Genomic DNA, 284,980 nt, shown 5'->3' on the forward strand with positions numbered 1-284,980 from the left:
CCCACCCTCGAGACTTTGAAAGCATTCTGCCAGGATTAAAGGACTGCCACGACTCTTTTACTAGACTGCCTAGAACAGGGTTAAACTCTGCGCTGTGTTGAAAGAAAACCTATAGGTTAACTAACTAAGCCATTTGGCCTACATCAATTGTCCCAACTGCCACAACATTGGCAATGTCCTGCCAAGGAATGACTCAACATTGTCAGGAATTCGGGAGCAGCTAAAAAAAAAAAAAAAAAAAAAGAGGTCTATCTGCCAGCCAAGGGTGATTTGCTCAACCTGCAAAATAGTGTGCTGGCAGTAAAGGTCAGTGGGCTAAAGGCACTGTGTGTTTGGGGCCGTGCTCTTCCCCAGCACTGAACTGCAGTACCTGAGACTTTCTGTAAGCAGCGGCTGGATGAGTCCTGAGACCATCATGAGTCCGTTCCTGCATCCTGGGCTCTTCTCTGGGGATTAGGTAGAAGAGCCATCTTCCTTAGTACCTTGGAATTGAAAACTCTTAGGTTTGGAAATCAGACATATCTGAGGTTAAGTCGTGGCCCTACCACTTACTTGCTCTGCGACTGTGGGCAAGCCTTGTCTCAATATTGTAAAATAAGGAGGATAATACCAACCTTCTAGCTGGCTGTGATGATTTAGCAAATATTTACTGAGTACCCACTCAGCTCCAGACTCCGGGGATATAGCAGGGAACCAGATATGTGGCGCCTGTCATTATAGACCTCTAATTACGTAAGCTATGTAATAGTGTATGCAAAGTAATTCCCCGTTGGAAATGCTGGTTGTTAGTCATGATGGAGACCGAGGAATTCCAAAATCTTACAGCTATTTGGGGGGAGGAAGGTAATGGAGAGAGGGAGCAAGAAAGGGCCCCATGGGAAGTGGGCTGAGCTAACGTTCTCCCTCAGTAAAGAAATGCTTGTTGATAAACCATTAGTGAGTGCTGACTTTTAAATAGGAAAAGTCTTCTTTAAGCTTAGTTGGAGTAATCAGAGCCCTCTCAAGCTTAAAGCAATCCTGACAGTGGTAAATTGTTGTCCTCACTTCACCCACGAGGGAGCTACAACTCAGAGAGGTTAAGTGCCTTGCTCAAAGTCACACAGCTCGTAAGTGATGGAGCTGGGACCAGTACCTGAGTCTGTCCAATGCCAGACCCCGTGTTATTAACCCCTGGCCATTGCACCTATCTCTCCAGCTTCTTGAAAGGGATGTGAAGCTCTTATACTCTAAAGGAGGCAGCCCTTTTCCCAAGGTTCACACAACTGCTGGAGAAACTGAGTCCAAATACTGAGTCCAGATACTCTGAACAATAGTCATTTCTTCTATTCATGCAACAAATATTCACTAAGTGCCAGACACTATTTGGGCTTTGAGGATGCAACACCGAACAAGATGGACAAAAATCCCCGCCCTCGTGAAATTTATATCCTACTAGGGGTGAGAGACAATTTAAAAAAATAAGGGCACTATATGGTAGGTTGGAGAGTGATAAGAGCTAGGGAGAAAAATGAAGTGGAGAAGGAGGCAACGGGGTGTTGGACAGAGAGTTGCAATTCTAGACAGGGTAGCCAGGGAAGGCCTTGTAGAGAAGGCAGAAGTGGAAGGAAGCCCTGTAGATATCTAGGGGAAGACTAGAGGAAGAGGAAGAGTCCATTGAAGGGTAGAATCATCTGTGACTTGGCTTCAGGCATGCCCAACCCAACAGGGCCATGGCAGTCATGAGAATGTTCTTGGAGAAGTGCAGGGACAGGATTGACCAAGGCTCCCAGTGCCAGGCTCTAAAACCCATCACCCAGTTGACAGCAAGGCCCTGCTCCCAGTGGATGAATGAGCACAGCAGAGATGTGCTCATGGCAGGCCCATCCCCGGTGACATCAGACTCCTTAGACAGCTAGCCCGGGCTCAAGGATACCCCCACAGCCTTGCTGAAACTTCCTTAGACTGCAGGGCAGTCAGGCACGCCCAACCTTCCCTCCTGCCCTCAAAGTCAGACTTACATTGCTTCTTCCAGCTTTTTTTTAGCTCCCTCCCCAATTTCTCTCTCACAGGTGTTGCCCCCAATAAAATTGATGCTCCTTCAATCCTGCCTTGGCTTCTGATTCTTGGAAGACCCAGACTAACACAGGCTGGAGGTAAGCAAGAATGAAAGAAGGAAAGAAAAAAGGAGCCAGAAGAGAAAAGGAAAGGAAAGAAGAGAAGAGAAAAATAAAAGAAGGGGAAAGGAGGGGAGGGGAGGGAAAGGGAGGGGAAGGGGAGGGAAGGGAAGACTGGACAAGACAGTCAAAACCTGGGTTTCCAGGAGATTGTGCTCACTGAGCTAATCTTGAATCATCTTGGGTTGAAGGGTCTCTGCTCTGCAAATTCATCCCTTTATAGGCTTTTGTACTTCCTTTGCTGGGTTTGTTTTGGTAATTTTCTAGTGTGGTTCCTTTTAAGTAAACCACCCCCAGGAAAGCTCTGGTGTTGTTGCAGCTAACCTAAGGGGGACAGCGCTCCTCCACATCCAGACACAGGCACAGCAGAAGCCTTGATGACGGTGGCAAGGCGGGGATCGGAGGCTAGATGGGGCGGTGGCAGCAGCCAGCCTGGTGGGAGGCTGAGGAAGACATTAGCGCTGGAGGCCATGGTGGGGGGATAGATAAGAGCAGGGAGGAAGGAGCAGGGCAGCTGGGAGTACCTAGCCCATCCCCAGGGCTCTAGTTTCTGAGAGGTTGGGGAGCAGTGGTTGACGTGTGGGTATTTCTGGGAGGGAGGGGAGAAGGGCTTGGGATGTGAAAATGCTTTGCAGGGTTCAGCAAGGTCTGTTCCAGGCTCACTGACTTCAGTTTCCCTATCGGTTCTGAAGGCAAGTAAGTCATTTCCGGCTGTTCTGCAAACATCAGCTCCAATTGATAGCATCCGAATCGTTTCTTTGCCCCATTTGTTTTCAACAGCCCGCCACCAGCGGTCCCCCACGCTGACTTTCTCCAGTGGCAGCTGTGTTCTCTGTGCTCTTGGGGCTCCCTGTCGGTGTGCGGCAGAGGTCCCCAGCCGAGCAATCATCACAAGTTCAGGCCTTTAATCTCCTGCTCAGAGGGATGAGGCCCCGGTTCACCTCCCTGAGCAGATTATTGGCACTTACTGTGCAAGTGACAGCCTTCCTTTGCCTTGTTCTGTGTTTGCTCCGGAGAAAACCATTTCTGGGTCAGCAGGACCCTCCCTCCCCCACAGACATTCCTGAGGATCTTGTACACCCCAGCACCTGCGGGGAAGGCTGACGACCAGGTTTTGAGGAGGACGAGACTCAGCAGGGAGAAAAGGCTGGTGCTCCGTGTGCCCCACCCCCAAGGGTAGGATCTGCTCTTGGATAAAGCCCCGATCAAAGCTGGTCACTACAGTACCTGGTCCTGCTCTCACCCCGACCCTTCCAAGAAGCTCTGATTATTCACTTACCCATTTACCCATCTGCCCCCATTTCTTCGGCAAATCTGAGCCCTACCCCCAGGTCCAGCTGTGTTGTTAACCATGGTGCACCCAATGCCCGTCCCCCATTACTTCAGGACAACAGAAGGGAGGGCTCTGTGGACAGCCAACTGCCAATGCTCATTTAGCCACACTGAAATGGTCTTCAAGTCCTGGGAGCCAGCATGGTTGGGCGTGTGAGCTGCGAGCGGGGGAGGGGGGGAGGTGTTATTGGCTTTGCCATTTAACCTGTTTTTCTTTACATGTTGATTTATAACCAAGTCTGATTATACCAGGCAATGGATTTCAGCCGTGTTGGGGATCATACTACAATATGGGGGACCACAGACTCACAAAAGTATTTCAGCCAAAGAAGATAAAAATAGAAACTAAATGTCTTAATTGAGCAGTGTGGCTGGAGGTGGGAAATGACCCTACTAGAATGTAAGTTCCACATGGGCAGGGAAGTTAAACTGCTTTGCTCACTGCTATATCCCCAGCTCCCGGCACAGTGCCTGGCACATGGTAGATGCTCAACAAATACTTATTGAATAAATGAGTATTGAATAAATTGACAAAGAGAGAGAAATGGGATTTTAAAATTAAGATCAGGGTCTATAGTGTACTATTCATTACAAACAGAAGGCAATGACAAATGTCCTTCTTTTTACTGCTGAGTGAGAGGAGACACAGGAAGGAAAGTCATCAAGGCAGTGGCCAGAGGAGAACACCAAAGAACGAGTGAAACCAACAAAGTGTCACCAGGTACTGGGGAAGGATCATGTTCCCCCCTCGCTCCTCTGACCTGTCCGCGTGCCTTGCTCACTGCATCCGCCGGGCTACCCAGGCACTCCCCAAAACCTACCCACAAAACAACCCAGATTATGAATATCTCAAGCCTCTGGATCCCTCACGTGACAAGGGTGCCAAGCCTGGAAGATGAGTGTGTGCAGTGGGAAGGACAAGGCCTCACAACAGCCCTGCGAGGTCAACGTTATCACCTTCTGCTTTATGGATGGGGACACTTGACGTTCAGAGGGTTAAGTAAGGTGTCCGATGTCACACAGTTGAGAAGCATCAGAACTGGGAGTTATTCCAGGTCTGACTTGAAAGCTCGTCCTAGTTTTATCTCTGCCACTACCCATGCAACCCTGGCCAAGACATTTCATCTATTTGGGCCTCAGTTTCCCCATCTGTAAAATGAGGAGCTCTTGGGACAGCCACCCAGTACAGTCCCACTTCCAGATCTATATTTTTTTCTTTCTTTTTTTTACAGAAACAGAGAAAGGGTGAGCAGAGGGGTGGGTTGGGGGACGGGCAGAGGGAGAGAGAGAATCGTAAACAGGCTACACGCCCAGCACAAAGCCCAATGCGGGGCTGGATCTCATGACCCTGGGATCATGGCCTGAGCCAAAATCAAGTGTTGGATGCTTAGCAGACTGAGCCACCCAGGTGCCCCCCAGATCTATATTTCCATCAAGGCAGACCCCATCAGTCCTCCTTTGTGCTGCCCAAATACCCCCACATCTCTCTTTAGCTTGGACCCCCCTCCCCCGCCCCCCCCCCCCCCCAGCAAACCGTGAGCCCAACAATCCCAGCCGTCACCTCCCCTACTCTGAGCCAGCCTGACTCCTAGAGCTACTGGTCATTGTCAGCTCCCTCTTCTCCACGCCCCCTCCTTCACTGAATCAACTCCTTCTCTCCATCCCTCAAACCTCAACCAACCAGGACCGCATCTCCCTCTGGAAGCACAGCAGCTCAGGGAGTAAAATGCCTGGGGATAGGGTGGGCCCTCCTCAAATGCTGGAGCCTTCCTTCACGTTGCCATTAGATTCGTTGGCCAAACAGGCGGGTAACTACCCAGTTGAATCCGCTGCCCCAATGGTGGGAAGTGGGCAGGAAGGGACAATCTTAGAACCATGACTTAGGCCACAGTTCCTCTTTCTCCTTCAGTCCTTTTTCCCATACCCCACGTCCCAGGACTTGGTGTTTGGTCTTCTCGGAAGTGCAAGGCAGCACCTAGCTGTGAGGACACTGGTGCAGGGGGCAGGCTGGGATAGAGGGCAAACGAGAGCAGAGATGGTGGAACCACAGCAAGTGGCTGCCAGGGTTGGGAGCTTGCCAGGGCACCTGGGCAAATGCATTGGCAAAACAGGTCAGCGTCTTGGCGCATCTTCTCCTCCTGGGATTTGGGTTGAGTTCTGGGCTGGAAAACAAAATGCCTCCTCCAAATTCCTCTGAGGGAAAACTGGGGGGAGGAGGGATGGAGGCTGAGCCTTAGAGAAGCAGGTGGAGAGGTTTCTAGTCACAGCTCCATCAGAATCACAGGCTGCGTGTTGCCCCAGGCAGCTGGGACACTTAGAGCTGCTCAACCAATCATGATAATGGCAATGCCTTTTATTGGGCAATGCTCAGTGTTTACAAAGCCTTTGCACCAGGGCTCATTTGATCCACACAATAATTGTGGGGAAAAAGTAGGGCATGAACGGTCCCCGCTTTACAAATGAGGACACTGAGGCCAGATACTCCATTCAAACCAGGAATTCGTACATTCTTCCTTGGTCCAGGTACTCCTCCTCCCAGCAAGGACCCAAACATAGATACGTGCGCAAATGAGGCAGAGCCAGAAAGGGTGCTTTCCCCTTAGAGAGGCAATATGGTGCCGTGATTAAGCACGTGGACTACGGGGCCAAGCTCACTGGGTGTGAATCCTGGCACTACCACTCACTATCTGTGCGAACTTGGACAGGTCATTTGCTTCCCTGCCTCATGCTTCAATTTCCCTCTGTCTTAGAAAGAGATTATAATGGCATTTATTTGTTAGATTGCTGGGAGAATTAAATGCACTTAATACTGGCTCCAAAACTTTACTACCACACTACATAACTACTTACATATGGCTATTATTGCCACAGTGACGCGGGGTTTTAAACTCACATCTCAGTAGGCTGGACTGTGCAGGGACTCTCTTTCCTTGTATCAAAGGAGACCATTTATTCCCTTCAATATCCAAATTCAGGTCTAGGAACATGATGCCCTATGGAATACAAGGTCACCCAAAGCAAAGGAAGGGCGAAGAGCGGACTTTCCCAATGTCTAGAGTGATGGTGGTCCAAGTCTCCTCCTCAAGACTCCTTAGGTCTGGGGAGTCACCCCAAGTCTGACAGTCTTGGGGAGAAAAGAGTGGGGAGATAATAGCATCTTCTTACAAGGGTACTGACAGACAGCAACCCAACTTCTCCATCCTCAGCATGGTCCAGAAAGCAGAGTGACCAGGACCAGATATATCACCTGACAACTCTCCTCTGCCTCTTCACCAAGCCTCTGTCCTAGCCAGAGCGCTCAGATTAGCCTGTCCCATCGGCCGCAGAGAGGCAGAAGCTGCTCTACCCCTCAGATCCTCCATCTCTAGTCCCGACTACCCACAGTGTGACTTCAATCTGCGCATCAACTCTATTGGCCACTGTCACAAGCATCTCTGAGCCCTTTCACCACTGACAAAGCGGGGGTCACAATTCTAGATGAGCTCGCAGGGTTGTCTGGAATCACCCTGGGAATGATGAAAGGCTTTTGCTAACGGGGAGGGCTGTTTGATTATAGCTTTCCTACAGCTTCACGACCCCAGGGCAGTGTTTCCTGACCTTTGGGGGACTATGGGCCCCTTTGAAAATGCAATTAAAGCTGTAGGCAGTCTCCCCAGAGAGATTCATAGTGTGTGGGTGCCCACAACATTTTGCACACAACTTTGAAAGCATCGCAGTGTCCCCTCTGAAGACTTCCCCTGGAAGCCTGACGCGGGGCACGTCTCTGGGTTTGGAGCGTGTGCAGAAGAGACTAAGTTACCTAAGCAACCTGTGACTAATGAGAATTTTTAAATTTACTCGGTACTTCACACTTTACAAAATGTTTTCCTTTCCATGTCCTCGCAGTCCTTACAGCCGTCATGTTCATGATGGGAATGAGGCTCAGAGGAGTTAAGTGACTTTTGCCCAAGGTCACGGAGTCAATACTGCTGCCGTTTACTGCAACTACCTGCCAGGCATTTTAGATACGTCAAATCTAATTTCCCAACAGTATCATAAGGTAGATGTTAATCATTATTCCTACTTTGTAGATGGGGAAACGGAAGCTTGGAAACGCTGAGTAACGTACCCGAGATCACCCAGCTACAAATGGCAGAGCTGGGATTTGAACCCAGGGCTGCCTGAGTGCAAAGACCCTCTTGGACATGTAAGGGATCCCTGGAATACGAAGCAAGTCTTTTTGTAATAACAGGCCGTCTGATTAACAAAGGAAAGAATTGTATTTAAAAGGAGCATTTGGATAACGTAGATACATGGGTGTCTCTCCAATATGGAACAGGACAAATTGTGTATTTTGATGCACTTAACTGTCATAACAGTCTGCCCAGATCTGGGTCTTTCAACCAGGCCAAACCACTCGGGGTCCCATGCAGCTGGCCCCAATAGCGGCAAGCTCTAGGCTTCCTACACATATGTGCAGTGCAAGTCCTGGACCCTCTCTGAGCATGCCCACTTCTGCTCCTTGGCTTTTCTGGTACTGGCTTGGCACCTGCCCTCATGCCCTTCTTCCATGCCAAGCCCCGTGCCTGCCCCTCAGACCTGATGACCAATTGAACTTGACTCTTTTAGAGCCCTGGCTCCTCTCTCAGATGCTGCTTGAGTTCATCCTCTGTACTTGCTCTTGCCCTCTCTGGGATCCCCCATTCCCTCTCCCATAACTAATCAAGCCTGTTCAGTCAACATCCTCCAGCCAGGCATGCACTTCACCCCTCTAGGTGGGGTCAGATGGTAGTTCTCAGAGTAAATTAATGTGCTGTACTCTGGTTTAACAATCAGCCTCTTGTAAACCCGGTTTGGTTGATATGAATCAGACATGCCCTGATTAGACTCAGCTCAACTCTATGCCCAGGTACCAGGTACCCCTGGTGTCCTTGCCCCCATGCCCTTACTATGTCAGTCTGAATGCCAGGGAGATGTGAAACAACCATTCAGGCACATGTGCATCCATTCACGCATTTATTGAGCACCTACTGAGTGTAAGGCCCTGGCATTATACGCTGTGGGCACAGAAAGGGTACTGTTTTTTGAGCTCCTACGCTGAGCCAGACTCTGGACTGGGTGCTTTTCCATACATTTTTATTCAGTGATTAAGACACAGTCCCTGACTTAAGGTGTATATTTTTTAAAACATTTGTTGACAAGAGATATAAAATTGGCTTAAGCCAAGAGAAAAAAAAAAAGAAAAAAGAAAAAAGTTCAGAGTCTCGTGGGGGAGATAAAAATGCATGCCATAATTACCATACACGATAGGCTGTTAAAACAATATCAACTTTTGGTGGAATAGGGCAATCTTTGCTGGTGGGCGAGGTTTATGTATTAACCCTTCAACTTTAAATGGGCTTCCCTATATTTCTCACAGCGAATCCCTATATTCTGTCATTTATACATTCATTTTCCTTTTCTACCCTGGAGATGGGTAACTATCTTGCCCATTGCATGGCAGCGGCAATTCTACTTGTTCAGGCAGCAGATCAAGGCAATGATAGAGACCCAATACATCTTGATTTCAGCATGGCGTTTGACAAATGCTTTACCTGGTGCCCTTGAGGATGTGATGGGGAAATGAGAATTGGGTCACAGGACAGGAAGTGGAGTCATAGCTGGACGAGCAACCACAGTCAAAGAATGTTGATTAGTTTTTCTGTGTCAACCCAAAGGAGGTCTCTAGTGGCATGCCATAGAGCTGTGTCCTTGGCGCTGACCTCATTGGCATTGTTACCTGTGACTCAGAAGACAACATACAACTTGTTCTAATTGAGTTTGCAGCAGACACGAAGCTGGGAAGTATAGTTACCACTACAGATGTCAGAATGGAAATAAGAAATGACCTCAACAGGAAGGAACACAGGGCTGAAACCAACATGATGGAATGAGAAGAGAGAAATGCAAAGTCCTGCATTTAGGTTAAAAACTAATTGCACAAGTACCGGATGGGGTAGACCTGGCTTGGCAGCAGTCCAAGAGAAAATGACCTATTTGTTTGTTATTCTGAAAATTGGCCACTAGCTCACCCTGGTCCAACTGTGTTATGTGGTTGATACATGATACATAAAGTGAAAGTAATCTTGGCTACAGTAAGGGAAGTAGAGTGTGTCTGGTCTAGATCATAACATGGCCTCAATTGGTTCAGAACTGGTCAATCCTGTCCAGAGCACAAGGCTCAGAGCTGGGCCTTCCAGAGTAAGAAGGACATTGAGAAACTGGAGCACGTCCCGAGAATGGCAGCCAGATGGTGCAGGAGCTGAAAGTCATGTACATAAAGAAGGCTTGAGGGAGCTGGAAAACTTTGGTCCAGGAAAAGAGGCACATCAAAGGGCACGTGGGCGCTGCTTCAAACACGTGGCAGGTTGTCATGTGGAAGCCAGAGCAGACTTCCTCACTGGATAGCTCTAGACCAGCCATTCCCAACGTTGATCTGCCAGGATCCATGGGACAAATCACATTCGCATGTCCAACACGTTCCCGTGGCAGACCCTCATTTTCAGACACCCCTTCCCATCACCACACTCGCAGGAAAGCAAAGAACTTACAATAACTTGTCTTTGCCACCACAGTCAAAGTCATATCGGTTGTGGTGACTCGCTGGCCTCTGGCAGGAGTCTGGTGGTCAAGAAACCATCACAGCTTCTCTTCCTGCTTCCCCATCTCCCAGGAGGAAGATTCTACAGCCCGTAAGATCTGAGGGTGCTGACTGGGGCCCTCTCGCAGGGGTAGAGCCTGAGCAGGGTGGGGAAGAAATAAATCCACAGTGTGCAAATATGGTCTTCGTCCCTTGTGCTCTCATCTACTCCTTGCTGGCAAGTATGGCTTCTCCTCGAGTTGAAATATTAAAAGCCAAGCATCGGGTAGACATTTTGGCGTGGAAGCTGGCAAAGCAGGCCTTTTGGCTGGCGTTGGTTCTAGGCTGTCTTCATTGAGGTAAAAGAGTTGTCCAAAGGGTTCAATGTGGCTCACTGGCACCCTGCATTGGAGATTGGGGCCAAAATCCCAAGAGTAATAACTTGTTCCTTTGCCTTTCCTTGTTTCCTCTGCTCTGCAATTCTGGGGACCTCTCAGGGAAGGGTCCCGTATTTGGGTCCCTGGGCAAGGAGTATTTGAATCTCCCCAGCTGTTTCCAATAGTCACGGAATGGTTAAAGTCTATCAGGGTAGACAGACCTAGAGACCTGCGCAAGACCTGATTCTAGTTGGCTTGTTGTTGGTTTGTCAGCTGGGTGACCTTAGCAAGTTACCCAAACTCTCTTTTTAGTTTTCTCGTTTGTATAAATGAAGCGAGTCATGGTCCTTACCTCCAGGATGAGTGTGAGGGTCAGACGCCATACTACACAGAAAGTTCTCAGCACATGGCTGGCCACAGAGAAGTGCTCAGTATTAGCATGGTTCCAGGATGAGTGTGAGGGTCAGACGCCATACTACACAGAAAGTTCTCAGCACATGGCTGGTCACAGAGAAGTGCTCAGTATTAGCATGGCTGTTGACCCACACTTTGCTCTCCTCAACTACCGACATCCCCTGGCAGAGGTGAGAGAGGGCGAGGATGTGCGCCATGTTTATCAAGAAAGTGCCCAGGAACATGAGTGGGTAAGAGCGACACTATTACAGGAGTACTCTTGAATCTGCACAATTAAATTTAAGCAGTAAATAATTTGCAAACTTTGCCACTTTATTTTTAGGAAAAATTACTGGCATCATATGTCACAACTGCTCACACTGCTGGGCACTGTGACACCCTGCTGGGAGCCCCTGCCTGCAGGTCTGGTTCTTATAATACTGAGTGCGTGTGTGTGCATGCGTGAGAGAGAGACAGAGAGAGACAGGGAAAGACAGGGAGAGGCAGAGAGGGGAAGGGGGAAGAGAGGGAGGACAGAGAGAAGACGGGGTAGAGAGAGACGGAGAAAGAAAGTGGCGAGCGGGAGAGAGAGATAAGAGAGAGATGTAAATCTCTGGGCCTGACCCCTGGAGATCTGGACCCGATAGGTCTTGGAGGGCACTGAACTCCCTGCCGTATTTTCTGGAATTTTGAGAAGCACAGCTCCAGGAAATAGAAGCCGGGGTGATTTATGGAATTGAAGCACCCTGTAAAGGGAGGTTCAGTAAAAAGAAGTTTTCTAACAAGTAGACGTATCCGACCGTGAGGCAGACAGGGCCGCCGAGCTCCCCATCACCGGAGGCTCCCACACAGGGGTCCGCCGCAGATACAGGACAGTGGTCCGTGCTTACCATGAGGAGGGCGGCCCCAGCGCACCCCTCCCTCAACCACAGCTGGGAGCCCTAAGCAGCTGGCTGGGATGTCGCTGAACTAGAGGGGAGCCCCCACCCCACCCTGGAGCAGACCCGAGGAGCAAAAATCTGTCTCAGACAAGCTTCCTTTTCTTTCCCTTCTCTCTCCAGTTTGGGTGGCAGGGGGTGGACAAAGACCCAAGGTCAAAGACTCCATCTCTGGTGAGCCACTCCTGGACCTCCCCGGAGAAGCCCTTCTCTCGAAATGCCTGCACCCTGATCAAGCGACTCCTCTTGTTGGCCGAACCCTATGAACCTTCGCTTAGGAGCTGGCATGGACATTCCTAGCCTGTCGTAATTTTAATAATTACTTTAATAATTACAAGTCTTCATTGCTGGAGACGATATGGTGACGAGAAGGGGTCCTGGGCCACGCAGTCCATTAGAAATATAATGTGAGCCACTTATGTCATTTAAGATTTTCTAGTAGCCACATTCAAAATAGGGAAAAGAAATAGGTAAAGTTAATTTTAATAACCTTTTTTATTTAAATCAGTGTATATCCAAAAATATAACTACCTTAACACGTAATCAGTATAAAAATTTACTAATGACCCATTTTCCGTTTCCCCTCTTTTTTTTTTTTTTAAAGATTTTATTTATTTATTTGACAGAGATAGAAACAGCCATCGAGAGAGGGAATACAAGCAGGGGAAGTGGGAGAGGAAGAAGCAGGCTCATAGTGGAGGAGCCTGATGTGGGGCTCGATCCCATAACGCCGGGATCACACCCTGAGCCGAAGGCAGACGCTTAACCGCTGTGCCACCCAGGCGCCCCATCCCCTCTCTTTTTATACTGTCTTTTAAATCGGGATTATAATTTACAATTAAAGTATACCTCAGTACAGTCACGTATCAAGAGCTCAGTGACCCCATCTGGCAAATGGCTCCATTATTGGACACCACAGTTGTCGTCCCTCAACTGTCCCAAAGGCTTCCCAGCTTTTCTACTTTATTAGCACATGGCCTCAGGCAAGTTATGTAACTTTTCTTTATCTGACTTGCCTCCTGCATAAGTAGCGATAATACCAAGAGTAGCTTCGTGACAGTTGCTACGGGGAGTGAATGAGTTAACATGTGTAAACATATAGGAGCGAGGCCAGCACAGAGCAGGTGCTCAGTCCCTCCCACCTCTGTCCCATAGGAAGGGCAAGAGCTGTCATCTCTTTTCTATACATAAGACATGCACATGTATTAAGCCCCTCAATATGGCAGGCTCAGAACTAGAGGTCATGATCTTGTTAAATTCCCCAGTAACCCAGAGACCAAGAGACCATTGCCATGTTTTAATAATGAGGCTCAGAGGAGTCATTTAACTTGTCTAAGGCCACACAGCATGTACACAGCAGAGCAGGGATTCAAACCCAGTTCTCCTGTTGACAAACCCCTGTTCTTTTCACCAAACACGTGGCCTAAAGTGAAAAGAGGTGACCCACACTCTTCGGGCAGGTAGTGACAACTCTGAGCCTTGAGCTGCCACCTGATATCTCCAGCGATCTCTCCCTTCACCAGGCTGCCTCCCTGTGGATAGACGTGTGGCACCATAACAGGGTGACGGGGACGGGATTCCTTCAGACTACATCCCTTTAGGTGGATCCCCAAGTTTGCCAACAACACCGGGCCTTGACAGCCAAGCTGAAAGAACAGAGGGGAAGGAAGAAATGGGATTCATCAAAAATGCTTCACAACTTCAGAAGTTCTGCCCAGTGTCTATGTCCTTGAGACCTCGATGCTTTGAAAGAAGGAGGTGGGTGCTCTGGTCAGAATGACACAGCCAAACAAGTGCCCAGTCGCCTCCCCCTGGCTGCCCCTTGCCCCAGGACACCCTAACTCACCAGCCGCAGGTGAGAGGTGATCAGAGGAAAAGGACTAAAAGAAAAACAGGAGACCCAGGAACCAGGATCCGGTTACAGAGAGAAGGGGGGACAAGAGAGAGATGAGAGCGACTGAGAACAGCAATGCAGCAAAAAGAGCTTTTAGTGATAATTAATAATTAACATTTCTAATGATGTCCCGGCGACAGGAAGAGGCCGGCACAGGGCTCTGGGGCACGACTTGACTCGGGGTGACTGCGACCTCCAGGAGGACCGGCAGCTTCATTAACCTTCGTGAGTTCCCCATGCGCCCCTTCATGCAGCCAGTGGGCTGCTGGACGCTGAGATGGCCATTGTCACGACAATTGGAGAAGGGGGAGGCTGGGGTGATTTAAGGGGGATAGGCTGCCAGTATAAGAGGGTTCTAGGGAATTCCTTTTCTGGACTTGTAGATTCAGCCCCTATAAAAACCAAGTTTCCCTCGACCGAGGCAAGCAGCAGAGGGAAAGCATGTGCAAAGACACAGAACACTCTTAGGAAGCAGCAACAAGCTAAGAAGCAAAAGAAAGGGGCGAGGCAGTGGAAAGGAATAAAGACCAGAGAAAGCCTTGTGGGGGGTGGGGAGCTGTTCCAAGAGAGGGCAGATTTGACCAAAGCCTGTGAACAGGAGGGACTGGTTACATAGTTACGGCTATTATGGTGGTAGTCGCGCTGGATGGTAGCTGGTCCCCCCAAAGCGCATACATCCCAGCCCTAACCCCCAGTGTGACTGTATTTGGAGATAAGACCTTCACAGAAGTTATTAAGGTTAAGTGCAGTCATAAGAGTGAGACCCCAGCCTGATGGGATTGGTGTCCTCATAAAAGCAGAAGGAGACACCAGAGCTCCCCTCACCTTCGAACACGCACACGGAACGAAGGCCATGTGAGAACACAGCCAGAAGGTCGCTGTCTGCGAGCCAGAAACCAAGGCGGCCAGAGCTTTGCTCTCGGACTTCCCAGCTTCTAAACTCCAGAACTAAGTTTCTGTTGCTTCAGCCCCCGGTCTGTGGAATTTTCTTTGGGCAGCCTGAGCAGCCCCTACAGTGAGGGCTGAAGAGATCACGGTGGTGTCATAAGCAACGGAGGCTTTATAGTGCGTTTATACAATAATTCCAGACGTACGTACTCGTGAGCCGCCTCGCCCCGCGGGCTGCGGTGCTTTAAACCCTCAAACACACACGGGGCTCTGCGGGTACAAACATCGCCACAGACACATCCGCCCTCCCAGTATGAGCCAGCTCTTGGCCCGCCAGACTCAGGTTTGGCCAATTTTACCCCAAAGGCCGGTGTGGACTCGGCCAGCCAGAGGGGCCCCCTCCTGCCAGAGGCCCCACAGCCCCGAGGAGGCTGGCCCCTCACTAGGTGCCAGGAGGCCTCCTCCTTGGAGCTTTGCGTTCCTTCCAGCCAGGCGGGCCCGGGCTCAAGCAGCCTTAGCGAACCCTCGGGGGGCTTCTGAGGAAGACCCGCGCTCCAAGTGCAGAACAGCGGCTCCGTCTACTGCTACTAGGTTTATTTTGTTATCACTTCTTATTTTGATATAATGTCAAATTTACAGAAAGGTCTCAAGAACTTTGTAATTTTGTCCACTTGCTTAATAATTTCCCCATTCTTAATCTAAAAAATAAAACAGAAAGTGGGGCGCCTGGGTGGCTTAGTCGTTGAGTGTCCGGCTCTTGGTTTCAGCTCAGGTCATGATCTCAGGGTCCTGGGATGGAGCCCTGCATCGGGCTCCACACCCAGCGGGGGCTCTGCTGAAGGATTCTCTCTCCCTCTGCCCCTCCCCTGCTCTCTCTCGCTCTCTCTCAAATAAATAAATAAATCTTAAAAAGTAATAAAAATTTAAAAATAAAACAGAAAGTAAGCTTTCCTGTGTGTATAATACACGTTGACAACAAGACGTGTGGTACGCGAGTAAAAGTACGCATGTATCGGGAGACACACGTATATTTTGGCAGCTCAACACCTGCTTACTGATAGAGATGTGTCCTCATAACCTTTGGCAGCAAAGATCACGGTTATGTGGGGCTGAGGGTAAAGGGAGATTGCCTGGGATGAGGGGTGATGGGAACATTCTATGTCCTGATTTTGGCGGTGGTCACACAAGTATGGAAACATGCCAAAACTCATCCGTCTAAACATATGCTTACAATACATGCATGTTGTTTAGGTAATTTGTACTTTGATGAAGTTGATTTTTTTTTAATGTGGCCCTTTTTTAAAGTGTCATGGCCTCTGTTCGGAAGGACCCCACAGAGAAAACGGATGCCTGACGAAGTATGGATTTTATGCCCTCGCTTATCATACACTTACCTGGCACTTCACTATGCCAGGCTCTGTTCTAAGCACTTTCCCGAACAGAATCACTGGGCCCTCACGGTAAGCCTGTGGTGTAAGGGCTGTCATGGTCCCATTTTACAGATCGGAAAGAAAGGTTAGCTAGTCGCCCAAGATGGCGCAGTAAAAAGAGGAGCAAAACAGGACGGGACCCTGCCCCCAGGTAGGCTAGGACCAGAGCCCCTGCTCTTTGATACTATGCTGAGCTGCATGTTAATGTGACGGTGAGGATCCAGGTAGACTGTCTGCTCCCCAGCGGAGGTGCCCCTGAGCGCCTGGGACCAGCCAGCGGGCAGGGCAAAGCCGACTGGCCCTGGGGCTTCACCGCTGAGCGCCCACGCCACAAGACCTTGCTCCACGGTCCCCCACCCTCCACACTCCCCACGTCTGCCAGGCCCAGCTCTAGTGCTTTCCGATGGCACAGTTTTAGGAGGCATCCGCGGATGCCTTTTAGCCTAGTGCTGGAGACAGAGTTGATCATTTAAGCCACTCTGCCTGTCCCCAAGAGATATTAACAGAAAATAAATATGTGTGTGTGATTCCCTGAAGTTCTTCTATGCTTTCCTCATGACCTGTCTGCTTCCCATAAGTCAGGCTCCTGTGTGGAGAGAGCACTGGACCAGATTTCTGGAGTTCAAGCATGGGCTTTGCTACTGAATTTCTGCGTGTTATGGGGCAAGTAACTTCCCCTCTCTGGGTCTCAGTTTTCTCATCTACAACGGCAGGAGGTTTGATTGGATCGGGGTGCTTGGCTTATGGAACCCTAGGAAGTCCACAGATGGAGTTCAAACGTCCAAAGAATCCCCCAGAATTTGTATGCAGAAGATTTTGTGCCTATGGCTTAAGGGGCCCCTAGACTCTTCCATTTTCAAGGGGACACACTATCATTCTAAAATTTCAGCATCACTTGCCTCCCAAAATCCTGTCTGGTTCTCAAAGTCTAAGATTCTATGTATTAATCTAAGTCTTTGTACTGCACACCAGCCTGGAACCTTCATTTATAGAGAATGACAAAGAACACCCAGGACATTTGTGGCAAAGAGAGGACTAGCACACGAGTCTCCTAATTGTACTCCAGTCTTTCTCATGCATTCATTCATTCATTCATTCATTCACCATATACCCATTCTCGTAATTACGTGTTATTCAAATAGTAAATTTGACACATGCTGTTGAGTCCCTACAATGCCCCCAGGGCCCAACACAGCACCTAGCACATGATAATTATTTGGTAGATGAAACAGTGAACAGAGAAGCTGACTACGTCCTGGGAATGGAAATATGGGGAGAAAAGACTGAACCCCAAATTAGGAGATCCAAGTTTTGGTCTCAGCATGGCTCCACACAGAGCCTCTTCTTGCTGGCCCTTCTTTTTCCATCTGTAAAATGAGGGAATAGACTAGCTGAGCTCCAAGGCCCCTTCTGGATTTAAGATTCCAGGATGTCAAGATGACCTCTGGCTACTTGGTTGGAGACAGGAGAGAGCAGTACCTGAGTTCTCCAGCCCAGGGAGGTCACTAGCTTGGTGTATGAGTTATCTGCTGTCATGCAATAAATTAGCCTAAACTTTAGCTACGTAACACAACAGACATTTATTCTCTCACACACCTTCTGAGGGTCAGGAATCTAAAGAGCTCTGGCTCAGGCTCTCTCATAAGGTCGCAGTCGAGATGTAGGCCAGAGTGGCCGTCCTCAGAAGGCCTGACTGGGCTTGGACTGCTTCCGGGCTCACTCGTGTGGCTCTTGGCTAGAGGCCTCAGTGCCTTGCCCTGTGGACCTCTCCACAGAGCCGCTCACGCCATAGCTGCTGGCTTCCCCTGGAGCAAGGGATCTGAGAGAGAAAAAGACTCACCAAGATGGAAGCCATAATGCCTTTTTAGAACCCAAACAGGAAGTGAGATACTATCAACTATTTAATTGGTTGTACAGAACAATTCTTTTTTTTTTTTTTTAATTTTGTTTATCTGAGAGAGAGAGAGAATGGGTAGGGACAGGGGGTCAGAAGGAGAAGCAGACACCCCGCTGAGCAGGAGCCCTATGTGGGGCTTGATTCCAGGACCCTGAGATCATGACCTGAGCTGCAGGTAGACGCTTAGCTGACTGAGCCACCCAGGCGCCCTGGTTGTACAACTCAATTCTGGTGTATCATAGGAGGGAACCATACAGGGTGATCATTTGAGGGCCATCTGGGAGGCTGGCCGCCATACCCAGGCTGGAGCCGAATCGCACAGGGCCCCCATTTAGACAAGGCCACTGCTCATAACTTTTCAGGGGTCCCAGTGGGAGTTGGGGTAGGAGCCAGCCAGTATCCTCAGTGGAATGTCCCACCTGCTTCTTTCCAAAGCACATGCAGGAATTTCTGCAGGGCTCCTCATAGAAACCCCGCTGCTCAGCACAGCCCTGCAAGGGTGAGGGCAGAGCTGTGGAGGGGGCTCAGCAGGGGCCACCCTGATAACCCAGCAAAACCTCTACTAGCCAGAGAAAAATCAGACAGGACCCTCGCCTCATCACATTTTTTCTGTATGCAACTCCCCCACCCTGATAAATAAATCTTAACACTATGGCTGATGATGAGGAGACAAATGGCAACCAAGTATATTGCCTTTAAAGAATTTAAAAAGCCCTCCAAGGGTCTATACCTATAAGCTTGATGCTGTCTACATCTAAAATACTGTGAGGTACTGACCAATCGAGAATTATCAATGAATGATCCGTTACCTTTATTTTGCTTGCTAAGGCAAAAAAGTGAAATAAAACATTTTAGGAAGTTTTTTAAAAATTAACATTTCTAACAATGCAGCCTTTCTACTGAACTTCCATCTAATTAGGAAATTAAATTAACCAGACCATTTCACTTCCTCAGTAAATGGGATTGGATTTCTTGTGGTGGCGACTCAGACTCCTTTGTCCGTTTCCCTGACATATCCGGCACTTCCCACCCCCATCTTTCATTCCTCCCAGCACCTGGAATTCTTGGTGAGTCTGGAGTTGGAGGGAGAAGAGGTGGGTTCCAGGCTCAGTTCAAGGGCATGACTTTCACATCTAGGGCATGTGGCCTCTCTGAGCTCCTCTTCCCCGGCTTATATAGGAGGAGATTAAAGGACATGATTCTTTAGGCGTCTTCCACCCCTCACGTTCTAGGACTCCTTACACTGACCATTCGCTCCCTCTTCAATTCCTGAAATCCAACTGCTTTCTCAAGATGCAAGTAAGATGCTTATCACCACCTTGGAGCCTCCCTTATCTCTGTGGAGAGAAGTAATTTCTTGCTTCTCTGTGATATTACAATTCGATGTTACACTGTTTCATGCATTATGCATAATATATATGCACATTTTGTCTCTCTGACCAGACTCTAAGCTCTTTGAGGACAGGGGCTTGGTCCTTCTCATTTTTATATCCCTTAGCACTGCACCTGGCACATAGTAGGTGCTCATTCTGTGATTTGAACTGAGTCCAAAGAGCTGTGGTTTTGCAGCACACAAGTGTAGTGGGTGGCCTTAGCCAGCAGGGGGAGCGCGTCTGCTCCTTAAAAGAAGAGGCCAATTCTGTACCTTTATTCTGTGGAGAGCTGATGGAGATTTACCTCTGAGGATGAGAGGCGCATGGGACTGGGATGCATGCAGGGATGAGGGAGAGCCTGTTATTTCTCACTAAGAAGGCACCGTTTATGTTGAATCTTGGTAAACAGAATAACATCTCAAGAACAGAAAGTAACCTTCATGATAAATTCAGAGCACTTCCTATCTCTAAGGCCTACATGGAGTTACAACAGGGATACATTCTTGGTTAAACACTGTGTACCTGGGGCCATTAAATCCATGATAAATTGGGATATAGGGACCTGCAACCTCATTTCTTTTAAGGATATTTAATTACAAAATTCCGTAACAAAATTACAGCCTTATTAAAATGGTTTCTCACCGAAGAGAAGGGTCTAGAAAGATGAGACAACGCCAATTGTAGCTTTTAGATTTTCCAAGAGCTCTCCCTGTGCCATTGCACTATATTCAGAGGTCAGAAAGAGGAGACAAACATCTTTGTTCAGAAAATAGCCCCTTGGGAAGGGTAGTCTCTCTCTCCACCTGCCCCCCATGAGCCTGCCCCCACAGAGCCTGGAGTGCCAGGCAGCTAGGATCCCAGTAGGGAGAGATATCTGGTGGAGAAACTAGCTTCTCTTTAAAAGGACAAACACCTGCCAGCAATGGGTGTCTTATTAGTCACTCACATCTTAGTATGAATTATACCAATCATTTTCTTTTAGCACCCCCCACCCAAAATGGTGGTGGGGTGTTTGCCCCAAGAGTGGCTGATTTGGTTGTATATTAAAAGAAGTCGTAATTTTAGGGTGCCTGGGTAGCTCAGCTGGTTAAGTGTCTTCCTTTGGCTCAGGTCATGATCCCAGGGTCCTGGGATGGAGCCTGCTCAGCGGGGAGTCTGCTTCTTCTTCCCCCTCTGCCCCTCCCACCCTCCCACCCCACCCCCGCTCATGCATGCTCTCTCTCTCTCTCAAAAAAAAATTTTTTTTAATAAATAAATAAATAAAAGAAGTCATAATTCTAGAGCATAGGACTCTTTGGGGGAAAGAAGCCAGAGTGATGAGTCTTCGTGGGAGGGCTTTGGGGAGCTAGAGAGGAGGGTGGCAGACATGGAGCAGAGGACACCCCAAGAGGTAGGGGACTGTGCTGAGAACCATGGTGATGGCAACTGTTCCTAGATTTTTCTAAGAGCCTGCTCCATGACCGCTCAACACATCAGACCGCATGCCCCAGCTTCTCAGAAAATACTTTGCTTTCCGGTGAGTTTCCTCCTCCACCATCTAGAAGCAGAAACAGGCAGTCCTGGCGGTTTGACCTTGGGGTCCTCGTTTCATCTCTCAGAGACTGAGACCCAATCTCCTCAACCAGCAAGTGGGGAGAGTCACCGGACTCCTCTCCTAGGAAGTACGCCGCCACGTCCGTCCGTCCGCCTCGTGCATAGAGAGCGCTCAGCGGCTGCTGGGGCTGCCGGAGCCCGGCGCATCAGAGACCCTCGACAAACACGGGCTGGTGTAATGACAGAATCAGTCTGGGTCCCGTATCCAGGGTCGGCCTGTGACACAAGGTCTGCTGCTCATTACCGACGTCCACGTTAGCTTTTCACCCCTCCGCTGCCTAATTAGGAGCCAGAGAATGGTGTTGGAAAAAACCAAGAAATCTGACAACCCCAGCTGTGCTCTCCCTTCCCCGGTCACCGGTCACCGTGGAGCCGAGCGTGCTCCTTGGGGGTGAGCGCCGCTTCCGCTTCCAGGCACTAACTGGTCCGGAGCTTCAGGTGGAGACGGGGCGTGGGTGCCAGAGGCCTTGCGGCGAAGCCCCGCCACGTTCCAGCTATGTGACTTTAGGCATGTCGCTTAACTTGCTTTTTTTGTTCCTTCTCATCCGCGAACACATACCCTGAGGACCTGATGCCACAGCGCCCATTCAGGGCCCGAATAGAGAAGGAATTCTGTCGGCATTAGCTTCCTCTCCTGCCAACCCTTCTGCTCCCCTCACCCCCTACAGGCCTAAAACGTCAGAGCTGCTGGGAATCTGAAAGAGCAGCCGGAGCTCTGTCTTATCTTCCAGATTAAGGAAGGACAGTGGGCAAGACAGAGGCGGGCCCAGGATGAGAGTTCAGGTTGCCCCCTCTCAGTCCATGCTCACCCCCAATACGACTCTGCCATCATATCATTGTAGTGGGGCTGTTGGCTCAGAGCTCAAGTCTCCTGGTTTCATTTAAACTGGTTTGTGGCTCTCCTCCTTCTCTGAAATTACATCAAGGAAGCTCTAACGACCATTAGCCATGGTGGGTTTTCCTTTCCGAGGCCACTGGCATCTTTGGATGGAAGTTCATCTGTGTAAGCGTCTGTACTCTGCTCCGATTTCCAGCAGACTCTAGGAATCGTGCCTGGGTCTGGGCTTTTCCTTACAAGTGCAGGATTCTAAATTCAAATTCACAAACCAGAGCCTGTTTTCTGGAGCACGTCCAAATGTGGGTGAGCGAGAACAGGCAGTTTATAATCCTGAGATGCTAATCTACGTTTCCAGGTTCTGACTGTGGTGGAGGAAGTAATAACGTCGGCGAACAGAATAGGTGCCGAGCCTGAAGGACCAATTAAGCCTCTTTTTAAATGACCAAGGGCAATATCTATAAGATACAAGCTAATTACAGGAATTAACAACAACTACTACCGAAAAATCCAGACACTTCAACTATATCAAACACTGAGGACCAGAAACGCAAGCCTTCTTATTTTTACTGCATCTAATATTTTTCTGCCTGTCAAATTAAGCCAAGTGCTAGCTCTGGCCTCAGTTCACTTCTGGTCCTGGATATATAGGGGAGGGGGCCAGAGAGGAAGGAGGCAGAGATGACAGGAAACCACAGAAGTGAGAAGGCCTCCAAGTTAAATGCATAATATACTGGTCAAAGGGCCTTTTCCCCCCTGCCACCTCCAGTGATTCATCCAGCAAATATCTGTAGAGCAACTATTTTGCGAGCACTGGCTTAAGCCCTGGGGATGCAGGGTGCCTGCCTCCGCGGAGCTGACGTTGCAGGGGGGGAATATAGACAACAAACAAGCATGCGAACGAATCAACGAGATCATCTCAGAGAGCGCCTCGCCCTTGGAAGGCAATGTGGGAAATCGAGGACGCTGAGGAACTGGGCTTACCTGGAGGCACTTTGGCTGGATGGTGGGGAGAGCATCTTTGAGGAGGTGACCACGTTGAGTTGAGACCTGTATAATCAGTCATAGGTGGTGGGTAAACCGGAGAGACCATTCCACGCAGAGGGCACAGCACGTGCAAAGGCCCAGCACGAGGATGATCTTGAAGCACATAGAGAAGGTCAGAGTGGCTGCAGCTCAGGGAGCTGGGGCTGTGGTAGGAGACAGGAGAAGCAGTCAATGCCTGATGGTATAAGGCAGGGAAGGCAGGATAAGGAATGGCTGGGTGAAGCAGTCCCTGAGGTTGAGGTCAGACAGAGCTGGATTTGAATACCAGCTTTAAGATTTACCAGCAGAAGAACCTTGAGCAGGTTATTAACTTCTGAGCCTCAGCGTCCTCAACTTTGAAACGGGGGTGACTGTCAATAGGACCAACCTCACACGGCTAATGGGAGAAAGAAGTGACGGAAACCATTCCCTGTTTTTAGCAGAGGCCCTGACATACACTGGGTGGTCAATAAGTTCCGACTTCTCCTACTGCAGACTTCTTATCACAGACCCCCAAGGCCACCCCTCAAAGCCCTGGGCCCCTTTCAGCCGCCACCACTCAGGATACCACCAGGTGGCAGTCTTTCAAGTTTCACCAGTGCCTGGTCCTGTTCTCACCATTAGGAAAGGGCAAAGACCCTTAGGAGGCAAAGCCTGGTTGGGCAGAAGGTTCCTGGAAATGTACAGGGAATACTTTCTGATTTCAGCAACAAAATGTAATGGAAAGAATACCAGGCTAAGAGTCAGACCTGGATTCTGGTCTCTACTTCCTCTGCAGACCAGCTGATCTTGGCAGTACATTTGCTCATTCTGGGTCCTAATCTCGCCATCTACCGCTACCATGGGGTCATCGGGAGGTCCAAGTGAGGTACTGTGTGTGGAATGGCTGTCTAAAATGTACCTGAGTGTCTGTCCCAGCTTTGCCCCTTGCTTGCTGCTTACCTTACCTCAGCTTTTTCATCTGTAAAATGGGCATAAGAATTGGCCTCACAGGCGCGTAGGGATGCCTGGAGCAGTAAAAGCACATGAGCAGCGCCAGCACATGCAGGAGCAGCCTCGACGTGTGCTTGTTAGCGTTCGTAAAGCTCCATGGAGGTCGATCAGCTTATGAACACGGGCCACGGTGGCTTTGGTCCTGGTGCCTGCTGGGGAACCTGTGACAGGCAGTGAGCTCCCGGAAGACTGTGAGCGAGCAGAGAGAGGGGAGAGTTCCAGTAGAGATGGGGAGGGAAGGTGCCCAGTAACCAAGCCAGGGAAACCTCTCCTGCCTTACATTTGATGAAGGAGGAGGGGCATCACCTGCTGGCCTCATCTCCCCAGCCCGTTCCTATTCCCCATCTCTTTCCGCATGAGTTCGGCATCAATTCCCCGCTGTATTGTAAGCTCCTTGAAGGCAGAGAAGGACTCATTCATCTTTGTTCTCCCCCTGGCCTAACACAGAGCCCACACCTAACAAGCCCTGAATAAATGCTGGCTGTGACCCATCCATCCCTCACTGTGCAGTGAATTGGTCACATCCCAGAAGCCCCTGGGCTATGCACTGAGCCGGAACTCCTCCGGCCCAGCTTAGGAATTGGATGCTCTGCCTGTGACCTGGGGGTGTTGGTGTCTCTGTGCTAATGTCCTTATCCGTAAATGTGTGCAGAGCATGCCATCGTCACAGGCAGGAGAAAAGGCACAGACACCAGCTGTATTTCCTGGGCTCGCCATTTGCCCTGGACCTGTCCCTCCTGCCTGGAAGGCTCTTCAGAGGGGGCACCTGGCTGTGAGTGCTGTGTGCTCTTGACAGGGAACAGGTGGGGGAGGACGGCGGCGTGATGGGGAAGGGCGGAGGGTACGATGGAAGAGGCTCAGCATACCAGAAAAGAGCACCCACACTCCTAAGCCTCCTTTGCCATATGAGCATCTTGTTGAGGGGGAGGGATCGCTCCCTCTCTCTGGGCCTGTTTCCTCAACTCCACTACAGGGAAAATATAAATACCCACTTCTCTGTCATAAAGGGCATAGTGCCCGGCCCACAGAAAGCGCTTAAATGCATGTTGGATATCCCGATGAGGTAGTGCAGGAGACAATGCTTCGTAAATACTAAAGCAGCCCTGGTAAAACTTGACTGCCAAGGTAGTCTCAAAGCAGAAGAAAGCCTTACTCCCCACCCCCACCCCCGGGGTGGGGGTGGGGGGTGGATCTCACCCAACAGGAAGTCTGGAAGGTCTTTTGTCTAAAGGATGCACGCACAATTTTGCATTCAACTCCGTGATCTATCTAGATTTATCAAAATGAAAAGTGTATTTTCCATTTCTTAGCAGCTAAATTACCTACCATACCTCCTCTTGCCCCCTGCCCCTAGCACATCTTCCAGTAAAAATGGGTCCTCCAGGAAGATGTGGCGCTTTTACCTGGGGTAATCTGTGGTCCTGGAATCCTCCCCCAGACATCCCTGTTTAAGGAGCTGGTGAAAGTACCCTCTTCAGGTTTCATTATTTGCATTTCATACTGTAGGGGGCCAGCCTTGGCACCCTGCTTTACTTTGGTAGAATACTTGGCCTTTGTCTGGCTGCGTCCAATCAACTCCTGAGGGTCCAGAATGAGCTCCCTCCCTCCCCGCTGCCGCGCTCCGCGGCCCCAGCCAGCAGGCAGTAATTGGACAGACAACAGCCCGCCTGCGGGGCTCTCCCCTCAGAACTCCGCGTTGTTACTGCTGTGCCTGTGGCCTGACCCTCTGGCCCCCTGCCTCCCTGGGGCCTGCCCTCCCCCTCCCTGCCCCAGCCCCCCGGCCCTGCCTTTGAGGGTTCGCAGGCCTCCTGAGATGTCCTGAAGCTCCCCGCTGCCTGTGCCCCAGCCTTCCACGCAGCTGGTGTAGCCACCTCGCTGGAGAGCGGATTGCGCTGGGCTCTTAAAGACTTCCAGGGGAGCCGTTTCCACAACCTCTGCAGGAATCTGGTTCTGACATCTCACAACTCTCCCGGAGAAGAAAGCCTTCTTTTCATGAAATCTCAATTCCTTTCTGTTGCAGTGAGCACGGAGTTGCTTTTACTCTCTGCTAGTTTGAGCTACACTTAAACAACCATAATTCCTCACGGTTTTCCCCTCGCTCACCAGCGTGGGGAATGTTGGCTTTGCTTCTGGTCAGCCTTCAGCCACCGTGCGCGTGGCCCTGGGTCGGGGCTGGGCTCTTGCCTCTGAAGTGTGAGCAGAGCGACGTTGAAATGGAGGGGAGCCTTCCAGCACAGGGGTGGGACTGAGCCAAGGGTGACCCCGCGCGCCTCTTTGGGTCCCTGGAAGGAGTGACTCATCTGATGCTGGTTGAGGGCCTCTTGTGGGCCAGGCCGTAAAGAGGTTTATGGGAAACATAAAGCCAGGTTTCTACAAAAAAAGCAATGACTCGCTTGACTCTGTGGACAGTAGACAATGCCCAAGCGACTTAAATGCGCACCCGGCTCTGCCTCTCGTCAGCCGTGCCAGGTCGGGCAGGCCACCCACCCTTTGAGCCGTCACTTGTGTCTACCGCATCCTAAGTGTCCAGGTGGATTTTTTTTTTTAATTCTGTAAAGTTCTGCACACACTGAGAGGATTACTAGCTATTGGGTGGGGAGAGTGTGAAAACAGGGGTACCTCCAGATAGAGTGGGGTGCTAGAGGTCTGGGTGTGAGGAGAAAGAGATGAAAGTGAGGGGCATTTCAAAGGAAGGACAGGCAGGTGGAGGTGGCAGGTTGTGCACAGAGACTGGAGGAAAGAGAAGAATGACAACAGTCACCATTTCTGGGACACTCACTAGGTACCAGGCGCTCGGCTAAGCGCTGTGCACACGTTCTCTCATGTGTTCCTTATAAAAGCCTTATAATCGTTTTTGTTGTCCTCATTTTACCCTCGCATCTGGCAGTTCATAATAATACCTCCAGACCCTGAAACTGAATCTGTGAGAAACCCATTCTATCTTTAATGAAATGGGGTGTCAAGATGAGGATAGAGTTTTCGGACAAATCAGGAAAGAACCAAGAGGTGCAGAGAGAGCGGTGGGGGAGGGGAGTACGCAAAAAAACCCTGGTTAATTCAATCACGACGGAGTCATCAGAAATAATGCCCCCTGCATGTTTCAAACATGAATTCCTTTTCCCAGATGCCTTCCACTCTTGTCCACCTGTTCTTGTCAGCCCTCTATCTAACCCACCTCCTCTCTGAATGGTCTGGCTCCTCCCTCCTTCCCCTCTTTTCCCTATGGCTCCTCCCTTCCTCCTTCCTGATCTCCCTCTCTTCCCACACAATTACCCTTTCCATCTTCTTTTGTGTCAATACTTGACTCTTTGTGGATGACAAGATCTTCACGTTCAGTTTACACATTCAAAACAGACTAGAAACATTCTCCTCCACCCATTGCTTCCTCTCCCAACATCCTCCCTTCCCTTTCTCTCTCCTCCTGATTCTTTCCCTCATTTTATTTACTCCTTCCTGGTCACCTTCCTCTCCTGTTCACTTTCACCCATTTCTCTCTTACTTTGGGATGGAACTGGATAGGCACCTCTAGCCCAGAAGCGCCCTGGCACTTGCTGCTAGAAAAATGCCTGCTTCCACTCCCCACTTGTGAAAGCATTTTTATTCTTCTTCTTTAAACCATGACCATGAGTTCATGTCTGTCAGAGACCTGGCTGGGTTGGCAGCTGGATATGCCAGGCCAGGAGTGGCTGGAACCGGATCAAGACCTGCCCACCAAGGCAGGGCCAGGATCTTGGGAGGTCTTGGCAGCTGGTGGGAGGAGGAAGTGAGGCCAGGTTGGGTCACTGTCAAAGGAAGCTGGCATGAGGCAGAGGCTCAAGAAGGCAGTTAATATCAGGGATATGAGGCAGCAGGTGGTAAAGACTCAGCCACAGGGAGGGAAGTAAAGTATCCAGACCCCAGAATCCTAGTCCCTGAAAACCTGGGTCATGTACTTGGGTACCAGAATGGGAGAATGAGACAGAGACCTACTTACTGGAGCTGGGAGTACCAGACAGAGCTCGGTCAGAAGAAAAAGGTGGTAGCAGATACTAGGACCTGGAGCAAAGACAAAGCAGGACCAAGGTCAGCACAAGGCTAGCCTTAAGATTCAAGATGAAGCTTTCCTGCTGCTGACCTTGGGCTCCAGGGAGCCCCCTGGCCATGAAAGGTATTGCTGGCTGGGCATCTCAAGCAGGGATAGAAAGCTGAGCACTCAGGGGTTCACCAGGGCCTTGCCTTGTCTCTGAGTCATACTCTCAGCCAGCCCCTCAGATTGAAAAGCCATCCCACCACAGTGTGGGAAAACTTCAAAGCACCCGGGCCACGTAGGTAACAGAATACCATGGCTGTCAGGTGTCTGCCTACAGCATCGCTTCCGGGCTCCCTCCAGCCCTAACATTTTAGGCCCTGACCTTTCTAACTAGCTTTTCTAGGATTCCATAATGTTCTCCTTTTTCTAGTCTCCCTTTCCAGGTCTGCCCTCTCTCTACCTGGAGAAGTTTCCTGTGGCATGCACTTCCGTTCTAAGCTGCTCTGAATGAGCTCTCTCTGGCCAGCTGCAAGTCCGCCACGGTTCATGGCTTCTCTACAAGAGCTTCTGCACCTTCACCCCTACTTGTCTCCCCTCCTGGGTCCATTCTGTGCCTCTGTCACTTGTAAGCCACTGTTAACACAAGTGCATCTGAAACCCACCAGCCGTCCGATAACTACGTGTTCCTTAGCAGAAAGGGACTTGAGTGCGGGATAGGTCGGCTTGAGAAGGGGCTACGTCCTCACTCTCCCTCCCACTCCTCACTTCTTGCACGTATTACGGTTTCTCATTGGCTACGACTGCTGCCTTCCCACAGCCTCACAAAAACATTTATTTCTTTAGGGAAGACCAAGACTAATTCCACAATCCCTCATCTGCAATTCCAAGTTCTCAAATCTCTGAAAGTCAAGAGGTGCATTTTTGTTTTATTTTGTTTTGCTTGCGGGTTTGGTGCCAAAACTCATCTGGTGACAAAACCTGACCTGACCGGGTGTGAAGCGACTTTATCCTCACACCTGCTTCATGAGAACATTCATCTTTTTACTGCAGAAATAGTCATGGGTCCTGTTAAGAGATGCTGCCCAAGACCTCACTGGGACGTCTCAGAATGGAGGGTACCTTTCTGAATTCTAAAACCCCTTTGGCCTCCAGGATTTCAGATAAGAGCCTGAGGAACGGTGGCAACCTTTCTGTTCTTTTGCAAAAGATCTGTTGGAACAGAAGCATCTCTACGATCTGAGATTCCCTGGCCTTTCTTTGCATCTGGAGAATGAGAAGACAGCCAGGTGGATCGTGGGGGTGACAAGGAAGGCAAGGATAAGAAATCTTCTGATGTGGAGGAAGAAGGGCTGACTTGGTTTGACTCTAAGTGACTTGTGGAACCTGCCTGAGGCTGAACTATAGGGGGGAACTGGTTTCCAAGAGCCCCTGCTCCAATAGGCTTTCAAGATAACTGACATGACACACATGAAATGTCTTGAGCTTTTACAAAAGGAAGTGCCACAAACCTCTCTGGTATTTTTTAAAGTAAGCGTGTTTAGTTGGAATAAATTAATCAGCAAACATGGTGTGGTCACTCCGTGCCCAGTTTCATGCTGGCTTCCATTGAAATGGTCAAGTGTAAGGTACAAACTCCGGACTTAAAGGGGCTTCCATTCTGGTAGGATGGCCAAGTTTTACGTATAAGAAATAATTAGAAAACGGAACAATGTGCATAATAGAGTGCTAAGATGTTGCTGACTAGCAAGAGAGCCAGAAAGGCAAAGCTCACTGGCCAGAGCAGTTTGGGAAGGTGGAGTGGGAGGTGAGACTCAGTTTGGGTGTCAGAAGATGAGAAAACATCTTAGGCAAGTGTCCCAGATAAGAATGGACAAGGTTTGTGGGAGGATGATATGGAGAGAAACTTCACTAGAGTGGAAAAGGCTGGAGTCAGGGTATTGGGAGGAGACTGAACAGGCTGGATCAGGTAAAGAGTGAGTTGAAAACGCCACACCGGATGGCTTAGACAACAGAAATTCATTTTCTCACACTTGGAGGCTGGAAATCCCAGATCAAGGAGCCGGCAGGTTTGGTCTCCTCAGAGGCCTCTCTCCTTGGCTTACAGATGGCCACTTCTGTCTGTGTCCTCATATGACCTTTCTTCTGTCCATGTGCAGAGAGAGAGGGAAGCCGCCAGTGTTTCTTTATTTTCTTGTAAGGACACCAATCCTAAGGATTAGGGTTCTACCCTGTGACCTCATTTAACCTTGATTACCTCCTTAAAGGCTCTGTCTCCAAATACAGTCACATATGAATTGGGGAGGAGGGGGGCTAGCAAATTCAGTCCATAATATGTGCATGTGTCCCAAGAAAGCAGGGTGTGTCTGGGCAGTTCGTGAGTGCAAGATGCTTACAACGAAACACGCAGGGCAGGGCTGGACTCTCAGTGGACACAGACATGAACTGAGTGAATGGACATGGAGGACATTAAAAGAATTCAAAATTATAGTACCAGGTCCCTGGCCCACTGGCTCAACCCTGACAAGTTCAAGTGCAGAAACCAGATTGCATTCCCTGGAGAACTTCCTGGAAAGAATGTCTCCGTCATTTCCTGCATTTCTCTGTCCTTCCCCAGCACCTCTGGTCTGTTACACCCTTACTTGGCTAGCCGCAGGAAAGTGTGACATCATTATAGAGCTGTTTTGTGCAGTCTATTCACATCTGGATGGCTAATGCTGATAATTACTGCACTGGTTACTAAATCTGTCGGGTTTAGGTGAGGTGAGGCTCCACAGCTGGGGCTGCTGCTCACAGCTTCGCCGGCAGAGAGAGGTGAGAACAAAAACCAAGAAAGATGTGCTCAGGTGCTTGGGATTGAGTGAAACTGGTTAATCACCAGTCACTTGCTATCTCCCTGAGTTGGAGTTCCTGGCTAAAGGATGCTCGTTGATCAGACAGAACATGACAACCTGCAACTTATCTCCACACGAAGAGGATGGTGGGGACCAAGATGCAGAAACAAGTGTGGAGATGGCCTCTCAGGTGCCAGGGCCATCACCATATGACTCAGATGCCCTCTGAACACGGTGAGGGTAATGATGCAGCAGGTTGCAGAGCAGACTGGACTTCTTATGGGAAGAGCGGGGAATCGGGTGTGTCCTTGGGCAGAGTTTATTTGCTGCTAAGTGAAGGTTCTTAATTTGGGATCTTAGATTAAGTTTTAAGGATCCATGAACCCCCTAACTTTGCATGGCAACATGTATACGAGTATATGAAAGAGCATTTTTCTGAGAAACAAACCCATAACATTAACCAGAATCTTGGAAGTTTCAAAAGGGTTCTTTTGATCGCCCAAAGGGAAATGATTATAAGCCACCACCGTAGACCCCTAGAGAAACAGGTTGACATTGGGCAGAGCCCCAGGAAAGACTTGAGATCCCTAATGATCATGAGGTGATATTCGGAGATGTGCTTGCGTGTGTTTGTATATTTTTCTAGAAGAAGGATTCAATAGTTTTTGCAAGATTCTCAAAAGGGTCCACGACCCTCAAATGACTAAGAACCTGAGTTAGTTCCAGGGCCAAAAATATAGAAAGACTGCCTATGCTTAGCTCTTTCTTTCCAGAGGTTGATCACAGAGACCTGAAAACGACCAAAGTAGGCTTGGTAGTTCTGCTTTAAATCTGGGGATAACTGGGGCCAGGGGCTAGTTGGCAGGGCGCCTCCATTAAAAAACAAAACAAAACAAAACAAAACAAAACAAAACAAAACAAAATAAAAAAAACATTGGAATCATTTTAAGAGTTAAGTGCCCAGAAGCCAGAGGGACGGTCACAAAGTCATCAATAGATGGGAAAACAGTCCTAGTTCCCTTGGTCTCCGATGGCGCATCCCCAAGTCTTTCTCTTCCAGCGCCCTGTGCATGCCCCAACTTTCTGAAACCCAAAGACTTTACTCAAGGAAGCTCACAATTCATTTACTAAATCCTCACTGAGCGCCTACTCTGTGCCAGGCTCTATTCTAGGCGCAAAACAAAGGACTTGTCTTCAGAGTGTTATCGATCTGGGCCCGTTTCCTGCCCAGTACACGGGTATTTTGGGCACTGCTGACCTAGCGCGTTCTTCCCAAGCTTGGCCCGCGTGTCCCCTGGTCCGGGGAGGCTGAGACCATCCCGGCCCCTGCAGCGGGATGGGGGATCGAGGAGGGGGTTAGCAGGACCTGTGAACAGAGCCGTGAGGGAGGCTGGAAAGACCAGAGCCGGTGGGCCTACTGGGGGACCCCAGATTAAGCTCAGCCCCGGCGTTGCTGGGGCGGGGGCACGGCGGGGTGGGTGGGGGCACTGCCCGCGGCGGGCTGAGGCCGGAGGAGGAGGGGAAGGAGGGGACGCGGCCCGCCGCCGCCTCTGCCGCCGCGCCTGCTCTCGGAGCTGTGCTCGCCCGCTCCCCGCCCTCTAGAGCCGTTGCGAAGCGAAGCTCTCCATACTGAGCAGTCCCCGGGAGGCGCTCGGACACGTTCCCAGGCCGGATAAAGATCGGCTCGGCGCTCGCTCCTCAGGGCGAAATCTCTCCATCAGCGCGCCTCGCGCGGCCGCTCCGGCCCGGCCCGGCGACGCCAGATCGCTATCTGCGGGGGAAAAGGCAAGGCAGCACCGCCGCCCGCGCCGCCACCCTCGGCACTGCGCGCTGGGGTTGCCACGGGGACCCTGGGCTCGCCTCCCTCCCCTCCCTCTGGCCTTTCTTCTCGGCTCTTCCTCCCGAGGGACCCTCGCTTCCAGCCGGCCCGGGGCCCCCAGCGCCCCGCCAGGCGCCCTCGCCTCGCCCCTCCTCGCCAGGCCCCGCTGCCTCCTGAAGGTTACGCGACGCAGCGGCGGGGTGCGGGGGGCACCCGCCCTCGCCGCCGCCTGCGCCGCCGCCCACCCCAGCGCCCGCCGCGCCGGGCCGGCCCGGCTGCCGGCTGCTGCCACCGCAATCCCCGCTCCTAAATCAGCGCGGGGAGGCGTCCCCTCCCCCACCGGCTGCCCGGGCTCCCCGCGCCGCGATTGGCCGCGCGGGCGCCCCCCGCCCGGGGCCCCCAGCTCCAGCGGCCGCGCCATTGGCTGCGGGTCTCCGCCAGCCTTTACATAAGCCCGGGCGCGCTCGAGTGGAGTTGTATAAAGCGAGCGAGCGGTGGCGGGGCGGGAGGCTCGAGGCCAGCCCGGGACCGGGGCTGGGAGCTGGAAGGCGGCGGCGGCGGCGGCGGCGGCAGCGAGCGCCCGCGCTCCGACGCCCCCAGGCGGTGGGGCAGAAAGAGCCCGAAGATGGCTCCGAGCGCTGACCTCGGCGTGAGTACCCGCTCCCGTGCCCCCACTCCCTCAGGCGGAGAAAGTTTCTCCCGCCCTGCGCGCCCCTCCCGACCCGCCCGCAGGGATGGCGGGGACGCCGCCGGGGAACCGGGAAGACGGACACCGTCGCGGAAGGCGGCGGCGGCGGCTGTGCCGCCAACTTGCCGAGAGGCGCAGGACCCGACTGGCGTGCCGAGCCTCCCCCGCGGGCTGGGGGCTAGGCGTGCGCGGGGCTGGGGATGGAGGAGAGGTGGGAGCGGAGCTGTGCGGACCACAGCCCGCCCAGCTGGCGGGGAAGGTGCTGGGGGCGCGCTGGAGGTCAGCCGTTTGGGGAGGGGGCACTGGGGCTGCGAGGGGGGCGGAGCGGATGAGGAGGGATGTGCCGGGGGTATTTGAGAGTCACCCAGCGGGGCTCAGCCTCGGGCCGGGGAAGCTACTGGCCTCGATCGGGTGACCATGCTGCCAGCATGGGGAAGAGCCCCAGGGAGCTGGCGCTTCTTCCCCGGGGAAGCCGAGCTCCTAGGCACAGCGCTGGGTGGCAGAGAGCTCCGGGAGCTAGCCCCGCGAGCAGCTTAGCTGCCCGCTGCCTTTGCTGGACCGAGGTGTGGTCTCCTCGCTCGCAGCCTGTCTCGGGCAAACCAGCTTCAGGCATTCCGGGGGAGCCGGGGTCTTCCTCCGCCCGTGGGGGCACATGGAGGCTTTGATGGGGCAGCAGGCCAGGCTTGGGGGCATGCCCGACAATGCAGCGCGCCTCTTCGCAGTACAGTAGTTGGGAGCTCTGGTTAGTCCCGTTTCTGCAGAAACCAACTCAAGAATCCAAAGTCATCCCAGCCTGGATGGGAACCTTCCAGAGTGGTCGGGGAATGCTCCTGGGGTTGGGAGGGGGCACTCCCCTTCCTCCGGGATGACTAATGAATATTGCTGGTGGTGGTGGCGGGGTGTGCACCTAGTGTGGCTTCTGCGTGTCCCAGGAGGTGCTTCAGCTCTCCAGGCAGGACACATTCTTGAGTCACACTTGAGATGTCTTCTGGGATGGGTGCAGGACTTCCCAAGTGAAGCCAGATGGAAAAGAAGGGAAAAGGGTTCCAAGAATAGGGGACAGCTCTGTAGTGCTGTCAGGAATCAGGGGAGAACTCACCGGGGAAGAGAATCTCTACTGATGGGAGACTTTTTTACCCTGATGACTTGGGGCTGGAGATACCCAAGACTGAATCAGAGTGAATTCAGAGTCATGCTGTACCTCACTCTCGGCCATGAGGGAGGGGAGATGGAGGATGGAAAAGTGGGAACATGGCGGTTCTTCCAATATAGCGGTTCTTCCAATATAGCTCTTGAGGAAGCATTTTCTCTCCTTCTGACTTAAGAACATCATCCTGGCAGCAGCTCCTAAAGTCAATTTAAGAAGCAATGAAGGGAGTTTAGGGTCTTGATGCTGGCACAGTGGACCACAATTAGAATATTCTGACTTCCAGTTGGCGTAATGGACTCTGGAGAAGGTCAAAGGCATGTTGCTCAGTTGGGGTGTATCCTTCACCTGTACCCCATTTGTGAACACGGTGGGGGTTTTGAACTCCTAGGGTAGCTGCTTCAGCCTGGAGATCTTCTATGGGGGTTATCAATCCATACCCCCAAACCCAGCCCCATCCTCTGCCTGCAGTCAACATTTTTCTGCTGCGTTTCCCTACACCTTCTCTCCACTGGGGATTTGTGCAGCGAGATACCTGCTTGTTTCTCTTTCTTCCCTTCTGTCCATCTGTGCTGCAGCTGGCCTTGTGAACCCTGATGTTTATTACTTGGCACCTTGACGTTTGCTTAAGACGTCCTATCGCTGCACGGGAGTGTCCCTGTGAATGTGTGCACCAAACGCCTGTGTCATACTAGGGAGTCAAACCTAGACCATTGTGGAAAGAGGACCATGGGCCACAAAGGCAGTACTATGAAAGTGCTTATGGCAGTCTCCTGTTCTCAATCTTCTTGCTGCCTGCCTAGGTGATGGAAGGTTAAAGGTGGAGCAGGCTCCTTGGTGTCCAGTAGGGGGCGCAAAAGGCACCCAGCTCAAGACCACGACTTTCCCACTTCTTGCCCTTTACTGACCATGGTAACTAAACACTTTGGGCAAGCCCGGGCCACAGCCCCCAGACCTCACCTTCATGATGGGAGCTCTGCTACCACAGGCTTCCCGGACGTTAGGTGGTCCTGCGATCTCAGGTGCAATGGGGCAGGTGCGCGCAGTGCTCAGTCCCACCTGCTCTCAGAGGTCACTCCTTTGGACTCGGCTCTGGTGGGTCCTTTGAATTCGTTAGGAGCTCATGGAGTCCAAGAACATTAGGGCTAGAAGGGAGGATCCTTGAAGAGCACCTAGTCCAACCTCATCCCATCCCCAACACTCACATGCATACATAATTTACATATTTCGAGAAAGCTGAGGCCCAGTCAGGGCAAGTGTCTGGCCCAAGGTCACATGACTATTTGGTGGAAGACATTGGACTAGGTCTCAGGATTCCCGGTTCTCTACACAGGGCTCTTTCCAATCCTGTGACCTGCTTCTTCTTTACTATGGAGATGGACGTGTGTTCTCAGCACACTAGGTATTCATAATTGCTGACATTGGTAAATTAATAAATTTAGTAAATTTGGGAAAATTTCCTTCAAATCAATTATTCAGAGCGAGGAGCAGGTAAAGGTCTTGTAATGTACATACACAGGTAATAGAAATTCCGAATTGCTTTTTCCCTTCCGTCCACTATCTTATCTCGTTATTCCAAGAAGTCTTTTAGGCAGAAACAAAGCAACTCTGGTTCTCAGTTCATGCATGTAGGAATCGGAAGCGCCCAGTCCCTCGCTGTGGTCTCAGAAGCCAGACCAGAGCTCTTTCTTTCTCTCACTAGGGCATGCTGGCATAGGCTCTCCCTGTCCTGCATCACACTACTGCCTGTGGCACCTCCATTACTCAGATCCTGAGTGAGAGTTCCCAACCATTACTTGCCCACTTCCCCATCTTTGCTGCTCCCCGCTCAAGGACAGAGTGTAGGATGTTCTGTTTTTGCAAAATCCTCATGTTAGGGCTCCTTGGGTGACCTGGAAGATATTACCACTTCCACTGCCCTTTTTCTGTTCTGTGAGTCTGACTGTCGACATCTGAGCTGGGCCTTGGGAAGGAGGCTTGCCGAGTGGCCTGTGGGCCGCCTCTCTGTTTCCTCTCCCCACCCTGTTCCTTGGCACATGGCATAGAGCTCCTCTGGGGTCCCCTCGGAGCCTCAGCAGACTCGGTGGTGACTCTCAGGAGGAACCAGTGCTGCCAAGCCAGAATCCGGAGAGCCAGATCGTCTTCTGTCCCTAAAGCTCACCCAAGGGATGCTTGTTGCCAGGGAAGATGCTCGAGTTTCCTCTTCTCCTTCAGGCTCACAGGCAAGTTGGGTCTTAGTCTTCAGGGGGAGGAGGGAGGTAGTAAGATTATGTGGACCACCAGAGAGCAGCAGTCCCCTCCTTTAGGAAGTGGGGTTGTGAGGGGCTGTGCTTGAGATGGGTGCCAGCTCCTGGTTCTAGCTGAAGAAATGTGCCTGCATTCCCAAGGCTTGATCTAGTCTGGTTAAGGAGAGGAATATTATTATTACACGAAATATGGCTAGAGCACAGGATCTCTGGATTTTTGGTTGAATGGGGAGAGGACGTAGAGTTTGAGATGTGGCATTAGACCCTGAGAAAACAAGAAGTCGCCCTTTTCATGAGCCCCACTAGATGGCTGACCCTTCCTTACCCTACTCTCGTTGGGAAGGCAGCCCAGTGTAATAGAAAGGACACGGGCTTAGAATCTGGCTCCCCCCACTTACTGGCTTAGAGATCTTGGACAAACTGCCTGACCTCTGCATGCCTCAGTTTCCTTCTTTGCAAAACAGTGAAGCTGGCAACCCTGTGATAAGGGTAGGATAGTGAAGATCAAGGAAGATAGTCTTTAACATGCCTCTGCCCTTGGCGAGATGTAAGGAGGTATTCAGCTGGAAGGGGATATTATTGCGGGATCACTGGGAACCACACTGATTCTTCCTTTTCCAAGCGAGCGAGGCTGAGTGTCCAGGTTTGCACATCAGCCTCCGCTCACAGAAGCATCTGGGCTGATGGACAAGGCCTTCCTGGCAGGGCTCCCTCCTCACCTTCTTCCTTCCCCTACCTTGGGGTTTTCATTTGGGGCTTCTGCCATACTTGGGGAAAAGAAATTTTACAGGTCCCAGGATAATTCTGAATGTGATGTAGGGCCCTGAGCTATTGATTCCTAAGGAAGGATCTTTGTGCTGGGAGAAGCCTTCCTCGGAGCCCAGTGATTTAAGAGTGCTGACAAATCCGTGCTCACCGAGCCTCCTGCAGGCTGCAGATACAGGCTTCCAGGCCAGCCGGGGCTCCATGAGGGATTTCTGGGGAGCCTGGCTGGTTGCTTAGGGGACATAAACCTGTGAACTCTGCTTAGGAAAAAGTATGAAATCGATTGGTTCATTATCACACCAAACACACCCTGGACCACTTAGGGCATTTAAGAAATGAGAAGCTGCAAAGAACTTGGAGGCTACATTGGAAAAGTAGAGAGGTGTGGAGGGTTTGGGGACAGGAAGACCTTTTGCCACTGAACCACTCATGATCTTGACCTTATTGAAATCCCTTGGCAGTGACTAGAGGGTCTGCATTGCCCCCCAGTCATCCGGCAGTGTCTGGAGACATCTTTGGTTGTCACCACTGGGCTCGGGAGTGCTGCTAGCTTCTAGTGGGTTGAGGCCAGGGATGAGGCTAGACACCCTACCATATGTAGGACAGCCCCCCCCCAAAGAAAAATTGTCTGGCCTAATATGTCAACAGTGCCAGGGCTGAGAAACCTGGGCTGGAGCATCACCCCACAGAGTCGTAGCATGCTGGAGGTGGGAGGGATTTCAGAAGTGCCCTCATCCAGCTCCCCCATTTCACAGCTCAGGACACTAGGATCTGCAGCGGTGGAAAGACTAGTGAGGGTCCTACTACAAGCAAGTGGCCAAGCTGGTCTGGAACTCAGATCTCCTATTTGCTGAGACCGACTTATCCAAACTGTTTCAAAGATGTTGTGAAGATTAAATGTGAGCTGTGAAAACACTTGGAAAATTATAAAGAGACTATTATTAATATTGCTATTATTAAGAATTTGGGAGTTAGGAAAGTTCTATTTCTGGCTGTGCCACTGACTCATTGTGTAATACTGGGTGCATCATCCCCCCACCCCCATGCCTCTCTGAGTGAGTGTGTGTGTGTGTGTGTGTGTGTGTGTGTGTGTAGCGGTGGGGGGGGTGGTCTTAGCAAATAAGTATATCGTAATCATTATCTTTAGAGAAAAGTCCAAAGATTTGCCCTTCAAAAACCCTAGCCATCATTTAAAAAAAAAAAAAAAAAAAAAAACCCTAGCCACTTAAAAAAAAAAAAAAAAGGACAAAAATTTTCCTTGAAAGAAATCATGTTGACTTCGTAAGAAGCAAAGCGTTTCTTCTTGGAAAAATTCCAGTACCCTGGCCCTGTAAGTTGGTTCCAGCCCAGGAAATCTGATCAACATCCGGAGGAGAAACTGATAGCTCCACAAATGACGAGCGATTGGATTTGTCCCCACTCCCTCCGGGAAGGGGAGGTGGCAACTTCACTCTCCTGCTCAGCCCTCCTGGCACAGGGAAGTCCTGCAAGGAACTTCACGGAGGGATGGGAAGGCGTATCATTAATTAGTAAAACCTTGTTTACTTAACAGACATATTCTTAAAGATCTCTTCCAAGGGACGTTTTGACATATCACTTTAATTAGCAAGCGCAGAGAGTGTATAGAATGACCCTTCCCGTTGTTTCTAGTCACTGTTATCTTTGCACCCAACAAGTGAAGTAACAAGGTCACAGGAATCACTGCCGAGCTCAGGCTGTCCCTTTGACCAGGGGAGGGACCGCGGGGACTTCCTCCCTCACGGCAGCCTCTACCTGCCTGGAGAGCAGCCCCCAAGCGGAGGTTCTCCCGCGGCATCTCTGCCCTACCCTATTTCGATGTCTCTCATGTCAGACAAATCCCGACCCAGCTGTCTGGACGGGGAACAGGCCCCGGAGCCCAATCCCGGCCTGCATGGGCAGAGGAGCTCTTGCACGACTGGTGGGAGCAGCCTCCGTTGGTGTTTCTCACCGAAGGCCCATCTCTGGTCTCGCCTTTCATGTGCTCAGGGCTGGAGGTAGGAAGTCACTTGAGTCTCTCGGAGAGGATCAGGTTACACCCTGGTCTGGCCCTGTAGGAGAGGAGCTAAGCAGACAGGCCCTTTCCATCACCTGCAGACACGTTGTCTAAGTGATGTCACATTCCCTTTCATCCCGGTTTCTAAGAACAGACTCTTCCTTGGAGATCATAGCCATGCAGCTGTATCGGAGAAGCTATGTATGTCCAAGGAGGCTTTGGCAGTGGGGACACAAGAGTCCCTGAGAAGAAGAAACACTGTCTTGTAAGCAGTGTCAGGGGAGGCCCTGTGTCTTTTGTTCTCAGCCATGGACTCCGTGCCTAGTGTGGTGCTTGGCACGTCGAAGAGCTCAGTGGGTACTTGGGGGTGGATAAATAAGCAAATGCAGGGGGCCGTTCTGGGGCAGAGGTGGCTCTTGGTATGAAAGTGGATCTCCAGACTGGCCTGGATCAGTGAGGCCAGTTTTCCTTCTGGGTCCTTCTTCCCAGAGGGCTCTAGAAACCTCAAGGTCCCACTACTCAAGCAGGGGTCGAGGAGCCCAGCCAGGGCCCACCCTATGAGACGGTGGCCAGCTCTGAGCCCTGAGCAAGGCCCGGGTTCTCTTTCTCTTTACCCCCCTCTGGGTGCTCTCTCCCCTTCCTTTCTCCTTCCCCCCAGGCTGCCAGGAAGCTCAGCGCAGGTTTGCCTCGCTTTCAGCTGAGAGAATAGATGATATTTTGGATTTCCACTGAAGATGGACTAGGGAGTGAATCACTGCTTCACAGAAAGATTCCCCAGGGCATGCTTCTAAACAGCAAGGTCCGTTAATGCGTTTTAAGTGATTTAGGGGGGAAAAAACAACAACAAACCCTGACCCGTAGACTCCTAGGCCTGGAAGAGCACTTTGGAGGTCGTCCAGTGTCACACGACTCCACTGCCCCAGGATGCCCACACCCCTTCTGTGGGACTCCCACTCACTCTCCAGAGGCGCTGTCTGTCCTGCACACAGCTGCCCCAAATCTAAGACGCTCTTTCTACAATGCCTGGCTTATCTTGTAGCCCGCTTCAAACTCCCTCCCGAGATGTGAGTCCGGCTCCTTACCTTGGCCGAGCTGGCAGACTCTACAGGCCCAGCTGCCGACCCCGCCTTCTCCTGCACCCTGCCTGCCACAGCCCAGGCACCGCATTCCAGCCACCGCTGCATTCACCGAGGGTACCACACTGTGTCCCAGCCACGCCAGGGTCCGCAGGTCCCCCTGGGATGCAGCTCCCGCGGAATGAATCTCCGTTCTCCGTCTCTCCCTGACCTTCTCACCCGCGTGCCTAGCCAACCCCTCCCTTCCCCGGGCTGCCTCTGCACTTTGCCCCTGTTGCTGCTCGGAGCTTACCCGTCTGCATGTGTCTCACCGCTGGTAGGCGGCAAGCTCCTTAGGAGCCAGGCCTCAGGTGTCTTCCAAACTGGCCCACGGGCGTCTCCTAACTGAGTACGCGTGTGTGTATGTCAGTAAATTGAGGAGTCCTGTGTTTCGAAAGCAGTACTGAAGAAGTCAACGAACTCCGCTGGGCTCCCTGGACAAATTAGTCACAGAAGCAAGCCTATTCCTCAAAGTCTGACAGTCCCAGGCGTTCCATTCAACTTTTGGCCACTGCTCCTGGAAGGGGAGTACCTAGTGGGCCCAGGTTCCTCCATCCCACAGATAGTGGTTAGCCGTGGTCTTAGCGCGATCGCACTCTCTCTCCCCTGCCATGTACGGGCTTCGTGTTGGCCGGGCACTGCGCTCAGCACGGAACAGGCATCATCTCATTTCATTTGCCTCGTGCACTGGGCTGGGAGACGCCACCTGTCTGCTCACTTTCAGTGACCCCGTTTCATTAGCCTGCCGGTGTCTGGGGCACCTCCTTGCCAGGGGCCCCTGAGTTTGCATCTGCCTTTTCCGGAACAGGAGCAGGTCTGCTCTCTGTCTGTGAGTCCAGGAAAGAGGAGGAAGCCTTGTACTTTCTGGGTGCCGGGGAAGATGCAGAGGACGTGGTGGCCGCTGGGGCTGGTGAGGTGCAGAAGGTCTAGCATTTGGCGATGCAGAGGACCAGGACAGACACAAGGTGGAGAGACTCCCCTGACGGAGGCCTCGGAAATTATACTCCATATACTCCATGGGGCAAGGCCTTTATTTGTTCCCAGCTGTTCTCCCGGCGTTGGGCACAGGGCCTGCCACGGTGTGGGTGCATGGGGATGTTAGCGAATAAATGGCCGAGGGAAAGGCCCCTCCAGACCTCCAGCTTTCTCTCCCACCAGGCCCAGTGTTTGCTTCCCAGCTGGCATCCCAGCTTCCAGCCACACCCTCCCATGGCTTCTCCACACCCCACAGCTATAGGGGTCTTTCTAACACACCCCTCTAGCCCGGGGGTTCCCCAAGCCTCTGGCTGCTGTGGCTCACCAGGCTGCCCCTCTTTTCCACCCTCCTTCGCAGAGGTCGTCCTGCCCCATCCTGTGCTCCAGCCACGCAGAGCCTCATTGCACAACACAGGCCTGCTCGTCCACACGCCATGCTGGCCCCGCAGCCCAGGACACTTCCTCCACCTTGTCCCCTTGGTCAGCTCGCCGCCACCCCTCCCTTGGGCCTCCCCCAGCTCCCCCAGGCAGAGGTGTTTGCCCCTCTGTTCCACTGTGTTTCCACCTCACTTGCTGTAAGACAAGTTCAGTATAGTGAGAGGATGTGTCCCGTGGAACGTCCAAGAATGCCAGCCGGAGCCAGTGTGCTTAGACACCAAATCTGGCTCCTCCACACACTAGCTTTGTGACCTTTAGGAGGTTCCTTAACCTCTCTATGCCTTAGTTTCCTCATCTATGAAATGGGGTCCATAGTAAAACCTCCCTCACGAAGTTACCATGAGGACTGAAAGAGACCATCTAAGCAAAGGGCGAGAGTAGTGCCTGGCACCCAGTCGGGGGTAGGTAAGTGTGACTATTACCACCCATTCCTCCTATAGGACTTGTTACATGAAATTGTGGTGAACACCTGTTTGCCTGTGTACGGAGTCCTATGAATTAAGCTGAAGAGAGAGGTGATCCGTTCTGAGATTAGAAACAGAGCTCCCACAGGCATGTGGAAGTGGGTGAGGTGAGAGGAAGGGGGCAGTTAATAAGTGTTGCCACTGTTCAGGGGAGAGAAGGAGAGGCAAGTCTCCAGCAGCGGGGATGGAAAGACTGGGCACTCCTGAGAAATATTCATAGAGCAGAGTGGACGCGGTGATCCCGCGGTGGTGAGGAAGGAGGAAGAACCGATTGTGATACCAGATTTCCAAACTGAGTGACAGTGTTGAGGTTTGAAGGAGCCCAGTGAACAGCATCCCCCTTCCCTACTGAGGTTCAGGACCAACTGAGAGAGAGAAAGGGGGAGGGCGAAGGGAGGAGGGAGGCAGACCTCAGACACCATCGTTACAGATATGGCTGTTTGGAAGGCCCGGTTTCAGAGTGGGGTCTGTGGGGCACCTCCCAGTGCAGCTCTCGCTGCGGGTGGGGGAAGGGCTGAGCCTCAGCATGTGGCAGAGACTGGCCTCTGCAGGGAGGCAGGTCCAGAAAGGGCTGTCCTGCGCAGTTGTTGCACACTGAGCAATCTGTGAGTCCCAGCTGCAGCCCTCAGGAGGAGGACCTGGGGGAAGGAGGGAGGCCAGGAATGTGGCCCTGGGACTGGAAGCTCTCAGTCTCACACTCTTAATGCTTTGGCCTAGAGACTTCCTTGTTTTGCTGGCTGTCCTGTGCATGGTAGGAAGTCTGGCAGCATCCCTGGTCTCCACCCTCTAGATGCCAATAGCATTCCCTTCCCTGGTTGTGACCACGGGAAATGTCTCCAGACATTGACAGGTATCCCAGGGGGCAGGTAGGGGAGCAAAATTGCCCCCAGTTGAGAACCACTGCTCTAGTCAAGTGGAAGGTCCTCTGGATGGAAACCTCAGGAGTGGGAAATAAACGGCTCCTCCCCACTCCTGACCCAGGGAGCGGGGCCTTACATAGGCAATGCTGGAAGGGCAGGTTGGGGTGACAGCCAGGTCCTCCACTGCTCTCTGGATGCTCTTCCTTCCCTCCTGCCTCTCCTGTCCAGCTGCCTTCTTAGCATCCTTGCACTTAACTTGCAGCGACACCCCCCTACCTCTAAGGAAGCATTCCCAGCTCCCAGCCCCGCCCCCCAGCTCCTTTAGCTAGCTCTTTGGCTCCCTCCTCCACAGCACCCCTCACCCTGTACTGCAGATGTTGACGGGCTTTCTCCCTGTGACCCCAGCGCTGAGAGTAGAATCCCAGGCTGGTACAGGGTCCCCGGGGAGTGTCGCGGTGGGTGAATGAACCCAGACAACTTCTGGGAGCTCTTCCGCAAAGATGCCTTTAGTTCCAGGCACTCCTGCGTGGGGCTCAGCCCCTGCGGGGCGGAGCGCTCCTGCCGCTGCCTTTCTCCCCAGAGTCTCTGCCCCTACGGTGTCTGGAAAGGGTCCGTGCTCCCTGCTCGTTTCTAACTTCTGAAGCATTTGGGGCTCTTTTGTAGAGTGAGACTCTGCCCCCCTACAGTGTCTGGAAAGGGTCTGTGCTCCCTGCTTATTCTCAACATCTGAAGCATCTGGGCTCTTGCTTTTGTGAGAGCGCGGGGTGGTGTCCTTGGCTCTTTCGATAATTGCTAAAGAACTGCTTGCCCTGGAAATTGCCCTGGAAGCCTCTCCCCACAGCTGCCTGACCCCACTCCGAGATCTAGGTTGCTTGGTTACCAGCTTTCAGACCCAATTCAGGAAAGTCCCAAGGCCACAGAAAACTGAGTTTGGCTGCATGTGACCCGACCCACAGCCAATGTCTAAAGACTATGAGACCTAACACTACCCGTGTGGAAAGAAAGGAGACAAGCAGTGAGCGCTGCCCGGCCTGGCCCCAACAGGTGTCCACTAGCTCACCTCACCCTTGAAACCCTGGTGTGTCCTCTGCTTCCCACATTACAGATGATGACACAGAAGATCTGAACGATGGAGGAACATGCCCAAGGTCACTATGTAGTTGATTGGGGCGGGGGGAGGGGGGAGTGAGAACCAAACCCAGGTCCCTGACTCCAGGCTTTGGGTTTTTTTCCCCCTCTTTTTATCCTACTGAAGATTGTTCAAGAAGTTTGCTTATAGATTTTTTTTTTAATTATTATTACAAAGCAAGTCTACTCACTGCCTGAACCACAAGTCCTACCATCCCTTGCCCTTGTTAAGCCAGACCCCTCTTTGCCCCCTCCCCACACCTCCCCTGCAGAAGCAGCCCACATTCCCTACGGAGGCACCGGCTGCTCTGGCCCTGCACCCCTCGGCCCAAGCTCTGCCTTCGGCGGTTAACCTCGCCTCCTCCAGGCTGCTCGGCCCTGGATGTCCTCCCCTTGCACCTACATGCTTAACCTCCGACTCTGTACCGCTCAGAGTGCTCGAATACGTAGTAGGCGTTTCATGCCCAAGCATTCGAGAAAACAAAAAATTTCAGTTCAACCTACTTTCTGATTCTATGTTTAACTTCTCCACGCTCTCCCAGAAGATTCAGATGTTCACAGTGGTGTGACAGGAGGTGTCTCAGGTCAGCCATGTACAATGTGAGGTCACTCCAGGTGCCGGCGGCCCTTCCGCTTCACGTAGTGCCAGGCTGCTCGGCTTTCTTCCCCAAACTCCCTATCTCACCTCTTCCTGTGACATTCTCTAGCTAAGTAGGGTTTCTTCAGATACTACGACAAGCTGGTGAGGAATTTTAGGAGTAGAAACATTTTTCCCTTTAAAGCAGACTGTAGCTTACACTCCCAGGTCTCTGAGGACCATGAGGCTGGAGCAGTGGTTCTCAACCTGGGCCTCCCATCAGCGTCATCTGGGGAGCTTCTCAAAATACACAGCACCCAAGCCCCAGCCCAGACCAGTTCAGCCAGAAACTGGGTGAAGGACCTGGGCCCCATCATATTTCTAAAAACTCCCAGGTGAGTCTCTTGGCCAGCTGGGGTTTAGAACCATCGGTCTAGATAGAGCCTTGCTACTAAAAGTGAAGTCTACGGACCAGCGGCAGAGGCGTCACGTGACACTGTGTGAGCGCGCAGAAACTGAGGCCCCACCCCAGACCTACCAAACCGGACGGTGCCTTCTACCAAGATCCTCAGGTGATTTGTAAGCATGGTACAGTTGGAGAACCCTCGCTGGAGGGAAAGAACAGTTCTTAAATAACTGTATGACAAGTTGCAAGCAATTTCTGCTGATTCACATTACCATTTGGACATATTCCTTTGCACACTTAACAAATATTAATTGAGCACCAGCTAGTACCAGGCGCTATGATGGTTCTTAAGAACACATTGGCATGCGTCTCTGTCTTAGCCTGCAAATTCCTGCCCGTACCCCGTTTTCTGTAGCTGTAGCATTTGATGATAGCCATCCCTTTTCTCCTCGACATGACCCCCCTTCCGGTTCCATCCCTTCCCTTCTCACTTTTTTGGAAAGACTGGAATCAGAATCCTTCTTTGTCACTTCACAGTGAGTATGGTAATTTAACTTGGAGCTGAAGACGGCGAGGACTTTGAGCGTATAAGGATAAACTCAGTCTACAGCCCTGAGGATTGCGTAACCTTCGATTGATTTCAGCTCCTTAAACCTAGAGTCAGAGAAGCCGGTTCCTGAGCTAACCTCACACCTTCACTGCAGTATATAGCCAGGTTTCTCGACTGGGAGCTGTGGTACGGAATCTTGTGTTCAGTGTGTAACTTGTAGACCATTGGCATCACCTGGGAACTTGTTAGAAATAGGAAACGCTGGACCCTACTGCAGGTCTAGGGACTCAGAATCTGCACTTGAACGAGACCACCAGATGATTCGCATACACATTAAAGTTTGAGAAGCACTGGTATAGAACAGCATTTCGTAAATTTTGCAACATGTTATAATCACATGGGGGAGCTTTTAGAACTCTGATGCGCCCCTGCTGCACCCTACGGCAGTTAAGTGAGAATATCTCGGTGTGAGACCAGACATCTGGTCTCTACATTTGCCATGTTCGCCATTTTTAAGTGCACGGTTCAGTGACATTGAGCACATCCACACTGGTGTGCAAACATCACCACCATCCATCTCCAGACTTTGTCATCTTCCCACACTGAAGCTCCGTCTCCATTAAACACGAACTCCCCCATCCCCCTCCCCCCATCAGCCCCTGACAAACACGATTTTCTGTGCTTGTGAATGAGACTGCTCTGGGTACTGCACATAAGTGGAATTATAGAGTATATGTCTTTTGTGACTGGCTTATTTCACTCAGCACCATATCTTCATGGTTCATCCATGTCATAGCGTGTGTCAGAACTGTCTTCCTTTTTAAAGGTTATAATATTCCATCCTACGTATAGACCACATCTTGTTTACCATTCAGCTGTCGATGGACTCTTGGGCTGCTTGCACTTTTTGACTATTGTGAATAATGCTGCTATGAACATGGGTGTACGAGTCTCTGTTTGAGCCCCTTCTTACACTTTCCAGTGTAAACCTGGAAGTGGGATTGCCAGATCACGTGGTAATTGTATTTGGAATTTTTTTTTTGAGGAATTGCTGCACAGTGGTTTTCCACAGTTGCTACGCCATTTTACATTACCACTAGCAGTGGACAAGGGTCTTAGTCCTCCACATCTTCACGAATGACTGCCATCTTCCAGGTTTTCTTTTTCTTTTACTATATCCATCCTAATGGCTATGAGTGGTGTCTTATTGTAGTTTTGATTTGCATTTCCCTAATGATTACTGATGTTGAACATCTTTTCACATATTTATTGGCCATTTGTATATACCTTCTTTGGAGAAGTATCTATTCACGTCCCCTGCCCATTTTTAATTGGGTTGTTTTTTATTGTTGAGTTGTAGGAACTCTTTATATATTCTGGATATTAATCCCTTATCAGATATAGGATTTGCAAATATTTTCTCCCATTCTATGGGTTGTCTTTTCACTCTGTCGATAGTGTCCTTTGATGTGCAAAAGTTTCAAATTTTGAGGTAATCCATTTTATCTATATTTTCTTTTGTTCTGTGTGCTTTTGGTGTCATGTCCAAGAAATCATTGTCAGACAACAGTATTTTTAAAAAACTGTCCCAGTGATGCCCGTGTACAGCTCCTGCTGAGCAGTGTTTCTCAAACTTTAACGTGCATTTGCGTCACTGGAAATCTTATTAAAATGCGTATTCTTATTTATAAGGTCTGGGGTGGGGTCCAAGATCCTGCTTGTTAACAAACTCCTAGCTGATGTTGAGGCTGCTGGTCTGAGAACCAGTCTGAGTAGTCAAGGTACAGAAAGGCCCTTTGATGATTTCTTTCACACGAGCCCTGAGAGTAGAAGGTGGATATTTTCCAGAACTTTTCCTGAATTTCTTTACCACAGTTGTTTCCTGATCTGCCATGGAGACAGGCTCACAGCTTCCCCTCTAACTCACCGCTGGTTCGGAGCAGCCCGGGTGGGTGCACTGAGTGCCCTTGACGTAGCAGAAGAATAACATGTAAAGTACATGTTCTCCCTGCCCCCCCCCCCCCCCCCCCGCCTCTGCCCTGCTGGGAAGGCCGTCCACTGGTCTGTCCATGTGGGGTGATTTCAGATTCCACACTAATGATGGCTGATTCCTCTCTGGCCTTGGCCTCTGTGGGGGAACTACTGTAGAACCCTGCCGAAAAGCTGTTTTGTTCAAAATATGTTTAATGTGCTCAGAAAGGAAAATCACACAGGTTGGTCTGAAGTTTATAGAAGGAGCTGGAGAGAAAAACTATTGAAGGTCTGCTTCTAAAAAAAAATCCTTTATTTCATCCTAGAATTTTAGAGCAGAAAGGACCCTCAGAGTCTATCCCAAACTCTCATTTTGGAGAAGAAAGCTGGGACCCAACAAGGCTGTGGACTTGTTCAAGGTCACCAAGCCAAATAGAGGTCAGCCCTTAGGTGTAATACGTATTTTGTAATCTTGCTTTAGGTTATCTGGAAACGGTTACCACAGAGCAGCTACCTCTTTCATATGGCTCCTTTAATTATAAGTTCACTTTTGTGGGGCACCTGGGTGGCTCATTCGGTTAAGCATCTGCCTTCGGCTCAGGACATGATCCTGGGGTCCTGGGTTTGAGCCCTGCGTCGGGCTCCTTGCCCAGCAGGGAGTCTGCTTCTCCCTCTCCCTCTGCCCCTCTTCCCCCAACTCCTGCTCACTCTCTCTCTGTCTCCCTCTTTCAAATAAATAAATAATCTTTTTTTTTTTTTTAAGTTCACCTTTTCACTGAAAAGGTAAAAATCAACAGACTGGATCATGGTTCTTGTCCCTCATGGCCTTCATTAGAAAATTTCTACCAGATGTTTACTTTTATAAGTTATGAATCTCTTCTAAAGAACTTTGAGGCTTCCTGCTTAAGTGTGCAATCTAAGAAAAAATAGTTATTCTACAGTATTTTTCAGTAGTGATGTGCTTCTGAAACCTATTCCAGAATTCTGATGTTACCTAAAGAGAAGGTTGTTTACCTTCTGTGTTATCCCGATTGGACCTGCCTCCCTGGAGCCAGTGACCCAAACTGCAGGTATGGTACCTGGGAGGGACTAACTAGCTTCTAGAAGATATACCCAGTGCCACTTTCCTTTTCTCTGTCCATTGCAAGCCTTGTAATCTGATCACAGTACTCGTTCAATCCACTGCCAATGAATTGGACCTGGCTCTCAAGTTGAAACTCATTTGCTGTCCTTACGATAGAGATCATACCTTGAAAAGACCAGTGGCCTTCAGATCCAACCCACATTTCAGCATGTCTACACTGGTTATTAAATACTCTATAGCTTCTCATTTTACCACCAGCTGCTCATTAATCCAATTATAAGTTTCCTTTATCCAACCAAACTTCCTGCTGAGTTGCTTAACTCTCATAGTGATGCGTTTGCCTTCAGTGATTAGACAGCCCAGTGGAAGATACTGTCTTGTTCAGACATCTCGGTCATTTAGGCTTGACCTCGCTTTGATGGCGCAACACCCGACATGGGCCGTATGCACACGCTGCAGGAGCCTCCTTCCCAGGAAGCCTCACCGAGGTTAGTTCCTGCCTGCCGTGGGAGCCCGGCCCCTGGGTCTCTCCGCAGCCTCACCAGCAAGGCGTTAGGGAGGCTTCTGAATCCTGTCTGACTGTGAAGGCAGTGCCTGGGCCCTTCATTTGGGTTTCTGGGTCCTGAACAGAGGCAAGCTCCTTTGCTGGCAAGAACGTCTGTCTCCATATGGAGAGTCAGTCTTCGCATCCTCTGTTCATTAAGACATCAGCCTCACTCAGCCTTGCTCTTGCTGCCAGACGCACTGGTGTGCCAGCAGGAAGGGTTCCATCAAGAAGGGGTCTGCTGCCTTCTGAAGGCAGGGAGGCACCACTTTGCCCGCAGGACTGGACCTGCTCAGGCTTCATGGGACTCGCTCCAGCAGAGCCTTTAGAACACTCTGTGAGTTCTGATTGCAGGCCTGCAGGCGAGTCTCCGGGTGGTGCCATCTGTAGCTCACGCAAAGGCAGGGTGGAGTCCTTCCACCTCCTTGGCCATTCTCATCAGTCTCCTGGGTGCATGCCACCAGCTCCCGTGGCCCCAGGCTGCTCAGCAACACCCTGAGTTATGTTAGAGATATAATAATGAATTATACAATGGATTATACATAATTAATTTATAATAAAACACGCACACAATGGTTTAATTTCTCCAAGTGAATGATGTGCCGCCGCCAGATCCTGCTGGAACACATTCCCTAACTGACTGCTTCCTGATCTGGAGATGATGGCCAGGTGCCCTAGGGAGGGACCTTGGCCAGAGGAACCTGCCAATTCCCAGATTCCCTCCAGGCTACCTCTGGGGTATGTCCCGTAGAAAGATAATCCTTCGCTGTCTCTCCTGTTGTTCTAGACCGGGATACCCATGGGGGTCTCGCTCCACCCCTGGACTGTTTGAGAGTGGTTATCTTCTTCATTCCCCCAATCTTTCCTTCAGAGTATGGGAGATGCCAATGTATTTATACCTGACCCCTTCCTCCCTTCCTCCCTCCCTTCCTTCCTTCCTTCCACAAGTATGTGTTGAGTGTCTATTATGTGCCAGACCCTATCCTTGGCTTGGTGTGCACGAGGAGGCAAAACACAACGATCCTTGCCCTGGTGGAGCTTACCTTCTAGCAAAGGGAGACAGACAATAAACCGCATAACGAGTAAGTAGATGACGTAGTGATAGGTGCTATAGAGATAGAAAAGGCAGAGCAGGAGAAGGGTGATCGGGTGTGACGCACGCAGGCTGTGGTTTTAGACACTGTGCTCAGGGCAGGTGTTATGAAAAGGTGGCAGCCTCGGGATGGTCATGGCCTCTGTGAACAGCGGGAAAGGCACTCGTGTGCCTCCTTGGGGCTGTTTGGTTAGGAGATCTTTCAGTAACATTTGTAACTTTTGGTTTCAGATGTTCAGGATGTTACTGTCCCTGCTGCTGCTGCAGTTTCTGCCCCCCACTGAGGGGTCCCAGCGGGCTGAACCCATGTTCACTGCAGTCACCAACACGGTCCTGCCCCCTGACTATGACAGCAACCCCACCCAGCTCAACTATGGTGTGGCAGTCACCGATGTGGACCATGACGGAGATTTTGAGATCGTTGTGGCAGGGTAAGTGCCTCCCACCCCGAGTTTGACCAATCTATTCGTCAGCTTTTGCTGTGATAAGGCTGAGTAACAAATGCCAAAAGCCAATGGCTTGCAATAGTACGCATTCCCACTCACAGGTCTGCGCAGGGCTCAGCTGAGCCGCTGGGACGCCATGTCCTTGCCTTTGCTGTGGCAGTGCGAGGATGGAGGCTGGCTAGAATTTCGGGGCAGAGTCTGAATGCTGTGCTCAAGGCAAGCTCTTCAGATTTGTTAAGTCTCCTTCGTTATGCAAGTAACACTTCCTTAGCGGTGGGACTGTAGAATCTTTACGTAGGAAGGGCTTAAAGGTGACAGTTATGATAGAAGGGGCTGCTCAAAGCTGCCTTTGCACAGCATTTTCCGTAAGACTAGGAAGACAGTAATTGTCCCTTTCAAAGAAGGGAGGAAGATGAAAATTCAGGATAGCTAGACTTATTCTAAAGCATGCCGTGGTGCCCGCTGCTCCCTTCTCTCCCGAGAAGCAACACCGTGTAGTAAGAAGCATACGATTTGGAGTCCGAATAGCTTGAGTTCATGCCGCGGGTCTACAGCTTTCTAGTTGCATGACCTGAGTCAGTCCCTTACTCGCTGAGTTTCAGATATATCATCTGTAGAAACGGGAATCATCGTAAAGCTTTCTCGTTCTAAAACCTCAGTAGGGCGTTGCATGCACCAGTGCGTTGTCAGTTCTGCCAGTAACCATTGGTTGGTGTTCTTTCCGGAGCCCTCATATGTGCCAGGCGCTGTGCTGAGGCTTTCCCCGGCACCGTCTGACTTAACCCTCCTGACAACACTGTGAAGTACATATACAAGAAAAGGAAATTAGTTGGGAAGCGACCTGCCCTTGTCAATTAAACGGGACATGGATGGGTCAGGATTTGAACCCCAGGGCTCCCTACTAGATCTACTGAACGATGATTGTGCAAAGTTCCATTATCACTTCAAAAGTCAGTCCATCAATAAAAACACGAGGCCCAGTCCTCCTCATTCTGGGAGGCCTGAGCTTTTATGGCGGCACGGAACAAAGTTACTGTTAGGTACCATTATTTGTAGCAGTTGCATATAATAGTAAAAAGCACTGACTTGGACTTGGAAGACCTGGTGTTAATCCTAACTATACCACCCAAGAGTTGCAAACCTTGTGCAAGTTACTTAGCTATGCGGTGCCTACCTTTCTCATCTGTAAAATGGGCATATTGAAGTCTACTCCCCCCTACCACACAGGACAGGGGTGAGGATGAGCAGTGATGATGCAGATAAAAGATACTTTGTAAAGCACACTTCTTCTTCCATTTACTCATTTCTTCTACCCTGTGAAGAGTAGAAGGTACCCGATTCTAGATCGCCTAAAAGTCTGGATGAGTGCCCCGTCCGGGGGAACCCTCTGCGATGATGTAGGTATTTATGTCTGTGCCACACGTGGCTGTTGAGCACTTGAAATGTGGCTACTGGGACTGAGGAACTGAATTTTCATTTTATTTCATTTAACTTAAATAGCCACATTGAAATTAGCACAGTTCTCGGTCTTAAGAAGGAAAAACTAAAGAGCAGAGTGTGCTAGAAAAAGGAACATCAGAAGTGGTTGTCGTGACCCTTGTAGCCTGAGGTGACCCGAGCAGCTTGTCCACGCTCAGTGCTGCGGCGATCCGGTGTCTCTCTGCATCGGGAGCAGCCCGCCTCGTCAAATCCTGCCTCCCAGAGCCCTGAGCCTTTGCTTACGGGACTCTGACGCATGTCTGAAATGTTCTAGCTGGCCCTGCCTCCTGTGAGGTGGCCCCGGCCTCCCCGGTAGCCCCTGGCAGCTGACCGAGGACAGAGGACGGGCCCTCTACAACTCACTGAGCTGAGCAGGCTGGCCCTTCACCTTGGACACGGGCTGCAGGTGCAGCTCTCCGTCGCACCCCTCCTTGAACCCGCACGGTTGCCAACGCACCTCCTGAACGTGTAGTTTCTTTCTTTCCAAGCGCTGGGCGTTCATTTCATCTTCCTTCCCCATGAAGTCCCTCCTCTGTCTCTTCCAAGAACTCAAGAAATTTGCTTCTGTCTCCTTGGCGGCAGGGAAGCTAGACCATCCTTTGCAGTCACCTTGGAGTAGATGAACCTGGTCTCGCTTGCTGCTGACTGTGGGGCCTGCAGCCCTTCGGAGCTCTCCTCTGGAAACAAAAGCCAGACCATCCTGGGTCCTCATCCTGAATCAGCCAGGGATCCGGGGAAAGACCCTTCTCTCTTCTCCCAGGCAAAGGTTGAACCAGGCAGGCCCTGTCTGGGGAAGTTTGGGCTGCCGAGCATTCTTCTGCAAGATGATATTGCCCGCTCCCAGCAAAGGAGAAGGCTTGCGTGGAGGACAGAATGGCGAAATTGGGCAGCCTCCCAGCTCCAGGTCAGGCCTTCTTTGTGGCTGTTGTGAAGCATTGTGAATTCTCAGAGCGTCAGAAAGACACGTTCTAATTTAAGTACCAAAATACGTTCCAAAGGCAAATATAACTTTCTATTATCTTCAGCTTAGGATGATTTGTCACTGTCTTCTTCTTTGGGCTGGATAACCAAGGGTTGACTATATAGACATATTTAATTCGGGACCTTGGGAGGTCATTTGGTCCACCCCTTGCCTTCCAAGGAGGCCACACCTATAGCTCTTAGAGGCTCCATTTCTTTAAAGCCTTCCAAGAGAATGTGTGCAATCTTTTTGTAATCTAGCTCAATTACTTATGTCAAGAATCTATTTGACAAATCTGAATCTCTCATATTAGGGTTTAATAGGCCATTTCTTTTAACTTTTGCTTTGCTATTGCCTTTGAAAGTATAAACCAAGCGGTCGCCATTCTTTCAAATAATGACAGCTAGGATCACTGCTCTGCATTTCATTCTCTGTGGATTTGGCCACATTTCTGGCTTTGACTCTTATTCTGTGCCGTCTACTCTATACCCATATTTAACTCCGTTTCCTTCTCTGTTTGATTGTAGACTCCGTTTAAGAATCATGCTGCAAGAGTTGAAATTTCTAAAAATTGAATGTGAATACCTTTACCGGGGGCACCTGCAATCCAGCTCCTGACAGGCCCCCTCTGTACTATCGTATAGACCTTTCCATTAGCTGGTCCCTGAAGGCATTTAGCTTTGTGACCCCTGGGATAATGGCCAGCTCTTCAGTGTATAAGGCGCCCTGTACTTGAACTTGTCTTAGATGTGTTGACCTTGTAGTGTGTCTGACTTGAGCCCTGTTGCTTTGAGTATTTACTCTTTGAATAGGTTTGTTTTGTTTTGCATTTTTGGTATGCTCGTTCTGGGTATTGATGGCATTGATTTTGAGCATGTTGCGGGTGAGTTTGTGTTGTGTTTCAGTTTCTTGAGTTAATTGTGATGGAAGGCGTGTGCGTGCATCTGACTCTGGGAGGAGCAGAAAATGACCGCCCTTTGTTCTGCGGGGATGGGGGAGGGAATGGGCTGGCTCTGCTCCTCCACCACAGCTGGGCGAGTGCCTCCGCATATGGAGGGCTTATCTGCTGACCGGCAGGTGCAAGATTGTGGTCCGTGCATACAGTCTCCTCCCTGCGGGTGAGGGGAGGATTTGATCACCCCCAGAGACAACTGCGCACGCACAGACCATTGAGGATCTTCAGGACTGGTTCCCTGGGTAAATAAAAAGCTCAGTAGCTTCCCCTTTTCTCAGTGGAACTAAACACCCAATCTACAGTTTCACATAGTCTGGAAAGGAATTCCTGTTGGTGTCAATCTTGCACGATTCCTTTAGAGCAGCTTTTGTTTCCTGGGATATCCCCAGAGGTCTGAGATAACCCCCCTACCCTTTCAGTTTCCAACAGAAGTTTTGCTCAAATGGAAAGATTGTAGTGGTTGTAAAGTTTAAATCACGATTTAGATCAGTTTTTCTACACAGAGCATTCATTTGATAAAACCTGAACTCATTCTTCACACTTGGAAGGGTTTCATTTAAAGGGATGCTACATATCGTAAAGCAGTGTCTCATTTTGTTCTTAATTTTGCAACTGTGTCAGAAAACTTTTTTAATTTACTAAAGTTAATTGAATTATTTAAAAGGCAAACTGTATTCAAGTACCAGATTAATCATAATCATATAGGAGATATGTTTGCCATTATAAATAATAAGAACGATGAAGAATGAGATATTTATCTATGATTTAACCAAAGCAGAATTTATGCATTTTATTGTAAGTATATATAGACACACACGGCGTCTATAGACTGTATAGCGTGTGTACATAGTAGGTAGGTAGATGTGGTCTCCATGTAAATATGTGTACGTATGTGTAGTCCATATAAGTCTGTACAGACATACACATACGCACTTTTAACAAAATAGGAAAATAGGTTTGAACTTTCTGTGCTAATTGTTGCTTTGTAAAACATTTTAATAGATTTGATCATGAGTTTTGACAACTTTAAAATGTTAGATAATTTCATTCTTTTCAATTTATCTTTCTCTTTTAGTTTAAAATATATCTTACAGTGTGATAACACTCGTATGTGTTTTATTACCAAAAAAATTCACACAATATAGATGAAAGTAAAAATCCATCTTTATCAACCCTCCACCCCTCCTTTAAGCACAACCCAGTCCTCTCCCAGAATAACAATTGTTTTCAGTTTGGTGTTTAGACTTCTAGAAATTTCTATGTTACCTATATGTATTACATATATGTTCCTAAGTTGCAAATATATAATTTTTGGAAGAATCAAACCGGTACATATTATTCCAAAACTCACTTTTTTTCACTGTACAGCCTATTTATTGTTCATATATAGAGATCTAGCTTGTTTTTTAAGTTGTTTAGTGTGGCTGTACCACATTCGTTTTGTCACCCCTCAAGTGACATTTAAGCTGTCCCTAATCTGTGACCACTGCAAACAGTGCTGAACTGCACATCCTTACCCACATACGCAAATATTTTTCTGGGATAGGTACCAAGCAGTGGAGATGCTGGGAATGCTATGTACATTCTGGATCTTAATAAGTATCACCAAATTGTTTCCACTCTCCATCTTTCTCTATTTATTCATAGCCTAGAAATAAAAGGTAAGCTTGGGGATTATTGAATTCAACAGCTGTTCAAGCCCCTACTATGTGTATAGCCGCATAGACTCCAGGGCTTGAACCTGATCAATTTAGATCTAATAGTTCCAAGAAGGACAAAGCCTATTCTGCATGTATAAGAGAAGCTGCTGCCGTTAGAAACCGGATTGAGACTTCAATACTTTCTGATTCCAGCTGCTAAGAGGACTTTCTCTAAAGCTTTGTCTGCAAAAATATATTTCTTAAATGGCTCACCCTTCACCCCGAGATTCATTGTCGCCGGTATCACGGTAGAACGATTGCGGGGTGCCAGCTCTTCTGCTGGGGTTAAGCCTGGACTGCCCCTGATTTTGAATACTAATAAGACATGAGCTGGAGCAGGAACCGGGGCTTGTAAACTCATTCTTAAAACTTTTCTAAAAAGGTTACACAGCGGCGCATGGCAGGTGTTCCAGAGATGTCTCATTGCTGCATCTCAACTTCCTTCTCCCCGGAAGCAGTGGGCAGAAATTCCACCTACCCTGCACGCCGGGTCACAGACTCCATTGACAGCCCAAGGTTCTGAAGCCCCTTCATAGTTACCCTAGCAACAGCACCCCCCATCCCCCCCAGAGCAAAGGGACAGAAGGTGTGGTATGCAGAATAATGGCCTTCCGAAGATGTCTGTCCTAATGCGCACAGGCAATGAATATGCTATCTTACATGGCAAAAGGGACTGTGCAGATGGGATTAAGTGAAGGACCTTGAGATAGTGAGGTGTCCCAGATTATCTGAGTGGGCCCAATGTAATCACAGGGTCCTTAAAACTAGAAAAAGGGAAGCAGAAGAGGAGGTCATAGTGATGTGAGGTGAGAAGGACTTACACTCACCATTCCTGGCTTTGAGGATGGAGGGAGGGGTCACAGGTCAAGGAATGTGGGTGGGCTCTAGAAGCTGGAGAAGGTAAGGAAATAGTTTTACTCCTAGAGCTTCTAGAAGGGAATGCAGTCATGCCAACACCTTGATTTGAGCACAGACCAATGATGGAATTCTAACAGACAGAAGGGTAAGATGATCATTTGCGTTGTCTTATGCCACTAAGTTCGTGCTGAGTTGTTACAGCAGCAATAAGAAACTAGTACGTCAGATGCTTGGTGTGATTTCTCGGAGAGGGGATGGCCATTACCTCCGAGAATTTTAGTAGAATTATTTTAACAATTTCATGGCCTTAAAATAAATATACCACCCACAAACATATTATTTAAAAGAATAAAGGAAGTATACCACCAATGAAAGTATTATTATTATTATTTTTTAAAGATTTTGTTTATTTATTTGACAGAGATAGAGACAGCCAGCGAGAGAGGGAACACAGGCAAGGAGAGTGGGAGAGGAAGAAGCAGGCTCCCGGCGGAGGAGCCTGATGTGGGGCTCGATCCCATAGCGCTGGGATCACGCCCTGAGCCAAAGGCAGATGCTTAACCGCTGTGCCACCCAGGCGCCCCCAAAAGTATTATTTTTAATCAATGACAATCCCTAGTCTTAGGAGCATGTGCAGTTTGGGGAAGAATCCCTAAAAGCACACTTTGTTCCTTAGTGACCAGCCACCTTAATGCACCGGGCAGCTCGCTGTTTGACGCCCCATGCCTTGGATGGTTGGAGGTGGGGAGAGGGATTGAGAGCTTTTAAAGACCTCATTGTCCTGGGTGAGACAACACACTGAAACTGGGTGAGGTCATGAGCAACCCATACCCCTCCCCCCCAGAGAGATGTGAACATTCCAGGAGTCGGACAGGGTGGAGAGCACTTCCAGGTGAGAACCACCAAGGCCTTGGAGGGGGCATTTAGACAGCATGTGGAAGGACAGGTAGCACGCGGGTCTCTTTAACAAGGGAGCAGTGACCTCTCCAGGTTGAAGACAGCTTGAGGCTTACTTGGATTTTGTTGTTTATTTGTTTTAAAATTAATTTTTTTAAAAAGCATTTTAACAAAAAACTGATTTTCACATAGTGAAGAATATTTATAAAAAGCCATTCCAAAATAGTAATATAATTAAGACCCTAAAATTGCCTCTGCTGAAAAAGGCAAAGCTACTTTTAGTAGTCTGAGTTTTTCACCCATTCAGAAAGTGAATGTAGGCCCCATCTCCAGTCACCTTCCTTGAAGTCTGTCTTCTCCCCAGTTCTGTGAGTGGTGGGCTGGGCGGAAGACCTTCCTTGTCCCACCCCAGCCTCCTGAAGTCCCAGGCACAGGGCAGGCTGCAGGTGAAGCCCGCCGTCCCCACCCTTACACCCCTACAGCAGCAGGACTTCCTCTTCCCTCTCCTCCCCACTCCTTGCCCCCTTCCCCTTTCACCCCTCCCCCAAACACATCCCACACTTCTCTTTGCCATTTCCACTCCCAGCATCACTTCTGCTCTGGGGAGGTGGGGTGTCACCTGACCCCTGCCGCCTTCTCGCAGGTCTCCCCACACCTTCTCCCCAGTGCTACTGACCTGGTGAGTCATTTTCCTCCAAGAATGCTATGGTTAGGACTTAATCTTCTCTCTGAGGAAATAGTTCATTTTGAGGTGCAGATACCTAGGAAAACATGCAAGGATGTGAAAAACTAAAACATTCCCCACTTTGGATTTTTGCCGTCCCCCCCCCCCATTTACTGTCAGTCCTGAAGGGGCAGAGTGCGCAGCGTGCCCCTCGTAGTTTGCTTACGTCATCCTGTCTTAAACCGTCACAGTGGTCCGCGTGACGCGTGGTATTTAACTGAGCCTCAGTCACATTTTTTCACATTGTCACATCACTAAAATTGGGATGTGACCTACAACGGGCAGCTGGCGCTAATTGGAAGTCTTTTCTTTCCTAGAGATACTGCAGTAATGGGGAGTCTTAGACGACGCCTTAGCTTTGATGAGAGCACTGTAGTACTGTTGTCTCATTTTGCAGGTAAGGAAACTGAGGCCCAGAGATCCACGGAAAGTCGTAGATATGATGAAAGGTGAACTATTATTCTACATATGCCCGCGAAATTCAGTGTGTTGATTGTGTTGTTCAAATCATAATCTTTATTGATATTTCTCTGCCTGCTGATAACCGAGGCTTGGTTTGGAATACCCTACCGCTGAAGTCCGTTTCTTTCTGTGACTCTGTGCTGCTGTATGTTGAGTCTATTTTATTAGGTGCAGTTTTAGAATTCTTTTTTTTTTTTTATTGAGATGTAATGGACATATAACATTAGCTTCGGGTTTACAACACCATGATTCAATATTTGTCTATATTGTGAAGTGATAACCACAATAAATCTTAGACTTCTTATATTTTCCTGGTGAATGGAGCCATTAGTATGAAGTGACCCCGTCTATCCCTAATTATGGTTTTGGCCTAATGTTATTATTATAACTATTCCATCTCTTTTTTTGTTACTGTTTGCCAAGAATATCCTTTTTCATCCTTTTACTTTGAACTTTCCAAAATCCTTACATTTTGTGTGTGTTTCTTGTATGCGGCATGTATAGTTTATATTTCTTTCTTAACTGACCATGTCCGTCCTTTTACTGATGAGTTTAGTCCATTCCATTTAATGGGAACATTAATATCTTCAAACTTGTTTCTCTTACTTGTTCAATTTTCATGTTTTCAATGCTTCTTTTCCTTTCTTGCCTTTCTTTTTTTTTTTTTAAAGATTTTATTTATTTATTTATTTATTTATGTGACAGAGAGACAGCCAGTGAGAGAGGGAACACAGCAGGGGGAGTGGGAGAGGAAGAAGCAGGCTCACAGCGGAGGAGCCCGATGTGGGACTCGATCCCGATACCGGGATCACGCCCTGAGCCGAAGGCAGACGCTTTTAATGACTGCGCTACCCAGGTGCCCCCTTTCTTGCCTTTTTTTTAAGACTTATTTATTTTGTGGGGGGAGGGGGAGAAGGAGAGAGAGTTTTAAGCAGACTGCGCTAAGTGCAGAGCCTGACCCTGGGCTCCATTTCACGAGCCTGAGATCATGACCTGAGCCAAAACCGAGAGCCAGACACTCAACAAGCTGAGCCACACCGGAGCCCCTCCTTTCTGGCTTTTTAAAAAACTGATTGATTGAGCAGCTTTTTGTGGGGCGGGGGGAAAGGAGGGAAACACTTGTTTTCTAAATCCCGTTTTTTGCCTCTAATTGATTTGGGAATTTTACCCTCTTCTTCTGTTCTTTTAGTGGTTTCTTTCAAAATTTTATGATACCTTTTTAACAAACTCTGAAATTATCTTAACCCTCTTCTATAACATTACAAGGACTTTAGTCCACTTTAACTCTTGGGCAGCCCTTCCTGTCTCATTGCTGCATCTCAACATTGCTGCAACTCATACATATAGGATGTCAACTTTGCCCCTTTGAAAACCCTACCTCTTATAATTATTATTGTTGTTGTTATAATTCTCTAAAGGCAGTGTTTTTAATCAGGAACACTAGCTCTCTCCAAGGGTCCTGGATTAATACAGGATTCTAAAGTTCAGTGTCCTCCCTATGCTGCCAGATCAAGAGTTAGTAATACTCTTCACAGTGCTCTGAGCCCTTTATTCCTATTTGGTTAGGCTCGTCAGTGCCAGATCTAGTTTCGACTCCCTTTTCTGTGGAGTAGCGTGGTTCTTGGAGATTTTCCTGAAGTTTGTGAGCCAAGCAATACAGTAAAGATATATTTCATCTGGAACCTACTTTTTTTGTAGTGGTAGGATCCTTCAGCAGTCTATCCTATGGATGGATACAGAAGTCTGGAGCTGTCCATGATTTAGGATCTCCAAAGCTTGTTTTTCTATCACTAAGAGGACTGGGGAGGGTATGGGCAGCTAAAAGGAATAGTATTTAAGAGGTTCTCCCCCTTACCAGTTCAAAGATGCTTGAACTCACTTCCTGCAAAATAGAAAGAGCTCTACAGCATGGGAGATTTGGGTGTGAGATGGAGAGGGTTAGGGATGTGTGCGTATGGGGAGAGAAGCACATGCAGTAAGCCACAGGCACTCTGGTAGTCAGGCCAGACCCTGAGACAGTGCCTCTCTGGAGGAGCTAAGATCCAAGTCATGTCCAGCTTAAATGACACCATGTAAGGTCACCAGTGTTTGGCTACACCAACCAAGGAAATGCATGACTGTGTATATCAAAAAGAACCTCCTTCCCCCATCAGCAGCCATCTTTCCATGTTGTTTATGGAGTAGAATTACAGCCATATGAAGTCAAGGACAGGTACCCAGTGTGTTTTGACATGCCCTTGTGCTATAGTCACTCTGTATGTTGGCCATGAATGGGCGCTGGGATGATAACCGGGCTAATGAGGATTCTCCCTGGTTGGGGGCTATCCTGGAGAGCAATACGGCATTGGTGGGCTCGTCCCAGAGAATAGGGTAGCAGAATCTTCTCTTTGGACCTCATACCACCTTCATTCCTTCTTTTGGGATGAACATTCCCTCATCTTTGAAGAACTATTCTGATCACAGGATCTTATGGAACTGCTAGTCAATAGTCTGGGGTTCCCTGTGACCTAAGCCTGTTTAATCAGTGTCTTGATCTGAGATTTTCCATCCTGAATTAAAGAAGGAAAGCTCTAACTTGCTCTTGGATCATGAGTTGTAAGGCTATATCACAAAACTACTATGGATATATCCTTGTCCCCCACTCCACGGAGGAATCTGAGAGAATGATGATGACACCCAGAGAGAAAAGGAAGAATCCTGGGGCATAAGGCCATGATTCCTGCCCTGAGGCCCCCAGACATATGGGTCTCCTGTACCTCTACTTCAGTTCTTTTTAGAAATAAATTTTTCTCTGGAGCCTTTTCTCTAGAGTGACTTTTCTTATGCCAAATCTAATGACTTATAAATCTAGACAAAGCAGCCTTTTTGCAGGCGAGAGCAAGCACCCTATCTGATGCTGTGTTGCAGACCAGAGCATAACAGTCCCTGGCCTCAAAAGAGACCCTATGTTTATCTAGTCAAAGAGAAGATTCTTAAGAATATTTAAGAGCAGTTGACAATCCGTGATCAGTGTTAACATGCTTCTGAAGGAGTTTTTGCTAGGTGGATCAGATTGAGAGGGAAATTCAAACCAAAGAAATACCACAATGTTATTTAATTACATACTTACATCAAAAATTCTTTTCAAAATTTCTCCTCTCACATTAGATTGCCAGCTACTAAGGGCAAGACATTTCTCTCTTCCACCTGTGCGCCGATAGCCTAGCATATAGTCAGTGTTCAGTGAATGAATAAGGTGAAATAGACAGTGGTCTTAAGGATGGATGGAGGGTCTTAGGTAAGAGAGTTAATGAAAACAATAAACATTAGCTATACTCAGAAGTGATTTACTCAAGGACTTCAGCCTTGAGAGCAACATCAGTAAGTTTAATAAACAAAATTGTACATGCCTACCTTATATGTGCATAACTGTGTGCTCAGTGCTTTGGCAGGTACAAGAATACAGTCCCTTTCTTCAGGCCATCTCAGTTGTAAGAGAGATAAGGCGCGTATAGAAATAACAGAGCAGAATGTCATATGAGCTGCAGAAAAGAAACTCAGTCCATGGTTGGCACACCTATTAGGTTCATCTTCCCATTGAATATTCCAGTTTTTTCAGTTTCTTATTAACAGCGAATTTCATCTGAGGTTATAGTAATAAGGCTCTTTTTCCCCTGTATGGAATTCCTTGATGATGTCACAGGCTTGATCTTCTCTTACTCATTACAACCAAGGTCCCTGTATTCATTTCCCTTTTATTAAACCACAATAATGATTTGTTGACAGAGTAGTCCCAAGGAACCGACAGCATCATTGGGCCTCCAGTCCTGGTTTTTCCTGGTTCCTGTCTAACACTTCAGAGAAGCAGTGAAATTCTCCAAAAAGCACCACTAACCAGTTCTACAAATGCCAACCTTGGTTTTTTTTGAACATACACTTTTCCATCATTAGTCCATTGTCCATATTCTTCCCTCCAAGCTAAATAGAGCAAAGTGTGGAAGAAGGAGGCAGAGGAAGCTATTATTTCCCCCAATTCCCTCTAAACAAGATGGGCCATAATTCTAGTTTCTCCAATACCTTTTCAGGTCGCTTCCTTATTTTAGGAAGCTGTGGCTGCACCAGGCTATATAGCCAAAGCTGCGCTCTCCCACCTCCCATCAGCCTTTGCTCCATTGGGGCTGGCCTGGAAAGGCCTTGGTTAAGCCATTTCAGCACCAGATCCCTGGACAGCACCAGAGCCCTGGAACAGATCTACAGACTCAATTGAACCCTGTCTTTCCCCCACTTCATCCTTACATGCAAAACCTTTGCTTCCACAAATTAGGAAGACTCTGAAAAGTATGGCAAGTCTCATTATAAAAGTTTCCTTTCCATATAACTCATTAATGTCAAAAAGCAAGAACTAGTGAAATAACTGATATCTCCAAGTTTCCAAGGACATATCTAAAATCTAAGTTTCAAATGTATCTAACATTTCATGGGGAAATAAATCTTTAATTTAAAAAAGAGGAAGCAAAAAGTAGATGAGTTCATTCTTGGTTCAAAAAGCTGGAAAGCTAAAGAAATTTTCAAGGGACACTGGTAACTTCCTGATGCCTATCAGGTAATAATACTTCCTTGGTGTGGTGAAGACAAATGAGATAAGGCATGTAAATTGCTTATCACAGCACCTGGTACATACTAAATGCTCAGTTGTTAGTGTGTTGGGGGTGATTATGTTTATTTAATGCCTAGCGTAACATTAGCAGTTTACCTGGACCAACCCTCATCTTAGAAACCTCTGTGTGTGTCTCTTCCTATGCCTTTTTCCATCAATGGGATAGCATAGCGAAGTGGAATATTTTTTGCTTTTTAATTAGAACTATATATCCTTGTTGTTAATTTTAACACAGTCATTTAAACATTTTTATATCGCATTGCCTGCAGAATGTGAACCTAAAATAGGTTGTCTTGTATTTTACTTAGTTTCCTATAAATCAATGTCCCACCTAGGAAAAAGTTTATTTACCCCTATTACATTAGCCAGCTCTTATTTATTCATTCTACAATTTTTTAAAGTAAGCTCCAATGTGCCAGGCACCTTGCTGAGCCCCAGAGGTTAGCAGTGAATGAGAGCAACTCCTACCTTCACTGAGCTCAGAGGTAATCAATATGCCTGATGAATTAAAGAAATTCTTACTTCAAGAAAGAATTTCAGCTTCCTCTAACCAAATCTTTTATCAGAACTCATAATTTGTAACCAGAATCATTTCTCATTCCCACTGTCCATTCTTACTAAAAGATGCTAATAAGAAATGGAATGATAAAACAAATGGGGCTAGAAAGAGAAGGACATGACTGGGGCAATCCATGAATTAATCAGCCCCTGAATAATCAAGAGATGATATATAAAATGTAAGTTCATGCCTTCTTAAATAATTAAACATATTAAAGGAGAGACAAAAAAGACCACATTTCAGAAGAAATTAGTAGCCTTAAGGCAGTGGGTGAGCAAAAAAGAGCTCTATAGTAGCATTTATAAGCCTTTCTATATTGTAATAAACCAAGCAGGTAGCAGTAAGAGGAATGGTTATATGGATTCTCCCACATATTTTGAAAATAACGGATGGCAACCTAGAAGTCACAGAGTTATTACAAGGCATCTGAGACTCCGTCTGTGCATGGACATTTTATCAATAGACACCAAAGTGCAGCTACTATAATATGGAGGGTTTTTTAAACATTGAAAAGGTATCTTCATACTTGAAAAGAGTTGAAAACCATGGCCTTAAATATGTATTCATGGACTGTCGAAACAAAGGGGTTAAAGGAGCCGAGGAGGGTCACTGAAAGGAAGAGAGTGAGAAACTTCAGGCAAGAGATGGAGAACGGGTATGAGAAGAGAGAAGTGGGAGATGGAGAAAGAGGAGACAGGAAATGTGCACAAGGCATAGAAGGGAAATTGTGGAGTCATGCAAACTTGCATTAAAACTCCAGCACCAGAGCACCAGGGTGGCTCAGTCAGTTAAGCGTTTGCCTTTGGCTCAGGTCATGATCCCAGGGTCCTGGGATCGAGTCCCACATCAGGCTCCTTGCTCAGTGAGGAGCCTGCTTCTCCCTCTGCCTGCCGACCCCCACACTTGAGCACTCTCTCTCTCTCTGACAAATAAATGAAATCTTTAAATAAAAATAAATAAAACTCCAGCACCTTCTCTTCCTCATTGTGAGACCTTAGAACAAGCTACCTAACCTCTCTGAGTTTGGTTTCCTCATCTATAAAGTGGAGAGTGTAATAACTACTCTTTTATTTCATCATAGCACTATGGTAGTGGTAAACAGAATGATGACACAAAATGCTTGGTCCTGTGTCTGACCTGTGGAAAGTACTCAAATATTAGCTCCTCCACCACCATCATCATCATTTCTTACTGGGCATCTTTCAGAGCCTTACCCGTTGGCAAACACCTGAGTGCTACTCTATGGTCACTTCTTATCTTTTTTTTTTTAAAGATTTTATTTATTTATTTGACAGAGAGAGACAGCCAGCAAGAGAGGGAACACAAGCAGGAGGAGTGGGAGAGGAAGAAGCAGGCTCCTAGCAGTGGAGCCTGATGTGGGTCTCGATCCCAGAACTCTGGGATCACGCCCTGAGCCAAAGGCAGATGCTTAACGGCTGTGCCACCCAGGCACCCCGATCACTTCTTATCTTGAACCAAATGGATCTGCCAGAACTCTTTTGATTGAACAATAAAAACTAACCCTTGCTAGCTTATCTTCCGCCCCACCAAGGAAAAGATAATCTAGTGGAAGCATGTTGGGGTAACTCACACAGCTCAAAGAAAATCTGATCGACTGAGCCTCAAGGAAGCAGGCAAAGGGGCAGCAGGGGGACATCAGGACTGACAGGAGCCAGAATCCAAACACAGCGAGGATCGCTTTCTCTGACTCTGTGCCTCTCATCCCTGCCTCTGTATCTTGGCCTGTCAGCCTAATTATTTCAGAGCATCTTTCTCCCAGACTCTGGTACCTAAACTACCAGCAGCTCCTAGGCATGTATCTTCCTAACCTAACTATCAGAAGGAAAATTCCAATGATAAGAAAAGAATTTTGAGTGGCTATGCGCTCATCCCTATGGTTCAGGAAATCATCCGGTTGGGAGTGGAGGAAGGGTTGGTCCTCCAGATAGAAAGGGGTCAGTTCCCAGATCCAAGAGAGCGGAGTGCTGAGCAAACAACCATGATATTCCCCCAAACATTCTTTGAACTCCTACTGTGTGCCCCTGCCTGCCTTCAACACTGAAGACATAGACATAGCCAAGACATTTATAATTCCTGCTCTCACAGAGCTGACATTCTAATGGGACAGACAGCAATAAGCAAAGAAACAGGAATTTTTTGTTTCTGTCAAGAAACAAGGCACACACACACGTGCACATGCACTCACGCATGCTTCCTGGGAAAATGTTCCATGGCCTCGTGCGGGCACATCTTCATCGCCGCCCCCAGAGGTTTGGGCACAGATCCCTTCCCTTTCCAGGCTGCCCTAGAATCCCTCAGTGAAACCATCCACTTCAGCACCCGTTTATCTTCCCTTCTAACCCTCAATTTTAGTCCTTTTGAAACCTATTGAGATCCAGTGATGCAAAAAAGACACCAGCTAGAATTCCAAGAAAATTTGCATGCTCAGAATTATGAACTAAAGGTAGAGAAGTCTGGATAAATGTTCCACACGAAAAAGGAAAAAGAACAAAGAGAAGAGAGACGAGTCCAATCAGTGTCCCCAAGTCCTCGGCATGTGCCATCTGTGAGAACATGGCTTAGAAAGGAGTTAACCATGGGGCGCCCGAGTGGCACAGCTGTTAAGTGTCTGCCTTCGGCTCAGGGCATGATCCCGGCGTTATGGGATCGAGCCCCACATCAGGCTCCTCCGCTATGAGCCTGCTTCTTCCTCTCCCACTCCCCCTGCTTGTGTTCCCTCTCTCGCTGGCTGTCTCTATCTCTGTCGAATAAATAAATAAAATCTTTAATAAAAAAAAAAAAAGGAAAGGAGTTAACCAGGGTCCACCATGGGGGCCGAGGGACTACAGGGACCCAACCTCGCCCTCACAAATACTAGATTCATGGGTGTGTTGGGTGCATTGCATGTGTGTTTATGTGTAGATGTGTTCCAACGTGAACATTTTTTTTAATTCTGTGAATGATTTTGTCAACCCTGTTCAGTATTTATTTTTTAATATACTAACAATGTCAAAAACTAGAAGTAATCTGGTCCTCTCAAATTGGGGAGGATCTGGCATTAGCATTTCATGAGCACCTACTATCTACCAAACTCTGCTTTGCCCTTCACACATACTCTCATTTATGGAGGTGCTGTGGTATCCTATTTATAAAGGAGGAAAGTGAGACCCACAGGGCTGATCTCTTGCAAAAGGTCAGACAGCTATTAAGAAGTAGAGCTGGGAGGAGATCGTGGCCTATTTGGCTCCAATGCCCAAATTCTTTCCTTCCTGCCACTGGTTCCTGAGCCAAGCCAGTCTGGAATGAAGTTGTTTTCGCTTTGTAACAAAATTCACTAAATAAGGATGATGCAATTTTTTTTCATAAAGCTAAAAATATTCCATCTAAAGGACTGACATTTTTAATTCTAAGATTTTGTCCTTTTTGCTTTCTTTTGGTATTGAAAAACCACGAATATGATTCTATGAATATCATAGGTGGTATCATAGTATCGTAGGTGATAGTTGTTCTCGGGTTTTTGGTTTTGTTTTTATTGTCCTTAGTTGGCAAAAATAAAACATTGGCCATCCTGTGAGTGCTGCAAAGTTTGTGTTTTGAAATTTTACTGTGCCGTGAAAGTTCAAAGTCTGGAAAGCACTGCTCTATGTAACATTGGCCTCCCAGAATGGCAGAGCTGCCCTTCACTGATGCCTGCTGTGTGCGGGCACTGGGCTGAAGGGTCTTCATACATTATCTCCAGTGAAACCACTAAAAGGGGGTCTGGCCCTAGTTTTACAGATTAGGAAACTAAGGCTGAGTGGGGTGAGACCCTGCCAAGGGCCTTGGGCTCCAGAACTCCGCCTTCTGACTCATGCAGTGGTGGCAGGCTGCTTGTGAGCCCTGTCTTCCTACCCTCGGTACAGCTCACCCCCAGCAGCCCTCCTCCCACTCCTGGGCCTCCTGTGAGACACTAGTGCACCTCACTGATGTGACAGCCTCTTCTTCCCTTCACACTGCTGCTCTCCCAGCGCCCACCCTTCCCCACACCTGAAGCACTGATAGCTTTCAGAAGCTCCATAAACAGCATTTTAGAGGGCTGTGGCCAGCTTTTGGGACTCTCTTTGGGTGCTCTGGCTTGGAAGAACTTCCTGGAGAAACTCAACAGAAAGGTAGTAAGCCACCCTTGTTGGCCAGGGACAGCGAGATCAAACAAGTTCCTGGAGCCTTGGGGCCTGCTTGCATGTTCATGATGGTCTCGGTGCACGCACATCGCCTTCCCTCCATGTGCAGCTTGGAGGGTGGTTTTCCGCTGCACAGGCTGGGGCTGCTTTTCTTGCGAGCATGCGCCTTCAGTCTGCACAGGAGACCTGGACACTTCGCAGAGGCAGATGCACCTTTGGGTAGACCAAAGGCTGTTCTCGCTCATGCCCAGCTCATCCACAATGGTGACTTCATAGTGTGGCCTCAGATGGCTGCCAGATGTGGCTGTGGCTGCCATCCATGCAGACAACAAGCACGCCTGCTCTCTTCATTAGCAAGAGGGAGAACTGAACTTGTTCCCTGGACTCATGAGTGCTCTGAGGAAGGAGGACAGGGTCTGGCTCTTCTAGAGAAGATGGACCAGACTGTAGGCCTACGTATTTTTTTGGTGATAATAAAGGGACAAACTTCATAAGCTTATGGAACTGGAGAGGACTAATGAAGTCAATATAATTTACAAAGTGACAAAAATTGGGGGGCATCTGGGTGGCTCAGTGGGTTAAGCATCTGCCTTCAGCTCAGGTCATGATCCCAAGGTCCTGGGATTGGAGCCCCACATTGGACTCCTTGCTCAGCTTGTCCCTCTCTCTCTACGCCTCCCCCTCTCCAGCCCCCACCCCCTGCTCATGCTTCTCTCTTGCTGTCTCTGTCTCAAATAAATAAAATAATTTTTTAAAAAAGGTGACAAAATGTTGACAAATAGAGCAAAGCTTAATATTATACATAATATGCAGAATTAGTAATAATAATACCAGGACTTACTGTGGTTCATGTTTGTCACTTTGGGGGGCCTAGTATTTTCTCCCTTTTCCTAAAAATACACTTCCTTCCTCATGGGTAATTGCTTCTCCTCTTTTGCGGGCAGTTTTGGAGAAATAGTAATCGAAGAATATTGCCCTCACCCTACAGAAGCCAAAAAGATCCCTGGAGGTTCTTTCACGAGATGCCAAGGGGTAGAGCCAAGAGGTGGGCACAAGCCCTAAGCATATCCAACCGGAGTGTCCCCTGACGCTGTCATTTGGGGTCAGAGCAGTGCAAGGATGGAAAAAAGTTTGGAATTTACTCACTTTCATTACTGCACCTGAGCTAGGCTGTCAGAGGGTTCCGGCTCCTTCTGGAGCTGTCTGCTCTGAGCCCGGCCCTTCGGACTTTCCTTTGAACCAGCAAGCTTCCCATAGCCTGCCAATCAATTTCCTGTTCATGTAAGTTAGGCAGAGTCATTTCTATTATTTATAACCAAAGAACCCCACTGAGCATCACCCGCCCAAATTAGTGCTGTCCTCTTCTCGTAGGCCTGCTGGAAGGTCACACACCTGGTCCAGTGGTGCCGCTATCACTCAGACAGTACCGGACCTCCTCATTTGAAATGGCCTTGGAGAGCTGTTTCCATGCCACACAAGAACATGTGACCTTATAACTATGCCTCAATTTGGACCCAGAACAACATTACCAGCTCAATCAGCTGGTTGTTCACCGGAGTTGGCTACACATGCCAAAAAGCCTTTTGACTGTTTCCAAAAATAAAATCCAGCCTCACAGGATGAGGATCTGCTACCATTGTGCTTATTCCAAATAATGTGGCATCAATTTGAAGAATATTCTCCAGGGAGTCCCCAAAGTATCTAAAACAATGGCAGCAGCCTTGGGATAACTATCTGGCATATCGGGATGACTGCTCAGAAGGGAGAGGATGCTTGTTTGGATGGGTAGATTCTGGTACCTTCATTAAACAGCCCGTCTCATTATCTAGAAGTCGTACTCCATGGTGGAGTCATGTTTCTAAGCCTAAAAATTAAACTTTGTTTTAAAGACCCTTTGGAAAATATTATGAGAGACCTTTCTGAACCTGAGAGCGCTCCCCAGCAAACCCACCCCGCAGACGTGGCCAGCTAAGGGTTTTCCCTCCACACTGGAAGTACGTGAGGTTTAATGGGCAGCAGCTCTTGTCTGCTGTTCTTAAGCAGGATGCGTGTCCTCTGCCCCAGGCTGGGCTTCAAATCTAAGACAAGAGCACACGTAGCATCTATCAGCAAGCCCTGCTTTCAAGCTTCTTTTGCAGGCATCCTACTTCCTTCCTTTTTAAGTTTCTCTTAGACTGGGGAGAGGCTCGCCCTTAAGTTTCCCAAAATAACAATGGGGGGGAGCACATATATTTGGATGACACTGTGGGCCCCAAATCGAAACTTTAGAGTGAGGAGAACATACCCGCCCCCGGCCCCACCCCATCTTGATGCAGTCACCTGCCTGTGTGCACTCAGTCCTATGAGGAACAGATAAATCCATGATTGTCCACCCCCACGCGACTGCCAGGTCCAGGTCCCAGGCCATCCCGACAACTGGAGAACCCACTTTCAGGCAAGGGGCATGAGAAATGTGGTCATTCTTGGTGTTTCTTTTGATAGGGAATAAAAGGAAGAGTGAAGCTTTCAGAATTGACTTCTGTCTCTTGGTGTCTTGAAATTTCCATCTCTTTGTGATCAGAAGATCACAGCCCAACAAGGGGGGAGAGAGAAGAATCTCTACTTTTGGCAGGCTTCAAGACAGTCTTGGATTATTTATTTGTTCTGTAACTCATTTCTGTCAAACATTCTCTTTCTATCTCTTGTCATAAAAAATTGAAATGCTAGTTTCTCGGTGGATGTCTTGGCTTTAACCATCTGTCTGACCTTGGACAAATTATTTGACCTCTGAACCTGTTTTCTTGAGTGTGAGCACAGTGCCTGGTACAACATAGGTGCTCAGTAATTATCTGTGGGTGAGAGAGAAATTCTAAGGTCCTTTCAGCTCTGCCACTCTATAGCTTTCCTAGTAATCGGGGTCCCTCTTCATGGCGGACATCATCATTGCCCTTTGGCAAGCTTCACATTCATTTGGCATTTATTCTCAAAAGCGTTGTTCTGCCATTCTCCTGAGCAGGCTCAGTACCACTCGAACCATATAAGTTTCATCTCAAGAGTCTAGAATTAAAGGTTCACATGATTTCTCAGCAGAATTGTTATTGGCCGTCAATGCTCAATGCTCTTGGCTTTTGCTTGTCAAAAGTTGTTTGCTCATCTACTCTGTGTACGTGAGAAAACTTCTCATAGGCAACAACTCTCCCACTTCCTCCAACCCTTAGATGTCCGTGGCATGCCATCGTTAACAGATGGGCGAGACCATAAACGTTGTTCAAATGTTGAGTCACTCTTTGCTCTCCTATTTTTCAGTTGGCCAGCTCCTGAATTTGCACATTTGAGGTGCTTCTAGGGTTAATATTGCTCTTTTGTGAAGTTGATTTACAAAGTGTGTCCCCTGAAGGCTCACCCCTAATCTGAATTGTCAACTGGGGACCGCTAGAGATTGATGATGGGGGATTATGATTGTGTACGTGTTGCACCTTCATCCAATTTTCTGATGTGTTTTGGTAATGATGTTGACAGTTGTGTGAAGATCTGTTCCTGAAATTAAAGCCGCGCAGCAGCATTTTTGAGCTCGATGATTATTTGATCAGATCAGAGTGGGTTTTACTTCTCCCTCAGAGTCAGCAGAGATTTACTGTCTACTGACTGATGTAACTTCATGCTCAAAGATGGTTCACAGCATAACTTACCATCAGAGAGAGAAAGGTCAAGGAGCATTGGAACGAAAACCCAACCTTGTTTGACTTTAGCGATGACCTTGAAGGGGCTGAAAATGCACACATTATCAAAGATTCCTGCCCATAGAGCATCATGGAGAAAATAAACGTTGACACATTCTGGTGGACATTTGTACTTACGAGCACTTGCAACGGTGGCTATCATTTGAGTAAGGCCAAGGCTTTCATAAAATCAGATATAAGGTAAAAAAGAATAGGATTATGGTTTCTAAATTTTTCTTGCTATTGGCAAGAGGTGGAAGTAACCATTTATGAGTCTGAGTCTACATGACTTAAAGCCACAGTGAGATGCTAGGAGAAGGCTCATGAGTGGCCTGTGCAGGACTTTCCTATAGGGTGATACATGTAATTTCATTCTGTATATGAATTCTTAAAGTAATCATAAACAATAATTCACAAAAAAGATACAAATGGACAATAGACAGGAAAATAATGTGCAAGGACTTAGAGTGTGCAAGATACAGCATAAAATCAGGGTCTAGCTTTCAGTAACAAAACTGGCAAAAATTTAAACAGATTATAATACTCAGTGTTAGCAAAAATGCAGTGAGGTGGATATTTTCAAAAATCTGGAAAGAAATTTGTCAAAAGGTACTAAGAGCCTTAAAAATACGCAGACTCTTTGACTCTACAAGTCTACTTTTATAACTCTGCCCTAGGGCAATACTCAGAAATATATGGTTGGGGCACCTGGGTGGCTCAGTTGGTTAAGCATCTGCCTTCAGCTCAGGTCATGATCTCAGGTATCCTGGGGTCAAGCCCCGTGTTGGGCTCCCTGCTCAGCGGGGACTTTGCTTCTCCCTCTCCCTTTGCCCCTCCCCCCCCCGCTCTTGCCTGTACACACTCTCTCTCTCTCAAATAAATAAATAAAATCTTTAAAAAAAAAAGAAATATATGGTCAAAAATTTATGTGAAAGGCTATTTGCTATACCTTTTTTATAATAGCAAAAAAAACAGAAGCAACTTTATTATCTATTAATAACAAAATGGTTAAGTAAATTATGGAATCCCAACGTGATGAAATACTCTGGGATCATTAAAAATTCTCATCAAAGAATATTTAAGGATGTAAGGGAATTATTTCTAATATAATAACTAAGGGAAAGAAGCATTATATATAACTTGATACAGAATGGTCCCAACTTTGTAAAGCATTTAAATATGCACAGAAAAAGACTAGGAAGAAATATACCCAGTATTAACAGCTATTCTAGGTGGTTGATTTAGAGGTGATTTTAATTTTCTTCTTTATGCTTTTCTGTATTTCCCAATTTTTGTAAAATTTGCACAAAGTACATTTTTTTTATAATCAGTAAAAACTTTTAATGATCATAATCACAGCATCCATAGGGTCACCCAAGAATTTTTTCTGCATTTCAGATCCTCGGAATGAGAATGGGGAGAGCAATTATGTCTTTCTCTTCACCTAATTTGGAAAATTTTAGCAGAAATTCCATGGGCTCCAGATGCCTTGTTTTCTTAGCCGCTTGATGATTTTCTGCACCTTGTCAAGAATCAGAGGGATTTTGCAGATTCTTTTGTCTGATAGTGTGGGATAAAGTTGAAAACATGTTCCTCAATAATTGTTGTAACTGAGGAGGTCTCTGAAATGCTCTTTCCAGAGCTCAGTGACAGCTTCATTCTTATTTAGCAACTGTCCATCCAGGAACAACAGGGGGCTGGTGGCTACTCCGTGTGTGTGTGTGTGTGTGTGTAGAGGGGCACTTAAATCCACACGTGTTATAAAATATTAGAGGAATGCTAGATGCCTTCATGGGGTCATTTTTCCCTCTCTTCTTTGTGCCAAATTACTTGGAGCCTCTGCCCTGGTTTATAGATGCCTCAATTTCTCTCCCTCTGAGTTGGTGTCAGTGTGCTGGAGATGAAAAGCCTTCTACCTCTCGGCCCTGGTGTGAGGAGGTTGGACTACAAGATCTAAGGTGTCTCCCAATTCCAACCTGATTTGTTTGTATGACACGTGGAGTCAGTCACTTCCTCCATCCCCTCATTTCTTCTCCTTAAAAACCCAATCGTGAAATTAAAAAAAAAAACAAAACACACCACAATTGTGACGTTTTGTGGAAGCAAATCCCAGGACTTCTTCACAAACACTAATGACAGTGCATTAAAATCCACCCTTCTGTCGGCAAGGATGGGACTGTTGGGTTTCAGAATATAATATTGGAGGTTTAAGAAACTTAGAAGCAAACGGTACACGTGGTCTCTCATTTACAGGAGAGGCAGGCCCCAACCTAAGTGCATTGCTAGATAACAGCTTCCAAAACCCACGTTTTAGGAGGGTGGGATGCCAAGTTCGGTCTGTTGAGCACCTGCCGTGTTCCTGGCATGGTGCTGAGCACGAGTCTCCTCCTGTACCCTTCAGCAATCCTCTGAGAATGATGCTTTTGTTTCCCCCACCCCACCCCGTTGTAAGATGAGGAAACAGGCTTAAGAAACTTTCCCGACATCAACTTAAGTTGTGAAGTTAGAATTCAATCCCAGAGCTCACATAGACCATTTGACCAGTGCCTCCCCAGCTTACCTGGAAGAATCATCCGGAGTGTTTGTTAAAAAGACAGCCCCCGGGTCCCTGGAGCTTCTCTGGTAGGGTGGTCTGGGGAGCGACCTGGAATGTGGTAGTTGGAACAAGTGCCCCAGGTGATTCTTATCAGGCCGGCTTGGGAGGGACGGGTGTTTGAGATACCGATACCACAATGGATCTCAGGCCTGGCTGCAAATTAGAATTACCGGGGGAGCTTTTTAAAAAGTCCTGGCACCTGGCTCCAACCTGAGACATTCTGATATCATCGGACTGGGGTGGGACCCACGCATCAGGATCTTAAAACACTCCAGGTGATTCTAAAGTGCAGCCAGGGCTAAGAACCAGCGCTCTGCTGCCTCGGCTGATTAAAATTAAATCAGCCTGACTCACTAAAAAAACACTAGTAAAAGAAGAATCACTCCACGCCGACGGTCTCCCACTTTGAGCCCAGCCATCAGAGGAAGTCATGTAAGGGCTGAAGGGAGAGAAGCAAAATACCCAGCAGGGTGTGACAGCCGTGCTATTGTCCTTTCGTTGCCCAGCTCCTGACTGAACACCGAAATCAGATGGCTTGAAAGTGCTTCCTAGGCCAGAGCTGGGATGAAGCGGGGAGTTCTCTTGCTTCATTACTGCAGTGGTTTTCAAGCTTTCTTGTGTATCAGAATCACAATGCGGAGGCTGCGCCCATAGCTTCTGAGGCAGTCGGTCCAGGGTGGGGTGACGCTGGTGGTCCGTAGACCTCTGCTTCAGCATTTTGCCTGTCTCTGAACCCACTGCCACAGGAGCGGAGGGATGGCCCCGCCTCACCTCCTGGCCAGTGAGTAAGTGTGGTTTGGAGTCAGAATTTCTCTGAGAGAGCTTTCGGTTGAGTCTTAGACCCTTTGACCATGACATTTGAGGGACACACTACTGAGGCATCCTAACAGAAGAGTCGGGAAGCAGCCCCATTCCGCCTGCCCCCCAGACCCACCTTCAGTCATAGGTTATTACATTCATTTCCAGCCACAGATGTTAATTCGTCAACTCTTTCAACAAAATGTATGTCATGCTTCCTCAGTGCCAGGCCGTGTTCTAATTTCTGGAAGGATGGTAGACAGCAGACCAGATGCTTACCTTCATGGAGATCCTGTAGAGAACACACACACACACTCAAAACAAGGTAATTTCAGAGAAGGGTAAGTGATACGAAGCAAGCAAATCGGGGTGACACGGCAGAGTGTGGGTTTAGACTGGGAAGAGTGGGCGGGCCTTTCTGAAGAGGGATATTGGAGCTGAGATTTGAAAGACAAAACGAGTTAGTCTTTCAAGGGCCAGAAAGAAGAGCCCCTGTATCAAGAATGTCAAAACTACGTTCTTAAGCAAGTGAGGGCACAGAGGAAGCGACCGACTCCAAGTGTCATAGAACCAACGGAACAGTTTGGGCAGAAATTCCTGAGGCAGGAGTTGCTTGGTGCATGTGAAGAGCAGAAAGCTAGCGAAGGTTAGAGCTAGACAGTAATCACTCGCATTTGCCTAGCTCTGTAAGCTGGGACATCCTCGATGTCCATACTTACGGGGACAGCCCTGTGATGTAAGAGAAAAGAGAGTATATATCCCCATTTTTTAAATAAAAAAACCAAGGCAGGAAGAGGTAAAGGGTCACTCCCAAGGTGACAGGGTTAGTAAGAAGCGAAGCTTAAGACAGTGCTTCTCAAACTCCCACGTGCACACAAATCACTGGGGCCTTGTTTAAAGGCAGCTCACTCTCTAGGTCTGGGGTGGGGCCCGAGATTCTGTGTCTCTGACAGACTCCCAGGTTATGTCACCGCTGCTGGTCCAAGGACCACACTTTGAGCAGCAGGCCTTCAGTGGTTATTTTGTATTCTGGCTGTTTGATCAGGAGGACTGTGTCCTTGCAGGTGACCTCCTCTACCTACACAGGGGTCCAGTAGCCGAGGCCGAAGTCCAGTCAGATGATGATGTAACACCCAGGAGGAGGCTATGGGGACCTCCCCACCCCTTCAGGAGCACCAGAAAGACCTCCTGGCGGGTGTGAAATCCTTCCTTCGTCTTAGATGCAGCCTTGGGTCAGGACATCCATACCGATGACCGCCACATATTGGCTCCCTGCCACTCTGATTTACACTCGTGACGCGCTCATCAATTCCGATAGGCAACTTCTTGAGTTATTTTAGGGTTTTGGATTTGATAGCAAAAACCACTCCATAAAGCCAACATTTCTCTTCTTAGTTATGCTTCCAAGACATCGCTGCCTCCAGTTTACCGGTTGCCTTGTTAACCAGATCTTGATTTTCCATCAGGGTCTTAGAGCTGACATTCCTTCCTAGGGCTCTCCGTCACAAATTTGGACTGGTACCCTGGACAGCCACCGTTAGGATGGTCCCAGAAAAAAAATAGCACAGGCAGTAAATGGCTGGCTTTCTTTTTAATGGCAGGAATGTCACTGCACTAGCCACTGTTATCCGACACGTGATTTGGGGGATCTTTCACAGAGGCCTGCCCCATTGGGTGAGCAGGGCCGGTCCTAAACAGAAATTGCGGAGATCTAGTTACGAGTCCCGAGCCTCGCTCCCATCTCGCTGATGTGCCAGTGCTCCTCACCCCCAGTATTCCAGACATCACGGTTCAGCTCCTGTCATGACGAGCAGCTTGCCAAAGGACTTAGAACCTGTCACGGAAGATGCCTGAGTGGAGGCCCCTTTATCAATGACCTTGGGCCCTCTTAGCCGTCAGGGGCCCTTCCGGCCCAGCTGTTCAGGACTTCCCCGTACATGCCAGGCAAACCCAACACTACTTTGGCCGTAAACTGCAAGCGAATCCCAAGCACACAGAAATGCTTGGCAGACGCTCCCCCTTGTGCTGTGATTTCCCGAAGGTCCACCAAAGACTCTTGAGTTGCTCAGGGAATACTCTGCTTCCCACCTTTTGCCAAGATGATCCATGGGCCTAAATTAACAAAAATGACTGAGCTGACCTGTAGTTGTCGACATTTTATTCAATGCAACAAATACTTCTTGAGCTGTGTGAAGGAACCTTGCTAAGGACTTGAAGAGAAACAGAGATGTGTAAGTCGCAGTCCCTGGCGTCAAGATGGTAATCGAGTACAGTTGAGCCTGTAGACGCATCCACAAATATCCGGCAGGCAAAACAGAATGTGATAAACTCGGGACTCAAGGCGAGAACAGAGAGCGACTGGGAACTGGGTAGGAGAGGAGGTTCATTCTAACTGGAGAAGTCTGGAAAGATTTCTTGGAAGGGGTGGCAGTGGATCTCGTTTGCCCGTGGGATGGGCAGGATTTCAACCCCGGGATGAGCATTTGTAGTGAAATGAGTAATGTCTGCCATTTATGAAACTTACCATGTATTCGGTGCTGTTCTCAGTGCTTCACATGTGTTAGCTCATTTCGTCCTCTCATTAACCTCATGAGCTCGGTGGGTTATCATGCTCCCGTTACAGGTGAGACAGGTGAAGCCCAGCCAGGTCAGGTAGACTTGTCCTGAGCCAAATACTAGTCTGGAGGCGGAGGGCAGGGGTGTGGGGCTGGAATTGGAACCCGGGCTGCCTGGAGCCAATGCAAGATTGGTAACTAGTAAACCCTATCGGTAACTACTAAACTCCATGGACAAGGCATTTGGTTTTCTTTTTTATTACCCTCATTTAAAAATCACTAATCAACTCTGTTGAGCTTTGTTAGAAGCAGAGTAAGCACTGAGGACCTACTGAAGATGTTTGTTTACTCCCTCACTACAGGCTTTCAAGCCACCTAATCAGCGAGGCCCTCGAGGAGAGCAGGCTGCTGCAGCCTGCGTTTCCGAGCTCTAGAAAGCCAAGGATGGGCTCTCCAGGCGGGCAGCGCCCCCCCTCCCAGAGAGTCTTTCTGGTCCTCAGAGGCCAGCCAAGCCCGTCTCTCTTCCTCTGGTGCTCTGAGCTCAGTGTCCGTGGTCTCTTCAGAGTCCCGAGATGTAAGATGTGTCTGGGGGAGGGGAGACCATGCCCAGAGGAGAGGACTCCTGTTTCTTCCTTGGCTTCATGGCTTGGAGCAGTTCATGGCCCCAAGAGGCAGCAGCAAGCTGATTCCTCACAGGACGGGCCCAGGCGCGAGCGAGCTCTGCCAGGTGCTTCCTGCTTCCCTCTCTGGTGGGAGAGGCTCTTGGTGCAGAGGGAAAAGTAGCATTTAGGCAGAGGCTTTGCTTGTGAGCTGGGGGACTCCGAGCCCCCAGCTCTGCACCTGTGTGAGGCGGTGCTGGCCTGGAGGCAGGGGCACAAAGCGGCCCGCCGGGACTCTGCAAGGGACATGTGGCTCACAGGTTGAACAGAAACGCCACCTGACAACAGCCCCACGTCTTTAAGGAAGAGGTGGCTCAGTCCTAACCGGGGCCAAAGTAATGCCAAGGGTTAATCTTCTTTCTCCTCTTTGATGCCAAGTGATGTTGAATCTTGCAGCTGCTTCTCCTCTGAAGAAAAGGAGGAGAGAGAGGTCTGCAAGCTCCCCAGCCCTACCCTTCCATCCCCCCACAAGGTGCTCTGGAGCGGGGAGGTCTGCAGTCCTTTGAACCTTCCAGCCAGGAGGCAGGTCAGGAGCAAGAGCTGCCTGCCTTCCCAAGCCTGCAGTCGCTGAGAGGAGCAGAGGACCAGCCAAATCAGTGAGCCAGGCCCCAGGTCCTGCTCTGCCCTGGAATCGGTCTGGGAGCATTTTGTGTTAAATGCCGACATATAAATTTGTAGACGTTCCTTGTGAGCAAATTGGATTCCTTCACTGGGCCCTTAAGTGCTGCCATTTAGGCAGATTTAACAGGAGGCTCTGGCCACCGCCACCCCCGCTGGCACCCCTCCCAGTGCTGAGCCCTCCAGAGTTACCAGGGAATAGAGCCCAGGTCGGCCCACCGGAGACAGCCGGGGGCTTGTGCACTCTCCAGCCTTCTCTGCTGCTGCCCGCGCATCCTCCTGGCTTCCTCCCCACCGCTGCCCACGTGCTCCCTCCCTCCTCTCCCCACTCCCGCTCCCTTTCTCCCAACGCCTCCCTCCCGCCCGCCTTCCCCTCTTCCCTCCAGTCTCTCCCTCCTCCTGTCTGCGCCGTGGCAGCTGCTTCCAATGCACAGAGATGCACCAATTCATTCAGCCTCGCAGACTCTTTAAGGTCGTTACTAAATATATCAAGCAGAAGAAAGGGTCTTTTTTCCCATCTCTGAACAGGGAGCATAAATGCCGGCCTCAGGATCCAAGCTGGTCCTCCCTGGTCCCAAATGGGAGGCAGTCCGGAGCCAGCAGCCAGCCAGGTTACAATGGGAGTCTACCCTCCCACCAGGCAGGGGTGTGACCCCCCACCCCGGGAAGGACTGAGGTGAGGCAGGGTGGGATGCAGGGGATGCTGGGGAGACACCCGGATTAAGAGATGAAATCCATTTTATAGCTTCAAGAGTTCAACAGCTCTGGAGACAATTTTCAACAAAGCTAGTTCTCCCCCCTTTAGATTAATTTTTTTCCTATATTTTTTAAGGAAATTGGGAAGTGTTGAAAGAACCTGACTTGCCAGTCCCGGGAATGGACTTCTGTTTGAATGCCCTAAGCAGTGCTGTCTCTGATATTTTTCTAAGTTGTAAGCAGATGACCTTGCTGCTCGAGCAGTAACCGGTGGTGAACAGCCAGACTAGAGCGTTACATTAGCGGAAATGCACAACAAAGTTGGTCTGCGCCTTCCACGGTAGGCGGGTGCCTGGCCAGCTCCTCCTCTTGGGTCATGCTTTCATGGCGCACCCCATCTGCCCGGTCCTCCTACTACACAGACACCCCCTTCCTGGGAGTCTCTGAGGCTTCTTCCCCTCCTCCTAATGTGTGGAGGCAGAGCAGGCTGAGTTGTGATTTAAGAGAAACGCCTCCTCCCCATGCAAAAATATCTCCCACACAGGACGCAGTGCCCATCGTTTAGAAGTTCTTTGAGGGGAGATAAAAATATAAGTGGTATTTTATCTTCAAATAAAAAGTAGATGAGGTCATGGGAGAATGTGTAGGGCATTCATTTGTAACCTTTCCTTTCTTTCTTTTTTTTTTTTTTTTTTTTTTTTTTTTTTTGTCACGGGGTCTTTTATGCTCTGGCTGCCTCCCCAGGTAGAATTGCACACTGTTTCAGCCACACAGTTTTACATGTCACTTTAGGTAGCTTAAGGGGTGCATGAATCCCTAGGGCCTGTCCTCAGACCTGCCAGACCTCCAAGTAAGTGCCACGCGGCCAAGGAAGGGAGGCTGGGGACACTGGCGTTTCACTGACTATCAAAAGAAGAGGCAGTGATGGTCAAGAAGGCAAAGTGAAGTGGAGAACATTCTAGAAAAGTGAGATGTCATGGAAGCCACAGGCCAAAAGGGGTTCAGGATAGAGGAAGTGAGAACAGAAGGACTGAGTATTCGTTAGAATTAGAATTTGTCAGGCTGTCGGTGGTGACCTGGGGGAAAGGTTTCAGCGGGGAGAGGGGAAGGAGTTGGATTCTCAAGGCATGAGCAGCAGGCAAGATGGTGGGGAGGGTTCAGATGCCCTGTTCAAAATCTTGGGCCAGAGCAGGAACAGGCAGCAACTTTGGAACCAACAGAGGAAAGAACTTTGGAACCAACAGAAGAAGGAACTTTGGAATAAACAGAGCTTTGGAACCACAGAGGAAGGAACTATTGCTTTCTGAGTAGGTAGTAAACAGGTGGACTTCACAGAGGAGAGGATTTTTGAGGTGGGTCATGGAAAAATAAAGAAGAATTCACCAGGGAGAAAAGTGGGGGGCAGGGGGGACTGCATTTCAGGCAGGAAGAAGAGCACTTCCATGGAGTTGGAGGAGTGGAAGAGGTAGGACTATGTGCTGATTTGCAGAGCGCGTGAGGAGAAAAGTGGGAAGGAGATACCGCTGGAAACAGCAGAAGCCAGAGGGCACGGGGGCCGAGGAGCTTGTGCTTTATCCTGGCAGGCAGTGAACACTCACTGAAGAGATATTTTTAACATACTTTTTTTTTCTTTCTGATTCTAAAAGCAATATAAGCTCATTATAAAATTTCTTTAAAATATGGAAAAATACAAAGAAACATAATTACTGTTAACATTTGGGCATATTACTTTGAGTTTCCTTTCCGTACACTGCGTTTCACTGAATCTAAGACCCCATCATTACTTTATGTGCCACTGAGAACATGCAATTACACTTGATACAGTGCTTCTTTTCAGCAAGAGTGAGACACATCCCATTTTAAATAGGTTAACACATGGGGGAAATATTCTGTGCCTTGGAATTGATAAGAGAAAGCTATGTAGATTTTCAAACGTAAGTTCTCTTTATATTGCCAATTTTGTATCTGGCTTCTTTACTCAGAATTATACCCCAAGTGTTCTCCAGGTTATAAAAGTATTTGTACAGATCATTTTTAACAGCTGCCTAATATTCCATTTTGTAGATTCTCCACAATTTATACAACCATTTCCTTATCCACATGTGTTGTGTTAATTTCTGTTTTTTAATACTGTATATAGTGCCTCCGTGAAAAGTGGTGTTCATTAGCTTTTTTTATTTCATTTTTTTGTTTTTACTATTCTTCTCCAGGATAAATGTATACTACGAGGGAAACATTGATACGGCATAGTAAGATTTATGTTTGACACATACATGTTATGCTCTCGGGCTCTCCAAAGGACATAAACTGTTGGCGAACTTAGCTGGTAGTCTTGTGTGTAGTCCTGTAGCTTCTTTTCCTAATTGTGGTAAAATGCACATAACATTAATGTTACCATCTTAACCAGTTTTTTAAATATTTTATTTATTTGAGAGAGAGAGTGTGTGCAAGAGAGTGAGCACAAGTGGGGTGAGGGGCAGAGAGAGAAGCGGACTCCCCACGGATCAGGGAGCCCGACGCAACGCGGGGCCAGATCCCCGGTTTCTGGGACCATGACCTGAGCAAAAGGCAGACACTTAACCGACTGAGCCACACAGGCACCCGCATCTTAACCATTTTTAAGTGTCCAGTTCAGTGACATTAGGACAGTCACGTTGTCGTGTGGCCATCAGCACCATCTGTCTCCAGAACTTTTTTCATCTTGCAAAACTAAAACTCTATACCCATTAAACAGTAACTCCCATTTCCCCTCCACACAGCCCCTGGCTCCCAGCTCCCCCTTTCCGTCTCTGTGAATTTGACTGTTCTAGGTACCTCATGTAGGGGGTCATAGAGTAGTCGTCCCTTTGCTCCCTTTGACTGATTTATTCACTTTGCATAATGTTCTCAAGGCTCATCCATGTTGCAACAGGAGTCAGAGTTTCCTTCCTTGTTAAGGCTGATACTGCTCCATTGTGTGTATATGCACCTTCTGTTTACCCACTCATCTGCAGGCCTGCATGAGCTTTTATCTGAAGTCTGGGCTCTCTAGGATAGATTCCCAGTCATCTCTCAAAAGATATGAAAAAAAGGTTCAACTCTTGATTCATATTATGAAATTGCTTTCCCAAAACTTTCTACAAATTTCTGTTCCCACCACCAGTGCATGAACATGCATGTCAGCATTGAGTATTATCCTTCGGTTTATTTTTGTTACTCCGATGCTAGAAAACAACATGTCGTTGTTCTAATATGCATTTCTTGGAGCATTCCTAATGAAGGTGAACCTTTTCTTATGTCTTCATTAGCCAGATGTGTTCACTCTTTGAAAGTTGTCTTTGTGTCCTGTGATCATTTTCCTATAAATACGTAGTGTTTTATTTATTACTTTATATGTGCTGCTCATAGATTAATGGGTCCTTCAAACAATCACCAATATTCTCATAGTGCCTCCCGTCTTGCGTCAGGCAGTCTAGGCATTGGAGACACTACTGGAAACCATCGGACCAAAACCCCTGCCCTCCTGGAGTTTATGTCCTAGTGAGGGAGAGACACGGAACGAGATAAATGAGCAAACTGTGTCTTACGTTAGACAGTGTGAGCGCTAAGGAGATGAGCTGGGGAAAAGAGGTAAAGGCTGGGGCCGGGTGTCAGGGGTGCTGCCCTGAGGAGTCTGAGGCCAGCCCTAGGGGAGGTGAGGGAGGGAGCCCAAGGTCGGCAGGCAGAGGGGACACCAGCAAGGCACTGAGGCAGGAATACAGGGGGTGGGCTTGCAGGGAGTGGGGAAGGGGAGAGGGGTGAGAAGTCAGGTGTGAGCTGGCCAGAGCAGCAGGCCTGACGTGCCCTGGGGGCTGATGGCTTCTTGCTCTGAGAGGAAGGCCACGAGGACACAGACTTGGAGCAGAGGGTTGACACAGGCCGCTCGCACTCTAAAGCAGAGCTCTGTTTCTGTGTTGAGGTGGAAGGAAGGAAAGGGGAAACCAAGAGAGCTGCTGAGAAGTTCATGCAGGAGTCCAGATGAAAGATGACAGGGCTTAGACCAGAGGTTAGCAGACCTGTGAGAAATAACCAGATACTGCACCTGTTTTGAGGTCCAGGTGGTAGGATTCGCTAATGAATCAGATGCAGGGGTGTGAGGGGAGGAGGCCTTGGAGCTTTGGGCCCGAGGACCTAGATAGTCAGGAGTTGAGAAAGGAAAGGCAGCAGGGATGAAGGTAGAAGGGCATCGGAGCTCAGTTTTTGACGAGTTACATTTGAAACGTCTATTAAACATTCAGGAGCAATATTGAGCAGGCAGCTGGATATACGAGTCTGGAGTTCAGGGAAGAGGTCCGGGGTGGAGACATAAATCTGGAAGTTGTCAGCGTTCAGATGGTATTTAAAGCCCTGACACTGTGAGAGGTCACTAAAAAATGGGGAGTGGCGGGAAGAGAGCGGAGAAGCCCGCTGCCTCCAGGGTCGAGGGCAGCCTGCTCCTTTGGCCTGGTTACCAGGCACGGTGGGCGCGCACCCCGAGGGTTCCCAGGCTGGGGGTGAGCCGGGGTGGGGGCAAAGACGTGATCAGACCTGTGCTTCAGATCTGGGGCCCTGTGGGGTCGACTGTAGTTTATCCCATCTCTCCTGAGTGTGGAGAGAATCTGAGAGCTTCCTATCAGAGGTCCGCAGCGGGCAATGGCTAATGTCTCAGATTTCCATGGTTACTTTTGACCATAGATCAGCTAACTCTTTCATCTGGGAAGCCATCATCAACAGGGCAAAGTGCATTGGCAGCCCTTTGATATTGACAGGGGAAACAGCAGGTTTGGGAGAAAGAAAGGAGAAGAAAGAGAAGGGACAGGCAGGACCCAAAGGGGGGCTTAGGGCTGAGCGGCAGCACCTCGTTTAAGCAATGATTCTTAAGGGGCTAAGAGAGGCACATCCAAACACCTGGTGGGTTTATCAATCTATTTATCACTGGCCCCCAACCTTCTGACCCCAGGAGACTCTAGAACCCTCTCCTGCCCCAACATGAACCTCTCCCCATCCCCGATAGAATACCTTCACTGTCTCTTGGGTTGGAGCTGGATGGAATAGCAGTGCTGGGCCAAAACGATGCCTCGCCATTAGATGACTCCTTCCCTCTGTGGCTCAGGGACATATCGGTATGAAGAAGGATGACCCTATAAATAACCACCCAAACCAGGCACTTCTGACATGGGAGGAAGGGGGACCTACTAATAACTACCCAGAACAACAAACGTAAACTGGGCAAACTCTGGTATTCAGATCACCAGCGTCACTCCAGACGTCATTAAGAAATTCCAGTTATCGGCATCACCTAAGGGAAATTATTTAAAAAATAAATCTCCAAGCCAGACTGCATATGTACTGGCTCAAAATCTTTGGGAATGGGACCCACCTTTTATCCCTTCAGTGCTTTTCTTTCCTGGAGAGGTGATTTAAGGTCTTTTGGAGAAGGCACTAGCAGGAAGAAAGAGCTGCTAACCACAGAGGGACTCCTCTTTCCCGTCCCCTTCCTGGGAAATGCAGCCTTCTGTGTGTTCTGGATGCTCGGTTCCTTGTCTCCTCTCTGGGCCCCTGGGCTGCTCCATTTTCCCTGACTAGATGCTGGGCTGGGGTAGTAAGACATCAAGAATTGTCCCTCTGACTACATACACCCGGGACTCCTAAAGGGAGAGCAAGATTAACTCCTTAGATGTCAGTCCTCTGGCACATGTCCCTCCTACAAGCCAGCATCGTTCCCCTTTCATAATCCATTCTGGCTCTGTCATATGTGAATTTAAAACCGTTTTGAGTTTCATTTATATTTTAAGCCTGTTTTCTCTTCTTTGGATTACAAATGCCATAAATTTCCCACCCGTTGAATAGTGTTTCCTTGATTTGTCCTAAATGCCAGCTCTCTCTCCTTGCCCGGATCCTAGACTTCTGAAAGGTAGAAGATAATGAACCTTTCTGGGAAGCCATAGGTACTCCTTCCTTACATGGTGCTTCTGTTGCTTCTGTTTCAACAGTCACAGGGCAGGAAAGGACCTCAAACATAGTCAAAGTGAACTTACTTTTCCAATTTCGCCCACCCGATCTCTTTCCTTGTAGCTGCCCTGTCTGCTTGAATACACTCGGTGATGGGGCACTCCCTACCTCCAGAAGCAACCAGCCCCAAATTTGCACCGTCTTTTTTTTATATTGGGGTTTATATATTCCCAGCTTCATTGAGGTATAATTGACAGATAATATTGTATAAGTTTATAGTGTACAACACGATGACTTGACACATAGAGTAATTGTGAAAAGATTCCACAGTAAGGCTAGTTAACACCTCCATGACGTCACAGAATGTTTTTTCGTTATTGTTGCTTAAAAATCAGCCTCCCTTAGGATGGAATGATTCATGTGGTGATGGAGACATTGGTGTGAACTTCTGTGTGGCTCAATATAGATACAGATGGTTACATATAGAAATATTTATAAATATGTATACATACATGGGTTAGATACACACATATTTCCTTGCTCTGTCATCTGAGAGGGCCTAGAACTAATGAACACCCCAATAGCAATGGGCAAGCCCAGCCCCCAGATCTTGGTTTCTAAAACCATTCTCCAATAAAAGGAGGCAGGGCTTCCCAGAGAAATGGCTGATTCTAGGACTAAGGCAGGAAATATACAAGAAGAACCTGAAGCACCTGTTAGTGGTAGACTGTAAGGAACTGGTCAAGAATCCACAGTGAAGGGTATGTCTAAGAGGCCAGGAGCCAACTGAAAGAGCTCCCAGCGACCTAAGCTGAAACAATTTAAACAATAACAACAACAACAACAAAAATTATAACCTGAAGTATGAAATAATGTCAATGAATCGACACTGATATAAATAAATGATTAAACAAACACATAAATGAGCAAGAAGAGACAAGTCTCCCCTGAAGAAGAATTCCAAATACTGTACGTAGATACTTCACCCTCACGGTAGGGGAAGCATAACTACACTCTCATAACCTAAGCGTGGGCTCCACGCAGTGACTTCCTTCCAAAGAGTGCAGTATGGAAAGGGAGGGGAAGAGGAACTTCACGGTGGAAAAATCCGGTAAATACTACCTCAGCCAGGTGATCAAGGCCAATATCAACAGGGATAAGTCATGTTGATAGTATGTACCATTGATGTGATGAACATGGCAATTTACCCCTGTGGTCTTCCTTCCAAAAACTTGTAACCCCTGTCTAACCATGAGATAAATATCAAGCAGATCCCAAATGAAGGACATTGCACAAAACACCTGACTAGTACCCCTGAAACTGTCTAACTCATCAAAACCAAAGAAAGTGGGAAATTGTCACAACCAAGACAAGCCTCTGGAGACCTGACCACTAAATGTGATGTGGTATCCTGGATTGGGTCTGGAAGAAAAAAGGGACTTTAGGGGAAAACTAAGGAAATCTGAATGAAGTATGGATGTTAGTTAATAATGTCTCAATACCGGTTTATTAACTGTGGCAAATGGAACATACTAACGTAGGAGATTAATGATAGAGGGAACTGGGTATGTGGAATATAGCGGAACTCTATAAAAAATTTGCAGTTTTTCTATAAATCTAAAACTCTATCCCAAACTAAAATTTTTTTAAAAAATGAAAATCAGGGCACCTGGGTGGCTCAGTTGGTTAAGCGTCTGCCTTCAGCTCTGGTCGTGATCCCAGGGTCTTGGGATCAAGTCCCATGAGCAGGGAGCCTGCTTCTCCCTCTCCCTCTGCCGCTCCCCCTGCTTGTGGTTTCTCTCTCTCTGTCTGTCAAATAAATAAATAAAATCTTTTTAAAAAATGAAAATCAACCTTTCCTGCCTGCCTCCTCCCTTCGCCTCTGTCCTTAGCCTAAATGCATTCTCCTTGACAGCCATCACACTCACCCTTCCTCCTGCCCCACCTGTCTTCTCATTTCCAAGTCCAGTACCTCCATCTCCTTCGTCAGATCCTGGGTCCTGGTTTCAATTTCTCTCACTGACCGGATCACCCTTCTCCAGACAGCTCAGTTTGCCAGCAGCCTCCCAAGTCCACAGACTTGTCCAGAACTGAACATAGCACTCCTAGCATGGCTGTTTAGCCCAGGGAAGAACAGGGCCCTGTCACCTCCTTCTGCTCGTACACTATATTTCTATTAGTATAGCCCTCGGTGACTTCAACGACTTGTACTTTTGGGGGTAGCCACCTCACGTCAATATCTCAATATCTCCAACTCTACTACCCCAATTTTGTCAAACAAATTCACTGCAATGAATATAAGGAATAACTTTCTGCAAAGTTGAAGCTTACCCCCCCAAAAAGGCAGGGTGGGGGGGTTGCCTCTAGCGGTAATGAATTTCCATGAAAAGGAGTATTTAAGTACACTCAGCAGCTACAAAGAAAGGGGAGATCTGGTGGGTGGATTTAGTCTCCTGGACAAGTTACTTAACTGCTCTTGCCTCGGTTTCCTCATCTTAACAATGAGGGTAACAAGAGAACCTGCCTTGTAGAGGGTTGAGAATGGAACAAGTTGATGGGTGTAAAGGCATTTAGACCAGTTTCTGGCACCCAGTACTATCTAAGTGTTTGCTTTTATTTTCAGCTACCATCTAATATTTTTTCAAGGGTGGAGACGGTCCGTATATAAGATTTGCCAGCAGCCCCTGTAAATCACTCCTGACTCGCAGGTCCCTTTTGGATCCTGGCTCTGATGCCAGCTCTGACCTGGTTTCCTCCCCAGCTGTATATCATCTGCCCATTCGACCAGCAGGCCCATCAGTGTCCCTTTCCAATTCATTTGTGTGCAAGTTGAATAGAAGGAGACTGAGGGCAGAGCCCGTGGTGAGTGTGATGGGCGATAAGGCCAGGTCTCCTACCGGCCAGGCTGGTATTACAGTAAATAGAATGAAAGAGCCTCCAACCCCGGGGCGCCAGATTGGTTTTACCACAAATCATGACAAGCGCCTTACACATGCTAATGACTCACTTCCTTTGGTTTTAAAGACCAGCCATTTCAGGAACATCAGGGTAAATGATGGGCTCAGTAGCTATCGAGAAAGAAGTTAGAGGTGCTAGCATCTGAACTTAATTAGACCCCTGTGCTCTTTATAAGGCCTGATAAGGTCAGGCAAATACATTCAGCGTTAATAACGTTATCAGCACTGTGTGGTCGGCAAGCCTTGCCAAAGTCGATATGTCAAGTTTTTGTGGTTCGAAACATGTGTCTTCTCTTCACACTCAGGCCTGTTTCTTGCGTGCCAGCAGCTGGTACCACATCTGGAAAGCTTGTCTCTGCTGTGGCTTCTTTTCTCCTACGAGTGTTTTATGGGATACCCCACCCCACCGCAATCCTTTTAAGAGAAAAGGGCTCATTCATTCATTCTCTGATGGCCTGTCAAGTGGCAGCTCTGCACGTTCGCTCCAGGGCACCCATGTGGACCAGACAGGCTCATGCTCCAGGGCCGTGGCCCTCCCGCATCAGGGTGCAGAATATCTGCGGGGTAGTGCAGAGCTCAGAGAGAGGCGTTTCTGGACCCCATGCCAAGCCCACTGTGTTAAGACTTGGGCGCAGGGGCCGTGCATGGCCTGGGGCTCCGCATTTCTCTGCATTTCCGGCTCTGCTCTCCAGGTGATCCAAGGACCACACTTCAGGAAACCCTCATCAAAGTGTTTTTAGGCCCCGTAAGCCATCCTCCATAATGCACTGGGTCGTGAGTAAAATTAGCAAGTCATTCTGTCTTGAAGGAGGCTCCGTAGAGACGTCCGGCCCCAGCCAAAGGCAGAGAAAGCATGTAGGTGGGAAGAGCATAGAGCAGTCAGCGAGGTCTGATGTGGAAAGGAAACACATTCAGGGCATGAGCCTTGGAGACAAACCCGGATTGAACTCCAGCCCATCACTTGGTGCCTGTATGACCTTAGGCAAGTTACAGAAACTCTCTGAGCCTCAGTTTCCTCAGCTGTAAAGGGCACCCACCTCCCTCTACCTCACGGGGTTGACAGGTTAAAAAAGAATAAATATCATAGTACAGGGTTTATTCGCCAAGTCGCATGGCATGATGTAGGTCTTCCACAAATGATAACTGCTAATAAAAATAGTACTAAACAGAAATAACAATCAGATAAAAGTAACTATCTTACTGAGGAGGTTCTGGGTTATTTTGTGGAGGCATGAATAGCTAGCCCATCAAAGTTTTAAAAGCAGAGGTCATAGTTCATTTAGTCAGCCAATAACTACTATTGTGCATCCACCATGTGCCGGGCTGTGCCGGCGCCGAGGCTGACCAGGTCTGCGCGCTTTCGAAGCTGGCTCTGGTGGGGCGGGGGGTGGAGGGGGGGTTGCTGCGCCGGAGGCAGGAGAACTTCCCAGCCTGCTGAAGGGTCCATGCCGGTGCTCGCAAACTTGAGTGCGCCTCTGAACCACCTGGAGGCCTTTTTAAAAACACAGATTACTTGACCTCATCTTTAGAGCTTCTGCTGTCACGCCTGGGGTAGGTCTGAGAACCTGGCCTTTTAAATCAGCTCCCAGGAGATGCTGATGTTGCTGGTCAGGGGACCACACTTCGAGAACCACTGGTGCAGGCCAAAGAAGAGGCAGGTACTAATTAGGGCTGGCGAGGGGACTGGTTTTAGGCAACGTTTGAGGGGTGGAATGGACAGGAAATGGTGATGACAGGGCCCCAGGGACACTGTCCCTGGATTTCCTGCACATCCCTGGGGTCCTGCCAGCCCACCAGCTTTGGGGGCAAGGAGCTGCAGCATCGGGGGCCGGCTCTACCCTTGGAAACTTCAGTCCTGTCGTCCCAGCGGGGCTCCCCACTGTGGTCTTTATCTCTGTGTATGTTCAGAGGAGAGCTTTTTTTTTCTATTTTTTTTTTCTCTCTCTCTCTCTTTTTTTTTTTTTCTTTTCTGTTCCTCCTGGGGACGTTGATGCCGCCGAGATGCGGGTACCGTTCCGCAAGAGTGCCCGAGGTGTGTATTGAATTTCGGTCCCGGATCATTTAATGCGCGGTGACAGAGGGAGCGGATGTTGTTTGGATTCATGTGGAACTCTCCGCCTTTTCTATTTTCTGTACCAAAAACCGCAGAGCCTTGTTCAGCAGCCGGCCCCTGCGTTCCCTGCCTGTAAGAACCTGGCGGCACCGGGAGCCCCTTGTCCCCACGGCATTGCCAGTGCTCCCTGTGGAACCCAGTGGAAAATCGCGGCGTTCGTGCAGGCCTTCAGAGTATCCGTTTCATTTAAAGCTCTCCACGACGTGAGCTGTTACTGAATTAAACATCGAAACCAACAACAATCAATAGCCTAATAACATTACGTTCTGAAATGTGTTCTTTAATAATGACGGCGACGCTCTTGGAGGGTGGAATGAGCCTGCGTCGGTGCACACTGAACGGTGCTCTGCATCCGTTCCTTTCCAGCTGCTGGTTTTGAAAAATGGCTCTGAGTGTTTCTTACCGATGCAGTGTCCTGTTTTCTGTGGATCAGAAACTTCTCTTAGGTACTGGCTGTGATCCGCCCCTTCTGGGCTTGTTTGAGAAGGCTGCTGCGGCCTCTGCCTCTCCTCTTTTTTCTTCGACTGAAACACTGGACAGAGAGACCCAGCCGGTTTGACCTGAGGCCCGACTACAGATGGGCCCTGGGTGAAGAAGCCCAGCAAGTGTGGAGACTGCAGGCCCAGGAGGAGGGATTTGCTTGCTTCTGAGCACGCTGAGGTTTCAAGGCTTTCTAAAGAAAGTTAAAGACATGGAAACTGTCTTCTGGGATCTTGTGTTCTAAAAAAGACCCCCGTGAAGACGGCGGACACAAAGAAGACACAATCACAAGTCCACGCGGAAATTTACCAGTTACTGTTAAAATTAGATGCAAGCCTGGGGGGGCAAGTGCTTCTTGTCCGGGAAGGCATGAGATCAGGCCACGTGAACGTTGGGGTGTTTCTGCTCATATGGAGTGAACATTCTTTCTTAGCCATCACCACCCTAAGGGAAGGAAGAACTAGGAGAGAGCGCGTTTTGGCTTTTAGATTTAGGATTGTAAGGCCCTAGAGAGTTTCATCATTTCTCCAAGATTTTCTGTCTGCCTGGTCTCCTCCCTGAACACGTGCTCAGTCCCTCCCCTCCTTTCCCTCTGACCCAAGATCCAGACTGGTAATTAATGTTTTCTAATATCGTTGAAATGATTTTCACTGGCTTTTGGAAAATATGTTATATAGAAGAATTTTAAACATATACAGAAGAAGGCAGAATAGTATGATGAGCCTCCTGTAATTTTGGTGAGTTTTTAATGACTGCTATTCCTAATCATACATGTCTTGGACCGCAGTGTTGTTATATTTCTTGTTTGGGGTAAGAAAAGATGAGGAAAGGGAGAGGCAGGTAGAATATAACGTTGCAAGTGATGGAGAGAAGGTAGAACTTACAACTTCTGTTGGCTTCGGTCCTCTCCGTGAGGGGCCTTCAAACTTGAACGGGTAGAACCAATAATCTACTAAGGGACCCCCAGCCTAAGGCAGGTGAGGCGAACATCTGGTCATCTGAAATGAAATCACAAGACAAGGTGCATCTCAGGGGCTGGGGAACCCACAGCTATGATCTTAATGACACATGGTGGTCCCTAGAAAGTGGTGCAGTCAGAGAAGAGAACAGGCCAATTATTTCAGATGGGAGGGAAAAGAACGTATCTGTCAATTAAAGTACAGTAATTCCAAACCAATGGCTTATAAGTTTTTTGGACACGGTGTGCACTCACAACGGGCTAGCACTGGCTGCGTGAGAACATTCCACACACCAGCTCACCTTGCTTTCCTTGCAAGGAAACGTTTGGCTGGTAGACGGGCAAAGTGCTGTAGACTTAGTTTATTTTTATTTTAGTGAAGCAGTCCACACAGCCTTCCCACATATTGTAGTAACCAACATGTTGACTCATGAGCCAGATGATCATTCTCTCAGGCTCACGTCCTGAGGTTGAATCCAAAGTCTGAGGGAGGCTTTAAATAGAGTGCCTGGGGCCCTGTCCTGGGGCCTGCCTTAATGAACCCATTTTCATCAGCGACTGAGCTGAAGGTACAGAAAGCGTGCTATTCAGAATTATAAATGGCAAACCAAGACCAGAGGTGAAAGAATAATGATTCTCTTTGAAGAGGGAAGGTTTTACTATGTAGCAGTTAACTCTATCTTAGACACACTCTCGCGTGTACAGATACGCGTGTGCACCTGGTTGCATGCGTGTTCTTCATTTTCCAAGTGAGCGCCTGGTTTGACCTGGAGGACACTAGTGTCGGGAGGATAAGCTCTTCTACCTACAGGGAAAGGCCAGAAATGTGCTGCTGCTGGCAAGGATAACTGCACCTCACTGACCATCTACTAGGTGCCAGACAATGAAGCAGGCTGTTCAGAGACGGGTTAACGTAGCAGGCCTAAAACCCTTCTCCGTAGAGAGCCCTGCTTGCCAGGTTGGCCTCTGGCTGGCTTCTGGGAATGTGGATTTGGGGAGAGTTCCCTCTCTCCACGGAAGTGGTAAGAATGACTCATGGGGCCTGAAGTGTTTATACACACTATGGTTTATACTGAACACCCGCTTTTCTCCTGGGAGTCTGGACTTTTGGTATATGGTAGGAAAGTGCCTGCATGACCAGCCCCTAAAAAAACCCTCGGGCATTGAGCCTCGGAAGAACTTCCCTAGTGGGCAGCATTTCACACATGCTGTCAGAGCCTGTTGCTGGGCAATTAAGCGTGTTCTCTGGGACTGTACTGGAGGAGGACTCTTGGAAGCTTGTTTCTCCAGACTTCGCCTGGGACTCCTTTTCCCTTTGCTCATTTCGCTTTGTACCCCTTCTCTGTGGCTGAGTTCTGAGAGTCCTCCCAGAGAATCATTGAACCTGCGGTGGCCATGGGGACCCCAACCCACAGACCTGCTGCTCATCCCCTCAGATAATTCTTAGAGCAATCCTGCACTTCTTGCTGGGAACTCCCAGACCTGGGGCTTGAACCAGGTCTGACTCCAAGGCTCACCTGTTCTATGGAACCACAGAGTCGCCTGGAGCTCCTTTCCACTCGCTGCTAATATAGGCCCTGAGGCTTGAGTGGGGAGTGCCACTGTTCTTGGACTTCCAGATGGTCTTCTGGTCCCTCCTCAGAGTTAATCCAAGGTCAACCATGGAACAGCCCTCCTTCAAGCAGCAAGGGCAGGGGGTGGTCCCATGGAATTGATTCCTCTTGGTTTCATGCCTATGAATTCTCTCTGCCTCTCTTTCTTGCTATCTTTCTCTGAAGGACCAGTTGGTCATATTCTCTGACAAAGAAGGTGTGGGTGTGAGGGTTAAGCAGGGCTTAGGGGCTAATGCTGGCTGCGACCTTACCCCAGTGGGTGACCAGGACCCAGTCGTCCCTTCCTGTTCCTATCAGATAAAAAAGGACAGTCTCCAAACCCATAGAATGTACAGAGTGAACCCTGATGTCAGTTATGGACTTTGGGTGATAATGTGCCCTCGAAGGTTCATTAATGGTAACACATGTGCTCCCGTGGTGAGGGGTGTCGACAGTGGGGCAGGGGGGGTGCATGTGTGGGGACAGTGAGTCCACGGGAATTCTGTGCTTGCTGCTCAATTTTGCTATGAATCTAAAACTGCTCCCCCAAAAATAAGATTATTATTATTTTTTAAAGGGACATGCTGTAACTCTCCAAGTGGGGTTTAGGGAATGGATTAGGGCAGCAAGAGATCGCTGCTTTTTCTTAAAAGGGTGACAAGTTTCTAATGTCCCCTACTGCTATCTCCATTAAATGCACTGGAATGTCTTTGGAAGGGAAGAAATTGTCCCCTTTCTTTTGCCAACGGGTGTGTGATGTGCCCATCGTCTCCTGCAGCATGAGAAGGCAGAGAACGCCCGGTGCGCGGTCTTTCAGCCTGTACCCTTCACCTAAGGCGCCCCGGGGGCTGAGGGGGTCAGATGTGTATCATGAAATTACCCTTTTTATGAGTGTCCTGTTTCCAGTAGCCCCTACTTTTCTTCTGGGGCTGCAACAGGACCCCTGCAGGGATAAGAGGAGGCCAAGAAGGAAGTGACGTCCCCCTGTGCAGCCCTGGTGGGTGGTACAGGGATGGGAGGGAGGAGGGCCCCATAGGACCTGCCCTGGTCCTCCCAGATTCAAACTCACTTGTCCTGAGTGATGCAGGAAGTGACGAGAAGTTATGCCCGTGTTGAGGAACCTCATCGCCACATCCTGGTCTAAGTCCCTCCCCCACCATCCGCACCGCCCCCCCAACACAGACACACTCATGTGTCTTTGACTTCTTTCACACTTCGGACCCAACTTCCTGGGTGTGAAGAATCCCTGAGCGCCTATGCAGTAGATACAGTCAGTGCGAGGGACAGTCCCCACTGCCTCAAAACTACCCCCTTCAGAAGGCTGAGTGTGCGGGATCAGCCAGAGGAAAAGCAAGAGGACAGCTATGCCAGAACAAGCTCAAGGTCTGGGTTTGAAGGGGCTCTGCTGCCTTCCCACTGTGCACCCTCAGGCAAGTTGCTTGACTTTGCTGAGCCTTAGTTTCCTCATCAGTAAAATGGGGTAACAATGGTTTCTACCATTCAGAGTTGTCACAAAGATCCAGTGAAGTCATCGGGCTCAAGTGCACATCGTTCGTAATGAGCTTTCGGTGAGTGGCCGCCGCTGCTGTTAGGCTCGGGCCCACTTCCCCGGCCGCAGGAGAAGCGCGGCCTTCTGTCACCACTCCCTTCCATTCTCCTGTGATCACTTCCTCCCATTCTCCTTCTGCACCTTCCTTTGCTCCTCTCTCTCTCCTCTTTCTTTTATTTTTTAAAAGTTTTTATTTATTTATTTATTTTAAAGATTGTGCGAGAGAGCACACTCGTGGGAGAGAGAGAGCGCGCGTGCAGGAGCTGGGGGGAGGGAGGATCAGAAGGGGAAGGGCGGGGGTGGGGTAAGGATCTCAAGCAGACTCACACTGAGCGCGAAGCCTGAGGCGGGCCTCAATCCCATGACCCCGATACCACGACCAGAGCTGAAACCAGGAGTCTGATGCCCAACCGAGCCACCCAGGTGCCCCATCTCTCTCCTTTCTAAGAAATGTGCCACTGGTCCCTGCAGAGAGCCCACCAGTGCCAGGCATACCCTTGTCCCAACATCTTTTTGGAGTATTTCCTTCTCTTCCCCAGAGTGAGGCCTCTTCTCTTAAAATGAGTGTCCTTCTTCTCCAAGTGCACTTTCCAGAAAGTTCTCTCTGCCCCTGACATCTCCATCTGAGAGCGTATCTGTTACCCTGGCACACTACTGTGCCTTGAGAACATCGGTCTGTGTCTGTGTTAGCGTTTGTCCCTTTGGAGAGCCGAGAGTTGTAGGTTTCTGTGATTTAAAAGAGAATCTGACCCAAAGCAAGTTTCTGTTTGTTTGGATTTCGTGGATGGCGGCGGTGTTTCTGTCTTGTTTTGCTGAACCACTGTTTCTGAATCTGACATTTATTTTCAACGATCAGGATAACACTCTGTCCTACACGGAGATGCCCAAGAGCCGGCAGTGCAGTTCTTCCTCGAGAACACTGCTCCCAGAGTAGGGCCCCGGCTGGCTGGAGAGCACAGGCTTCAGAGGCCCACGCAGACCCTAGTCTGCGGCCTGCACCACCACCCCACAACTACGTGACCTTCGGGGGCTCTCTTGACCTCCTGCACCTCACTGTAAGAAGGAATAATTGGTTCATTGAGGGGAACATGAGAACATGTAGATAGAGTCTTTAGCCCCGTGCCTGGCAGGCAGCAAGAAGTCAATAATGCTTAGCTCTCATTATGACGCATTCTAGAATTCAGTCCGAACCTGTGCTTAAAGCAGCTGTCTTGGAACATACTGAAGAGGTCAGTGTCAGTCCGCTTGCCTCCTGGAAGTCACGTGTTTCACTCATCTGAGGGCAAATGCAATAGTAAGCCCTTAGCAGAGGCGGGCACCCTCCCCTCTGTCACTTACGTAGCGCTTATGGGAAGCTGTGCTTGGTCACCGAGACAGCAGGTCGTCTACTCCAGGGTCATCTAGAACCCTACAGACGTCACTGAATAAACCTTTGTGGTTATCACAGATTACCCCTCCAGGGCCCACTTGACAGGTTCTGTCATCCCAGCCTGTTGGTGGACTCCTGTCCGAGGCGATGGCTGTACCTTATATTCACCAGCTTGAACGTGACTCAGACCCTCCGGGCATAGGGTGGGTGGCAGTGCCCTCACACCTGAGCCGGGAAGAGTGACGTTGCCCGCCGTTGCCCCGAGCTGACGCCACCCCTCTCCTCTGGAAACGCTAGTGAGGGAAAGACAGCTGACCCACATGTATGGAGAAACATTCTCATTTTCAGGGGGTTCCAGATTGAGTATCAAGGGAGTGGATCGGTAGAGATACACACAAGGCATTGAGGAGAACAAAGAGAAAACAGCCGTTCTGCGCGGAGCACTCTGTAAGCCTTGTAAGAGCATCGTCCCATTCGTTCTCACGACAACGCTTTGAGGTAGATACTGTTACTCTTTCCACTCCACAGATGAGAACCGCAATGCTCAGAGAGGTCAGGTAACTTGTCCAAGGACGCAGAACAAGGACAAGCTAGCGAGGATATTTGAACCCAAGTGTGCCTGCCTCCAGACATGGGGCTCCTAAACCCGGGCCCCTGCCCGAGCAACACAAGGCAGTGGGGTGCACAGCTGTGGTTTGCAAAGTTTATTTTCTCAGGGTAACCCTTTGGAACAAAAAATTCTTCTGCAGCCTCCTAATATCTAAATCAGATCGGGGTGGACCTGCTGTGGTCGAAGAGGGATAGACGCTTAGGGCCTTGTTTATCTTCTCCTCGTCCCCTTGGGGTCCTTGAGGACCTTGAAGCCCCACAGGACACAGAGCAAAAACCTCTGCCAAGGTCGAAGGAGGATGGCCTTCAGAGCTTCTGTTCTTTCTTTGCGATGGGGACTGCAAATATTGGCCTTACAGAGCCGTCGGGAAGATCAGACGAGCGGACGCCTATGAAGCCCCTTGTATACGCCCCAGCTCCTATTATTATTACCCTAACTGATACATCCCATGGGAAAATAAACAGTAATTCAGAGGGGGCTGTAGTGGGTTGGATGGTGCCCCCCAAAAGATAAGCCCGTGCCCCACTTCCTAGATCCTACGGTATCTTAATGGCAAAAGATGTGATCAAATTAAAGACCTTGAGAAGAGCTTATCCTGGATTATCTGGGTGAGCCCTAAATGCAGTCACATACTTCCTTAGAAGAGAGAGGCAGAGGGCATTTTGAGAAAGGAGGAGGCAGTGGGACCACGGAGGCAGAGGCTGGAGTGGGGTGGCCACAAACCAAACAGCACCTGTAGCCACAGAAGCTAGAAGAGGCCAGGGAGAGACTGTCTCCTAGAACCTCTGGAAGGAATGCGCCCCTGCCCATACCTGGATTTCAGACTTCTGGCCTCCAGGTCTATGAGAGCAGACAGTTCTCTTTAAAGCCCCCCAGTTTGTGGTAACTTGTTACGGCAGCCTTAGGAAACTAACACAGAGATCCACGGCCCCGGCACACCCCAGCAGGGCCCCAGGACACACTCTGTATATGGGAATCGTTCCACACAAAGATGGCGGAGTAGGGCACATGCTGGAATCCTTGGACTAATACATCAGAGGGACGCGCCTCCTTCATGCAAGTGGGCAAGCAGGCTTTGTCAGGAGCCCTCTCAGCTCTTTGAAGGCCCTTCCAGGGGCAGAACCTCCTGGTTCCTGCAGGTTCCTGCTCAGATTTCCCTTTCCCTCCTGAGCCTCAGCTCCAGCGATCACAACATTGAGTCAGTTATTTGTACTACCCAGATTGTCATTTCTGACCACACGTCTGCATTTATCCGTGGAGTACAATGATTGTGCGGACAGGAGCGTTATTTCTGCTGTCACCATCGAGCTTCATCACCATCCACATCCGGGCCTGCAGGGGTCTCTCAACGCAAGCAGGAATGCCTCCTGGATTCTGCTCTCACTACAGCAGCTCCTCCCCATTTCACTTCAGCGTTAGCCTGGAACATTGAAAGTGGCGCTGAGCCACGTTAGGTCTGCGCCGCCCCACGGGGCTTGTGTGGTCCGGGCCCAGTGCGGGCTTCCATGTTCTCCAGCTGCAAAGACACATCCCTCTCAGGGTGATTCCACAGCAGCCAGACCATGGAGACTTCTCCACAAGAGCCATCTGGCATTGATTTTTCACCTACACCTCCGAGAGGTTGCCAGAGCCCCCAAGTAGAGAAGCAGCCACTCTTTTTTGGCCACCACACCTGCTGAGGGAGTATCACGTGCTAGTTCTGCACTCACTGGTATAATTTGGGGAGGGCTGTGCCAAAAGGAATCCCTGGTCTAGTTAAAATAATATGTTAGTTCATGACTAGAATAAGTTATTGTTGGGTGAAAAGAAACTAGAATTTGAAGTCAGAGGAAGCACATCCAAGGCCCAGCCCAACCCTTTTCAGCTTTCCAGGCACATGACTAACCTCTGGCCTTAGTTTTGCATTTAAAGGGGAGAGAGGGGATGAATAACGACCCCTACTGGATGGCGTAAGTCGTACATGTGGGTAAACCAGAAAGCATCTTGCAACAGCATGGCACGTCTTGAGTCCTGATATTGGGGCCAGGTTAGCCCAACCTAAACATTTTTCCACTGTAAGACCAGTGTTGAGGCTGCCCTCCTTGCCATCTATGGAAGCTTCGAGTCAACAGAGATCTCCAGCCAGGCTCCTATCACATATTGCCCCATCTCCTTTGTCATACATTGAATTTCAAAAGACGCTGGCTGGTTTTCTCTTATCTCTAAAAAAGAGTATTATGGTTCGAATCTCTCTCTTTCTGAAGGAACCAAATGCAGACATCAAAAGAAAAAGAAGAAAGCTCATGCCATCCCCGAGGACTGAGTGCTCACAGAGGCCTAGGCTTGATCTGAGCCTTTCCTGACTTGTGTGTTGGGAACAACTTGGGCAGAGCTGCACAGGGCCGAGACCTGCTGGCCCTGGGAAGGGGCGGTGGGCACCAGGAGGAGAGGAGAGGGTTTAGAGAAAAAGGCTAATGAAATAAATCACTGGTTCCTCGTCTCTGCTCTGAGCAGGACACTCATGTGGGTGAGCTATGGGCTGGGCTGGGCCCAGCCCAGTAGCCCAAAAGAATGAATAGCCCCTTGGAGTAGACGTCAGCTCAGCAACAGGACAGCTAGCAAGGATGAGGACAACGTGTCCATTATTCTCCACCCTTGGAGAAGACATATATCCACAAGTGTGGGAGAGTCCAATGCATTGTGAATATATACACTCAATATAAAATCCTTCCAGGTGTTTTTACCATAGCTTGTTCTCTACCTGTTCAGCTGTAGCAATGTCGTTATAAACCCCTAAATGGCAGAGATGATGCCCATCTGAATCCTTTTGTGCTGGACTCAGAATGCTGTGTAGCAGCTGGCCATTAGTGGACCTTGATGAGACTGGAAAGACTGGGTGGATCTCACAGTTTGGGGAACATAAAGACCACCTAGGAGGTCGTTCATTTGAAATATTGATTCCTAGACTCCATTTCTGGACATCCTGACTCAGCAGGTTTGGGTTGGGCTCAGGAATTTGTATTTTTGCGTTTTTTTTTAATTTAAATTCAATTAATTAACATATAGTGTATTAGTTTCAGAGGTAGACTTCGATTCATCAGTCGAATATAACACCCAGTGCTCATTACACCACATGCCCTCCTTAATGGCTATCACCCAGTTATCCTGTTCCCCCAACCCCTCCCCTCCAGCAACTCTCAGTTTGTTTCCTATGAGTAAGAGTCTCTTATGGTTTCTCCCTCTCTGATTTTGTCTTGTTTTATTTTTCCCAGGTTTGTTTCTGTTAGGAACCAGAATCATGCTGTGTGTATCGTTCTTTGATGTGCTTGTTGGAGATGTGCTCAGCCTAGCACACTCCTTTTATCCATCACCTATCCCACAGAATTAGTGTCACTATTTGGGTTGCTTCATTCTGCTGTTATAATTATGCCCACTTTTGTGCACAAACTTGAGCATAGGGGCTGGAAGTTGAGGGGAAGAGTGTCAGTTTGAGTCCTTGTCGATCTGAGTGAAGGCATGTTGACTTGGCATTGAGCAGGTGGCAGGCCGTGCATGCTGACTCGGACAGGAGGGCAGCTGGACTGTGGATTTGGGATCCACAGGCCGATGGTGTCGTGTGTAATAAGGATGTGGCTGGCTGTGCTCCTGGTCATGAATTCCTGTAACTTCTGTTTTTTTGGGAAACTCTATCTCCTTCTATTCTGAATGGAAACCTTGCTGGATAGAGTATTCTTGGCTGCAGATTTTTTCCTTTCAGCACTTTGAATATATCATGCCACTTTCTTCTGGCCTGCAAAGTTTCTGCTGAAAATCCACTGATAACTTTATGGGGTTTCCCTTGTGTGTAACTGCTTTCTTTTCTCTTGCTGCTTTTAAAATTCTCTTTATCACTACTTTTGGCCATCTTATTTACTTTGTGTCTTGGTGCAGACCTCTTTGGGTTGGTTTTGTTGGGGGCTCTCTGTGCCTCCTGGATCTGGAGTTCTCTTTCCTTCCCCAGATTCAGGAAGTTTTCAGCTATTATTTTTCCAGATAAATCTTCTGCCCCTCTTTCCTCTCTCTCCTCCTTCTGGGATCCCTATCATAAGACTGTTATGCTTGACAGTGTCGCTGAGTTCCCTGAATCTATTCTCGTTTTGTGTATTTCTTTTTCCCTCTCATCCGCCCAGATTGGTTACTTTCTATTACGTTGTCCTCCAGGTTGCTGATCTGTTCTTCTCGTTTGCTATTTATTCCAGGTTGTCTATTTTTAATTTCATTTAGTGAGTTCATTATCTGTAACTGGTTCTTTTTCAGGTCTCCTTTCTCTTTGTGGAGGGTCTCATGGAGATCCTGCACTCCCTTCCCCATTCTAGCGAGTATCTTTATGAGCATTACTTTGAATGAACTATCAGACATATTACTTATCTCCATTTTGTTTAGGTCTCTTGCTCTGATTTTGTTCCACTCTTTCATTTGGGACATATCCCTCTGTCTCTTCATTTTGCCTATTGCTGTGTCTGTTTCTGTGTGTTGGGAAAGTCAGCTATGTCTCCTGCACTTGAAAGTAGTGGCTTTATGAAGAAGAGGTCCTGTAGTGCCCCACAATGCAATGTTTCCTTTTCACCAGAAAATGGTGCTTCAGGGGTGTCTCCCATGTGTGTTGCTACAGGGGTGTCCTACTGTTGTGGCGGAGCTGTGTTTGTCTTCAGTCCAGCCTGTGATGGCTCTCTGCCTGTTGCGGGCAGGGTCTGGTGCCTCTGGTGTTAGTGGACCAGTCCAGGGCTGCCTTGGGCTTGAGTTGAGTCAGACCAGGGGTTTTCCAGAGATGAAGTAGCACCAGACTGCAGGCACTTTCCCTGTGTTGTCCCCTGAGAAGCTTTTATTGGTGGGTGGGTCCTGCAGTCAGACCAGCTGCCTGCCCCCAGCCTACTGCTGGGGTGGCAGTCAGACTGGTATGTGGTTATGCTCCCCTCTACCTGGAGCAGGAGTGGTGTTGGAGTGGTGTTGGCCCTGTCTGGGCTGCTTGCACCCTGCCAGGCTTGCGGCACTGCTTTGATGGGATCTTGCCAAGAGCGTATCATTGGGGGTGGATCCACTTTGCTGTGGCCTCTTGTCTATGTCTGGCTGGGGAGAGTCTGTTCTGCCAGTCTTTGGGTCACTTTCTGGGTTATTTTTGCTGATGTGGGTTCTCTAGGTGGCCGTGCAAGGTGAGGCCAGGGTCCTCCTACTCTGCCATCTTCCTGGTAGCCTCTAGGAATTTGTATTTTTAACGAGCTCTCCAGGTGTTTCCAATCTATATGGTCACCAGGCTACTCTCTGAGACACACTGATCCAGATCAGCCCTTTTCAAACTTGAACGTGCACGTGAATCACCTGAGCATCTTGTTAAAATCAGGTTCTGACTCAGAGATCTGGGACCCAAGATTTTGCATTTTTTGCATGCTCCCAAATGTTACTGGTGCCACCTGTTCCCACCCACACTTTGAATAGCAAGGATCTTCCTTCTGCAATTACGGTGTGCCAGCTCTAGCAGTGGCTTTACTCTAGATGGATAGTTCAAACATAAAGTGTCCACGTTACCTAATATCTTAGATTATACTCATGTTCCTTTCATTTTTAATTAAAATAACTGTTTATTTTTAGTTGCCATTCATAGTAATTTTTATACTGTAAGCACTTTAAAGAATAACCACCTAGGTACATCCGGTACTTTCTTGCTAATACTTAACACACAACATTTTCTATCACTAAACTTTTAATGCACATTTACTCTAGCAGCCAGATTCTGATTAGTGTTAATGCATGGCTAAGGGAATTCAAGCCAGCTTGGCAACAAAGACCCCTCTGAATGAATGCCTTTCATTGTTGGCAGCTTTATATTTTTTTAAAGCAAGAGTCTCTTCTAGGACTATTTCCTTCAAATCAAAATGAAGAGTTTAATTCATCAGTTAACACTCCATAGCAACTAGAAGGCTTTTGCTGCCTCCTCCAACTATTATTTCTCAAGACACAGCCAGGCATGCTTCCATTAGCTCCAGCCTGAGAAACAACTAGAAGGAACTTGATTTTCCCATTGGAATGATAGCAGAGTGAATAGGCAGTGGAGTCCAGCAAGCAGAGCTGTATATCCACAGGGTCTGGAGAGAGCGTGTGGAGATCCAGGCAGGCAAAGGGGGAAAGGGCCAACATAGCATGGCCCGTGTATCCTGACAGGCATGGGGCTGGGGTGCGGGTGAGGGTGGGGAGACTCCAACAGTGACTTAAATTAGAAATTCCAAGCAGATAGTCATCAAGGGGTCAAGGGGAATGCACACAGCTAGAGTCTGGGCCAGGACTCTAGCTGGACAGAGCCCTGGGCCAGAAGGAGGGGGCTCTTCTAAGCTGAACATGGCCATCTCCATTCCCCATGAGCTGTGACCAACAGGAGCCCGCCTGGTCCTTGTCTTCACATGAAGCCCTGCCCTTGGCCAGCCAAGACCTGTCTGTTCTCTTCCCCTCACCAGCGCCTGTGACCCATGCCTAGTCACCTGTGTCTCTCCTTCCTTGTCCAACGCAGACATCAGGACAGGCTGACTTACAGCAGCTTCCTGCATACCTTATGTTCAATGATGTGCCCAGCCCCAAATTCCTCCCTGCTGGAGAAAACCACAGCCACTGTGACCAGGCCTCAATGAATTCCTGTCGCCTCCCCTTGACCGGGTATTCCTGCAGCTCAGTGGGCCTATCATTCAGCTCCTGTCGAATAGGGTAGAAGAGCTAGAGCTCCCCGGGGGCCCAGGCGGCAGCCTGTGCTGCAGACAACAGCCATATATTGTGTGTGTGCACGCACGTACGCACATGTGTGTGTGTGCATACACATGCAAAACCTCTGGCTATGTCACAGTTTACGTAGGTCATCTCATCTGACCTTGACGTGGAACAAATATTATTAGCCCTGCTTTATAGATGAGGAAACTGAATCCTAGAGAATGTAAGCAGGTGCCTTTATCAGACATCGTGTTAGGGGCTAGAAAAATAAAATATAGTGCAGAACTCAGTGGAGCTAAGTCTTCTGTGCTCAAGGCCACACAGGTAATAATCATAATAATTCATTCTTTCGAAAATATTTTTCGAGTTCCCATTCTGTGTCAGGCACTGAGTGTCTATGGGAGAAGACAGACATGCTAATTAGTGTTTATTGAGCACATGCTCTTGGCCCAGCACTGTATTAACAACTTTACGGGTATTATCTTAATCATCAGCACAACCCTGTGGCAGGCATGCACAGGTTGGGTGACTTGCCCAAGGACACCCACACCACTAGACGGTGGCAGAGCAGGGATATGCCCGCAGGTGGTCTGATTTCTGGGTCACACTGCTCACCACAGAGCTACACAGCCTCTCAGCCTTTCTGTTCTAACTCCAAGTCCGGTGCACTTTCTGCTGTCCCCGTGTTGCGGCCACAGAGCCCGCCACTCATTCCTAGAGAAGATGCTTCCACCATCTTCACCCGGCCACTCCCAAGCGCTGAGGGACAGGGAGCTCCCGTTCCAGGCTAAGACCCTGAATGCCTGCCCCATCCTGCGCTTGGCTCCCTGAGACAGTGCTGCCTGCACTCCACCTCTCCCTGTGCCTTGCCCCTGGAGGACTCCCTGACCCCTGTTCTGGCCTCCCCGCTGGGATGGCTCCACTCCGAGTGCAGAGTGTGTCTTCCCTGCCCCCTCAGCTAACCCTGTCCTGCCTCCCTCAAGTTGTCCCCACTTGACCCTGGAGGTGGATCCCCCTGCATGCCCCATTTACCATGGAAAATGGCCACGGATTAGCTCCTTGGTTGTTACTTTGACTTCTTCCTCCTTCCTCAAGCTATGACTTCCACACGTTCTCTCAGCTAAGAACCTCACTTCTTCTTCACCTAGGAGCAGACGGAGGTCTCTAGGCACCAACTGTCCAGGTACCTCTTCCACCTCCTCTGGTCTTCTTACCCATCCTGCTTTCCTCTCTTCATTTCTTAATTCCAGGTGATCTGACCTTAGGTCGCTCGTACTTTAGACTCTGTCCCCTCCATCCCCTACACATCTTGCCCAGGTCCCTCTAAATCCATTGCCCTCCTGGGTCTTTTCCTCCCACCCACAAACATGCACAGGCCCCATAGCATGGTGAGGCTGTCGCTTCACTCTGTGTCCCCTGTGTCCCCTGGCCAGGATCCTAGGCCTTTCTGAGCCCTTCTGGTCCTCAGTGAGCCATCTACACTGTTGCCCATTTCCCCTCGCTTCTGCCCTCAACCTAGGTCTTCTCTCCTCTCTAAGGAAACAGCTTCCTTGAAGGTCAACAGTGCCTTCCAAGTGACCAAGCCATTTGCTTGTTCCAGTCCTTGGTCTTTTTGACTTCTTGAGAGCATTTAGCACTGTTGGCCATGCCTCTCTCTTTAACCCTTGCTTCCTTGCTTCTGTGCTTCTTGACTCTACTCTGTCTTAGGAGTCATGTGTTTGCAAGGAACAAAAATCTGCTCTAAGTAGTTCAGTGGTATAATTTGGAATAATTCAGGGGAATTTCCGTTCTTCTCCACTATCATTTCGAGTCTCTCCTCTGGCCCATCCTTCCTGCACACAGCCACCAGACAATGCTCTTCAGAACAGTACTGTTATAATGGTACGTCTTGCCCAGAATCCTCCAGCAGCTCCCCATTTCCCACCAGATAAAATCTGAAGTCTTAGGTTATGTGCCACATCTTCTGCGATCTTAGCTGCCATGAACTTTCCAATTTGCCTTCCAGTCTTTTCCCCAATTGTCCAACACACATCTCTGTGTCATCTAGTTAGTCTACCCTCTATTCCCTAAGCGTATGTTTCTGCTTCATAACTCACACTATTTATTTTGTAAATGCCTAACTCATATTTCTTCTTTGAAAATCCTGTACTTCCTTCAGGTTCTAGATCAAATATACCTTCTCTATAAAGGCTTTACCCCAGAAGAAGCGACCTCTCCCTCCTCCTGAAAGCCTGGGATGGGGGCCCTTCCTTATTTGCCATATTAGGCTGGAGGCTCTCTGAGCCAAGAATTCCACTGTGGGCCATGCAGTGTGCCCAGCCCGGAAACAGGATCCCAGAAGGGTGGAATGCAAGTCATTGGAGAATGACTGGCTTATCTTTTTCACTCTTAAAGAAGAGTGAGGCATCCATAGGCTACTTGCCTTGCTATTCTGCCTCTAAATTGGCCCACCTCCTTAACCAAAAGAGAGACAAAGACTAACATCTTTTTATCTAAAAGCTTCTAGGTAGATATAGCATGAGGGAAGAAAGTTTGACTTGACATTTAAAGTTTTGGGGGACCAAGCAGTTAAGTGATTTGCCTGAACCCACAGAAAGTTGAGCACAGAGTTGGCCCAGAGCTCACCTTGTGTCCCCCCACTCCCCACACCAGGCTCCTCCCTGCCGACCCTCTGCGCCCTCTCGCCTCCCTGAGGCCAGCAATGGAGGAGCAGGCAGGAGGCCAAGACTCGGACCCATTTCCAGAACATAGTGAGACAGTTGCCCCACTTTCTGTGTTTACCTCTTTCTGGGGCTTCTGGAGGGGAGTGGGGAGACCTTGGGATCTATTTAGAGGACACAGGGACTCGATGGTGCCAGGGAATCGTTGCCTTCCATCAGTAGGTCCTGGCAAGTCTGTCTCCGGAATGTACAGACCCAGATGAGTGACTGTCTATCTGGAGACACATCCCTCATCGTTCCTGGCACTTCTCCCTAAAAATATGTAGGTCCTGAGATGCTGCTCTCACTAGCTCTGATACTAGTTGAAGGCTGTCAACCACAGACTCCCCGCTCCTGGAGATGGGCACATGACTCAACCTGGGCTAATGAGAGCCCTGTCCCAGGGCCTCTCACACTGGAACTGAGGGAAGAAAGCATCTGCCCTCAGTGCCTCAGCTGAGGGACGAGGCTGAGAGTGTTGCCACAGGTCAAGCCTTGTGGAGGAGGACAGTGTGAGAGGAGGCCAACAGAGGAAAGAGGAAGAAGAGAGGAGAAATGAAGTCTAGGAAACTTCTGGCCAGAACCCTGGTTCCAGCCACCCTGAGGCCCGGCTGTACCCTTTCTGTCTGCAGTTTGGACATCTGAGCCAATAAATTCCTCAGCTGGTGCAGGTGGGGCGTTTGCCACGTGCAACCAAAGAACCCTGAGTAACACAGCCCCCTCTGTCACCTGAGTCCCTCCTTTAATCGTGTATGGGATTCCTGCCTCCCTGTCTTCCTCTTTTCTTGAGATAAACATGCAGTGAGGAATAGAGTCATTTCACTATCAGCATCATCGTCATGGTCAGCGTCAGCGTCAGCGTCATCGTCAGCGTCAGCGTCAGCGTCATCGTCAGCGTCATCGTCAGCGTCAGCGTCAGCATCATCGTCAGCGTCAGCGTCAGCATCATCGTCATCGTCATCGTCAGCATCATCGTCAGCGTCAGCGTCAGCATCATCGTCATGGTCAGCGTCAGCATCATCGTCAGCGTCAGCGTCAGCATTATCGTCATGGTCAGCGTCAGCATCATCATCAGCGTCATCGTCATGGTCAGCGTCAGCATCATCGTCAGCGTCATCGTCAGCATCAGCGTCATCACGACCACCACCACCAACAACAACAAAAATGACTGCGCGCCTGTCTTTTCCTGACATTGTCCTAGGTTTAGTGGGGGATAGAGCTGCAAATGGTAGTCTCTGCCTTCTGGGTGCTTCCACGCTCACCAAAATATAAGAAATTCCAAGGGCATATAAAGCACACGCTGAGAACAGATCTTTTTTAGAACAAGGCATAAATCAATCAGTCTGCGTGGAGTTTTTATACAACACAGACACTCGTCACTACGGGTTATTCTGACCTTTTGGTGCCAAACATCCCTTTCTTGAAAAACCACCCACCCGTTAGAACAAAAGGGGTTTGTCCTCCACCTTGAGTCACCTTCTTCTTTGCACTTACTTATGGGGTCTTCTCCACCCTGGTTAGCTCCTAACTCAGGATCAAATCTACCTGTTTGTTTGCTTGCTTGTTTGTTTTCTGGGATGCCCTTTCCAGATGTACCCAACCTACTCCCTATAAGATCTTCTACCCCAGGTTTCTCATCGTGCCTAGATTCCTCCCACTACCGAAGTCTCCATTCCTTTAAACTAATATCTGGCCTCTGGATATAGCCTCTTCCAGGATACAATCTGTGAATCTCCTGTTTAAATGCCTTCCCATATGTTTTTTGGTCCTATTTCACCTCAGTGGCTTTCAAACAAGCAAATATGTAAAAAGGGGGAAAAAAAGCATTACACATGTTTCCAAAGAAATGATCTATATTCAAAGTTCCCACTCAAAATGGGAAATGGTTAGATTTGTCTACAAAGGAAAGAAGAATGAGAAGAAGGGGTAGAAAAACAGGGGTGTCTGGCATCCTTGTATTTTTAGTACCCTTCCACCCTCAGCTCTGCATAGACCATTAGCTATTCTGAGATCCAGGTAGGACCCCAAGGAAAGCCCGGGGAGACCTGCCTGCTGTGAACTGAAATGGCTGAACTAGAGAATTACACTGATTCATAATACTCTTTCCTACTTGCCAGGGATAAGTTCCTCTTCCCCCTTAGGTCTGAAATGATAAGTCATCATTATCTGCTTCCTTTTCCAAAGATTCAGTAGCTGAAAAACAATTTATGATTTCTCACAGTTCTGTGGGTCAGGAATTTGGGCAGGGCTCAGCTGGGTCATTCTTCTGCTCCACAGGACATCAACTGGTGTCACTCGCTTGGCTGCATTCAACTGTAGACTGAGCTGGCCTGGGCTGGATGGACAGCCCACGAGGTCCTCATGCACGTATCTGGTGCCTACGTGATCTTCCACACAGTCTCGCCCTGGGGCCAGACTGGGCTTTCTCAAAGCAGGGTTGTCTCAGGTAGTCAAATTGCTTACATGGTGACCGGCTTCCCCCAGAGACAAAGGGAAAGCTGGCAGGCCTCTTAAAGGCTAGGCCCTGAACTGGCTCGACATCACCTCCGCTTCGTCAAATTCTACAACTGAGGCAAGTCACAAAGCCAGCCCAGATTCAAGGCAGAAGAGATTCCACCTCTCGGCAGGTGGAGTAACATGTGCATACAGAGAAGAAAGAAAACGATGGCAGCCATCTTTGAAAGCCATCTACCACACCCCATTTAACCCCTTCACTCACTTTAAGGGCACATGCATTTGCTCATATCTTAGCCTTAGATAAACCCCCATACGTGGGACTCTGTTCTCATCTTAGGCAACTCTTCTCAGTCTCTTTTTTCTCCACACGTTATTTTGCCTCACGGCCTCCATCCTAAGCCCTAACATCTTCCTTACATCCCACCCATGCTCACGCTGAAGTACTTGTTTCAGAAAACTGTATATTTCCAAGTACGGACTCCAAATTAATTTTTACTAAAGTTTATTCTAGTTTTGTGTTCTGACAACGCTCACTTAGAACGTGTGATACGTCCATAATATGAGGCTGACAACCCTTCACTAGAGAGTGTCCGCGAGAGCACAAGGGGTGAGGGGCAGAGGGAGAGACAGTCCCAAGCGGACTCCACACTGAGCGCAAGCTTGTCGCGGGGCTCAATCTCATAACCCTGAGATCACGACCCTGAGAGCACAACCTGAGCCAAAACTGAGAGTGAGACACGTAACCAACTGCCACCCAGGTGCCCTGAGGCTAACAATGCTTTCAGTCCTCAGAAATCTTTTTCTGCAAAAAGCCAAATGGTAAATATTATCAACTTTGGAGCCATACAGTCTGTTGTGTAGGAAAAGCAGCCATAGATAATACATAAATGAATGAACATGTCTGTGTCTCAATAAAACTTTATTTACAAAAATAGATAGCAGGCCATATTTGGCCCCAAGGCCATAGTTTTGCTGATCCCTGCTTTAGATTAAGGAACAAGTATGTCTTTCAGTTTATTTTGTCTAACGATTAACTGTTTGACTTTCAGAAAGTCACTTTTCTCTGAAAGTCACTTTTTCATTATAAAATAAGGGTATTGAACAAGAATAATACAGTCCCTTATGCCCATAGTTGTGAAAATGCCACACGCCTTTAAAATTCTTTAGAGGAAATGCCCAAGATGGCCACAAGATGGGTTGTTTCTCTGTGATGATATCTCAGAGTCCTGTTGATATTTCCATGACTTTGTGTCCTTCCGAGAGTCTCTCTATTTGTCTCTGTATGTGTGCATATCCCCTTTGCCACATGTGTCTGTCTCTATCTGGGTCATTCTCTTTATCTGTGTTTATGTGTGTGGTTTTTCTCTCTGTGCTCAGGGGTTCACTGTCCCTCAGTTTTCATTGGTGTGCGTTCCTTTGTGTCTCTATCTTCTTTCTTTGAGTGTACGTACACCTGTCCCTTCTTTCTGCCCTGCCTCTCTCCCCTGACTGTAATGTTAAATAGCTGTCTACTTTCCATTCATTTTCTTTTTGAGTGAAAAAAAAAGTTTCCTATTCTTAATTTTCAAAATAGATATAGCGTATTTTATATACAGTTCAAATTTTTAAGATTTCCATTTACATATGATGAGATATCATACGTAAGTTACTTAGCACAATCTCTAATATTCAATAGGTACCCAATAATTATTATGTCCTTTTACCCGGCTTCCCTTTATGTAACTGCCTAAGGGACCTTTTTTTTCACATGGGTCAATGATTCGCAGCAGAAAAAAAGGTAGATGCCCTGTATCTATCTGGAACCCTTTGTTGTTCTCTCTGATCCTTACCCAGGGCACCAGCCCTCGGCCTCCACCTTGTCATGACTTTGTCTGTACCTATCTTTTGGGAACTAATGAAGGTAGAAGATCAAAGTCGATTTTTTGCTCAGCCACCCCGATGACCCTGCATCTCCCACAGGCTCCTTCTCTTTCGCTCACTCTGCAAGTATTTAGTGAGTGCTCACCATGTACTCGGTGACGGTGACGGGGAGACAGACGTGAACGAAGCAGATGCAGTCTCTGCCCTCGTGGAGCTTATGTTTACTGGGAGAAGTGGCGATAAATAGGGACCCGAACAAGAGTGGGACAGCAGATGCAGTGATTGGAATACCGACCAGGGGATATCTCTCTGCGATGCCTTTCGAGGCGGGACCTACAGGATGAGTAGGAGCCAGCCTGGGACAAAGCAGGTGGGAAGTGCAGGGAGAGTGTCCTCGGCAGAGGGAGCAGCCGTATGAGAGGGCATGGGGTGGGGGCCGCACCTGCTGGAATGCTGGGAGCTGAGAGGAGACCAGTGTGCTTGGAGGAGATCAGCGAGGTGGCAGCAGACCAAGCCAGGCTCCCAGGCCAGGCACGGTAAGGGGTCATTCCGACAGGAGAGGAAGCCACCCGTAGGTTTTAGGCAGGAGAGTGGCGGATCTGGTTTATGTGTTTAAAAGACGACTCTGGCTACAGTGTGGGGGGGATTAGATTTTGGGCGCCAGTGAGGAAACAATGGAAAGAGACTCTCCAGAGATGGTGACAGTAGGGAAGGAAAGAAGAGAAAGCCTTTGAAATAGTTTAGGAGGTAGAAATGACAGGATTGGCTGATGAATGAGATGTGAAGACGAGGGGGAGGGAGAACCAAGGCTGGCTCTAGGTTTCAGGCTTTAGTACCTGGGTGCCCGTTGCAGGGAGGAGGGGGGCTGAGCAATCCTAGTTCCATTTTGGACACATTCCATCAGCATGCAAGCAGAGACATCAGGCAGGCAGACAGATACATGAGTCTGTGCTGGGACTGGGGATTTGGGTTGGGGATAGAAACTTGGGAGTTGTTGGTCATAGGAATGGATATTATCCCCCAGTGGAAGGGGGCGGAGAGAGGAGAATGGGACCCAGGAATAGGCCTGGAGACTCCACCATGAAGAGGGCAGAGCAAGGAGGAAGAACTTACAAAGAGGAAAAGGCGAGGGAACCAGAGAGAAGGGCACCAGAGGGCAGAAGGCATGCTCAAAGCCAAGGGGACTGAACGGTGCGGTGCAGGCCCAGAGAGCTGGCCAGTGTGCCAGAGGCAGCTGGAGACCGAGGGAGATGAGGGCGGAAAGCTTGTCCCTGGACGTGGCCTCCTGAAAGCCCCCAGTGACAGTAATGAGGGTGGCTCAGCCGGAGTTGGGGGAAAGTGGATCAAGGTGCGGTGAATGGACGGTGAGAGAGTGGAGACAGCCTGCGAAGACAGGTCCTCAAGAAGTTTGCTTATGAAGGGGTTTAAAGAAAGAAACATAACCATAGAGGATGAGAGGGGAGGGGTGGGATATTTCGGATGAGAAATACTAGAGCGTGTTTGGAAACTCTCAAAATGATCACTGGCGAGTGAGAGATTGGGCCTCGGCTTTTGTGTTACTTTTCATAATGATGAGAACTTAGAATTGTATAACATTCACGGTTTACCAAGTGTTATCACACACACTGTCTCAGCCTTACAGCCAGGCTATGAGGTATGTGGCAGCCCTGAGTTAGAGGTGAGGCACCCAGTGACAAGCTCAAGGTCACAGCCAGGAAGGGGCGGGGCCAGGCCCCTGTGCCCACCTGTGCTCCTGGGCCCCGCCCCAAGGCCCCTCTCTGTCCACAGCAGTCCTGACCCAGGGGATGGGCACCAGAGTTGGACGGCACTGCCACAGCAGGGGCTATGCCCTGCCAGTGTCTCTAGGCACGTTTTCCAGTTACCACCCGTCCAATCACTTCGGCCCAGCTTTGATGCTAGGAAGTCACGGCTACTTTTCAAGAGCATGGGACACTGTCCCACTCCCTAACCCCCTTTAACTGAGCCTCAGAGCCTCTTGAATTTCTGGAAGAAACCAACAATCTCTGGCAGGTGTCAGAGAGAGGAAACGTGAAACCTCACACCCCTCAGGTCCAGCCCCCCCAGGCTTGTCGGCATGGGGACTGCCACCCAGAGGGACTGCGGGCAGGTTAGTGAGTGTGGCTAACCTCTGTACCTCAGTGCCCACATCTGCGAAATCCTGGGCTGCCGTGAGGATGCCATGAGACGGTGAGGGTAGCGTGCACAGAAGGGGGCGCGGCCAGTGCTACTGCTCTGTTCGCTGCCCTCGGTTATTTTTATCTGCCCGTCCCCTCACTGCCTCTTCCGCACCTGGACAGACATTCGCTGAGCACCATCTCTATGCCCAGCGTTGATCTAGGCGCAGCAAGTGCAGAGAGGCATCCACATGCTTCCTGGGCTCAAGAAGCACATGTTTGAATGAAGGGGAGTGATGTTGGGACACGAACAACCCTGCCCTCGCAGGAATGAGCGAGGTGCAGAGCAGGGGTATCCAGAGAAGAGATCGCATCCAGCCGAAAGGTAGTCGGTGGGGGCAGGCTTCGTGAGAGGGTGGAGTGTGGGGAGACCATTCCCCTGGAAGGGGGCGGCTGGGGCTGAGCGCAGTCACAGAAGCTGGAAAAGGCAGAGCCTATTCGGGGGCGTGGTGAGGAACCCGATGGGAGCATCTGCTCCCTGGAGAAGCGGGGCGGGGGTAAGCTGGTTGTCCCGGGGGAGGATTGTAAGAGGCTCAGATGTCAGTCCAGCACACCCGGTAGAGGGCACGTGGGTGGAGGGAGGAGCGGCACCTCTGCACATTTACCTCCGGCCTTGCCTCGTGGCCTGTTCAGAAGCCTGCCTAGGGGCTGTTGGTTTGACTTAGTGTCCCTCAGGGTGGCGACGGGAGAGAAGCGGCCAGAGTGTTGAGATTCATCCCAGGCCCCAGGTAGGTTTCGGCAGGACCCTCTGGCATGTGCTCACTCTAGCAGGTGGAGGAACTTGAGCCGGCCGAGCAAGCCCGCCCCACTGCCCCCGAGGGAGTGCCCTGGAACTGGCACCTCCAGGTTCTTCAAAGAAGAGATGATCCAAGGCCATCTGCTCCCCCAGGACCACCACCGTGGGAGCGGGAGCCTTGTATGCACACCTGCCACCCCAGATTCCGGGCAAAAGCCCGGCTTCTGCTACGTGCAGAGCCATGCCCCTACCTCCCCGTGGCCACATTTGTCGACACAGTCTGTGACCCTCTGAGTTAGTCCAACTCTCATTTTGCAGAAGAGAAACCCAGAACCGAGCAAGGGGAACTGACCAGCCTAAGGTTACAATACCAATCTGGGGAAAAGTCAAGACGTGCGAGAAGTAAATGAAATCGAGGATGAGAACATGCCTTGTAGAGTGCTGTGGTGAAGTAGGGCTGTGATCTCCCCTTTGACATGAAGTTCTTGGGCATTCTCATGGTCACTACTTTGGAGAAGGCCCCCAGAAAAAGAAATCCGCAGACTAGGAGTGTTGACATCATGAGTAGTGTGGAAAAAACATGGGATTGAAAGCCTGGAGACGGTTAGAGGCCCAGCACCGCCATGTACCAGCTCTGTAAACTTCCATAGCTCACCGCCTCCCTAACGCTCAGCTTCCTTCTTTAGAAAATGCCTCATCTACCCTCCTGTGGGGCGCAGGTGAGACAATGCGTCTAATAGTGTTTTCGGCAAGCCCAGCGCTCGGGGACCGTGCTGTCTTATGAAGAGCAGCAGAGATCATAGCAACCAGAAGACCCGGAGGCTGGGAGGACTAGTGCGTAGCACCCACAGCATTTTCTTTCCCTGGGGGCTGGAGCTAGCTGCTGACGGTGCTGGAACCCAAGTGTTCTGTCTCTCCTGCCCAGACACGTCCCATGGGTCACGCCGTGCCCTCGACTCGCAGCCCTCAGACACTGTTCGTCAAGGCGTCCAAGGCGCATCCTTCCATCGCCAGGTGCTGACTCAGCTCCCAGTGAGCTCTGTTCCCCCCCTTCACACACTGTGGGTGCCAGAAGGCGCCCGGCCAGTTGCTCAGCATTCCCCAAACTTCACGGGCTCTGCATCTCAGTGACGAAGGAGAGGGCCAAGTTGTATCAGTTTCAGGAAAGCGAGAAGTGATTTCTCTCAAAGACCTTGGAGAGGTCTTTCCACCCACCCCATCCCCGCTCCCAAAGTGTTCTCGGCCAGGACAGCCAGAGGCCTGCAGCAGAACGTCACTCAGGATGGACACGCTTAGGTTAAAACAGAGGCAGGAGGCCAGGACTAATGGATGGACGTTGGCTGGGTTCCTTAGGAGAGCCTGGCAAGCTGGTGTTCCCTAGAGGCAGGAAGAGGCCTTCAGACATTCACGGCCATACTGCCGGAGGGTGACCTTGGGCATGGCGCTTTCTCCAGATGGAAAGACAATGGGAAGAAACTGGGCGCCACCCAAGCCTTTATGACTCAGACATAGACTGAGGTTTCATTCAGTCAGTCATTCAGCAAGTATTTACTGAGCGCCTGGTGTGTGCCAGGCACTGTTCTAGACCCTGGGGAACAAAACAGACAAAAAGTTCTGCACTCATGGAGCAGATATTGTAGTGGGATCAGCCCGAGAAGAGAGTTAAGCGAGAAGATAGAGAATTGTCAGCTGCTGGTAAAAGCTCTGAGGGAAGAGAGCAGGGACGAGGGATAAGGAGCAAGGGGAGGGGCTGGTGCTTGCAGGTTTCAGGAATGCGGCCAGGAAGGCCTAGCTGAGAAGCAACAATGGAGCCAGGGCCTGAACTCGGTGCCAGAGGGAGACGGCCATGTGCATATCTGGAGGAAATGCATCCTGGGCAGGGGGACAGCAAGTGCAAAGTCCCTGAGGCAAGAACATGCCTGGCCTTTCAGCACAGCAAGGAGGCTGTGTGGCTGTAGGAAAATGAGACAGAAGAGATGAGGACAGATGAGCACTTCGATCTTTCGTATTGAGCTCTTTAGAAAAGGGGATTCAGCAGGTCCACCTACTGACTTGAGATGTGGTCACGATCTCCCATCGGAGATGCTCATTTTATACTACTGTCTAAATGCTGGGACTCTGTCAGGAGACGGAGGTCATTCCAAACCTCAGCAACAAAGCCTCTGCTGCTCCAGGGCTCATTTGCCTAGAAAGAGCCTGCCTGGGTCCAAGTCCTAGCACCTGACACCAAACTAGTTGTGTTACTTTGGGGAAGGGCACTCAGCCTCTCTGAGCCTCAGTTTCCCCGATGAAGCTCATCCGTTGCCTCATCTGTAAAATGGGTTCATAATATAGCCTCCCACGCCTACCTCACTTGCGTATTAGATTTAAATTAGTGAGATCATAAATAAGAAAGTGCCTTTGACATTGAAATGGGCAAAGTAGATGTAGGGGGTAGTTGTTATCTTCACAAAGGCTGTGGTAAGGGGGTGCTCACTGACTGCTCATCCCCCTGGGCCCGCCTGCTTCTCATATTGTGTCCCATGTGGGCCCAGTTGACTCTTACTTTGAGAGAGCCTGTATCTGATTCAAGGATACTCACCAAACCCCCAGGGACCCCTGAGACGAGGCTGCTGAGGGTTTCCCCAGAATGCCCCAAGACAGAATTGCCCCAACGCTGACCTGTCTGGGAGGATTCTAAGCCCCACCGTTGGGCAGGACACCAGGTGAGCCCAGCTGCTTCTCCTCAACGGCCCCTCCCCCTTCCTCCTCCAGGTACAACGGCCCCAACCTGGTTCTGAAGTATGACCGGACCCAAAAACGACTGGTGAACATTGCAGTGGACGAGCGCAGCTCCCCCTACTATGCGCTGCGGGACCGGCAGGGGAACGCTATTGGGGTCACAGCCTGCGACATTGACGGGGACGGCCGCGAGGAGATCTACTTCCTCAACACCAATAACGCCTTCTCAGGTAAGGGGCTGGGGCCTCGCGCCTCCTACGGCTTCCCTCCCTCCGCCTCCCAGCAGCAGCCTGGGGGAGGGCCTTCCTCAGTTTACCCTGTCACGGGCTCCCCCAGGCACAGGCCCCTGCTGCCTCCAGGAGCTCACTCTGTGCCAGCAGAGACGCCCATCTCCCTCAGACTTTCGGCCGTCTCCCCATCTGAGCAGCCCCCTCTCCTCCCGCACACTCTGCTCCTAGCATGGCTCCGCCCCTCAGCCCTGCTCACTGGACGCACGGCCCCCTGGAATCGCCCTCCATGCTGCTTCCGGGGGATCTTTCAAAATGCTTTGAAACCTTCAAGGGCCCCCCACAGCTTTTAGCTGAGCTCATTTATTCACTCCACACACTCCTGCTGAGCACCTACTCCAGTCCAGACCCGAGACGCTAGATGCTGGGGAAACACGGAAGCAGACAGACCTTGAGTTCATGGAGCGTTTCCCAGCCTAGGGCGTCTCCGCCGACGTACCTGGTGGTCTTGCGTAAACGCACATTCGGACGCAGCGGGTCTGGGTGCGGCCCAAGATCCTGCGTGGCTAACCTGCTCTCCCGCTGTAACGCTGCTGCTGGGGCAGGGACCGCCGAGGAGTGACTGAGCAACATGGACGCCAGAAGGCTAAGTACAGTGAGGATAACGGTAGCAGCTAACTTGAGTAGCCCCGACGGTGGGCCAGGTCTGGATCTAAGCCCTTCACACGAATCATCTCATGGGAGCCTCACGGCAGCGCACTTAGGTAGGTCCTGGCATCCCACTTTATAGTTGAGGAAACTGAGGCACAGAGGTCACATGACTGGTGCAAGGCCACACAACTTGTAAGTCCCAGGTCTCAAACCCAGGGGTCCGACTCCAGATCCACTCTTTAATTAAGATACTCCATGGCCAGGGTGCACCTGGGTGGCTCAGTCAGTGAAGCATCTGCCTTCTGCTCAGGTCATGATCCCAGGGTCCTGGGATCGAGTCCTGCATCGGGCTCCCAGCTCAGCGAGGAGTCTGCTTGTCCCTCCACCCCTCCCCCCACTCATGCTTTCTCTCCCTCTCTCTCTCTCAAATAAACAGACAAAAAAAGATACACCATGACCTTACTCAATCCCTTGTCCTCAGGGCCTAGTGGAGAGCCTGGCTCATAGTGGGTGCTCAGGGTTGCACAAGTTGGGGGGCTGTGTTATTGAGCTAAAGATCAAGGTGGTTCTCAGACCTTGACTCTCACATTCTCTCAAGCCTGAGCTCAGCCCGCTAGCGTGAAGTCCACTCCCACGGAGCTGTAACATCTGCGGGGCAGTCCCAGGCCGCGGTGTCGTCCTGAAACATGCAGAGCCTCATGTCGCTGAGGGGCCAGGTGCGACATGCATTGGCCTCTCCCAGATGACAACATCCTCTTGGGTTGGTCGAGACAACACCCTGTGGTTCAGACCTGTGTATTGTCCATCCTGGTCCCTTCCGATCTCCCAGAGGCAGGGGACTGCCTGGCTGTGGGGACCGCCTTCCAGCCCCTTCCCCAGCCCCAGCATGCACACACTGGCTTTCCCTGGGCCCATAATGTTGCCCCTACTGGTTTTTGAGGCGAGGCCAGGATCTAGCCCCTAGACTGCCCCGATGTCGAGCCCTGCCAGTGGCATGAATGGGAGGGGAAGAGGTTGGGGCCTGTGCCAGGGGCAGGGGCAGGCGGGGCTGACTGGCTGGCAGCCAGCCTTGTGCAGCCAAGAAACAATGAGCCACAGCCCCGAGTGGTGTTTTATGGGTTTTCATCTCATCTTGCCACCAAGTGAGGCCTGAGAGATAGTAATTATCCCTACACAAATATCAGGGCATGATTACCCAGCTGGATTTACTGCCCTTTCTCCAACTAAGCCAAGATTGGATTAGGACACAATTAATTGATGGGCTGATCAACTCTTTAAGTTGATCAAGGTCAGGAGGGGAGCAGCAGCAGGGGACAGCTGTGGAAGGGGTGAGTCCCCAGGGAGATGCAGTAGGGCCGGGAAGCAGAAAAAGGGAGAACCGTCAAAGAGGGGTGGTGTTGAACATAGGCTTGGCGGGCAGGATGCCAGAGGAAGGGGGCAGACTCTCCTCCCTACTCACCAAGCGCAGAGCACCTGGGAGGAGCCGGGCAGGTGGCTCTGAGGCAGAAGCCCCACCCCCGCTCTTGGCGCGTTCCATTGTGAAGCCCAGAGCAGAGGTGCTCAGCTCATAGCTGCACGTTAGAATCTCCTGGGGAGCTTTTATCACTCCTAGTTCCCAAGGGGCACCCCAGTCCGGTCCAATCCAAACCTCTGGGGCGGAACCCAGTTATCAGATTGTAAAGCTTTCCAAGCGATTCTCAGGTGCAGTCAAAGTTGAAAGGCTACCCACCCCCTGCTACCCATCATGTTAGTTCCATGCTCAGCCTAGCCTGGCCAGAGTTCCACTCATTCACGAACGTATTCATTCACTGAACATTTATTGAGCACCTACTGTGTGCCAGGCACTATTTGATGCCCTGTGAATGAAACAAAATTCCTGCCCTCCTGAAGTTTACACTGTATCCCCAGTGCAGCCTTGTATTTCTCTAAGTGCCTGACTCTCATGGACTCTAAGCTCCTTGAAGGCAAAGTCCTTCCACTGGTGCCCACAACCCAGGTAGACTCTGAGCGCCCTGAGAGCACAATCAAAACTTGATAAATAGGGGCGCCTGGGTGGCACAGCAGTTAAGCATCTGCCTTCGGCTCAGTGCGTGATCCCGGTGTTATGGGATCGAGCCCCACATCAGGCTCCTCCGCTATGAGCCTGCTTCTTCCTCTCCCACTCCCCCTGCTTGTGTTCCCTCTCTCGCTGGCTGTCTCTGTCTCTGTCGAATAAATAAATGAAATCTTTAAAAAAATTTTTTTTTTAATTTAAAAACAAAAACAAAAAACTTGATAAATAAATCCAGGAAGAACAGACGAAGCATGAGCCATTAGGCCCGAGAGAAGTTTTGCCAACGAAGGGAAAATAAAGGGAGGCAGGCAACATGGAGGGCCCCCCAGAAGGTCCTGGGCTTCCTGGGTTTCTGGGCACAAGTGTTCATCTGGGAGAGGCTGGAGCTGGGCCCCTAAGTGCTGGGGTGAGGGTGACAGTGCCCACAAGCCTCTGTTCCAGACATGCACCTCCCGGTGACCTTCTGTGGGTTCGAGGGATGTCTGTGGGTTTGAGTTAATTTTTCACTTGAGTGATTCAATTGATTCTTCGACAGTGGGCAGGGGAAGTGGGACAGTGAAGCTGGGACATTTGTGCCATGTCAGCACTTCCTTGGGTCCAACTGGCATGACGCTCAGCCACTGCCACCCTGCCCGCCGTGGGGAACCTGACATCCCCTCCAGGAGCCCTGCCAGCCCACACCTGCCCGTGGCATGTGTCTGGGGTTTCCGCCAGCCTGTGTTGGGGCCTTGGAGGGACCTGTGGCAGGATGGCCCTGTCCTCTCCCTCGGCCAGCCTTTGGGATGTCAGCACTGGAGTCCCTGGGAGACAGCTGAGGCCCTGGCGTGCTGGCAGTTAGTTTGTACAAGCTGGAGATCAGCACCGTACTCACTGGGGGAGCTCTCTCAGCCTCAGCGCCTTCGTCTGTAGAACATGACAAATCCTATCAACTCCATAAGCTCAACTCCCTCCAGCAGCTCCACAGACTATATCCAGAGTCTCTACCGTGGCCTGCAACACCCCTCCTTGATGTGAGCCCGGCTGCCTTTCTGATCTCGTGGCCTACACTCTTCCTCTTGCTCACTATGTTCCCACCTGAGGCCTGCACACTGGCCGTTCCCTCGGCCTGAAATGCCTTTCCCACCACTGTTCTCAGGGCTCACTCCTTCCCTTCATTCAGGCTCATCCTCGGATGGGGTCCTACCTGAAACCCTGAAAACCATACCCCTATCTCTTTGTGGCCTTAATTTGCTTCCTCTTCGGACCACTCAGCACTATGTGAAAGTAGGTTATATATTTGTTTGTAGTCCATCTCTGCTCTTCTACTCAGCCCCGTATGGATAGAAACTTTGTCTTGTTTGCTGCTGTATCTCTAAGACTGCTTAATGTCACTTAATAAACATTTAATACATATATTTGAATGTACTGAGACACTGAATGAAAAGCACTTATAATGGTATCTAGGACTTAGTAAGTGCTCTCCAAGCAGTAGCTGTTATAATCCTGCAGCGTGAAGAAAGCCAGAGCCTTTAGAAGTGTCCTGGGTAGAGGCGCCAGGCCTCCCTCCCGATGCACGGGAGAGAGACTCTAGGAGCAGAAACAGAAAAGGACCATCATGCAAACAAGATACCACCCAGAAAAGGGTACCAGGAGGGCCTGGATCAAGGATTAAGAATTGGAAAATAGGTGGGAGGGAGGAAACAGAGGAAGATTAACCACAATCCCAAGAAGGCCTGGGCCAACGAAACCAGCTTATGGCTTAACTGACACGAAAACCTACAAGCCAGTGTGGCTCCGGCAACACATTACTTGGTGAAAACCAGGTGGGAGAGCGTGTAGGACAAAGGGGGACAAGAGGCTGGTTCCAGCACCTCCCTCAACATCCAAGAACCCAGGACCTCCTGCAGCTGCCCCTCAGAGCCCATGCCCCTAGGGGTCCAGCGCTGGCCACCGCAGCCACCACGTTGTGTGGCCCGAGCTCTCCTGCCCACGCGACCCGGGGTCATGGTGGCATGGGTCAGCAGGACCTGCGAGCCCCACCACTTACGTGACGTTCGCTCACTCCTTCCTACAGAATAGTCACTGATAAGCCTCTCCCTTCGATCTACATGTACCCCCTCCTTCTCTACACAAACAGTAGCACACTCCACCCGCACTGCTGCTCCTTGCTTGTTTCATTAACAACCAATTTCGGACGTTACGTCACAGCAGCACGCGGACCGCCGGCTCGTTCCTCCGATGGCTGTGTAGTACTCCGTGGTGTTGATCTGCTGTTCCCCCAACTGCTCCTCTGTTAACGAACAGTGAGACGCCTTGCCATCTTCTGCTCCTACCAGCACTGCCAGCAAAGGAATCAGCTTGCCCAGCAGGCCGGTGTCCACAATTGCAGGTGTATCTGCAGGGGCGTCTGTAGAAGGGAACTGCTGGGTCAGAAGAACACACGTGCACGGATTTGATAGGCGTTGCCAAATGGCCCTTCACGCTGACAGTCCTTACGACATTCCCATCGGCTCTGATGCAAGTGTCTCCCAACACTCTCATCGACACACCGCACCATCGTTGTTTTTTAATATTTGCCGATCTGACAGGAAAAAATTGGAATCTAAGTGTAGTCTTAATTTGCATTTTTCTCAAAACGAGTGAGGCTGAGCACATTTTTATATATTTGAATCTCTTGTCTGATTGCTTTTGCCCGGTTTTTCTATTGATTATTGGCCTTTTTCTTATTGATTTGTAACACCTCTTTATAAATTAGGGAAATTAGCCCTCTGTCTGTAACGCATGTTGCAAATAGTTGCCCCTTCTTTGTCATTTGTGTTTTGTCTTTGCTCACCGTGGGTGTTGCAATGCAGAAAATTTTTATTTTTATGAACTCGGATTTATCACTCTTTTCTCTGATGGCCTTCTGGGCTCTGTGTCATCCTTAGGGCCATCGGCAGGGGCTTCTGTACCCTGTCAGAGAGGAAGTGTCAGTCCTGTACCAAAAAGAAAGGCAGTAGGGGGCAGGTTGCCCTTCCAGCTTCTGCCCACATGACGGATGAGCTGTCTGCTCTTGAGAGCGCACCCCTGGTCCAGCAGCCCCCTCGCCCAGGCCAGGTCCAGCCACACCCAGACCCTCTGCATCTTGCTCCTCCAAGTGTGCTCTGTGGCCCAGCAGCATTGGCAACAGCTAGAAGCACTTCAAAATGCAGAATCTCAGGCCGGACTCCAAACCGACCAGACCAGAATCCGCACTTTTATGGAACGTCCTTGACTCCCTGTGTCTGCGGAAGCCCGAGCTACACGGTGCTGAGTCCCCACCTTCTCTCCTAGCTGGCTTCCAGGTCTTGCTCGGTCCCAGCCATGCTTTCCTGAGATGCGACGCTCCGATCTTCAGCTCCCCCAGCCTGACCGCATTTGGAGGACAAGCTCACGACCTGCTCAGACGCCCTCCCCCATCCCCACGGGGCCTCTTTCACTTGTGGGCCCATGAGAAACGAGGATGGACGAGGTTGTCAACGCAGCACCATAGACCGTATGGGGCTCCAAAGGCCATTTTCTCAGTCCTCACACAGCACAAACTTCCTTAGGAGCCAGAGACTAGGCTGCCCTCCACCAGCCCCCATGCCAGCTCTTCAATACAGCGTGGGGTGGGGGACACTTCGCAGTCAGACCACAGTTTAAAGCTCGGCTTGCCACTAGTTGTGCCAACTCAGGCAGGTGACCTAACCCTTCGAGCCCCGGTTTCTCTCTGTAAGATGCCGAACCTGTCTTCCTGACACGTCTCTGGAGATGGCTCAATGAGCTAAGGTGAGTGAAGCACCTCGCGGGGGTTGGTGAGGCTTCCCCCTTCCCCCTGCGATGGAAGGAGGAAGACTTGGGTCAGAAATTATATCAGGGTCAGGGGGAGTCTAGGTTCCTTCTTTTTTTTTTTTTTTTTTAAAGATTTTATTTATTTATTTGACAGAGAGAGAGACAGCCAGCGAGAGAGGGAACACAAGCAGGGGGAGTGGGAGGGGAAGAAGCAGGCTCATAGCAGAGGAGCCTGATGTGGGGCTCGATCCCATAATGCCGGGATCACGCCCTGAGCCGAAGGCAGGCGTTTAACCGCTGTGCCACCCAGGCGCCCCTAGGTTCCTTCTTTATTAAAATGTCCTTTGCCTGAATCAGTTCTTTCTTCCCCTGGGGCCATCGCTGCTTTGCTGGCTTTCCGTTGACTAAGTCTTATAAAGCGTTTTAAACTCCGTATCAGTTTATACAGTTGCTTTCTGGGATGTGGCTCATTGAGGACCTGCCGGGGTCATGCCTTGTCATTCCCTGTATGATGGTGGTGGTGATGGTGGTCGTGATGGGGAGGATAGTGATGGTGGTCGTGATGATGGTGATGGTGGTGGTGAGGATGATGATACTGTTTTTATTATTTATTGAACTTATCTTGTGCCAGATATTGTTCTAAATACTTCACATACATTATAGGATTTAATTCTCACAACAGCCTGATGAATAGGTAACCATCTCATGATCCCATTTTACAAATAAGAAAATGACAAGTTTGTGGCTTGCCCAAGGTCAACCTAAGCCAGGGATGTTGCTGGCTCCCTCCTTAACCCTGCTGTTTGGCAGTAATCTCTTTGCCTTATGAAGGAGTTTGGAGGCAGAGCCCTCTTCCCTGCCACACACACTTGCCCACTCTTCTCTTTGCCACCTGTATCAGACTGCAAGTTTGGTCATCTCCCCAAGGTGGTGGGGAAAGAGGCACCCAGGCCAATGATTCTTAGGAAGAGCCCTTTATGACCCAAACTCACCCTTCCAGTGGCTCCAAGTTACCCTCTGGAGGCAGAGCTTGGTGTGGGGATGACGGGATGGTGAGTTGAGGGCCATTTGCCTGATTGACACTGCTGCCCTCGATGCAGAGCCTTCCCCTTTGGTCTGATGACTCTTCCACATCTGCCCCTTCTTCCTCCTACACCTGAATGCGGCTGCTCCTGGGACACGTTTTTTCCCTCCACCCCCACTCCAGACTCACTGCTCTGCAAGCTACTATCCTTCGTGGCCAGTGACCTCTTGGATATGGCTTCTCAGCCACTTTGTGACCCTGTCAGATGCAAACGGTGTGAAGCCAAGCTTCTGCTCCCACGCCCAGCGGGCCCAGTGTCCCTGCTTCCATCACTGTCCCACTCTGACCCATTATACCCTCTCAATCCCCCCTGACCTTCCGCACCAGCCTTCTCAATCCCATGCTTCCTCCCACTCCTACTGTCATCCCAGAAGGGACCCCCTTTTCTCCCTTGCTAGCCCATCCCTCACTCCACTGCCAGGGTAATCTTCTGGAGACACTGTCTTCCCCAGATCAGAAACCACCGAGGGCCCCTTCTGCCCTCAGTCCTGGAATTAGTGGGTCTGTCCTGCCCTGCATGTTCTTCCCCTCAAGCTCCACACAGTCTCCTCTCTGGGCAAACTATGTAGCCTCTGCCTCTCTTCTATGCCCCCTGCCTGCCCGGAGCACCACCCCACCCCCCGCCTGCCCAGGCCACAGAGCGTGGCACTCAGAAGGACGGGCTTTGAATCTGTCTCCACCACCTACCAGCTCTGTGACCCTGGGCGAGAGACCAACCTCTCTGCCCCCTCAATTTCTCCATCTGTAAAATGGGGCTGCATCACCTCTCAAGGTAGCTGTGGGGTTTAGGCGAGATGGTGGGTATTAAAAGAGAAGCTTCATGCAGAGCCTGGCCACACTAAGTGCTCTATAAACAGGAGCCACTGTTGTTTCTCCGACCCTTCGCGTCCACCTTCAGGTGCCTCCTCCATCACGAAGCCCTCCCTCATCACCGTAGCCTCTTCCCTCCCGACGTCATGGCCTCTCCAGGACGTATCACCTGTCCTGCCCCTCAGAGCTCTGCTAGCTGTGGGGTCTTAGCCAGGTCCCTTGTCTCTTGTGCCTCGGGTCCTTCAGCTATAAATTGAACAGGCAAATAGTCCCCAGGTCGGGGGTTGTGGCGAGGGTTAAGGAATGAATGTGTGTGAAATGCCTGGCACACGAGAGAATATGTGTGAAATATTGCAGAAATGTTAAGTAGTGTTAGTTTCACTGAGGTCGCATGGCATCTCCTCTACCTGTCCCTCCTGTTGTTGAACGGACCGTAAGCGCCCTGAGTCAGCGACCAAGACTCCCCCTTCCCGGTGCCCCCTGCTGTACCTGGCACCTGCAGGGCATGGTGGACCCCTGAGCCTCACCTCCTGGGCCTTGCCACCTGGCCGCCTGGCAGCAACTGGCAGTTCTGCTGGCCTCTGAGACCTTCAAGTCTACATTAATGCCAAGATGCCCAAGTCAGGATGGGAATGGGAGTCCCCAGACATGCCTCTCATAGGGCCTGTGGCCCTGAGGGCCCCCTGCCCTGCCCATGAACCCCCTTCTGTTTCTCCCAGGCCTCTGTCCTCTTGGAGTCTGCCCCAGGGGGCTCAGCAGAGCACCTCTCTCCTGCAACAAATAGCCTCTCTTCTTCCTGGGCAGCTGCCCCGCCGACTCGGTGTGGGACCCCAGGGCAGAATGCAGCTACAAGGAGCCAGGAGGCAGGATTACATGCCGACACGGGCCGGGGGCCAGTGCTGGGTGGTGACCGCCAGGACCATCGACCCACACTGCCCGCTGTTTATCTGTCTTCCTGACACACCTAATTACCCAGGTTGCAGCTGCCAGAGCGTTTGCTCTTCCTAAATCACGGGCTCCCGCCTCTCCTCGCCCGGGCCTCCGGGCCTCCGCCTGCAGAGGGGCTGCCATTGATTTCGCCGTTCCCATTTACGATCTACAAGGCTCTGCATCACTACTGCACGTTCTTCCTTTATTAGTTTATTCTTCTGGGCGTCCCTGGTCAGCTTGGAAGCCAGGAGGTGGAACAGGGGGAGAGGCTAACAGCACATGGCGCCCTGACCCCTCAGGCCACAAAGCCCAGGGCCTGGCCCGACAGCAGCACCCTAACACGGCAATTGGCTAAGAACGGTGCTAGTTCCACAGGGGGGCTAATAGGTGAGCTGCAGAGCAAGCTTCCACGGCCAGCTGTGTTTGGGACAGGCTGGATTAAATAAGATTAAGCAAGTATTTTATTGCAGGACTTGTCAAAGTTTTGATAAACTAATGCCCATTGAGAATCTCCAAGGGGGGGTGGAAGGTGTGGTCTTTCCCGAACTCAGATGATCACGAAATCTTTCCTCCAGACAGCTCACAGAGACCAGGGTTCCATAAAGCACGTGCTGGGAAATGTTTTTCTTGGGGGAACAGGAGGAGTTGGAGGTGATGAGGCAAACAGGGGGACTGAGTCACCCTGGGCCCGTGCGCTCCTCTCATCTCGCTGAGGCGGGAACTCCTCAGCGTAAGAAATTTCTCCTGCTGAACGCGGAGGTGCCCGTCGAGCTCGGCGGGGCCCCAGCTCTGGGCAGCTGCTTTCTTTTTTTTTTTTTTATTTTAATGATTTTTTATTATATTATGTTAGTCACCATACAGTACATCCCCGGTTTCCGATGTAAAGCTCGATGATTCATTAGTTGTGTATAACACCCAGTGCACCATGCAATACGTGCCCTCCTTACTACCCATCACCGGTCTATCCCATTCCCCTACCCCCCTCCTCTCTGAGGTCCTCAGTTTGTTTCTCATAGTCCATAGTCTCTCATGTTTCATTCCCCCTTCTCATTACCCCCCCTTTCTTTATCCCTTTCTTCCCCTACCGATCATCCTAGTTCTTATGTTCCATAGATGAGAGAAATCATATGATAGTTGTCTTTCTCTGCTTGACTTATTTCACTTAGCATTATCTCCTCCAGTGCTGTCCATGTTGTAGCAAATGTTGAGAACTCGTTCTTTCTGATAGCTGAGTAATATTCCATTGTATATATGGACCACAACTTCTTAATCCAGTCATCTGTTGAAGGGCATCTCGGCTCCTTCCACGATTTAGCTATTGTGGACATTGCTGCTATGAACATTGGGGTGCATATGGCCCTTCTCTTCACTACGTCTGTATCTTTGGGGTAAATACCCAGTAGTGCAATGGCTGGATCATAGGGTAGCTCAATTTTTAACTTTTTAAGGGACCTCCACACTGTTTTCCAGAGTGGCTGTACCAACTTGCATTCCCACCAACAATGTAGGAGGGATCCCCTTTCTCCACATCCTCTCCAACAATTGTTGTTTCTTGCCTTGTCTATTTTTGCCATTCTAACTGGCGTAAGGTGGTATCTCAGTGTGGTTTTGATTTGAATTTCCTTGATGGCTAATGATTTTGAACATTTTTTCATGTGTCTGTTAGCCATTTGTATGTCTTCATTGGAAAAGTGTCTGTTCATATCTTCTTGGGCAGCTGCTTTCTCACCCTGGCCCGCGCGGTGCTAGAAGTTAGCCTCAGTATTTCAGGGGGGCTAGACTAGCTGGAGGTACCATCTAAAGGGGCCCTGGTCTGACAGAGGAGGGCAAGGGTTGCTTGCTGTTGGTGGAGGCTGGAGACCCAGACGCCTGCAGGGCCATCTTCAGAGGTCCCCCAAGCATTAGGAAGTGACGACAAGGCTGTCACTGCTTCGGGAACAGCCGTGAGCATGGCCGTCCAGGCCCACAGTCCCTTCTCTGCAGTCCTCAAATCCCAAACACTCTGAAAGCCTCAGGTGCTTTTTTTTTAAGTTTGTGGGAAAATTAATTGATAGCAAAACCTGTCCTGAGCTGACGCGAGCTACTTATAGGCTTTATTTATCCCACTTAGTGTGAATATTCATATATTTTACTGCAGAAATATTAATGTGTTTAATTACAGGGTGCTGCCCCATCCCTCCTGAGGGTGTTATGTAATAAACGGTGTGTGCACTATGTTACCTTCCTAAAATGTGAAAGAACAAAATCTAAATTTCTAAATACGTCTGGCCCCCAAGGATCGTGATGCGGTGCTGCAGACCTGGGTGGTGCGGGGCCACGTGGGCAATTCCGACCCTGGGCCGGCGCTTCAGTGCTCTTTATCCTGTAATTCCCACAGCCCCATGTGAGGGAGGAGGCATAGTTGGTACGCTGATGCCCAGATGAGGAAACCGAGGCTGGAGAAGATAAAGAGCCAGCAAGGCCCCGAGCTAACGGGAGCCGGCACCTGTGCTTCTGTCCAGACCCGGCTCGTCGGTTGCCCCAGTGGGCTTCCCTCGCAGGCCACAGCAGCTCTGTGCCCACCCCACCTGCCGCTCCTCAGCCCAAGCCTCCATGCACAAACCCCAGATCTGCGTCCTGCTCTGCTCTGAAGGGCCTCTCCCTACCCCGGACAGGCCTCTGCAATCTCGGGGAGGGGCAGGCCGGGCAGGACGGCTCTGCCCCACTGCCGGCTGCCTGGTGTCTGGCGAGCATCTCTGAGGCCAACTCCAGACCCCACAGACCACACAGCAGCCCCCGTGGGTCCCTGTGATCTTAGCAGGTTTCCATAGGAGGCCACGGAGAGAGCAAAGCCTTTTGTCCCCTCCTGGGCAGAGCCACCCGAGGGATCCTTTATAACTGCCCTCTCCGAACACACACACTCCCACTCCCACAGTCCTGATTCTCAGCCCTCCATTCCCCACACTGCCTCTCACCAGATGCCTGCAGTGCGGAGCTGAGGCCCCTAAAGGACCTTCAAGAGTGCCCCATCTGTAACGCGGGAACGAGCACTTCTGTCTTATACCCACCACCCCGAGGGGGTGCGGTGCTGGGCCTGTCCTGCACGTCATCTCACACATTCCTTCCATAAACTGGATGTAGTTATTACTGCCGTCCCACTTGCAAGGGGGAAAACTGAAGCTCAGAGATGCCAAGCAACTTGCCCAAAGTCGGCAACTAGCCCCTAGAAGTAGAATCTGGGTAGAACAGACACCGGGACTGGGGCTTGTTTACTCTCAAGCCCAAGGTCTTAACCACTGCCCCATGCCGCTCCCTTCACCCTAAGTCATGGCCTCTGCCCTGGGCCAGCCAGAGAGTCAAGTGCAGGGGTCTGTCCCCAGGGCCACTTGCCCCGCAGCTCACCTTCCCAGCTTCCTACAGCTGTTCCTCTGCTGTGTCTCCTATGCCATCCTCAAGAGTGGAACCCAAGCCCTCCTAAAACACAAATGCTCTGGGGGTCCCAGCAACAAGAAATAAACTAGCGGTGATGGCGGAGTGGAGAGCTCTGCGTAAGTGGTCTTAGAAGGGTTTGGCTCTTCTAACTCTGGCCACCAGAAGTTCTTGAACTTCCCCAAAATAAAGCTTAGCCGTGAACGCGCTCCGGGAGGCTGCAGAGCCCCCTACGGTTACATGGGGTGTGTTGCGTGGTGCCCATGCACGCCACCCCCGGAGCTGGCGGTCCTCAGTCTCCATCCAGTTCTGAAAGGAGTGGAGACCCCTGCTCTCAAGGGCCTCCCTGGGCTGTTCACCCCCTTCACCCCACCTGGGTGCTGACCCTACTGCCATCGGGTTCCCCTGGGGGTGGGCGACAGGTCCATCAGAGCTCCGCTTCCAGCCCCTTCCTGGATCTGGACTTACAGCCCCACCCACCAACCAGGATCATTTCTTCTGAGACCTGAATGAGGCCCTGTGCTCCAGCAGAGAATATAGGAAGCAGGCCCTGGAGAAAGAGAGGTTCTGGGTTGAGTTTGCTGAAATATTAGCAACCCCAGATCTCCTGCATGTCGTAGGAGCACGGTGCCGAATCCAGCTGTTGAGGGTCACCTCAGACACACGGCAATAGTAACATTTCTTCTGTGGCTCCTGAGGCTGCACTGGCCATTTTCATAAGCCAGGCTCTTCCCTCAACTGAAAATACCTGAGCGCCCGCAGACAGACAGAGCCTCACCTCTTGAGTGAGGGCTGTGGGGAGCGCTCCCCTTGCCGCAGGTGACCCATCCACCTGTGGCCCCGACCACCTGTGACAGGTGCCCGAAACATACCTGCACACTGGCCCATCATCCACCAGCCTCCCTTCCTCTTCTCCCCAGGGGTGGCGACGTATACGGACAAGTTGTTCAAGTTCCGCAACAACCGGTGGGAAGACATCCTCAGTGATGAGGTCAACGTGGCCCGCGGTGTGGCCAGCCTCTTTGCCGGGCGCTCTGTGGCCTGTGTGGACAGGACGGTGAGTTCAGGGGTGCATGCAGGGGAGAAGAGGGGGGTACGGCAGCGATGTGAGAGCCCAGAGGGGAGCCAACAGGCAGGCATGTCCCGACAGAGTGTGGCTGTCCAGGGCAGAGCCCAAAGCCGCACCATCGTGGCAGCTCCCACAGTGCCTTGCATGTAGTAGGGGCTAAATACTAACAAGGCTCACGAGGTGAGTTTCAGTTCTCCCTTGAGGCTCTCACAGCAACAAGCGAGGAAACTGGTCAGGGCTGTCATCACCCTGTCCTTTGGGCAGAGGAGGGCACCAAGGCCCAGCTTGGGGCAGTGACTTGCCCGAGGACCCAAAATAGATTGGCGGTGTGACTAGGACGTGAATCAGACTCTTCTAGCTCTAAACCTTGTGCTCATTCATTTATTCAACCAATATTTATTAAGGGCTTACTATGTGCCAGGCATCGAGCCATAGGGCTCTTCCTGAAAATACCTGTGGAACGATGAAGGCATGACAAAGAGGTTCGTGAGTGGGTGAGTGGAGGGTGACCTGAGTGTGCAAGTACTCGACTTCAGCAGGAGCTCTGTCAGGGCGTTCGTGCCTGCTAGCGCCCCCTACCGCAGGTGCCAACCCAAAGCAGGTAGGGAGGAAAGGCCAAGGGGGAGGGGCAGGAGCAGCTGCAGCCCCCTGCCCTGTGGGGTGGCCCCAGCCCTGGCTTGCGCCCCCGGAGCCCCAGCCAGAGCCAGAGGCTTGCCGTGGAGGTGATTTATCCCTCCTGTCACCTGCTACCCTGCTGCCCCTTCCTTGGCTTTAGAGACAGTCATCAGTAAATCAGGGACCCAGCTGCTGCCTACCTTCCATTCCGGGGGCAGGGGCAAGGGGCCCGGCTCATTTCAGGATTGAGAAGTCACTGAGGGGATTGGGGATTCAGCGTGAATCTTCACAGCAGGGGCCTCTAGGCCTTGGGAGAAGGCAGGTGCCAGGTATAAATATTTATTTCTTAACAAGCTGGTGCTGGGAAAAGAAGCCAAGCTGGGCTGTGAAGCCACATTTAGCCCTGACCTGAATCTTTGCCACCTGGACTCCTGCCTGGTGGGAGGGAAGGAGGTGGCGGTGGCTCTGTGAGCGGCCCCAAAGAGTGAGAAGGGTCTGGGGGTGCCAGGCCTGGCCACTGCTGGGAGCCTCTTCCCAGGATCCTGCTTCCTGCCTCCCTCCTGCTGAACCAAGGTTTCCCACACTGGGCCAAGGTGGGAATCATCTCTGAGCTGGTGGCGGGGCCTGAAGGTTAATCACAAAGAGATGCACTCTTTGTCCCAACAAGGTCATCTGCACGCCCACGCGTTTAACCACAGGACAAAGGCACTGTGCGAAATGCAAAAAAAAAAAAAAAGCTTTGGCACGAGGCACCATAGGCAGGCACTTAGCAGCTTGCTCAGCCCCAGCCTCAGGGAACTAGAAAAAAACCCTGCAGTCGGGCTGCCACCAGGAGCAGGGCTGCTTTCTGTGTCCAGCTGCCACTGGTACCCCAGCAATCCCTGGGGCCTGAGAACTGTGGAGGGGAAGAGTAGGGCAAGGTCACGGCCACTCTGAAAACTGAGAGATATGGTGTAGGAAACACAAAAGCAATCTTAACGATAATGACAGCTAACCGTAATGAACTAGCAACATGCCAAGCCCCGGGCTCAGCGGTTTATATGCATTGTCTCACTGAGTCTTCACAACAGGCTTAAGAGGTACGTGCTGTCATTATCCCCATTTTACAGATATGGAAACTAAGACTTCCAGCAATTAAGCAACTTGACCTTGGTCACATAGTTAAATGGCAGGCAAAGCCAGGAATTCAGCCCTACCTGCTTGAGAACGAATCAGACACCTTTCTAGCCCACGGCTACCCTACCCCTGGGTGAACTGGCATCAGCCACAAATTTCTAACCGCAGGTTTATTACAGCATTCACCCTACTCCTTCCTCAGCCCCACAGCCCCCACCTGGCGCCTTTTAGTCAACCTGCTCCCAAAGTTCAGTCTCCAGACCAGCAACACCAGCATTGTCAGAAATGCAGATTCTCAGGCCCGACGCCCAATCCACCCTCCAGACCTACTGAGTCTGAACCCACGGGGTGGGGGAGGGGGGCAGAAATCTGGGTTTGAACTAGCCCTGCAGGTGACCCTGGCACGGCCTCAGTTTGAGAGCTGTCTCACAGGTAAAGGTCTCAACCCTACCACGTGCCCTTCCCATCCTCTCCCCAGCGGCCCTCACCCCTCGCAGCCCCTAACCTGGCGCCCTTCCTGCCCTTTGTCTGCAGCCGCCTCATCACTCACCCACCTTTCTGGATCCGGCTCAAAGCCGATCTCTTACAAGAAGCGCTCCCTGATCGATAATGATTATGCCTCATGTTTATATAGCATTTTTATCTTTCGGAGACCTTTCACGTGTTGTCTCATTTCATCTTCTCAACAACCCTGCCAGGAAGCGGGGCGAATATGATTCCCCTTTAACACAGGAGGAGATGCAACCGAAGGGGGTGAGGAACTGCCCAAGGACAAAGCCACGTGGGGGCAGAGCCCGGCCGGGCCAGGCTAATGTCCCTAGACCGGTGGCTCCAGGAGTGGTTCCTGGCACCACAGCGTCAGCTTCGCCTGCGAATTTGTTCGAGATGCAAACTCGGGCCCCACTCCAGGGCTCCCAAATCAGAAACTCCGGGGAGGAGACCCAGCATCTAGGGTTAAGCAAGCGCTCCAGGTGATTCTGATGTAGGCTGAGGGGTGAGCCCACTGCCCTGGGGAGCCTCTTCCCGGGCTCAGCTCTGCAACCACCTCACTGCCCCAGAGTGACTGTAGTCAAGGCCACGTGGCGAATTTCTGCAGTCCTCTGCAACTGAAACACATCTATGTTTGTCAACTTGTATCATCCCCACACAATGAAGAAAGGAACTAGGTATAATGGAATTTTACAAACATCCTGATTTCCAGCAGAGTGCCTTTCAGTTCATTGGGGCTTAATTGCCCATTTGTTGAGGGGATTGCTAACAGCTGGTGGGGTCAGGCATGGGGCACAGGGGTGGCGCACTTGCCCCTTTGCCCCCATTCATTCAGTTTTCATCCGATCATTCCACACACACATGCCGAGCTCCTGCGACGGGCGGGCGCCTCCCAGAGTTCTCCCCTAGTCACGAAGCTGTGCTGTAAAGCCTTGCATCTCGAACTTGGGTTTTGCACGGGGATCACATGGGGGTCTTGTGAAAATGCAGACTCTGATTGAGCAGGTCTGGCAGAGGGGACGGGTCACTGAGTCTGTATTTCCAACCTGCTCCCAGATGACACCAATGCTGCTGGGCCAGGGAGCACCTAGTCTCCCAGGTGGCAGGAGGGAGCCTCAGATACCCAAAACAGAAGGGGTCGTCGATGTCTTTAGGGAGTATCTTTGCCTCCTCCTTCTCCAGCTCCAGCCCCCGCCACGCCCTGCCTTGCGTTTTCTATTCCCGCAACACTGAACGAACTGCTTGTGGTTTCCCTACATGCGTCATTCTCTGTATCATCTCTGCCTGGAAGGTTCTTTCCTCTGCACTTCACCTGGCTGAGACTCCTCTTAGAAAGCCTTTTCTGAACTCCCCCTGGTTCAGTGCTCCTTCCTCGGGGAGCCCCTTTCTGTACACCAGGAAATGCTGTAGATATTCTCTCTCTCTTTTTAAAAAAAATCTTTAATTCCAGTATAGTTAACATTTTTTAAAATTTTACTCCCAGGATAGTTACGTATTCTCTTAATCATATAGAATTGTGTCGTTGTTGCCATGTCGGCTTCCCCATCAGGAGACCGTGAGCTGCTCCGTTGGCCTCACCCATCAGTCAGTCAGACCCAAGTAGCTCTTCATCAGCCCCCCCCCCCGAAGAAAACGTTCCCAGAGAAGGGATAAAGCCAGCGATTGGTAGGTGGGATGGGGTTCGGCTTATGGAGCCGTTGGGGAAGAAATAGAAGCCAGCCGAGCGGGCCGAGGGCCGGGAAGAGAGGGTTGCCTGGAACTCAGCTCTTCCTCTCGGGTTGTTCTGCGTTTCTCACTTGCCTTTAAACGAGCCTGTGAGCAAATGGAGGACAAAGACGTTGTCTTTGGGACATTTATAGCAGAGTGCGTTGCAGGTAGTTGGAGCTCAAGAAATAATCTACTTTCTGATTAATTGGAGGGAAATGATGAGAAGGATATGAGGAAAGCTGGAAAACTGTTCGAACGCAGAAAACAGGTGGCTCTCTTGAGGGAAAGGAAGCATCCATTGAAAGAAGTGACACGGTTCTAATAAGAAAAGAACCGTTCGTCAGCGGGGTTTCGGACTAGAGCAGACAACGACGATAGCACCGCGGAGCTGGTGCCCAGGGCTTCTCCTGGATGCAAAGGAAAAAAATATTTGAGACAGTGTTACAAAGGCAGAAGCAATACACGATTTCTTTCTGGTAATGTGGGAAAACAGAGGGAATGGAAGGAGGACCCCTGCATATCCGAGCCTCCTGTGCCACCAAAATAGTGGAATGAGGGAATCCAGGGTGGGAGGCAGGGAGGGAGATGACTCCGGAATTTGCTTGTCATCTTGGCTGGAGTGAGCTTGAATGGGAGAGAGAGAGAGAAGAATGGGAATTGGTAGATCAATCAATCAGCAAATATTTATTGAGCAGCTACCCTGGCTGGCAGCTGGAGAGAGCTCAGCTGGAGAGAGGCACATTAGAAAATTGTCTATAAAAAGGTGGTTGTGGGGGAGAGGGAGGGATGTGTTCTTCTGGAACAGGATAGAAGGAAAAGCAGGGCTGCTTTGTTGTAGGACTCCGGGGGGCGGGTGTTGTGCAGCCTGCAGCCTCGGGGGAAAGCGCTGCTGGAGCTGGGCCGCGCCAGGCCCTGCACACCAGACCCAGGGAGAGGAAGCAGACCCACGCAAGACCTATGGTCCTGCGCGAGGAGGGGGAGAGCCTGTCCGGGAAAGAGCCCATGGCGAGCGCACAGGGGCCTGCTCACCCACCCTCCTTCCCTTCCTCCTCAGGGCTCTGGACGCTACTCTATCTACATCGCCAATTACGCCTACGGTAACGTGGGCCCTGATGCCCTCATTGAAATGGACCCCGAGGCCAGCGACCTCTCCCAGGGCATCCTGGCGCTCAGAGATGTGGCTGCTGAGGCCGGGGTCAGCAAATACACAGGTAGGCAGAGTGGCGCTGGGGGGCCGGCTGGGGTGCTGTGAGTGGGAAGGGCGCGAGGCCTGGGGCTGGGGGCTGGGCCCTGCAAAGCTGAGTCTGGTTCATCAGAGTCCACAGGAGAGGGTGGGCTTGTGTCCCTGGGGAGGGGAGGATGAAGGCTTTATTCTATCCCGCCGCCCACACGAGGCTCGTCCAGCACTGCCTCTCCAAGGCTTGGGGAGATACCTGGCAGGCGTGGGCTTTGGGGGACCCCCTGGGGGACGTGGGACGTGGGACGTAGGCTCCTCTCCCTGGAGCCTCTTGCCCCGTTCCCTGCTGTAACCCCGATGATGGGCGAACAGGATCTGTAGGAGAAAACTGACAAATCACAATGGTAGAGACTTAAAGCATTCTTTATTGCCAAACAGCAGATGAAATTATTTACTTATACATAAGCGGCCAGGAATTGAGTGCTAAATCCCTAAGCTTCAGCTGGGTCCCGTCTCGGATAACGGAGCTCAAAGAATTGTGTTCTTGTTCCAAAACCTCTCCAGCCCTTTTTTTGAAGCCATGCTCCCCCCACACCTCTCTGGATGGGGGACCTATTGTCAGAGTCTCTGACAGGGAGATCTTTCTAGGGAAGGCTGTTTTTCTAATTCTAGCACGGCTGCTGACTAAACTCTGATAATCTGCCAATAGAGTGCTGATGGCAGAGCAATCCAGTTCCTGTTTTGGATGCCAAAAATCAGGAAGCCAGAGCTGTGCACAACAACGTCTCACGTAAACTTCGGCCTCCCTCACCCTGATCCTGTCATTTGGACAGAGAGAGCCTCTTGCTGGTTGACCTTCCCGATATATCCATCCCAGCTTGCACTGCAGACTTCCAAACGGGCAGCCCACCCGAATCCAAATCCTGGGGCTGGAAGGATGTTTGGTGGGGGGTCATTTGGGCCATGCCCCTGCCTCCGTACACCTGGGGGGTAGCACATTCTCAAAGCCCTACCTAGAAAGGGTTGTCACAGCCTCTCCTGAGTTTATGGTGCCTTTCTCTAGCCAACTTTCCACCTCGGTGAAACGGGGAGATTGATGTCGACCTGTCTGACAAAGTTTGTGGGAACAAATGGCTAGACAGTAGAACAGTTCGCACGGCTCCAGCCCCATCAAAGTGCTCGAGAGTTCCACACGTGACCGTGCAGCCTTTCTGGCTGAGTGTCAGTAATAAACCGCGCTTTCCTGGGAAAAGGAGTAAACATGCAGGAGCTGCAGCCTAGATTTGTACAGTCAATTTTTCCGAATCATTCCCAGTTCTGTGCATTGGGCTGGCTTGGCAATTAAGTGCCTTGATCTGCAGGAGAAGGAGAGTGGGCTGGGGAGATGAAGCACTTGAAAATGATGAGCGGGAGGGAGGCAAGGTCTGGGAGAGAGGCTTCTACACAGAATAAAAGGATTCGGGAGGTTGCGGCTGGGTTTGAGCATGAAGGGGACATTGTTCACGCTGGCTGGGCTGGCAGAGGGGCTGGCGGGAACCAAGGAGGGGGCAGGAGGGGACCAAGAGGAGACAGCTGAGGAGGACGGATGGGGCTGGAAGCAGTAGCCAACTGTGCCAAGCTGTGCTGGAAGGATCGGGCAGCTCCAGGAAGGGACAGCAGTTTCCGTGGAGCGTGCGGGCCGGCCGGGGCAGCTGGCGTGCCCAGAGGACACGTTAGAGCAGTTCTGCAGACTTCCAAACACCATTTGGCTGACAAGAACCTATTTGGCCCACCAAGTTACTATTGTGTCTGCCCGCCTTCCCCAGCCCACCCTTTCCTGGCCCGCCAAGCCCCTCAACTCTACCCTGCAGCCCCCGTTGTCACTTCATTAATGACACATGGACATCTGGCTGGAAAACTAGCCCAAAGCACCCCCCTGAGCCCCAGGGACAGACCCCAAATGTAAGGGCCTCCAGTGGAGCCCGGCCTGATTGCTGAGTCTCTGGCATCTGGCCAGTGCTCAGCTCCAGGCTGGTGCCCTGGGGCCTGGAGTAGGGGAGGGAAGCAGGCAGTGATGAACAGGGCCCTGAGCAGCCCTGGGGGGAAGCCAGCCATGGCCAGATGTGCAGTCAGGGAGCCGCGGGTCCCCAGAGCCCAGCCACACAACACCCAGCTGCTGGACAGATCTCGGAGTACAAACCGAGGTCCAGAGAGGAGAAGGGACTTGCCCAAGGTCACACAGAAGGTTTGTAGAGAAACTAGCATCCAGAGCCCCACCCCGAAGCTTAAAGGGCCGCAACCTGCTGACCTTTCTGATGACCTCCAGCTGGAGCATCCCAGCTCCTGCGGGCAAAACCGGCGGGCCGGGGAAGGAGGATGGCCCTGCACCCACCGGGATGCGGCCCCAGGGACTGGCACTCAGGGGCTTGATTTTGACCCCCCAGTTTTTGTGGCTCAAGCAGCTGCTTGGCCTAGGCTGTGCCGGGCAGCAGGGGGAGGCCGGGCAAGCGGTCGGCAGGCCGGCCAATGGCGCTGCCCGCATGGCCCTGGGCGCTCTCCCGCGGGGGAGGGGAGGCCTTCTCTCCAGACTCGAGTGAGTCGGCGGCCGCCGCTCCGCTAGGTCACAGTGCCATCTAGCGGCCAGCGCGCCCACTCTCGGGGGACTCGAGGGACTCGAGGGCTGCGGGCGGACGGAGGGGCTGGCGCTGAGCTGAGGGGAAGGAAGCCCACTCCCCCATGGTTCCTGGTTCAAGGACAGTCCCAAGCCCCGACTTTCCCAGATGCCTGCAGCCCCTCAGAGCCTGGACAGTGCAGGCAATCCTGAGAATTAGTTGTCTCTGTGGCAGAAGGCCTGGCATGGAACCCAAGGAGAGGGAAGGTAAGGACCGAGGTCTGAGCTGGCCTCTGCAGCCCTGAGTGACCTTGGGCACCTCCCCCAGCCTCTCCGAGCGCCTCGAACTAGCCGTGTGAACCGCTGTCTGCAGAGCCGTGGAGAGGACAGGATGTGGTGCCGAAGTGCTGGGGCAGATCCTGCCTCAGCCGTGGGTCCCGTCCAGGCAGCGATTAGCGATTTATTAACTTCTGTGGGCCTCAGTTTTCTTGCCTGCAGTGGGGGCATGAGAAGGAGAGGAGGCATAGGACATGCCTGACACAGGTCTGGCTCAGGGGCAGGACCCTCCGAGTGCAGCAGACAGCGACACCCTGTTCATCCCAGGTGCCCGGGGGGAAGCCAGGACCATCTGCAGGGCATCTCCTGGGTGCTGAGTGCAGAGAGCGCTGTGCTGGGCATGAGAGGCAGCTCAGAGCAAGCCCACCCAGCCCTGCCCTGGAGGTGGTCTCCGTGGGTCCCCCTGCGTGCCCTCCAGCCCTGGGTATAGTCACAGGCCCCTTCATGCCCCTCTCCACTGGAATCCATTGCTCTTCCCTCTTCACCCTGCCTCCCCACCCCTGCCAGCCTCTAGCCCCTCCCCAGGAGCTCTGCATTTCAGCCTCACCTTTTGAGGGAGCATCTGTCTGGGCTGCAAGGTGGTGATTAAAGAATCCTTACAAGAAATTTAGAAAGAAAATGAAGGTGGATTTATGATATGGGGTGGGGATTTTTGCTGTTGGCTGGGAGCAGTATAGAACAAAGCGGAGGGGCAGATCTGATTTATAGGAAGTCATTATTGGAGGAGAAGGAGATGCCTAAAGCCCAGCTGAGGCCTTCTGGCGGCTCCCCATCAGCCCACTCCAGAGAGGTGGCCGTGGGCAGCGGAGTGGGGGCCCCGGAGCCTCCCAGGCTGGCAGGCAGGCGGACACTGCCTTGCAGCAGGAGCACAGAGGATGTGACAGGCAGAGCTAGAGTGACAGGCTCTCGACCAGGGCCCAAGACCCTTGGGGAGTGCAGCCGCAGGCCTGCCAGGGGTATCCCGTGCCCCCGGGAATGTGCGGTGTCAATGCATTGGATGATTGACAAGAAGGGACATCATTTTTCTTTCAACGCAAACACAAATACTCATAATAGAAATGCGATCCTGCTGCAGTTTCTTCCGCTAAAATAAGAGATTGTAAAGAAAGGTCAAGCCCGCGGCTGGCCACTCCGGGCCTTACCAGGAGTCCAGCTCCCTCCTCTGCCAAGAGGGAGGTTGTGTAGAAATGTTTGAGAGCGTGCTGTGGGCTAGCACAGGCTCTGGGGTCACTCAGATGTGGGTTTGAGCTGCGATCTGTGGCCTGCTGGCTGTTATCGCACCTCCTTGAGCCTCGATTTCCTCACCTGGAAAACGGTGCAGTGGGATGAGACGCAGATAACACCCAGGACACGGGACTGGAGAACAGGTGGCCAGAGGAGCCGATCCTGCCCTCTTTCCTGAGACTCTTCAGGCCCCTGCCGTTCTCCCACCCACTGCCCCCTCAGCGTCCTACAGGGAGGGGCTGCAAGGATTGAGGGAGGAGTAGAATGTCCGTGTCTAATACCCTCCACCCCGTGCACTTGGAACCGTGCCAGCTACCTGGACGGCTCACAGAGGGCTCGTGGGTAGCAGCACCAGCACAGTATTATTCTAGGTTTGAATGTTCGGGAAATTTAGGATGAAAGACCCTGTTACCATCCTGCCCTGACCCTCCCTCTCCCTTCAACACACACACATACATACACACACACACACACACACACACACACACTGCCCATTCCTCCATCCCTATGTTTTCCAGCATCTTTGCTACTCTTCTCCAGTTTCTTGGATGCTCTTGGCAGCCTGCAGATCTTGGCACCCACAAGAATTGTATTTCTATTGAGGATTCAGTAGATTAATCCCACTGGTCCAGATTCTTGGGCCAGCAGGCCCCACAAAGACTCCACTCATGTGGACTGCCGATGGGTCTGGGAATCTACTCCCAGCCACGCTTCTCCCGAGTTTCAGCCTGGAGGATGCTCTGGAAGAGTGGGAAGGAGCCTTGGCGATCTCATGCCCCTCTCCAGGTTATGGGGAGGGAGACCAGGGCCTGAAGAGCACACAGCTCAAGTTCCTGGAGCCGGAGCAGAGTCAGAGGCCAAGCAAGGACCCAGAGGCTTTTCCTTAGCATGGCAAATACCCTGCCTCCTTGTGCCTGGGTCCTCTGGCCCCCAGCAGCACGCCCCCTCCCTTATTCCACACAGCCCCACTTTCCCATCATCACCCCACCACCTCTGACTCCCAGATGTGATCTGGCCTGTCAGCGGACCACCCCAGTACCGCCTAGATGCAACCTGAGAAACGGATTGCCTATACCCAAACTGGACTTGAGTCTGCATCGCCAAGTACAGGGGTTCAGAGGTTTAGGGGTGCAGTTCTTAAGGCTAAATGAGGCTACCGCATGGGGCTCAGGACCACTGGGCAGATAATCCGAGGGGGTGTCGGAAGGTGTCATGGGGGAAGAGGGGCAGTGGGGAGGCATTTTCCCCTGTCCCTCCACCTCTCCCACCCAGCCTGATGGGCAGAGTGAGAAGCCTTCAGGAGGCGTTGGGCAGGGAGCAGCCTTTGCACCCACCAGCAGAACAAGGAGGCCTTAGGAGCCTGAGTGTGCTGGGGAAATAAGGGGATTTTATTCACCCAGCAGCTGGGAAATTGTCCCAGCTAATGCCTGTGTGGCACCTGACATTTCCCAAAGTACGCGCGGAAAACCAGCTCACTTACTGTTTATGACAGCCCTGAGAAGAAGCTGTTGTTACTCTCAGTCTCACGTTAAAGTGAGAAAACAGATGCCCAGAAAGGTTCAGTGATGGGCCCAAGGTCACACGCACACTTTCTGACCCCGTCTTCTTTCCCCTCACCAGGGCCGCCCCTCCAGCCCCAGCTGGGGAGCCGCTTGTCCCCAAGAGGATGAGCCCGCCTCAAATGCAGAAGGAGTAATGGATGTAAAGTAGAATTTTACTCCCTATTGGGGCGCCATCCTCCAAGGCAAAAACAAAGTTGCTCCGAACTGCCGCTTGGGTGGCCCGGAAGGCTAAACCTCGGCAGGGAGAAGATTCGGGGGAGGGGAGAATGTCGGGTAGAAGGTACTGAACCGGGAGCCTCCGTCGGGGACCCACGCACGGTGCGTGGAGCTTATTGAAGAAGATTTACATGACCCACCTGGGAGTAGAGTTCCTGCCACAGCACAGCAAGGGCTGCAGACCCCCGGCCGCCCCTGCCTCAGACTTGAGCTGGGCTCTCCATACTGAGGCTGCTGGGGCGGGTGCCCAGGAGGCTGGCTCCCCGACTGTCGACTCACCTGCTCCCCAACTGTGCAGCGAACTTGCCAAGAAGGAGTTGTGGGTAACATCTCTGTTATGGTCCAGTTGCCATGGCAATAAATTGTCACTAATTAGTAGTGTGGTTACCATGGCAATTTTCTAATAATTACAGGTTACAAATGGTACAAGGCTTCAACCCAACCCAATTAGTTAATTAGAAAGATTTAGAAATTTGTCCAAGAGGGAAATAACCTGCTTTGTAGAAAATGAAGAGAATGTGTCACAGCTTGAGAGCCAGAGGCAGAGAGGAAATTGGAGGACACTAGAGTGGGGAGGAAGGATGGAGTTGCATGGTGGCAAGTCCCAGAGCCCCGCCTGGAGTTTCCGGGGGCCCGGGCAAGGCGCAGGGTTTCTCACTGAAGCCTGTGCCTGGGCAGGAATCTGGCAGGGTGGGGGCAGGAAACAGCTGCCAGCAGCCACGCTGGGGCTCCTCTCTGAACGGGGAGAAGTGGTGCCCAGGTTACCGCCCAGCAGCCCTCCGCTGGCCTTAGGAAAGGCCTCTGAGAGCCTCCCCGCCCCACACTCTGGCTCTCCTAATGAAAAGCGCACGCCACCCCCTCGGTGATGCCCCCCAGGAGCCCTGTGGATTTAGTGACTCCATGTTCCGGAGGCTCGGGCTGTCCTGGAGAGCTAATTAGATTACCTGGGAGGAATATGGGAGGCACAGGGCCCAGAATGTGCTAATTTGGAGCTCAACCACGAGAGCAAGGAGAGTGGCAATGCCATTGGACCCATCCCCTCCTCTTGGCCCCCAACACCCCGCCTGGTGGGCAGGCCACATTGCACAAGTGAGAGAGGCCCCATGATTTCCTCCAGGAACCTCTCTGAGACGACAGGAGGAGTCCGGAGACCAACAAAACCTTCATCCCACATTAGCACACTTCATGGGAACCTCTTCCCCATCCAGAGCCAGGCAGGCAGGTGCTTGGGGAGGGCCTGGCCCAACATCACTCCGGTCTGCCAGAGCTCTCGTTTATTTAACAAATAACAATGAGCTCTTCTGAGTTCTCTGGTGACTCTCCTTACTGTACTGAAGAGCGTGTTAGAGCCATATCTTTCAAACTTTACTGTGTACATAGCCCCCCGGGGGTCCTGCTAGAATGCGGTCCTGACTGGTGGGGGGTGGGGCGAACCTGAGATTCTGTATTTCTAGCAAGGCGACACCCTTGCAGTGGGCCTGACTCTGAGTAACGAGGTGGTAGGGTCCACAAAGCCCTTCACGTGTCTCGCCTCACGTGATCCTTGTAAAAATCCTAAAATAGAAAATGCAGGTCACACTACACCCATTTTACAGATGAGGAAACTGAGGCTCAAGCTTAAATTACCCAAGGTCACGCTGCTTGTAAACCGCCATGCTGGGACTAGAATCCACGTCCCAGTCCTGGCAGGCCTGTCTTCTGCCCAGTATTTCCAGTGATTGGGGCAGTGGCTTCCAGGGCTTGATGTGAAACCCGGGAGTGGGTGCTGTTTGTTTAAGATGTCTTAATATTGGACTCGTTGACACGGGAAGCTCAAATTTGATCTTGGAGACATCAGACCCTAATGTAGACTGGCTTGATTCCTTTCTTTTTTAAAAAAGTATGCAGTTATCGGATTTTTTCCTTTCCAACTACAGAAGCAATTCTGTTGCAACAAGCCAAACAACACAAAGATGTTCCCCAAAAAGGCCAACTCCTGCCTCTCCTTCCCCCCCCAGATCCCACCCCATCTGGTAGCCCGGGTTGACAACACAGGGCATGGCCTTTCCCACTTTCCCCCAAACTCTAGAACAAGCTTGCACAAACACCTCCAGAAGTATCATGTATTTTCCTTTTTTTTTTTTTAAATGAAACTAAGATGACACAATAGTATCACTTGGTGAATCGCTTTTTCATTTTTTTTTTAAAGGTTTTATTTATTTATTTGAGACTGAGAAGCACAAGAGCGGGGAGGGGAATCGCTTTTTCATTTAACAGTATGCCACGGGCACTCCTCCAAGTCAATACAGATGGGTCCACGCAGTCTTTTCAGCGGCTGCAGAGAGGTCTGTCCCATGGATGCAGCACAATCCATTCAACCAGTCGTCGCTGATGGACTTCCGGGTTGTTCCCACTTGTTTACTCCATCAGCAAAGTCAAGAAAGCATCCTGTAGCCTTAGCCGGCCTAGTGGTCTATGTTCTGAGGACAGGAGCACACCGGTGTCGACTGGCGTACGGATGACTCGGGTGGGGGTGGGGGTTGTCAGGAAAATCTGTGACTTGATCAAAATGTGGTGGGTAGATCGGGGCTGGGGGATTGTGGTGAGTCAGCCTCCGAAGGGACTGGAAGGATCTATACGGTGGCCTCTGTAGTTCATGGCATCATGGCTTTGGCACAAAGTGGCTCTGTCTTACCCCCTCCCTTGCCTCATCATCAGTGTGGTCATCCTCTGCACAAGTGTACAGGACTGCGAGCCCAGATCTGGGCTCAGGGAAGCATCCAGAAGGTTGGAATCTCCCCCTGCCCCCAAAGCTCTTCTGAGGCATCGCCATAGCGGCTTCTCAAAGGCCTCAGAGGCACCCTCGTCCTCCTCGCAGGCCTGAGGCTTTGCTTCCGCCACTCACTGTGGGTTGATGTCGTCTCCTAGGGGGCCGGGGTGTCAGCGTGGGCCCCATCCTCAGCAACAGTGCCTCAGATATCTTCTGTGACAACGAGAACGGGCCCAACTTCCTCTTCCACAACCAGGGTGATGGCACCTTCGTGGATGCTGCTGCCAGCGCTGGTGAGTGTGGCTGCTGCCCTGCACCCTCGGTGCCCCAGACCGTCGGGGGCCTCTGGGCACCCCGCCCCCTCCAGCATGGCCCTGCGGGCCTCGGGGAAACTGGGACCAGTAACCGTGCGCACCCCACAGGGAAACATTGCTTGTCACCTTCAATCCCACATCCCCCAAGGCTCAGGCCAGAAGCGATGTGTGCTGCTGGGGAAAGGGGGGGACTGGAACTCCTGACCGCTTTCCATTTGCCAGCAACTAGATTTGGCCCACGTTCCTCTGAGTCCTGCGTGAGTCCTCAGCATTAATTTCCCCTCCACGCTGCCTCTTTCCAGGTCTCCTCCCCACATTCACCTTAATCACTGAATTCAATCCAGTAACCATTTATTGAGCCCCTGCTAAGTGCCAGGTGGAGCTAAGAGCTGGGGATGCTGACCCCAACAAGATTATACCACCCTACTCTACCTGGCACACATACACAGCCATCCACATTCTAGAGGGGAAAACAGACAAACAAATAGCTAAGTAAGAAGGAGACTAAAATCCACACAAAATAGTACTTCAGGCTCCCAGCTCTGCTCCCCTTCTTCCCTTTGTGCTCATCCCTCATGTGCCTCAGGGCCTTTGTACCTGCCATTCTCTCTGCCTGAAAGTGCCTTCTCCCTTTTCTCTATCTGCAGAAATTCTATTTCTCCTCTAACACCCAGCTCTAGGAAGCCTTTCCTGCCTCCCTCCGTGCTACCTGGCAGAGTCGCACTCCCTCCTCTGCATTCACACTGCCTTTCCATGTACTTCTCAATCAGGTCTCTAAAATAATCTGTGTCTACAAGGACTGCACGCTGTACTGTTCATTGTTGACACAACACTTGGCACACAGTGGTCACCCAAGAAATTTGGCTGAATGGCAGAAGGGACACTTAATGAAAGTTTGTGAATATAATCAGTCTGTCCTTCAACCACTTCTCCCCACCCACTTCCTCCCCACCGTGCCAACGAAAGGATTGATTTCGCCCCTTTCCAGGCAGCATAGGGAGGAGCTCTAGCCTCCCGAAGAAGAGTTGAGCGGGAATTAGACACATAGATCAAAGGTCCTACAAGCTCCAGCTAGGGCTGACAGCTAGCATCAAATCCCTGAGCGTCTGCCAGTCTATCCTCTGTGACTTACAAGTACCTAATCCCCCGCTCTCTGTTCGCGAGTGCCCATTTTGCACACCACCCCTCCACTCGTAGCCAGTCAGTTCTTCTCGTGCCTTTCCCTCTTCTCTTTCCTGGGCAAAGCTAGAGCTGGAGGCCACTCCCCTGGGCCTGCCCTCCCACCTGGCCTGCCCACGCGTGCGCGCGCACACACACACACACACACACACACATTCCACAGTGGTATATACTCCGGCAGCAAATTTTCTCATTGCTGAAAAATCACAGAATGAAGGGGAGGTGGTGGTGGAGAAAGCCTAGAGGATTTGATAAGGTGTTAAAGAGATGGGAGCAGAGGTGAGCGAGCAAGTTGGAGTGGGAGAAGGTATCTGGCGGGAGGAGAGAGGAAAGGTGCTAGGCCCGTAATTGAAAGTCAGAATGATTGCAGGGGTTTAACAAGACATGTCAAGAGGGCATTCATCATCCAAGCAGACGCTGCTGTGAAATGCAGCCTGGCACCGATTATTCCCAGGGAAGGGAACCAGCTCCTTGTCGGGGTGCCTCGCGGATAGGAGAGAAATGGGCTGACACAGAAGGCCACCGACGTTAGGCCTGGGGAGTTTGTAGAGAATTAATGGGGTATTAATCCTAGAGGTTAGAGGCTGACCCCACTTCTTGGCAAAGCCTCTTCCTCAAGCCTAGGGCTCACTGCCTCTTCTCCCCACACACACCCCATCGTCCAGATCCTTCCTCCCCCAAGAGGGTACTCAGCTTCCAAGGTTCTCAGGGGGCCCTACCCCCACCTTCTCCTGGCTCCCATCCCCAGGAGCTCTGTAGTTGCAGCCGGCAAGAGCTCCCTGGGCCCTGGATGCTGTGACACCCCCCCCCCATTATATTGTCCTCCCGCCCGCCATCTCTGAGGGCCTAGGAGCAACGGCACTCTGTCCTCCACAAGGGTCAGCATGGGATTGAGAGCCAGCATCCACCGCCTCTCAGCTCCACGCTGGGCCGGAGCGGACATATCCGCCTCGGGCGGCCAGGAGGTCAGGCGTCCCTCTGGGCAAAACCAGCCCATCCTCCCCCAGGATCAGCTCAGTGCGCACTGGCAGATGCAGGGACAGCAGAGGCAGGCGACATTGGACACACAAGCTTCTCTTCCCCGAGCTCCCAAGGCACGCTGTGGGTTTCTGGGTTATGATGTGGCATTTCCTCTGCTGTCGCCAACATCCCCAGGTGCTTTCTGTCAAATTATTTATGTCTCCTCATTCATTCAGCAAGTATTTGCTGAAAACTACCAGGTCACACAGATGCTGCGTGAACACAGGGGAACAAGAAGACGGCCCCTGACCTCGGAGTGTAAGGTCTAGTGGGGAAACCAGACGCTAAGCAAATAAGCCACAAAGGAACATAATGGCCCCTGTGATCAGCATAGAAGAGGGAAAGAATGAGATTCTGTCAGGACAAATAACAAAGTAGCTGGGAGGAACTGATTTCGTGGGAGTGGTCAGGGAAGGATTCCCTGAGGAGGTAACGTAGTAGCTGAGAGCAGAAGAAAAACAAGGAGCCAGGTAACCAAGAGCCAGGGGAAGAGCATTCCAGGAGCAGTGAGAACCTTGAGCAAAGGCCCAGAAGCCGGAACGAGAAAGGTCCATTTGAGGAATGGCAGGAACACAGGTAGCCAGAGCTTCTGAGTAAGGGGGGGGGTATCAGATAAAGAGCAGATAAGGTGGGCGGGAGGCCTTGTGCCCCCCAGGCAGGAATTTGAATTTGACCCAACAGTACTGGGGAGCCACGGAGAGATTTAAGCAAAAGAGTGATGACCAACGTGCTATACCCCAGTGGCAGCGTGGGGATGGCTGGAGAGGCCGTTGGTCCTCCAGAATTTCCATGTGTCCTTCCCCTACCCGCGCTACCCCAAAACTGAGTGAAAACTATGTGCTTGCTGGGCATGTGCAGCTGAAGGCCAGCCTGGTGCCCTTCATAACCACACGGCCGTCCCACCTCCTGCGCCCGTGGAGAAATTCTGAGCTGGCCACTGCGGCTCCCCGTCTGCTCCGGGGAGGGCAGGGTCGGCACACCCTCCCCGTTGCTCTCCAATGAGCTCCAGCAAGGCGAACGTTCGTAGACCCCGCAGGGGATGGTCCCCTGAGGGTCCCTTCCCGCCGCCCCCCTCTGCAGGTGTGGACGACCCCCACCAGCACGGGCGAGGTGTTGCGCTGGCTGACTTCAACCGCGATGGCAAAGTGGACATCGTCTACGGCAACTGGAACGGCCCTCACCGGCTCTACCTGCAGACGGGCGCCCGTGGGAAGGGCCGCTTTCGGGTAAGCAGGGACCTCCACCCTCTGCCAGCCCCTCCCAGCCCCCAGCACGGGCGTGTGGCCCTGGCATGCCCTGGGGGTGCGGCCTTGCCTGTGCCTCCCACCAGGATGAGAAGGGGCTTGTGGCCCTGCAGGGCCTGGAGGCTCAGGACAGCCCCGGCGAAGGTAATATCTGGGAGAAGGTGATGGACTCCAGCCTGGGCTTCCGTACCGTCTCTAGTGCCCGAGGCAGAGAGAGCCCCTGGGACAGCAGGGACAGCAGCTTCCCACAGTGCGCAAGAACAGGGCCCTGAAGGCTCTGGGCTTCATTCCCGCATTGGCAGCGTTTTTCCAGGTGGCTCCTGGAAAACCTGATCTTTTCAAGTTTAAGTCCTGGTTAAGGGTGCAGTGGGGAAGAGAGGGACGGGGGAGGTTGAGGCTACAGAGCTCCCAACAGCTGCCCCCTAAGGACAAATGGCAGGTGGTGGTCAAAATGACCTCCAGCTTCGCTGTGTGTCCCCTCCTTAGCTGTCAATAGACTGCAATGCCAAGAATTCTACGAAGGGGCTGTTGGGCGGCAGGAATAGGGGTGCCCCCCCCCCGAATGAGCTGGAGTTTGGAGCTTTCTCAGGGAGCTCTCCTAGGAAGGTTGAAACTGATCACAGCAAGTCCGGATGGTTCTGGAGGTACCTAGGTCTCGCCAAAATCCCCTGCGGGAGCGAGAATTTGCCTAATGCTTGAGGGTCCAGGGGAGTCTCTGGGAACCTTCTGTCTGCGTCACCACCACAAGCTTCCTCCTTTGTAGGCAGCCCGCTGGGGTTGCTCAGGCCCAGCTGCTCCCCCTCTTGAGACCCAGGCTCTCTGTGTGAGAAGGAGACGTGCCCTGAACTCAGACAGTTGATCCTGGGGTTCTGGATGATTTTCATCTTTATTCAGCTTTTTGTTATTTTTAAGATTGATTGATTTATTTTAGAGAGAGAGTGAGCACACGAGTTGGGGGAGGGGCAGAGGGACAGAATCCTCAAGCAGACTCCCCACTGAGCATGGAGCTCAACATGGGGCTCGATCCCACGACCCGTGAGATCATGACCTGAGCCAAAACCAAGAGTCAGATGCTCGACCAACTAAGCCACCCAGGTGCCCCCAGCTTTTTGTCCTAACAAAGGTTAGGGAGGTGATTTACTCCCCAGGACATGTGACAGTGTCTGGGACATTCTTGGTTGTTACAAATGGGAGATGAGTGCGACTGCCGTCTAGTGGGTAGAGGCCAGGGACGCTGCTAAATGTCCTATCCTGCATAGGACAGCCCCCCAGCAAGGAATGATCCAGGCCCAGACACCAGTTGAGGAACGCGGCCAGGCCTTCTGGTGCCCCTCCCCGAGCTCACGGGAGCGATAATAATGGTAATAGACGCCCCGTTTATCAGGTGCCTTCCATGTGCCAGGAACTGTGCTAAGCGCTTTACGTCCATTGTCTCGGAACCCCGGGCGTCCAGTGGGGCAACCCCAAGGGAGCTCTGGAGGTTTCCATTTTTATAGGATCGATAGAATAATGATGAGTTAGAGAGCCTGAGGTCTCTTTTCCTCCAGCTCTTAGGGCCCTGCTCAGCCCACCCTGGCCAACTGGCCAGGCTCTTAATCAGCCTCATTACTGCGCTGATGGGGACAACCCCCCTCCCACCTCCCCAGAACAGGCAGCTCACCGGCTGCCCCAGGCTGCCTCGTTCCTGCAGCTGATGGGGGGGGGGGGGCAGTGAGAGGCCAAGGAGCAGGGCCAGGCCAGTGGGCAGAGGGGCACTTCCAGAAACAATAACTGTCCCTTCCCAACCCTTTCCACGTGGGCCCTGAGATTTAGACAGGCTGCTAGAATCTTTAAGGGACAAAACCATCTGTGATGGATACTCTTAAAATCAAAAGGTTGCTCTCCACGCCGCTTCTTCTATTTCAAAGGAAGTCCCACACCTGGAACCCTTTGCCGGGTCCACCAAGGCTGTGTCAGCACTTTGAGGTCCAAGCTGGGCTCTCCTGGGCTTAAGGTCTCCCCGTGAACCGGGGACAGGTGTATCTGATCCTGCAAACCCCCAAAGCAAGAGTCTCCAAAAAAATCGAAAGACTTCCAAGAAAAAAACACAAGCTAACAGCGGAAACACAGCTAGAAGCCACCTCTGCTGCCTTCACGGGACTGAGCGCGTGAGCAAGGCCAGGACAGACGTTGGGGACCTGTTTCGCGCCCAGTGCTTGCCAAGCATTTTACATGCGGTGCCCACGGCCTGAGCCACTATCCCCACGTTACTGATGGAGAGAGACCTAAGAGGTTGATAACTTGCCTAAGATCACACAGCTAGGCGGCAGAGAAGCCTGGATCAAACGCACAGCACTTTCCAGGGGCCCCACCCCCCACTTCTGACTCTCTTACAGAGGAGGAAGGGCATAGCATCTTGAGAAAGAAGCCCCAGCTACCGCCCCATCATTAGCTGTGACCACGGGGGATTCCCCCCTCCCTCCTGCAGGACACAATCCCCTTCCCTGTAAAATGGGAATGCTAATGTCTGTCCTGCCTCAAGTGCCTGATGGGAGGGCTGAGTGTGACCCTGACCAGGGAACAGCCAGGTGCTTCGCTGGTGTGAATTGGACTGTCCCTCTCACTTCCTTGTCCTCCTACAAGCAATCGTTGTGGTCGTGGGTGCAGCCACCACAGTTCCCTTCCAGGGAAGGTGAGAAAGGAGGTGTTCGGTCGGTGTCTCTTCTCTTGGATTGCACCCACACACAGAGTGTCACCCCACACACACAGACCTCTGTCTGCTGACCTGCACCCTCTCCCCTGCCAGGACATTGCCTCGCCCAAGTTCTCCATGCCGTCCCCTGTCCGCACAGTCATCGCCGCCGACTTTGACAATGACCAGGAGCTGGAGATCTTCTTCAACAACTTTGCCCACCGCAGCTCCTCAGCCAACCGGCTCTTCCGGTAGGTGCTTTAGGCTGGCCAGTGGCCTCTCACTCTCGCGGGCTGGGAGTCGGGGAGGAAGGTGTAGGACTCAGAGGGGAGTTCCCAGGACTGAGGTGCAGGAAGGTCCCCTGATGAACGAACAGAGAGGAGGGAAGGAGGGATTGAGCAAGAGGCTGTGGAATGGAGGGCAGATCTTGGGCAGGAAGCCGGCCTCCTGCTGTTGCGGGGGAAATGGGCAGAGGGACATGGTCCAAAGTGTGCCCAGAAGCCAAGCTCTACAGGAGAGAAATCCACACTACCACAAAAAGGAGTTACAGAGTCAAATCTGCTTGGGTGCGCCTGGGGTAAGCAAACAGGCAGGTTTACTGGTTGCGGGACTTCTCAGAGCCTTAACATGACCATGAGTGTTTTTACTTTCTGAAAGGTAGATGCAGTATTCCAAATAGATTAGACCACAGGACACCTCTTTCAAAGATTTTCCTCTTGGGACTGGTGCTCTGCAAAACATCCCTTGGGAAATGCTGGATAAGACGATTAATAGTAGACAAGGAAAAGGGAGTGACAGATGGAAGGAATCTGCAAGCCTCTTTATCTGGGGAGGAAAGGTTGGATGTTCGGAGGCAATACTTCTCTAAGAGGGGCCGGGGACCATCGGCATCAGAATCACCCCAAGTGCTTATTTAAAGTACAGAAGCCCACCCAGTTCTCCTGAATCAGCATTTCCAGGGGCGAGGCCAGGAATCTCTATTTTTAACAAGCGCACTGGGCATCAGGGGATTCTTGTCACTCTAGAGCTTGAGAACTGCTATTGGGGAACCTCAGGACCCATGTGGCCTGAGACAACACTGTTCCTGGCCTAGAACATGGTACTGGGGCTCACGAGCCAGTGGGGAGAGGAGGCAGGTGGAGCAGGGGGCCTTGGATTCAGGAAATGGGCCGGATCACCTCAGCTCCCCGGGGCCTGCAACCCCTACCCTGGGGTGGGGGGGCAACTATTAATAAAAGGCAAGAGCTGTGACTAAGCATGTTTTAAAATATAATTATTAACAAAGCATCAATCCTGACTGGATGTAATCACCCCCCGAAGGCACTAGATTTACTAATTAGGTGCCTTGCAAAAAGCTTATTCACAACTTCCAGATTAATTGCGAAAGATCAATTGCTCGTTAACAGAGACACTGCTTTCCTTCTCTGGCTAATAAAGTGTCACTCGCCAGGGCCCCTGAGCACGAGGGAGTCTAGTGCTCTCGTCGCTCTGGCCGTAGAACCCAGGCACTTCCCCTGTCCGCCTGCCCACCTGGCTCTGTCACACCCCCCAGTCTCCCTCTGGCCACCCCAAGGGCGGGCTGGCCTGGGGCTGCCATGGACGAGGACAGGGTCACCCCGTAGTGGCCCCACGCCACAGCAGTGAGAGCCACTTCCGAGGTACGCGGCTGTGCTCCAAGTCCCAGCGGCAGATGGCTGGGTCCCGAGCACGCAGCCCAGAGTGCGAGAGGCTACAGCGGGGGCTGCCGTTCCGCGGGCAGCTCTGCAAGTTTGGCCCCAACCTGTCGCTGTCGCTGAATGGAACATGGGAGTCTCCTTGTAGGAGATACTGGGGACTCAAAGCCTCCGTGTGCTTGAGCCCGAGATCTTTCAATAAAGAGCAGGGTAACCAGGGAATTCATCACCCAAACCAGATGCTTAGAGAGTGTAAGGGGTCCTGTTAATGGCAGGACAGCAGGCAAACAGGGACTCTCCAAGGCCAGCCAGGATACGGATGGTCACACTGCTGACATTGAAACATGCCTCTGATCTGTGCTGTCTCTTCACCCCTATGCTGCTCCCCGTCTCTGGCTCTGAAGGGGATTGTGTCCCCGGCTAGTCCTGCAGAGCAAGGGGTTGAAACTGCAAATCTGGCCACACCCCTCTTCCACTTGAAACCTTTCGGAAGCCGACTGCCCCCCCCCCACACACACACACCCGCTTTGCCCCCAGCCTCATCGCCCTCCCCATCCCCATTTACAGCTGAGCTCCAGACACCACCAGCTTTATTGGGTTCTGAGCTGCACCGGGCCTGGACCCTCAGACTGCCCAACCCCTCTGCCCCTTGCTCCTCCCTCTTCCTCTGAGGGACCACACTCATCGTTCTGGTCCCAGCTTAGTTGACCCTTCCTCCAGGAAGCCCGGGTGGGCTTGCCCAGCTCCGCCCTCCCCTCGGCCCCTCTGCTGTTGGCCTTTGGCGCTGTGCGTGAGACTCCCTGCTGTCACGGCCCCTGGCTCCGTCCTTCCTGACGCACACCACAGCTGCAGGCCCCCACGCGGCGGACGGCGCGCGGAAATCCCTGCAGAAGAATGTGTTCGGCAAATACATCGATGCGGTGAAACTGCTGGGGTTACCTTTAGGAACCCTTCACGGCATTGTCGCCTGAACTGAGCAATGTCTCTGCCCAGCTGTGGCAGAGTCCGCAGGACACAGGGGGTCAAAGGGACGTGGTTGTTGGCGGGCTGAGGCACGCGTACCTCTACCAGTTACGCACACGCCCGCGTGCAACCGGGCACGCCACCCTCCACCCAGACCACACACGTGGGTGTGCTCGGCACAGATGCCCCAGGCGGACAGAGGGTTCTCCCAGGGCCGCTGCTCGGCTCTGCACACCCCCTGCATTTCCGTTCGCTCTCTGCCCTTCAGCCCCCCAGGCTCCAGCTCAGGGGACCCCTGCCCCATCCTGAAGTCACTGGCCACATCTCAGCCCGCAGGTGACTCTCTGTGACTCGGGCAGACAAGAGCCGCCCGCGGTGTCGCCGGGCGAGTGATCAGACCCCTCCCAGCCCCCTGGCTGCCCCAGCATTGCTCCACACATCCAGGCCAGAGCACCCAAGGCCGTGAGAATGTAATGAGTGAGGAAAATCGGAGGAAAGCTCACCACCTTCATCAGCATTCAGCTCAGTGTGGGGAAAGAGCAGGACATTCACAGTGGGCTTTTCTGAAGCAGATTACCGTGATTCAGAGCTTAAAATAGAGCCCCTGCAGCCCAAAGGGACCCCTTTCTGCCCTCTTGGCCACTGGATTTCATCCACGCCACCCACAGACACGTGCTCGGAGCTTCCTGCGAGCCATGCACTGTGCTGGTGCTGTGGGAAATGTGAGAATGAGGAACGCGTGAGAGCTCCCAGTCTAACTGGGGCGACAGACGCATTCATTCAGATTTAACACAAGGCGGAAAGTGATCAAGGCCGAGCAGGAGAGCGCCGCTTCCAGCACGACGATCAGGGAGGGCTTAGCGGAAGCGGCATCTGACTGGTTCGAATCCTGGGTACACCCAGAGCTCAGAAGCCCAGGGCCACTTGAAGGAAAGGGAAGGTCAGTTGAAGGTAGCTGCGTCCCTGCCCCTTCTCCATCCATCAACTGCCCTTCCCCGGGCTGTCTATAATTCATCCATTAGAGAAAGAAAAATCAATATTTACCAACGTAAATTAAAACCCAGGAAGGGAACAGGCAGGGTATAGGCAGGCTCTGTGAGCAGAGAGTAGCTCCGCAGGCGTCCAGGTGGTGGCCGGTGCACGGTGGGGCTGGGGGCTGCTCCGGGGACAGAGCCTGGAGTGAGTGGGCCTCTGGGTTCAGGGGGCCCGCAGGTGCCTCGCCAGCATGTTACTCATCTCTGAATGACCTGTCTCTTCTCCTGCAGCGTTGTCCGCAGGGAACATGGTGACCCCCTCATCGAGGAGCTCAATCCTGGTGACGCCTTGGAGCCTGAGGGCCGGGGCACAGGTGAGGGCACCTGGGGGCTCAGGCCCACACTCCTCTGTCTCAGCTCCACCCACGCACGGGATGAGGGCAAGAGGGGGATGGGGCAGCTAGCCCCACTGAGCAGGACCCCTCCTTCCCTGCCATGCTGGAGGCTGACACCCTAAGGCAGGGTGAGCCCCCAGGAGCCCCAGGCTGGAAGCAGAGGAGACGATGACCATTTCTCCAGCGTCGGGGCAGGGGCAGGGCTCTGGAAATCCGTGGGTGGTAGCTGCTCTGGTGGCGGGAGGGGACGGAAAAGAGAGGCTGCAGGTCCTGCAGTCCGAGCCCTCCCCTCTTGGCATTCAGCCTGGTGGCAGAGAAAGAGCACTGGATCCGGAGTCCCAAGCCCCGGTCCTGCCGTGCCTCACCTGTGGTCTTGGAAGAGGCGCTTGATCTACTGGGTCTAGTTCTGCCCATGCACAGAAGGGGTAATGACATCTGCCCTCCTCACCTGTGTTGTAGTGAGGACCGAAAGGAGACCATGAATGTGCGAACACGACACATTGACAAAAACTGCAAAGACAAAGGGCGTATATAATAGAAAGATCAGGAAGAAGTCCTCATGGTCTAAGCGATTTGCACCCATTCTCAGTGCAGAAGTTCAGGGAAAGGAAAGGCAACCCCCCTTCATGATTTCCTGGCATGAGCAGGCTGTGGGAAAGCGGAGGAGAGGGGCTTCCCGGCTGGCTTCCTGCCCTAGCGTTGTGCTCTCGGCCTCCCCCCTCCCCGGGGGCACGTGCACCACGACGCGGCCATGGTCGGGAGCCCCTCTCCCTGTCGGGTCTCCTGGCTGATGGCCAGAGTGAAATCTGCGTTGTTGCAGGGGGTGTGGTGACAGACTTCGACGGAGACGGGATGCTGGACCTCATCTTGTCCCACGGGGAGTCCATGGCTCAGCCGCTGTCTGTCTTCCGGGGGAACCAGGTGTGCATGGACCCCGGGACCCGTGGAGCCTGGCCCCGTGTGCTCCCCTGGGTCTAAGGTGGACGAGGGCAGAGGCGCCGGGATGCTTGCTTGCCCAGCGTGGTGGGAAATGGAAACCCAGGGAATAGACTGCAGCCGCTCAGTAAGACTCCAAGAAGGGCTGCCGGTGGGAGAGGCCCCTCTGCCTGCCCCAGACACTGCTCCCAAAACTGTTTTTCCGGAGTCTATGGGCTTTTCCCTCATTTTCCCAGGGCCTGTCTTTCCAAACTTCAGCCAGTCTGCCTCGTTCGCCTTCTTCCTCTCTTCCTTCTCTTCCTCTTCCTCCCTCCCTGCCCTTCCTGCAACTCACCTGCCTTCCTCCCTCCCTGCAGGGGTTCAGCAACAACTGGCTGCGAGTGGTGCCTCGGACCCAGTTCGGGGCCTTCGCCAGGGGAGCTAAGGTCGTGCTGTACACCAAGAAGAGCGGGGCCCACCTGAGGATTATCGACGGGGGCTCGGGCTACCTGTGTGAGATGGAGCCCGTGGCACACTTCGGCTTAGGTGAGTCGGGGCCGGGGGCAGGGGGCAATGAGCTGTTGCACCCGGACGGTGGGTTCCTGAAAATGCGGCCTGACGCACGCTCCGTAACAGACGACTCGCAGCCCCAGCAGCTGCCGGGTGCACGGTACTTCCAGGTCTGGTGACGGCCATGGCAGACACCAGCCACGCGCGCAACCCTGCTCCGAAATGAACCTGAGCCCCAGTGGGAGGTTTCCATGCCCCGCCCCTCGCAGGGGCCCTTGCCGCTGTCCTCCGCTGAATTCATTCACCTGGGGGTCAGAGGACTTAATCCTCCTCGTGTCCAAGACCAGGGCCCTGCTCCAACATTGGCCTGTACCGGACTTGCCCAAACCAGCTCTTTTCCTGGCCTCTTGGAGCCAGCTTGGTGACTAGAGCCTCGCCAAACCCCTGGTGACTTCCCTGAGCTAAAAGGCTTAGAGAAGCCGCACGTTCTCCAGGGCCGTGCGTTCACCCTCAGGGGTGAAAACTGGTTCCCGTGTGGAGGAGGAGAAGCAAGAAAATCGTACTCTCTGTTTATATGTATAAAGGCACAGATATACGGACAGCACTTAAGCAGCTGTCCAGTGTATCTGTAGTGTGCAGGAGCTGTCACCACACACCTATCAGAACAGCTAAAAACAAGACAGTGATAACACCAGATGCGGGCGAGGATGCGGAGAAACTCGCACTCCGCCCCCCCCACCCAGCATCGTTGGTGGGACTGCAACATGGTACGGCAACTCTGCACAGTCATTTGGCGGTTTCTTTAAAAAGAAAAAACCAAACACACAACTACTATAAGACCCAGCAATCGCACCCCGAGGTATTTATCCCCGATGAATGAAAACTTCTGTCCACATAAAAATCTATACAAGATTATTCACAGTAGCTTGATCGGCAGCAGCCCAGACTAGAAGCACCCGGGATGAGCCCCGTAGGAGATCACCGGGTCAGCAAACGTTGTCCGTCCACACCACGGAATATTACTCAGCAATAAAAAGGAGAGAACTATTGATACACGTAGCAACTTGAATAGCTCTCAAGGGCATCATGGGGCATCATGGGGAGTGGGGAAAAAAGGCCCATCTCATAAAGTCACATACTGTTGATTCCATTTATATAATATTCTCGAAATGATAAAATTACAGAGACAGAAAATAGAGCAGTGGTTGCCGGGGGTGGGTGTGACCATAAAGGGACAGCCTGAGGGAGCTCTGGGGTGGTGGAGCAGTCCTGTATCTTGATTGTGGTGGAGGTTGCACAAATCCACACGTGATAAAATGACATAAAACCACGCACGCACGCGCGCGCGCGTGCGCGCGCATGGCCCCGACGTCGCTCTCCCGGGTTTGGTATCGTGCTATAGGGACACCAGCTCTAACCATTGAGGGAAACTGGGGGAAAGGTACACAGGGCCTTTCTGTGCTATCTTTGCAACTTCCTGTGAATCTAGAATTATTTCAACATCAAATGTTTTTAAAGAAATGCATTGGGGAGGGAATTGGGGAGGGGAGTCTAAAAAGGCTCCTTGAGAGGAGGGGCAATCCTGGAAAAAGTGTGGAGGAGCCAAGAGTGCCTTTACTAAAGCACAATGGTTAAGAAAGCATTTGAGTCAAATACACCTGCACTCGAAGTCCGACGCCCTCCCCACGCGTCAGCACCTCATGGGAAGACGTAATATTAACGTTAGGCAATATGGTCTGAAGTTAATATACGTGTGTATGTTAATATTATACACACATCATACAGGCAAAGGAAACAATGGAAAGAAAATGCGGGAAGTAGGAACAGTGATTCCGAGTGGCTGCACTGACGTAGTAATTCTCAGTTGTTCCAGGTGGCACTTTGCTCCTATTACGTCATTTCATGCTCATGACCCCCTGTGAGATGGGCATTACTTATCCCCATTCTACGGATGGGAAAACTGAAGATCGCAGCAGTGAAGGAACCCGCCACAGTCACGTGATACAGGGGTGGCAGAGCTGACACGCGTGTCCAGACCTGCCTAACTAGGTGATTTGTATTTGTTTCCGCACATTGTGTGTGTGTGTTCCAGCTTTTATAGGAACGCGTAATATTCACGCATCTGAAAAAGAAGCATAAATGTTTAGGGGACCTGGTTATATGAGCCTGTTCTCGGGCTGTTTCGCGCTGGATGGGTCGGCTGGCTGTTAAAGCATTTGTCACTGTGGCTCAGCTGGCCAAGTACAGGATGACTTTTGAAGACACGTCCTCCCTCACAAAACAGCAGTAGCCGACTGTCATTGAGCGCTCGGTGGGTGCCGGGCGACGGGCTCTGCACAAGATACCTCCCGCGGTTCTTACCACAGTGCGAGAAATCATAACCCCATTACACAGGTCAGAACTCTGAGGCCCAGGCTAAGTAACCTGCCCCGAATCCCACCTCCAGAAAGTAGACAGGGCTAGATTTGGACCCTGATTCCTTGGTCATGACTGACCACTGTAACCTGAGGGCTTGACCTCCCCTGGCTGCTCTGTGCAGAGCCAGCCAAGTCCTCCTGCTCTGCCTCTGTCTTCCTGGACATCCATGTCCCCTCAGTTACGAAGCGACCCATATGAGGCCATCCAATCACCAGGGTGACTGCCGTGGTGTCCTAGGTGGGATGTCTATCCAGGTGTCTGGCTGGACATCACCTCCCACCCCATTGTACAGGTAAGGAAATTGAGGCTCCACATAGCAACGTAAGGACGGACTGGAGCTGAGGTTCTCCTGCCTCACATCCCGTGGACGGCCTGTGCTATTTTAAGACATGTTTATGGGCCTCACTGGGTCTCCTCTCTGGCCAGAATCTGCCCCTGCCAAGATAACAGACGTGCTTTCCAATGGGCAGCCTCGGCCAGGTCATTTGGTGGGATTGCAGGGACCCGAGAGCCCCCGTGCCCCTCCACAGCCACCTGCCTCCCATACTCAGGGTTAGAGATGCTGCACCAGCTGGGGAGCCCCTCCTGGCTGCCAATCCTTGCTATCTGGCAGGGCCAGGGGATTTGTTCTGGCTCTGAACTCTGGCTCAAACTGCTCCACGGGTCCCCTTGTAGGCTCCTCTCCGTTGCCAGGATCCACTCCCAGAGAGACACTGAAGGAAGGCTGCTCTTGGGGACTGGTCCCTGTGGGTCAGCCCTGGGCCTGGCAGTGGGAGTCCTGGAGGCGGCTGAGCAGGCAGCAGGGCCAGGGGCAGGGACACAGCCAGGAGCAGGTGGGCTCCATCCCCACAGCTCCAAGACCCCCAATCCAGGAGGGTCTCCGTCATGGACCCAGCATAGCACAAGCCTTCCTGAATGACGGAGGGGCCAGCGATGGGGTGGGAAGAGAGGGAGCCAAGAGGGAAGGCCAGATAGAGGGAAGAGTTGAGGAAAGAGAGAGGTGGGGCACCCAGGCAGACAGACAGGGAGCTAGGGAAACCAAAAGACGCAGAGAGGATGTGGGAAAGAGACAGATGAGACAAAAAAGAAATACTCCCTGCCCTCCAGGCTCACGGTCCAGTGAAAAAGGCAGATGGACACAGGGATTCTAGGGCAAGGCAGATCTGGACGTCCTGTCACACTGGCCCAGGGGCTGTGCGAGGACTAGCACAGGAGAAATAGTTCTGCTTTCCCAAGGACATGGGCCTAGTCCGAGGTCTAGCTGGGTGGTAGGAATTTAGGAGGTATGGAGGGTGATGGAAGAGAGCATCCCAGGGGCTAGCCTGGCTTGAACAAACGCCCAAAGACGGGAGTGTTCGGTGTGCCCACACAACCGAGTCATCTGATAAGAGCAGAGCCTAGAGAGGGAGGCCAAAGCCAACCTGGGGGGTGGGGGGGCAGAGCCAAGAGCCAGGCTGGAGGGGGACAGGCAGATCAGACGGGGGTCTGCAGCCCCGCCGGGCAAGCCAAAGCCAGGCTATGCTGTGCCGGGGCAGGGCCCCCCGGGAGCCGCCGGCAGGGCTGGTGTCCTGCACCAGGAGCCCTGCGGGGAGACCCGTGCTTGCACACGTTCTTAGAAGGATTTAATGGTTTTCCTGATTGTAAGAACAGTGTATGTTGATTATAGGACAATTAGAAATCACAACATCATTAAAAAGAAAGGAAAAAGAACCCATAATCTCACCATTATCTTTTGAATATTAAGTGAAGAGTAAACATTTCTCCCTCCACCCAGTACCATCTGATTCATTTCGTCAGCACTGACTCACTGAGCACGAACTACGTGCCGAACACTGACGAGACACAGATCCTTGCCGCGGGTGATCTTACGTTCTAGCGGAAGTAGCAGAAACATATGATAATAAACATAATACCTGGGTAAATGTATAAAATGTTAGAAGATGTTAAGTGCTATGAAAAAAGGCAATGCAGAACAGGGTGAGGGGATCAGGAATGTGGAGGGGGTGGGGAGCAGTCTTCAGTACGGTGGTGGGGTGGCCCGCTCCCACATCCATGCTCCGTGATATGCTTTCATTACATGCAACAGGCCTGGGAGTATAGTCACAGATAAATACTCCTCGGGGGATTTTTTTCCAACAAATATACTCTTCCTATGGTTTCCAAACTTGCTTTTTCTCCCCCTCTCAACAATATAACGTGGACATCATGCCAAGCGCGTGCCCGTCCTTTGTTTCCCTTCAGTGCTGCTCGGTATTTCACCGTGGGAGGGCACTCGGCATTTATGGAGCAAGTCTCCTACTGATGGGCAGTTCGACGCTTTCTGGTTCTGAGCAGTTTGTGTTGTGGAGCTCGGGGTGAGAAGGCGTGAGTCCGGAACACGAATGCAAGAAAGGCCTGCCTTGTTGTTCCCAATGACTAAGCCACAGATGGGGACCCCCGGCTGTGCCGGGAGCAGGGGGGGTGATCTGGAGGGAAGACGACCCAAGGAAGCCTCCCTTCCAGCACTCACAGCACTCCCACTCACCCCAGCTGACCCTGATCCCTTCCTCCCTTTGTGACTTCGAGGCGAGGTGTGGCAAGGGTGCTGGACAGGGACACGGATGTGGTCGTGCGCGTGTGTCCCACAGCAGCCTGCCTCCTCGGCCCGCGTGTGTTCTGCTCATCTCTGCGCTGAGCCACGGTCAGGGACTAGCTTCTCCACCCCTCGTGTGTTCGACTCCCAAGGTCTGGGCTGCCTCGCACCACGCAATAAAAACTCAGGGACCTCACCGGATGGATGTTTCATTCTCTGGGGTTCGCAGAGGGCCCACTCAGCTTCACCCTGTAGAACCATCCCTCCCGGGGCAGCGTCAGCTACCACCCTACTCCCCACCCCGGCTCCGTGGAGCCCCTGGCCTCGTTCCACCCCGCCTCTGCACCCTGCCCTGGCCTTTCCCTGCTCCTTCTGGTGCAGATGGCCAGCTGGGCTCATCAACAAGCATTTCTGCTCACGGCCTTTGTGGAGGGCCCCACCGCACCCTGCTTGCTTGGAACCCACCTCCCAGCCTGCACGCACCCACCCTCCGTATCCCACACCCTGGCTCTCCAGTTCCCGCTCTGCAGAGGGCTGAGGCCGCTCAACCAAACCCAGAAAGTGAGAACAAGCACCCACAATCTAATGGCCCCTAGCAGCCCCCATAGGGGCTCACCCACTGGCCAGCCCACCCCAAGCGTTGAAGGCACCCCTGCCACACACACACCACTTTCCTTGCAGCTGATTGTGTGCGAGTGACAGAGCTGCCTCCGAGCCTGCTGTGCTCATTTAGGGAAGGCACATTCAGTGGCCCACATAAAAATTGCTTTATTAAAGTGCAAAAATATTCCACCAACTGTATTCCCACCATCTGTTTTGCTGGTGATTCTTCTGAAAAGCGCAATTCTCTGTGCCTCCTTGGCCTTTGTCCTTTAAAAGCTGCGGGAGGTGACTCCCTGCTGCTCTTGACCTCCCAGCTGTGCTGGTTAATGGGGCCTCCTCCGCTCACAGCCCCACTCCCTGACTCACAGCCCTGGCAGACAGACGGCTTCAACACTGCCCTTGCACAGTGCCTGGAAAGACCTAAGACATCTGGGGACTTGAGAGAGAACAGCCAAGCCTGGGGACAGGAGCCTGGGCTTCAGTCCTAGCTCAGTCACCTGCAACTCGCTTCACCCTGCCAATATCTACACCTGGAGAGTGGGGCTAGAACGCCCACCTCGCAGGGTAGTCAGAGGATTCAGATCAGCCTCACACACGAAGGCGCCAAAGCCCAGTCTCCTCCCGTTCCCCCCGCCGCCCGCCGCCTAATACATACTCACATGCTCTGCTTCCCCCTCTTCGAACTTCTCCCTGATCTTCAAATACACATGACCTTTTCATACCTCTGTACGGTGCCATGCCATCTGCCTGGGCTGCTCCTTCCTTCCCTTCTCTGCCTCACAAACTCCTACTACTCCTGCAGCACCCAGATCGGACGACTTGAACGCCTGCCTCTCCCACCAAGTGGCACCCATGCTACGGTGGCCTGTTCCCAGTTCATTACAATCACTGTGTTCATTGCCCCCATGGGATGCAGCTCCTACAGGCTGGGGCCTGGGTTCATCTCCTTGCTGCTAAATCCCAGATCCCCGCACGATGCTTGGCCAGTAGTGGGGCCAGGCATGGGGGTGAAGCGAGCAGATTACAGGCAAAGGCTTTGGGGTCAGATGTCGCTCGCTGGGCAACCACGAGCCATTGACATCACCTTCCCAGGTCTGAGCCCCTTTATCTCTAAAATGGAAATTTGGAATCTAGTACTTTCCCCATGGTGCTGCCAAGAAGACCCAGTGCTAACCCTGAGATCAGCTGGTACAGTTTGGGGTACTTACCCCCAGTGTTATTGCCGGCAAATGAAGGTGCTTTGGGAACTACAGGGTGCCCCCCATGTCTAAGAGATGGTGGAGGTGGGGATGCTAAGGGGACAATCGGCCGGGCCAGGGCTCACATTGCAAAGAAGGACGGTCCTCCCCAGGAGTGCTGGAGCTCTAGGCCACACGCCCATCTTACAGATGAAGAAAGTAAGGCCCCAGAGAGGGTGCCCAAGTCAGCAAAACAATCAGCAGCCGAGGAGGAAGTTCTACTGAGGCGTGTTCTCCTGGGCTTGCTCGTCTCATAGCCCTGGCCCCTCCCTGGGTGTGCAGGACGGGGGAAGCAGGACTCAGAACGACAGGCTGCAAACCCAGAATGTAAACGTGTGATTGTCTATGAATATTCGGTGACTCTTCGGAGTTATTTGTGGCACTGAAGTCAGGCTGGAAAATGTATTCGTGTAGCTGTTCTCTTGGCTTAGGTGAGAAACATGTGCTATCCTTTGTCTCTTTTTTTAATGGAAAAATGTTTACTTTTTATATATGCCACTTAATTTGGGCACCGTACAACCTACAAATGCCAGGTGTCTTTAACTTCAAGCGACTATTTCAAAACACAGAAAAAAACCTACAGCTGATACCCCCCAATCCCATGTCCACCCCCCTCCTCCAAAAGGAATTGTTACAGAAAGAGGGAGTAGGGGAAGAGAGGTTTATGAGAAATATTTTCTGGCTTCTGGGTCTGCTCCGGGAGCCTCTCCCAGGTGCCGCTGCCCCGCCGTGCCCACAGAGGCAGGGGCAGCTCACCTTTGACGCTTCTGAGCGTGGGAGCTGGTCCCCGCCCTCATTCACATAGAGCAGGGCAGCAGCAAGGCAAAGGGGAGGCCAGTGCAGGAAGGATCCAGGCGCTGGGCAAGGTGCAGCTTTCTCTGGGAGGCCCTGAGTAGCGTGCTAGGACCCCGGGAGGAAGGTGCCCCGGGGGATGCTCCGTGCCAGGCTGTCTCAGCCCCCGCCCCAGCCGGGGCCTCTGCACAGGGGAGTCTACACATGCGTTCCCCTTAAAGTCTGGTTGTGGCTGCCAACCCTTTCCTAAAATGCAGGAATCTCGTTTATACATGAAAATGTGTCACCGGCTACCCTCCGCCCCCATAGTAGCTATCCTGGTAAAATTCACTGGTGGACAACGAGGACCCAGAGCTGCTATAAATTCTGCAGCCTCTTCGGTTCCCCTTGTTTTTCTGAGTATCTGCATACATTAAGGGGAAAGGAGCACATACACGTGGGTGACGTGTTGTTGATTCAGCCCACGAGCGGTGCCTGAGGGTATGACTGGATTTGTGGGCCCCTGAGCACCGGGCCCACATCTGTCATCCCTGGTGGGTGATAACCAGGGGCTGCACCCTCTCTCCTACCTGGGCTGAGCACTGCCCTCTTTCCCAGGTGACCGATTAGGACAAGAGCCTCTCCCTACAGGTGAGGCCCAGCCCCCTCCTCCTGCCCACCCCAGTTCATCACCATTAGCCTGTCCTTGCTGCAGTGATAGCCCGGATGCCTTAAGCAGGGGGCTGGGGCCCGCTCTGACACCGCCTAAACCCCCGACAGATCTTTCCAAGCTGCTTTCCACCCCTCAGGTGACACGTTGCTTTAAGGATGTGTGCGGATGGATTCTCTGTGAATATTCTCTGGGCCTCACCATGAGCTTCTGTAAACATCGTGGCTTTGTAGAAGGGTGCTTCTCCTGGGCCTTCCGCCATCCCGTTCTTCATCACCTCAGCTTTTATTTGGAGCTCAGCTCAAGTGCCTTCTTCCCAAGAGCCTGTCCCCGATCACCCTGACGAGAAAGGGCCCCCAAACAACCCCCAGTTCCTCTTTACCCTCTTGCTCTACTTTTGTTTTCTTCACAGAGCTTGTCAATATCTGACATTATTTTTCTGTTCCTTTTCTTACCTGTCTATCCCCACCAGAGTGGGGCCCCCCCAAGAGCAGGCACATTCCCAATGGCACAAGAAAGCATGGCCCCTGGCAGGCTATGACTATATATAAATATAAATACATAAATATAGTGACGTGCCCAAGATCACACAGCAAGTCGGCGGCAGAGCTGGAGTTTGGCCCCAGGTCCCCCAGATGCCCAGCCCTCACCATGTTCTTTCTGACATAGCAGGCAAGTGGTCCAGCCAAGATCTGAACCCAGGACTGCAAAGTCAACCTGCTTACCACCAGGCTTTACCTTCTCCCCTAAAACAGCTTCATGCTGATTGGCCTATCCACTGGAACATAAGTTCTAGAGCTGCGCCATGTGTGGCTTTGGAAATGTAAATTAATTAAAATTACATAGAATTTAAAATTCAGTTCTATGTTCTGTCCCACAGGGAAGGATGAAGCCAGCAGTGTGGAGGTGACGTGGCCAGACGGCAAGATGGCGAGCCGGGGTGTGGCCAGTGAGGAGATGAACTCGGTGCTGGAGATCCCCTACCCCCGGGATGAGGACAGACTTGAGGACCCAGCCCCCTTGGAGGTGAGCGAGGGTGTCCGGGCCTCAGAGCCAGAAAAGCAGGCCCCACCCACAGCGCCATGGGCTGCAGCTGGACTCCCTGGAATTTGCAGACTTTGCCCCTAGAATGGGGGAAATTTCGGCAGAGGGCAGGCTTCAGAGTGATCCCTCCACTTGCAGTTTAGGCCGGGCTTTGTAGTTGAAGAGGGGCAGGCTCTGTTAGGCGTCCCAGCTCAGGCACACGGATCCCACCACGGGAGCAGGACGAGCAAGCGTCCGAATGAATGTGCTCCCGTCCTTCCCCCAGCCCACTAGTCTCAGTGCAAGGGAAGGAGTCCTGGCAGGGAGGGGCTGCCCCCAGGCCCAGAGCGACGAGCACCCCTCATTCTGGGGTCAAGGTGACAGCCGCTCTGTGGCTGTGATTAGGACAGAAACCGAGGTGGGATCTTCTCCGCTCACTCATGTCTCTGCTTCTGCCCACCCTGCAGTGCGGCCAAGGATTCTCCCAGCAGGAAAATGGCCATTGCATGGGTGAGTTGCTCGAGGGTACCAGGGGAGGGGGAAGAGGCCAGACTCTCCCTGGGGAACATCAGCCTGAGCCCTGGCAAAGCTCAGATTGCAGACCAGAGGAGAAAGGGGGGGAGGGAAGTGCGCTGTTTGTCCCTGGGGCTCCAGATGCCCAGACAACTGCCATGTGACTCACCAAGGTGGGAGTGATGTTAGCGGCCAGCAGGCTGAGTCACTGCTGTTCTGGGAACTGAGAGTGCTTCCTGCCGTGAACACAGGGAGAGCGGGCATGGGGAGGAGACACAGAGCGCGTACAGCGCTCGCGGGGAGGCCTGGCTACGGGCGGCCACGGTGGCTACGTGCACGTGCGTCTTCCGTGGACAGCTGGCGGCTGCGGCTTGGCCAGCCGGTAGGGCAGCAGGCACAGGGGCTGGTGGACAAGGATAGGCATCGCCAGGGGCATTGGAGCAAACCAGGCTGTGGAGTGTGGTCACAGAACAGAAGGGACATTTTAGCCTCGTGCAGAACTGGGGGGCAGGTAGCTGCCACTCCGCTAGGATGGCAGCTCTGTGAGGGCCCGGGGAGCTTCGGAAAGTCCTCCAAGGCCTGGAGTGGCAGCCAGGAGGCCCAGCCTCTAAAAGACCCTCAGCCCAATACCTTCCATGACAGAGACCAGCAGGGAGGGCTCAGGTCAAGGACGCCTCCTGCCTCTAGACCCTCAGGCAGCACTCTTCCCGAGTCCACTGTGCACGTGCTCCCGCGTCCCAGGCCAGCGGGTTTGCTCCTGAGATTCACGAGTCGACAAGACAGACACCGCCCCTGCCCTCCCGGAGCTTAGAGCCAGTGGGAGAGGCACATGGGTAAACAGTGATGACCACGCGGTGCAAGCAGGGCTGGGGGGGGAGGGCGTGGGAGCCCAAAGGTGGGGCCTACACCAGCTAGGGAAGGTGCCCCCAGAGAAAACAAGGTCTAAGCTGAGACCTGGGGGTGATGGGGAGTTTGCCAGGCAGAGAGAGGGAAGAAAGTGTTCGGGTGGAAGGCGCCACGTGGGCAAAGGGCCACCAGTGAGAAAGTGGAGGATGACAGTTGTGAGGGTGGCCTGGGAGGAAAGGAGTCCCCTCCACTCTCCGTGTCCCCGCCCTGGCTACTCTACACAGACTGTGCGTGTAAACAGAAATTCCAGCGTCTGCATGAGCACCGGCGGGACCCTGTGAGGTCACTCTCTGGGCCACCTCGTCCTTCTCGTCACCCAGCGGATGTTTATGAGCCCATGCGGGGTGCCGGGGGAGCAGGCCAAGGACCTGCCCACAGCCGCGTTTGCTCGAGCGAGGGGAACCACAAACGTGTGACCTGGCAGCCAGATGAGATGGGCTAAGAACCCTTTAAGCAAGGTGTCTCTGGAGATTGTTCTAGATGAAGTGGTCAGGGAGAAGACCTTTGAGTCGAAACCTGAAGGACGAGAAGGTCCAGCCCCAGAAAGAGCTGAGGGAAGAGCAGGAGCAAAGAGCATGAGGCAGGAACAAGGCTTGGCATGTGAAAGGAATGGGAGGGAGGCTGGCGTCCCTGGAGACGGTGGCAGAGCCAGGCGCTAAGTCAGGGAGGGTCTCCAGGTGTCCGGGTTTTGTTCCTAGGGCCCTTTGCAGTTAAGCAGGAGGGTGGCATGTGTGATTCACATTTTCAGAAGATTAGCCTGGCTGCTGAATTGCAGATTAGATTGGAGGGAAGTGTGGAAGCCAGGGTGCCGGTCCGGAGGTGGCTGAGGACGTCCGGGCAACAGGTGGTGCAGGCTGGGATGGGCTGTGGCAGAGCAGGAGCCGGACCGACAGAGGGGTCCTATGGGGGCAGAACGGCAGGGTCTGTTGCAAAATTGCCTGCAGAGGTAAGGGAAAAGGAGGAACTAGGCATTGATCCTGTCTGTGCTCGAGCAGTGAGTGGGTGACAGTGGTGTGACGGACTTAGGCGAGATGCGGTCGGGGCGGAAGAAGTTTGAGGGCTGGGGGACTTAGAGTTCCATTTTGGGCCTACTGAGCGTGAGATGCATGTTAGATTCACAAGTCTGGAGCCCCAGGGACAGGTTGGGGCTGGAGATAGGAATCTGGAATCATCCATGTATGAAGGGACCACCTACTGAAAGTGTGGTAGCTAGAAGATCCAGGACCAAGCCTGACACCCCCAACATGTAGAGGTCAAGAAGAGAACGAACCAGCCAAAAGGACTAAAGTTGAGGAAGTTGAGGCCTGGAGAGAAGGACATGCCCGAGGTCACAGAGTAGGTGGGGCCACAGAGCCTGAGCAAGGACCCACTGCCCCACACCTCCCTGGTGAGTGACTCCCCTCACCTTTCAGACACCAATGAATGCATCCAGTTCCCCTTCGTGTGCCCTCGAGACAAGCCCGTGTGTGTCAACACGTACGGAAGTTATAGGTGCCGGACCAACAAGAGGTGCAGTCGGGGCTATGAGCCCAACGAGGACGGCACGGCCTGTGTGGGTGAGTAGGCCCCGCCACAGCCCAGGAGGACATGAGGGAGTTGTCTTCCACTGGGGAGCTCTGGGGAGGCCCCTGATCAAGGTCCCCATCCCCTGACTTCTCCTGGCTGGCTGCAGTCTCCTCAGACCCCCACTGGGTCTCCGAGGAAGACCATGACAGAGGTTTGGAGCAGGCCCACCACTACTCCCACCATCTGAAGGGTCCCTGGGGTGCTGTGTCCTGGCCAGAGGCAACTGTTCTCCCCAAAATGTTCCTACCTTAAGGTCAGCCCATCTTTTCCGACCAGGGATAGAAATTAGCTCTACTGCTCATCCTTGTCTGAATTTCTGAACTGGTATTTGTCTTCTTCCTCCCAAATGCTTCCCCCCCCCATCCCACCCCAACCCCCTTTCTCTTTTTCCCATTTGCTCTCTCTCTCTCCCATCTTTTTTGCAGCTCAAGTAGCCTTTTTAGGTGGGTATCCTTCTGCTGCCTTTAGAATCTCTGAGCCTCTCTCTCGGGCCTCATATCTTTCTCTAGGCCTTGGACTTTGCCTTCAGTTATATGCACTTTAAATCCCATCAATAAAGGAAAAAAAAAAAGAAAAAAACTAACAACCTTTGTGGAAAACTAAATCTCTCCCGCTGCCTGTCTCTCTATCCACACCCAGTAGATTCTGCCACGCGTGCTCCCTCTGAATGGACCGCAGGGGTGGCCATCTTTGAAAAGGGAAGTTTGGGAGATACTGATATTTATGTAATCCTAGCTATTTGTAAAGCCTTTCTTTGCATGTTTTCTGAGGAAAACAAAAAAGGAAAGCCTCCCTCCTACCCCATCTACCTTCCCTCAGTTCTTCAGAAGAATCACAATAGTCCTGTCTTTTCTGGATTCTCCAGTGTCACAAGCACCCTATTTTGCCCTTAACAAAGATGGCTCCAAGGCGGTCGCTTGCTCAGTTGATTCACTCGTGTATCATGTGCCTGCTGGTTTGGCCTGTGCTGTTTCTGCTCTGTGCGCCCTGACTTCCCATGGTAGAGAAAGCCTTATTGGAGTTGGTGGTTATGATGGGAGGGGAAAGGGTGATCTTTTGGGACTCTTGATAAAAATGTTAAAGTTTGAATTTGCTAAGTCTTCCAGCCTCTTTCTGGAGAAATTATGCCAATAAACTCTCTGTTGGATATTAGTGCCTAGCTGGTGAAAACAAAACTGTGTCTGGGGCAAGTAGATGCTGGTTGGAATGTTGAATTAGCAGTAGCCCTTCCATCGTGGGGCGCTTGGAAAGCAAATCACGCGACAGGGAAAGTGTCCGCCCTGAGCATGAGCAATGGTTTAGGTATGTGCACTAATCTTCACTTTTGGGGGGCTGGAGTTTGGACAAGGCAAGGCATGTAGGATGAGCAAGGGGCAGATAGTGGAGGGAATATTCTGGCCTTTTACCTGGAGGAAGTCGCTTTTCTACACTGGGCCTCAGTTTCCCTAATCTAAATAGCAAGAGATTTAGTCTGGTATATCCCTAAAGCCCTTTCCTTTCTAAGACCCTTCAGTGTTTGGCTGGACACAGACACAGTGAGTCTCAAGTTACCCTGATTTCTAGAAAGAATCTGGCAAATTGGTCTTCCCTGCAATATGCTTAGAAACCTGGACGCTTCTGTAGCCAGAGCACCCTTTGGGAATGATGTAACACCACAGGATACTTTCACAAGCAGCACTGGTAGGGAAGGCTTGTTATAAATCACAGATCTATTCTTCACGGGGAAAAAAAGTTGCCCCAAGATACAATAAAATCACACTTAAGAATGCAGCAAGCATTTTAAAAACATATTTTTAAAAAACCTACCATCTTCTAATATAATAATACTCCCAATAAATCACAAAATATGAATTCCTCATAGCTAGTACTGTTTTTACACTCAGAATAGGAGCTTAAATGAAAAGTCTTAAAAACAGCTACGTTTTCACAAGTAAGCGTATAACAACTTCAAAACTGCTCCGCTTCTGGAAAGCCCACTCCTGTGTGTTCACATAGATTTAAAGGTGTGGATGGGCCCCGGAGATGAGGCTCAGGGAGACGAAGTGATCTGCTGGAGGTCACAGGGCCAGCTGGCCCCCAGGCAAAGCTAGAGCCCTTTCCCACCACGCCGTCTTGTCAGGGGGTAACAGACAGGGCTGTCACTGTTCACACTCTTCCCTAGTCACTCTGGAAGCTGCTGCCTTTCTCGAAATGAACAAGTGGATCTGAGATAGGAAGATAAGTAAAACCCAAAACCCACAGAGGCAGCAGTTCCCGATGTAATGGTAAATGACAAGATAACAGTGTCCATCGACAGACCGCACACAACAGCGTGAGAATAAGGGACAGGGCAGCTAGTGAGACAGCCTGCCAAGGACATCAGAAAATGCAGGATGGCAGCAGACTTCAGAGGATACCTTCTAAAGTAATAACCATGAATCCTCATACACCGGGTTTCTTGTAACAGGGTATCTATGTGTCATTTTACCCTACTTGGTGGTGGGGCCAGATGAGTTACCAAGAGGAGTTCCAACTTCCCCCAGCGTCAGGAGCACGACTACAAATCCCAGCTCCGGGGTAAGAAGGGTTACTTTGGATGTGATTCAGTCATTCAACAAATATTAGTTGAGTGCCAGGTACTAAGCTAGGCTCAGGGCATACAATGGTAAGTAGAGATGACATGGTTACTGTCCCCACACCGTCTTCCTCGAGCCAGATGGAAGAGCCCAGTGCATGGGATGAGAGTAGGACTTACAGGGGCTTTCTGAGAAATCTAGCTAAATTCTTGGGTTGCTACACCAGAAAGCGAGCTCTTTGCATTCGTTCACTCATTCAAATATTCATTCAGCAAGCACTCATTTGGAACCTCCTATGTGACAAGCACCGGGTCCCTTCCACGAGAAAAGTGACAAGGTCCAATGAGGGGGGTCACGTCTCTTGCCCCCCAAGATGCTTGTGTTGAAAGAAATACAAGGCTAAAAGATACAGAGGCCAGGCAGGTACTGACCCAACTCAGCGTTACCTGCCCCCAAATAACAGAGCCTCCCCAGCGGGCCAGGAATCCAGGCTTCTGAGCCAAGTGCCCCCAGTCCAGTACATTTGCTGGTCTGTGCTGAACTGGCCCCAGAGCCAGCCCCAAGCTAGCTGGGCACAGGATCACCATCCCTCTTTCTTCCAACTCCCCTTCCTCTGATGTCTGCAGGGGTTACACACTTGCCTTCCCCTTCTGAGCACAAATAATTCAGTCCTTTCTTTGTCCCTTAGCCCCGCTCAGGCTCCTGACATCATCTTGCCTTATACTGGACTTGAGTTTATAAAAAAATTGCAAATGGCTCCAGGGCTGACAAGTGGCACGGGCCTACAGGGGGTCTCACGAACAGAGGAGCTGTGCCCCATCTGGGGCGGCCCTGGCTCACTCTAGTAATAATAATAATACCATTTTTATTCTGCCCGAGAACACTCCTCTCTCCAGGAATGTACCCCTCAACATGAGAGGAATAGCCACGTTCAGTGAGCTTGACACGTCTGGGCCAGATCTAAGCTCTTTAGAAGTATCAGCCTGTGTAATCCTCACAACAGTCCCAAGAGGAAATTGCTGTAATGATCCCAGTTTTACAGAGAAGCTAAGTGGCTTGTCCGGCTCACACAGCTGGGACAAACAGGAAGGACTCCATCAGGGTGGTCTGGCCCCCAGCCTGAGCTCTTAACATGGATGCTTCCTTCCCATTGGGGGGCGGGGGGGGGGGGCTAGCCAGTGACACAAAAGCCACCATCTCTCTGTGCTGCCCCGGGGCAGGGGATGGGTTGGGGAGGAGGAAATGGAGTCCTTGAAGAGCCCAGGATCTATGACAGTCACCACAGAGTCACACTCCAGCTGCAAGAAGAGGTGGCAGCGTCCAGGCCGAGTCCCCTCACCAGCCGGCATGGCTGGCCTTAGCAAACGCGAAGCCATGAATCAGGCACGCGGCCTCTTCAAGCATCTACTCCGTTGCCAGCCCTGCTCTGGGGAGGTGCCATTCTGAGGGCCAAGAGTTTGATTATGTGTCACTCTGGCTGCTATGGCCCCCTCCCAGGGTCTGGGTATCACACCTTGACCAGCACCACTGAACTGTGACCCAAGCAGGAACTCCACTCCAGCCTCCCAGCAGGGCTGTCGGTTATCTCTCTGGGAGCCCCACAGAGGCAGAGGATGAACACTTCATTTTCTCAGGGAGCCAGCTGGGTTTTTCCAGCAGATTCCAGCGTGATACTCCACCCAGACTGTCAGCCCAGGAGACAAGCCAAGTCCCTCCCTTTCTCTCCCTCCCTGGGGTCAACCACATCTCTCTCCTTCACTGTGGCCAGAACCCCAGCCACATCCTGTCAGGCTGCTGTGGTGTCTCCTTAGCAACAGACACGTCCCAGAAGAGGAAGGAGGAGGCGAGACAGCACAGGCTGGTTAACGGCACGGATCACGCCAACCCCTCCTTCCGCAGCAGTCCTCTTAGGGCAACTATAGTTGAACAGCAAAGTAGTCGAAGGGTAGGCCATGAGAGGAAAATGAGAAACGAGAAGAGCTAAAAACCCTCCTCAAGGGAAGGAGCGAACGTACGGAACGCCTATCATATGCCCAGAACTTTACGTGGATGGCCCCAGGAATCCCCACCCCCGTGCTATGGGATAAAGGTTACTCATCTCTTTTATGGCCAAAGAAGCAAGACTCAGAAGGAACAAGTTCCCCAACGTCCATAGCTGATGAAGTGGCAAAAGCTGTGATTCAGACTGGCGACTGCCTGGCTCCCAAGCCTGTGTTCTGAAGCCTTCTGGGGAGCAACCCCCAGGTAACTGACACCTGGGCAAAGGATTTAACCAACTGTCACTTGGCATACGCTGGTTGGACACGTACTGCATGCTGGGCATTGCTCTGTGGCTTGGCCCATACGTCTGTGTACAACACTGCCGAAGATTCCTGAATGGCCTGGTGACATATGCAGGTGCTAAACGACATAAGAAGTAAAGAATATAGCGTGTCAGAGGTGTGAAGTCTATCGCGGTGGGGGCGGCAGCACGAAGGCACATCGAGAGCGCTGGGATGGAGGCAGAAGACCCTTTAAATTGGGTGGGGCGGGGGGGCGCTCTGGGAAAGAGGCATTTGAGCAGAAATGTAAAGTAGGTGTGCTGTCCTCCACACTCAGTTTTCTCATCTGTAAAATGGGGATAATACCTACCTCGCGGAGTCATTATATTAAACAAGATGATATAAAAACAGTTGACATGGTGCCTGGCACAAGTAAAGCCACAAATAAATTTAAAATGTTAATAATATTAATAAGTAGCAAAGGTCAGGATGGAGCCTGGGTCTATTCAATGCCAAAGCTCACACGGCTCCCAGCACGCCCTGCTGTGTGGCCCAGGTCTCCCAGGAGCCGCGATGTGGGAGATGTGGAGGACCCTGGCTGCCCTCGGGCAGCTGACAGCTTTGCAGGAAAAGACCTCAAGACTGAAAATAGCCCAAGGGAGCAGAGCAAACCTTCCTGGGGCCTGGGCTGTGGTGCTGTTCAGCTTAGCGCTCACGCAGCGCCATTCCCAGAGAGAATGATCATAAAATTAGGCAAAAAAAAAAAAAAAAGCTAGGAGACTGTGCCATTGACCAGGCTGCAGAAAGCACAGGTCCACCAGCAGCTGGTGACCTGGCCTGGGGATTGGGCCCTCCACCACCACAGAAGCCTACAGAGGGACCTGAGAAGTCATTTAGTCCTGCCCCCATCCTGTTCAGCTGTGAAAACTGAGGCCCAAAAGGAACAGTGACTTCCAGAGGACCACAGCCTAGCGGGGAATCTGACTCCCGCCTGGGGCTCCTCCTTGCTCACCCTGCCTCCTTCTCCAGAAAGCTCAAAGCATTTCATAAGTACAGTTGTATCAACAGTTTCTGAAATAGGAAGGGGGCGGGCAGAGCTTTTTCTTTCCATGGGGCTGACCCAGAATCAGAGTCAGCGTTAAGTGCCCAAGGAACCACGCTTGGCCCATGGAACCCCGCTGAAAAAGAGCTGAGTGGAAATACTAGGTGCACAGAGGGTCCTGCGCAGCTGAGAAGCGAGGCTGCAGCCAAGGTCAAGAACAGGGGACGAGGGTACGTACTCAGCCCCAGGAGGATTTACCCACCTTAAAATCGTGGTGTTCGTGGAGCACCGAGCAGGGGCTGAGTGGGGCTGGGATGCCTGCTTCCTGCTCCTTCCCTCCCCTCCTAGGACAGGTGGAGATCGTGAGCAGAGCCACGAGATCATGGCCAGGGCAACTGAAGCAGCCGCCCACGCAGGGGAGGGCCTAGGGTCGCCGCCCCTACCCTTTAACTGAGTTAGTCAGTGGCCACGTGCAGTTGAACCGTATCACTCAGCGGCCACCTACCTGTCTGCGTCTGCCTAAGCTGCTTCTCGGGTCATCTTGTGCCAGGGGCCAGAGGATTCCACATCTGTACATTCCTGTCCCTGCTGCCTGCCTCTTCTGCCAGCCCTCCTGGTGGGCTGCATTTCCCATTCACCTGACAGGCACGTGGGGCAGGGGGAGGGAGGTGGTGGAGACCACTAAGACGACCCGCGTCACCCCTTCCCAGGAAGTCCCTGCCCAGAACCTCCTGAGCCTGGCCTGCCTGCCAGAAGGGAAGTCTGGAGCCCGGAATACATGCTGTAGCGGGAGCTCACTGTCCTTCTTCATGGCCAGCCCCACAGCTGCCATGAAGGACCTATCACCCAGAATCATTTAATATACCCCTCTCTCCACCAAAAGATCGATTTAAGGCCTCACTGTCCTCCCTCCACCCCAGACCTGAGTGCAGAGCTCCTGGGGAAGGAGCAAAGCCCAGTCCCCTCCCCATCTGCCCATGGGGACCGTGGCAAAGGAACAAGCTTGGGCCCCAGGGAGGAAGGTAAACCCCATATATACCTTCACTGTGCTTTCAGGTCCCCTGGCTCAAGATTTACAGGCCTTGAAGGCAGACACGGAGAGGAAAGAGGGAAGAGAGGGGTCTCAAAGCCTCACCCCAACAAAGAATGTGTCTCGTGTGCCAGAATGCCATACTCTTTCTTAGAGAGCTGATGCAAAATTCCTATGGCCCTGCCTCCCTCCTTCCTTCCATCTATCCTTAAAACATTCTCTTCGCCCTGAGACTCTGGGATCGGATGGACTGAGGCCTGACTCCCAGACACCCCACCTACACGACCTGTTAGTGACCTAAAGCTGCTTCCTCTGAGCCTCAGTTTCTTCCTCCACAGAATGGAAAGCCTAAGAACTCACAGAGCTGCGGAGCTGAAGCATTCACAGTGCACAGTGCAGCAGCCAGCTGATGCAAAGCAGATATTATTCTAGAACCTGTCCCAGGCCCTCTAATCTCCTGCTTTCACTTCTAGCACTGCCTGATTTTACAACAATCCATAAGTCATTAACTGGGGTGATCTTAGACCTATAAGAATCCTTCCCAATGAGACACATCCATCACTCAAATGCAGAGTTCATCTGGGGACCGGGTTACACAGTATCTTTCCTTTGAAGAGCTCCGGCACTGTATTTAGATCTGCACTGGGGAGCACGGGGCTGCTCGGTACCCATCCATTCACCTGCCTCTCCAGGGTCTGTGAGCATCCATCTCAAGCCAGGCAGCCCTCTCGCTCACCTCTGAACCATCAGTCATCTCCCGGCACCCACCTTCTCTGTATGCATCCACTTGTCCGTCCGTCCATCCATCCACCCACCCACCCACGGTACTTCACTCCCTAGGGCCCCAGGCCCAGACTTTCCAGGAACCGTACTCAGCCCCGGAGGATTTACTCACCTTAAATCATGGTGTTCAGGGAGCACCAGGCAGGGACTGAGTGGGGTCAGGATGCACGCCAACTCTGCCCTCCCTCCCATCCCAGGACAGGTGGAGATCGTGAGCAGAGCCACGAGATCATGGCCAGGGCAACTCGAAGCAGCTGCCCAAGCAGGGGAGGGCCTAGGGTCGCTGCCCCTACCCTTTAATTGAGTTAGTGGCCACGTGCAGTTGAACCGTATCACTCAGTGGCCACCTACCTGTCTGCGTCTGCCTAAGCTGCTTCTCGGGTCACCTTGTGCCAGGGGCCAGAGGATTCCACATCTGTACATTCCTGTCCTTGCTGCCTGTCTCTTCCTGCCAGCCCTCCTGGTGGGCCGCATTTCCCATTCACCTGACACGTGTGGGGCAGGGGGAGGGAGGTGGTGGAGACCACTAAGACGAGACCCCCGTCCTCCCCCCACCCTCCACGAGTTGACCAAGGAACTGGGGACAGCGGGAAGAAGGCCATTGCCGTCCACAAGGTCCAGTAAGCTGTGTATAACATTTCCCCCTTCCGGGGCTTTGCTCAGACTGCTCTCAGGTAGTAGCTGGTCCCCAATCACTTTTCCATTACAGAAATCAATAACTTGAATTACTCCAAAATAACGAGCCCCATCATGCCTCTGCAAAGCTAATTTTTCTGTGTCCACATTTGCCCACGTGCTTCTCCCTGGGTCTAGAATCTGCCTGTAGGAGCCAATCCAGGTAGAACGGAGTCTTTTACCCTACTGTGACACACTGGCAGAATGAGAACAGGGTTTGGGCTCTGACACTTAGATTCGGGTCTTTACTTTGCCACTTACTAGCTGTGGGCGCTTGTCAAGCTACCTAACCACCTGGAACATCAGTTTCCTCATCTATAAAATAAGAATTCAAATATAACCACCCACCAGAGTGTTAGAGAACTAAATGGAATAATAATGTACATGAATGTTCCTGGCATATATTAGGGAATCAGCGAACCCTTGGATAAATATCTGTTTATTCTCTGCAAGAACCTGGAACCTGGCTATAAGTCTGTGTCACGAGGCCACTGTACAATGAGGTCCTGGTGTAACTTCAGCAATAACAATAATATTTTACTTTGGAGAAATAGATGACCATTTACAAAGACGCATTCTCATCGTGCTCTCATTTTGCAGATGACAGAGCTGGGACTCAAGGCAGCTAAGTGCATGACTCGGGGTCGGCAGGCTGTGGCAGCCCTCTGACTCCCTTCCCACTCCTCCACCTCCCCCACCGGCCCCAACTCAAAACCGCGAGTCCCGGTGCAGCTCCAGGATGCTGCCCGCTAGGTTCTGCCATCCGGCGGACGCTGACCCGACAAGCCCGTTAAACAGCCCCTTAGAGGAGGAGCGGGAGCTCGGCACGGTGTGCCCTGGGCGCTGCCAGGAGAATGAATCCTCCCAAAGTTGCCTGAGAGGGGTCGGGTGGAAACCTCAGAAGGCATTAGCGGACACCTATTTCCTGCCAGCACATTCTCAGCCAGTTTCTTGCTGACTCCTCAAAACAGCTGTTCTCAGTCTTTTCTTAGGGGTGGTCAATTACCCCTTGGTGAATCTGCCAAAAGCGCTTCTCCCAATAAAGGCACATCCCACACCTAAGTGCAGGGGGTGGGGTCGAGGCTCAGAGCTCCTGGGGTAAACCCAAGCAGTTTCAGGGAACTTCTCTTCTGGGCGCCCCACCCTCATCATATCAAACATTGTCAGAGGCATCCACAACTCTCCCTAAATTACACACACACACACACACACAGTTGAGTTGAACTATGGCTGACTGTTTGACAGTACTACATTTTGTAGACATGCAATGAAACATTAATTTCAGTTTTGTGTTTTCTTTTCCTATTTTGGAGCCAATAAACTTTTCTGGTAAATTTTATTGAAATGTACCATACATATAGAAAAATATACGAATCTTAAGTGTACAGCTCCAGGAGTTCTCACAAAGCGAGCGCACCTGTGTAACCAGCACGCTGCTGGGGAGACAGATCGTGAGCACCTGAAGTCTCCCCAGGCCCCCTCCGTTCACTACACCCCACCCCAGGGCAGCCGCTCTACCACCGTAGGTTCGTTTTGCCCATATTAGTAGTTATAAGTGGAGTCATCGCCTGCACTCATTTCATGTCTCGTTGCTTTTGTGTAATGATAAACTTTTATTTGGGTCTCAGACATTTTCAGAGGCCCATGAGAAGGCTCCTAGACTCTAGGTCGAAATCAGGGATGCTCGACCTCGTTTTCACACTAGACTCTCCAGGGAAACTAAAGAATCCTGATGTCCAGGCCACACTCCCAGAACAATGAAATCAGCATCTCTGGGGAAAGGACCACACATCAGCAGTTTCTCTTGCTCCCTGGGTAACATCGATTGCAGCCAAGGATGCGAGGCGCTGGTCTGAGCAATTTTGTCAAGTATTAGGACCCCTATTTTACAGCTGTGGAAGGAACCTGGGGCTCAAGGAGGCTCCACCACGGGCTACTCTTGTGAAGCCTGAACTCCAATTCAGGTCTCACTAGGAGCGCCATTTGCATTGCCGTCATCCTTGGTCAATAGTAAAGCCAAAATGAGGGGCCGGTGCCTCCTGCCGGTAACCTTCCTTACTGTAAGTCCTTCCAGAGCTGTGGAGAAGGGGGCCGGGGTTCCCAGGAGAAAGGCAGCACCCCGGGAGCTGGCCGTAGGGAGAGGCACCACCAACGGGACTCCATCTTTGCCCCACACCTCCTCTGAAAGCGGGTGGAAGTGGCTGCGTGGTTGGGGTTCCAGGAGCCTTTCCCAGGCCGCTTTGATTCCGGGGTGCAGTGCACGATTCTGCCACTCGGTGGCACAATGAGCTTCTGTAAACCCTGTGGTTTTCACACACCCCAAAGGAAGCTAGAGAGCAGAGCCTGACAGCAGTAGCGAAGGGAATGGCAGCCCAGAGCTGCCCCGGGGGCAGCTGACGGCCCGTTCCTGGCTGGCGAGGGGGATGCAGAGACGTGGCTGCAGCCGGACCCGCAGGAGAGAACACTCCCCGCTGTAACTGAGCTAGCAGAGGAAACCCAGGGAGAGAGAAGTCACGCCTCACCTGCTTCTCCCCACTCTGCCCTTCACCAAGCGGCCCCTGTGGGCCCCGCAGTTCTGTGAGGAGCGCAGCCCACCCCCACTCCCGTGATGCCTAGAGGTACCAGCCTGGCCTTGGAGGTACCAGGCACAGCTCCATGTCCTTACCTGGGAATCTGTCAAATCCTTACCGAGGATGGCTGAGGACCTCAAGTTTTGACAGGGTCCCTGAAGCTGGATTAATCATCTTCCACACAGTTGGGAGTCAGACTGCCTAGATTCAAAGCCAAGCGCTGCCACTTCCTAGTTGCGTAACTTTGGGCAAGTTATTTAACATCTGTGAGCCTCAGTCTCTTCATCTGTAAAATGGGAATAACAGTCCACACCATAGCGTTGTTGTGAGGACTGAATGATTAAGTAGGGTCTTAGCCTAGTGCCTGGCACACAGTAAGTGATGTTAGCTACTATTGTTTAATATTACGACTAATAACCTTACGTACAGGACAGACAGAACACCCCCTCAAGTTAAAGAACAGCCTCCATTGTGACCACACACACACACCCCAGGCTTGAGCCCAGGCAGTGGGTCCAGGCCTGCCCGTGGTTCAGGCAAAGGCCCAGCTGCCCCTTCAGAGCAGCAAGAAGTGTGGAAGCCACCCAGAGTCCCATTCAGCACCACCCAGAGGGGACCTCCCCCAAGCCCCCACCCTGAGGCCGGAGCCTTTGTCCCCACACTCTGGAGAGACCCTCTCTTTGTCCACAGACCTGAGTGTGTGACCCTAGCCACCCTGCAGCGTAAGGCAACTTCCATCAGGATGCCATCCCCATGGTGTCGGAGTGAGCACTGGCTCGGGAGAACCAGCTATGGGACCTGGGGCAAGTCATGGGACCGCTCTGGGCCTCCATTTGGCCTAGTTCAGATGATCTTTAAATCCCCTCCCAGCTCTAAGACAGGGTTTTACCAAAGTACCTGGCACACAATAAGTGCTCAGTAAATATTGTTTGATCCTGCTAGGTTCCAGTACTCACGTGCTTTTCCAGTCTTTAAAACTGACTCTGTGATCTGGCCCCTAACAGGGCCCAACCCAGGTTAAGAGCTCAAAAAATGGATATTTAATCAATCCATTACTTACTTTTGACTTGGCTCGCAGTCAGGCGGTTCCCTCCACCCAAGGCTGCAAATGCCCCCAGAAAGGCTCCAGATTAGAGGAGCCAGAATGTAGCCTCCCCGCTAGACGACAAGCTCCAAGAAGACAGGGTGGGTCCCGCCCATGTCGGGTTCACCGCTCCTTCAGGAACATACTCAGCTCCACCTCCTTGGCATGAGGCAGGTGGGCAGCTGAGCCTCCCCTCACTGTAGTCCTGGGGCACAGAACTGGCAGCCCATCACCATAGGGGAGAGAACCAGAGCAGAGCCTCAAGCTGGGCAAGTCCTTTTATTGGAAAAAGAAATAATAAAACCAAAGGCCACTGCATCACCTGTGCCCAACCATCCCACAGGAGAGGCACAGGTTAGACATAAGGCCCGGCCACACAGTGGGCCAGGGAGGGCACAGGCCAGGCCCAGGAGTCAGGGGGTTGCCATGGAGCTCACTGGGTCTCTGCTCTCTGTGGGGTATCCTTGGACGAGGACCCACCCACTTGGGCTCAGGGACCGGGCTGCCCTCTCCAGCTCCCTGGGTCGGCCCCTCCCACATACTGCTCTCTTGTCCAAAAGAAAACCAGGCCCCTCTTTGGTTCTAGAAAGTTACCTGCAGTGGCTGGTCTTTGAGATACCCTTTTCGCACCTCCTGCCACCTGAGGCAGGCAGCCACTTTCTGTCCCTCATCGGGGCACCAGGACAGGCCTGCTTCCTTTCCACTTGCCACCCTGGGCCTTGGCAGCCAGGGCCTCATTGGCTGGGTGCTTCTCTTCCCTTTCAAGAAAGGAGTTTGCCTTTTCCCCTGCAGGTTGCCAGCTCCTTTGAACATCCAAGAAAGCCTTGCTTACGCAGCCTTAGAGAGCGCCAGAGCCTGGGTGGGCTGAATATGCAGCGTGTGTAGCCCTGTTGCCTTGTCATGGGGGGAGGGGTGGTTGGGGAGAGGGACACAGAAGGCCCCAGAAGGTTGGCCCTGCTCTCCTAGACTCCCAACTTCTCTTTTGCTAGAACGTACACAGTAGAATCAGGAAGGTATGTGGGGAGAACTTTGCAGGTGGGGGAGAGACCAGGAAGAAGAGCCAAGCTGGCAGCCCCAGGCAAGGGGCAAGGAGCTTTAGGACATTTATTAACAAAGGGACAGGCTGGACCCATGCAGGGAAGCAGCCACAGACCATTACATACAAAGATAAGACAGGATGCAGAGAGGGGTGGTCATTGGCCTGGCAACCAAGGGGAACAGACAAGTGCACTGCCACACACACACATGCACTCACACACACACTCACACAAGTGCACTCGCACACATGCATTCACGTGCGCTCAGGCACATGCCCGCACAGCCACACGTGCATCCGTGCACACAGTGCTCTCACATATATGCACTCACACATGTGCCTTCATGCACACACACTCATTCTCTCGTACACACAAGTTCTAATCTCGAGAAGCTGGCTCCAGTCCTTGAGGTTCACCCCCCCCAAAGCTACATGTCTCCATGAAGCATTTCTCTAGACCTCCATATAACCTCCCAGAGCCCCAGGCTGTGTGCCCCACAACCGGCGCCCGGTGTCCTGCAAAATCTCGGGTGTTGGATGTTTCTTGGCAAGGCCAATATGGCCTCCAGGCTTTCAATGGAGGAAGGGGAAGCCATGAGTCTAGAAGGGGTCAGGAGGGGACTGAGTGGCTCCCATCTCCCCAGACCTCCAATCCGGTGGAGGCAGGTTCACAGACAGGCAGAGCCCCTGCAGTGGCACCAGAAAGAGCAGACACTGGAAGACAGCCATGGGGAGCAGGACCCTTGGGGGGAGGGGGAAGTCCTGCTGGATGTGGGATTTGGGCTGAGGAATCATGCAGAATGGGAATTCTCTCTGGGACCTGTGTCCCCCGTCCGGGGTGCTGGGGGAGGAGCGGCAGAAAAAAGGGCTGTCCCAATCTTGTTGCCCACCCCGCCCCAGCCTTCCCCTAGAAGATCTGGCTGCGGTGACCCGACCTGGCCCCTGTGGAAAGTGCCAGGTCAGGAAATGGGCCGTCCTGCCAGGGGCGAAGGGCAGGAGTGCGGGAGGGGGCGCGGGGAGACGGACCCCGCAAGGACACCGGGCCAGTCACCCTCCCACCCACCCCCGGGAGCAGCGGGGGCCCAGAGAATGACTCAGAAGCGGGTGCTCTGGTAGCGCAGCCGCCGCAGGTCTGAAAGGCCCTCAGTCCGGCCATACACCTCCCTGCAGGGACTCTCGGCCAGTCACCGGGCCCCCGCCCCGCCGCCCCCGCCGCTGCTGCCGCTGCCCGAGCTGCTGCCGCTGCTGGAGCTGCCGCTGCTGCACCGGTCCTCGTAGATGGAGATCTCGATCTGCGGCAGCGTTAAGGACGGACCCCCGGCCAGCTGCCGAGAAGGGGCGGACGGACCAGCGAACGGAGGCCAGCAGGGGAGCGGGAGGCCAGCCGGGGCCGCTGCCCAGACGACGAGGACGCGAGGCTTGCAGCAGTAGACACTAGACCCCGGCCCGCCGCGCTCGTGCGCGCACGCACTCTGTGCACGTACACAACGATCCGGAGGGCCGAGCTCGGCGCAGGCGCACACCGGATCAGATGCTCCCACTCTACGGGGTGTAGTTACCAAACCCCAGGACGGGTGGTGTCACTGCTAGGGCAGTGGGAGGACTTCAATGTACTGCTTTCAAATCCTGACTCGCCTGCTCTTGAGCCATGTGGCCTTAGACCGGTCATTTAACGTGTTACCCAGTAACGATTGCATATGTAAAATGGTGGTAATCCTAGAATCTCGGGGTTGTCTGGGGACCGACTGAAATCACGCATGGAAAGCAGTAAGCACAATGCCCGCTACTTAGGAAAGGCTCAGTAAAAAGAAGCCCCTCTCACAGGGCTTTGTAAACAGAAAATCCCAGTATTTGTGTTTTCTTTACTCTTTTCCTCTCCGTTTTCTAGCAAAATTTATTTTTTAACAATTTTACTCTCGTTGCTAATGACTGCAGGCGGGATGTGTGCACACACTTTTCCAGGTGACCAGCCGCCCATCAAGACTTCATTTCCTGATCTGTGAAAGGGGGCCGGCAGGACGCCCACACAGGAGTCCGTGAGACTGTAGACATGTGAACCGATGGGAGATGCGCATATTCCCTGAGGCACAACACAGACTCATAGCTAAGTGTGGGCCTGGGCTCCAGTCCTGGCTCTGATGTCCACCAGCTGGGTGGCCCTGAGCCAGTGACTGTACTTCAGTGTGCTCGTGGACAAGGGGATAGTAAGAGTCACCCACCTTTAGGGGTATGACAAGAATTGCATAGTTTCAAAGCAGTTAATATGAGACCTGGCATGTGTTAAGCAGTGAATAAATGCAGCTGGATAAAAGCAAACCCTGAAATTCACAAACGGCATTAATAACTTATGGTGGGGGAGGGGAGTGGGTGACCTGTGATGTGCAGAATCCTTGGAAATCCCTGAGCAGAGGCCCCTAGGGTGGTCCCTATTTCTTGGTAGCCTCACCAGGGACCCTACAGGTTGGCAGCTCTGTGCCCTTACACAGAACAGCCAGGAAGGATACAACCCTCATCCCGCGCTCCACCGGGTCCGTGAGCAGGAGGCCTCGAGGGGCAAAGATCTTCTCATTCTGCTCCTGGATGTAGCGGGAGATCTTCTTGAGAACCTGCAAGGAGAGGGGCCGGTTGAGGATGAGGGCGCAGCAGGGGGGCCCTGGGGGAGGGCACACAGGGCAGTCAGGAAGGGAGCCACCTTCTCGTAGTGGGTCTCCATGCAGAGGAAGATGAAGTAGGCCGTGGCACAGGCCAGGCAGCCCTCCAGGTAGGAGCTGCCCCCAATCTTCTCGGCCTCCGCGTAGAAGCCGTTGAGGGTCTTCACAGTCTCTTCAAAGAGCTGCCGCTCAATCTGGAGGGAGAGAGGGACAGGCAACCACGTTGAGATCAGCCTCTCTGGACTGTGGACAGTCACAGGTGGGAGGGAGGGTGGCAGTGGTAGGGCCACGCTGGTGGGGGGAGATGCCCACAGGCAAGACCAAAGAAGCTGCTGGTGCCTGTGGAGCACTGGACTGAGTCAGGAGACCTGGGGGCAAGTCCAGACTTGATCATCAACTAGCTGCACAGCCTTTGGCTAATGACTTAACTACTCTAGCCTCAGTTTCCACATCTGTAAAATGGGAATAAGAATGGCTACTTGGCCTCCCTTGGAAGCTGGAAACTCCCACCATATTGTAGATGTGAACATTTTCTGCAGGGGATCAGGCAGGAATTCTAGTGACTTCGTCACACACACACACCCCCCCCCGCATTTTGATTGCTGTGAAAGCACCCAGGGCCTAATTGGTAGGGGCTCCCCATGTTTGAATGGGACTCCAACTTCATAAGACTGATTGTGTAAGACCTCAGGAGTGTCTCTCCAGGAGGGGGCACTAACCTCAAGGCGCTAACCTAAGAGGTCATGAAGAACACAACAGCCTCGTGTGTGCACAACTGTCCTGCCTGCATCCATAATCATAATAGCTAATACTTATTAAGCACTTTCTATGCCTTCTATTCTTAAAGGCACTTTCAGATACCAATGTAACATTGTGTGTCAACTATACTTCAATTAAAAAATAATAAGATTTTTATAAATTCATCTGGCAACTATAGATTAAATTAAGCAATTGCTGGGGTGCCTGGGTGGCTCAGTCAGTTAAGCATCTGACTTCAGCTCAGGTCATAATCTCAGGGTCCTGGAACGGAGCCCCATGTCAGGCTCTGTGCTCAGCAGGGAGTCTGCTTCTCGGGCTCCCTCTGCCCCTCCCGCCGCCTCTGCCCCTCCCACTGCCTCTGCCCCTCCCACTCTCCTTCTGCCCCTCCCCCTATCTCTGGCCCTCCCCCTCTCCCTCCCCCTGCTCGTGCTCTCTCTCTCTCCTAGGTAAATAAATGAAATCTTTAAAAAATTATCAGTTGCTTCATCTGAAAAAAAGCTTTGCAAAGTCTAATCTTTTTTAAAAATTTAATAAAAGTAACGAAATAAATAGCACACTTTCATGCATTTTTTCACTGTCAGCAGATGGAAGCTCTGCTCTGTGGTCCAGGCCACCATCATCTCTGGCCTCCTCACTGGTCTCTCTGCCCCCAGCCCTGCCAAGGGAGCCTGCTAAAGTCGGAGCAGGTCACAGCTCTGAAGGAGAGCTTCCAAAGCCTTCTCATCTCTCTCCAAGTAAAATCCAAGAAGTCCTTACAACGTCCGCTAGGCCCTACAGTGTCTGGCCCTACGTCCCCTTAGCCTGCCTCCTACTCTCCTGCTCACTCAGGCCCCACTCCAGCCACACTGACTGCCCTGCTGCTTCCTGAAAATGCCCAAGTCCTTTGCACCCGTGCCCTTGGAGGCAACACTCTTTCCCCAGACTCCCCCACCCCAGGCTCAGGTCTCACCTTATCTCACAGACCTCCCCAGCCACTCACCTCTCCCCAGCTCTCCCAGCCCCGTGACCTGCCCCCTAATTTTTCTAGTATTGGTCACCCCCGGAGCTACTACATATTTACTTGCTATTTTATTCGTCATACCGTCTAACAGAAAATAGACTCCAAGACTTCACTTCTAGATCCCCAGTGGCTCATACAGAGTAGTTGCTCAGTAAATACTTGCTGAGTGAACTTGTCCAAGGTTACACAGCTCTGACCTGAGTCTGTGCTCTTCAAAACATAACCCTACACTAGACTGGAAGGTCATGCTCCAAATTCAACAGGTGTCAAAGTGTCTATAGCCTCATTTTTTACATTCCTCGGAGCACCCCCTTCCCCACTCACCACGACAGGATCAGAACTGTCCCTCACATAGGTTAGGGACTTTCCACGCCCATCTAGGACAAAAGGTCTCCCCAAGAATAGTCAGAAGCTTTGGGATTCCCAGTCACTGTCCCTGCACAGATCTGGAGTAAACACTAAGAGAACTTTATGCTCTATCCCAAGAGTCACCATGCCCCAAAGGACAGGCATGTCATTTGATGAGATGAGGAGATTCCATAGCTCCCTAAAAGCTGGTTAGGGATCGGATTAGCAAAAGGCAGCCCTGCCCCGCCTTCCCAAACCCATTCGATGGGCCTGGGCTGCTGAATGGAAGAGTCAGGGTCTGCCGTCGCCCTCGAGAGCACGACTACGATCCCAGGCCAGTTCTACAGAGGCATGGGACCCGGGCACACACACGCCCCGGAACCAGAAGCAAAAGTTGGCAGCAGGAGCTGATGCTTGCAAGGGGCTGGTGGCCCATGAGATACCCAGGTAGCTGAGTCTGGAGGCAGAGCCCTTGGCTGATGACCTGGGCATCAGGATTTTTTTAAAGCTCTGCAGCTAGGGCCAAGAACTGCTAAAGAGCAGACATGGCTGACGCTGCTGCCATCGCAGGACTAAGGAATCCGCTTTTGTTTAATAAGCTCTCCACGTGACTCTCCAGTGCTGCTGACGTTTGGGGGCTGCTGAACTAGGAAATCTGAGGCCTTTCCAGCTCTAACTTTCCATGCGGGGACAGCAGGACAATGTCAGGGACATGGTTTAATTCTTCCATGCAAAGTGATGGAACAAGTGATGTGACACATATTAGTTTTATCGTGGAAAAAAAAATACGTTTGATTAAGTCCTTGATTCCATCATGGTCTGTGTTCCAAGAAAAAAAAAAGCCATCCTCACCCGGCTGTCCAGCTCTGGGGGGAATTTGGTCTGGAACTGACAGATGGTCCCATCGCTGTAGTCTCTCTGGATAAAGACCTTGGTGGCCAGCGAGGCACTTCGCCGCAGCTCCTGCAGATTGTGGACCTGCGGAGGCATACGGGAGATATACACTCAAGGGGACCATCCATCGAGGTTTGTCTAAGACTGAGGAGGTGTCAGGATGTGGTTCTTACAGCACCAAAACCAAGAAAGTTCCGAGCAAACCAGGATGTTAGCCACCCTACCAGTGCTCCAGCAAGGCCATGGGGAAGCAGGACTGTGGAGCTTACCAGACAAGATATCTCAAGCTATCCCAGAAAGATCTAGAAAAAGCCTGAAGCAGAGCCAAAGCTGAGCCAAAAGGGGAGGTTCTGGAACCATCAACAGAGCCAGAAACAAATTTTAACAAGAGGAAAAGAATTCCTGGTGGCTGGCTCAGATCCTTCTCTCTCTCTCTCTCCCTTCCTCCCTCCCTCCCTTCCCCTCTCCTCCACCTCCCCCCCCTTCTTTTTCTTCTCTGTCTCTCTCTCACACACAGAACATTTCACACTTTTGTTCACTTAGCAAATATCAAATATTCACAACTTATCCAGCCTCATGCCTGGGGAACCCAGCACTGAAGAAGACTGAGCTCTCAGACCCCAGAAGTGGGGTTGACAGCAGAGTTGGGGAGGGAAGCATGTAGGCCAGAGGAGGACCTGATATGCACACCACCTTGGAGGGAGATTCAGGTTCAGGCCAAGTTAAAGCCCAGGTCAGAGAGCACCAGGGATAGCGTTCCCATCCAGGACCTCCTACCACAGGAAAGAAGGGGCCCCCAGATGCCCAAACTTCCCCAGAGAAAATTACAGATAAAGTGGGCTGAAGCTAGAAATCAAAGAAACACCTTGCCCTGGTAAGAAGGAGTGGGGCAACTCTGTCCCTTGCCCATACCTGCAGACTTGACATTGACACAGACTCTACCATTTGAGGGGGGTGGGCTCAATTCCGCAGAAGGACAGGGCCTCTTTCTTCCACTTCCAGCCTTAGCCACCCACATTTGAAACTAGCATTCCACTGGGTGAAATATGCCAAACATTGAAACCACGTGGAGACCAAGCCCCAGGGGCAGAGTGAACACACAGCCAGTTCATCCTGTGTAATTAAGGTGAATCCATTCAGTCATTCCTTTCATTTATTGAGTCCCTACTACTGCCAGGCTCTGGGGATGCTGGGCAAAAGACAGTCTGTGAGCTCCAGGGAGGAAGACAAGTAAATATATAATAAATTAGCCTGTGATAAATGCTTCAGAGAAGTAACATCTTACCCAGAAACGCTTACTCAGAAAAGACTCCTGAGGTCTGTGTTGAGTCATAAGGGAAGGCCAGGACTTGCCAGTGGTAGGGGGCAGGCAGTAGGTGAGGAGAGGACGTAAAAGCAGCCCAGACAGAGGGAGAAGCTTCTGCAAAGGAGCAAAGATGGCAGAGAACCTTGTCTACTCCAGTGGCTACAGGCAGATTTCAGCAAGACGGGAGTTGGTTTGTGGATTAGGTAAGAGCAGGGGGATGACAGTATAGAGGACAGTGCAATCACAGAGAGCTGGGGGGGGGGGCTCTACTAGAGGGGAGGGTGCAGGATGGAAGACATCTAAACTTGCTTAAAAGCTGGGGGTAGAGGGGTGCCTGGGTAACTCAGTCAGTTAAGCATCCAACTCTTGATTTTGGCTCAAGTCATGATCTCAAGATTGTGAGATCGAGCCTCATGTTGAGCTCCACACTCAGCAGGGAGTCTGCTTAAGATTCTCTCTCCCTCTGCCCCTCCCTACACCATGCTCACAGGTGCTCTCGCTCCCGCTCTCTCGCTGGTGCTCTCTCTCACATGTGCATGAGCTCTAAAATAAATAAATCTTTTTTTTTTTTTAAGCTGGGGGAAAGAATAAGTAACGAGAGAAAGGTAAGAGCAGTTAATTGGTAGATCAAGGTTCTGAAAAAGGGAGAATCAAAGACTTCCCTAAATCCAGACAACCCTTGCTCTTCATAAGAGAAGTGGTCCCCGGAGTATTGGGACTGAATTAGAGATTGTGTAGGTGCTCCTCTCATCTTAATAGTCCTTGATTCCTCCAATCAAGGTTTTTAATTGAGAAAGCCCCCTTGACATCCACTAGGATCCAATGATAACTTTGAAAAACAAAGAAAGCTTTGGTGATATAAGTACATTATTCACTAATGTGTCTGCTCTGTCTGGTTAAGATTTCTTTTTCTTTTTCTTTTTCTTTTTCTTTTTCTTTTTCTTTTTCTTTTTCTTTTTCCCAAGGAAAAGGGCTGTGGCCTTCCTCCACCCTTCTAAAACCAACTGACATGAGCCAGTGGATCTTGAGGATGGATTCCCCTAGCCCCAGAGGGATCATTCAGGCAGCTCTGTGTGGGTTGCATGGGAATTGGGGATGACTGGGGTAAGAGGTGGGTGAAGGGAGGCACGATCTTTGTAGTGGTCCAGGGAAACACAAAAGTAGGTCTAAACCAAGGGAAGTGCTAGTAAAAATGGAAAGAAAGGGAGAAGGAAGGAAAAAAAAAAACAGTTCTTCGGCCATTCTGATATGGACTCAGCTTCTTTCCCCCAACAGCCTCCTTTGTCTATGCCTGAGTGCACACATGCACTGTGTGCTACCATGAAGGGATGTGTCTCTAGTGACTGGCTAGCTGTTGACCACAGCCCTTCTTCTTCCTCCTCCGTATACAGTTACATTAATCCCCAACCTGCCTTGCAATTAGTTGTGGCCATATGACTGAATGGAATGTGAGTGGAATGTATAGGCTTGGCTCACAATGACTAGCCACTCCTCTGTAATCTTTCCCTTTCCACAGAAACCAAAGAAGCCATATGTTGAAGATGATGGAAAGACAAGTTGGAAAGAGTCTGGGTCCCTGAATCAGCCTGGAGGAGATCCACCTGCTGGTCAGAATCACTTGTCTGGGACTTTACTGAGCAGTAAATAAACTTCTAGTTTATTATTCCATTAACATTTTAGGCTGCTATCTTCCATAGTATAGTCCCATGTCCTCTTGGCTTTGATCCATGGGTTCTCAAGTAGCCAGAATAGGAGGGGTCAACACCCTTTCCAACCCCAAAAATCCTGAGCCTTAGAACACTGCCTGAGTCACGAGGGATCTGCTTCCCTCCCTGTAGGGTACTTGTGGAGTCCTGAGGGGTTGCTAGAAGATGGTATCAGACACACTGTATACTCCAGAGCCTTCATCGCCCAGATCTATGTAAAGCACAATATAACAGATTCATCTGTAGCTGGTGAAGGGTGGATTTAAGTCAAGGCAGTATGTCCTGGCTCTCTCTGTCCATGGTGGCTCAGTTGTGAAGTGCCAAAAGGCCCTGATGGAAAGAAGGCCCACTGACCCAGGAGAAGGAGATGTGGGTGCTAGTCTGGGCCACCTGACACTGGGCCTCCATTTTTTCAACTAGAAACTGAGAAGTGGGAACAACATAATCACTTAAAGCCCCTTCCGGCCCTGACATTCAAGAGGCTTTCTCAGGGATTACAAACGCAAACGTTTATAGGGACTAAGCATGTAAGTGGGCCGGGTGAGGGCTGTGGCTGATCAGAGAACTCATGCCCTGTCTCAGGCCGATCATGGCCATGTGAGAACGTGAGCCCAGGATGCTGCGCTTCTGACATCTCAAGAGAAGCCACAAATCCAGAGTTCATTAATACCAAATATCCTGATTTTTTTATGTTTCCAATAAATTTTTACATTTGTAAGCATGAAGCAGACCAAATAAGGCACAGCTGTGAATGAGATTTACTCTTAGAACAGCCAGCTGAGAACCTCTGAATGAAGAATCCCATCACTGGGGCCCTTGGGCCAGAGCTAGAGCTAGGCTCCAGGCACTTGCCAGCTACTTAGCTTTTAGGAAGCAAGTGGAGGTTTTCAGGAGAGATCCATGATGCTCTGAAATCCCCTAAGAGGATCCCAGCATATGCACACACCTTGCTACGAGGCCACAGCTTCTGTGTCTCCCCTAGGCAGGTCCCCCAGGGTTTCTTCAATGACCCTGACACCTGGGCTTCTTGTCTACTTTGTACCTTCCTCAACTCTGTCCTCTCTCCCGCCACTGTCCCCAGGCCTGCCAGCAGCTGAGTAAGGACAGGACCAAGAGGCATTTCATGGGGAAGAAAGAGAACATCAGTGGTGATATATCTGCTGGCACCAATTTTTGAACTTCGGTAGGACAGGGATAGGGAGGCTGCCTGAAGAGTGGGGTCACGGCCCTGACTGAGCCAACCTGGTAGAGGTGGGGAGGAGCAAGCACCTGAGTTCAGAAGAGTACTCCCAGTCCCAATCTGCCCAAGACAAACAGGAGGCCCCATCTGGCCCATATCTCTATCCTCATTAAAAACCAGCCAATTCCAGAGAATGCATTTGAGGCTCAACTCAAGAATCAGCAGATTCAGCTAATGAACCAACACCATGCTCCCGGGCTGGGGTGTGGAGGAGGAGGGAGGATCATGAGTCACAAGCAGCCAAGTCAGACCTCAGGATGGAAACCCAGGTGTAGGGCCTCCCTTCTTCTAAGCCTACACCAGGGCCAAGCCCAACCTGCTGTCTGCTGGTTGTTAATTCCAGGCCTCAGAGACCAAACCTCCAAATGCCTTGCTTGGATAATGCTACTTGGGTGCATTTAAAAACTCTTAGAAACCAAACTCCACCACTCGAAGAAGCCCTTCCCCGCCAGGCATTTCCCAGTTGTCCTTGTCCATCTGGACAGTTTCCCAGGGTGGACCCTGCTCCCAGTGACACACATTCAAAAAGGTTTGCTGCTCAGGAAATGGCTCATTACCGTTGTCCAAATGAGGTCAGTGTATCACTCAGGAGGCCTCATCCCTCCTCTGAGTTCCTCACACACACTCCTCCCCTAATGCTAACTCCTCAACAGAAATTAGGAAGCAGAAAAGAGCCAGTTTCCATGCCTTCCACACAGGGATCCAGGGACATCCAATCTTTCTCAATGTCTCTCTCTCCCCCTCTCCCTCTCTCTCCTTCCCCCTCTGTCTTCCTGACACTCCCTCTCCTTCTCTCCTAGCCCCTCCTCCCTCTCCCTTTCTCTCCCTCTGTTCCTCTCCTCTTCACCTCTCAAAACACCTTCTGCTGGAACTGAGGACTTCCCATTCAGAATCCTAAGGGAATGGCCAAGAAGTTTGGCATGAGGTATTCCTTCTCCCAACAGGCTTTTCCTGGTAATCTTAACTCAGTCCGAACAGTAAAAACAGCCTGGGGAGAATGACTCACTCCACAGCCCAGATAATGTGTACATTCTGTGCCTTGGCAGAGCTAAGGCTTCCTCCCTCAGTACTGGCAGCAGGGTCCACCCAAGGCCAAATTGGGAGATGGGTAATGTTTGTCCTTTGCTCTCCATCCCTTCTGGGCATTCCTCTGTCCCTCTGCCCTCAAGCCGACCCAGCCAGGCTGAACAGGGAGTCTGAGTCCTTCTGCATCCTTTCCAACACAGCCTCATGTCACCGCCCCTAGCACCCAACTCTCTGTTGAGCAACACTGTTGGCTAACGGATATACCTGGATGCAGCAGGAAAAAAACACTGACCAGGGAGGCAGAAGACTCGAGCTCTAGTCCTTGCCCTGCCCCTCTTGAGCCATATTTTCTTGAATAACTCTCACATTCCAGTTGCATCATCTGTAAAATGGGATAATGATGCCTTACTTGGCTTCTTCACAGGGATCAGGCAGGCCCTTGAGCCTTGGCTAGCTCAGCTGTTAATTGGGGATAGTAACACCATCCTTGCCCACTTCACAGGGTTGCTCTAAAGCTCAAAGGAGATCACACATGTGATAGTGCTTTGTACACAGGAAAATGCTACATTCACAGAGGCATTATGAGCAGAACCTCTCCCTGGGGAGAGTCATGCATGCCTAACAGCAGCCTCCTAGAAACACTGCCTCAACCTAGAGATGTGAGCCTGCTGGTTGGCATTTGTGTACCACAACAGACCTGAAATGGAGATATCATGAGACAGATGGGCCTCCTGGAATCTGGCAGAACACATCGCAGATGTGGCTGCCTTCTCTGCCCACACTGCTGGCCCAGCTATGCCCAGGTGGCTGAAGTTGTCCCTTCCTGCCGAACACCAGCAGCCTTTGCTATAGCCTGGCAGCCCTATCTGGAAGGTGACCATATCCTTGGCTGTTTCTCCTTTGTTCTTCCTGCTCTTCTCAGTAACTTTGGCACTTTCCAAGCTTTCTAATTATTTATTTATTTTGCATTCCTCTACCCTAAAAACCGAGCTCCATGGGCCTGCTTAGGGCTTGCCCCTCACAAGGTCCTGGGTGGCAGAGGGGTGAGCTCTCCTACCTAATCCTGTGCCTTGTCACAAAGCCAAACAGCACTAAGCAACTGCACCTTGTTCTGTGGTGGCCACAACAGCAGAATTGCAACAAGAACACTTGGTATTGATGTCACGCCGCTCACCACGATGCCCTGAGGCAATGCACAGAATCATTTAAAAGCTTGTGCTGTCCCCCTGGCCTGTGTTCCAGCTGGGTTAGAAATGGGGAAACACCACAAAAGAAGTCAACATCAGACCTGGAGAGGCCCTGGTGCCCTGGGTTCCACTCCAAAAATCCACAGGAAGAAACTTTCAGCTCTGCTGCTAACATGCTGTGCATGGAATCGGTCCCCCCCTTCTCCATGTGCTGGCTTTATCGCTTACACAGTGGGAATATAAAGAGCTCCATTTCCCACATGAAATGAGGGACTACAGGAGGAAATTCCTGATCCCGTAAGCACTGCACCAAGATTCTGCCCTCAGCCAACAGGTCCCTTGGTTCAGCTTTCAAGTCCCTTAAAGGTGACACACCTATCAGCACACCCTGAAGAAGAAGACAGCTCCTCCTATCAGACACGGGAAATGCAGACACCCTGGTACAAGAAACTTGAATGGGATGAAAAAGCAAGAGAGCATGATATGCGAAAGTGGAGACTGGTGCAGGCAGCTCATTAAAACCAACCGTTTGGGGTTTTGGCCTGAGGATTCTTTGTCCACTCCCTCCCCACGAAGGAAATGTGGAGGTAGGTCTGTCATCTCTTAGCCAGGCTTTTGGGTTCAAAAGCTGGATGGCTACGCTGCATAGCAACAGCAACCAGCTGCCTTCCCTCCCCTAAAACAGGGACAAGCTCACCTCCAACCCTCTAGGGAAGTAGTTTTAGGACTAGCAGTCCAGAGTAAGGGGAAACCCCAGCTGGGTCCCTGGAGCAAACCTGGTGCCAGTGCCAACAAGTGGCGTGGGCAGCTTCGGCACTCAGATGGGTAAGATCGCCAGGGGTGAGATGAGTTCTCAGAAGCCCCTCTCTTCCACCCTGCCATTCCACTCCCCACCCCTTCCCGCAGTATGAGATCTGGAAAACCACCCCATCCTACCCTACCCCACCCCACCCCCTCACCGCACCCCACCCCACCCCCCTTCTTCCTTTCCCGCCCAGTCCGCCCCTAGCGGGGATGTGTTCCCGCACCAGTCAGCCACTGCCTGCGGGCCGGGTGCTCACCCCCTACCTCTGTGGCCATGTTCCAGGGGCGCTGACCGCTCTGAGCCTGCTGCGAGGCTGGTGGCTGGGGGCTGTTCGCGGTGCTGACTCTGGGAGCAGGTGGGCTGGCAGCGAAGAGAAGGGGCCCGGGGCACTGTCCACGGTACTGATGAAGACGCCGCGGGCCCGGGAGCCGGTGGGTTGGTGGGCCAGCGGGCGCCTAGGTACTGGAGACGGCGGCTGTGCTGTCCGCGGTGCTGATGCGGGCGCCGGGCCGGGGAGGCGAGGCCGCGCCCGAGGCTCTTCACCACCCGATCACCGGCTGCCGCTGCTCCTGCAACCAACGGCCGGGTTTATCTTTGACAGCGGCAGCGGGGGTGGGGGCGGACGGGGGAGGAGGGGCCAGGCGCCTCCACGGACCGGGAGGGGGAAACGCGGCCCCCAGACTCCGGCGCCCGCCCGCCGGAGAGGAGCCCCGCCCGCGGCCAGAGGCTTTGCTCCCGCCCGGCCGGGAGGCCCCGCCTCTCCTGCCCGCCCTTCCCCCTAGTAAGAGCGCCAGGAGCTCTGCGCTCGCTACCGCGGCCTCCTGAGACTTCCAGACCCGGAGAAGAGAGAGGCAGGATGGTTCTGGGGCAAGACACTCTCGCTGGAGGAGGCTGACAGTCCTCCACGCGTTCGCAGGCCCCCAGGTGCGGCCTCTTTACCTTTCCAGTACCCCTCCCCCAACCCATCCTCCACTGTGGCCCAGGCTTCCTCTACGGTATTTTTTCTGTTCTTTCTCCCCCGTTCCTTCTCTGTTCCCTCCTCCCCAGACTTGCATGGGCATTCCCTCCTCTCCTCGTCTCTTCTTTCCACTGCTTTGAACCCTGTTAGCTAGAGGAGAATGCTGCAGACCGCAGAGAATCATTTCCTTTCTTTAAATACGTGCCTGCATTTCATCCCCAGAGAAACCCTGGGGGTCCCTTCTTTCAGGGAGCTCAGAATTTAAGCCAGTCTCAGAGCCACTGCTCTTCCTGACCCTGGCCCTACCCCTACTCTTCCCTCTCCCCCAGCGTTTACATATACACCACCACCACCGCTCAAAAAACACAGGCAGATGGTGCCAAACTTGTTTACCCAGGATGTCAGGTCTGGCCCTGGCGCTGCCTTCAGAATTTTGACATCATACCTTCCAACCAAATGACCTACCTATCTGCTTAATAAACAAAAAGGAAACACCAACACAAGTGCCTTTTTACACACCCATACCACCCCTTGGTCTTTTGGGGGGAAGCTGAGTCTGTTCCTCTGCAACTCACTGCAGGCGGGGGGGGGGGGGGGGGCAGCAGCCACCCACACAAGGGGAGAGAGGGTCAGCCGGGAGACCTGGAGTCCAGCTCAAGCTCCTCCCACCTATGACCTTGGTCAAAAGCTTCACCTCTAAGCTTCTTTCCATAAAATGACGGTTGGACTTCACTAGACTATTTCTAGGGTCCTTTCTTTTTTTTTTTTTTTTTTTCTTCAACATCTTATTTTGAATTTTTAAACATACAGAAAAGTTGAAAGAATATTTCAAAAACCATACAAGGGGCGCCTGGGTGGCACAGCGGTTGGGCGTCTGCCTTCGGCTCAGGGCGTGATCCCGGCGTTACGGGATCGAGCCCCACATCAGGCTCCTCCACTATGAGCCTGCTTCTTCCTCTCCCACTCCCCCTGCTTGTGTTCCCTCTCTCTCTGGCTGTCTCTATCTCTGTCAAATAAATAAATAAAATCTTAAAAATAAAAACCATACTATCCACCTAGCTTCAACATTTGTTTACATTTTGCCACATTTTCTTGATAGATATAGAAACAGAGATATACGTTTGGCTAGATTATTAGAAAATAAGTGACAGATACTGAGTTCTGTTCCCTTCAGTTCTTCACCATGCCTCTCCTAAGAATAAGGGCATTCTACCTAACCACATTATCAGACCCTTACAGATTTCATATCATCTAATATTCTAGGATAGTTTACTGCCCCTAAAACACATGAATCACAATGGCCTCTCAGAACTTTTCATTTTTAATAACTAATACTTACTGAGAATTTACTATGTGCCAAACCATATGCTATGTACCTTTCATGTATTGTCTTATGTAATTCTTACAATTACTGTTTGAATTAAATGCTATTATTATCTTTTTATTATTCCCACTTTACAAATAAGAAAACTGAGAAAGTTGCCCAAGTCATGTGGCTCATGAGGGATGGAGGCAGGATTCAAATACAAGCAGTCAAATTCCAGAGCTTGTGTGGTTGACCCTCCTAACTGTACTGCCTCCCTTCAGCATCTTGTAGACCTTAAACCAGCAGAGCAGTAACCATATCTTCAACTGCTACTACACAGATGAACACACTGAGTCCCAGAGGATAGATGACATGCCAAAGAAGTTAAAGGCAGATGTTTCATTCTACCTTAGAGTTTGGCCAAAGATTTGGCATCAAGGGGCAAACCAAAAATATCTGTGAATCCCATGGTGGTCACTAGTATTAAATAGTTGCATAATTTGATGATCTCCACGGACACCTCTCCCAGTTTATCACACTGGATTTTGATCACATTAATTAAACTATCTGGAAACCACTTTCTTTATCTGATAACAAGAGACCTAGATGAGTCCATTCAACAAATCTATTCATTCAACATATATCTGTTGAACATTTTCTATGTATCAGACACTATTCTCAGAGCTTGGGCTATGGCAATGACCACATGCACAAAGACTCTGTTCTTACTAAATTTACATATTAATGGGGATAACAATCAATGGCAGATAAACAAATCAGTATAAAATACATTGAGTTGTGATCATTCCTAGGAAGAGAAGTAAAGCATGGTAAAGAGAGGCGACACAGGAGAGTTATTTTAGAAAGGATAGTCAGGAAAAGTGTTTTTGATAAAGAGAAATTTGGGCAGAGGCCTGAGAGAACTGAAAGAACTTAACACATAGGTACCTAAAGGAAGAGTGACTAGCTTAGAGGACAGTACAAGGGTGGGTGGCAGGAGTGGGCTTGGCATTTTCAAAGAATATCAGGGGCACCAGTGTAGCTAGACTGGAGTGGGCAAGGGGAAGAGAGATGGGAGCTGAGATCAGAGAGGTAGGAGGAGCCAGGTCTTACAGGACTTGTAGGTCCTGATAAGGACTTTGGATTCTATTCAGAAAGTGGGATCAAAAGCCTTAGAAAGTTTAGAGTAGAGGCATGGCATTTAGCTAATTGCAGTTTTTTGAAGACTACTCTGGATGCTACGGCTGGGATAGGAGGGGGAGGGAAGGAGGAGGAAGGCAAGGATAGAAGCAGTGATACCAGTTAGGAGGCTGTTAAAGTAGTCTGGGCAAGATATGGTGGTGGCTTAGACTAGGGTAATAGCAGTGGAGGTGGTAAGAAGTGGCCAGACCCCTAGATATAATTTGTAGGTAGTGCTGGCAGGAACTGTTGATAGACTAGAGGTGTGGTATGAAAGTGAGTCAAAAGTGATTCCAAGTTTGGAAGTCTGAGCTACTGGAAGAAAAGAGTCACCATTTACTGAGAAGGGAAGCCTAAGGACTGAGTAGGCCTGAAAGGATAGAGAACACAGAGTTTTATTCAGTTGATTTAGGTTTGAAATTTGATGTGTATATTATACATCTAAGAGGAATAGGCATTTGGGTTTCAGGAGAGAGGTAGAGGGTTGGAGATAAAACGTCAAGAGCCACCAGTATGTGAACAGTATTTAAAACCATGGGACCAGTTGAGAACACCTAGGGAGCGGGTATAGCTAGAAAAATGGTCCAAGAACTGATCCTGGGCACTTTATTACTTCCAGGTTGGGAAGATGAAAGGCGAGTGAGAAGAGTGACCAGTGAGGTAGGAGGAGACCCAAGAGAGAGGGGTGTCCTGGAGCCAAGCAAGAAACCTGGTAACAGAGTCTTACCAGCTGTGCTGAGAGCTGCTCGTGTGCAGAATAAGATGAGGACTGAGAAATGACCATGGGACTTGGCAGCTAGAAGATCACTGATGAGCTTGATAAAAAGCTGTTTCAGTGGAGAACAGGGATGAGATCCTGATTAAAGTGGGTTTCAGAGTTTGAATGGAGGAGAAGAAGGAGAGATACCAAGAGTGTCGACAAATCTTGAGAGGCATTTTGCTATTAAAGGGAATGAAGAGTAGCACAGTGGCCTGAAGGAGAAGTGGGAGCAAGGGAGGCTCTTTTCAGATGGGAGACATTAGAGCTTGCTTATTTGCGGATAGAAATAATCTAGTAAAGATGGAAATACCGATGCCTCAGGAAGGAGAGGGTTAACTGCAGAAACAAGCCCTTAAGAAGTCAGCAAAGGATGGGATCTAGGGCAAACATGGAGGGGATGGCTTTAGAGAGGAACACAGACCATTTTCCACTATAAATAAAGTGGAAGAAGCAAAGTAAATGGCCATCAATGTGAGTAGGTTAGGAGGTGGTGTTGTACAAGAAGACCTGAGCTCTACTTCTTACTCCTCTTCAACTAGCCAGAGACTTCATGCACCATGACCTTTCTCGGAAAAGTCCAGTCAACCATTACATATGGAAAGCTTGCTAGGTGCTGGCACTTTTCTTGTGTGGCTCAAAGAGAGTTCTCCTTCCCACAAAATTACAGGATTAGGACTCTATGGAGAACCTTGAGCTAGTCCATGCAAGGATGAGTGATCCCTCTTAACATCCAGCTCCCCTGACTGGAAAGAGACTTTAACAGCCTCGGGCTTTTATCCCCACATTGCCTCCACAGTTGCTACACCAATCATGCCAGACCTCAAGGCTTAGAGGCATCAAAGTGGAGAGCATGGAGAGAGATCCACCTTCAGAGTGGGGAGTTTCATTCTGTGCTGACTCAAAGCCGTTGGGATGCTACAGGATGGGATGTTCCCACACCCCAGTCATTTGGACTTTAACTCTTGAAGCAGAAGACGACGTTAAGATTTAATCTGACTAATCATTATAACCCAGCTGTCGTGGGACAAGCCAGTCTGATGCAGGAGCCAAGCTCTTTGATGTTTTTGTCATAAATTAATGAGTTCACCCACAAAATAAAATCAAAGAAGATCTACTAACTAATTCATTGTTATCATCCTCCAATCTGTGGCTATATTGGAAAGTCTCCAAAAAAAAAGGACCACAGCCAGAAAAAGAAACCAACCGAAAGATTTGGAAATTATGATATCTGGAAAGAGATGCGAGAGAAATGAACTCCTGTAGACTACAGAGGAGACCGGAAAAGTGCTAGCAAATCTCAGGGAAATGAAAATGCAGGGGAGACAGAAAGATTCTCAACCCTTGGGTCTGGAAGGAAAATGATTGCATGAATGCTTGAGGGGGAAATTGTGGTCTGGAAAGTCTTTAATGGTGTGATCTCAGAGCACATTGTGGGGACTACGAGGAAGTGTGTGGTAGGAAACACTGTCCCTGGAGTTAAATGACATGGATTTCAGCCTCTGGCTCTATTTACTATATGACCATCAGCAAGTCGCAATATTTTCGAACCTCATCGGTTTTCTGATCCATAAAATGATTCTCCCTCCCCTGATAGGATCCCTCCAAGTATAGGAGGATTTCTCTAGATGTTACCTGACTCTTCCAAGTCTCGTCTTTCAAGAAGAAAACAGGAAAAGATTTATGGAGATACCTTGCTGGAGATCTTCCCACAGCAACATTTCTTCTAGGCCAAGCAAGATTTCCTAAAGCACAGAAAGATCAGCAACTGTGCTTCATTTAACTCAGCGAGCAGCTACTAAACACCCTATGCCAGGCCGAAGGAACACCACGCGTGTTCCCAACCCCTCCATGACACCAAAACATAAGCAAGTGACGACCAGGCTCTAGGCTAAGGTGTAGAGAGCTTCCTCAGAGTTGGGGTCCAGGAGAGGGTTTACAAACTCCATGACATTTGAGCGTGAACTTCAAGGGTGAGTATCATATTTCCCAGACAGCAGATGAAAGAACACGGCATGCAAAGGCAGGAAGGCATGAAAGGTGCTTGGGAATACAGAACCTCTGGAACCTGAAAACTCAGGAAAGCAGCTGCCAGACAGCAACAGGGATGACTGCAAAGGCCCCAGAAACATGAATGGAGGGGACCCGCCCTAAAAATAGTACCAGAACAGGCAAACGGTGACACGTGTCTAGAAGTGCAGTCACTAGGAGGTGACTAAGCTAATGGGGAGTTGCCTCCCTTTCTTGACTTCATTCATAGTCTCCCTCTACTTCTCTCTCTCTCTCTCTGCCTCCCTCTCTCCTCTCTTTCTCTTTCCCTCTTCCTCTCCCTCTCTCTGCCTTTCTCCCTTTCTCCCCCTCTCCCTCTCCCTCTCCCCCCCTTTCTCCCTCTCCCTCTCTTTCTCTCCCTCTCCCTCCCTCCCCTGGAGGAGGTGGAGTAGGAGGCAAGAGTCTATCAGAACTCACAGCTACAGCAGGAGAAACTGCAGATTCTGGGACTATTAGCCGCAACACTCACCTGCCGTTACAACAGCCACCGTGCTGGGGGCCAAGCAGAATACTCAGAGGACCCCTGCTCTACCAGAGCCTCCAGGGGCCTCTAAAGTAGGAATCACCCAATGATTGACTGCGGGTGTCACTTCCACGCCAAGCAAACTGGCAACAAACTCACCAATCACTGCAAACCATAGCCAGCTGGGGGAAGACGCAAGGCTTCTAAGGGAGGGGCAACTCTCTGAGGAAGTCAACAGGCATGAGCATAAAGGGTAACAGGTGCTTGTAAAGCATCATTAATTATGAAAGCCAAAAGAGATCATGAAGTTCAAGCCAATTTCAACTGCAGAACCCTTCGTTCAAACAAAATCTTATATGAAATTCAGAGATATAAAACAAATAAAAGAAAGGGAAGCACAGCTTACCTATTCCACCCCCCCAACTCTCTACAGCAGCCCCCAAGACACCCCGTGGGCCGCTGCCACCCCCAGCACTCAGTAGAATAGGGTTTTTAAATCATCAAAGTAACACATGCCTATGGTTTTAAAAAGCCAAACATACCGAAAGGTTTATAATAAAGGGCAAGCGTCCCCTGCTTACTCTCTTACGCCTTCCCACCTTCCCTTGCTTTTCCCGTAGAAGAAATGACTTTTCACTCTTTTAGCTGCTTCTCCTCTAAACTGTCCCAATAGTTTCCTTTACACTGCTAAATGAGATGCCTATACTTCTATATCTTGATTTATTAACATTAGAAACCTTGTCCTGTTTTCCACACTGACAGAAGAGAACTTAGCTCACACTGCCACCCTCACCTCCTAATGTAGTTACAGCACTATTTCAACTTAATTTTCATTTTTGTCAAAGGAATACGTGCGATTAGTTTAAAATTCCAACCAGAGACAAGGATTTATAGCAAAGCAAACAAACAGAGTGCCTGAGTGGCTCAGTCAGTTAAGCTGCTGCCTTGGCTCAGGTCATGATCCCAGGGTCCTGGGATCGAGTCCCACATCTGGCTGCCTGCTCAGTGGGGAGTCTGCTTCTGCCTCTGCCCCTCTCCCCCAGGCCCTCCCTCTCCCCCACGCTCTTGCTCTCTCTCAAATTAAAAAAAAGAAACAAACAAACAAATAAACCCAGAAGCCCTGTCTTTTTTCCTTCCCTCTTATTGCCCCAACCCTCCTTCCCACTAAGGTAGGTAAGCTCATGGGAATAGAGAACTTCTCTGTTTGGTTCCCTTCTTTTTTTTCCTTCTACACCATTCACCACCTTTTCTAGGAAACAATATAACTTACTTATTATATCTGTTTGTCTTGCCTGCGAAATTGTAAGCTTTACTGTGTTCTTTGTTATGTTCATTGATATATCCCAAATGCCTAGAATAAGGTCTGACTCAATAAATATTTGTTTAATTAAACTAAAATTCTCTGGAAAAGGGAGAGAAAGAAGTAGGGCTTCTTTGAGATAGTGTTACAACCAATCATTTTACAACTGGTTCATCGATGGGAAGGAATGGATATAAACGAAAATTTTGTTTCAGGGGCACCTGGGTGGCTCAGTCAGTTAAGCATCTGCCTTAGGCTCAAGTCATGATTGCAGCATCCTGGGATTGAGCCCTGCTCAGCAGGGAGCCTGTTTCTCCCTCTCCCTCTGCCACTCCCCCTGCTTATGCTCCCTTGCTTGCTCTCCCTCTGTCAAAAAATAAATAAAATTTTTTAAAAAGAAAATTTGATTTTATAGATGATACAGAATGCTTCTCGACGGTATGCGGGGATGCCATAATAAAGACCTCAGTTCAGAGCCACTTACTGGTTTTGCATGTTTGGACAAGTCCATGCAACTGCCTTGGAAAGAAAGTAGCTATGTGCTTGGGTTGGTAGAGGCTAGGTGGGAAATGAGTGTCAAGAAGTGGCTTCTGCCAAGCCCACTATCCCAAGGACAGCTCCTGCTGTGCAAGAAACAGAGATGCTCTCTTTGAGGGTGACAGCCACCATGGGCCCCAGAGTCAGAGGCCGTGAGCCAAGGGCTGGGCCCCGGACACTGCCAGGAAGAAGAGAATGCAGTCCTGAGCCCAAATACGCCACACGAGGAGTCCCACCTCCCAGACGCATCTCAAAGCCCCAGGAAGGCTTTCCTGAACCATCCCCCTCCCAACACGGGGCTTTACAGATACCTCTCCATGGATTTTGTCCTACCGTGCTTTGCCTGATAAACGCCTACAGAGCTTTTGGAATTCCTGACCACTGGCCAGGTCACAGGGCAGGTTCCAGTGATTGGAATGTTTCCATGGTCCAGAGTTCTGCCGGCCACTTCACCATTCCCTGCCTCCGTGTCATCTATTCCTCCTCCTTCTGGGCCCCCTGATAGTTCCCTGTATCTATAGCTTCCTTAGCTGAAAACGCATCACTGTCTCTTCATCAAGGCCACGACAGCCGAGGCTCCTGTTTCTCCTGGGCCCGGCCATGTGGCCCCTGCCCATCCCTCCCAGCCCCTTCTCAGCACTTCTCTGCCTCACGCCCTCCAGGCCAGCCGCAGCTGTCTCGGACTTTTAGCTTTCAGTCCCTCAACTACGCTACGCTCTGTGTCATTTCTGAGCCTTCATATAGGCTCTGCCTGGAACATTCTTTCCCTCCTCTTCACCTGGATAAACCTTGTTGGGTCCCAATTTAAAATTCATTACCTTGGGTAGTGCAGTTTTTATTTTATTTTTCCATATATTTTGTTTGTTCTGATTACATTTAATGAAATGTTATTCTTTGTTGAATCTAATAATAAAAAAATTGAGAACTGTAAAAAATAAAATACGATAAAAGAAAAAATAAATTTACTTCCTTGGGGAAGCCTTCTCTGGCACTTTAGCCGTGGTTCGGTGCCCCTATGATGAGCACCTTATACTTGCCCTACAAAACAGTGATACTTTCTAAAATCTATTTGTCTATCTTCCCTGTTAGACCATAAGCCCCTTGAGGGCAGGAAGTTTGCCCCCTCAGCTGCATTCTCGGCGCTCAGCATCGTACCTGGGACATAATAGGTGCTCAAGCAATACTTGTACAGGAAGGTGGGTTCATTTATAGGACAGAGGATATCTCCAGCTAGTTCTCCAACATGGAGCCTCTGCCAGGGAGAGGCATGGTTCCAATTGTAAAGGACTTTACAGTTTGTTTGGGAAACCCAGCTTAGATACCATGACACAATGAGCAGATGACAGGTGCCCCAGTGACCTACAGAGACAATAAGTGTCATGGGAAAGCTGAGGTGGGAGAGATCCCAGGGGTCTGGTGACCAGATCCTACTCCTGGCCCAACAGACCAGAGGTGGATTCCGAAAGATGAGGTGTTTCTTACTTAGAGGGTAAGAGCGGGCAGGCTTGGACAAATGGGCAGCTGGAAGTGAAGGAAGAGGAGGTGTGTGTGAAACAGCAGAGCATGCTGGCTGATTGGAACTACTCTAGAGAAACAAGGCTGGAGCCAGATAACACAGAGCCACTAGAGTGAGAAATGGGGAGCCTATGAGGGACCCCAAAGACTGAGGAGCGTAAGGGAAGCAATGTACTGGAACGGGTCATCTGAGAGCATCTCGGGGAGGGACTAGAGGGGAGGGGCTGAAGCAGGAAGGAAGCTATTGTGCTAGACAGAGGGGAGAAGTTGGGTCACTGCCTAGGAATGAGGGCAAAGGGACAGATTCAAGAAACATTTTAAATGGAGTCACCACAGGCCACTGCTTCTCACTGAGTACATGAGATGAAGGGGGGGGGGTAGACAAAGAGAACACCGAACTGTCCATCCATCGCCACAGCGAGGAGATACCACGGACAGAAATCACGAAGGCAGATTAGGTAACTCTACACAGGCCAGGTGTAAAGGTTAAGAGAAGCTTCCATGATCAGACTAAGTGAAAGACTATGGGTTAAGACTTGGGGGCGTCTCTCTATAGAAGTCATAGTTGACACCATAAGAATGGGTCACTTGACCTTGGAAGAGGGATAAAGAGAACCATGAGAAAGAGGCCGATTGTCCCGGGCAAGATGATACAATTGAAGTCAAAGATACCTCAGTTCAAATCCCAGCTGTGTCACTTACTAACTGGATGGCCTCGTGCAAGCTCATTAACCTCACAGAGCCTAGGTTCCCTGTCTGTAAAGTAGGGATAAAAAATGCTGTCACAGGATTTTTGTAAGCAGTAAATAAAATGACCTCTGGAAATAGACAAGTTCAGATCCTAGTCTGAAAAGCTGTTCAGCAAAGGTAGATCACGGTGGGAAGGAATCAGTGCAAGAAGAAAAGGGTGTCAGACTAAGAGCCAACACCCTGGAACATCACAGAAGCCCAAGGAGGCAGAGTCCTCTGGGAGCCTGAATGAACAGTGTCGAGTATTTTAGAAAGTTCAAGAGGAACTGGATTGACAGGAATGACATTACTGACTCTTCTGAGAATGCGATTTTGAGGAGTACAAAAAGAGCTAGACAACAGAATAACACAAAAAAAGCAAGAGAAAGATATGCACACAAAGTCACCCCTATCACCCGGGATGTTTGGGCTGCAAAACGTTATCCTACGAACATGGTTTGGGCAATAAAGACATTTAGTTAAACGAGAAGTCTGGGGGGCCGCAGCTTCAATGCCACCTGCTCAGAGGCCTTCCTGGGTCTCCCACTCCAGGCAGGCCCTCTCCCTCCCTGTCCCTGGACTCCGCCCTTGGCCTCCTTGCGCTTCACACGTTCACCTTCGTCTGTAGCTCCTGCGTGTTTGTCACCTCTCTTGGGCACTAGCACATCAGCTGCTCGGGGGCAGGGATGATATGCCTCTTGTGTACCATAGTATTACACTTCCCAGCTCTAGGTCGGACAAGTAGCAGGTGCTTAGTAAGTGTTTGCTGAAGGAATAAAAAGCGGACCAGGGTGGTGAGAGAAGGCTGAGAGGACAGACACGGAGGCAGATCCAGACTCACACCCCTGCTCCGAGAGGGCTCCACCCACCCCTCTGTGCCCAGGAGGATGTTTGCTAAGCCCCATCTGCCTTCAGACTGGTACGGGGGCAGCCCTGGGTATCCGGGGAGGAGGGAAGGCTTTCCGGGTGCCCCTGTGATCGGCAGCCTGGACACACTCTGCCCAGCGAGGACCCTCCCTTCCTCTATCTCCCCTGACGGATCTTTCCTGACTGCCGCACCGGGTTCTTGGTAACCACCAGTCCAAAAAGATATCCTGAAACTGGAGGATGTCCCGAAATGAAATGCCTGAAACGATGCAGGAACAAGGGAAATGGAATAATTATAACAGATGAAAAGACCCCCCTCTGGGCTTTGCCAAGTTGAGAAGAATAGGATAATCGCAAGCAAGGCTCTAAGGGTGTGGAGCCCTACAGGGAAGGGTGAAGCAGCACAGCGGGGGACACGAGTGGGTGTACTTATATGAAATGGATCCAACAGGAATCTTAGGCTTAGTGACAGGAACCATTCCTTCCCAGTTAAAGCTCTGAGGTTGGGCAGCGGTTTCCTAATGGAAGGAGTGGGGAGCCACCCCCAGAGGCATTGAAGCCCATCTTAAGAAAAGCCCGGGAGACTCTATAAGTACGGTGGCCTCACTCTAGAAGGCCGGGGTCAGCTGTTAGAGGGGAAGAGGTAAGCTGATGGCAACGTGGTGTACAGCTGCTTTCACAGGCTCTGTGGTACAGGGAACTGGGTTCCAGTCTCAGGTCTGGCTGGTGGGGTGCAGGGCAGACAGCACTGAATGAACAGTTAGGAAACCTGCATTTGGACCCCGCCCAGCTCAGCGTCCTACTAGCTGTGTGACACTTGACAGGTCATAGTCCCTCTCTGGATGTCGTGGTCTCCATCATCTAAAAGAGGAGGGTAGGCCTCGTGACCTTAAGGCCTTCCCAGGCTGGACACGCTGCTATGTGCAAATTTTCCAGTCTTAGAGCTGCTCATGTATGTCTGGATTTCTTTCCCTCGTTAGGGTCATTTTATACACAAGACAGCAGGAAATTGGGATCTTCCCAAAGCCTCTGAAATTGAAGCCACTGAGTGGCAAAGGATCTAGCCAACACATATGGGCAGGGATTTCCTCACAGGTCCCAGGGTGGCCCACCTACCTCATCGGGGGCCCTGTCTTGGGGGGGCAGAAAGAGCCAGCTGGAAGGACCAGGTGGAGATCGTCCCCTCTGCCCCCGTGTCCCCAGTCCTGCATAGAGATCCACAGACAGATAGAAGCTGGGCCCTGGGGAGGAGCCCTCACCTCGTGGCCAAGACAGGTTCCAGGGGACCAGCTGGCCCCCACCTTGCTTTGGACAGGCCAGGGATGGCTGGGTCCCGCCTGTGGCTCGGCACTCAGCAGAAAGAGGACAGAGCCCACATCCTGCAGCAGCACTAGCATCCCACTCGTTGGCCCTCACTCTGCACAAGACTCCAAGCAAGGGCCTCATCTACATTCTTTTGCTTAATCCTCACAGCCCCCCAAGGAGAAAGGTGGCACCTTTGCTACACCCATTTTTTAGATGGGCAAGCAACTTGCCCAAGGTGACACAGCTAAGTAGGAAAGCCTGTCCAATCCCCATCTGTCTTAAACCAGATCTTTTCCTCTTTCCAGCAAGTCTCGACTCCCCTGGTGGGAATTCAGAGACTAAAGGCCAGTGTATTCCAAAATCCCACCTGTGACAGCTTGCAATTCCATTAGCCACACCTCGGGATTAAAGCATTCTATCTCTGAAGGTCTCAGAGGGGACACGATAAACAGGAAATGTATCAGACTGTCAGCCACTCCAATTGGTCATAAGCAAGTGGGACATGGAATCAGCAAGTTTTAGTAGGGGCTGGGACCAGGGCTACTGGGAGAGGAGGGGACCTTAGAGATCCCAGGGAGGTACTCTCACAGGAGGAGCCTGACCCAACAGAGTGACAGTGACCCGAGTGACCGGAATGACTGTGGCACTTTTCTCCCGTGCTTGGACTCAGCCCAGTGATCTAAAAAGAGTGGGGGTACATAAGGCCAGGGAAGCTTCGGAGAGGCCTCCGAGTGGGGTTCCAGCTGCATGGGGAGGACTGCAGCTGGGGCCCTGCCCCCAGGATCTAAATGAGGCCACAAAGGCTCCGGAGCTCCCAGGCACTGGATTGCTTTGGGACCTAGGGAACTGCCTCTGGAAAAAGACAGGACACAGGCTGCCAACCACCCACCCCCGCTGAGTGCACTGAGGTTTGTGGCGGGGAGGGAGCCCCTGAGCCGGTGGAGGGGGCCGTGTTTTGAAATGAGTGGGCAGGCCTGCAGAGAAGGATGAGATTGTTGGCTAGAAGCCTGCAGCTCCTGGGCTTCTGCTGGAGAGACAGGAGAGACTGAGAAATACCTCTCCGAAGAAGCAAGGCGAGCTCGCAGGCCCTGGTCGTAGACCACCACTCCCAGCAGGGAAGGCCAGCCCCTCCTTCCTACCCTCCATGCTCCAGAGACAATTAAAAAAAAAAAAAAAAAGCAACATGTATTATCAAACACCAATTCTGAGCTAGATGCTAGGGATACAGCAGGGCACGAAACAGTCAAAAAGCTCTGCCCTCGTGGGGCTTCTGTTCTAGTGGGAGTGATGAGCAATACACAACACAAATACACAGGATGTTAGAAGGTGATTGGTGCAGAGAAGGTATATAGAGGGGGAAAGGGAGATAGGGGGTGCCAGTGTGGGGGAGGAGAGGCAGCTGGCAATTTTAGATAGCTTAGCCAAAGAACTCACTAAGATGAGGACATTTGAGCAAAGATCTGAAGGAGCTAGGAAGTGAGCCATGTGCATTTCTGAGGAGGAACAGTTCAGTAAACAGAAACAGCAAGTGCAAAGGCCCTGAGGCAGGAGTAGCCTGGCCTGTTCAGGGCAGAGCAAAGAGGCCAGTGTGGAAGGGAAGCCACATCAGATGTGCGGGAAGAGGTTAGAGGAAGGTCAGGCCACATAGGGGCTGGAAGACTATTGCAAAGACTGTTGTTTCCAGGAGCCCCAAAGGCTTGTGAGCAAAGGAGGGACATGATCTACTCCATATTTTCACTGAATCACTCTTGCTGCTGTGTTAAGAATAGACCAAAGTAGAACTGGAAAGCCTGGTTATTACTATCATTACCATCGCCATCATCACTACCAACAACTACAATAACAAGACCAATTATTCAACCTGTGGCAGGCCCAGTGCCACCCATTTTATTTCATTAGCTAGTTTAAATCTCACAGCAACCCTGTACAGAGAGAGGGCCTTATTTTTCCCATCTTACAGTTAAGGAAACAGAGACTCAGCCAAAGTCAGAAAGTCACACAGACATGCCCCCTCCCCAATCTGGCCCCGCTCACCTGTCCAGCCCTGTGCCTCACACCCCAACTTCTTACCCAGCCCCATTCACCAGCCCCACACAGATACCCCAATTTCCCCAACTCCACAGCCTCCAGGCCTCTGAGCTTTCTTTACATGCTGTTTCACTCCCTAGAATGCTCTTCTCCCACTCCTAACTGCCACACAAACTCCAACTCATTCTTCGAGAGACAACTCAAGCTCTGCTTCTTTGGGGTGGCCCTCCCAGATTGCCTCCAGCGCGGTGGCCGATGTCTTCCTCCTGGAAATACCAGCATTGCAACCATCCCGCAGCTAGCCTCCCGAACACCACATAAGCTCAAGGCCAGGGCCAGTACTTCTTCCTTACATTCCCCAACAGTTTTGCAACGAGGTTCAAATCCTGCAGACACCATATTGGGTTATCCTGGGATATTTCCAATTTCTCCAGTGCAATTATATTCTAAACATGTTTCCTTCATCCATGTTCATTTAAGTGCCCATAGCACTGACCTGGGACAGACAGGTGCAGGCCCTCAGGCTGACGGGTGCCATCATGCTTTTGGAGAATGATGCTTGCAACAAAAGAGGAGGTACAGAAGGCCGAGGGAGCCCTCTGTGCTTTAAAAAAAATCAGCCAGCCCCTAGTTCAAACCCTGCTCTGCCTCTTACCAGCAGTGTGGCTGTGAGAACATGATTTAGCCTGGGCCTTGCTTCATCATCTGTAAACTGGGGCAGATGATGTCCTCTTAAAGGGCCACTGAGAACTGGGAATAGTGCACATGCAAGGCCTGGCCCCAAGCGTGCCCTCTGGAGATGGCATGAATGCCTCCTTGCCCACCCCTATCTCTAACCCAGGCCTAGCTTCAGAAGCGTCTCATACATTAGCACTTGGCCACTGTGCTCCTGGCCTCATACCCCGTGGGGACTCCTACAGTCATGAACCTGGAATCGCCCTCTGGCTGGAGGCCTAGCTCTGAGGCCGTGCCTGTAGCTTCCTGGCAGCTCACCTGGCCCTGGCCTCCCCCCGCCTGGAGCCCCCGCCATACGTGGCCCCCTGGCCCGTCCCCACGGCCTGAGTATGTCTACATGCTCACTGCTTCCCTTCCCACCCACGGTTCTGGCTCCACTGCTGCGAGGCCTTCCTGCCTGACGGGCAAGCCGGCCACTTCCACGCTTCCAGCAGATACTGGGAAATTAAAAAGGGCAGGGCTCGTGTGGGGAATAAGGAGGAGGAAAGACCACCACAGAGCGGGTCAGAACTACGTTTGATGCCAGAAGCTAGGCAAATGTCCCTGCTGCTGGCCTTTCGAGGTATTGTAACATGCCGGGTCAGGGAGGACTGGAAAGTCCAACTCCCTCACTTTGCAAACGAGAGGCCCAGACAGGGTAAGGGATTAGCTCAAAGTCACACAGTGAGCAAGGAAGAGCAGGGAGTCCAATCAGGGCTGCGGGCTTGCCGGTGGCCCTGGTCTTCCTCCTGCACCAGCCTCCCGCTCGGCAGGCGCTAAGCCGATCCGGACTAGATGACAGAGCAGAGTGTCCTGGTGAAGGCCCTCTGGTTCTCTTTCCCTCCAAACACACCAAAACCTTTCCAGTGCGTAATCCCCAAAAGCAGGACGCCTGCTGGCCGTGTCCTCAGTGGTCTCCAGGAAAGCCACGTGTCCGGGTTCTGGGCAACTCCCAAGCCACCTGATTCAGCTTCACATTCATGGTCTCCTGGGGCAGCTGACCCTACATCCGTGGTGCAAAGAACAGGAAACCTGAACGGCATGCCGCACTTAAGGTCAGGGAAGCTGGGCTCTAGTTAGCCCCGGCCTTCTGAGGTCAGCGGCGCAGCTGACAGGAGGACCCGAGACACCTAGCCCCCACCCCGGGAGGCCCACTCAGCAGCTATTATGAACAAACTCCTCCAGGATCCTGATGCCTTGCCACATCAGGAACTACTGAACTACAGCCCTTCGCTTGGTGACGAGTCCCTTCCTCCACATCCTTACATTCACTGAGGGACAGGGACCTCACTACCTCACAAGTTAGAAATGTTCTAGCAGTAAGAGCATAGTATATGCCAAGCTGATATTACCTTCCCAGCCTTCTGTGGCAAAACAAGTCAATTGTCTCTTCCTCCCCAGGGATAATCATTAGGCCCTATCTGAGCACACCTTTCAGATGCCTGGCCTCCCAGTTGCTGTCCTTGGCCTGAGGGTTGCCAGTGTCCACCTGGGAGAGTGAGAGAGATTCTCCTTGTCCAGCACACAGGCTCCAGATGTGGGTCACTGCTCCTCCTCCTGTCCCCCACTCCCATCTGCCACTCATCTGTACTTACAATGTGCCAGGCACAGCGTCAAAAATGTAACCGCTGGACAGGACCTTCATACTCGCCTAGTTCAACCCTCTCACTTACCAGTGAGGGCTCTAAGACCAAGAGGAGGAAAATGACTTGTCCCAGGTCACCCAGCAAGTTTAGCCCATACTGGCTCAGTTGGCTCAGCCAGAAATTCCCAATGCACCCTACAGAAAATGGGGGTGCTGACCACATCATAGCCAAATGGAGGACTCCTTGGCATCCCAGAATCAGTGCAGTGCCAATCACCAGAAGTTGACCGTCCTCCCAGAGCATCCCTGGCCCTGGCTCCTGACCACAGTTGGGGCTCTGCCCTGACATCTAGGAAGCTCTGGGGCCCTTAGTACCTGCAACCTGCTTGCGGAACATGGGGGGCATCAGAACGGACAGCACACAACCCCCCTCCAGGTTATTTATAAAGTGTTTTCAGATGAGTCAGGCACAGAGCTGCCCAGCACCAGCAGAAGCTGTTCCCCTTGGAAATGCTAAAAATGATCCTGGGCTCTGGAATCCCACCCTGACCCTTACTAGCTTCTTGGAGAAAGTTCCAGGCAGGAAGCTGGGACCACCACAGGTCTATGGGACTTTCACGGTGCTCCCACTACTGGTCTGAGACCCAAGCAGGAACGTGAACATTGGCAGGCTAGTCTCATGGGGACAGATGGGGGAACCCCAGGCAGGGGAAGGAGGACCTCAGCCAGGTACCCTCTTGGCATAGACCACATGCGCCTTCCCGGCCAATGCCACTCCCCCTGCACCTTCCCAAGCCAGACTGACAGACAAGCCCAAGAAGACAGCTCCCACCCCCGCCCCCCAGGCACTGGCTCCCCCCACCTCCATTCCTGTGCGTACTGCTCTCCACCTCCGCCACCAGACCGGCTATTTATATCTCTGCAAAGGAAGCCGGAGCCTCCAAGCCTCTTTCCCTGCTTCCTGCTCCTGGCAGCACCCTAATTACTTCCTCAGCTGGGCGCCGCCTGCCACGGGCACCCTGGCTGGGGCCACCATAAATAACTGCCCCAGAGCTCACACCCAGCTTCCCACGGACTGCAGCCCAGATGCCCCCGCAGGGCGCGTCACTACCCAGGGCCCGGCCCCGAAGAAGACGCACGTCCTTCTGTGAGCCTGAAGGCACATGAGGATCTTCGGAACCCCCCCTCTCCTCTGCAGCCGCAGCCGTGGCCCCTCATCTGTTCAGCGAAGCTCCAGAATGCCTGGCACAAGCGGCAGGAGTAGGGAGGGCAGCAGATGAATAAGCCGAATGTGCCCTCGAGGGAGGCAAACGGTAAACAGCTCGTTATACAACCGGAGTGAATTAAGGTACGAGCTGTGCGCGGCCTCCAGGACTCCAAGTCTTCCTGACTTTTCTTATTATGAAAGAAATTCACGTTGCTTTTTTACACTCGTAAATGCAGATAACAAAAAGGAAATTACAATACATTCACTATACAGCCACCCAAGGGCAGCCTTGTCCAAGGCTGCTCCGTGACAGTCACTAGAACAATCAACATTCACAAGAAACGAATAGAAAGATTTCAAATCAGGATCATATGGATAGTATAACATGTTTGTGTAAAAAAAAATTACCTTTTCAAAAACTATTCAAATGCCTGGAAAATGTTTGGAAAGATACAGACCAAAGGGTTAACACTGGTCAGGCAAAGGGATAGGACAGAGGTGGACGAACAGATAAAGGGGAATTTTTCTTCTGGAAACGTCTTGATTTGAATTGTTATAATAAACATGTATTTATATAGGATTTTATAAGTCTTAATTACTTTAAAACTTTTAAAAATTGCTCAATAATTTCCAAAATTTTACAGCGTGCCATTTTATGTAAAATAATATGGCATAAAATTTTATAGTTGTGTTATCTTTGCACTTAGAATAACATACTCAGGGGCGCCTGGGTGGCTCAGTCGTTAAGCGTCTGCCTTCGGCTCAGGGCGTGATCCCGGCGTTATGGGATCGAGCCCCACATCAGGCTTCTCTGCTGGAAGCCTGTTTCTTCCTCTCCCACTCCCCCTGCTTGTGTTCCCTCTCTCGCTGGCTGTCTCTCTCTCTGTCAAATAAATAAATAAAATCTTTAAAAAAAAAAGAATAACATAATCTTAAAAACTAAAAGGAGGTGCAGCTGCTGTGAAAAACAGTCTGGTAGTTTCTCAAAAGTCAAGCATAGAATTGCCGTATGACCCAGCAGCACCTCTTGTAGGTTTGTGCTCACAAGAACTGAAAATAAGTCCTCAAGCAGAAACTGGCTCACAACTGTTCATGACAGCAGATTGTGGTGCACGCATACCATGGAATACTAGTCAGCCATACAAAGGAATTAAGTGCCGATTCATGCTACAAATTGGATAAACCTCAAACCCATTATGCTAAGGGAAATAAGCCAGACACAAAAGGTCACATATCGTATGATTCCTTTTCTATAAAAAGACTAGAATGGGCAAATTCGCAGGGAAGGAAAGCGGATCAGTGGTTGCAGGGCGGGGGGGAGTGGGGAGTGAGTACCGAACAGGCACGGTGTCCTCCTCGGGCGGTGAAAAGGTTTTGAGATTAGAGCGTGGTAGTGGTTGCACAACACTGTGAATGCACTAAATGTCACTGAATTGTACACTTTGAAATGTTTAATTGTGTTTTGTGAATTTCACCTCCATCGTTTTAAAAAAACACCAATGAAACATTAAGAAAAACTCAGTCTCACTTGGCCCTCATGCCTTCCCCACCCCTGTCATTGCACCTCACCACCAATATCTCCTTCCAGGGCTATACCTGTCCCAGCAGAATGGAGGCACGGGCCCTGAGAAGGCCACGAAGAGACAGAGGAGGGTCTGAGGGGAGAGCACACAACCCTGAGTGAGAGAGGAGAGAGCAGGGCCAGAAGAGAGCAGGAGGACAGAGAGAAGAGGCACGGCCCCACTTGATTAAGAACTGCCCGGCTCTCACAGAACCTTCAGACAACTACGTCGGTACTATTACCCCATTCCTTAGACCCAGATTCTGTGTGACTCCGGGCAGGGCTGAGACCTCCCGCACTGTGGAGGGCAGTCAGGGGCACCTGCTTGGAGCAGCCCCCAAAGCATCCCCATCTGCTCACCACCACTGCCCGGAGCCAGCTTCCTCCAGCTGCCTGGTCCCTGAAGGCAGGTAAGGAGCATGGGGATGGGGAAGACGGGGGGTGAGGAGATGCAGGGCTGCCCTGCCTGGAGAGGGGCTCGTCCTGCCTCTGCCCCCTCCTTCTCTTCTTTAGAGTCTAGATGCAACCCTCTGCTGGCTGAGCCCTTCCCCATGCCTTACCCCGAGGTCAGGCTGTGTTTAAGGCTTGGGCTCTCATCTAGTCTGCATGGGTCCAAACTCTGACTCAGTCATTTAATGGCTCAGCGATGTTGGGCTCCATTTCCTTAAGGGCTAAATGGATATAGTACAAGCCCCAACCAAATAAGACTGATAAATGAGAAAAGGCTCAAAAGGGTCATTAGCACAGTCATTGTCTGACTTTTCTTTTCGGCCAAGCATCTGCTGAGATGACCAAAGCTTCTGGGGTGCATGGGACTAGGGCTCTCTCTGGGCCCATCTCTCTCTGCAGCTGAGGAAAGTCCCTTGTTTTGGTAAATTCTAGTAAACTTGCCAGGTCTAAGGAGCGCTGATGGAGGCAGAATTGCACAGACATTGCAGGCCCATGCTCCAGCCAGCCCTACCCTGGCCTCCTCACAGCCTGGTATTTCCCTTTTTCCCTTCAGAGCCAAATAGTTCAACCCAGCTGCCCAGCTTCTCATATGGCTCCAGACAGTCCAATCCCTAATCATGAAGGTCAATGACACCTGTGTCAGGTTTTACAATCTACGAAGCATTTTCCCAGATATTACCTCACTTGGCTCTTACTAAAATCCAATGAGGCAAAGATCTCTGTTTCGTATATTCTAGATCAAGATTAGATAAAGATGTAGATCTAAATCATTCGGGTAATATTCTTTGTGCTGAACTCTACTTCGTCTGATATTACTGTAACCATTCCTGCCTTCTTTTGACTAGTGTTAGCGTGGTATACCTTCCTCCGCCCTTTTATGTTGAACATATTTGTGTCCTTATATTTAAAGTGTGTTTCTTGAAAACAACCAACGAAATTAAAAGGCAACCTACGGAATGAGAGGAAATATTGGCAAGCACATACCTGATTAGAGGTTAATATCCAAAATATATGACCATCTCTAAATGATGTTTAGACCATTTACATTTAATATGATTACTGCTATGCTCCGGTTTGAGTCTATCATCTTGCTATTTGTTTTCTATTTGTTCCATCTGTTTTTTATTGCCTTTTCCCACCTTCTTTTGGATTGAGTATTTTTTTTATGGTTCTGTTTTATTTCCTTCTTTGGTTTATTAGCTCTAACACTTTGCTATTTGGATAGTTGCTTTAGTGTTTATGACATACATCTCGACCCTATCACCGTCTACTTTCAAGTGATACTTTACCAGTTCACATCAAGTGTAAGAGCCTTACAACAGTATACTCCCGTTTCTCCCTTCTGGCCTCTGGCCCCTCTCCCTGCATTAGGACCTAGAAACTCACACAAGGCAGTAAGCTGAGATAATCACTGAGCTCGTTGGGGTCACTGAACTTTGTGGCATAATGTCCAGTGTTTTGATAAACCTCTGTTTCATGTATTTGGTCTGTTTGTGGTTTTTTAATTGTTTCAGGTGGAAGGGTAAATCCAGTCCCTCTTACTCTATCTTGGATGGAAGCAGAAGTCCCCACTGTGTATATGAGGACACCAGGGCTCCGAGCTAAGCTCCTTGCCCAAGGCGAGGTAGCCAGTAAGTGGCCAGGTGGCACTCCAGCCACATCTCCCCACACCGGACCTGGTGCTCTCTTCCCTGCCCCACTGCTCCCCCATGAGCCACCCTGAGAGAGCAAAACGAGCCGGCGGCAGAATACAGCAGACTTTTGCCACCACAGCAAAAAGCTGCTCACCACGTTGTCACTGGTTTTGGAAGCCACCGTGATGATTATTTTGCATAAATTTATCCATTAGATAGTAACTTCCGGCATCTTCCAAGCCTCACCTCAAACGCTCCCTCCACAACTTCAGAAGCTTCTGTGGCAAGTTGCTGTGTTGACTGCTGTCTGTCTGCCGGGACCCAGGGCTCCGCCAAGGATGCTGGGACCCGCTCCCCACAAGGGTCCTCAGTAATCCACAATATGATGTGACTGACTGAATAGCCTCCCCCCATTTACCTTCCCATGAGCATTTTCTGGTTGAATCCAATGATGTAATTGGTGGAATTGCAGCCACTCTGACATATGGGGGGGGTGCTCAGTTGTAGGTAAGGCAGGAGGTCCCCTCTTTTATTCACACTATTCAACTCACCATAGGTCCAAGGACATATTTAGCTTCAAGGAGAGGAAAGAGATTGGTATCTTTCCTTAAAATCACTTGGGGCAGCTGGCCCAGGCCAACTCTGGCCAGAGTCTGATGGGAGAAGAAACACTAGAACAGCCCTCTTTGCTCCCCACCCTCCGTCCTGTGGACAGAGAGGAGCTGGGGGCTCCTTCTTCCCCAAGTCCTCTCCTCCACCAGCTGACACCTCAAATGTTTTGTTTGAGAAATCAGTCTGAAAGCAACAGCACTGACCTCCATTCCTGCCCACTGCTTGTCACAGGTGTATCCCATGTTAAGGCTCTGCCATTCCACAGCCGTGGGACGCGGACGACATGGTCCACGTGGCCAAGACTCAGGCTTCTCATCTGTAAACTGAGCCTGGGAAGAGCCACCTCCCCAAACTGGTTTTTAAATAGCAAACATGACGCATCTGGCACAGACTGGGAACTCGAAGCTCAGGCTTTCTTTCCACTCTCCTCAAACACCCTCCACGTCAGTGCATGTGCTCTTATATTACCCAGAGAAGTCCCTGTCGTGCTTGGCGACTGCTGCTCACACGAAAATCAGTGAAAGGAAAACCAGTAAACACCACCTGCCCTGCACCATCCAGATAAGAGGCTCTCAAACTTTGCTGCACACCCGAATCCCCTGGGGGGGCTTTTAAAAACCCCAACGGCAGGCTGTACCCAGATGCATTAAACCAGAACCTCTGAACCGCATCATCAGGATTTTGGAAAGTTCCCTGGGGCTTCCAATGTGCAGCCAAGGCTGAGAACCAGTGGGCTTGTCTGAGAGACAGGAATGCCCTCAGTGTCCTCTCCTCCTTTGCCTGCTGTCCCAGAGCATGTCTCCAGCACATCACAGTCTCCCTGTAACGCAGTGACCAGAACCAGGGAAGGCAAGTGAGATCGCATCTAAGGAGACGCTCATTCTCAGGTCCTTACAAGTGCGGGGTGGCCACCTCTCGGCCCTGAGGAGGGCCCCCTCACCTTCTGCTCCCTAGACACCCCACTCTTAAGGAGGCACTCACTCTCAGGGTCATGCACCCTTCGCTGACAAGGCCCTGAGACTGAATGCCTGCTGACTCATTCCCCAGCCAAGTCCCTGCCCCGGCCACCCCCACAGACGCCTCCCCACCCCTGTCGTTGAAAGTTCCGAAGGTAGAAGTAGCCAAGGCCCTGCCCCATCCTGCCCCCAACTCCGGAAAGCATCTTCTCTGTGAACAAATCACCCAATCCTCCTCCATCGCTGCCCGGGGCCGCGGTGCCAGCCCCCTGGCCACGACCCAGCAACTGCCAGGCCACCTGGCAGAGAAGGCGAAGGGGAGACAAGGTGGCCCTCACCTGCCAGCCAGCCACTGTCCCACTCCCTGGAGTTGGCCCCTTGCCCACATGACAGTTCAAAGATTCCGAGAAATGACAAGGCTTGGCAAAGGCAGGAATGACCTTTCCTCCAGGTGCAGGGTGGGGACAGGAGAACAGGGTGGGGACAGGAACTTTCCAAGGCTGGAGAAAATGTTAGCCTCGGCCTGCTGGGGGCCTCGGCTGTGCCCAGAAGGGCGGTGTTAGAACAAGGGTGCAATAGGGGAGCTGAAAGGTAGAGCGGGGTCCCCAGCCTTGCCCTAGAAAACAGGACATGTCTGACCCCACTGTCCTCTAAGCCCCAGCCCCCTCTTCTTTGTGGTTCTCAAATGTGAGTGGCCTCAACGATTCCCTGGGGAACTTTCCTCCAGGTTCTGCTGGGGTAGTGCTGCGCTCTACCCAGGTGATTGTGATCCAGGCGGCCCATACTCTGAGACCCACTTCCATGGGCCTTGGTGCCATCACCTCGGCTTCTGCTCCCCCACTCACCCCACCCCCAGCACATGCTGTAAATCCTCCCTCTGGAAAGGATGCGATGAACCCATTCACCCTGAGGAGCGGGAGACTCCGGAGACTTGGAGAGGGCCGCTCTAACAGGACATCAAGTGAGGTCAAGTCCCAGAGCCCTCCTCTGTGAAGCGGGCACGAACCGCTCCCATCCAAATCAGCTCACAGGTCTGCAGGGCCCCGCAGGGAAGCACTGAGGAGGGGGACCAGTCATGATGCCACAGGGAGTGGGGGACTACTGCAAACCCAGCGGGCATGCCCGTCTGAGAGGCCAGGGAGGGGGCAGCCACTTCTCGGCCCTGCCAGCTGAGGCCATGTAGCAGTGCACACCAGGGCTGCCAGATCTGATTCGTCAGGGAAGCCAGAAATCAGATTTTTATGGGCAGTTCCAAGTTTTAAACCATGGGGGCCAAAGCAAGCACATCTGAGGGCCAAATCTGGAGGCAAGTAGGCCACCTGTTTGCGGCCCGGTCTAGACAGTGAGTCCCTTGGGTTGAGAGGTCCTGTGTGTAGCCTTACACACTTGATGTCAGCACACTGCCCAGCGACCCCAAGGGTTCCCAGTAAATGTTGCTACGTGAGCAAATAAGCAAAGATACAGCATGGTAGGCAGGCAAAATTCCTGCCCTACACCTATGGTCAGCCGGGTGAATCAGCAGGGTGGGGCCCCTTCTGAGAGCCCCATCCCCCCTCCCTCTCAGAGGAGGCCTAGGCTAATGCCTAACTCAGCCACACCTGGGAATGGCCCCTTCTAGCATCTCTGTCTGTTCTGTGAGCATCCCCTACTCACAGACCTCTCCTGGGTCTCCAGCTTCATCCACTCCTGCCCCAAGGCCTCCCAGTATCTCTTGCCTCCAGCCAGGACCGGGACCCAGCCCTCCAGGCCCTATTTCATAGAGCAGCCCCTGCTCACCCTCACTCCAGGCCTCTTCTCAGAAATCTTTGCTCACGGTGCCCAGCCCAGCCCAGGCCCAGCACCTCAGAGCCCTGCGATGGCAAGAGCTAGCAAAGCCTCCCAGCTGCCCCTAGGAGAAGGGGGTGGAGGGAAGGCCCAGTTTTGGGGCCAGTGGAGGCATCTATATGTCCTGGGACACTGCCTGCTAGAGGAAGCATATCTGAGGGTTCTGCCCATCTCCGGAGACAAAGCAGACTGCTACGGGCGGTGCGCAGAAGGGAGGAGCGCCGCCCATCAGGAAGATTGGCTGATAAGCTGCCTAAAATTCATTGGAAAAGGAAAATAGAGGTGAAGGTATTGCGGGGCTAATGTGAGGTACAGGGTATGTAATGTCACCTCATATGAAGTTCAAGAGTGAGGTGAGGACAAGCTGGGTTAATGGGGCAGGGAGTGGTGTGGGAGGTGGGGGGCTGAGGGCCAGGGGGACAGGAAGCTCTGCAGTGACGGAGATGTCCCATATCCTGACCTCCATGGCACTTATATAGCATATACCTACAGAAAAATACATCAGCTCTACAGCACACTTAAAGATCGGTGGACTTTACTGTATGTAAATTTAATCTCCACAACAAAAGAACAAAATAGCAATGGAGGGGCGCCTGGGTGGCTCAGTCAGTTAAGCATCTGCCTTCGGCTCAGGTCATGATCCCAGGGTCCCACGTGGGTTCCCTGCTCAGCAAGGAGTCTGCATCTCCTGTCCCGCTTCCTCAACCCCCCCCCTTTCTGTGCTCTCTCGTGCTCTCTCTCTCTCTCTCAAATAAATAAATAAAATCTTTTAAAAAATAAAAATAAAAAATAGCAATGGAAAAGTCCTCTCGCAGATACCCACAAATCAAGAAGCTGGAGACCTGGGACCAGCCTTCTGGGAAAGCTTAAAAAGAGGCAAAAAGGCCATGTTCCAAATGAGCCATGGAACATATTTCTAGCAAAATTAGTCAGCCAGCAGGTGACCAAGTTCAAGTGCAAATACATAATTGAAAATGTGTTCATGAAAGGCACGGAGTGACTGTGGCCCCTTAGAGCACTGCAGCCACCTCCCTTTAAAGTCCTTTGGCCTCCTGTCCTAAAGCCACAGCAACCCTGGGGGGTGGCTATTATGTCTCCAACGCAGCGTGGCATAAACAGAGGCCTAGGGAATTTCCAGGACCTGTCCAAGGTCACACGGGCCATGCCAGGACTCAAAGCTCAGCATCAGACTACAGAGTCTATGCCCTTGCTTCTCCTACAGAAGAAACCATGCTTGTCCCTGGGTGCCTGGGTGGCTCAGTTTGTTAAGCGTCTGCCTTGGGCTTGAGTCATTATCCCCAGGTCCTGGGATCGAGTCCACACTGGTCTCCTTGCTCAGCTGGGAGCCTGCTTCTCCCTCTGCCTGTTGCTCCCCCTGCTGTGTTCTCTCTCTCTCTCTCTCTGACAAATAAATAAACGAAATCTTATAACAAAAGAAAAGAAGAAAGAAAGAGAAAGAAAGAAAGAAAGAAGGGAAGGAAGGAAGGAAGGGAGTGAGGAAGGAGAAAGAGAGAGAAAGAAACCATGCCCATCCCAGGGACCAGGTAAAGCAATACAGACGTGTGGAATTCTTTGACTATAACAAAAACCAATAACTAGGGATAGTCATCATTTTATCCAAACTGGATTTGGGGAATAATTTTGTGATGGGGGTTAATGGTCAGCCTTTTCTTCAGAAAAATCTCTGTTCTCAAGAGTCAGTGGTCTGAGAAACGTCAGGGTGAGAGCTGTCTCTAGCTCTCTCCTCCATATCCTACACGGCTGGCAGGAGGGCAACACTGATATTTGCTGAAAGAGGACATACTTCCCTTTGAAGATTTTAGAACAAACCCCAAGGAGGGCATCAATAGCTACGAAGAAGGGTGTGACCATGTAGGAGGTGGGTTGCCCTTCATCAGAAACTAAGGTCTCCTCAGACAAGCACAGGGCAGCCCTGACGACTTGAGCCAGTGGGTTGATGGTGACACAAGAAATTAGAAATGTGTTGGACACTGTTAGTGTCTACCCTAAAGCCATCTCCCCCTCCTCCTCATTATAGAACCTGGTTGTTCTAGCCCCAGAAGGTGACGTGGGTTGGGGCGAAAGCCAACACAGTACCCCTGTGTGCTTTTCCCAGATCCTCGCTTTTCCCAGATTCTCACTTTCCCAGTTTCCCTTGTAGTCAGGATACAGTTCAAGCCAAAGAGACATCATAAAGATAAATCTGCTGAAATGCTTCTTGCTTCCTAATAAAAGAGATACCACTTAATGGAAGTGTCTCACCTGCCTTGAATGTGGTTGTGTGTGGCATGATGGCTGGAGCTGTGGCAGCTATCTTGCCATCAAAAGGTAATAAACTTAAGTAAAAAGGATGGCTCAGTAAGGAGATCAAAAAAGTCTGGTTCCCTGTTGACATTTTGTTCATCAACTCTGAATCAAACTTCGTACTGTGATAATTCAGTGTCATCATGGCTTAAGCCATTGCCTATTGGGTCTTCCATTACATGTATCCTCTCTGACACAAGGGGCAGAGGCAAATAGACAGCCTACAGGATTCAAGTCACACGAACGAGACCAGATAAGATGCAGGGGCAGGCCAGTCAAAGACCCAGAGGACAGCAGGAAGCAAACCTCAGGGGCATCATCAGGCCCAGGAATGAGTCCTCAGCATTTCCTGAGCTTTCTGGCCCACCCACAGAAGCCTGTACGTGCTCCACTGGCCCACCCTTTGATGTTACTGCAAGTGTCTCTCATCAGTGATTACCCAAAGCTAAGGCAAAAGGAACCATGGCCCTTCACAGCCACAGAGTCACAGGGATCTGGGGGCTTGACACCCTGTCACCTTGGACAGAGAGACGCTAACATGCTGGGCAATGAGATCTCTTTTCAAGTCAGCCCGATACTGAAAAACAGCTAGAGTCATTGTGCTGTGGCCCATGCATTAATCAGTAGGGCAGACCAGTATGGAAGATCTCTCAATTCTTTCCTCATGGTAAATTATTGTAAACTTTTTATATTATAATGACCTGTTAAAGTCAGGAAGTAAGCTGCAAAATCCACATGAATTAAAGATCAGACGTGAGGCTTCAGATACATTTCTCACCGTGGCAGACTCGAACAGGATTCACACTCCTCTGTTGCCAGGGGTGCTGGGGGGGGGGAGGGGCGGCGGACACTCACCACAGCCCGTGAGCCAGTTTACCAGCAGGGAGAGTCTATCCTCAGAGCACCCAACTGGGGCAGGTCAGAAAGGGTACCTCAAGATCTACAAGACAAGGGAGCTCAGATTCATGGCCAGAAAAAAAAGCCACGAGTCTGGGAGCTAGTTCAGGATCCGTCTGAAGGGGGAAATCTGGGTCTAGTGGTAAAGCTGAGCTCTGAGACCCAGAACCAGCTGGAACAAGGCAATAGCAGAAGCAAAAAGAAGCAGAAGCAGCCTTAAAGAAAGATCTGCTTTGCCGGTGAGTTCTTCGTACCAGCTGCAGCAGGGGAGTCGAGACCTGCAGAGGGAGGAAAGCGCTCGCTGGTTAAGGACGGCGGTGGGAGTGTGGCTGAAACCAGGGCTCTCGCAGTGAGTCATGCCTGGGGAGTGATCAGCACAATGGCTTTCATGCCAGAGCCTCCCATGTGCCACACACCACGCTAAATGTCTTTTCCAATCCTCACAAAGCCCCAGGATTTCGACCCTATTATCATCACCACTTAACAGATGAGAAACTGAGGCCAAGAAAGGTTAAGTCAGTTTCCCAAAGTCTCACTGCTGGTAAGTGGCAAAGGCAGGTTTCCGAAGCCCAGCCTCAGAATCCCTTCTATAATCTCAAGTCTACTCGCCCTTCCCCTCCATGAGCTCTTCCCACAGCAGGTGGCCGGGTGGCCGCTGCTGCCCATCCCATGCCCTCTCCCAGCAGTGCCTGTGACAGTGCGTTGCTGCCAAGTTGTTGATCGCTGCCAGGCGGTGACCTGGTGACACCTGGTGGGTGTATCTTGTCTCCCCAGCAGTGCTGTAAGCTCCATGGGGACCATGACAACTAGGAATGGTGTCAGCCGCAAGTGACAGGAGGCCCAACAAAAGCTCCTGTAATAAAGACACTAGCTCATACAACAGGAAGCCTGGAGGCAGAGATCTTCCAGATTACGTTAATTTAGTGGCTCAACAAAACCAAGGCTTCCGTCAGGTCCGCCTCCCTAGCATCCTTCAGGCTTTCCCAGGCGTGGTCATCAAACGGCTGCAGCAGGGACAGAACCAGAGTGGGCCAAGAACATCCAAGGCAGGGAGGAGCCTGGCATCCCTTGTCCTCAGAGCCAATTGCTCCCCTGAGATGCTGTACTGTATAGTAAGAAATAGATATTCAGTCTTTGTCCTTGTCCCTGGCACAGAGCTCCAAAGCCTCTGGAATTTCCTAAAGGAGGAGAGTCATCGAAGTGCAAGGAACATCTTTTGTTATTCATAATGAGACCCTTTCAACCACACCTTACTTTACATTAATGAGGTGATCTTTGGAAATCCCCTAGAACACCAACCACAGGGAAGGGGGTGGAGGGCTGGTTGTCCGGGGAGCAGCCCTGTGACTTGAGGGTGGGGATTTCAGTCCCACCCCTCAACATCCTGGGGGGGGGGGAGCCAGAGAATGGGTTCAATCACCAATGGCCAATGGTTTCATCAGTCTCACCTATATGATGAAGCATTCATTTAAAAAAAAAAAAAAGCCCTAACTGAAGTGGGTCAGAGAGCTTCGAGGCTCACCAGACAGGGCCCCTCCCCCAAACCTCGCCCTAAGTGTCTCTTCGATCTGCCTGTTTCTGAGTTGTATCCTCTTACCATAAACCGGTAATCCAGGAAGTAAACTTGTCCTGCGTTCTGTGACCCATTCTAGCAAAGTATCTGAACCCAAGGAAGGGATTGTGGGAACCTCCAATTTATAGCCGGTAGTTGAGAAGTATGGTAACAACGGAGACTTGGGATTGCCGTCCAAAGCGGGTGGAGGCGGGGGCAGTCTCCTAGGCCTGAGCCCTCGGCCTGTGGCAGCTGATGCTCACTCCACGTAGACAACGTCAGAACTGCACCCCCTCTGGTGACCGGGAGTACCAGAATTGCGAGTAGAGCGTTGAGCGGAGAAGCAGAGAAGTTTCTCCTTTATGTCCCTCTTCACATAGCTGTCCTGATGTCTCACGGGCCAGCCCTTCATCACACACCCGGACCTAAGACAGCCACGAGCAAGAGGGCTGGGATTATTGTGGTCGACTTCGGGGTCTCACACACACACACAACCCTTGAGAGTGTCTGATTTCCTTGGTCTGGAGTGTCTCTCCCCATCAAGGTTTTCTTTCTTTCTTTCTTTTTTTTGAAGATTTTATTTATTTATTCGACAGAGAGAGAGACAGCCAACGAGAGAGGGAACATAAGCAGGGGAAGTGGGAGAGGAAGAAGCAGGCTCCCAGCGGAGGATAACGCCCTGAGCCGAAGGCAGACGCTTAACGACTGAGCCACCCAGGCGCCCCCCCATCAAGGTTTTCAAACGTCCATGGGTGAGGCTAACGTCCAATCTGGGGTCAGAATCACTGCTTTGTGTTCTCTCTCACTGTCTCTCACTGCCAAATAAATAAATAAAACCTTTAAAATAAAAAACATTTTTAATTAAAAAAAAAGAATCACTGGTTTGGGCTCATGAGCACTTGGCCTTTGTGGCCGGGGAAGGGGTCAAGAAGCGCATGGCTGCCCACACCTGAACAAAACCCGAGTCAGGCTGAGGGGACGGCTGTACGATCCAGTACAGGGCCCTGGACCCCCGCGCCGGCCACAAGTGCTCAGTCTAAACACGGGCACTACTGACAGTGCCACACATTCCCAGGCTGGTTGGAAAACGCCTCTGCACCCCCCGAACAGCAGTGGGTTACCTCATAGCATTGCTTGTTTACTAATGTATTCCCTTTGCGATGACACGGGTATATTTATCCACAAATATATGTGTCCATGTACATACACATATTAGATGGGAGTGGTGTCAAGCTCTGAGAATATTAACAATAATTATACTAACCAATGCTTCCTTTGGCTGTTCACCGTGCCTGCCAGGCCCTGTGTCCGGCAGCAGAGCCTCTGCTAAAGGCATGACTACCATGTGGGCAGGCAGAATTTGGCATCATGATGAAGAATGCACACTCCAGGGCCACTTCAAAGCTCTACCACGGAATGTTCTGTGGTTTAGGTAGGTCTGTAACTCCTCTAAGCCTCAGTTTCTCCATCTGTGAAATGGGGATCCTAATAAAGCGCTGGCTTTGTTGTTCTAGCTGACTTTGGGTGGAGACCCCAGCTCCGGCACAAACTAGTCTTGTAACCTTAGGAAGATCTCTTCACCTCTTTGGGCCCATATTTCCCCATCTGTAAAATGGGGATAATGAAGGCAACTTTATCAGGATGTTGGGAGGAGTAAATGAAGATACCTAGAAAGTTCAGAGCACAGAGTCATCATTCAAAAGAGCACCCAGAAGAGCAAAGTGTCTAGAGATCACATTAGATAAAGACTGGTCGAGAAATTCCAGGATCTTGCTAGGACAGCGGCTTTCGGGTGTCTGAAGAGCTGGCACGCGGAAGAAGCATTAGGCCTAATGTGAGGCTGGAGGGCAGAACCAGAGCCGCAGGGGGAAATCGCAGGGACGGAGATGCAGGTCTAAGCAAGAAAGACTCACCCAACCCACCAGGAACAAGAGCCTCGTGGGTGGTGACTCTGGAGACCTAGACACCGTCAGGCAGAGGCCAGAGCCAAGATCCCACTATCTCTGGGTGGTAAACACATGAAATCAAATCAAGAAAACCTAGCCCTAGCTCCCCAAAATGCTAAGGGGCTTCTCTCTTATACAGTATTCCTCAAACTTTTACCTGCATTAGAACCACTGGGGGGGGGGGCATGTCCTAACACCTGACTCCAGTCCCCACTCTTAGAGATTCAAATTCAGCAAATCTGAGCTGGGGTCTTATTTTCAACGGGACAATGCAGGCTCACATGGCCCAAGCACCAAACTTGAAGACACCAAGCCTAAACTCCCACCTGCTACTATTTCAGAGCCCCCAAATTTGCGGCTGAGCCCATAGTTAGAAACAGTTCAAACAGAGAACCGCTTTGAGTTGAGAAAGACGGGCCCAGGGAATCACGCCCAGAAGGTGCCCAGAGAGAGAACAACGCAGGTGCTAACGAATTCTAGTCCTAAATCAGGAGGTGTGGCGTGCGGTGCCTAGGAAGAAGGTATTCAGTGCGATTGCTGGGAAGGTCAGGGAGACACAGCACATCAGAGTGCTGACAACAGGCACCCACACAGCCGGCCCTTGGGCCAAGAGCTGCGGAAGACATGGAAGGGAAGAGGGACGGGACACAATTAGAGCACACCCCTCACCTTCGAGTCTCTATAAGTGGCACTGCAAGAATTGGCTCACTGTTGGGGTCACCGAAAGTGTGGCTACCAAGGCACAGCCCAAACCCTTCTACACAGCAAAGTCCCCCAGAGTCAGGCCCCAGCCCACCCTGCAGGTGGCTTTTTCCCTGAGCGGCCCCTCCTGGAGCTGAATGATTTGCCAGAAACTGGGAATTCTGTGGGCAAACTTAGTCCCAAAGCATCCCCGGCTCCAGCCACGTGGCCCTTGCCAGTCTGACCCCGTCAGCTCTTGCTCATTCTCACAGGCACTCCGCTCCCCAGCCCTGTGTGCCTCCGCCAATTCCACTTGGCTGCAAGACCCCATCAAACGTCTCTTCTCCTGGGAAGCCTTTCCCAGCACCCTGGACACATGCGCACACACACAGCAATCTGTCCTCCTGCCTCTGGGCACCCCCAGCACCTGCCGCATTCCGGAGCAGAGCTGAACACACTCTCACGCAGCCTCACAAGGGGCGGGGTCTTTGTCTGTTTGCTCCACTGGTGTATCCCAAGCACCCAGGATAGTGCCTGGCACATAGGAGATGCTGTGTAAGCATTTGTTGAATGAATTAATAAACTTTCAAGACAGAAGCTGCCAGCCATTTCAAGCAGGTTAACCAGCAAATCACCTTGGGATCAATGTTCTCAGTTTGGGGAATAGACTCCTGGGAACCCCTCTTCGTAAGGCAAAGGTAAGACAAGGAGACATTCGTCCCCCCAGAACCACTTATGGCCCAACAAAGACCACTGCTCTCAATCTCCTGCAGCACTCAGAGAGGACTCCTGAGGACCAGGGGGGACATTTGCAAGGGGTCCACAAAGTCTGCTGAAGGAAGTCCTGCCAAGCCCTACACCCTCAAAGAGGGATGTGATGAGAAGTTCTCCAGCGAAAGGATTTGATGCTGAGTCGAGCCCTACTGTTGGGCCCTGACGTCTCAAGGAAGGGCAACAGCTTGGGACCAAGCTGACTCCCTCCTAGAACCCAGCCCCTCGGCCGCTGAGTGAGCATGAACTAATGGAAAGAACGGGAACTTCAGGAGCCCAAGGACAGGCAGCCCTGCAGCCCGCGGGAGACCCAGGCCACCGCATCCCTGAGGTAGCAGGTGAGGACGTACAGGGCCACCGGGACTGGGGCCAACAGCTGAGCCCCTGAGAGCTGGGGCCTGTGCTCAGACCGGTCGGCCCCTCCAGCCCCCTTCCTGCTCAGAGCTTGGCAGCACGACCCAGCCCATGGAACCGAGTAAGCGCCATAGATTCTGGGATAATTTAGAAGTGGAGAGGAAGCCTCACTAGGGAGATACCAGCCAATGGATTTTTTACATGATTAATTGGAAAAATAAGAGCTGTGATTGCATTTTGGCAAGCTGGTAATTTAGCGCCCATTCAAACCATTGTTTTTTAATTATTTACGCAACATGTATTTAGCAAGGATGAGGAGAAACTGATTTTCTCTTATAAAACTTGAATACCTTTCTTTAGGTTTAAAATAATGGATTTATTGCATGCATTTATTATAGGCAACTTTCTAAAACAGACAGCTTCCTGGGACGCAGAGACACCATTTAAAATTTAGATGCTAAAATAAATCACTTGTCCCTGGTAAACAGCACTGCGCAGGCATTCATCAGTTTCACGGCCTCAACTGGCGGGTGCTGGTAAACGCAGTGACCTGCAGAGGGGGCTCGGACCAGGGGCTGGCTGGCTGCCGCACAAACAGGGAAGAAGAGAAACACCACGGGTACAGAAGTAGGTCGGCAGTAGTGAGGAGGGCTTTTGTCCTGTTTTGCCGTCTCCACGTGAGCGCACTTCTACAGACCGAGCCAAACCAATACATGTAGGCCAAGGGTCGGCAAACTTTTTCCGTAAAGGGCCAGATAGTAAATATTTTAGGTTTGGAAAGCCAGGAGGCAAAACTGAACAACAGTTCTAGCTAAAGGGCTACATGGTCTTTTTTTCACATTTACATTTAAAGCTGTGAAAACCATTCTTAGCTCTCGGGCTGGAGGAGGCCAGGTGGTGGGCTGGATTTGGGCTGTGGGCCACCGCGTGCCAACTCCTGATTTAAATCAGGCAGTTATCAAAGGAATATGGAACCCGATGGCCCAGGCCCCAGATGTATGACCTACTAAAGTATCGCTTCCTTGCCTTTATCAGGGCAATTCCATTGCTGATAACTGCTTAAAACAATCCTGAATAAAATCATGATACTACCCGATGTTTACAGAGCACCTTATAGCTTCTTCCCCATCTTAATAAATGCCACCATCACCTCCAAACCAAACACCAGCCAGTCATCCCTAATTCTATTCATGCCCTTCCTTTCTACTCCCAGCAAGTTCTGAGGGTCCTCCTCCAAACCAGATCTCAGAACTGACCACTGAACTCAAACAGATACTTGCATACCGAGTTCACAGCCCGTGCCTCACCATAGCCAAAGGTGGAAACAACCCAAACGTCCATCCACGGGTGAATGAATGAACACAATGTGCTCTGTCCACGCAATGGAAGGTCCCCTCAGCCTGAAAAAGGAATGAAGTTCTAATCCATACTGAACCTTCAGGATGTTATGCTAAGTGAAAAAAGCAGTCGCAAAATGACATGACAAATACTGTATGAGTCCTACAGTACTTAGAGCAGTCACGCCCAGAGGGGCAGCAATGGGAGAGAGGCTGCAGGGCCTGGGGTGGGAAGGATGAAAGAGGATTAGTACTTAAAGGTACAGATGATTAAAAAAAAAAAAAAAAAAAAGTTGGGACGGTACAAAAGTTCTGGAAATGGATGGGGGTAATGGTTGCACAACATTGTGAACATCCTTAATGCCTGAATTGTATACTTAAAAATGGTTAAAATGATAAATTTTATGTTATGTATACCTTATCACAATTCTAAAAATTAAAAATAAAAAACCATTTTTAACCCGCCCAGCAATGCCATCTCCCCTGCCACCACACTAACGCAAGTGACTATGATTTCTGGCCTCTTAGTCTCCCGGTGTCCCCTCTTGTCCCCTACACTGCACTGCCCCCAGAACCACAGAAATTATGTAATCGCTTTCTTGCCTGAAACTCTCCAGTGGTGTCTATCCACGCTCCTCCAAGTGTGGGTGGGCAGCAGACAAGCCACATCGGCATCACTGGAGAGCCTGCTGGAGACACAGAATCCCAGGCCCCAGCCCAGGCCCACATCCTATGCCTGTGAGGGACAACAGACACGGCTGGCTGGCCCACACCCAGCCGCCCGCCCTAGCTCTCCTGCCTGCCTCCACTCCTGGGAGTCCTACACTGGACTCCCTTTCTGGCCTCCTTTGCGGCCAGGAGTGTTCTGATTCATGAGAAGTAAGCAGAATCTGCTTTATATGTAGATATGAGGCCTAGAGCTGCTGCAGCCACTGACAAGCCACCAGGACAGGCCCAACAGTGGCAGGATGTCAGCCCAAACATCATCAAGGCTTGAACTTGCTGCAGGCTTCTTTCCAAGTAAGAAAAATAAAAATAAACTTCTATTTGTTTAAGCCATTAGGGGTCTAGTTTTCTGCAACACATGCATTCCTAACCAATACAACCGGGTCCCCATTGCCCTGAGAATAAAGTCCAAACTCCCCTGCTGATGTCTACAAGACTCCTAAGGCCGGGCCCCTGCTCGACTCTGTCCCCCTCTCATACTGTCCCTCCCCCTCACCATGTTCCGCCCCCAGCCAGCCCTTCCTCACTGTTCCTCACCCATAACTCGCATGGCTGGCTCATTATGTCAGCAGGGTCCCACTCCTGGTGTCACCTGCTCAGATGGCCCCTCTCTACTAACCCATCTGAAGTAGAGTGAGACCCAACCCATCTTATTGTATTTAGAGAACTGAATGCTACCAGGAGTCACCATGCTTATTCATTCATTGATTTGGTTATTATGTCTCCCTACCCACGCCACACTACCGTTTCGATCCCATGGAGGCGACCAACACAGAGAACTCGTCTGTTCTGTTCACTGTTGCATCTCTGGTCCCTGGAAGAGTGACCAGCACAGAATTAGGGCTCAATAAATCATTGTTGATTGAATAATGGATGAATTTACAAATACTTGTCACATCTCTTATTCAGTTCGTGCTAACCACTACCCTGTGATGTAATCAGGATGAAAGTATTTAAAGCCATTTTGCCAATGACCAAAAGGAAGTCCAGAGGGGTGAAGTGGTACACAGCTGCTAAATGGCATGGAGGTCCCTGCATGGACACCACGGGATCCGGTCCCAGATGCCACCCTTTGTCTGCCGCACCACCATGAACAAGGTACTTTGTCCACACAGTGCAGTTTCCTCTTTGAAAACAGGACTGATGCTTCCTTCCTCATAAGATGAGAGGAGATGGTTCATACAGAACACTTGGCTCAAAGCCTGGCACATAGCAAGCACTGAAAACGAATAGTTCTTCTCATTGTTAATTTATCACCATTAATCATTGACATATATAATGAGCGTGCCATCATTATTATATTAGCTTAAATGTTATTCTCAGTGATAATGAATGCCACAACCAGGACTGGTGCTGGGGTCTGCCACCAGCCCCGCTGCCCCCCAGCCGCAGTCCCCTCTCTCCTCTCCACACCCCAGCAGTGGGTGAGCCGAGGGCAGAGGGAACAGTGCTGTGGTGGAGGCTCAGAGGTGCCCCGAAGAAGGTTCTGTTGGCTTCACTATGTGCCTTCTGGGCCCAGCCCTGCCTGCCTGGCCATAGAGACTCACTCCATTCACACAGTGTGCAAACTTCCAGCAAAAAGCAAAGTCAGGCCCTGAGCTGCTGGCGAACTCAGGGGATCCTGTTCACGGGCCCCTCAAAACCTCCTTGCCTATGGCCTAGGTGGCTCCAAGAATGTTTCACCTCAGACTGGGTCCACTCCTCCCTCGGGCTCCCAGCGCATGTTCCCGGATGCAGCTGAAGGCAGCACTCTTAGCACTGCATGCGAGCCCATACGTGCCTCTCTGTCTGCACGGGGGCAGGTGGCACAGAGGTGGCTCTCTGAGCTCCAGACCTATGGTGGGCACAGCTGAAGGCAGCTAGAGGCTCAGGTGCCCATTCTGAGTGGAGCCCAGCTTGGCTCTGCTGGCTACGTGGCCTCAACGGGTCCAGTCCCTTCTCCCTCTGGGAAATGCCTCTCTTCACCATGGGGTGGCGGAGAGCACAAGCTCTGGCCCACTGCGGAACCTGGGGCAAGTTGCTTAAGCCCTGGAAGCCACAGAGTACACATCGGGATCTCCTGGCCAGGAACAAAAAGAGAGGGAGGCCTCCACCCAGAAGCACAAGGACTACCACTTACTGAGTGCCAACTATATACCAGGCACCACTCTCCATGCTCTCTCCATACTGGGCAACACTTCGAGATAGTACTATTGTTACCTGCATTATGCTGGTGAAGGAACAAACAAGACAAAAAGGGCTTGCTCAATGTCACACAATTAAATGAGCGTGGAAATCATATTTGAACCTGGGCAACAGGATGCTCGAGCCTCACACTTCCTCCCTCTGGCTCCATCAGAACCCACTGCACACCATGATCTAGCTAACTGCCATTCCCTGGCAGCGACCAGAGGCAGAAAGGGCTGGGCCCAGGTTCTTTGATCAGCCCTGCCAGACATAGCATCTGCTGCCCCAAAGGTCAGATGGGCCCCACTTATGAGGTCCCGCCAATAGACATGGGAGCCACTAATGAGGACATCATGACAGACAGAGGCCAGCGTGCCAGCTTCTCAGGAGGTGGCTCTTACATCAGGGGCACAGTGAAGGGCCTTGGGGAGGGGCAGTGGGCCCCTGTTGGGACCAGGTGTTCTGGGTTCCTGCCTGTCCTCCCTCTCATTCCTTGGAAAGTTCTGTCCTGGACCCTTCTTCTATCTGTCCTTTCTCCTTCCCTGACCACCTGGAGGCCAGTGACCTTGAATCTAGCTGCATAATGATTCCCTTCTTCCTCCAAAGCTGGAGAGAACTGAAGAAGCAGATATTTGCATTCCCATCATCTCCTCTCTGTTTGCCCATTTGACAAATGAAGTTACTAAGACCCAAGCATCATAGAATCATAGGCTCTCACAGAATGCCACTCTTAGAAGGACTTCCGGATCTTCCTGTCCAGGGATTCCCAACAGGGAGTAGTACTGTCCCCTAGGGGTCATTAGAAAAGAGGAGGGTTGTTTTGCTGGTCACAATTCTTAGGGATACTATTGGCATGGCCCAGAGACATTAGATGCCCTACATTGCATTAGAACAGTTCTGCACGGTGAAGATTTGGGGCACCACCCAAAATGCCAGCAGTGCCCCCTGCCCACCACTATCAGTTTCTATAGAAGAGGAAACTGAAATTCAATGAGGAAAAGTGATTCAGTCAAGGTCGCTATGGCAGAAGCTGCCAGTTGCCTACCGGTTTCCCTTTTCCTTGTCTTCCGTAGAAAAAGAACCCTACAAATAGCCAAGGGCCAAGTGCCACCCAGAGCAGAGATTCCGTCTCCCAGTTCCCCAGCAGCTCCACGTGAGCCGTATGCAAAGTCAGGGCCCAGAGGTGGAGGTGAAGCAGGTGTACTGGGCAAGACTGCCAAGAAGTCTCCCTGAATGGGAGGGGCGCCCTTTTCCTGACTTCCCCCTCCTCCTGCCTAAACCTCAGAGGGAGCCTGATGGGCAACTCAGGCCATGAGACGACACATGAAGGATGGAGAAGCAGCAAGATGGAAGGGTCCGAGGCCCCGAAAAGTGTGAAGTCAGCACGCCAGCCCCAGGCTACCTGCCTTCAGATGTTGGTCACATGAGACAGAAATAAGCTCTTTATTTTTTTTTAAAGATTTTATTTATTCATTCGACAGAGAGAGAGACAGCCAGTGAGAGAGGGAACACAAGCAAGGGAGTGGGAGAGGAAGAAGCAGGCTCCCAGAGGAAGAGCCTGACGTGGGGCTCAATCCTGGAACACCAGGATCATGCCCTGAGCCAAAGTCAGACGCTTAACGACTGAGCCACCGAGGTGTCCCAGAAATAAACTCTTTAAAGCTACTGTTATTTGGGAGATTTTCCTAAATTGATATAATCATGTAACTCATCCAGATTAATATTCCTCAAACATGGTTTGAGCATTTAATGTGTCAAGCAGCATGTTGGAAATTTTCAGTCATTATCTTCAGAGATAATCTTAGGAGATCTGACTCTTAATCCCATGATAACATACAAAAGATTAAGAACCCAAAGGCCTAAAAGAGGAAATAGCTTCCTTATCCACAGCAAAAAGCAAAGCTAGGACTGAAACCAAATCTCCAGACTCCTTGACTCACTAATTCTGCTGGTAGCAAGAGAAAAATTTGGGCCGAGAGAGTAACTACATGCGGATTGCACTGCTCATCCCGCATGACTGACACAGATGTGTTCCTGGCCAGTCAGTACGTGCTCTTTGTGATGAAACCAAGCCCAGGAAGGTAGCAAAGCCTCCTTCAGTGAATAAGGCCAGGGTTGCTGTTTCTCAAGTAAGGCCCCGGTCACTCATTCTTCATGGGAACTCCCGGTCACAGTGAACAAAGTAATCCAGGCCAGTTCTCCACTGAGGACAATGAATGGAAGGAAGGTGGGCCAAAAACTCGGACAAACATCGTCTTGAAAACACCAAAGATTACAAATACTGAGGAACTGCCAGGCTAAGATCTGGGAGAAGACAAGAATTCAGAGATCTGCCCAACGTACAGGTTGCTTTTATCCAGACGACGTTGGCCCACCTGAAAGAAACAGGTACAGGAGCAGGGGCTGGGCTTTGAGCATCCTCAGTGCCAGAAGCAAAGATGTGAAAACGAGAGCTGTCATAGGCGGTAACTCTGAAAACCCATGCCCTGCACAGACTGGGGACTACACACCCTAGATGGGGTGCAGAACAGGTGGGGAATGAACTTGACAGAAACTAGCCCTCACACAGACCTGCACCCTGATTTCTTACTTGGCAGCATCAAGCCTTGAAGTTGAATTGTGGTGGTCCCAGACTGGTACCACCCCTAAGCTCTTGGCCGAAGCACATGAAAATACTTTCTGGATTTTGAATCCAAGACTTCAAAATATTATTCCGACCACCATGAGAAGAACCAAAGAGACAGCAGACCATAGACACAGACCAAAAGTACAGGAAGTATTGGTATTATCAGACACAAACTAAAAACAACTGTGCCTACTGTGTTCAAAGAAAGAAAAAGAAAAACAAACTTGAAAAATCTGACAGGGAGCTAAAAACTATGAAAAGTGACGTAGCAGATTTGAAAAGAACCAAATAGAAATTCCAGCTCTGAAAATAAATGAAATTGGGATCTCAAGGGACGGGGTGGACAGCAGATTAGACACAGCTCGAAAGAGAAATAGCAAATTGGAAGTTAGGTGGAAAGAAACTATCCAAAATGCAGCCCGTAGGGATTAAAGATGGAAAATACAATAGTAAGAGTAGGAGACCCAGAATACAGAGCAAGAAGGAGTATCATACTTTTAATAGAAGTCCCAAAAGGAGAGAACAAAAAGTATGTGACCAGGCGTTCCTCACATGAATCTATTCTGTGGGAGTTTGTTATGGTAATGAAATGTTTTTGCCCTTAAGTGAGTAGAACACTGGTCACAAGCCCTGGGGGAAAAGAAGCCTAAACTTGTCCTCTGTCAAAGCTCTCTGCTCATTTTCGACCAGCCAAATCCTGAGGAGGGAGTCCCCCTGGCATCTGACTGAAGCCTGAGATGACAGAGGTTTGCAAGACACGGGAAGGGGCCTGGAGTTGGGACTCTGTTCTCTTGAGAGGTGGGGAAAGCAGGGTGGGGACACCAGACGGGAGGGTGTCAGAGACACCAGGGGCAGGAGCCTGAGGAAGTCGGGGAAAACCAAGCAAAGACCTAAGAGGGGTCCCCAGGAATGCCTCTGAGGGGTTAAACTGCACTTTGCATCTCTCCCCTGTGCATCTGGCTGCCAGTGGCCTAGTCATACAGCTCCTCAGGTGGGCGCCTGTCACCCGGGCTCTCAAGCCACATCTAAAGCAGCTCCAGGCCACCTCTCCCTCACGCACAGCCCCCAAACGTCCACAAGGAATACGCACACCTCCTTTGCCTCACCGGCCACAGAAGCGTGGCGGGCTCCCAAAGCAGATCTTTGTTTCCTCACTCCTCACTCTGCCGTCTCAAGCTGAAAGCCACAGATTCACCTTTGGACTCCCTAGATTTCTATCAGACGAGGCCTCCTGGGTGCCCCACCCCCCTCTTTGGGTTTGGGACCCCAACTGCCCAAGGGGTTGGGACTCATAACACAGCTTTCTACAAAGAAATTCTCTCAAAAGTCCCCAATCCTCTCTTGCCCTCAGTCTGGGTGAGCCATCTCCCTGGTTCTCAACCACAGTGTGTGCCCTGGAAGTCCTTCTGCATGGGGAGTCTTTGTCTTCATGCCTCGGCCCAAGCTGCAACAGGAAGAGTCCTGATTTCATGTCTCATTATGTGTGTCACAAGTAAATAGAAAATTCTGGAAGGAGACACAATACAATGCTAACAACAGTAATCACCAGAATTTGGGGTTGTGGGTGAGTTTTGTTTTATTTCACTTTTAGGCATTGTTCAGATTTTCTAAGACATATTGTTTTGCAGACAAAAGAAAATCTAGTAGAAGACGAAGAGAGGGGAGAAGAGGAAGGAAATGTGGTTCCTGAAGCAAACATTGCTGGGTACCTACCCAACCACTATTTCCCCATTCTATCCTCATTAAATAACCCTTCGAAAATTGTTTTCATGTGTCAGGCAGCCTAAGCTTTCGAGAAGGCTGGACTCTCTACTGCTCCAGAACTGACACTTGTTAGTTACTCGTGGCCATTTCTTCCCCTTGCCAGTGACCAACTGCCTTAGGAAAGCACTCATGACACAAGAGAATAAATTGTACACATCCTGGCAATGGGATATTATTCAATGAGAGAGAGAGAGAAATAAGCTATCAAGCCATAAAAAAGACATGGAAAAAGTTTAAATACGTATCACTAAGTCAAAGAAGCCAATCTGATTCCAGTTCGATGACATTCTGGAAAAGCAAACGTATGGAGGCGATAAAAAGACCAGTGGTTGCCAGGGGTGATGGAGGAAGAGGTGAAGAGCTGTGAATAGTTGGCACATAGAGGATTTTAGGGCAATGGAACTATTCTGCACGATGCTACAACAGTGGATTCGTGTCATTAAACATCTGTCCAAACCCCCAGAACTACAACAGCAGGAGTGAGCCCTCATGTAAACTACTGCGGGCTGAGTGACGATGATGCGAGGACATGGGTTCGTCACCTGCTCGGAGGGACCGCTGCAGCGGGGGGATGCTCACGGTAAGGGAGACTGCGGGGTGCGGGGAGGGGGGAGGAGGCATCTGGGAACTCTCTGTACTTTCCCCTCAGTTTTGCTGTGAGTCTAAACCTGCTTAAAAAAACCAAGTCTAACGAAAATAAAAAGTTTTGAAAAGACACTTGAGGAAAGAAATAGTTCCCTTCCTGCCTGTTAACAACAGGGATTTTTGAGGCGTGATGCAGTACCCAGTGATTCGCGACGGAAAGATGGAGAATATGGAGAACTGAACTCGGAGCTCGTGGGCAGCACAGCACAAGCGCCCCCTCCCCCAGCGCAGGCAGTAGGGGTGCAATGGCGGAGAATTGTAAGACATCCTTAAAACACATCAAAAGTCAGTCTCCACTTTATTATCACCAAGCAGCAATTTTAAGCTATATTAGTGATAAAATAACTCTTCCCTAAAAAAGTCTCTTGTTGGTCTAAGTTCTAAGCCAAGCACTACTGTTACAGTCGGGCTTTAACACATGTGAACTCCCACGTGGCACATCTTCAGTACTCAGCCTTTCATACGCGCGCATTCCCCTGACAGCTAACTCAGAAAGCTCCTGGTTTGGGGCGGCCTTTGATACAGGCAGACTTAGCAACAACATGCAGTATTTTTTCTTTAATTAATAGACTTCATTTCTTAGAGCAGTTTTAAATTTACAGAAAAATCGAGTGCACATGGGCTCCCGTATTATTAACGTCTTGCATTAATGCGGTACATTTGTTGAATGGATGAACCAATACTGATGAGCTATTAGTAACTAAAATCCATAGTTTATATCAGGGTTCACTCTTTGCAGTGTAAGTGCTATGCATTTTAACAAATGTACAGTGTATTCACCATTCCAGTACCATATATAATAGTTTCACCGCCCTAAAAATCCCCTGCGCTCCACCTACTCAGCCCTTCCTGAACCCCTGGCAACCACTGATCTTTACTGTCTCCCTAGTTTGGCCTTTTCCAGAACGTCACAGACTTGCAGTCCCACCGTACGCAGCCTTTCCAGACTGGCTTCCTTCCCTTAGCAATATGCATTTAACGTTCCTCCATGTTCTTTCATGGCTCGATAGATCATTTCTTTTTCTCACTGAATAACATTCCACTGTCTGGATATATCATAGTCCACCCATTCACCTGCTGAAGGACATCTTGCTTGCTTCCCACCTGTGTGTTTCTAGGATGAGTTCCTAAATGATCAGAATCATTCAGATGCAGGTTGTGTCCCCAAACCCTATGATACTAGACATTCCTGCCTTTTAACAGTAAATCCAGAATAAAGAATGACAGCCAACTGAGTATGAAAACAACACAAAACAAAACAGAACTTGAGTTTCTTCAATTCTGTTTTTCTCTAGGACCACTTGGAGGTTTGTGTTGTGTTTAAAATCCAAAACTGTGAAGCAGAATGGGAACTGACAAATAGAATGCTTTTGTTTGGTAAGCACAATACTTGTTTATCCATGAAATATTTTACTGAATTTGAACAGTATCTTTAAAATTGAAATGTCTTCTGTTTGCTTCTTTCGAAACTGTAGAACAAATTAAGAAAATAATTATTACTGGGGCGCCTGGTAGCTCAGTCAGTTAAGCGTCCAACTCTTGGTCTTAGCTCAGGTCATGATCTCAGGGTCATGAGATCGAGCCCTATGTCGGGCTCTACACTCAGCACAATCCGCTTGACATTCTCTTCCTCCCCCTCTCTCCCTTCCCCCTGCTCGTGCTCGCTCTTACTCTCTCTCTAAAATAAATAAATAAAATCTTTTTTTAAGATTTTATTTATTTATGAGAGAGAGAGTGTGAGACACAAGCAGGGGGAAGGGTCAGAGGAAGAGGGAGGAGCAGATTCCCCGCTGAGCAGGGAAGCCTGACGTGGAGCTCCATCCCAGGACCCCGGGATCACAGCCCAAGCTGAAGGCAGCCGCCCAACTAACTGAGCCACTCAGGCACCCCCATAAATAAAATATTTTTTAAAAAAGAATTACTACTGATTATTACATGATTATCAGTCAAAATAATTTCATTATGTTCATAATTCTCCAATGACCTCTAAGATTCCTGCCGCCTGGTGTACATGGCCTGAATAATCCCCTCACCTTGAGTGTGGGTGGGACCAGTGAATATAATGGACTATTACAACCACTTGACTGAGTTCATCAAAAGGGAGATTATCTTGGGTGGGCCTTACCTAATCAGGTGAGCCCTCTTAAAGAAGGTGGCAAGTCGTTTTAAAGAAAGGTTTCTCCTGCTGGCCTTGAAGACACAGCCTCCATGAATTCCATAGCTATGAGGAAACTAATTCTGCCACAAGTTACAAATGCTTGAAAGAGGATCCCAAGCCTCAGATGACCCCACTCCCAGCTGACACTTTGACCACAACATTGTGAGACCCTGAGCATGAGCAGAGGACCCAGCCAACCCATGCTGGGGCCCCCCTTACCAACAGAAACTCAGATAAAAATATGTGGTGTTTTAAGCTGCTAAGCCTGTGGAAATTTGTTGCAGCAGCAACAGAAAACTAATACCGGTGCCTGAGGCCTCCCAGCTGGCCCGAGATTCCCGCTCCGTAGGCATCCTCATCACTCCTGCACGTGCCAGAACAAAGGAGTTAGGTGTCCTAGCCAGGATCACACCATCAGCAGGTGGCCACGCCAGGCTGGAGGCCAGGTCTGTGTGACTCTGGGCCCTGGTGGGTTTCCTCCATGGCTGATCCTGCAGATGGCTGGTGGATGACATGCCCTCCCTGCCGTCACTGGCCGGTTGTTATGGCGACTTGCAGTAATTTCTGGTGATGACAGGAGCCTGCAGCTAAGCAGGGCACTGTGGGGGAGACAGTTCCCCTCACAGACGCATCGGTGCTCCACCTCGACCCCACCTGCTCACTGAGAGGGCAAGTGCAGACGCAGGCTGCCCGTCGCGGTCTGTCTCAGCCCTCCGTTTTTCCCTCCGCAGCCCATTGGCAGTGACTCCTTTTGTACCTCTCGCCTTGGCCTGGCCTCCCCACCGAAATGTCAGCCCTGTGAGAGTCCGCATCTGACATGGGCGGCTCCCAGTGCCGGCCAGGGCTCTGGGCACGCAGTCAGCACTCCATGACATTTGCTGAGTGGATCACAGAGTGAAAAATGATAACTTCTCTTCCTCCTCTGGATCCCAAGGGCCGCAGGGGCTGAGATATGTTGTCTGAGACCCAGGAAACTCCATCCTTTCTCCTCCTCTCCCACGGCCCCGTCTCCTGGGCTCCAGGGCTCCAGAGACTGCTCCCTTGTGGGGGATATGGAGGAATGAAGCCCCCACCCTTGCTGGCTCTGTTCCAAATCACCCCACTCCACCCCACTGGGGAGCTTCCCAGACAGGAGCAGCCCCTGCCCCTGGGCCTGGAGCCTCGCAGGTTCCCAGACACGGCACCTACTCCCTCTGCCGGCAGAAGTGGGCAAGTGCATGGAGATCCCTCCACAGGGGAGATGGCTGGAAACGCAGGGAAGGCAGAAGGAAGCCCTGAGTCTAGAAAGACCCAGGGTAGGAAGGCGTTGGGGGAAGTCAGTAGCCTGGCCTGAGTCAGGCCCGTGAGGAGCCCCCTGCCCTGCGGTACCCACAGGGCTGGCAAAGCAGCATCCTGCCGCGAGTGCTCTTTCCCGAGCGCGGGCTGCAGAGGGGACTCCAGGCCGGGAAGAAGAACATTGCTTCCATCAGGAGAGCACGGCACTCACAGGGCAGGCAGCCCTCGAGCCGCCCAAGCCTGAGAGCTACCTGGTTTCATCCCGCGGTCATAACGGCTAGTACCGCACACACGCCTACTACACATGCCCCTCATCTATGCCTGCAGCAGTCACACCGGGTGGATGCCATTACTCCTACCACAGAGATGAGGAAACTGAGGCACAAAGTAAGTGGCAGAGTCAGAATTCGAACCCAGGTCAGGATAGCTCTACAAGTCCTTGTTCTTCGCATGACCTGTGCATGCAGGCCTCATATACTATTTCTTAGTCCTAATCCAAGAAGCCCTCACTACTCTCGGTGGTCATATGTGGCTTCAGAGCCAAGGCTGGCTGGGGTGCAGCTGCAGCTGGGGGCGGCGCCTGGGGTGGGGAACGGCAGGGACGCAGGACCAGACAGCACTAGGGGCACCTCCTGGCTGGGTGAACTTGGGCAAATCACTTAACCTCTCTGAACCACTATATTCTTATCTGCAAAAGAAACATCATTCCTGACTTAGAAAGTGGTTGTGGGGATGAAGTCCTGTGTGTGCAGTTCCCAGCACAGCAGCACGGAGCACGCAGGCACGGAATAGCTGTTACTCTTAGGCGCTCCTGTGGTCACTGCGGTGTCTGATGTCCCTCCTTTCCCTGGAACGTGGGCCAGCCTCAGTGACTTGCTGCTGATGAATGGGATCAAGTGGAAGTGAGGGTGGGTGCTTCAAAGAGCAGGCAGTGAAAGGTACATCCCCTCCATGCCTGCTTCTAGACCAGTCACTCCAGGGAAGCCAGCTGCCATGCTCTGGGGACACTCAGGCTGTCCATATGGCCTCTGGCCAGCAGCCACATGCGTGAATTTGGAAGCAGTCCTCCAGCCCCAGCCAACAGCTTGACTGTAACCTCATCCGAGATCCTGAGTCAGAACTACCCATCCAAGCCACTCCTGAGTTCCTAACCCACAGACGCTGGAGAGATCGCCAATGTTTGCCATTCTACATTTGTTGTTTATTAGTTATAAAGATAGAAGCAATACACTTTAGAATCAGCATCCTCGGACAGCAATTGCTTTGGAGTCAAGCTGCCCCAGACTCCTTCATAGCTGTGGTCACAGGGAAATCTGCATTGAAGACGTTCCTGGCCATGAAAGAAAGGATAACTAACATTTACTGAGCGCTTGCCATCGGCCAGGCATGGGGCCAAGCACTTCCCATTTATCCTCCTCACAAAACCTCCAAGAGGGAGATGCTATCACCCTCATGGTACAGATGGGGAAACTGAGGTGCCAAAGGTTGAATAACCCACTCAAGATCACACAGGGCAGGATTTACACCAAACTCCAAGTGCTTAACCAGTATGCTGCGTGGCCCCCTGAGGGGCACAGTGGCTCAAAGGCCCATTCCCCGCTCCTGTCCCACCCAGCCCCCACCACTGCCACCACCCACTTGCTCTCTCCTGTGAGCGTGACTAACACAGGCTCCAGGACAAATCCCACCCAGCCTGCATCCCTTAGGCAAAGCAGTGCTTCTGTCCCCTCCCTCCTATCAGGGGGGCCCACCCTTCACTGTGTGCTTGGTCACAGAGCATGTTCACAGTGAAAGAGCCCCCGCCCCCAAGTCATCTAGTCCAGTGCCCCTTCCCATCCGTCCAGACATAGAAAGAGGCCCAGAGACGTGCAGTGGTTCATCTAAGGACACAGAGGCAACCAAGGAAGCCCTAAGCGGGAACCCGGGTCTCCTGGCTTCTCTCAATCCAGCCTGCACACAGGGCCTGCCTTTGCCAGCATCACCTGCCCCAGTGCCCACTGTGGGCCCCACTGACCCACCCAGATACCCAGGGTTAGAACCACAGGCCAAACTTCCCAGCATCCTCCACTGCCCCAGCCCCTGAGGGAGCCAGGAGGAGAGGGCTTATCTCCACCTGTGAGGTGATGTTGTCTCACCCCACCCCCACCCTCCCTGCCAAGCTGCCTTGATTAATGGGCTGGTGCTATCTTATCTCCCAGCTGCAGCAGTTAGGGATTAATGGGTAGTGGCAGGGCCCCAGAAGGACACATTCTGCCCCCCAGATCAACCTGAGAGGTCCGCAGGAGGGCGGGGAGCAGGAGGAGAGGGCACCAAGGGGTCTGTTCTCCAGCTGCCATCTTGCTCTCCTACTTGAACTGAGTCACTGCAGAATGTGTAAAGCACTCAAGACTATGCCTAACACTTAACAGGAGTTCAGTAAATGGTAACCACTATTACTTTCGGCTAATGTCAGCTCCGGGAGTCCTTGGGCCTGTGCCTGCCAGGGGTCTGAGCTGCTGAACTTTGCTAGCCAAAGTCTTAACCACTGGACAGCCCATGACTAACTAGGAAGTCATCTCCCACTCCAGCCTCAGGTGCCCCATCTATAAAATGGGACTGAATTTGGGCTTTGGAAACAGGGTTGTAGGTCTGATATTATTTTATTGAGTGACCTGAGAGTGGGTTTAGGAATTTATTTATCTAGCTATAAAGCTTTAGAAAACCCCTTCACACTCAGCCTCAATTTCTTTGTGAATGTGGTATTACAATCTCTGATTGGCCTTTACACAGCATTGTTGGGATAAAACTTCTGGAAAGCTGTTGGGACCGTTCCATGTCATACTGGAGTGTGGGCTTTGGGTTCCCAGAGAGGGTGAGACACCATACTCTGACCAAGGGGTTCAAGTTGATGCAGGTTGCTCCTCACAGAACCAGTCCCCATATCTAGGCTCTGCTCTGGGAGAGGAAGGCCATTTGAGTGACAGACCCTCCCTGGCTACAGCTGAGGAGGGGGGACCAGGTGTTCCACTGTGCCCAGGTTACTAGGTGTGAGTATTAGCAGCACCCTTTCACTCCCCAAGTGTCCCCCTTGGATTATCAGGTATGTGGCCCCTAGGCTGAAAGAACAAGGTTCTATTCTCCCCGAGGGACAGAGAGACTCCATCTAACCTCTAGCCCATGCCCAGCACATCTGAAGTTAGGCAGTTAACTGCAGGGCCATGCAGGGGCCTGGACCCAAAACCCCATGGCTCAGAGGACTCCCACCAACCTCTTCCCTAGCTTTCTCAAGAAGCACACGGTTGCTGTGTAGGGGGGAGGAGGGGTGTGAAGATGAGAGAGGGCTGGGAGGGAGGGCTGAGTGAGGGAGGGGTTGACTTTCAGATGAACAGATAGAATAAGGGGAAAATGGATGAATGGAAGGGGAGGAAGAAAGAAAAACAGCTGGATAAAAGGGAAGAGGGGACAAATGGAGGAAAGGAAGGATGGAAGGATGCTGTAAGAGAGGCATGAAGAGATGATGGATGGATAGATGGACAGAGGGACGGACCAACGGATGGATGAGGGGTGGGATGAAGAGAGATGGATGTCAGAGTCTCACTGGCCCCCAGCCCCCATTGCTTTAACGGGTACAGCAAACAAGGAGCCCAGCAGAGGACTTTATTTCCAGAAGGACATACAGATTAACTCTCTGGGGCCCCAGGAAGCCAGCCCTCCCTCCCCCACTCCAAAGACATTCCTAGGACCACTCCTTCTGCCTGACTCTCTGCCTTTTCCCACTGCCCCTTCCCAAAGGGCAAAGGGCAGCACAGCCAAGGAAAGCTATCTGCTATCAGCCCCATTTATCCCAGTGCTGTTTACTCTGGGTCTGCAATTAACAGAATCTCTTTCCCAGATCAATTAATAGGGGCCCAAAGAGGACACTGGGAGCCCCGACAGGCCAGGTTCCTCATGGATGAACAACGGGGAATTGATGGAGCCTATTCTCCCATCCAGTTCTGAGGTGTCCCGTCAGCCACCCCTTCCTGACCCTCAAGGAGGCAGTTCTTAGCTCAGAAAGGCTGACAGGGGATGGTGCTAGAAAGCCCTGCCTTGACCTATGTGGGTGCAGCTGGGGTCCCAAATCTGCCTTCATCCGGGCAGCTCCCAGAATCAGGATAAAAAGACTGGACAGCCTCATGGTGAAGATCTGGGTCTAGGAAGGGACCAGACCTGGGTCATAGACCCATCTCTTCCCACTTAGCAGCCATGTGACCTTGGGCAAGTGACTTAATCACTCTGAGCCTCTGTCTTCCCCTCTGTGAAATAGGAATGATGGAAAGACAGAGCTATGTCAAGGTCAAGGGTGCTGCAAGGATGGAACGAGTTCATGGAGCATGTTGGTCATTGGCCACAGCTTTGAGCTCCTCTGGGGAACCTGAGGCACATGTCCTTGCCTTTTCATCCTCCTAGCTCCTTCTGCTCTCCCATGGGGTCCCCTCGGGGCCAGCAAACACCTGGAGGTTCTGTCTCCTCACTTGCCCAGAAGAACTCGAGAGGTTCCTGGTTGTCCAGTACAGTAGCCACCCGCCCCATGGGGCTATTTAAATTTAAATTAACTAAAATTAACGATCCAGCCATTAGAAAGGACTGTAGCACTGACACAAGCTATTTAAATTTAAATTAACTGAAATTAACGATCCAGCCATTAGAAAGGACTGTAGCACTGACACAACACGGATGCACCTCGAAAATATTCCGTTAAGCGAGAGAAGCCGGGGGCAAAAGGTCACGTGCTGTATGATTGCATTTATATGCAATGTCCAGAATGGGCAAATCCATGGAGACAGAGAGGAGCTGGGTGGCTTCCAGGGGCTGTGGGCAGGGCGAACAGGTGCTTCACGTGTACATCGTCTCCTTCTGGAGTGACGAAAATATTTTAGAACTAGAAGTGGTGGCTGCCGTACGCTGTGAATGTGCTATCCACCGCTGAACCGCTCACTGCAATGAAGTGGCTGTTTTCATCTTATGTGAATTTCATCTCACTGAAAATGTTCAATTAACTTAAAAATTCGGTTCCTTGGTAGCACGAGCCACATCTCCAGTGCCCAGAAGCCACACGTGACCAGTGGCTACTGGGCTGGAGAGCACAGATAGAACACATTTCCACCACTGCAGGTTTTTAAACAAACTTGATCTTAGGGGTGCCTAGGTGGTTCAGTCCGTTAAGTGTCTTGCCTTGGGCTCAGGTCATGATTTCAGGGTCCTGGGATCGAGCCCCGTGTCGGGCTCCCTGCTCAGCAGGAAGTCTGCTTGCTTGTCCTTCTCCCTCTGTTCCTCCCTACTCATGCTCTCTCTTGTTCTCTCTCTCTCACTCAAATAAATAAATAAATAAAACCTTAAAAAAAAAAAACTTGATCTTCAAGTAATCAAATAATAATAGTGATAAGACCTCGTCACATACATTACCTTCTCTGACCCTGTCACCAGGACGGCATCATTATTTTCCTTTAAGAGATGGGGATGTGCCAGCCCAAGTTTGCATAGGAAGTGACGGGACAAGGACTTGCTCTAGGGTCTTTGGGCATCAGGTCTGAGGGCCTCTCTGCCTCCCTCAGAGCTGGGCCCAGGAAGTGATGACTCAAGTCCCTGGCCATCTGGACTTCCCGCTCACATATCAGACTAGGTTTCCTCTCCAATCTGCTTTCTCCTGAAGGGGCCCTGGCACCAGTCTCAAATGGGAAAGGGTGTGAAAGTGTGCAGTCTGGAAGATGAAGGGTATTTGGTTCCTGTTTGCAAAAACTGTGGGGAAGAGGACTGACTTATTGCCAAGTGATTTGGAATTTTCACAAAAATTCCAGGAAGCCAGAGGCTGGGTAATGTGACTGGAGGGAAAGAATGCACCTTTCCCTGACCCCAAGCTGCCTGGCCACAGAACTTGGTCAAGAGGGCAGACCTCTGTCTCTAGTGGACCCTGAGCTGTCTTCGGAGTCCTTGGGGCGGGGGATGCCGGGGAGGGGCACATCTCAGGCTAAAAAGGCCTAGAAGTGTTCCTGACCTTAGCACAATCCAGATCCGTGGGGCAGCAGAAAGCACAGAATGTAGGGGGAGTCAGAGCTCTCTGGCTTCCAGCTCCGTCACTGTAGTGTCTGGGTGACCCAGGCTAAGTCACTCAGCTCTCCAAGCCTCAGTTTCCTCATCAGTAAAATGGGGACTGATTGCACATGCCTCCCTCAGTCGCTGTAAGGATGAAGCAAGATAACAGATGCCACTCCTACACCGGGTAAAGGTGAATTATCCCCGCTGGGACCGCAGCAGCGTTCAACTACTGTCCTCATGAGGACCTCCTGGTAAGCGCAAACCTCTGGGAAGTCTTCAGACCCAGTCCTGCTGATAGTAATACTAATAAAGCACCAAGTCAGACTCAGTGAAGGGGGATTATGAAATCCCAGACGGAGGGACAGGCTGGCTGCCACGTCTGTGCGCGAATGCGTGTGGTGGCATCCCATCCATCTGGAAGATTCCCAGCTGTGTGACCTCAGGCAAGTTCCTCCATCACCTCTGATTTCTCATCTGTAAACAGCGGTGATAAGAACATCTGCCTGCTGGCATTGTTGAGAGGTTTAAATGAGATGATAAAGGACTCCCGCACAGCGTGGGAGGTGCACCCGCAGAGCCCTGAGCTGGGTGCTAGAGAAGGTGAGACCGACAAGAACCCACCCAAGGGCACCCCCAGGCAGAGGAGGCGGGCTGTGCGGAGCTTCCAGAACGGAGAGGTTTTTTTTTTTTTTTCATTTCGGCCTCAAGGAGGCCCATGAGCCTTGGAGAGTGGCTGCAACCAGCAGGGGGAGAGGTGAAAGAGGGGAGCAGGCAAGGTCTCCCTCGGAGGCCAGCGTTTCTCATCCTGGTCCCCAGGCCACGGCCTCAGAACCACCTGGGGTGACATGTGTTGAACTAGAATCTGCAGGTGACCCAACAGCAATCCGAATGTGTATTTTAACCAGCTTCAGACTGCAAATGTGGGAACCTCTCTCCCCACCTGGCTATGGGGTGTGCCCTATGATGGCCCAAATCAGCCAGCCCAGAGCAGGGAGGCCAAGAAGGCCAGCACAATCCACAGCCATACGAAGTTAACCCCAAACCTCACCTGCCCGCCTTACCTGTAACAATCAAATAAAACCGAAACCCCCGTGGGGCATATGCAGAGGTGAGGCATGACCACGGGCACAGCGCAGGGATGAGAAGAGATGCCCACCCATCAGAACGCCCAGAGCAGCCGAATCAGGCCCAGCCAGCGGCAGGAGGCCTGGAGAGAGTTCAAGCTGGACAAGGCCCCTGCGGGGTATGGGAATGCCCCATGGGTAGGGCCCCAGGCTGGGCCCCAGCCCTAACCACACCTGCCCCCTCTCATCTGTTTTATTTGCTGAGTTCCCAAAAGCCACATCACTTGAAAACAGGATCGCCTTACTTTAAAAACACCAATGGTGAAAAGCACTGGTTTATGAGTGCTTCTCAACAGGGTCTCTCTCGGCCTTTGGGACAGGACAGCTCTTGGTCATTCAAGGCTGGGCTGGGGGCTGCAAGAGCTAGGCATCCCTGGCCCCTGCCACTAAATGCCAGTTGTCAGCCCCAGTCTCCGTGATGACCAAACCCAGGGAGGGTGGGGTGGGCTATCTGTGCAGCTGGGAAGGACTTCAAGCCCAATGCTCCCCAGCTTTATAGGTGAAACAACTGAGACCTGAGAAGTCAAGCAACCAGCCCAAGGCCACAGCACAGCAGGCGAGTGGAGAACGGGAAAGCCACAAATAGTGGGTTGAGCCTCCGACCAACCTCACCAGGGCCTCAGTTTCCCAGAAGTGGGCAGGAGGCAAGTAGGGGCCCCTTTGCAGAGAGCCTTGTAGGAACACCGATACCCTGACCCGCCAGCTGGAAGAACGAGGACCAGATAGACCCTACTTTGGCCTGAACCCTCAGCACTGAGCACAGAAAAGCCATTCTGAATCTAGGCAAAGAGGCTGGGACCACCTCGATGGCCCTCAGGGCAAGCGCCTAGCAGTTCCCAGGCCCAGGCCCCAGCTCTCTCCCAGCAGAGGACAATTGTTCCATTGGCTAGGGTAGAGGATTGGAGATTCACTGGCCCTGCTGGGCTCCTCCCCACCAGCACCCTCTCCTTAATGAGGCCATTGTTTGCCCAGGGTTCCCCCAACAGCTGGCCCCCACCCCTACCACTTCTGCCCTGGGTTTCCTGCCTCCAGCACCTCCTGGAGACTTCCTGACTTCCTCCCCTAGACCCTGAGCACAAAAGCCCCTGGGGCCTCTCTGACCTACAGTTCCCCTTGCCAGGCCACTCACTTCCCTCACCCAGCCTCTGTTTTTTAAATTAATCAAAGATGCACGGACTGCCAATCGACTCCTGTTCAGCATGAGAGAAGGAGTTCCATCGTGAGAGCATGTAATTCCAACCAAAAGCAAAGAAATGTGTTGTTTTATTTACGGGCAAATGAACCGTTCTGTGTTGATTTGGGGAAACATGGAGAAGAGTTTATGAACCTTTATTAGTGCCTTCACAGACCCGGGTGGTCAGGAACCACCGGAATAGCGAATAGCTTTCAACGGAAACAGCTTAAAAATCTGGGGTCCTGAGGGCCCAGACAGCGTAGCGGGGGCTGGGAGGGTGCGCAAGCTGCCCCCACCCCGTGACTACACAAAACTCTCTAACACTTACGCCGCACTTCTAAGCATCTGCAGGTATTTCCCATTTCATCTTACCCACAAGTCTACAGCAGAAAGCGCCTGTTTCACAGACGGGGAAACTAAAGCACAAGGAGCTGAGTCTGACCCGAGTTCCCACAGCCCACAAGTGCTGGAGGCAGAGCCTAACACTAGGTGCCTTTGACTCTGCGTCCAGTGCTCATTCTCCTTTCCACAAAGATGAGGCTTTGGGGCCCTGCTCTTCCTGCTAACCAGGAAGTCACTCTAGTTGTGATTATAAAGTACTCGTCTATTTGGGCATTGCGTAGCTGTCCCTCTAGATCTTGAGCTCCCTAAGGGCAGTGGCCTGGCCAACCAGGGTCAAACCTGCTGGCAGCCCAGTCACTTGAGTCCCATAGGAGTCTCTGGCCCTAGGGCCCTCCTCTTCCGCAAGACAGTTGGGGTCAGGGCTCAATAGGATGGAACCCCTAGCCACTTCTCATATGCTGGATGGAATCCACAAGCCATAGAAGGAAGTCCCCGCTTTAAGTTCTGGCTCTGGTTCGTGCCTGTGTGATTATCGGTAAGTTACTGAACCTCTCTGGGTCTCAGGTTTCTCATATTAAATGGGGGGTAATAATACCTGCCTCACAGTGCTATTGGGATCATTAAAGGAAAGCACAGAGCATAATGCCGGCACCTCGGATGCCCTAAACACATGTTGGAGAGAGGAGAGGGAAAGAGGGACGGATGGAAGTCAACATGAGCATAGGGGGCTCGTCCATCACCCCCAATCCCTCAGCAAGCATGAAGTACTCCTCAACTGGACTCGACTTGTTCCCCACCTCTCCTCACAGTCACCCTATAACCTTCCTGACCTTCTTTGGGCCTCCCAAGAATTCCAACAGAGACTGAAAAAGGTTAGAGGAAGCTGGCTCCAGCCTGAGCCTGGCTGGCTCCAAAGACCCCTTTCTTCTGATACTTCCTCCCCCCAAGTAGTCATCTGTCCATTCAGTCATTCACTCATACAACATTTATTGAGCACCTACTATGTGTCTGGCAGTGTGCTAGGAGCAAGAGAAACAGAGCTCTTGCCCTTGTGGAGCTCTTTGTCCACAGGGATGCACTATGATGACCAGTATGAGGAGGCCACAAAGGGGAGTTCAGGTTCTACAAGCCAGGCCAGCAAGGAGGCCTGGCCTTCCAAAGTCTTGGGAAGAACTTGAGGCGAAAAGCAATCGGAGCAACTGAGGGCCCCGAGCTGAAGGGAGAGGCTAGCAGATCAGCAGTGTGAAGTGACCAGTTCCCTCCTGCAGAGTGGAAAACAATGAGACCAGAGAGCAGCCCTGAGCAGTGAGGAAGGACAAGTGGGGAGGAGGGAGAGCACAGGTGGATTTTAAGAGAAATTTAGGAGTGAGGAGAATTTGGTGACAGTCTCTAAAGACCTTTGTCACGCCAGTACTCAATAGTATTAACTAGCAACTATATAGATAGCCCCTCCCGTCTGCACTGCTGTAAGCAATTGTTAAATGAACGCTAATCCTCTAAATAATCCTCAAAGGAATTACCGTGATTATCCTCATTTTACAGATGAGAAAGCTGAAGCACAGAGAGGTTCAATAACCTGCCCAAGGTCAAGGAGCATTGCTGCAATTAGAATCCAGTCTCACTTCAGAGTTCTCTGTCTCAGCCCAAACATTTGGCTGCCTCTCTGATGTACTTCTAGCCAGGGTCGCCGACCAGCCAGACCCTGGGGGTCCCAGGTGTGCTGGGGACCCAGGGCAAAAAGCCTTGTCTTCATCCCCAGCCCTGGCCAGAGAATACCAGCAGTGCCCACCCGCATCCTTCCTGTTGCACTTCAGACAGGCATTCTTAGCACTAGACATGCCCCGGTCCAAGACAAGCTTGGCCTCTGCTTTCCCGTGAGATCCAGGACAACCAGTGTGCCTGCCAGTGTCCAGGGTCATAGAAGGGAGGACTGCGACTTGCCTCCCTGGCCACTTGATTCAATGACAGTGAGCCCAGCTCCAGCCCCTCTACGAGCAGGACCCCACGGCTACCAGTGCACCCAGAGATCCTAAGCAGGACCCCCTGAACGGCTTCCCGGAGCACAGGCTGTGCAGCAGGAAGGCTATGCGGAGCTGGGGACCTCTGGGACAGATGCTGACTTTATAATCAACAACAAAACTAAATGATGGAAAGCGATGTGGTAGTAAAAGGACTGGACTGAGAGGAAGGCCAAGTTCTAGTTTCCTCTTAAAGACAATGGTTGGGGATGGGAGACGCTGGAGGACAATAGCAATGGGGTCCTGCTAGCTCTAAGAGTTCTCTTAATTACACAGGCCAGTCAGGCTGGGCTTTTTGCTAAGCACTCAGGAGCCAGTGCGATGAAGACGGGTATCCCAGCAGGGAACACTGAGATCGTAAAAGGCAGATAACTCCCGAAGACTCTGAAATAAGGACAAGATTCGGTCTCATCACCTTGGGCATCCCAGCCCTCCCGGGAGGCAGCAATGCCTGTCCTGGCAGACCTTGCTCACAGGCTGGGACAGAAGATGCCCCACCTTGGGCCAGCAACAAAGTCAGCCTCACCTCCATCATCATCTCAACCTCCTAACTCTTCATTATTTCATTTGATCCTCAAGATGGCCCCATGGAGAATGTGAGGCAGAGGTCGTCCTCCCCATCTCACAGATGAGGAAACCGACACTCAGGGTGTGGGGGGGACTTGCTACTAAGTTGAAAACACACAACTGAGATCTTCTGAGTCCAAGCTTGGTACACTCCCCACTGCCATGCACTGCCTCTCCCGGGCATGCCTGAAAGGAGGCATGAATGGGGCGGATCTCCCACTCGTGGTTCCATTATAGCACTAATCACAGCGCTCCCATATGCAGGCACCCTGCCGGGTGCTCCTCTCTTCCCTTGCCTGAGTAAGCCTTCACTAACACGCAGTAAATAAATGTTCTTCACCTCATTCTACACACGAAGAAATTAAGGTTCAATTTCAAGAGACATAGGTCCAAAGACACACAACTAGCAAGTGGCCAGAATTCACCACCGGTCAATCTGACACAAAGCCCAGACTCTTCCTGCCACGCTACAGTGCCTTCGTGTGTCCCTGTTCTCCACGTGGACAGGAACCGAGACTGTCTCATGTGTATGTCTGGCCCAGAGCAGGCTCTAGTTAAACGTTCATTCATGGAATGATTATTCCTGAGACCAAAGCATTAAAACGAATGAAGAAGGCTATTTCATACAGGTAGAAATTATAGTCCAACCAGAATATATAATGGTCATGAACCTTTATGCTCATAACAACACGGCTTCAGAGTATATAAAGCAAAACTGATTCCAAAAAAAAAAAAAAGGAAAAAATAGTAAACCCACAATCAACGTAGATTTTATACACCTCTATCAGAAACGAATAGAATAGGGGCACCTGGCTGGCTCAGTCGGTAGAGCGTGCAACTCTTGATCTCGGAGTTGTGAGTTCCAGCCCCACACTGGGTATAGGGATTACTATAAAAAAAAGAGAGAGAGAGAAGAAATGAAATGAACAGAGTAAGTAAACCAGCAGTTCTTAAACTTTCTGGTCTCAGGAACCCTTTACACTCTTAAAAATGATTGAGGCTTTTAGATTAAAGACCTTTTCTTCACATGCTTTTACACCTACTAACATTTACCATGTTTAAAATTAAAACTGAGCAACATTCCATTTATTAACTTATTTAAAGTAACAAAAATAGACCCAGTGTGTGTGAACATAAATAACAAATTCTGTGAAAAATAACTATATTTCACAAAACAAAAAAAATAGTGAAAAGAGTAGCATTGTCTTAATTTTTGCAAATCTCTTTCACATCTGGCTTAACAGACTCAGATTTTCATGCCTCCTTCCGCACTCAGTCTGCCGCTACAGGTTGTTTTGGTCGCAGTGTATGAAGAAAATGTGGCCTCACACAGAACTGTAGCTGCGACAGAGACTATTTTAACAGCCTTTTCAGACACTATAGATATTCCTCTTCGATAGTATTAAAAATTGCCTCGCGGCCGTTCCTTAAATGATGCTTGTAGTGTAGGACTGAATCCGTACCCGTAAACTTCTCTTACTCTGTTACCTTACCATCCACTGATCTATCTGTACTCAGAGTGGATCTTTGAACTGCATATAATTTTGACCTTGGAGACTCCCTGAAAAGGACTCGGGGACCCTCAGGAGAACCCTGACTACACTAGGAGAATCACTAAAGCAGGCGATAGAAAGGCAGAAAAATGTAGGATTTGATAACGTAATTAGCAAGATTGATCTAAGAGGTATCTAGGTAGAACTTTGCTCACAACAAACCACAAATACACTTTTTTTTTTTTAAACAAATTGTCCCTTCCAACAGCTGGGGGCAATGTGCACCTGGACAGACCGCAGAAGCTCCAGGATGGACAGATGCCCACCTTGCCAGGGGTTCCACACAGCCGCCTAGGTCTGGAACAGCCTCTTCAGGAAGAGGCAACACATCAGAGTGCAGCCTCCTCCCGCTCGGGCCACAGCGCCAAGGTTACCCACTGACCGGGCCGCAGCGGGAGATCTTCCTGAATGACTGCCCCATGGCACAGCCCCCACCTGGGCTGCATTCCTGTGAAGGCCTTCCCTCCTTCATCTCACCGTGTCACGGAGCCTCAGGAGTCCCCAAGGCAGAGCTGTCAGGTAAAGATGGCCCATCCTCCTCTTCCAGGCGGCTTCCAGCCAGGCGCCTCTACCCTTAGGAGACTCTGGAGCTGCCAGGTACGACTCACCTGGCTCTTCCCACGTGCGGCTCTTACATAACCAGCAGCAGGAAGAACGCCTCCTGCTGTCCAGGCCAGGCACTGGGCCGCCAAGACCAGCAGAGGCCGACCAGCTGCCTAGGGAGCCTGCACCTTGCACGTCACCTGGGGCGTGCCAACACGCCCTGCTAGTGCCCAAGACCACACTGCCCCCCTGAAGGCACAGAAGCCCTGCCAAGCCTGAAGCGGGGATAAGGGTAAGCTGGAGCACAGGGGACAGAATTACTGCTCAGGGTCCCAACCAGAGCCAGGGCCAAGGTATCCAAGGGATCCTGCAGAACACACAGCACATTTCCACCCTAAGGCACACATCCCTTAGAGACCTTCCATTCCTAGGTGCCTACTGCGTGCTGGCACTGTGCTGGAGGCTTTCTCTCCACGCATCATTTTGTTTGCCCCTCACCGTAACTGTTGAGAGTGTTCCACTTTATAAACAAGAAAATGGACGGTCAGAATGGCTAAGTACTTGCCCAAGGTCACTCAGCGAATATGCACTTGGACTTCAACCTGGCTCTTTTTGTCTACAAAGTCCAGGCTCTTGCACCATTACTACATTCCGCTGCCTGGGCCAACAGGGAGTGGTCCTTTCCCTTCTGGGGCTCATCCACAGAACCTCTTCATGCTCTTTCGCCTGAACCCACCCTGGGCTCTGTCTGCTGAATGTCCTTCTGTGTCCTCTGCCCTGCCTTTTGTCTTTTTCTCACACTAGATCAGACAAAGCAGAGACTATGCCGTCTGCATTTCTGGATCCCTACCTGTGGTGTGTACAGCACACCTCACACCTTGCACACAGTAGGTGCTTCATGTGTATCTGCTGAATATGAAGAGGAGTGGTCCCTCACCTCTCTCCACGATCCCTGCAAGGACACATCCAGGGGAAGACAGGAGCCTTGGAAACATTCAGTAGGGTAGAGGGTAGGAGGTGTAAGACCAGAAGTGGAGGGGAGGGCAAGGGCAGAGACAGGCCCCAGAGTGCCCCACGCCCTCCTGCAAGACACCTTCCCAGCAGACCTCCCCCCCACAGTCTGGGGAGGTCAGGTCTCAGGCCAGGCTCTCAAGAAGCAGCTTCCCCACCCTCAAGCATTTCTCCAAATCTCCTCCCACAGGAAAGCCAACAGAAGGCAGGGCCCAGACAGAAGGAAAAGACCACAAACATGGGGTTCCTGAATACCTCCTCTCTGATGCCTCCCTGGGCACCCTCAATTCCTTCCTCCTCCCACAGCCTTTCCTGGCCTGGGTTGGAATTTATCTCAGGGCAAAGTAGTTAAGTCGTGGCCTTTGGAGCCCAAACCTGGATTCAAATCCTGGCTCCCTCACCCATTAGCTATGTGACTGAGGGCCAGTTACTTCACTGGAAGGGCCCCAAAGCCAGCCAGCCTGCAGACTCAGAATCCAGACCTCCCGGGTATACCCGGGTTCTGAACTCTGGAACCAGACCACCGGGGGTCAAGTCCTGGCCCCTATCCTCACTTAACTTCTCTCTGCCTGGGTACATTTATCTGTAAAGTGAAGATAATAACAGTACCCACTCGCCTTATTATAGCATTACTGTGAGAATTAAATGGGGTAACTTATGCAATGTGCTTAGAACAGACACAGTAAGTATCCAAGAAGTATTAGCTATCAATAGAAATAGCCGGCGATAAGGCTGTGAAGTGCTGTGCAGTGTCTACGGCACTTAGAGCTCACTGAATGGCAGTTATGATTACCTTAGCCCCCACTAGGCTACGGTGTCCCTGGAGGTGGGGGGTCCTGGGTCAGATCCATCTCTGATTCCCCAAAAGCAAGCAGCACAGTGCCCGGACGAGGCACGAGCTCAAACACATGCTTGAGAATGGCCCGGTGAAGAACTGCCGTCCTGGAACAGGAGGGTGTAGGCAGCCAGGAGCCTTCTACCAGGAGGGAGAACCGAGGTGTCAGGGAAGAGAAAGCAGAGCGGAGGGGGAAAGGCCGAGACGGGCAGATAAGCAAGTGAAGTGAGTGAGAAAAGGAACAGGAGAGGCTGTGGCGGAGGGAGATAAGGAGGAAGGATGGAGAACGCGATCGTCGAGGAAATGCCCAGGGAGGTGAGGGAGCCCCCGGGAGCCTCGCAAGGCCAGCCCGGCGCGGAGGCAGGGGAGCCAGGGGAGCCGGTGCGGGGGAGAGGCGCGCACAAGCCCGCACGGGGCGGGACGCGCGGGAACCGGCGGGAGGGGCCGAGGGGGCTCCACCTCGCCTCCACGCCTGGGCCCGGGGGCCGGGCGGCCGGAGATTGGCTGGGGCGCGCGGCGAGGCCGGGGCCGGAGCCCCGAGGTGGGAGGTGCCAGGATCACTCGGTGCGCCGGGGAGCGGAGCGAAGGCTGCCACCACTCGGGCCACCTCGGCGGTGGCGGCGGCTGCAGGGCAGCGACGGGGCGGCGGACGCACTCCGAGGCAGCTGAGAACGCCGCGCACCATGCGGGCGGCGGCGGGGGGCGCGCGGGCGGCCGCGCTGGCGCTGCTGCTGGGGGCGCTGCACGGGGCGCCGGCCCGCGCGCAGGAGTACGACTACTACGGCTGGCAGGCGGAGCCGCTGCACGGGCGCTCGTACTCCAAGCCGCCGCAGTGCCTCGACATCCCCGCCGACCTTCCGCTCTGCCACACCGTGGGCTACAAGCGCATGCGGCTGCCCAACCTGCTGGAGCACGAGAGCCTGGCCGAGGTGAAGCAGCAGGCGAGCAGCTGGCTGCCGCTGCTGGCCAAACGCTGCCACTCGGACACGCAGGTCTTCCTCTGCTCTCTCTTCGCGCCCGTCTGCCTCGACCGGCCCATCTACCCGTGTCGCTCGCTCTGCGAGGCCGTGCGCGCTGGCTGCGCGCCGCTCATGGAGGCCTACGGCTTCCCCTGGCCCGAGATGCTGCACTGTCACAAGTTCCCCCTGGACAACGACCTCTGCATCACTGTGCAGTTCGGACACCTGCCTGCCACCGCGCCTCCAGGTAGCGCCGCCGCCGCCGCCCCCGCGCGCTCCGACTGCCCCGGGCGCCCGGGAGCCCCCCGGAGGTGCCACCCCTTACACACACACACACGCACACACGCACTCCGCCTTCGCTCAACCCTGCATGCTCCGGGAATTGCTCGCCTCCCCCCACCCCTAGCCTCCCAGCCTTCTCGGACTCCCAGAGTAGTGCCTCCCCGCAGCTCTGGACATGCTCACTGGCTCTCTCCATTCCCACTCCTTTCCTGAAGACGCCCCTGGCGTCCCTCGCAGCGCTCACCTTCCGAAGACGCTGGAATCCCTGGGTAGCCCCAATGCTGTCCCCCCATCCCGGGGCGTCCCCATAAATGTCTTACAGCCTCTCTCAGCCCAAGAATGCACAGGGTCGCTAAGCAATGACCAGGCCCGTTCACCTCCTCCACAGCTCTGGACTCCACGGCACCAAAATAAGCATCACCACCACCCATGTTGGGACCTCAAGAGGGGAGAAGGGCTGACAGAAGGGATATAGGGAAAAACTGTGGGCTAAGTGCACTCCCAGGCTATGGTCCCTGCCCCCAAACACACACACACACACCATTTTCTGTACCTGGGAACCCTAAATTCTCCCACTATCTTCCCTAATCCCTCAGGTTGGGAGACCATGGGGTAAAGCTCAGTGCAGAAGAGAGAGCAGATTGCCAGGCTACCACTAACAAGGAGTCTTCGGGAGTTGCTTAACTTCGAGCCTCAGTTTTTCCATAAATAATACAGAAAGTGAGCTCAGGTTCCAACAACCTGTGAGATACTAAGTGCCACTTCCCGCCCACCCCAAGTCCCATTACCCCTAGTTCCTCCCTGGTCTCAGCCTCCCTTCACTGTGCGCCCCCCATCTTGCCAACAGAGTACGCCTGGGCTGGGCACCGGACAGGAAGATAAGCAGTGGCACTGAGCAGAAGGGCTTTGGGCAGTTAATTCGAGTCTAAGGAGCCCCTGATGCTGGGACTCCCCCAAGGGGCAGCACTGCTTTCCCATTTTCCTATTGACCAGACTCCGAAAAAGCAACTGGACTCCACACACCCTACCCCCCCCAAGGGCTAACTTCATCCACACAGCCCTTGGTCCTACACCCCCATGTCCCTCCTGAGAGTCACAGTTGGGTAGGGGTCCTGTGACTGGGGAGTGTTGAGAGACAGGAAACACCCCTGTTCTTGGGTTGGAAATGGGACCAGGAAGCAGGGGAGAGCCAGCTCAAGCAGAGACAGTGCAGTCCCTAGCCGGGATCCCGGCTCCTTTTCTGGTTTTCTTGGAAGCCATGTATTAACAGCCTGGGAGGCAGGGAAGTCCTGGGCTCGGGCTCAGAATCCCACCAGGCCCTGCCCTCTCTGAAGCCTGCTATCCCCTATGATGGGGCGCCCCACCTGGAGGCAGAGACATGGGACAGAGAGCAGGTGCCGTGTGGGCCTGAGAACCAGAGGCAGCCTGAAGGGTTTGTGTGGCCAATAATAAAACTGAGACTATCTCATATAAAAATTAAGAGTTTGGGCTTCTCTTGGAAAATCAAAAGTTCTGGCAATGCTAAGCTGCTCACCTTAGAGGGTAATGCTCCTCAGTTTACTGCAGTCCCTGCCTGGCCAGTGTCGCTTGTTTCTCCACTTGCCCGAACCGTGTTCCTAGGTAGACCCTGCAGATACCCCCATCCCAGCTCCAGCCTGGGAGTCACAAATCCTGAGTTCTAAGCTCAGTTTGCAATAGTGCTGCCGACTTGGGTAGCTACTCTGGGCCTCAGCTTTCTTTTCTTTAATAGGAATAATACCTACTTCATAGGCTAAGGATTAAATGAAACAAAGTTTAGAAGAAGACAGTGCACATCAATGGTGGCAGCTGCCAGGGTCATGGAGCAATGTACCCACTGGGGCGGTTTTGTCCCCGTGCAACCCTGTCTCTTTTGACCCTCACAACTACTCAGCGAGCACCGTTACCATCATCCCATTTCCTGCTAAGAGTGGAGGCTGGGCAGGGGGAGGTGGCTCCTCGGTGCGGTAGGCCTGTACTCTGGAGCGGCTTTTTGGACTCTGATCCCTCATCAGCCTCCCTCCACCCCAACCCTGCTTCTCTCTTCAGTGACCAAGATCTGTGCCCAGTGTGAGATGGAGCACAGTGCCGACGGCCTCATGGAGCAGATGTGTTCCAGCGACTTCGGTGAGTGTGGAGCCCATGTGGCCACTGCCCAACTCCTCTACACACACACACACACACACACACACACACACACACAAATAGCCATGTCCACAACCATCATAGTGAATACTAACAGTTTTTGCATCATGGGTCCCTTTTAGAATCTGATCATACCCATGAACCATGTGGCCAAAGAAATGCGCCTCATTTTGTAGGTCATCCCAGGGGCTTCAGAAGCCCCTCAAGGTCATGTCCATGAGCCCCAAAACCACCCCTGGCCAAGGCTCCTGCAGCCCTCCGTTGGCATCTGCCCACCAAAGGGCCTCCAGGGTTGGATTCTCTTTGGGAGAAGCAAGCTAAGCCTGGAGATGGATGGGGGCATCAGGGAAAGAGCCGGGCCCCAGGATGGAAGTGCAGCACCCTCGCCCCTGGGCACCTCTGCATGGTGCCCGATGCACCTCTGGCCAGGGGAGCTGCGGTCACTTGTCCCACGCCTTCATCCTGGCGCCTCTCCATTCCTGAGACAGTGAGCCAAGTCTAGTCAGGACCACACGACCCGGCATGTGGCCTTTGCCAAGCTGGTGGCTGTTTTGTGTCTTAGCCTCCCTGTCTGTAAAAAAGAGATAGCAATGAAATCCTTACTTCAGTCTTTTATGTTGTTAGTCTGTCTGGAAAGAGAATACTCCTATTGCAAGGTGTGTGTGTGTGCACGCGCACGCGCGTCTCCAAGAGAGAAAAAGAGAGTAGGTAAGGGGAAAAAGAGAGAGACTGAAAGAAAGAGATTTTACAATTTCCTTCTCTGGGTGAACAGTCATTCTCTGGCATCTCCCTGGTTGCTCCCAGAGATGGGGGTCCAAAGGCCTGAGAACGGGGAGACTAGCCTAAGTGACCCCCCCAAGCTCCAGACTCCCAACCCCCAAATGTATTAGGTTCTCTACAGCCACCTCATGTGCCCTGGACGGTCACCCCGACCACCATCTGGCCTTCAAGCACCTCCCCCATCCCCACACTCCAGACACCACAGACATACTCTCATACATAAAACACACAGCACCAAACATCACACTGCCACCTGTACTACGTCTCACGGAGACTACAGGGTGTGTTCACAGCAGCAAGAGCTGGTTGTGTACATGCTTCAGTCCAGTGCCCCATGAAGCGGTGGGCCATGGGGGGGGGGGCATTTACCCCACAGAAACCAGCACGTGCCACAGAGCAAGACCCCTCCCCAGGGCCAGCTGTCAAACATTTACCAGTCCACCCCACCACTGCTACACACACACACACACACACACACACACACACACAGCCAGAAATCCCATTTGGAAGCAACCCCAGGAATCACGAAGTCCACCTCCCCAAGGCCCAGGCTCAGAACTTTAGGCACAGGCAGCAACTGGGGGCCCACCAGCATCCTGAGCAAACCTGCCCAGTCTCACACTGTTCCTCTGTCTACCCCTCCGCACACACACAGTGGTTAAAATGCGCATCAAGGAGATCAAGATAGAGAATGGAGACCGGAAGCTGATTGGAGCCCAGAAAAAGAAGAAGCTACTCAAGCCAGGCCCCCTGAAGCGTAAGGACACCAAGAGGCTGGTGCTGCACATGAAGAACGGTGCCGGCTGCCCCTGTCCACAGCTAGACAGCCTGGCCGGCAGCTTCCTGGTCATGGGCCGCAAGGTGGACGGACAGCTGCTGCTTATGGCCGTCTACCGCTGGGACAAGAAGAATAAGGAGATGAAGTTTGCGGTCAAATTCATGTTCTCCTACCCCTGCTCCCTCTACTACCCCTTCTTCTATGGGGCCGCTGAACCCCACTGAAGGGCGCTCCTCCCTGCCCCACCCAGCCAGTTGTGCCTTGCCCTCTCCCCACCCCTGGGGCACACTCTCTTCCTGCCCACTTGGCTTCACCCCTATTCCCAGGCTGACCCAGCCCCTGCCTGAGTGGTTTCATGCAGAGTTGTTACCAGCACAGGCCCTAAGGAAGGGGCATGGCACCTGAGCTGTCCATGACTGAGGGGTTCTGGGGTCCCTGGGGACCTCTTCTCTTAGGAGCAGAGCTTTTTCATTTGGGAAGTAGGTGGAGGAGAGAGCAAGGGAAGCGTGGAGGGGCTCTGAGAAGCCTGAGGAGGAAGTCTCCCGAGTGCACCATGGTGTCAGCTCCCTTCTGTCGGTGGTGAGGACTTGCCTTAAAGAGGAAAGTCCAGTATTAGGCTGAGCTATTTGGGGACAATTCCCTACCCCCCCCCGCCCACTCGTGTCATCATAGTCCCCCCAAAGGAGAGGCATTAGGGTCACAGTGCCCTCCAGCGACAGTTCACCACCTTCCCCATCTCCCCCCTTTCCATTCCTGCTAGCCTGGAGAGAAGCCCAGCCCAGACCCCCTCCCAGAGGGCCGCTCTTTGGGGTTCATTCCTCAGCCTCCGCACGCCCCTGTGACCCTGATAAGTAAATTATCGCCCCCGCTGCAAGGCCACAGGTACTAGATCTGACGCAGGCAAGGTTTGGTTTCTAATTTTTTAAGTTTTTAATTAAATCAAAAAAAAACAACAGTTGGTTTTGACTAGGTTATATGTCACCTGGTCCCCAAAGGGGGGGTTCAGAAGGGACTTTTAGAAAGAAGCTCTTGTCATAACCCATGGCCTGTCCACACAGACATACCTGCAATGCCTAAGAGCAATGCCCACATTCTTGCAGGATCCCCTGAGAACAGAGTGAGGGTCACCCTTCTCATCCCCATCACTCAGGGAGGGAGACAACCGTCCTTCTGCTCCTGAAGAGGGAGAGAGACGCCAAGATCCCCGGCCTTCTCCCACGCTCAGAAGGCTCCCACAATCCTGCAGCATGTCCCTGGCAATGTCTGCTCCTCAGACCCCAAGGCTGGACCACAGGGAACTACTCTGAAGAGCCAAGGGCCTAAACATGTCAACTCCTACCCATTGCGCTTTCAGACTGCCCTGGGCACTGGTCCCATCCTGTAGGGGATAATGGTGTAGACCTATGCCACGGGGGCCAGAGAAGCAGCATCCCCTGGGAGCCGGTTAGAAACACATAAAAGCTCAGGCCCACCCCAGGCCTTACTGTATCAGACTCCGCATTTTAACACATAAACCTTCAAGTCATCTAGAGAGCTTCTGGAAAACAGGGGCCCCACTCTACAGCAATTACAGTGGAATCTCTGGAGGGTGCTCAGAAATCGGAATCTCTGGACGCTCCCTGGGGTGGTATGCAGCCCGGGGTGGAAACCTCGATCCAGACAAGCCAGCAGCTGAGGCGGAGGGGCTGCGGTGACCTCAGGCTGGCAGGGTCTTTGTCCTGCATGCAGGGAAGGACACAGCTATCATCACTGAGGGCTTCTTGGGCGAGCTCAGAGCAGATGGTGCTGCAACCTGGAGCTGAATGCGGCAGGGAGGGGAGAAGGCCTGAAATGGAGGCAACAGGCTCCTGCCACTCAAATGTCCAGCATTTGGAAAGGGTGGTGCCAGGAAAGAGACCCTGGGGGTTTGTCAGCAGATGCTGAAGGACAGGGCAGATGTACCCAGAGCAGGGGGCTGGGGACACCCCCAGAACAGCTTTCCTCACCAGCGAGGGTCCAGCTGCCAAGTCCGGTCAAGGCTTCCTGCTCCTCCGAGACAATGCAGCCATGTTCTCTTGTGAGGGCTTGGCTTCCAGGGCTCTTAGAGAAGCATGTTGCCACAGAGAAACGAGGAAGGCCAAAGGGCCCAAATTCTGCTGTGGGGCCAGTGTGAGCTAACAGGTGGTCTGACAGCCTGCCCATAAATCACCTCCCTGGGCAGTCAGGTGGCCTTACCACAGGTCAGGAGCAGCAGGGTCTGCTTGTTTCTCCTCAACTCTGAGGAAGCCACTGCCACCCACCCTCACCCAAAGCCTGCCCAGCCCACCAGCTCCCTGAATCTGCCCCTTGTCTCCCAGCCTCCTACCCCGACCAAATATTTACGGACACTTCCATGGTCAACCAGGACCAGGGATTATTTTTCCACTGAACACACAGGACTCCAGCTCCTTCTGGCAGGAGCACAATACTGACCTTTGTCAGGTGCTGGCAGCCAGTGAGATGGAGCAGGCGGGGGAGCGGCCCCCCCTCGCCCATCCCGGGAAGCCCCAGTAGACAGTCCTCAGCCACCCCCGACATGGGGGTCAGGCTCTGCTCAGTACGTCGGCTCTGTCCCCAGCATCTGCTGTCAGACCCCCCAGCAGTCTCTTCCTGGGGCCAAGAAGAATCCTCCCCAAAACCAGGGGAGGCCCCACAAGGCCTGAGCCCGCCCTTCATTTCCTTCAGTCACAACACGCTCCCTTCTTGGCCAGTGTGGAGACAGACAGCTGGTGCTGCCCAGCAAGCATCTGGGCTGTGTGTCAGCGAACCACTGCATCTGACAGAAACCCCAAAAAACAGTGGGGCTTCTCCACACCAGAGGTCTGGAGACAGACAGGTGGGAGGTCCATGTCCCAGACTCATTCTGTCTTCCGGCTCTGCCAGGGGGTAGCTTCTGTTCTCGTAGTTACAAACAGTGCCTCCTCCTCCCCACTTCTAACCACATTCCAGGCAGCAAGGCAGGGAAGGGGAGCAAAAACAGCGTGTCAGCTGCCTCTGGCCCTTTTGATCAGGAAAACAGTAATTTCCCAACAAGTCCCACCTGGTACATTTCCACTTTTAGCTCACCGGCCAGAACTAAGTCACATGGCCACCTCTCGTTGCAAGGGAGCAGCAGTCAGGTGTTTCAGTTGGGTACAAAATCAGAGTTCTGATAAAGAAGAGGAAGGATCTGGGGGTGCCTGGGTGGCTCAGTCGTTAGGCGTCTGCCTTCGGCTCAGGGCGTGATCCCGGTGTTCTGGGATTGAGTCCCACATCAGGCTCTTCCACTGGGAGCCTGCCTCTTCCTCTCCCACTCCCCCTGCTTGTGTTCCCTCTCACGCTGGCTGGCTGTCTCTCTCTCTCTCTCTCTCTCTCTCAAATGAATAAATAAAATCTTTTAAAAAAAAAAAAAAAAAAAAAAGGAAGGACCTGGGGTGATGGCTAAATACTCAGGATCAGGTGAAAAGAGATAATAGAGCCCAGTTTTGGGTTCCAATCCTGTGACTCAGTGACCATGTGACATTGGGAACACTGCCCAACTACAAAAAGGAGTAAGAATTTCTATTAAGTGGGGAAACATAAGAAAAGTTCCTGGAACCAGTGCCCAGCATTCAGAAGATATTCATTAAATGGTAATTAATATTTTTACTAACCAAAGGCCTTGACCTGGCTAGCACAGTGCCTGCACATAACAGTACATTCCGAATTGATCTGCTAACTGACTAAGAAACGCTACTGGCAGGAAGGCAGGGAAGAGACAGGAACATCTCATCTAAAACCCAGAGTTGTTACTTTCAGGACAGAACCTACATTTGGCATTTTACTTCAGAAAATACACCCCCGGAGGGTATGTCAGCCAACACAGGGGAGAAGACATATAATACTAGAATAAATATCAAGCCCATGCTGGGTGGCAGGCACTACTCCAAGCACTCTGGTATTCTTATTTTTTTTCTTAAAGATTTATTTATTTTACAGAGGCGGGGTGAGAGGGTGAACAAGCACACCCATATGAGCAGAGAGGGGCAGAAGGAGAGGGAGAGAGAGTCCTCAAGCAGACCTTGTGCTGAGTACAGAGCCCAAGGTGGGGCTCGATCTCATGACCCTGAGACCATGACCTGAGCTGGACACTCAACCAACTGAGCAACCCAGGTGCCCCTCACTCTGGTATTCTAATTTAAGCCTGCCAACAGGCCTTTTTAATGATGAGGAGGCTGAGGTTCAGAGAGGTCAATGAGCTTATTGAAGGACACACAGCTCGTACATAGTAGTGGTACTAGGACTTGACCCCAGGTTCTTAACCACTCTACTACTGCCTGCAGGGGGCAAAGTCAAGTGGGGGGGGAGGGGACAGACAGCAAAGCCTCTGCCACCCTGCGTCACAGGAAGATTTCTGGGAGCCCTGCTCAGATCCCACTCCAAGGGCCCTGGCAGCAGCAGATGAGCCAGCCTCTGACTGCAGCTTTTCTCCTGACCCAAGGCAGCCCAACCCTGACCCCTCCTCCCCTCTCAGCCCCATCAGCAACCAGGCTCTCGAGCCCCACAAAGGAAGCTCACAACCCACAACTGTTTAGTTGGCTGTAATCCTGGCTAAAGTTCACTCCTTGGGAAATCCAACGTGGGGGATGGTTGCTGCTGGAATGTATGTGGCTGGGACCCAGTATCCCAGCCCAGACAGCAGGCTCTGCTGGGGCCCTGAAGAAACCGGGCAGCCAGGGGGAATCCGGAATCCCCAACCCCCAGCTGTGCCAAAGAATGGAATGTGCTGCTCTGGGGTGTTGAAACAGACCCAACCAACGGGGGTGGTGCTGGGAGGGGGGGAGCTCCTGCCACAAGGCTGCCTCTGTTCCCCTGGAGGCTGAACCCACTTTGCTAGGGCTCAGGATGGGCAGGCCCCTCCAGTAAGCTCAGTGGCTCAGAAGATCTTGGAGCTAGTGGGGGCAAGGCAGAACAGAGGGGAGGGTGACAGCCAGGATTGTATGTTCACCCAAAGTTTCTCTGATAAAGCCTCTACAAGTACCTGTGGCACAATTCACAACCCGGCTCCATGGATGACTAGCTACATGACCTTGGGCAGGTTACTTAACCTCTCCAGGCCTTCATTTTACTCATCAGTTAAATGGAGTTAATAATAGAACCTAGCTTTTGGGACTATCATGAAGTTTAAATAAGAATGACACACTGCCTGGCACAGTGCTCAATAAACATAGGTATTGGGACGCCTGGGTGGCTGTCGGTTAAGCACCTGCCTTCGGCTCAGGTCATAATCCCAGGATCCTGGGATCAAGTCCTGCATCGGGCTCCTTGCTCAGCAAGGGGCCTGCTTCTCCCTCTGCCTGCAGCTCTTCCTGCTTGTGCTCTCTCTCTGACAAACAAAATCTTTTTTTAAAAATTAGTAAAACAGGGGCGCCTGGGTGGCTAAGTTGTTAGGCTTCTGCCTTCAGCTCAGGGCGTGATCCCAGGTCCCTAGGATCGAGCCCCACATCGGGCTCCCCGCTCAGCAGAAGCCTGCTTCTTCCTCTCCCACTCCCCCTGCTTGTGTTCCCTCTCTCGCTGGCTGTCTCTCTCTGTCAAGTAAAATAAAATAAAATCTTTAAAACAAATAAAATAAACAATATCCAAGATATAAAATAAAATAAAACAAAACGTAGGTGTTATGATCTCAGAGCTAGCCACCAGCTATAGGATAGATGTTGGAGCCAGGGCCTCTCAAAAGGAGCACCTCCAAGGTTCCATGGAGACAAGGGCATGAAAATGGAGCTTCATTTGGCTTTAGCTCTGAGGGCCAGGAGATCAACGACTACAAATCCTGAAGATCCCAGAAACCAGGACCAAAGTCTGCCAGGGCTCACGAGAGACTGCTCCCCATCCCTACCAAACCACAAAAACATCAACAGAACCCTCAACTCAAGCCAGGCTGTGGGAGCTGGCTGGCTGTCCCAATGGCCACCAGAACTGGATCAAAACCCAGCTACTATTCCTCCCAATGGGTGCCTGAGAGCAAACTGGGGCCATCTTTTAAATCAGGCATCCAATTTCACCATGAACAGTCTGTCCTCCAGGCCACCTCACGTTCGGTCCTCTCCACACTGTGGACCCCAGCCAGCTGCAAGACAATCCAACCTCCATGGCTTCGGTTTCCCGGTGGGACCTGCACTTGCAAGTGGTCCCTCCCCAGCCTGCTCTCACGGAGGCCCTCACACACACTGTAAAGGGACAAGAAGGTGGCCCCCTCGCTTCCCTGCGGGGGGAAGACCCATCCAAGACCCGATGATAAAACCCGTGTTTCCCAAGTCCCGGTATCCCACGTCCCGAAGGCAACTCGTAGCACAGACTACTTCCCCAACGTTATGCATTTTGTTTTTCCAAAATAAAATAATATTATCTCTGCTTTTCCAAACTACACTCTGGCCTCAGATTCTTTCCTGAATAATAATCTAAGATTAGTCTCTGGTTTAAAAAAACAAACACTGTTCTAAGCCATCCAGGACAGAGTTGTCTTTTCCTTAAGATTACCAGGATGGCAGTAACAGTTCGGCGTTTGTGGAGCACTCCCCATGCTCCAGGCCCTGGGCTCCATGCCCCGAGGCGATGATCTCACTTCCGCCTCACAGCAGCCCTGTAAGGTTGAGATCACTACCACGTCCATTTTACAGAGGAAAGCAGCACAGAAAGGCCCAGGGGCAATGCCCCTGTGGCAACTCACTCCAGCGCGCCTGCCATGCCTGCCGCTGACGGGAGAGGAGGGCCAAGTATGGGGCTGGCCACAGCAGTGCCTCCTTCTTACTGCCGCCGGACTGTCCCTGACTAGCACAGGTCGCTCCTGCTCTGAGGAAGGCCCATCCTCTAATGCCGTGGGGAACACGCCTCTTCAAACGATGTGGTGTCCTTCCCGGAGTGAGGGGTTGGCCTGGATGATCTGTGAGCAGCCTTCCAACTGAGCTACCCATGACACATGCCATCCACGAACTCGTAGGCACAGCCCCAGCTGCCTCTCCTCTGGGCCTGTGCTATCACTGCTGTCCCCTTTGCCTCCAAGGTCCTACTTTCCAATCCTCCAACATCTTTACTGTTCCTCTGGACCCAGGCTGCTGAGGCCACTTTGATACTTTTTAAAGTGAACACAGTTTTCTACAAAAACTGCCAGGAAAAGGTCCTGGCTGCTTCCCTGCCTCTCAAGGTCCCTCGGAGCTGCTGGGGCTCCCCCATACTAGCGAAATTTCCTGAGCTAGGCAGAACCCCATCTGGACCAGGCCACGGCCTCTGTGAGCTGCACATGCATGGGGCCACGAGAACATGGCTACAACCCTACCTCAACTCAGACGCATGGTCTCTCCTGCTCTCTTTACTGCTCCGGGCCTCCGTCTGGAAGACACAGCTCATAGCCAGCTCTGGTCTGCAAAGTGCCATGCCAAACATTTCACTGCCGCTACTCAACTCCCCTTGGCCTCAATGCCCTTACCTATAAAATGGGGAGAACAGTGACTACCTCATAGGACAATAAGGATTAAATAAAATGACGTGTGTAAAGCCCTCACCACTGTGCCTGGCACCCAGTAAACACCCCACAAACCCTGCTTTCAGAGAACCGCTTACCTGTCCCATCTCACAGCCAATCCTCTTCTGGCTGGCTCTCAGCCTCCCTGAGAGCCGATCCTTTTTTTGCTTTCTAAGAAGGATTAGCTAAAATCTTTCCGTTCTAAAGCCTGCATTGCTTAATGTTTGACAAGTCCTGGTCCTAACCTCAACTGCTCACAATCTGGTCACAAGACGGAGTCTCGAGTCAATCCGACAAACATGTGCTGAGCCCCACCTGCACGAGGCACAGCTTTCCTCCTCCCCACCCCAGCAGACCCCCGGACAGCAGCCTCCATGCCCCCTCCAGCCCAGTTCTGCAGGCACAGCGCAAGCCCGCAAACTCAGCCAGCGCAGGGCGAGTCTGGCTGTCCAGCCTCAGAGACAGAGTTAGCGCAAGGACCAGCACGAAAACGTCAGAAGCTTGAGGGCCTTTTTATTGACAATTCTCCATATACACAGAGATCCTTTTCGTTCCTCTCCAGTGTAAATAAAGCACAGGGTGCTTAACTCTCATCTCTTAACAAAAGAGCCCGAGGAAGGGGGTACACCAAGGTCTGCCTGGTTCCCCAGGGACTTGCACCTCCCTGGCCTGGAGCAGGCCCCCGGCTGCCCAGCCCTAACTAGCCCCCAAAAGCTGGCCTGGGATGGTCTTTTCTCCCCAGCCTGCCTCCTCAGATCCCTGCTCAGCCTCCTATGGGTCCTGGGTCCCTGGCAGCCCATGACTCCAGGGAAGCATCCTAGAGCAGGAGAAGCCCCCCATCCTCTCCATCCCACTGCTTGTGCCACATGTTCCCAGGAACCATGCAATAAATAAATAAATATTTCAAAAAGGCAGGGTAGCTCCAAGGGAGAGAAAGGGTGCCTGAGCCCGCTCAAGGCTTAGGAAGAGACACTGGTGCCCTAAGAGTCCAGAACTGAACATAAAATTATTGAAGAGAGGATGGAGACCTCGGCCTTAACCCCTAAGTGAGACTGTCCTGCTGAGGAATAGCGCCAGAATCTAGGACCCAGCCCAGAGAGATCCTACACTTCCCAGGCCCCCAAGGGTCAAGGGCTTCAGGACCTCTGCTCTGCTTGCCTGTCTCACACTCCATGGGACAAGGGGCCAGGGAGGGGAAATGTAGCTCTGGGCCAGAGGAGGGGTGCCTGAGGCTCTGAGCAGGAGTAAGAGTGATCTGAATGCCTGGCATCTACCCAGTGGAGCTGTCACCAGGATAATATGGGGGCTGAGATTCTGCAAGTCAAGGTTTCTGCAAGGTTAGCCTAATGTCCTTTGAGCTGCTGGGGCTCCCTATGTTTTGCTCCACTTAATACTAAAGGACTCTGACAGGCCCTCCTAGACACGTCCTCCTCTGAGAGAACAGAGAAACATCAACCCTATTTCTAGGACTTTTGGTCTCGTTAGCTCTGGCCACACCCTCTGGTGGAGAAACAATGAGTTGCTGATGCCTGAAGGGACGCTCAAACAGCAGAGTTGGGTCATGCCAAGCCCAAGCCCTTCTGCAGGCTCTCAGAAGCCAAGGGGCTGGCCCAATAACCAGCAGAGGAAGAATCTCTTCTCCCAATCTCTGATCTGTGGTCTCCTAGATTTGTGAGGTGTGGAGAGACGCCCTGATGCCCAGACAGCCCTACAGAGACCAGGCCTAGCTCACTCCTGCTGCCCTCTAGTTTATATTCTCTGCCCAGCTCTGAGTTCACGAATTCAGCCCAGGGCAGAGGAGGCCAAAGTTGCCAAGCCCTTCAGGGGCTCCTCTTCCCTCTGGGTTTTGAGAACTGCCATTTACTAGCCGTCCGCAGGAGTGGGGAGCAGCTCCAGAAACCAGCTGGAGACAGCGAGGATAGGAAGGGGAAGCCTACCTAGCATTCAGGCCACATTTGCCCAGCACACACGACATGGGGCTAGGGACAGGACAGTGAGGTCTGCTGCTGGCCCCAGGGACCGACGCCCACTTTGGACCCCAGCCCCTCTTCTCACTTGCTCAAGGTCTGGTTACACGAGGCACACACAAACACAGTCTCTCTCTGGGCTTCGGGGGCTGAAAAGGAGGAAGAACTTGGTGAGACGCTTCCTCATGCCCTTTGTTTCATGGCCCCCAATGCTACAACCACCTCCCCGACCCCCAAAGCCCCACCCAAGCCACCCATCACCCAGCCCACATCCTTCCTAACCCAGCTCCCTAGCCTACCCTCAGACTCCTCTTTCCATGGGGACTAGGGACTTTAGGAGTGACCATACCAATAGCAGGCCTCTCCCAGGTGCTCTGCATTAGAAAATATTTTGGCACCAACAAAACACCATTAAAAATTTTTTTTAAATGAAACACCAGAAGAAAATTTTCCAACGTGTTTTAGTAGTGGTTATCTCTAGGTAGTAAGATTACAGAATTACTTTTTCTTCCTTCTTCTTCCATACAATCATCTCCAAATCTTCTAGAATAAGCATATGCTACTTGCATGACCAGAATGAAAACCAAAAAACCCTCAATGTCTGATTACAGCATGTTACAGGCAGTGTGCACGCAGAATGTGCTCCCACTAGTTGCAGAACGCGCATGTGCATACGCATTTACCCTCGCGCACACGGTGCCCTTCCCTTATCTGTATCTTTTGTTTACAATGAGTATGTACAGCTTTTATAGAAGGGAAGAATTTTTTTTTTTCATTTTGTTAAATGTGTTACCAAGTTAATGAGAAAAAGAATAAAATTCAGCACAGTGGTTTCTTCTGGGGAAGGCAGGGCGGTGCTGGGGAGCCTTGGGGGTGTTGCTAATGCTGTTTTTTAACTTCAGTGAAGTAGCCACAGATATTCAGTATTATGCCTCATAATTCAGATACATTAAATATATTCTTCTGCATGCACAAAATATTTCAGTGTTTTGTTTGCTAAAGGACAGCGGAGATGTTTCTCTAGGCCAGACAGGATCCCGAGTCCCCCTGCCTTCTCACTGACCCCTTGCTCCCTTCCCACACTGCAGCACCCCTTGGAGGAGGCAGGAACCAGCCAAGCCCTCCCAACGGCCTGACCCCTGGCTGCCTGCACCACTCACCTGTGGCCCCCATGGAGGACTTGGGCACCTTGAAGGAGCAGCACCGAGAGCAGAAGCTATTTCCACAGTTACTGCAGCTCCGCTGCAAAGAGCCATGGTCAGTATCAGATGTGTCGCCCACACCCAGAGCCCCCCAACCCCCCCTCCTTTCCATCAGCTGATCTTACCCAAGGAACCTGGGACTACCATGGGAATAGGGAGGTGTCCAAGTGGGGCAGGACAGAGCAAACACGACAACCAATGGGAAGGCTGAAGGCGTGGCCATAGGGACAGCAGATCCCTGCTCATCTGAGCAAACCTCAGACCCCAGGCCCAATGTGGCCCAGTGACTCCCCGCTACTCCCCTGCATCTCATCCCAAGTTCCCGCAAACACACCCTCAAGGAGACTTACCCTCTTCTTCAGCACTGAGAAGGTGGCCGAGCAGCCAGTACAGTTCCCTGACAAACAGAGGCAGCAGCTCAGCCTTGAACCAGCCCAGGGCTCTCAACTCTCACCTGCTCCTGGCTCTTCTAAATGGGACCAATCGGGACACCAGCCCAGACACCATGGCTGGGAGCAGTGAGCAAGGGAGTAAAGTCCAGGGTGCCTCGGTGGCTCAGTCGGTTAAGTATCTGCCTTTGGCTTAGGTTCTGGGATCAAGTCCAGCATCAGGCTCCTTGCTCAGCAGGGAGTCTGCTTCTCCCTCTACCCCTCTCCCCCTGCTCATGATCTCTCTCTCATGCTCTCTCACTCTCAAATAAATAAACAAAATCTTTGAAACAAAAAAAAGGCGGGGGAGCAAAGTTCAGATCCGGAGACAGAAGGGAACTCAAACTAGGAAGGAAAATTTCCAGGGTGCCTGGGTGGCTCAGTCGGTTAAGGTCATGATCTCAGGGTCCTGGGATCGAGCCCTGCATCAGGCTCTCTGCTCAGCAGCGAGTCTGCTTCTCCCTTTCCCTCTATGATATCTCTCGCTTTCACTCTCTCTCAAATAAATAAATAAAATCTTTAAAACAAACAAACAGAAGGAAAATTCCCATGGTCCCTGAGAATGCATGTCTCCAGACTACACACAGTGCTGGTCCTGTGCCCTCCCAGGACTTAGAGGCCCCAGCGGCAGGTCCCGCCAAAACCGAAGAGCATCCAGTAGAATCTGCTCACCGGAAGTCAGGCCATGCTTAGGGGTCTGATAACAGGCAGCCTTCAGAGAGGCCACGCCAATGAGCTCAGATGAAACCTGCCTGACATGACCCCTTCCTAAGTGTCTCCGTACAAACAGTCTGCCCACAGGTAATTCAGAACCCCAGACTCCTGCTTCCTGTCATCTGAAGATTCCACAAGAGGAGCTCAGAACCAGGCACCTTCCAAGAAGACATGCAAGGCAGGGGCACAGACACTGCAAGTGGTGGGCAGCACGGAGCAGGGCAGGGCCGTGAGAGACTCCACCTAAACCACCACACTCAAGATGATCAAGTTTCCGGACCACAGCGGAGGATTCAACAGCAGCTTAGCAAATGCATGGGAGGAGGTAAGGGGGTGCAAGAAGAGATGAAGGACGGGGAGGAAGGGAACCAATGGTTCTTTCAGAGGCCGCTGGGCTCACCACCCACCCGTGCTCCCAGGAAAATTAGACAGAAAAAGTGGACTGCAGCAAAGACACAGTCTACTAAAGGAGGCACGTACACGAGAATGAAGGGAACCAAAAGGCAGAGGCAAACTGAAGCTTGGGGAGGAAAGAAAGGCCACACTGCGCCTGATGGCTACAACAAGCTCCAGGAACAAGAGCAAACCCTGAAGAAAACAAAGAAGGTTCCAAGGGCTATCCCCAAGAACACAGACTACAGTCTGAGGCAAAAATCTCCATGCAAGCAGGGGAGAAAGCCCAGGGGTCCACGGTGGGCCTGAAGGTGCTCCCGAAAGGGGCTACAGAGCCTAGCCCAGGACTGTGGGCCCAGAAGGAAGCTATATTGGGTCCTGAAAACACTTGGGAGTGAATAATAAGGCTACTGGAGTAAGTGTCTATAACTAGGGACCCAAAGGCCTCGTGGGATCTAGCTAGAACAATTAGCAGCTTCAGGAAGCACTGTTGGGCCTCCTGAACCACCCATGTGGCCAGGTATGGAGCCCCGGGCCTCAGCTTCAAGCAAAGGCCCAGAGCTATATTGACAGCTACATGTGGTCCTTTCCTCTGTTCCACCAGAACCCCCTATAGCCCCTGCTACAGGACACCCCCCGTGTTCAAGGAAAGAAGGGCCCCGCCCAAGCTAGAGCAAGGAGAAGTCTGAGGCCAAGGTGCATAAGGTGAATGCCACTACTGCCAGTTAGCTCCTGGACTGGCAGAGGAGAGGGAAAAGCATAGCAGGTGCTGCTGCCCTGATGCCAAATCAGCAATCGGGCTACCCAAGACTTTGTCCCCCACACAAAGAATGTGCGCAAAGCAACCCACCTTGGGACACCCGGGTGGCTCAGGCAGTTAAGTGTCCGACTCCTGGTTTAGGCTCAGGTCATGATCTCATGGGTCGTGAGACTGAGCTGCTCCCTCTCTCAAATAAATTTAAAAATCTTTTTTTTTAATTTTACTTATTTATTTGAGAGAAGAGAGAGAACATGAGCGGGGATAAGGTAGGCAGACAGAGAGGGAGACGCAGATTCCCCACCAAGCAGGGAGCCCGATGCGAGGCTCGATCCCAGGACCCTGAGATCATGACCTGAGCTGAAGGCAGATGCTTAACAGACTGAGCCACCCAAGCACCCCAATAAATAAATTAAAAAAAAAAAAAAAAAAAGCAACCCACCTCTGCTTCCCCTTAGCACAGGGAACAGGGGCATGAGGCAGGGGACTGGAGCCACTCAAAGACTGACACTCAGGCCCAAGTCCAGGATGGAAAGTCAGGGCCAAGCATCCCAGGGCAGCCATGTGCTCTAGTGAAATCAACATGTACTCAATGCACAAGCCTGGGCCAGGGAGGGCTTAGAGTGCTGACACCAACTCGAAACAGTAATGGAGGAGAGCAGCCCGGTTCCATTCCAACATCTACCGATTCTCCCTGGCCCCATTCTCAGCAAAGGGCCTGACTCACCATGTGATGATACCACAGGAACAGGAAGGAGCCTAGGACAGCATGGGCCCTGCCAGGGTAATAGTCAAAAAGCCTCTGGGACAGAGTGGGGCCACACAGAAGGCCTTGAGCTCATTTGTCCTGTCCTCATGTGTCCCAATCCCCACCCTCCACAGGCATCCTGAATGGAGTGGCCGCGAAAGTGGCTCACCTCACCCTGGCCTGCGGGAGTCAGACCCGGGAGCAGAGCTGCTACACCTGCCCTCACAGCAAGGAGCTTGCCAACTTCACACAGAGAGGACCGCAAATAGTCTTAAAGAATGGGAATTAAGAGAGGCTTAGAAGAAAGCAGCATTTTCTGCCCTTGCCAGCCTCATGTGAACCTGAAAGGCCTTCACCCATTCCAGCCGGAATTTCCTGAACCAAAAACCAAATACTGAAAAAAGACAGACCTAAAACCAGAGGACTTCAGACACTAAGGCGAAGGGAGCATGACGAGTGAGAAAAAACACAGGAGCCAGATCAGATGGCTTGGATTTGAGTCTCAGTTTGACCATTTACTGGCTGAAGACATGGGGCGAATCACTTTTCTCACCCGAGGCTACTCACCTGCAAATGAGAACATCCAAAGGCCTTTACTTGAAATTCATACATCCGAATGAATGACATGCTAGAGCAAGAGTACTCATTCTTGTGTAGTGTCACTTGGGACTTCTGGAACCCAGCTGCTTCTAAGCCCCTAAGAACTGCCTGTCCCTATTGCGTCAACCATCTGGACTAGATGAGACCGTGTAGTCCATGGAACACAGTGCCCCAGAGAAGTCAGTGATCACCACAGATAAAAGGGAATTTGAAATGACTGGTGCGTACGCACAGAGGAGAAAGAAACAGCACGTCCAGGACCTCTAACCCTGAAAAACAACTGCCCTGGGTGCTACAGGGGCAGGAAGGCAGGCCCCTGGATGCCCTGGGTCAAATTCCTCAAACGAACTGCAGGGCTTCTCCCAAGGTGCAGACCCTAGAACTCACTCGCACCAGAACACACAGTATAGCCACCCCATCCTCCTGGCAGCTGACACCAAGCACAAACAAGGCTCTTCCTCGAGACCAGCATGACCCCCAAGTCACCTGCCCTCTTCAGCCAGAACTCTATCTGGCCCAGCAACCGCTCTCCTGGTCTGAGCCAGGTTTCCCACCATGCTAACAGTCAAGCCTACCCTTCTCCAAAGCTGCCTTCCTTGACCCACCCCCAACCCCCAGTAACATAAGGACTGGTTGGTCCATGAACTTGGCTGAGAAGGGACCTCGGGGTTCTATCGTGTGCAGAGGCAGATACTTTTTGCTTCAATTTGTTTCAACCTGGGTAGGAAAGATCCAGACTAGCTCCTAGGCACCTGCTGGATGGACCAGGACCCCTCATGTTAACAGCCCCCCTTATTAAGCACTTACTGTGACCCAGCCAGCACTGTGCATCACTTCATTAGAGACTTCTAAGAACCCTGTGACGTAAGAACTGTTATTACTGTCCTTTTTTAGAAGAGGAAACTGAGGCACAGAGGTTACATCATTTGCTCAAGGACATCCAGCAGAACTGGGATTGACACCGGGCAGTCAGACACTACGGTCTGTTCTCAGCCATCATGCCACACTGCCTTCTGAGCCTCTGCCTCAGGATTACACCTCTCTGCAATCCTGGAGTGGTGTTTCTGGAATACAGTGCCTCAACTTCCCAAAAGTTAATGTTCAACAAAGATGGAGGAACAAGAAGCAGCCCACACTCACTCCCTTGGCAGTCCTACTGTGTGTCTGCTACCTTCCCCAGGGCCCGTGGACATAGCTTTACTCCCCACTCTCATCACAAACCAGTACCTACAATTCCAAAGCTCTGGCCCCGTGGCACCCGCACCGCTCCCGTGGCAGCCGCACCGCCCCCATTCCTCAGCCCTGGCCGTACCGAAGTTGTTGGCAGGGTAGCGTTTGCGGAGCCGCTCCGTGAGCCGTGACACCTTGCTGCGCAGCACCTCATTCTTGCTCAGGAACCCGTTGTCCTGCAGAACCAGCTCATCTTCTGCTGGGCATGGGGCACCTTCGTCATCCTCCTGTGGGAACAGCTCCTTCCAGTCCTGCCCACCTCGTGGTAGGGCTCCGGGAGCCACGTGCAGAGACCCTCAGCACGGCCGACCCCACGAGGCATGGGGACAGCCAGCTCAGTCGCCCTCCCCCTGCCCGCCTCACCAAAGCTCCTACTTACCAGCACCACCAAGTGCGTCTCCTGCCTCCCAAGGTGCGGGGGAGAAGGAGAGAAAACAGAGAGAGATAGCAAGAAGAAGAACACCGCCAGGAGGGGGACCCCCAAGCAAAAGGAAACATGGAGGTGCCACCCTGAGTTCAGTCTGAGCACGCCACAGAGGGTGACTTCACAGAGGCCCCCAGAGAAGGAGCCTGGCATCAGATCAGCTTGAGAGAAGCTGGGTACTACAGTTTATCAAACTGGGTGAAATAATTCATTAAAAGTAGCTCATTAGCTCAATAGAAAAGAACAGAAAATATCCCTTAGAACATATTTTCAGAAAACTTTTGCTTCATTTAAGTTTTATACATTTTAGACATAACTGTGAACGAGGCCAAGATGTAAAAATGTGTTCGCTACTGTGGATTAGGAACAGAAGAGCCCGAAAGCCCTGGCTGAGTAAACTCCCTACACCACCAGCACCAAGATACACAGTCATATATTCCAGTCTGGGAGAAATCTTAAAGCAGCTGAACAGGTAAATGCCGTGGATGCGGCTGAGTGAGAGTGAAGTGGGCTGGGGTAATCACAGGCCCAGGGGCAAGGCACAAGACCCCTTTGCTTACACCTCAACTGCCCACTTTACAGAGACGGAGAAGTGACTTCCTGCTACATGGAAATGCAACAGCACAGCTGCGACAACTGCGACTGCACTAGGACTCAGTGACAAGGAGGATGGGGGCAGTGGTGGGGACTAGGTGACTTTTCTTAGGGGAAAAATCACTCCTCAGCTAAACTGACCACTGCAGGCTCAGGGCTCCCAGAGCTTCTGGTTTTTCAGAGAAACTAAAAATCCAGACCTTTCATTAAAATCTCTCCATTTGTAAATATTTTTAAGTCTTGGATGCCAAATAAAATGCTTCTGTGGAGACACCTGGGTGGCTCAATCAGTTAAGTGTCTGCCTTTGGCTCGGGTCATGATCTGGGGGTGCTGGGACTGAGCCCCGCATCGGGCTCTCCACTCAGAAGTGAGTCTGCTTCTCCCTCTCCCTCTGCCTGCCACTCCCCGTTCATGTGTGCATGCACGCTACCTCTCTCTGTCAAATAAATAAAATCTTTAAAAATAAATAAGTAAAATAAAATGCTTCTGTGAATAACCAGTTTGAATCACTGTCTTAAAACCAGGAAGACTCTTTGACCTAGTCCTTGGCCTGCAACCACTTTCTCCTGCTTCCCCTCCCTGCCCCGCAAAGAGACATCTTTCAAACCTCATTCTGTGTAAGAGCAGCTAGAGACCCGGGGCAATGCCCTCCCCCAAATCTGCCTCTCCCACATCCAAGGCACCAAGCCCAGGGGCTCCAGCCTCGGTGGTAAATGATCCACCTCCCACCGCAGGGAGCTTCCCAGACGCTTCCAGAGCCATCCCTGCCCTGAGCATGCACAAGAGAGGAGGAGGTCAGTCACAGAACGGGCGGAAGTTCAGAGGCACCCTTTCATCCAGTGAGCTCCAGCTCACAAGTTCTGACTTCTCATTTGGATAAAGAGAACTGAAAAACCTACACCTGGGTGTGAGAAGCCACCCGGCTCCCAGACCACCTGGCTTCTGTCCTGATCGGTAGAGAGAGGTGGGGAAGGGCCACCCACCTCAATCGCATCTTTAAACTCCTCATCGGGCTCAGCCTCCTCGGCCTCCTCCACACTGCCAGGCGTGAGGTCCTGGGAAGAGAAACTATTACAGAGAGGGAGGGCAGCCCGGCCCCCTAAGGCAGAGGCCACCAGCTCCCTCAAGCCAGCATCCAGGTTCCCTAAAACATCCATTCCTGCCCCAGAGGAGATGGCATACATCCAAGAAAGAAGTCACGGGAAGGAGAGCACTCTCTGACCTAGCAGGGACAGGAACACAGGCTCAAGACTACAGATGGCCCTACAGTGGCTACACAGCACAGGTGCTAGAACCATAGTGCCTGGTCTGAGTCCTGGCCCCACCACACTGGCGCAAGCATTCTGTGCCTCAGCCTCCCCCTCTGCAGAGGAGAACCCTCCCATTCTCGGAAGCAACCTACACCTCACAGGGTTAACATCTATAAGCTACTTAGAAGAGCACAGTAAGCATTCAATAAAGCACACAGTAGCTCTTATCATTACAATTATTATTAAACATTTCAGAGAAGATGAGGCCAAGGAAGCAGTAGGAACTGCAAAGAGGCCAGGAACTATGTGGCATGAACAAGCTGGAAACGAGAAGGCCCCACAACCTGCCTGCAGGAGGCTCTGCCCTGATGGTGGGAGGCACTCACCTCTGTGGGCGTGGGTGCAGGTGTGCAGTCCGGCAGAGCACACTTTTCCCCCGCCTCCGGCAGTGGTGGGCTCTCAAAGACGCTGTCTTTCTGCTTAGGGTTTAGCCGCCGCTGCAGACATGCTCTGTACTCAGACACCACTACCCAGAGCGAGAACGGAATGGGAGGCAGAAACAGGATGGAATGAGTGGTGCTCTGGGGGTACCCCTTCTACAGGCAGCTGGCCTCTTCAACCAGCAGCCCACTCTCTGCTGCAAGAAAGTCACCCTCCTAACTCTGAACAGATCACCTAACCTAAGCCTCATAAGCAAAACGGAGATCCTACCACCCACCCCCTGTGATTGTTATAGAAGGATTAAATGTAGTAAGTGCTTGATGAATTATGGCTTCTGTAACTAATTACCTGATTACAGAGAGGAAAACAAATATAGCAATCACCCAAACATGTAGAAGCCCAGGTTTCTGTGGCTCACGACCTCTCCAGACTGCCTCGCTGCTTTAGAAGCTAGACGGCAGATGAGAACTCTGGGATGACACAGAGAAGTAGCAGCTACTCCAGGTGGCTGCGTCCCAGGAGGCAGGTGACAGCACTGGGAAAACATCCCTCCCTCATCTCCCAGAAGCCACCACATCACGTAAGCAGGGCTTCACCTGCCTTGGGAAGGGAGAGGGGCCCCCACAGTAGCAGCCTCCCCTGTATCCCCCCCTGACATCTCAGACGCAGAGCCCAGGAGCCCTCCCAGAAAGTACTCTGGTGTGGTGCTGCCCCCTTGTGGAAGGTACAGCAAACGGACAATTAGCTGTAGAGACAGACAACCCGGGGAAGCCTAACCCAGCCCTCAGAGCCTGAGCCCCATCTCTGCCAAGCTGTCCATGGCTTACCTCGGAAGAACTCCACATTCCCCAAAAAGAGCGTGCTGTTTAAAAGGGCAAGGACCCAGCACAGGGGCAGCAGATACAGCATGCAAACTGTGCCCAAGAGAGCCCCATAGAACCTGCATTGACAGAGAGGAACCACAGCATCAGAAATTCCTAAGATCAGAAGGAAACCACTTTGTAGCTCAGCCACATGGCAACGGGCACACTTAATAAACAGGACATCTGTTAATCAAGTAACTGGGTGAGAGATTACATGGTAAATTATGTTTCTACTATTAAAATATTTTTACCGCATCTGAAAGGTGTTTAAACAAAAGCAGTATATCCCAGCCCACAAGTTCACGTGCAGGTCTGCACGCAAGAGCCTCAGAGGCTCTCTGCCCCTGAGCGAGGACAGCAGGGGCTCCTGTGGCAAATCCCTGCAGGGCAGCGGTGGGGGGACCGGGGACCACTCACTGTGAGGACGCGGCGGGGTTCTCCCAGTGCAGCACGCGGTAAACAGCTTCGCAGGTGCGGCACAGGCGGCTCAGGAAGGCCTCCAGCTGGATCAGGCTGTGGGCACAGGGCGCCTCCGTGAGCCGCACGCCCACGGGCCTGCCAGAGCTCGGGGCCACAGAACCTAGGACTTCACAGGCACTGCTAACCAGGGACAGCTGGTCTCTTCGAACCCATGGGAGGGGCCAGAAAGCTCTAGACCAACTGCGTACCTTTCAGTCCCCCTTTCGGGAGCCCTACAGAGGGGCAAATAGGACAAATGTTCCCTCTGGGGTCTCTTCCTAGCTGTTGATGTCGGGCCAGCTGCTTAACTTTCCCAGGGCTTTTTTTGAAGCTTTGCAGATGCTATGGTTCATTTACTCAACAGTTTTAACGTGGCTCTTCAGAAGTACCAGCTCTGTCACGCTTCGGAAGCTTCTCGATAGTGTAGTGATGGTGACTAACATTTACCGAACACTTCCTGGGTACCAGACACTCATTCAGTCTTCACAACCACCTATGAGGTAAGTCCACTATTATGCCACTTAACAGGTGAGGAACCTGAGGCACAGAGAGGCGGAGCAACCCACCCAGTGCCACACGGCAAGTAAATGGAGGACTGGGATTTGCACCCTGGCCGTGGCTCATGCGTGCAGTGCTCAGCCAAGACCCTGAACTGTCTCTCTAGTGGAAAGAACCCAAGTTGTTGTGAAATCAGCTAGATCTGGATTCTCATCCCAGCTTGGTCACCTTTTCACTGTGTAAGCCTTTTTCTTCATCCATAAATGGAGGATAAGAACAACAGCTACCTCCCAGAGCTGTTTCAAAAGATGATGAAAGGAAAGAACATCTGTGGTTTCATAATACAACATCTGACACAGAGCAAGCACTCAGTGTGGTGGCCACTGTTACTGTGACCACCTCCCACCTCCCTGGCCCCTTCCATACTCACAAGCTCTTCACCTCAGCCACAGCCTCAGGGCGAGACAGGCGAACTTTCTGGAGGTCCTCCTGCCTCACGCTGTGATACTTCCTCCGCATCAACTCAGACTCGGGCAGCCGTGCCCGGCAAACCTCCTGAAGGTAGCCCAGAAGGGCAGGCACTGAAATCATCAGGGCACCCACCGAGTACCATGCACCTATGGGATCGATAACACTGCAGGTAAATGAGGAGCAAGGACCAGGAGCTTCTGCCCACCAGATGCCCACATGCTCGCTCCCTCACCTCCTCCAGGGCTCTGTCCAAAAGGCCTTCCCTGATCACCTCAGGTGAAAGAGTATCTCCCCTGCTCATTCTCCAACCCTTTAACTCAGCTTTATTTTTCCTCATAGAATTTATCACCACATGACTGATTACGGGCATAGTTGTTGTTTCCTCCACAAACATAGGCTCTTGAAGGCTGGGACTTCATCCGTTTGGTCACTACTATAGCCCCAGACCCATTTTTTTTTTAACAGTAACAAAACTACGCCAGCACACAGTAGGTGGCTCGTGCCTGGAATGTGGCCACTAGGAGATCCCCATGACTGACAGTCTGACCTTTGGACCACTAGGGCAGATTAGAATACCACAGACCAGATGACTGTGGACTGAGAAATGGGGAGGCTGAGAGAAAATCCAAAGAAGGACCTTCTTCCATATATTATGGTACCCCCCCAAAGCAAGCTAACAGAGCACTGGGCACAGAGTAAATGCTAGATAAATATCTGTCATAGGATTTACTTTGGAAACGTATTCAGAAAAATCTTAACAGACTGAGAAGGATATCTGAGTTTGGATGAGGAAAAGAGTCCTACTAAGAAACAGAAAATGAGGTCTTATGTGAAAACTGGGTTTATTTTCAACCCACTGAATCCGTATCTTCATAGGAAACAAAGGAGACACTTGAGAAATGCAAGTTTGAGAAGAATGAATAAAGGACCCAGCTCCTCAGAACATTCTGTCTCAGGCCTTTCACACATCTCCCCACCAGGGGGTAAGCTTTTCCTGCAGTCATCTGTCAGTTTCAAACAGGAAAAGGACTGGGTCCTGGTATATCTTGTCACAAAAGATCCCCAGGAGACATCACTACCCAAGATCTCTAGAGCCACCCACCTGTCCACACATCTACCTCAAAGGCTTCATGCCAGACCCCTCAGAGCTGGTGACTGCCCAGCAGCCCCCTCCAGGCTCCCCTGCTGAGCCAGAGGAAATCAACAGATGTGGCAAAAATCTCAACCATTCACCTTCCTGGTACCCTCAGCCCATGTCATGTCCCCATTGACCCTGGCATCAGCTTAGAAATCAAAATGGAAAAGGCTCACAGCACCAGCATCCAGGCAAGAAGGAAACAACAATAATAATAGCTACAATACACTGGCTGCTTACTCCATGGCAGGCACCGTGCTAAATATTATATACAGCTACCTCGTTCCTCACAACTACTCAAGCACTATTATTATCCTCCCTTTAGAGATGAGGAAAATGAGGTCTTAACAAACAGGTTAAAGAACCTGCCACCCCAACAACCCAGCCAAGATTCTAGCCCAGAGTGTATCTCTCCAGAGCCAGTTTTTCGACATCAAGCAGACATGGAGGGAGGCCAACTCCATGCCAAGACAAGTGGCCACCTCTTGGAATTTCTTCCCACGTTCATTCACAAAAACCCCCTGGCCCCTGGAATCAGTTCTTACCCTCATTCAAAGTGAGGAACAAGACGTTGAGGCCCAGGCAGGTCAGCAAGGAACACAAAGGTGTCTGCCACCTACAACACAAGAAAGTCCCGGTCACTAAAGATGGCCACTCCTCCAGTTGGGGAGGGGTGGGGGAAACGGCCATCACAGATGGATCATCAAAACCAGGAGCAAGAGGAGGGGGCCTGGAGCTCAGAGTGTCAAGGAGAAATGAAAAGTGGGCTTCTCACATGGACAGGCAACTGGGAGATGAGTTAAAGTCACACATCAGGCCCTGGGATAAGAAAAGGTATCCTTCGGGGCGCCTGGGTGGCTCAGTCGTTAAGCGTCTGCCTTCGGCTCAGGGCGTGATCCCGGCGTTCTGGGATCGAGCCCCACATCAGGCTCCTCCTCTGGGAGCCTGCTTCTTCCTCTCCCACTCCCCCTGCTTGTGTTCCCTCTCTCACTGGCTGTCTCTATCTCTGTCAAATAAATAAATAAAATCTTTAAAAAAAAAAAAAAAGAAAGAAAAGGTATCCTTCTCAGAACTAGAAGAACTGTGGAACTTTCTCCCAGAAGGAGAAGAATTTATAAAGTATCTGTTAAACCCAGTTAACACTGTTTAACTGTGTTTTGTAAGGTTCTGGTCTCTTTTAACAGGTGACAATGATGAACTTTCTTCTTTAAAATTTTCCCTTCTTTCTTACAATTTCATAGGAACATATACTACTGTGCAAGATTCATCTAATACAGAAATCAAGAGAACAAAATGTGAAGGATTCTGTGACCGCATTGTGACTTTCTCTTATTTCTGATATATTGAGATTTTTAACATATGCTAATCCAAAACGAAAAAAAATGGTAATGATTTTGGTTTAATATATCAAAAAAGAAACTGAAACCGGGGTATAGCATTCTTTCAGCAGACATGCCCTAAGTGAACGGGAACAGCTGGAAAGCACATGCAGACCCAGCCACCACTAACACCACCAAATAGCAGTGCAGAAGCCCTCAAAGAGGAAAGAGAGAAGACCAGAGACTTGAGTTGCTGAGGATAAGCAAATTCTGCTGGCTTCATCCCTGATAAAGGACATTTATTAGGGGAAAAGGAGCAGAGATGTAACAATGAAG

General features: G+C 51.3%; 4 protein-coding genes across 14 annotated transcripts in view; 2 read left to right on the plus strand and 2 right to left on the minus strand.

Moving 5' to 3' along the window:
• The first annotated feature begins 32,946 nt into the window (after positions 1-32,946).
• CRTAC1 (cartilage acidic protein 1) lies at positions 32,947-190,704 on the plus strand. Of its 2 annotated transcripts, none has more exons than XM_040624246.1 (15): positions 32,947-33,028; positions 50,676-50,875; positions 116,888-117,084; positions 130,709-130,845; positions 135,839-135,995; positions 144,797-144,931; positions 148,232-148,377; positions 151,181-151,317; positions 154,968-155,050; positions 155,892-155,992; positions 156,364-156,532; positions 165,649-165,794; positions 166,259-166,301; positions 168,623-168,766; positions 190,287-190,704. In XM_040624246.1, the coding sequence occupies exons 1-15, from the start codon at positions 33,005-33,007 to the stop codon at positions 190,307-190,309; spliced, it is 1,842 nt and encodes a 613-aa protein (XP_040480180.1). In that variant the 5' UTR covers positions 32,947-33,004; the 3' UTR covers positions 190,310-190,704. The 2 variants fall into 2 exon arrangements, with proteins under 2 accessions (XP_040480180.1, XP_040480179.1); XM_040624245.1 differs by lacking the exon at positions 190,287-190,704 and adding an exon at positions 169,202-169,923.
• GOLGA7B (golgin A7 family member B) lies at positions 182,965-195,279 on the minus strand. Its single transcript, XM_040624247.1, has 5 exons — positions 194,998-195,279; positions 187,423-187,548; positions 184,505-184,657; positions 184,317-184,418; positions 182,965-183,104 (listed from the first exon to the last, which is right to left on the minus strand). Exons 1-5 carry the CDS (start codon positions 195,007-195,009, stop codon positions 182,997-182,999), a joined length of 501 nt encoding a protein of 166 aa, XP_040480181.1. The 5' UTR covers positions 195,010-195,279; the 3' UTR covers positions 182,965-182,996.
• A 58,129-nt stretch (positions 195,280-253,408) lies between these two features.
• The window catches only part of ZFYVE27 (zinc finger FYVE-type containing 27), a 35,999-nt gene continuing 4,427 nt past the window's right edge, over positions 253,409-284,980 (minus strand). The window contains exons 3-12 of one of the 10 annotated variants that reach the window (XM_040624024.1): positions 283,871-283,941; positions 282,150-282,336; positions 281,180-281,275; positions 280,727-280,839; positions 279,845-279,984; positions 279,192-279,263; positions 277,272-277,416; positions 272,670-272,716; positions 272,278-272,359; positions 253,409-253,640 (exon numbers count right to left, since the gene is read on the minus strand). In XM_040624024.1, the coding sequence (XP_040479958.1) occupies positions 253,570-253,640; positions 272,278-272,359; positions 272,670-272,716; positions 277,272-277,416; positions 279,192-279,263; positions 279,845-279,984; positions 280,727-280,839; positions 281,180-281,275; positions 282,150-282,336; positions 283,871-283,941 (1,024 nt within the window). In that variant the 3' untranslated portion in view covers positions 253,409-253,569. Of the gene's footprint in view, positions 253,641-260,178; positions 260,669-269,646; positions 271,267-272,277; positions 272,360-272,669; positions 272,717-277,271; positions 277,417-279,191; positions 279,264-279,844; positions 279,985-280,726; positions 280,840-281,179; positions 281,276-282,149; positions 282,337-283,870; positions 283,942-284,980 lie in introns of those variants that run through there. The other 9 variants (XM_040624023.1, XM_040624025.1, XR_005833159.1 and 6 more) reach the window with 9 other exon arrangements.
• On the plus strand, positions 257,362-262,608 carry SFRP5 (secreted frizzled related protein 5). Its single transcript, XM_040624030.1, has 3 exons — positions 257,362-257,899; positions 260,002-260,079; positions 261,533-262,608. The coding sequence occupies exons 1-3, from the start codon at positions 257,377-257,379 to the stop codon at positions 261,877-261,879; spliced, it is 948 nt and encodes a 315-aa protein (XP_040479964.1). The 5' UTR covers positions 257,362-257,376; the 3' UTR covers positions 261,880-262,608.

The sequence above is a fragment of the Ursus maritimus genome, unplaced genomic scaffold (genome assembly GCF_017311325.1).
Source record: "Ursus maritimus isolate PB19 unplaced genomic scaffold, ASM1731132v1 scaffold_7, whole genome shotgun sequence".
Lineage (NCBI taxonomy): Eukaryota > Metazoa > Chordata > Mammalia > Carnivora > Ursidae > Ursus > Ursus maritimus.

What these genes read in the sequence shown, in the direction of transcription:
- CRTAC1 (XM_040624245.1), top strand. Translation starts at nt 33,005, where the DNA reads ATGGCTCCGAGCGCTGACCTCGGC. An exon ending in GGATGCTGCTGCCAGCGCTG is followed by an intron (nt 144,932 to 148,231) that starts GTGAGTGTGGCT and finishes CCCCCTCTGCAG; the next exon opens with GTGTGGACGACCCCCACCAG. An exon ending in GCCTGAGGGCCGGGGCACAG is followed by an intron (nt 155,051 to 155,891) that starts GTGAGGGCACCT and finishes GCGTTGTTGCAG; the next exon opens with GGGGTGTGGTGACAGACTTC.
- GOLGA7B (XM_040624247.1), bottom strand. An exon ending in CCCCAGAGCTGGACAGCCGG is followed by an intron (nt 184,658 to 187,422) that starts GTGAGGATGGCT and finishes CTCTCCCTCCAG; the next exon opens with ATTGAGCGGCAGCTCTTTGA. An exon ending in TGGAGACCCACTACGAGAAG is followed by an intron (nt 184,419 to 184,504) that starts GTGGCTCCCTTC and finishes CTCTCCTTGCAG; the next exon opens with GTTCTCAAGAAGATCTCCCG.
- SFRP5 (XM_040624030.1), top strand. Translation starts at nt 257,377, where the DNA reads ATGCGGGCGGCGGCGGGGGGCGCGCGGGCGGCCGCGCTGGCGCTGCTG. An exon ending in GCCTGCCACCGCGCCTCCAG is followed by an intron (nt 257,900 to 260,001) that starts GTAGCGCCGCCG and finishes TTCTCTCTTCAG; the next exon opens with TGACCAAGATCTGTGCCCAG. An exon ending in GATGTGTTCCAGCGACTTCG is followed by an intron (nt 260,080 to 261,532) that starts GTGAGTGTGGAG and finishes GCACACACACAG; the next exon opens with TGGTTAAAATGCGCATCAAG.